This window comes from Camelina sativa, chromosome 12, assembly GCF_030686135.1.
Source record: "Camelina sativa cultivar CO46 ecotype springtype chromosome 12, ASM3068613v1".
In the NCBI taxonomy this organism is placed as follows: domain Eukaryota; kingdom Viridiplantae; phylum Streptophyta; class Magnoliopsida; order Brassicales; family Brassicaceae; genus Camelina; species Camelina sativa.
Window position 1 is genome coordinate 14,624,189 of NC_141891.1, and position 278,042 is coordinate 14,902,230.

Sequence of the window (278,042 nt, forward strand, 5' to 3'; positions counted from 1 at the left end):
TAGGGCCGAGTAATCACTTCATAAGGATGTATATCTCGTTTTTGTTTTTGCTACGTCATATAGCTAAATAGTATGTTATTGCGGGTGGTCGTCATTAGTTCACATACCTTTGCGATTTTAATGATTTGGAATGAATTGTAAAAGAAAGTGAAAGTTGAGGTCTCCAAGTTTGATTTCGTAAAACTTATGGGGTCAACTTGGAGGTTTAACTCAAACACATCCATCGTTAAGCGTTCTCCTTTGGCCTCACGAGGGGCCAAATATTTCCACCACCTCGTTGGTACAACACCGTACACACGCATTTCTCACTTTTAATATGTTGTTAGACACACATACACTGATACGTATACTAATAATATACACGTATGCATGTACATATAATACAATACAATACTAGGTACGGACCCGCACGTACGTGCGTGATTGATTTAAAAAACTATGTTTACTATAAGGTTTTTAATATATTATGTTTACTATGATTGATTTCAGTTTGTGAATTTTGAAATAATAAAGGTTTCAGCATAAAATTAAGATTCATAAAATAACATACCCGAATCTAACGTTTACCGAATTTGTAATTAATTAAAATTGTATAAAACTTGTAAATTATGAAACGGATAAAAACCATCAAAAAGATTAAAACTTCTCGAAACAAATGACCTAAATTCTTAAGCGGGTCAAACCCGTCCCGGTAGCCATACTTCATCAATGGTATAATATTTTTTTATCTATAAAAGTCTGTCCCTCGAAATCTTTAAGAAATAATATTAAAATATATATAAGATTTTCTATTTTTTAATATGTTAATTTTGAAATTAAGGAATCTTCAATATATGTTAGTCTTATATATCAAAAAAATCTCTATATGGAAAACTGAATAATATTTATTAATATTTGAATAATATTTACCAATTTTAGAATTTATAAAAATAAAATATTGTGTATATAAGTAAATTAAATAGCAATGGCAGTTTCATGTAATATTATAGAATATTAAGGGCAAATAATAAATTGGGCACAAAGCTCTCTGGCGACGACACGTCAGCTTTTTTTCAAGACTGCTTCTCTTTTAATATATAGGGGATATGTGTAATGTAAAATTGGATGGTTTTTATTAATTATGGATTTTAAGTCCATATTATCTTCTCTAGACCTGAGATCCCCTACTACTTATAAAAACTATAATAAATCCAAAGTTAAAATTACGAAAACTAAAGTTGATGCCTTGATGGTGTTAATCAAAATATGAACGTACGTACGTAGTGTTAGGGAAGATATACCTTATGTGCTGCCTAAAGATTATAGTTCATTGTATTAATTGTCAATGACAGTATCAAAGTTAATGAGTTTTGATTTTAATACAATTACATGATTCATATGCAGAACCTATATCAGAAAACATACCTAGATTTAATATCTGTTGGATCAATTAGGCTATGAACTTATGATACCATGTCTAATACATTGAGTTTGTAACTTAAAACCAACTGAAAATTATAGTCTATTGATTCTTATCTCTTATATTTTGTGCTAAATTAAAATTTTATTTCAGATATGAAATTTCTAATATAAAATATAACAAAGAAAAGTAACTATATATTACAATCAAAGTTTAGTAATATATTCCAAATGAAATTTTAATCTAGACGTAAAAATACGACTTAAGATGAATGAATTAATAAATTCATTATTTTAAATAACTCATGTTGGAAATCCTATATTGTGAAAATTAAAATAAACGCTAGTAAAACATATGAAGACGATGTATCACCCTATTTCATAACTGTTACATATGTTATTCTGATCAAACTATGAACGATTATTTTGTTAATCTCTATATTTTATTTTGTATATGTATATAGAGATAAGGTTTCTATTGTCTAGGCAATAGTAGATGTGCGTGTTACAATATTGATATAAGCCATATATATTAGAATATAAAATTTCAAGTATATGTGTGAAGACAAACGCAGTAGTCATTCTTTGTATGTCACTAGATTTTGTAGGTTCACCCCACTATGAGAAAGTTAGTTTTCTTAATATATCAAGAAATAATAGTTAATTCCAAATTGAGCTACAATATTATTAGTTGTCAATTTCTGCCACACATTAAATCACACATCGTGAGAGTTCCATACTGTTGTATGGTCGCTATGATGTGCGTGCTTATCTCGTGATATTGCTAATGAAATTTGCACACGATTCTACTCACTTTTTGGTGGACCAAATTCAAAAAACATAAACAATTAATGTAAAAAGAAAATCAGAGATATCATAAACAATCATGTAATATATTGTAATTCTAATCAAGTAAAAGGACAAAATTTGAGATATGGTGTAAAAGAGTTATTTTGATGCACTATCGTCGACCATTTTTTTTTCCTTATTATTGTCTTCTTTTTTTGTTAATCATATATTTTTGCCTTCTCCTCGATTCGACAATGTCATTAATAAATGCCATAGGAATTCGGGTAAGAATCGTAAGATCTGACTGAATTTGCCAAACATACCCGAAAAGTGTGAACATACTGTAGTTTGAAGTTTAGGTAGTGTTTAATTCAGTAAAAGTAACTAGAACGTTGTTTTCAAATGCTATTTAAAAATTATAATTTACCTTAGAAAACCCTAAACAAAATTAGAAAATGACTACATCTAATTCTACATAAATATTTTTTTTTTCCTTTCGGTTTATTAAAATACTATTAACAGATAAGTTACATTTTTGTTTGATAAAAAAAATGTTCACTTTTGAAATAAATTTTCTAATGTTTTTTAATAATTTCAACATTGGATTAAATTCAAAAGTTATGATCAATCTATTTTTCGAGTCTTTATCCGAATCAAAACAAAAACTAAATTAGTCTCTAGCATTTGTATTGTACTTAGATGGATATATATGCTCTCTTAATTTTAGAGTTTTTCTCTTTTACAAATATATAGTTGAAAATTCAAGAAGACCAAATTAACATTGATTTGCTACAATATTAAGAAGAGAAAAATCATAATTGCAATTTTGTCTACAGAGGGGACCAATATCCCAACCCCATGCCTTGTGTGGATTCATATGTATTCTCTTTTTCAAAAATGTTTTGTGATTACTTCCACGATACTTCCGTTATTTTATCAAATTTTTTTAGACTAATGCGTTAAAACTATCTAATTTTGAAAAGACGGTATTCGATATCCTCAAAATTTAGAATTTTAAAAAAATGAATTTTATTTATAAATTTTCCATCTATATCTTCAATATTTTGAACGAATCTTAGATTATTTTTATCATCTTTTATTCATCTCAGAGAGTTGAGTGTTTTTTCCTCCTCTTCCTTTTCACCGTTAATTTGTTTTCAGTCTTCTTCTTTATCTAAATTTTCTTGTTTTACCTTTCCATTTGTTTTTTTTAAATTAGTTTTTGTTCATTGAATTTTTCCTTCTTATTCTTCTTATTTTGTTCATCCTATCCTATGCACTACTTCCTTTTCTCGACATCTTTTCTTGTTAGAATATGAGTAATCACCGCAATTTAGACATGCGATTTCAGCAAACTTTATAAACAAAATATCACTAAGTGAGAACCGAGTTTTGTAGACAAACTGTTTTGATGGATAGTAATGATCTGAAACTTTGCAATAATTCTTAGTACAAAGACATGTTGCCACACATCAAAACCAATTGTTGTTTCAACCATTTACACAACATTATTATCACCAAAAAAACCACAACACTGAAACTGAAAGAAGATTTATACTCTTATTTTTCTTCTTGTCAATTTCTGAAGAATGTTTTTTATAGGAATTTCGTCGATAAGTTAATTAAAAATTGTAATCTTGCAAACAAAGAAAAAACAAAATTTGAATCAGTAATCCTATACAAATCTATAGCAAAGTCTATAAAAAATGCAACAAAGTCTACCAAATTTCACAAGGTATACCTAAAGTATGCAATCTAATATATAGGTCTAAAATTTTCACGTATTGGCAGTAGCAGATACATTGTTAAATTTGATAAGCCTCCGCAAGCCTTACGAATCTCGGTAAACTTAGTATAACTCAGCAAACTAAATTGAATTGCCATGAACATATCACTAAATTTAAACATAGTAATCAAGCATATGAAGCTCCCTGTTATGGCCCTTGTACAACCTCAAGTAGCTCCCCTCACGCCGGTGAGACGCTTAGCCATGACTACACTTCCAACGTCTCCTAGTCATTGTTTGACAGAGACCATTTCACCTTCCATTGAGAATCTTTTTTTGGAAGAGTTATCGACATACCTTGATCTCTCATGTGCTATTTGCTTCCTAGCAAGTGACTCAAAGCTCTTTTGGATTAATGGTCGATGTAATCTATCTATCTTTATTTGGTATTGGGGAATGCCTTTGTTTGCTTCTGTTGTGTACTTTGGATATTTGTATCCCTTCTTTGTATTTGAAATTAAGTGAATGAAATAAAGTAGTTTGACAAAAAAAAAAAATATCAATATCAAATCTTTAAACCTTGACATATGAATCAAACCTAGCTAGATCTCTTAACTTCCCCATAAAATTTGATTGGTTTCAAACTTTTAATAATTGGTCCAATCGACTATACTTCAATGAACTATTATATTGTAAAAACATTTCCAATGAACTATGTGATAATTTGTACACTACTTGTCTGATTTGTAGCTTGGTGGTTGGGGAAAATGATTTGTGTGAGTAGTTATGACTTCAGTCCATTGAAAATTATGTGTGAAAATGAAAAAAAAAATTAGTAAAAATACAAAGTGGATTATTCGCATAAATTGCGTGTTGATATACTATTGGCACGATAAAGAAAGCAAATGACATCGACAGCGTTATAAAACCTTTTTATATGTTGTCTACACGTTACTATAAAACTTTCTTACGGCATGATTCTGTTCAATCTGTTTAATAACAATTTATTCAATAATTTTCCAAGTTTGTTAATCAAATACTGAAAATTAATTAGGGATCGGAATAATTGTTTCCTTATATATGGGTGCGCGTACAGGTATGTGGTCCATATGTACCTTTATACCGGCCTACCAATCGTATCTAATATTTGTGTTGGATTTGGTAAATTAAAATATACTATAGTTACTTCATATTAATATGTTAATGATCACGATAGAAAACTCCACATTTTGAATGTTTTCGACTGACCGACTTAATCAAATTTAAAGTAAATTATTCGTTTTATAATGATTAAGATTTTTTTGGTTTTATTCGGTTTTTCGTAATTTTGTTTCTTGTGTGTTTAAAGGTTAGCTTTTGTAATAGTTACCCTCTTTCTTAGAATATCTATGGACGTGATATTTAGGAAAGTGGTAATCTTTGCTGTCTAAGTTTATTGATATTAATGGATGATAATGTAAAAAATAACAACAAATTAACGATCTTTATTTAAGTGAACCAAAACAGCATAATGATAATAAGAAGTAATTTAACGTAAACCTGAGACAGCAGTTGAACTAAGAATTAATAAATCCAAATATTAGTTATACCGTCGCACTCGTTGATGATAAGTAAAATTATTTATATTATTTCCCACTGATCAAATTTAGAATTTATGGTTAGAAAAAATTATCCCATTAAATATTTTATGGTCAACCAGTGTCGTCGCGTCCACTTTTTGATTTAAGGTCCACAAATTAAATTAAATAACGTGATTAAAAATATACACAATTTGATGAATCAAACTAATTTAATTGAGTAGGGTCAACCGAAACTTTCTTAGTGACTCTCCTTACGTCCCATATTCGCAAATTGCATTGCATGGGCATCAAACAAAAAATTTGTAACGCGTCAATTTGTTTTATATAGTTATAACTAGATTTGGACCGTGGGTTGAAATACATTTTATTATTTATATGTAATTGTTTATAATATTATTTGGATGCAACTCATACAAATAATTTTTATGGTAAATATCATTCATGGAATGTAAATCTATTATGTAATTTTAACTCGTGCTAAAGTATATAAAACTATTAATCCGTGCTAGAGTGTGTCTAATAGCTTTCGTACTAGAGTATATAAAAATTTAACACATGCTAGAGTATGTAAGTCTGAAAATTATATTATAAATAAAAAAATTTCAATCCTTGCTCTAGCACGGATCCTAATTTTTAGTGAACGTTGTGGTTTATCAATAAAATATGTAGAAAGTAAATTTGTAATATTGTGTTTAAAGATCTTTGGAAACAACTTAATATAGAACTAAAATCTTCCGAAAATACAGATTGGAATATCCATGAATTTATTTGTTACCATTAATATATCAATTATCAATTTGGAACATCCCCAATTAAGGTTGCACCTAATATTTAGGTGTAACCGTTAATATATAAACTAATCTATAACCTATCTATAACCTATTTGTAACCATTTGTAACCATTTATTAAAAATATAAAGTCTATAAAAACCATGTTGTGTACTTCACTTTTATTAAAAAGGGGATACTTAGTGACACTAATTTTCAGTGATTAATTAGATATTTCTTGATTAAAGAAAATAGAAACTATGCTGTCGGAAAATAACATATTTATACATAGTTTTGTAATCCACCACATACAATATTGGACTGGATATTTTTCCGATATTATTTGTAGAGTAGATATCCATCTAATTAATTCACCTGTTTTGGAAATTGGAAATATAACCTTTGTCTTTCGAATATTGTGTTTTGAAACATATATAGACAATTATTAAACTTTTCTAAAGTGAGGATAAAGCGCATGTTCTTGATTTTTTTCGTTGTTTTCTTATGGTTCTTCCAATTCATCATAGGTATCATCTAATATTTATTTAATCAAAAACATTAGTCAAATAAATAATCTATCTATAACGCCGACTGTATGGCTGAAAATATTAGCTGGAGCTAGAAGAAGGAAGACTCCTATTGAGAAAATTAATCGTTATATTTTGTTGCCTACGAAAGTGACATTTTGACTTTTTTTATATACCAAAAAGTAGGCCTGCGAATTTGGTTTATTCGGTTAATTCGGGTCGGTTTATTCGGTTATCGGGTTATTCGGAATCTGAAAACTCTACCGAATCTAACCGACTAATCGATCGGTTCGGTTCGGTTCGGACACGGTTATTTCGGTTCGGAGGTTCGGTTATTTCGGTTTTAAGTGAAACTTGTCAATAAACCAACAATGTCGAACAAACACAACACAACAACAACTAAATAGAATATGATTCATGACATTTAACTGCTTAAGATAGCATACAAGTCATGTTTACAAAAAACAACAAGTTCAAGTGTTCATCAGTCAATCCTACTTCTCTTATACATAAAGAGACTATGGGAGACAATTTACAAAAAACCACACTTACAAAAGTCTCCATGAATGTCACAAAGATATTAGGAGACAATTGCCAAAAGTTAAGTCACTTGCCAAAAGTTAATAGAGAGAATGAGAATTGACAATATACCAATGATCCTTTCCTCTTACCTCTAGGCATTTGGTATATTGTCATTCTCTACTTACTTCATTCCAAAAAATAGTTAACTGTTATGAGTTTTTTTATGCAAAAGATGTAGAGAAAGAGAGACAACCTTTTACTATCATTATTTGGTTCTAGTCTCCCTTGTTCTTCTCTAGATCACGGATCCGCAATTGGATGAGTCGCATTCTGTGTAGCTACACAAGGAAAATGTTGCAAAATTAGTCATTAATCCACAAAAAAGTAATGAAAAAGGTAAGAATTAAGAGAAATGGGTTACCTAAGGACTCATGAAACTGCAATTCTTCAAACATCTGAACTAAGCTTGCTAATTTCTCTGCTTGAATGGTATTCTTCAGCCACTGTTGGGTGCAAACCAACGACTCAACCATAAAAGGTGACATAGAACTGCGATACGGGTCCAAGATCCGACCACTTGTGCTAAATGCGGATTCAGAAGCAACCGAAGATACTTGAACAGCAAGGATATCTCTAGCTAGCTCAGATAAGACTGGGAATTTAGAACTGTTTCGCCCCCACCAAGATAGAACATCAAAGTCCAATCCCAAAGCAGTTACAGTCCTTGCCACTGGTTTCTCCAACAAGTAAATATCTAGCTCACTGCTACATTCTTCATTTGTGCATTCAGCCACCATCTCAGAGTACAGCGTATCCATCTTCTCATAACCATCCTCATCCGACAAATCATACAAATCAGTTGCTGGTACTCCAGCATCAGCTACGACCCCACCAGTAGTTGGTACAACTTGTTCACTTACGCTCAACTTCACCACATACTCTGCATACATCTTCTTCATCACACCCTTAATTGATGATCTTAGATGAGTACTTTCGACACTGTCTTTTCCATAAAGCTTGTCGAAGCAAAGACCAGCAAACTGCATCTTGTTTCTGGGATCAAACACACTTGCGATGATGACAAGCGGATTCATGTTTAGGAGACCATCCCAATATTTTTCAAACTTACTCCTCATCATCATTGCCTCTGTCTTTAGTAGCACATCACCAGTGGTGCTTAGATTGATAAGATTCCTCTCAATTGTCACAATCTCATTATAACAAAGAGTAGAGGTCACTGATTTGCTGGCTGAGAAAGACAAAGTGCAGTTGAAAAAGATCTTCAAGAACTTAACTAACCTCTGCACTTGATCCCAATCAGCAAAATTAGGAGGACCAATACGCTTCTGCCCTGGGAATTCAGCTTCATCACCATTCTCCTCACTATTCTCTTCAGTCTCCATGAAGTAGTCGTTATACAACTTGTCTTCAGCCAGCATCTTTTCAAATGCAACCCTAAACTTAATTGCGGCTGTGAGCATTAGATAAGTCGAGTTCCACCTGGTTGCAACATCAAGACATAAGCTTCCTCGACCTACGTTCCCTGTGTCGACCCTCAACAGAAATGACTTCAACCGATCACCTGATGATCTCACATACTTAATCGCATTTATGATGGACACTATACTCCTTTTTGCTTTGGATAAACCATCCCTCACTATCAAGTTGAGGACATGCGCACAGCACCGCATATGAAGATAATCACCATTACTAACTAAAGCATCAGGTCCTCTCATGATCAAAGCATCAGTGAATACCCTTAGAGCCTTGTCATTCCCCTTAGCGTTATCCACTGTTACTGTGAAGACCTTCTCAATTCCCCACTCTTCAAGACAGGCTACCAAATGCTCAGCAATTGTATCACCTTTGTGATCTGTCACTGGTTTGAAACTGATAATCCTCTTCTGCAACTTCCAATCTCTGTCAATCCAGTGAGCTGTTACCACCATGTAGCTACAAGAAGTCGTGGGAGCTACCCATATATCGGTTGTCATAGACACTCTCTGCTTCTCCTTCCAAACAGCTCCTTCAAAGCTCCTTTCTCTCTCAGATACATACTGTATATATCTGTTGTGGCTGTCTTCCTGCAATGGACCGTATACATGGGAAGCATGTTGCTGCAAAATCTCCTAAAACCCTCAGACTCCACAAATGCAAACGGCAGCTCATTAAGAACGATCATCTCATTCACAGACCTTCTGAACAAAGCTTGATCATACTTGATTGCAATCATTACACCACTGCTATCACCAGCCAACACACTCTGAGTACCACTCTCTAGATGCATCTTGTACATCTTACACCTACTAATGTGATTCTTCATTGCACTTGTTCCATGAATCACTGTGTCACATCCTAGAGCTTGACCACAGTACCGACAGTTGGCGAGGGCCTGATCATGTGCTTGCTGAATAAAATGCTCCCAAACCGGAGATCTATGAGCTGGCTTTTTCCTCGGTTGAGACGGTACAGTAGAAGTTGTAGCCTGAGTTCGTCGTCTCTTCCCACCAACTGGAGAAGCTGTCGGACCATCATCAATCTCTTCTTGTAGAACCGGGTCAATGTTCTCTTCCCCAGAGTCATGAGACATCTGTTAAAAACAACAAGTGAAAAAGATCAGTCCAAGTCTAAAGACTAACACTAACAGTACAAACAAAAGCAAAGATCAGTCCAAGTCTAAAGACTAACACTAACAGTACAAACAAAAGCATAGATCAGTACAAGTCTAAAGACTAACACTAACAGTACAAACAAAAGCATAGATCAGTACAAGTCTAAAGACTAACACTATCGGACATCAAAAGCAAACAATGAAACCAAACCCAACACATACTTAGTTCTAACTACAACAGACATCAAAAGCAAAGAATGAAACCAAGAACAAGACATACTTAGTTCTAACAAGTAACAAGACATACTTAGTTCTAACAAGTAACAACACATACTTAGTTCTAACTACAACTATCGGACATCAAAAGCAAAGAATGAAACAAAGAACAAGACATACTTAGTTCTAATAAGTAACAACACATACTTAGTTCTAATTATAACTATCAGACATCAAAGGCAAACAATGAAACCAAAGGATACTTAGTTCTAATCGGACAACATAAGCAAAGAATGAAACCAAACCCAACGAATGAAACCAAACCCAACATAAGCAAAGAATGAAACCAAACCCAACTATCGGACATCAAAAGCAAAGAATGAAACAAAGAACAACAAATCCTAGAGCTATACAACGAATCAAAGACGGACAACAATAAAACAAAAGGATTAAGACAAAAGGATTACACGATGCTTTAGAACAAAAGGATTAAGACAAAAGAACTTACACTGAAGATTAAACACAAGGTTGATCAGGACAACACAGGATCAGATCAGAAACTCGAGAATCTCTTTCTCTGTCGCCGCTAAGAGGAAGAGTTTAGATAGATTAGGTTTAGGGTTAGAACTAATGATATAAACCGGTGTATTAGCTTATATACCTAGGGTTAAATTTCGGGTTTCCGTCGGTTTTGTCTCTCCGAACCGAACCAAAGACAAAACCGAAATTTTTTGAAAACCATTCCGATCGGAATCAAAAAACAAATATAACCGAACCGAATTGTCCAAATCTCGGTTCGGTTCGGTTCGGACAATTCGGTTCGGTTCGGATTCCCAGGCCTACCAAAAAGGATCAGTTTATTGAATATATTATCCAGATAGCAGCGTTGGTTGAATCGGATTTGGTGGGTTTTTGGTTTTTTATGAGTTTTTGTTGGTTTAATAAAACCAGTGTAACTCAGTCAGATTCTTCCGATTAAATTACGTACCAGTACCTTCAAAACTCTAAATAGACTCAAAGAAACATTAAACCAAAGATCTGGTCGGTTCGTAACTTCGTATATAGATTAACCAGGTCGGTTCGAATAGAGATAACCACAGGTCGGTTCGAATATGGCCAAAAAACCGAAAACACGTGTGAGAAAGAAGGAATTAAATCTGACAGTCTTTATAGTTTTCTTTAATATGTCGTCCCCAAATAATAAATCAAAAACTGTAAACAAAATAAAATTGAAAAAAGTGGATCGCACAAGTTGGAGTTTGGTTCTTTCAGGGGGGCTAACGAAGGCTGTTAAATAACAGCCATAGCTTTACTTCGAGAACGAACCCAAAAAGAAAAAAAAAATATCAGAGAATTTTCATCATTACACCTTTTTTTTTTTATTTTTCTCTTTTGCCTTTGCCTTCACACGTCTTCTTCTTTGTATTACTCTTCACCTTTTTTTTTTTCTTGTGTCTTTTCTTCTTGTTCTTGTTTGTTATCTCTTCTTCTAACCTCCTTTTAAGTCTCTGTGACTCTGTCACTATTATAAATATCAAGAACTCTGACATTTTCCCTCTATTCAAAAATTCTCCTCCCACAAAGAACACAAATCTCAAATCTCTTTATCTGAGATCTGAAAAGATGAAAACAAGACGTGGGAAACGTCCTGAGGTACACAAAACACAATATCAAGATTCTCTTCTCTGTCTTCTTATATGTTTCTTTAATTCTCTCACTGATGTTTTCTTGAACTTTTTTTTTTGATGTTAAAAAAAAACAGAAGTTTTGGCCTTCGATTGTGATGAATAAGTGGTTGAACATAAAACCTAAAGTTTACGACTTCAGCGAAGACGAAATTGATACAGAGCCTGAAAGCGAAGACGATGGTAAGCCTTATCTTATTATTTATCTTGAAATTTTTGGTCAGATTTGGTATATAGTTTTTTTTTTTTTTTATCTTCATTAAATGTAATTTTTGTTGGGTCCTATTTACAGTATGTTCGGTCAAAGACGTCCCTAATGTTCACTGTGAGACTGATGAAGATAGCCATATTAATAGTCGTCGAGGAAGCGAAGCTGATCACGGCAGTAATATTTCAGGCAAGTTTCTTGTTTTCATTTATATAATTATATAAAATAATATCGACTATTCAGAAACTTTTCAGAAATGAAAAATTACAGACGAATTCTAATATTTTGTTTTTCTTGTTTTATTTTTATTATTTTCTTGAAATCCTCTAGATAGTGGTGGTGGTGTGAGGGGTGGTTACCAGAGGAAACACCGGCGAGGCAAATCGGAGACTTTGAGAGCTCAATACATTAACACAAAGGATATCAAGTAAGGCTATTTCTGTAATTCCATCTCTTTTTTTATCCCGGTGAAAATATCTCTCAACTTTACTCATGTACGTATGGTGAATTATATAGAGTGACGGTGGCTTCGTGGAACGTCGCCGGAAAACGTCCTTCCGATGAACTCGAGATTGATGATTGGCTCTCTACTGATAACCCTTCAGATATTTACATCATCGGGTAAGTTAAAAAAAAGTCACGTAGCTCTTATTTTATTTTCTTGTTTCTCAAAAACAGAGTATTTTTCCTCTGTTTTGATGAATTTATAAGTCTTTACTGACGTAAAATTTGCAATAGGTTTCAAGAAGTGGTTCCTTTAAACGCTGGGAACGTTTTTGGGGCAGAAGATAGAGGTCCAATTCCAAAATGGGAATCAATTATACGTAGAACGCTGAACAAATCCCATAAAGAATCAGTTTATGATCAACCACCAAGCTGCACCAACAACGTTCTTCATAGATCTCACAGTGCGCCGTCGTCTCCTAAATTAGCACAACAAACAAACTCCATTATCGCTGATGTCATGGTCGAGAATCTCGTTGCGGACCACTCGCTTGACTTGGCTACAAACGAGTTTATCGATGCTGCAACGGCTTTACCGAGTCTTGAACCAGAGCGGAATCCTAACGTGGACTGGCCGGAACTAGCTTTAGATGGCAACCCTCAGATAGTTGGATCAGAAGGGAAGCTAAGGAGGGTGTTTAGCAGCAACGCGATGCTAGGGTTTAAGCTACCGGAGAATCCAACAGGAGCTAGTAGGTTTGCTTCGGAAGCAAGACACTTGAAACGGTCACGGAGCTTTGAAACGTTAGAGTTGAGTTGGAATGATCTGATTCTAAAAGAAGAGAATGATAACAATTCTTCCTCTTCGTCCGAAGCGGAAGAAGCTGCCAAAACCCTGTCTGATGATTCATCAGACGGTGATTCGTCTTCCGATGATGACGAGGAGGAAGGAGACAAGATCAGAAATAGTTACGGATTGCCTGAAGATTTGGTGGAGGAGTGTCGGAAAGTGAAAGATAGTCAAAAGTATGTAAGGATAGTAAGTAAGCAGATGGTTGGGATCTATGTATCGGTTTGGATCCGACGACGGTTAAGAAGACATGTCAACAACTTGAAAGTCTCACCGGTTGGAGTTGGCTTGATGGGTTACATGGGAAACAAGGTACCACTAAAAACCTATCTCTGACTTCCTTTCCAAGTAACCCTACCCAATATAAAAACATGCATTCTAGCACTTGCATAATATATTTGATATGTTTGCAGGGATCAGTGTCGATTAGCATGACATTATATCAATCAAGAATGTGTTTTGTGTGTTCACACTTAACTTCCGGCCACAAAGACGGTGCTGAACAACGCCGTAATGCTGACGTGTACGAAATCATACGTCGGACTCGTTTCGCCTCGGTTCTTGACACCGATCAACCAAGAACGATTCCATGTCACGAGTAAGCAAACTAATAATCAAGATTACAAAACACAAAGCATTAAACGTTTTTTCTTTTACTAATTGGATTTTTATGTCGGAAATTTTCAACAGTCAAGTATTCTGGTTCGGAGATTTGAACTACCGACTTAATATGCCAGACGGTGAAGTAAGAAAGCTTGTGGCACAGAAACGATGGGATGAGCTCAAGAACAGTGATCAGGTTTGGTTTAGTTTGGATATTACTTTGTTAAGTTTGTCTTCATATTATAGGCTACTTTTTTAAGCTAATAACACAAAACATTCAATTTAACAGTTGATAAGAGAATTAAGGAGAGGGCATGTTTTTGATGGATGGAGAGAAGGAGCGATTAAATTCCCTCCTACCTATAAATACGAATTCGATTCGGATCGTTACGCCGGAGAAAACTTGAGAGAAGGAGAGAAGAAGAGAGCTCCTGCATGGTAAGTGAATAAAAAAAATTTAGAACATTTTAATGGTTACAAAACTTATGTGATTCTTAAAGAGTTGTTATTTTGTTTGGTGTGTGTGTGGTATTACCAGGTGTGATAGAATATTATGGCTAGGAAAAGGAATAAGACAAGAGTGTTACAAGAGATCGGAGATAAGGATGTCCGATCACCGGCCAGTGACTTCGATATTTAACGTCGGAGTTGAAGTTTTTGATCACCGGAAACTTCAAAGAGCTCTCCACGTTAATAACGCCGCTGCTTCTGCTGTCCATCCTGAACCTTCTTTTTGAGTCTAGGTGCCTCTGCAAAAAGATTAATAATTTTCTACACTAATTTGTGTGATTTATTTTTTATTACATTGGAATATTTTATTTGGGGCGTTTGATTTTTTGTTCTTGTTATGTAAAATCTAACCAAAAGTCTTTTACAGTTTTACTTGTCTATGTATATGAGCCTTTTCAAGGTTTAATATTTTTCTTCTTTCAAAAAATTGTATAACGATACTTATATTTAGTTGATCCTACTCTGATAAAAACCATTTGACATTTGCAATTTTGCATAACAGATGCTCAAGAAAAATATATAACAAGATTTAGTAGATACAACTTGGAATGTGAACGTGTTCTTATAGACATGACAAGATTTCGATCGTTAGGAAGATTCAGACTTTTGGTTGAGTAATTCACCTTATCGTGTGGTGTTGTTCATGACTTGTGTACAGTTTCAGAAAGTAGCTTTAAACATCAGAATCCGACCTCTATGGAGATGATTTCTATGGATGACTTGTGTACACTGAATGCAACACATGAGCTACTGCTAAACCAGAGTTTGCTTTAAGACTTCATGCACAAACAGAACCGAGATCGTGGCTCTATTGGAATATGAGTAGTATTGGTTTACTTTGGTTATTGTATTTTGGTTTAGTTTCTTTAGTATATATTTTACGATTGACAAGTAATAACAGAATTATCTTATGGAAACTGAGGCCCATAAAAGGGCTTCAACTTGAATTATCAGCCGAGCGAAGTTGAGTTGAGAACAGAGAGGTAAACCTAATCAGCCAAGCAAAGTTGAGAATAGAGGGAAAACCTAATCAGCCGAGACAAGTTGAGAAATTTCGTGACGATGAGAGAAGAAGAAGAGGCTGAGAAGCAAGAAGAAGACGACTATGAGAAGCAAGAAGAAGACGACTATGAGAAGAAAGAAGAAGAAGAGGCTGAGAAGCGCAGGAAGTTTTGGGCTCTCGTGGGGGAATCCGAGGTAATTTATTCTTTCATCTTCTTACCTTTTAGGTTGATTTAAAAACTCTGTTTTTGACCGGGAGGATCCGATCAGCGAAACCCTAAACTGATTTTATTGTTGTTGTATGATAATACGAAAAGGGGTTCGATGTTGAGCATTTGATGAAAACAAAACCAGAATGGTGTATGCTCGATTATGAAAATTCTAATTTCTCCAGTGAAGTCTTCCTTTATGCTAAGTTGGGGATCCTTAAATACAACATGTTACAGGTGAAAATTTTGATTTCTCCCATCCTGATCTCGTAAATACGTACACAATATCATATTTTTTTATTTATTTTTTTCTTTCCAATCAAATGATTTCAGGTAGTGCCGTACTAAGGTAAATTGTGGCTTAGGGCGGGTAAGTAAAATATGGCTTTTATTATTAGAAATATCAAAAAAAAAAAATTATTTTAAAGACAATAATGGTGAAAGAAAAAAATATTCTAAACCACAATTTTTCTATCATTTTCTTCTAAAAAATCATTCACCAAACACACATAATCAAGCTCTAAAACCAATTCTCTTTCTATAGATATGATAGCCAAAGAAAGGTGAAGCAAAAAGAGTTTATGAGTCGAGTAAACGACACAGACACGATGAATAATCGTGAGAAAAATAGGTTATCAATTGTTCACTAATCACTATTCTTAAACCCACAAGTAGTTTCCTTTATTTTTAACAAGATTAAATCCCACGTATACGACAAATTCTCAATATTAAAATTTGAAAATTAAGTTAAATCATCCATGTAATTATATAAAATTATATTAAATATGCTATCAAATTATTCATCGATTGAAAAAATTAAGAAAATTACATTAATTTTTTTATTTTGATTCTCATAATTTTCTTATATTATGTAAATTACTAATTTTAACACATCAAATTTGTATATTTTAATCACTTTTCTGTATAAATTTCTTTTTACGATATGTTTATAACAAATAATAATTACAATTAAACTACATATATTTTTCTTATTAATTGCACATATTTTTCTTATTAATTGCATATTTTTCTATTAAAATTAGCAATTTAATAGATAAATTTCCTATTAGATTTAATCATATATTAGATTACTTTTGGTTTTATATACTTTACAAAAATATTAATTATAATCTTTTTATTTTTAGGATTTTTTAATTTTTCTATAAATTTAAAATATTCACATGTGTCAGAATATTCTTGATATACTTGACACATGTCGCGATTATATGAATTACTAACTTAAAAAACTAAGCTTTATATAATAAGATTATCTTCCATTAGTATTATTGTTATTAGATTTAGAGTATAAAACATGTGTAGAAATTTTCTTATATATTAGATTTATTAAAATTGTCATGGGCTGCTCAAACCAAAAAACCCACTTTACATACACATTTATCTTATCAATTTAAATACATAAGCCTAGATAGAAAAAAAATGTGGCCTAACAAATTTTTAATTTTTGGTGGCTTAGGGCAATTGCCCTTTCCTCTTGCCTGTAAGCACGGCACTGATTTCAGGGGACGAATTTGCAGCTCAGTTCCATAGAGAAGTGCAATACAGAAACCAACTATGCATACTCGGTTTATTCTATAACTTTGGTTGCAAAAGATCCAGCTGCAGGTGGTTCCCTTGTAACTTTTCAGACCAGGGTTTTTGAGGAAGGCCTCATTAAAATCAAGACCCTGACGGTCTCTATTGCAAGAATTAAGTCCGAGCCACGAGGTAAAGTAACACTACATTTAATTTTATATCTTCAGAGAGTAATAGAATAGTGGTTCCTCTCATTCTTGTACCATTCTAGTTTCCCGTAATAATCTCATCATGTGTGCTTAATTAATGTAGTGGCTAACCCCGAGCATCATGGATCTGTTTACGATTGCGCCCAACTTAGATTGCCTGATGAGTGGCCGTCATCAGAGGATGCTTTCAATGATAAAAAACGATACTATGTGGTAATTAAGATATGGCAATTTCGCTTTTGCTTTTTTTTTTTTGAAAAAATTAGAATACATACCTCAATCTTAATAGGTAATTTGAACTCTATACTAAATCTTTTAAGTCTTTGAAATGTATCCTTATGGGCTGAACTAAATGACTATTTTGTCCTTGATTACAAATTAAATTAAACTAAATACAATATAATTAAAGAGAATTTGTTAAAAATACCCCTTTTGATATATCCCTTTTCAAAAATACCCTATTTTCTGGCCATTTTTATTTCTGCCCTCTTTTAATTTTTAATGACCATTTTACCCTTAGATGAAAATTATTTTATTCAATAAAAAGAAAAAACAAAATTTTCCCGCCAAAAAATTTCCGACATATTTTCCCGCCAAAAATTTTTCGAAAAAGTTTTCCCGCCAAAAATTTTTTTGTCAAAAAAATTTTGATAAAAAAATTTCGACAAAAAAATTTTCCCGCCAAAAAAAATTTACAAGGTTTTTAAAAGGTTTTATAAGGTTTCTACCTTATAAAAGCCTTATAAACACTTTATAAAGGCTTTTACAAGATTTTTTAAAGAGTTTTAAAAGGTTTTTTAAACAACTTGTAAACGCTTTTACAAGATTTTTAAAAGGTTTTTAAAAGGTTTTTAAAAGGTTTTCAAATGGTTTTTAAAAAGATTTTTAAAAAGTTTTTAAACAACTTGTAAACGCTTTTACAAGATTTTATAAGATTTTTAAAAGGGTTTTAAAAAAATTTTAAACACCTTGTAAATGCTTTTAAAATTTTTTTAAAAGCGTTTACAAGGTGTTTAAAAACCTTTTAAAAGCATTTACAAGCTTTTTAAAAGCATTTACATGATTTTTTAAAGCGTTTACAATGTGTTTAAAAACCTTGTAAACGTTTTTAAAAGTTTTTTAAAAGCATTTACAATGTTTTTAAAAGGTATAAATTTCAATATTTATGGCGGGAAAAATTTTCGATTTTGGCGGGAAAATTTTTTTTTGGCGGGAAAAAATATTTTTTTCGGGAAAATTTTTTGATTTTGGCGGGAAACTTTTTTGGCGGGAAAATATTTTCGATTTTGATGACTGTACATTCTTGTTGTCACTCAAAAAGGGTAATTTGGTCATTTTGTATATAAAGAAGGGTAGTTTTAAAAATGGTCAACATGAAGGGGTATTTTTAAAAAGGGGTATGGAAAAAGGGGCATTTTTGAGAATGCCCCATAATTAAATTAATTTATTTGAAAATTTTATTTTTAAAAATAATATGTAAACTAGATATTCGGAATTTTCTGAATTTTTTTTTTAAAATTATGAATTAATTTATATAATATTAATCAATAACAAAAAAATTAAATTAAGATAAAATAAATAACATATACCCTTAATTAATAATTAATTAAACATTAAAAAAATAAACACAAAATAATTAAACTCATCATTGTTAGAAAATTATTTTTAAAAATAACTGTTTATATTTTAGATATTGAAATTTTTTTGATAATGATGAAGTAGTTTATTATGGAAAATATTAATCAATAAAAAAATTAAAATTTTTTTTTTTGATAATGATGACGAAGTAGTTTATTATGGAAAATAAATTAAAATTTTTAAAATTAAAATTATGGAAAATATTTTAGATATTAAAATTTTTTTTTGATAATGATGATGAAGTAGTTTAAAAAATAAATTAATTTTTTTTTGATAATGATGAAGTAGTTTATTATGGAAAAATTAATCAATAAAGAAAATTAAAAAAGAAAATTAAAGAAAACTAATCAATAGATAATATTATTTTTCATTTAATAAAAAAGTTTTGAAAAATAATTATATATTTTAATTTATTTTGAAAATTGTTAACTTTAATAAAATAATAATAAATTGTGAGATTTTAGAAAATAAATAAACAGTTCAAAAAAATCGACTATGTAACAAATCAATTAATAAAAAAATAAATCGACTTTTTAATATAAGTCAACAAAGAAAAAAACATAAATCAGCAGGAATAAAATATAAGTCGACAGTTAAAAAAGTCAATCATATTAATAAGTCAACTTAAAATAAAATAAGTCTACTAAGACCAAACAAATCAACGGGAAAAAATTATAAATCAACAAACAAAACAAATAAGTCAACATCATCAAAAGTCGACTTTGTAAAAAAACAATCAAACAAAAAAAAAAAGTCGACAATTTTATAATAAATCGATGGAAAAATAAATAAGTCGACAAAAATTAAACTTAAGTCAACCATTCAAAATATCGCCTTTATTAATAAATCAATATAGAATATAATAAGTCAACAATAAATAAACAAATCAACAGAAAACAAATATAAATCAATGAACAAAAAAAATAAGTCAACAGTTAAAAAAATCGACTATGTTATAAATCCACTAGCCATAACATAAGTCAACTGTTCTAATATAAGTCGATGACACAGATAACTAAGTCAACAGAAGTAAAAAAACAAAACGATTGTTAAAAAAATCGACATTATAAATAAATCAACCTTGATTAAAATAAGTCTAAAACATTGATATATATATATATATTATAAATTGTATAATCTTGAATTATTTATTTTTAAAGAAAATTAAATCTAAATAATGTCAATAAAAATATTTAAATTCTTTTTCTTTAACCAAAATTTTAAGATCAAAAATTTATTCATGTAATCATTATTTAAAATACAATAAATAATTTTCGTTATAATTTTAAATTATTAAATAATTAATTCCGAATTTAACAATTTTAAAAAGTAATTTATTTTTAAAGTTGATTTATTTTTAAATATAAGTTAAGTTTTTATTGTTTTTATTTAATTGTTAAAATAATTTAATAATAAAGGTAATTCTGTCCATTTTCATTCCAAAATGTGTAGTTTTCAAATAAAAAGATTAAGTGTAATTTTCAAATTTCTTTTCAAATATAGTATAGTTTTCAAATTGTCCCTTTTTTTTTTGCACATGACACACACAGTTCAAATGTAATTGTGATTTGTTTGCTTTTACAGCTGAAGAAGTCGGAGCTACGAAAACATGACTGGATTCGTCTGTACATGGAACTTGCATTCCTCCATGCAAATGTATATCTTACAAATGTAAGAACCTTATTCTTTTTCAATGACACCTCCATCAGTAGCTCTCTTTTAACAAATAAATGATAGCACTGTTTTGTTTTTTTTAACTCTTGTTGCAGCCTAATCTGTCAAAACTGGTTATTATGAAGGCAGTGGTAGAAACTGAGGAAAATTTGAAGCCGGCAAGTGAACGACTCAAGGCCAGAAATGCTGTTTTCTACATAAGGTATAGGTACTACCCGAATAAGGGTCGGGCTCCTAATAAGAGTCATGGTCACAAGCCTCCCCGTGATCGTGTCGCTATAGTTAAAAAAACCATGGACAAGGGACGCCTCACACTCCAGTTTGATGTTCGGTTTGCAAAAAGTCTTCTGTAAGCCACTGACTAGGTGTTAATTAGGTGTCCTATTAAGCTCTAGTCCAACTCTAAATTATGAGTCTTGTAATACTTTGTAAGACTAGCTATATCCATTTGAACTTATTGTGGTTTATATGGTTATTCTCGTCTCTTCCAAATATTTTTACCAAGATTTCTTTGTTTTGGTGTATGTGGAATATCTGAGAAAATCACACTTAACTGTTGCAAATTTGAATTTCAAGCGAATAAGTCCCAATCAGTCATTTTGCATTAAATATTCGAATTTTGATTTTGAAAAAGTATTAAAGATTTTGAAATCTCACTAACATTGATCCGAAGAAGAGAGGTGTTGTTTCCAGGATGTGATACATTAGCGATATAGGCAACTTCTTGAGACGAACTCCCATTGAACAAGATCTCCAGCTTCAGCAACCTTTATGGATCAGAAAAACAGAGGAAGAAGATTCTAGCGTTTGACAAAAAAAAAAAAGAAAAGGAAGAAGATTCCTTACCTGAGAGAGACGTTTATTGTCACGGAGAAGATCAAAGACTTTGTGATGAGAATAAGGAAGATACGTGACTGACACGGCACAAGGAACAAAACCATCACTAACTATCCTGGTTACGATTCTCACTGTGTCCTTTGTTGATGCTTGTCCGTACGAATTACTTATGTTCATGCAAAAAGTTTTCACCATTCTCTGTGACAGCTTCATCAAGTTCTTCCTCGCTGCTACAGAAGGTATCACTAACACGGGAGAACAGATTAAAAAACCACATTTGGTTGTGGAAGTATGATGTTTTACTTGTGAAACAAGTTATATACCTCCAAGGTCAGTGATGTTTGTAGCCATGAGACTAGCCATCCTTTCACACTGTCTCTTCAACACAGCTAGCCATCGTTCAGCGCCAAAGGCTACACCGATCTTCACATACTCTCTAACAACCTCGTCCTGTTCTTGCTTCTCTTCTACTTCCACGTGCTCTACCCATGTGACCTCGAGTATCCGTTAGCCGTTTCTTGAATGATGCAACCAGAAGGTTTTGTCCGGTATAGTCCAATAGTAGTAGTAGTAGCAGCAGTTGAAGCTGGTTTGACAAAACCGCGGAAGCTTTCGATCGGGAAATCTATAATTATCCATTTTACTTTTTTCGCCTTTCGCTCCACATATCGAAGAAAGTAACCTTCTCTTGTTGGTAGTAATTGATATATCATGGTTTTTAGGTGTTTTTAGTCATGATATAAGTCTTATCTATAGAGTCTTTTTGGTGTTTTTAGAGTCTTTTTGAGTCTTTATAGGATTTAACATGGATGGGAGCTTAAGGGAGCTAAATATGAAAATTTGGAGCTTAATCAAGCATTGAGGCTGAGCTACGAAGTTGGGAGACAAAATTTAGAGAGTGCATCGATCGACACAGCGTATGCATCGATCGATGCTAGGCCAAAAGAAGAATTTGGAAGTTTTCCCACAAGTTTTGAAGATTTACAAAGCTGCCCCAAAGTTTTCCATATTTGCATCATTAGTCCCTGGCCGTATTTAGGAATATAAATAGGATTTTTATGGTCATTGTTTAGACCTAAGCTTTATTTTTCTCTGCAACTTTTGAGAGCAAAACCCTGTGAGATTTTTAGAGAGTCTTTTGGAGAGAAGAATCAAGACTCCTTCAGATAAGATTCAGAACTCCTTTATTTCTTCCTTTAATCTCTTAATGCAATTTATTCAGAAGATGTTTTGTGTTTCATTGATTATGTCTGAATAGATCTGCTAGTTAGGTTTAGGGTTTCTCATTAGGGATTTCATGGATTGTTAGATCTGTTAATTTAGGATTCATTATCTTTCTTGTTCTTCATCATAGGTTGTTTTTAATGCTAGATCTTTGATTAGTCATCTGGATTTAGATCTTAGGATTATTGATTGATATGAGAATATAATTGATTTTCCTGACAAAAACCTTTGGTGAGCAAAATTACCTCTTGCAAAGAGATTTGATTTAGTAATTTTGTGAACTTATCTAAACCTGATTTTATTGCTGGTTATTAACTTGAATTTTGCAAAGAGATTTAGATTTTCTTGTTTAAAACTTAGATAATATTTGCAGTGAGAACTGATTTATTTTGTAATTGTGTTTAGAGTTCAAGAATGGTGCTTAATTATTGAATCCTGCTCGTTTAATTAATTGATCTAATTTTCTATGATTTCCTGAAAATTTCCCTAGGCCTAGCGTTTATTCCTATTGATTAACAACTCTTGATTTTCTGTTTTATTCTGCAATTTAATTAAAATATTTTTGGTTTAGCATAATTAAAATATTATTAAATATATTGTGTGAATCTAGAGTTCTTGTGGATTCGATCCCTAAGTACTACAATTGATCTCTTAATTTGAGAGAGTAGCTCAGGGTTAAATTTGAGCATATCAGTAATGGAGATACTACTTGAAACCCTGCATACATCTCTTTTCAAAAGAGAGACAAAGACTTCACTACCAGATGAACTTATTTGATCACTCTATGTACTAAAACAGAATTACTTCAAAAGAGAACCATTTGTTCCAGACACTTTAGAAGATATGATCTGAATCAATTTGGCGCTTGACACTATCGGGCAGAACAGTTCTGACCATTGATCCTTGGAAGTAAAATTGTAACATATCTATGTTAAGATGTGTGTTTTTAGAAAATGTATTTAAAGAAACGTGTTTTGACTTATTCTTACAGCATCAAGGAATGCTTTGACGAGGGTTATGCTGTTCATCATGACAACTGCTTTAGCTCTTGAAGCTTCTCTGCGAAAACGACCATCATCATCCATTGGAGGCCATAAGAACATCTTCTTATACTCTTCCTCGTTCAGACACACACTCTCATTGCCTAATCGCTTCTTAGTCCACAAGGGCTCATTGAAATCACACATGATAATTAATTCTTGACAGCAAGAAACTGCAAGTTCCATCGCAATAGCCTTTTCTTCTTCTGCAATCAACACGTCGTTATTAAAAAGAATAACATTTTTTGTCCCATGTTAAAAAGAATAACATTTTGTTACTTGTTAGTATGCGTATATACAAATCATCTATAAAAATATAATCACCTATGTATCTCTAAAACCATTGAGTATGTAAGGATAGTAATTAAGTAAGCCGAGGGTTCGGATCTATGTATCATCTGGATCCGATGACGGTTTAGAAAACGTGTCACCAACTTGAAATACTCACCACCCAAACTTATCTTTCTCTCCAAGCAATCCCGATAAAAAGTTCTTTAGCTCCTTCTTAATATATTTATATGATTGCATGGACTAGTATCGATTAACCTGACGTTGTATCAATCACGTATGAGTTGAAGTTTTTGATCACCGGAAACTTCAAAGAACTCTTTACGTTAATAACGAGTTTCTCTGATTTTATTTCTTTTCCTATACATGGGATAATGGGAAGATTTGATTTTCTTTTTCTTGTAATGATGTAACCAAAGTTTTTTTTTCCTTTGGAATAAAATGTTAAATTGTATTGGGAAAGAAAAGTAACTGTTTCATCACAATTTTCTTAGTTTTGAAAAAAAAAAACTGAGCTAAAAAGCAGAACATAAAGGTTTGATTTTCTTTTTTTTTTCACTTGTCTTTGTAAAAAAAAATTACTATTTCCTTCCAAGTAACTCCAGTATAAAAATATTCTAGCACTTTCGTGATTGACCAGTGTCGATTAGCATGACTTTATGTCAATCACGAAAGTGTTTTGTGTGTTCATACTTCACTTCCGGCGACAAAGCATTGAACAAGACAACATGCATGGTTAAGAGCCATAACGAGAGGATGGCTGATTTTCTTGATGAGTTTAAAGTAGTCGTCGTGTGGATAGTATGATCCGGAGCTCAAAACCATGTTCCAAGATTATCGGCATCACGATTAAGGAAGAAAAGTAATTCATTCTTTGGGAAATAAATCAGCTTGCACCAACACAAGAATTGTTGATGAAGTATTGGAAACAGGAAGGAGGCGTTGTTCGAGATCAAAAATCACACCGTAAAATACCTTCTATGATCTTTACCTTTTCGTTTAGTTGATTACGTACATGTGTGTTTTAACTGTTTTGTTTCATCTGTCGCTGCATAAGTGCAACAGTTTTCTAGAAAGACAAACCCTTGTGTCGCCGCATAAGTTCATTCAGTTTTAAATCAGTTTTTGGATTTAGTTTTTAGTCTTTAGATTTCAGATTTTAGTTTCAGATTTTGCTATTAATTTTATTTATGGGGAATCTCAAAAAAATGATTTTTGGTTTTTGAGAAAAATTAAAGTAAAGAATCAAAAACTAGATTTTACTAAATTATAAGATGACTAAAAAATCTAGAATGGTGAATGGGAGAGTACAACAAAATAATGTCATTAAATTTTAGAAAAAGCAAAATTATAAAATCTTGATGGGTATAAAAATGAGATTTTGAAAAACAAAAACCAAAATCTCTTTCAAAATCTACAAAAATTCAAGGCCTAAGTGAGCATATCTAGTACAATTTTTAAGTCGTATAAAACGCTAGTGTCCACCAATTGTAAAAAATCTACACGTTCTTTTGTATAATCCACTTGGTCATTGCAAAATGCGTTTATGTAAATTAATAATAGTAACCAATTTCAAACTAAAATTATTAAAACATGATCAATTACAAAGGCTGTTGTCAATACAAAAGAATTATGCTTATGTTTGACCACTAGTTTGACACATCAACATCAAATGATTCAAATTCATTGCACCAAAGTCAACATGTTAGAGATATATCTACATTGCAAGGCATTTGATCACTAAAAAAACTTATTATTGGACTTGAAATATATATCAACATCAAAATTTTACTACATTTGTCAATAAAAATTAATTTGTAAATGAAAATGTTAAGGTCATGTGAGAATTTTACTTAGGTGATCAAATACTTATCATGTGAGAACTTACTTGTTAAGATATTTAAGAAAACTACACCAATGGAGATGCTGGTAAATGCAATCACACCTTTTCATGTGAGAATTTTACTTTGGTGATTAATTTGTAAATGAAAATGTTAAGGTCAGATACATTGCAAGGCATTTGATCACCAAAGTTAAGGTCAAATTCTCACATGATTTAACATATAATGTAACTCAAGGTTATCCAACGGTGTGTGTATGTTATTTATATATATATATATATATATATATATATATATATATGTAAATGAAAATTAATTTTCTTAAGTATCTTAACAAGTAAATTCTTACTATTGGACTTGAGATATAATTTTCGACCAGAATGTTTATGAATATGATAATTTAGAGAGGATTTTTGAAAAATGCCCCTTAATTGTGCTCCTTTTCAAAAATATATCTTTTAGCTGTTCATTTTCAAAATATCTTCCATTAAATCTGAAAAGTTTATAAAGTATTGTAAGGTTTAGAAGGTATTTCTTAATGATTACTGCTACTTGGAGACTAGATCCAAGTGTTTGTAAGGTTTCATAAAATTTTTATAAGGTATTACATGCACACATGTATTATAAGGTATTTGAAAACATTTTACAAGCTATTTAAAAATGTTTTACAAGGTATTTATAAGATTTTTATGAAGTATGTATAAGGTATTTATAAGATTTTTTTTTTCAACGGTATTTATAAGATTTTATACACATAAAATAATTTATGTATACTTTTGTAAGGTTACAAACTTATTTGAATATATCTCAAATATTGGTAAAGTTTTAGATGAGGTCAGTTTTGAAAAATGGAATGGGAAAATGAGCATTTTAAAAATAATCACCCCCTTGACAAAAAAAAATAAAAAAATAATCACCCTTATATTGGTAATTTGTTGATGTGAATTTACTTTTAAAAAATTTGTGTAAAACAATCATTAATTTAACATTTTATCAAAAAAATTTGAAGAAAAGGCATATATTCCACAAACTCATAGACACATACATCAATGCACTATAATTTTAGGTTATCCGCTTTCTCAATAAATTTAGATCATGGTTCATAATAATAGATTAGAAAATAAAACAGAAATTATCAGTTGTATACTTGCATCTGATTATCTGATGGGCCACCTACAAGCTAGAATTAAGAGCTTGATAATCTGTTTATACTAAAATGTCAGAAAAATTACTATATGTTTAATGGGTTAAGATCTCAGAAAATGTGGTAAACAGATTATGTTTGTACTTAGAATTTATGTCAATAAAAAGTTGCATATTTAAATGAAGAGATTCAAAATTTTCACTAGATTTTTGTAATAAGATAATGATTCATAATAAAACAAATAGAGAAAAAAAAGTTTGAACCTTACCCTTTTTTCTGTTGCGTAATTAACTGTCGAAATAATTGTAATATGACTTTGCAATCATAAAAAACGAATTATAAAGCACATGAATTACATATTCAGCTAGCTGAAAAAAGGCATAGAGAAGTAGGCGACTTTTCTTCGAGACCCAGTTCCCAAGATAACCAAAACTGCAACAACTTTTGAAAAAAACAGATTTCACCTACTTCAAAATACTAAAAACGGCAATAACCAATGGTCCGTCAACTCCTCTGAAGATTATCGAGTGGTTATTACAAATTCTGGTGCTCTACCCCTTCCCGGAGGGGGCGCGTGCTGCCGTCTCTCGGTCACCAGCACACAAACTGGAGGAAGAGATCGATCCAAGGACTGGTATGTGTTCCTTTACCTTTCATCTGAACCATCCTCTCCTCTAAACCTTGAAACTGCAGAACCTGTGTAACCCTTTATACCATGTATAACCCTTCCACAATGGTGAGCTTGTCAACGCTTGTTATTCCCACTTTCACAAACTAAACCTGACTCATGGAAAAAAGAATCCCCTACTATCTCAAAGGGAAAGGAGTGGACACTGATGCCCCACCACCCCCATATAAAAGAATCCGAGCTCCAGAGTTAGACACCTCAGCCCTGATTGAAGAGAACTCCTTTACTCTCATGGGACACTTAACCAATCTCTCGGCTCAGAGACTCTGGTCCCTCTTCCCCTTCCTTGTTAGCCGCTGGGACCTCAAAGGAAAAGCGATTGGAGCAGACCTAGGACGGGGTTGCTTTCAGTTCAGATTTGATTATGAAGAGGATATCCTAAAGGTATTAAAGAATAGACAATACCACTATGATTACTGGATGGTGATCCTTCAACAATGGGAGCCAGTGATCTCAGCTACCTTTCCATCCATAATCCCATTCTGGATCGAAGTTCAATGAATCCCTAAACACTACTGGCAGCCAAAAATGCTCCAAACCATTGGTGAAGAACTTGGAGAAATGGAAGCTATGGAGATAACAGATGTCTCTTCAAAGATAAGAGTCAAAATAGATGGTTTAAAACCCATTACAAAAGAGACAATCGTGGAGTTCCCTCATGGAGACGATGGCCTTATTACTCTCGAGTACATAAATCTAAAGAACCACTGTCTACATTGCTGTAAACTTACCCACGAGGTAAGAACTTGCCCCGAGTTAACTACAAAAGGGGACAACCTACACCTAACATCTAAGCCCCAAGTGTCGGATACCAGAGAGGTCTCCAGGAATTACTACACCCCTCAAGATAACTTCAGGACCCCTAAAACCTCCCTGAATCACACTGAGTTCAAAAGAGACCATCAGGAAGCGAGTAGAACACAAAAAGGTTGGATGGGTCATGAACAAGTCAAAGATCGTATTCATCGGAGGGCAGGAACTCTGAATTTTCTAGATCTAGCCACAAGAGAAAAACATATCAAATCCATCCCTACCACGGCATAGCATCATCTCGGGAACTTTCCCCTTCCCAACGTGACCCCAGGGAGAATGTCCCCTCCCAGTGCCCAAGGATGCAATGGAGAGAAAAAGCACCTGCACCGTTAACTCACCATTCGGAAGCGTCAGACTCATCAAGGCCAAGACGTCCCCCTCTAGAAAGAATGGAAACCAATCATGATCCCCCTACTCCTCCTCCAATCCTCCCTATCGTGGAGTCAAGTCACCGAGTGGAACCGAATGCACTGACCCGCACTCCCTTGTGTATCCCCTCAAAAGAGCAAGTAATGAGTGAACTGAGAGAAGTCACAGTTCAGTACCTAGCAGTCATTGATCCCACTGAAAGTGCAGCAAGAAAACAGAGAGTGATTCAAGGAGAAGCAAAGGGCCTAATGGCTATGACTGCGGATAATATAACTCAGAGTGCCATTTCAGCCCCAAAAAAGGTATGGGCCCAAAACCCTCCAGTAATGATAGAAACCCGATCCCCCTGATCTGATATTGGAACCCCTAACCTCCCCACTTCTGAGGATCCTGGAAAACTCACAAAGAGAGGACGGGGCAGACCCACATTAATGAAATCTCAAAACAAAACACCATTAAAGCTACTGGGAGCAAAGAGTCCGAAGAGAAACTTAACTAATGGCTTCCCCAAGAAATCAATTACTACTAAAGGAAATCTTCAAAAGGGGGGCACCATGCTGGCATAAGTAATCAAAAACCCTCAAAAGAGAGGCCACAACCTCAGGCAAAAGCATCAAAAGAAGATCAACCAAAAGGAGTAATAATACCAGCTATGACGAGGAAAAAGGTGGATTTTCAAAATCCATCAAATCCTCTTCCTTAAAGATTCTGAGCTGGAACTGTTGTGGGTTGGGGAATCCCACAACAGTTTGGCGCCTACTTGAGCTACCGTCGGATAACTCACCAAATATCTTATTCCTCATGGAGACAAAAAATGGTGATGACATGGTGATGAAGACATTGGAATGGATGAATTATATGCACCATCTGTTGATTTCCCCACATACCCTGGAGGGGGTAGACTAGCGTTATTTTGGAAACAACATGTGGAAGTCACCATATTAGTCTCCTACAACAATTACATTGACACACATATCACAACAGAAGGAAAATCTTTTTTCTCTACTTTTGTCTATGCAAAGCCTGACAGACCAATGCGAAAACTTATCTGGGAGCAGCTCACAGCCATTGGTATTACCCATGAGGAACCTTGGTTCCTGACTGGAGATTTCAAACGACATCATAGATGCAACTGAGAAGCAAAGGGGACCACCAGGACAAGAAAGCTCCTTTGGGGACATTTGATCCTTTATGTCGACCTGTGATCTTTATGATCTCCGACACTCTGGGAATTTTCTCTCCTGGAAGGGAAAAAGAAATGATCACCTCGTATTCTATCGATTAGACATAGCTATGTCGAATGGAGCCTGGGCAGAAGCTTACTCGTCTAGCCGCAATGAATACCTTCGTTTTGAAGGTTCGGATCATAGAACCATCCTCATAAACTTTGACCTATCATAAAAAAGAAAAGAGGGGTATTTAGATATGATAGAAGGCTGAAGGAAAATGAGGAGGTCAAAAATTTGATCCACATGGCTTAGAAGACAGATGAATTAGAAGGAGTGGAGGCAAAACTTACTAGATGTCGGTGGTCAATCATACTTTGGTCAAAAGAAAAACATTAGAATAGCCAAAAGGAGATCGAACTCTACATGTCGAAGCTTGAGAACGCGATGACCAGCCAGGAAGCAAATCCTGATCTGATTTCCACACTCAATATGAATCTCTTGCGGGCATACAAAGCAGAGGAGGAGTTCTGGAAGCAAAGAAGCAGACAAATGTGGTTAGCACTAGGATATAAAAACTCCAGTTACTTCCATGCCATCACTCGGGGTCGAAAGGCTATGAACAAGTTCTCAGTAATTGAAGATAAGAGTGGAACTCCAGTCTACAAAGAAGAACAAATATGCAAAGTTATTACTGATTATTTCTTGAAGCTATTCTCTTCCTCAGAGGGTGAAAGAGCTACCACGATTAATGAAGCCATTGAGCCTTGCATCTCTCTAGAAATGAATCAGACCCTTAACACAATACCATCCCCATCTAAGATCAAAGAAGCAAGCTTCTCAATCCATGCAGACAAAACCCTAGGACCAGATGGCTTTTTAGAAAGTTTCTTCCAATCAAATTGGGAGATTGTAGGACCCCACATCACCATGGAAGTCCAAAACTTCTTCTTATCAGGCACCTTGCTGGAGAACTCAAACCAAACTCATCCCCAAAATACAGAGACCACAGAAAATGGCAGATTATAGACCTATGGCGCTCTGCTCCGTCTTCTACAAGATTATATCCAAAGTCTTAACAAAGCGACTACAACCATTCCTGCAACATATCATTTTAGGAAATCAGTCTGCATTTGTACCAAAAAAGCGATCACAGAAAATGTTTTAATTACGCATGAGGTGTTACACTATCTTAAGAACTCGGGAGCAAAGAAGAGGTGCTACATGGCGGTCAAAACCGACATGAGTAAAGCTTATGATCGCATAGAATGGGATTTTATACGGCTGGTAATGGTGAGAATGGGCTTCCACCAAACTTGGATCAATTGGATAATGGTGTGTATCACTTTCGTGTCCTACTCTTACCTTATAAATGGATATGTCCAAGGGAAAGTTAACCCACAGAGAGGAATCCGCCAAGGGGACCCTCTCTCATCCTACATCTTCATACTCTGCAGTGAGGTTCTATCGGGTCTCTGCAAAAGAGCTCAACTGGAGAACATAATGCAGGGAGTGAGAGTCTCAAAAACCGGTCCTCGAGTCAACCACTTGCTCTTCGCAGACGATAAATGTTTTTCTGTAGATCTAACCGCCAAAATTGTGAAGAGCTGATGAGAATCCTAAAAAAGTATGAGGAAGCGTCAGGACAGATGATAAACAAGGCTAAATCGGCTGTTACTTTCTCAGCTAAAACGAGTGAGGCTGCAAGAACATTAGCTAAGCAAATTCTTGGAATTCAACAAGTTGGAGGCTTAGGTAAATATCTAGGATTACCTGAATCTTTTGGAAGAAAGAAGAAGGATACGTTCAACGGCATCATTGACAGAATCAAACAACGCGCTCTGAGCTGGTTCATGAGGTTCTTTTCCACTGCTGGAAAAACCACCATGCTCAAATCAGTGCTGTCTGCCATGCCAACCCACACGATGTCCTGTTTCAAGCTACCAGATTCATTATGCAAGAGAATCCAATCAGCTCTGACCCGGTTTTGGTGGGATTCAGCACCTGAAAAGAGGAAAATGTGTTGGATATCCTGGGATAAAATGACAAAACCAAAAAGAGAAGGAGAACTGGGTTTCTGAGAGGTAGCTACCTTTAATGATGCATTCCTGGCAAAGATTAGCTGGTGAATCCTTACCAAACCAACATGTTTAGTGGCAAGGATCCTCCTGGGGAAATACTGCCAACATCAATCTCTCCTGGATTGCACGGCTCCTGCCTCAACATCTCATGGCTGGAAGGGCATTTGCATAGGCCGGATCTTTTGAAAGCACAGCTAGGAAGGGCTATAGGCTCAGGTGCACATTCACGCATGTGGAAGGACCCATGGATATCACTCAAAGTAGCAACCACACCAATGGGTCCAATTCCTACTAACTGCCAGGACATGAGGGTGGCTGAACTAATACGCCCCCAAACTGCACAATAGGATGAAACAAAAATTAGAGCCATACTACCCTTGTATGAGGATCAGATTCTTCTTCTAAAACCCAGCAAACTGAGAGCAGAGGATCGGTATGTATAGCTACCTACTCCATCTGGAGAGTACTCTGCCAAATCCGGTTACCAGTCTGCCATGACAAACTCATTATACAACCCGGATCACACAAACATGAGAATTCAAATGGGAAAAAGAAAATGCTTACCGATGTTAAAATTCTTCCTCTGGAAAGCTATGAGAAATGCTCTTCCCCTAGGAGCAAATCTAAAAGGACGCGGCATAAACCTGGAGGCAGTGTGTCCTTTCTGCGGACAAGAGGAATCAGCTGTTCACCTATTTTTTCACTGCAGCTTTGCCCAACAAGTGTGGGCTCAGGCACCATTCAAGAGACATTTAGACACAACCATGATATCATGTTTACGAATGGGAATTGAACTAATGGGGAAACATTGGCGGGACTTGGCTGGATCTTTAGAGATCCGAGTACCGGATCGTTAATATATGGACAGGATACGGCTCTTCATATCGCTTCCCCTCTTATAGCCAAAACCCTAGCTATGAACCGCGCTATCCAATAGGCTTCAGATCTGGGATACTAGACAATTACTTTTGCTTCAGATTCGTAAACCCTGATCAAAGCAACAAATTTGTCGATTTATCACAAGGAGATCCACATGATTCTACACGATATTATAGAGATGGCACAGAGTTTCGAGAAGGTCTGGTTCAAGTATGTTCCGCGAGAAAATAACCGAAGAGCGGATGAAATCACAAAAAACACTTTAGCTTCTAAATCTACTTTATCTTCATGTACCTCTAATGATAGCTTAAATGTCTTAAATGTAGCCATGGAATCAGCACCAACTATTCTGGTTGGAATTTAATAAAAAATTTTGGGTTTGACAAAAAAAAGAAAGAATTATAATAGTTTAAACGAATATATAACATTTGATTATTCTAATTTGAATTTGTAGCATGATATAATGATATTAAATTTAAAAAATTCTATTTTTATTTTCAATGCTAAAATTAGAAGGATTAAACCTTTCTGGGACTAAACTCCATTAGTTTCCACCTAAGCTAGCAAGTTGATGCCTTTTTGTTGTCTCTAGGATTCTGTTATGTGAGTGTGAGGTGAACTGTTCTTGTGTTGCAGTTAATTAATGAGGACCAAGTAGATCAGGAGAATCAAGTTCCAGTTTTCAAAGAGTTTGATCTAAGTGAATTGAAGAAAGTAACGAACGGGTTTAGTCCCAGCTGCATTGTCTCTGAAGGTGAAGAGAAAGCTCCCAATGTGGTTTACAGAGGAAAGCTTGAAGGCAATCGTCTCGTCGCCATCAAGCTATTCTCTAGACAGTTTTGGCCTGATGCTCAGCAGTTTGTGGTAAGAATGTCCGATTAACATGACGTTGTATCAATCACGAATGTGTTTTTTTTTTTTGCGTGTTAGCAATGCCGGAATGCTGACGTGTACAAAAACATACCTCGGACCCGACTCGTTTTGCCTCGGTTCTTGATACCGATCAACCAAGAACGAATCAATGTCACAAGTAAAAAATAATCACGATTACGAAACATAACGCAAGAGGCTTTTTATTTTCTTTTACTAATTTGATTTTTATGTCGGAAAATTTCAACAGCCAAGTATTCAGGTTTGGATCGGAGATTTGAACTATCGACTTAATTAATATGGCAGACAGTGAGAAACCTTGTCGCACAAAAACGATGGTATGAACTCAAGAACAGTGATCAGGTTCGGTTCTTAATTATGCTTCGTTTTAATATAGTACTCTAAGTTAGTTTTCATCTAATGGACTCAAAAAGTAGTCTACGAGGTGAAAATAAACTTATATTAATTCGAGATCTTTTTAATATAGTAAAAAATAAAAACGAAAGAAAACATTTAACGATTTGTATTTTTTTAGTGTCTCTGCAAAAAGATTAATAATTTTCTACACTAATTTGTGTCATTTATTTTTATTCATGGGAATATTTATTTGGGGGGTCTGATTTTTTGTTCTTGTTATGTAAAATCTAACAAAAAGTCTTTTACAGTTTTACTTGTCTCTATGTATACGAGCTTGATGGTTTTCTTTTTTTTTCAAAAAATTGTATAACAATACCTTATAATATAGTTGATCCAACTCTATAAAACCATTTGACATTTACATATCAAATGCTTGAGGAAAATATATATATATCTATTTTTAAATACACTAAATGAAAAAATTAGGCTGAGGCCAATAAAAATTTGGTACATTTGGGAAAAAAACTATTACATGAAAAATTTGTTGGATCACTAAAAATAAAATGTTGAAATTGTGATGCCCACACATGTATGTTGCGGCTGAGTTATAGATATGTTGTGGCTGAGTTATCGGAAAAACATTTGAGTAAGAGCGGACGGCTGACTTATTAAAATCTGGCTGAGTTATGCGCATAAGTCAGCCAAGGGTTAAGGCTGACTTATTAAATCTGGCTGAGTTATGTGCACAACTCAGCTGTAATTACGGCTGAGTTTTCACCCGATGGTTGAGTTGTCAAAATTTTGGCTGAGTTATCACAACGACACGGCTGAGTTGTCAAAATTTTGGCTGAGTTATCACAACGACACGACTGAGTTAACATTTTCCGCCTGGCTGAGTTATGAAAAACGGCTGACTTATGAGATGTTGTTACGGCTGAGTTATGGTAAAAAAACTATAACTCAGCCGTCATAGGCTGACTTATCGACAACTCAGCCGTTTGACGGCTGACTTATTAGCAAAAGATTAATTACTAGAATGTTATTCAGTTACGGCTGACTTATCGACAACTCAGCCGTTTGACGGCTGACTTATTAGCAAAAGATTAATTACTAGAATGTTATTCAGTTACGGCTGACTTATCAAACAATACGGCTGAGTTACATATTTTCAGTTGATGAAGCGGCTGAGTTTGGCAGCAATTTTTTTTGCTTTTTAATTACTGTAATGTTTTTATGTTGTGGCTGAGTTACATTGTTAACTAAACTTCTTTGTTACATTGCAAATTAAAAAATTAACTAAATGCATGCCATAATATTTAAAATCTTATCATATTTAGGTGTATGTCTATTTTCATTTCAATTGATAATAAAAAATAATAATTTAGGAGAAATAAAATAACTAATTAAAAAAGTTATTAAATAAAAGAAAAACAGTAAAAATTATTTTTTTTGATATATGAATTAAATAAAAACGAAAAAATTAATTTTTTTTGGTATTATATAACTGAATTTTCGTTTTTTTAATTAAAAAAATAGATAACTCAACTTACCACATCTTTAACTCATGAAAATTTCCATGATGTTGAATAATCTTTTGAGTTAACAATTTTACAAAGGATATACCTCAAACTTGTACATCAACCATAACACATGATTATTCAAACTCAACTTCAAAAAATTAGTTTTGTTAGTGATTGGTAACATTTTTGAATAAAATTTAGGTCTATGTCTATTTTTATTTCAAATGATAATAAAAAATAATAATTTAGGAGAAATAAAATAACTAATTAAAAAAATTAGTTTTGTTAGTGATTGGTAACATTTTTGAATAAAATTTGAGTTAAGTCCATAACTCAACTTAAGTCAATAGTAACACATGTTATCATCTATTTACTTTCAGATTTTTCTTGTGATAACTCAGCCATAACTCACTATAACTCAGCCATCACATGGCCTTTCGTTTTCCCGTAAATATTATAACTCAGCCGTAAAGTCATATATATCATCAATTTACTTCCAGATTGTTTCTTGTGATAACTCAGCCATAACTCACTATAATTCAGCCGTCACATGACCTTTCGTTTTCCCGTTTTTCATAACTCAGTCGTAAAGCGATATTTTGGCGGGAAACCATCAGTTAACCTAATAATAGACATATTTTCATTCTAAATTTAAATTTTGAGTTATAATAATTTTAATATTCAATTGTTGGAGAAATACTTTTAGAAAAATAAAATTCTAAATTTGAATAATAATTATTTAATTATTTGCAATAATATTTTGTGATAAAAAGCTCACTTTATGAATTTATTATGCGTGTGGATTTGAGCAGGCATAGAATTAGTGATTTTTCGCGCTTCCCTAACAACACTTTTTGTAATATCGAGAGACGTTTTAATACTTTTAGAAAAATAAAATTCTAGATTCGAATAATAATTATTTAATTATTTCCAATAATATCTTGTGATAAAAAGCTCACTTTATAAATTTATTATGCGTGTGGATTTGAGCAGACACAGAATTAGTGATTTTTCGCGCTTCTCTAACAACACTTTTTGTAATATCGAGAGACGTTTTAATACTTATTAGGAATCTGACAGAACAAAAGACCCAGGAAAGATGAATACGTTTTCATATTATTGAGAAGACCCTAAACGATAACTCAGCCATAACTTTACCATAACTCAGCCCAAATAACCGACCAAACCGAACCGAACCAGAAACTATTTTTTCTATTATTTTCGATTAATTACGGTTATATTCAGTTTACTATCGGTTATATTAAGTTAATCAACCTAATTTGGATAACATTTGGATTATTTATGGTTATATATTCATCTAACCGACCCATAACCGGAAATAACCAAAAAGTAATTTAAAAAAAAATTTAAATTTTCAAATGGTTATCATATTAGTATATCCAAATTACCACTTTAAACCAAACACAATATAACCAAAACCAAACTGTTATATTAAAACTCATAATGTTGGAAATATGAACCCTAAACCTCAAACCCTAACCCTAACCCTAACCCTAACTCCTAAATGTCATGTTTTGAATGTTTTACACATTTTCATCAGACTGTGTAAAAATTAATCTTTGTCTATAATTATTACTTTTTATTACTTATAATGATTGTAATATTCATTTTTTCATTCTATATTTTAATTTTGAGTTATAATAATTCTAATTTACAAATATTTCATAAGTCAGCCGTTTATGTCGATAACTCAGCCATATCAGTCAAATGTTTGAAAAATACTTTTATTAAATTAAAAAAAAAATTTAAATTCAAATTCAAATTTTGAATTCCTTTTAAACAAAAAATCGGGAAAATCTTATTTATTACGCGTGTGGTTCTTAATAATAAACATAATTATTGTTTGTGTCTCCCCAACAACACTTTTTGTATTCTCGAGAAGGTATATAATAAATTAATATATCTGTTGCATAACTCAGCCATAACTTTACCATAACTCAGCCAACCCTCAAATTAAAATGAAAAAATAACCGACCAAACCAAACCGAACCGAAAACTATTTTTTCCATTATTTTTGGTTAATTACGGTTATATTCGGCTTGCTATCGGTTATATTAAGTTAATCCACCTAATTTGGATAACATTTGGATTATTTATGGTTATATATTCATCTAACCGATCCATAACCGGAAATAACCGAAAAGTAATTTCAAAAATTTTTAAATTTTCAAATGGTTATCATATTAGTATATCCAAATTACCACCTTAAACCAAACACAATATAACCAAAACCAAACTATTATATTAAAACCCATAATGTTGAAATATGAACCCTACACCTCAAACCCTAACCCTAACCCTAACCCTAACCCTAACCCCTAAATATCATGTTTTGAATGTTTTACACATTTTGATCAGACTGTGTAAAAATTAATATTTGTCTATAATTATTACTTTTTATTGCTTATAATGATTGTAATATTCATTTTTTTCATTCTATATTTTAATTTTAAGTTATAATAATTATAATTTACAAATATTTCATAAGTCAGCCATTTATGTCGATAACTCAGTCATATCAGTCAATTGTTTGAGAAATACTTTTTGTCAGAAAAGCTAACGTTATGTCTTTATTATGTGTAGATCTGAGCAGGCACATAATTAGTGATTTATCACGATTACCCAACAATATTTTCTGTGATATCGAGAGACGTTTTAGTTAGATAATTTATTAGGAATCTGACAGAATAAAAGACCCAGGAAAGAAAGAAGAATACATATTAATATCTCATAACTCCGTAATTCATAACTCAGCCGTGTGAAGTATATAACTCAGCCGTAATTTAACCATAATTCAGCCATAACTTTGAAAATAGACAAATCAATGTTTTACATACCCAAGTACAATTCATCTAGAATTGAGCATAGTCACAAACTATCTTTAAAGAGTGTAAACGTGATGGTATAATAATAATGTGCGAAAAAAACAAAGCAAAAAAAAAAATATACAAAATACGAGTACAAAAATTGATTAAATTATCCAAGTTCATATGCAAAACTTGAATTCAAAACTTTGGTGAGTGGAGTTGCCGGGAAACAATAGAAACAGAGCCATTTTATCGTTTGAACTTCTTAGAAGATTTCTTGTCTTTGCCATCACCTCTGTCCTTGTTACCTCCTAAGAACCTCTCTCTCTTCATCATCTTCTCCCCTTCTCTTCTTCCTACCTCCTGATTCTTTCATATTCTATAACATAAATTGCCACACACAAAAAACAGATATTTCAGTTAATGATTGAAGTTAAAAGCAATAACATCTAAACCTTCTTACATGTATCGTAACACTTTTACTACTACATGTAACATAAAATATCTAAGCTTTCACAAGCTCCTCACGCTTACCAAGTTCTGCAAACGTCTTCACCACTTCGTTCTCTTCCTCCATACTTATTACCCACCGACAAATTCACTATCTCCTGGACCTCAAAGACTGTAAGTGTATCAAACGGTGTCAAGAAAAATCGCGTCTATAATCCAACAAAGTTCATCAAAAAAAAAACAGAAATGAGATCTACAGAAGAAACAGATTTAAAAAACTGATCGATCTCCAGGCTCATAGAAGCAGGAAGATGAACGTACCGATTAGAGAAAAAACAAGTAACAATAGTAGTAGTAACAAAGAACGAACGAATAGTAATAGAGTAATCGAATCAAGTAACAGAGAAACACAAGATCGGTACAGATTCGTCGAGGATGATCACTCGGAGTCCGATCTCGGCGTGTAACAGACCTTGGAATCAACAACTTCGCCGTATTGAGAGAAGGCTATCTCAAGAGCTCTGTCATCGGTGGCCCAGGCTAGACCTCCAACGAAGCACCGGAACTCAACATCTGCGGACGCCATTGAAAGATATTGAGAAAGAAGAAGAAGATCGAGGGTCTAACAGTGAGGGACGAAAGAGATTTGTGAAGAATGAAGAAGACGAAGTCTCCAATTTATTATGGGGGTGAGGGAGGCTCAAGCTTAAGATATTTTCTAGGGTTTAGTGAAAGATTGGTTTAACTATGGTTAGATGTGTGGTTTATTCAAAAAAAAAACAATTATCGATTCTTAAAAAAACTGTTTAGTGATGTGGAAAATCAAAAATAATGTGTATTATAATTTGCTGATGTGTATTTTTTTTTAATTTTTTTATTCAAAATCGAAAAACAAAACCCAAGGGGTAAATTGTAATTACACCCAGATCACTAAACATTTGAGTAATTTTCAAAAGATTTATAAATATAAGTAATAAACCAACTTTTGGATAACATTTCAGGAATTCTTTATTGGTTGGATCTACCGGTCGAAAAGATAGTAAGTAAGCAAAGGGTTCGGATCTATTTATCGGTTGGATCTAATGATGGTTAATAAATCGTGTCACCAACTTGGAAGTCTCATCGTCACCGGTCGGAGTTGGCTTGATGGGTTACATAGGAAACGAGATGAATACAGTGCCGTGCCTAGGGATCTAGAGGCCTAAGGCAAATATTGAAGATTGTGGACATTTTTTTTTTGGTATAAGAAAATTCAGAAAAAATGCATCTAAGCTTAAAATTTGAAAAACAAAACTTTAAAAAGCATTGTAAATAGAAAAAGCCTCTAATAAATGTTTAAGTAATAGTATATTTGTAGAATGTAGTTTTGGAATATTGACCACTCACAAGGTAAAATAGTGTGAAATATTAAGATAGTTTCTATAAATTTGTTATATTTTAGTGTGGCCTGAGGCACTTGCCTTTTTTCTATAAGGGTAGGCACGGCTCTGAGTGAATAGAAACCTAATTACCTATCTTTCTTTCCAAGTAACCCCGATAAAAAGTTAATAATACATTTTATATGATTTGCATGGATCAGTAGAGATTAACCTGACGTTGTATATCCCGAATGTGTTTTGCGTGTTGATACTTTACTTCCGGCGGTGCTGAGCAATGCCGGAATGCTGACGTGTACAAAAACATACGTCGGATTAGTTTTGCCTCGATTCTTGATACCGATTAACCAAGAACGAATACATGTCACGAGCAAGAAATAATCACGATTATGAAACTCAAAGCAAGAGGCTTTTTAATTCTTTTACTAATTGGATTTTTATTTCAACAAGTATTCAAGTTCGGAGATTTGAACTATCGACTTAATATGGCAGACAGTGAAGTAAGAAACCTTGTCGCACAAAAACGATGGGATGAGCTCAAGAACAGTTGTCAGGTTCGGTTCTTGATTATTTTTAGTTTTGATTTAGTACTTTGTTAAGTTTATTTTCATAAGTTAATAAAACAAAATTTCAATTTAACTTAACAGTTAATTAGAGAATTATGATCGAAGAGGGCATGTTAATTGATGGATGGAGAGAAAGGACCGTTTAAATTCCCTCCGATCTATAAATACTAATTTGATTCCGATTGTTAGGCAGGATAAAATTTAAGGAGAGAAGAAGAGAGCTTCTGCTTGGTAAGTGACTAAAATAGAACATTTGAAAATTTAAGGTGCCATTTTAACGGTTACAAAACTTAAGTGATTCTTCAAAGAGTTGTTTTTCTTTTTCTTTTGGTGTGTGTGTTATTACCAAGTGTGATAAAATGTTATGGCTGGGAAAAGGAGAAAGACTAGAGTGTTAGAAGAGATTGGAGACAAGAATGTCCGACCGGCCGGTGACTTCGATATTTAACGTTGGAGTTGAAGTTTTTGATCACCGGAAACTTCAAAGAGCGAGTTTCTGTGATTTTATTTCTTTTCCTATATACATGGGAAGATTTGTTTTTGGGGGTTTGATTTTCTTTTTCTTGTAATGTAAAATGTAATCATTTTTTTTTTCTTTTGAATAAAATGTCAAATTGTATTCGGAAAGAAAATTATAACTGTTTTTTTATTGATGAAATATCATTGTAAAATTTTAATGCTAAATTTTAATTTTAGAGATTACATGATATATATTTACATTGTTCTTATTTTAAAAGATTCATCTCCAAAAAAATTCTCTCTGATAGCGATTGCAATGGCGATTATGGTTTCGTTTTGAATGATTCTTGACGGCGGTTCACGGGATGTGTCTCGGTGGCTTCTACGCGGGTTTTTGGATCGTATCGATGGAGATTTACGATCTCTATGGCCTTTAATGGTGGTGAATCAGGATCCGGTAACAGGGGATTGGGGAGAGAGGGATCTCTTTCTCCGGAATCTGCGATTGGGTTTTAGGCAAATTTCATTGTTTGTGAGGATTACGATATGCTTAGATTTGGCTCTGGCTTTTTGGGGATTCGATTGGGGTTTGAAAGGGTGGTTCGGATGTGAATTTGGAAAGAGGGAGATTCGGATTTGGATTCTCTTAGTGGGTCAGCAAGTTGGGATTTGGAAGGTGAGGGATCTCGATCTTCTGATTCCGCAATCGGCCGCTTGGTTGTCATCACCGATTGTGAAAGATATGATTTCGTTGGATTTGATTCTGGTCTTGTGGGGGTTTGCTTATCGTTTTATTGGGCGATTCAAGTGTGACAAAGAAACTAGAAAGAGGAAGATTTGGTTTCCACTTGTTTCGGGTAAGCAAATATCGTATTTGTCTCTGCTTCGAGATTTTCTAGCTGGCTTCAGGATTTTTCATTTATTGGCGATAGTGGTTTCCATTTGTGGTCATTGGGTATATATTTGGCTTTGTGTTGTGTTCGGCTACATCATCTCACCTTCTTCTTTCTTTATCCGAGCTTCAATTTTCTTACGAGACACAGTTGATTTCAAGTTGTTATCGTGGTGTGTTTTCGTGACTTCAAGGGTTTCTTATACGTTTTCTGGTTTTGTTAAGGTTGTTATGGCTCAAATGAATCTCAACAAAGGCAAGGCGGATTTGGTCAGAACAGAGACGGTGAAAATCTCAAACTCTCTGATGGCTCAACGTATTCAGCAGTTCTCTCTCACTCTCATTGGGAGATTGATGAACCCGATGGTCCAGCGTATGGAATCTCTGTTGGCTAACTTGCCAAAGATCTGGAAGCTTGAAGAGAGGGTTGAAGGTGCTGATTTGGGACAGGACACTTTTCAGTTTAACTTTCAAACCGAGGAAGATCTTCAAGGGGTGCTAAGGAACGGTCCTTACCATTTCGATAACTGGATGTTATCATTGGTTCGGTGGGAACCCATCATCTCCGATACTTACCCTTCTGCTATTAACTTTTGGGTGAAAGTTTCAGGGATCCCAATGCACTTTTGGGAGGCTGCAACACTCCAGGCTATTGGTAAGAAAGTAGGAATTCTCCATGATGTAGATGAGGAATCTGGTAGCTTGTTTGTCACTATAAATGGGTTTAATCCACTCATTTTTCACCTGGTGGTTCCGTTTAATACTGGTGATGAGGTGGTGGCCTCATTAGAGTATGAGAAGCTCCTTGGTTTTTGCAGTCACTGTTTCAGGCTGACACATGATGTGAAGTTCTGTCCAGAGCTAAGCAAGAATGAGGGGGGTCGTGGTCCATGGAATAAGCCATTGGTAAAACTGATTGTTCAACACTTTGAAGGGGCCTGGGAAAAGCCAAGGAAGTTTGCTAAGTGCTCATTGGATTTTAATTCAGAGGTAACCAGAGATAGGAATTATCAGCAGCAGCGTATTGGTGAGAGTTCAAAGAGTGGTTTCAGATATCAGGCAAAGAATCAGGGAGATATGGGTCAGCAAAGGGTTTCTGGGAGATATACGGAGGGCAGAGAGGGTCCGGGTAATGTTATGGTCCAACAAGCACGATCGCATCCTCCTAGGAAGGGGAATGGACCGGCCTGGCCTAAGCCTTTGTATCAGGCGAAGCAGAATAATGTTTTGCAGGTTGGGGGTGTCCTTGAGCCTGAAGTCCCTTTGGCTGTTGATATGGTGGACCGAGAGAAGGATGCAATGATGGAGGATGCTATTGGGGCTAGTGGAGGAGACAATGAGGCTGGTTTCTCCGTGAGTTCTGATGATCTCCTTGAGGATGGGGAATACCAGGAGGATGAGGGTCAGGCTGACGATACTGCTGCGGATGATGAGGATGCTCAGGCGGATACAGAGAAGGGTGTGTCAGAGACCGATGATGACACTCCACAAGGTACCGTTTCACTCTCTCCTTCCCTTGTTATGGATTTGGGGCATGTTAATAAGGCAATGAAAAAGATTGAGTTAGGAAATTCTAAGGTTGTCAAGGTAAAGAGAGCTGGTCTCTCGGCCTCTAAGGGTGGTAGGGATAAAAGACATGTTGTAGCTATAGCTTCGCCTGGTAAAAGATTATTAGCTAAGGCTCTATTGTTGAAAACTGCAGGTGATGCTGCAAAGAGTAAAGGGATTGCCAGGCCAAGCCAGAAGAAGTCAGAGGGTGGCAATATGGGAGGAGGAACCCGCAAAATGAAGAAAGGGATGGTGGCTCTCCGAAACCGCCGGCTCAAACGTGAAGATCATGAGTTGGAACTGTCAGGGCATTGGTGCGGATCTGACAGAGAACTATTTAAAGGATTTGTGGAAGCAGAATAAACCAGATGTCTTATTTTTATCAGAAACAAAAAAATGTTTTTCCTATTTATAAAAGTTTCAGAATAATTTTCGTTATCAGCATTTGTATATGGTTGAACCCTGTGGGTCTAGCGGTGGTTTAGCTATTTTTTATGATAATAATATAAAACTTGAAGTTCTTTCTGCTTGTGATCGGTTAATTGATGTTCAAGCTTTTTTGGGATCTCAAATCTTTTTTATTACTTTTTTTATTACTTTCTGCAGGTGGTTTGGGACAAATTAATTCAAATTGGTGCTATTCGGCAGGATCCTTGGTTTATGATTGGTGATTTTAATGAACTTATTAGTAATCATGAAAAATCGGGAGGCGCGATAAGACCGGCTTCATCATTCCTTCCGTTTATCTCAATGATTAGAGAATGTGGGATGTTAGAGTTTCCGTGTTATGGAGATTCTCTTTCATGGCGAGGTAATCGCTACAATAACCAGGTGGTCCGTTGTAGGTTGGATCTTGCTTTAGGAAACGAAGATTGGCATACACTCTTTCCGTGTTCGCGGGTGGATTATTTGGAAATGATAGGATCGGATCATCGTCCTATATTAGCCTCTTGTGCGAAAGCTGAGGGACGACGTTTTCGTCAATTTCGTTTCGACAAGAGGTGGATGGGGAAAGACGGGTTTTCCGGAGCTGTGGAATCGGGGTGGAATCGTACTAAAAATTTCAGGATACCAATGTTTGTGGATAAAATCAAAAATTGTAGGAATTCTATTTCATGGTGGAGGAAGCAGAATGTTCCGAATAATAACACTCTTATCTCTTCTCTAAAGACGGCTTTAGAGGATGCTAAAAGCGATGATTCTATTTCACAAGCGGAGATTCACATTATTGAGAAGAAGTTAAAGGATGCATATCATGATGAGGAACTGTATTGGCAATAGAAAAGTCGAAAATTTTGGTTACGGGTGGGGGATAAGAATACTAGTTTCTTTCATGCATCTACTAAACAGAGGAGGACTAGGAATAAGATTGTGGGACTGTTTGATTCAGAGGATGTTTGGGATGAATCGAATGAAGGTATGGAGAGGATTCGTCTGATTACTTCAATAAGCTATTTGCTCAATCGGATGTGAGTGGTATTTCAGAAATGGTTCAAGCGGTCAATCCTTTTATCACCGAGCCTATGAATCGGGAGTTAACTAAGGATATATCAGAGATAGAAGTTCGTAAGGCCTTATTTGCAATGCATCCGGAGAAAACCCCGGGTCCGGATGGGATGACCGCATTTTTCTTTCAGAGGTTTTGGCCTCACCTTAAAGGGGATCTGGTTGCTCTCGTTAGGGATTTCTTTCGGACTGGGAAATTTGACCCCAGAATTAATGAAACTAATATTTGTCTGATCCCAAAGGTTGATGTGCCTAAGAGGATGGCAGAATTCAGGCCTATTAGTTTGTGTAATGTGGGTTACAAAATTATATCGAAGGTTTTGTGCTTCCGTTTAAAAAAGATTTTGCCCTCGATTATACCGGCCTTTGTGTCTGGACGGTTAATTACAGATAATATTCTGGTGGCACAAGAGATGTTTCACGGTTTACAGACCAATAGGATGTGCAAGTCGGATTTTTTGGCTTTCAAAACGGATATGAGTAAGGCCTATGACCGAGTAGAATGGAATTTTCTGAAGGCGGTCTTAATAAGGCTAGGATTTGATTCCCGATAGATTTCTTGGATAATGTGGTGTGTGAGTTCGGTCTCCTATCAGGTGTTGCTTAATGGTCAACCACGTGGCTCCATTTTGCCAAAACGAGGCCTGCGACAGGGGGATCTTTTATCCCCTTATTTGTTTATTTTGTGTACAGAGGTGCTGATTGCTAATATAAAAAAGGCAGAGAGGGAAGGAAAAATATCAGGCATTAAGATTGCCCGGGATTCCCCCCCTATTTCTCATTTGTTGTTCGTGGATGAAGAACAATGTTCAACGGTTATGGATGTCATAGGCAATTATGGTAAAGCATCCGGCCAGGAGGTAAATTTAGATAAATCATCGATCATGTTTGGTAAAAAGGTGCCTGCAGAGGTCAAGGACAAGGTTAAATCTGTCATTGGAATTTCCAATGAAGGGGGAATGGGCTCCTATTTGGGATTCCCAGAGAGCCTTAGTGGTTCAAGAGTCCAAGTCTTCGGTTACGTTCGGGATAGGATGAACGACCGGGTTAATGGTTGGACGGAAAAATTTTTATCTAAGGGAGGAAAGGAAGTTTTATTAAAGTCGGTGGCCTTGGCCCTTCCTACGCATGTTATGTCCTGTTTCAAACTTCCTCAAGGATTAACATCCAAATTGACGAGTGCTATTTCCAATTTTTGGTGGAGTTCTGATGGGAATGATCGGGGGCTCCACTGGGTGGCTTGAGATAAAATGTGTAAAGATAAAGCTGAGGGAGGATTGGGATTTCGGGATTTGGAGATTTTTAATGATGCTTTATTGGCTACAATTTCCGAATTCTTTGTTTGCTCAAGGTTTTAGGAGTCGATATTTCAGGAACAAGCATCCGTTAATGGCAAAAAAACCATATTCTCCCTCCTTTGGATGGAGAAGCATTTTCTCAACTAAAAGTTTAGTGGAAAAAGGAGCCCGATGGACGATTGGCTCAGGGTTCAATGTATCGGTTTGGCGTGATCCGTGGATCCCTGACCAACACCCTCGACCTGCACAGGGTAGGGGACAACATTTGCACCCAAATTTAATGGTAAACCATTTGATTAATCCTCGGACTAAAGAATGGCATTTACCTATACTTTAGGAATATATGGATCCGGAGGATATTCAACATATTCTTAGTTTGCCAATTAGCAAATCTTTTAGGCCAGATAGATTGGTATGGCATTACACACAATCGGGTCGGTATTCGGTTAAGTCAGGTAATAAGGTAGCTCAAGATATGAAGGCTGAAATTGAGGTTGGTCCCAATGTTAATGCCCTGAAGGCTAAGGCATGGGACCTCCCGATACCACCTAAAATCAAACACTTTTTCTGGCAGATCGCCTCGGGTTCCCTTCCGGTGACAGTGCGATTAGCCTCCCGGGGAGTTAATTGTGACACGATATGCAAGCGATGTGAATTAGAGGAAGAGTCTATTAATCATACCTTATTTGAGTGTCCTCATTCACGTCAGGTTTGGGAGAGGATTTTTGATGGACCTGACTTGGATAAATTTCCAGTTGGTTCAATCTATTCGAATTTAGATTTTATATATGGCAAAGGTTTAGCTCATATGGCTTTAGGCACTACTCATAGCTCGATCCCATGGTTGGTCTGGTTTTTATGGAAGGATAGGAATAACAAAGTTTTTCAAGGACTACAATCAGAGCCAATGGATATTATTAATCAGGCTTTACGTGACCAATTGTGGTGGAAGGAATCACAATTAACCACAAGGGTTGATTCCGTTTCGACGGATTCGCTGATTACGCTGGAGTCGTTAATTCATTGTCAGGTGGATGGCTCGTGGAAAGCCTCAGAGCCACATTCAGGGTTAGGCTAGTGGTGTGGTGATGGTGAGAATCAGACTTTGGTAATGGGTGCCAAATGTCAGCGTCGTAGTACATCCCCACTTCATTCAGAGTTAGAAGCATTATTATGGGCGATGGAGTGTATCCGTTCCAGAGGGATTGATTGCCGGCGATTCGAGATGGATTTTGCAGAGTTGCTAGCAATGGTGCAAGTTCCGGAGGAGTGGCCGGCCTTCTCAACGCTTCTGGAGGAGTTTCAGGTGCTTAGTGCTTCAATGCCTCTCTTCACCCTTATCAAGATCCCAAGGACGTCCAATGTGAAGGTTGATTGCTTAGCTCGTTCTTTTAGAGATTTAGTTTCTGAATCGTCTTTTGTAAACACTTTTCCTCCAGTTTGGGCAACCAATCGAGGAGTATTATTGACATTTAGGAAATTTGTTTATTATATATATATTTTTAAGGAAAATTTCAAAAATACATCCTTTTCAATACCATTTTCAGAAATATCATTTTAAAACTTTATTAAAATAAATCTTCTCAGAAAATTCTCATAGTTTGATTACATAAACTAAAATCTATATATACATTTTCCAAGTACAACTATGAAATAAATCCTCAACTTGCCACTTATTTACAAGACTGCCATTGAGTTAATTTTTAAAAATAAAAAACGGATTGGGCTCGAAATTAAACATTACTAACAGATCAAAGTCCAAGCCCATTTTATTTATACATCTTGCTGACCCAAACTTTTTCAAGACCTCAACAAAAAACAATGATCAAGGTAAGAATTATGTAGTGTATAATTTCTATTTGTTAAAAAAATAGTTTAATTGTTGACTAAATAAAATTTAATGAACATTAAGGATATATATAATAAACCACACCATATAGTATATGGAAAATATACACTACATAATTATAGTTAATTCAACAAATACATAACATATTATAATAAAAATATATAATACATAACAATATATAATACATAACATATTATAATACATAACATATAATAGTATTAAAAATATATTTCAACTACATTGTAAATAAAAATACAAAAAAACAAAAAAAGATGAGTGCAGTTTACTAAAATAATTATTATGAAAAATAATGTTATTTTTAAATTATTAACCCGCGGTCAAACAATAGATATACACAATAGGAATTATACAATATATTATATTTTTAACTTATAAAATCTACAAAATATAAAACAAATTAGTTACATATATATATATATAGAAAATTAAATAATTAAATTAATTTATGTATCCCTTAACAAACTATAATTCTGTGGTGTACCGCGGGTGTATATCTAGTAAATTAACATAACTAATACAACTATACGCGCATATGCGCGGGATATTATCTAGTTATGAAAAAGAATGAAGTTCTAGATGAGGATGTTATTTTTTTTAATCAGTTTTTAAATTTATTTTTTAGTTTTTAGATTTTAAAAGTTTTAAATTTTGCTATTAGTTTTTTTTATAAAAAATCTCAAAAATGGTTTTTGGTTTTTAAGAAAAATTAACCTAAAGAATCAAAAACTAGATTTTCCTAAATTATAGGACAACTAAAAATCTATAATCGTTAATGGGAGACTACAACGATATAGTTTCACTAAATTTTAGAAAAACCAAAAATTATAAAATCTTGATTGGTATAAAAACGAGTTTTTGAAAAACAAAAACCAAAAGCTCTTTCAAAATCTATAAAACATTCAGGCCTAAGTGAGCATATCTAGTACAATTTTTAAGTCGTATAAAACGCTAGGGTCCACTAATTGTAAAAATTCTACATGTTCTTTTGCATAATCCACTTGGTCATTCCAAAATGCGTTTATGGAAATTAATAATAGTAACCAATTTCAAACTAAAATTATTATAAGATGATCAATTACAAAGCATGTTGTCAATACAAAAGAATTATGCTCATGTTTGACCACTAGTTTGACACATCAACATCAAATGATTCAAATCCATTGCACCAAAGTCAACATGTTAGAGATATATGCAACGCATTTGATCACTAAAAATACTTATTATTGGACTTGAAATATATATCAACATCAAAATTTTACTACATTTGTCAATAAAAATTAATTTGTAAATGAAAATGTTAAGGTCATGTGAGAATTTTACTTTGGTGATCAAATACTTATCATGTGAGAATTTACTTGTTAAGATATTTAAGAAAACTACATCAATGGAGACGCTGGTACATGCAATCACACTTTTCCATGCGAGAATTTTACTTTGGTGATTAATTTGTAAATGAAAATGTTAAGGTCAGATACATTGCAAGGCATTTGATCACCAAAGTTAAGGTCAAATTCTAACGTATATGTTATCCAACGATGTGTGCATGTTAATTTTATATATATTTGTAAATGAAAATTAATTTTCTTAAGTATATTAACAAGTAAATTATTATTATTGGACTTGAAATATAGTTTTCGACCAGAATGTTTATGAAAATGATAATTTATAGAGGATTTTTGAAAAATTCCCCTTAATTGTGATCCTTTTCAAAAATCTATCTTTTCATTTTCTAAATATCTTCCATTAAATCTGAAAAGTTTATAAAAGTATTGTAAAATTTAGAAGGTATTTCGTAATTATAACTGCTACTTGGAGACTAGATCCAAGTGTTTGTAAGCTTTCCGTTGCATCATAGATGCTCCTGAAGAAAACCCTTCAAATATGTACAAGATACCAGAAGATGTGGAAATTCGTCAATCGAACAAATTAGAAGATTTATATGAGATGCTACTGCATCAATCAGTCGCGGCATATTTGCACTATTTTCATCCTGAATTCACTGATATTGGCTCAGTAAGTTGTTTCATCCATTTCTCTTATTTTGTTTTTATAAAAGCCAGTTAGTCACTTTCTATTTGACTGACGTACATGACGATTATGAAGGGCCTACAAGTGAGAAATCTACATATGAAGGACTACATTGTGTGCTCATCACCGCAATTAAATGAATTAAAGGTAAACTGGTGGCTATTGTTAAGTCAAGCCATGGTAAAAAAAAAGGGAAGAAGGGGTACATGAAAGTATCACTCACAAAGATGATTTTAGCTATAGGACGAGGCAACGATATAACATCTCCTTCTTTCCTACTTACTAACTTCCATGTCTACTAACACCAAGAGCTCTCCACAAACCAAAATCAGAGAAAGTGACAAAGAAAAGGAGATTGGGTTCTTGTCCTCTTCCTTCCCTTCCTGAGATTGATACGGAGACATTAGTTCAGGTCAGTTCGCTTGATTCTACATATATTATGTAATGTGTTTTGATGATTTGATCAAAGGTCAATTAAAACCTAATGTGTACTTCACCACGATCTAGTGGTATCGTTGTAACACTTCAGGATCGAATCCACAGAGACCAAGCGATTGCACTATGAAATTGTTTAGATCAAATATAGCTAAGGCAATGAGAAAGATTGTGTTTCAAAATCGATTAAAAATAAAAAATAAATAAGAGTTTTGAATTCAAGGAAATATATTGGGCGTAGGGAATCAGTTAGGGGATACAACTGCGAAATTAGATGATAGATTAGGAAAGCATTAGATACCGTTCTTGAACTCAAATCTCGAATGTAAAACTAACCTACTGTCGCAGCATTAGTTATCTATGCAAGGAATTGATTAAACTCTAAACCGTCGTTTGAATCTACCAATCCTAGCAAGCAATAAGTTCAAGTTTGATTTTGTTCACAAGGTGCCTTAACTTCAACTTTCGTTGGCTAAAAATCACCTTTCTCACCTATGTTCCTTTCAAGCAATTCAACAACACTTTTGATGCCTAGATGATCAATTAGACCTATAATCATAAACTAGGTAGCTAATCTAGTTAAGCATTAAGAACAAAAATAGATGAAGAACACAATAGATCAATCTCAAATCTAACGACCTAAGTTTAGAGAATCATAAAACCCCTTTTTGAAACCCGAAACACAACAGAGAGACTACTCAGACATCGAACAACAGCAACCACAAATCAGAATTCTTCTCCAAAGTGTTAGAAAGGATAAGAGATCTTCTTCCAAAGCTTACAAGTACTCAAAAGCTGCGTAGAACAAAACTTGTCTTTTTAGAGGTCGAGCCTCGTGCTTAAATAGTAAAAGTAAAACCCTAAAAGTCGGTTTAAAACATAAAAGAAAAAGTTGCTTCGGAGACGGGACTGGTCGATCTCGAGCGAGGATCAGTCAATCTGGAACGTTTTTCTGCTCTCACTCCATCTGCTTGCTAGCCCGATCAGTCTTTAACCAATTTAACTCCAGATGCATATTTTCATCCCCAAAGCGCTCAAATTCCTTCCAAAGTCACCTAGAACCTGTAAAGACTCACACAAGACTAAAAAGACTCTGAAAGCACACTTGAACTTAACAAAAGACTCAAAACAAGTACAAAAACTATTGTTAAAACTCTATAAAATGCAGACACATCAATTCCCCCGGACTTAAATCTTTGCTTGTCCTCAAGCAAGAACAGAAAAAAACTCTGGAACAGAAAAAAGGTTTGAAAGTGGAAACTCACATATTCTTGGGAACCTCTTCTTTACACTCTTCATCACATCAAATTAAGAACTACTTTTTGTACTCTGCCCATGATTAGGATCAACACTCCCTACTCTGAACTCCACAGCCTTAGAGAACCTTCAGTCTTCCCATCGTTGTCTCTCTACATCAGATTAGTAAAAAGGTGCGGTCTTACCATGGGAGTATCGATCATTGAACTTATTGACTCCTTCAACCTCTTATCGCCCAAGACCTCCTTCATATGCTCCCTTTCCTCTCTTTTTTCTCACTTCCAAAGGATTGATTTCTGCCTAATTTTCTAGGGTATCTTTTTTTTTATCAATCCTTTGCTCTTTTCTTGCGGACAGGTTTCCATGAGTTCCAAAGGATGCACAGGTTTACGCACAACCCTCGGTTCACTTCTTTATTACCTATATCCTCTTCTCTTTTTTTCCTTTCTTCTTTACTTTTTTTTTATTGAGTAATGAAGGCAAGAGAGAGGGGAAGCATACTTTGCGAGGAGATGTATGTCTTGTAAGGCTTGAAGGGAGGAGTCTTGTCCGATGTATACCAAGCCCCAAGGTAAGAAGTTAAATCCGGTTAAGTCTTGTCAAAGCTAGAGAAAACTTCTGGTTCAACTTATTGATCTCCTTGGCGAGTGTCTTTTGGGACGTGTTGAGCCTGCTCATGTTTATTCCAAGCTTCATTACAAATCAGAGGTACAAAAGTCATCATAAGAGTGTTAGATTAAAGCAGAAATTCCGAGAAAAGCTCAAAATTTCCAAGTTTTTTTTTTATTATGAAGACTCGATAAAACGACTCAAGTAACTTGGGAACATCCCTCCCCTGACTTACTTCACACCGTCCCGGTGTGAAAGCAAAACAAGAGAAAGGCGTCCCGAACAAGCAAATAAAACAAAGCACAAGAAAAAGTTCAAAAAGAAACCAGAAACAACCCGAGAAAAAGTTCAAAGGTGGCCATCATGTCGAGGCATCCGAATGGCTAGAAGGAGAGGCCGTCGTGGAATGAGTAGCGTGGATGTTCTCAGTAGCTGCGTCATCCTCACTGCCTGCGGGAGCTGGATCTGTCTGTGGTGGAGCAAAAAAAGAAGGTGTGAGGGTCTGAAACCAAGAAGCCAGTCGCGTAAGGAGCAGGTTGTTCTTCCTCTGGGTGTCGTAAACCCATCTCTCAAACTCAGAGTGAGGCGCCTCCTTAGGTGCGTCAGCAACAAACTGGGTTACATCGAAAGGAGGGAAAGATGGAAGGGAATGAGAGGGTTGTGAAGACATAGAAGCAACTGCAGAAGAGTGCTGCTCCGGGATCTGGTGGAAACATGTTCGCGTTCCCCTGCCCAAAGGACTTCGTCGATGTTGATAAGAGCGTCAGCAGAAGGCTCAAAATCGATGTTCTGTGTTTTGCGAAGTGAGGTGCAGAAAGGCCTAGGGATCAGCATGTAGCGAAGGTGACCATCCTTGTCCTGAAAGCGGTAGACGAAGTTGTGACGCACTAGAATCTCACTGGTGAACATATATTTGAGGTCAAGCAACTTTCTCTTTGTAACCAAAGTGTGTTGTGGCAAAACGATGCCACAATACTCGATGATAGGAGTCACCAAGCTGCCGATCAGGATCCTCTTGTTCTTAGCATGAGTCATGTTCCTCCGCACCTGCGCAAACTCCTTAGAAAGTAGGAATCCAAAGTTAACATCATGAGTTTGTTGGTAAATCGGGAAACTCGGAGCATGGAGGAACCGGCGAAGACTATGGAAGAACATCCACAACTCAGGTAGCTGCAATGTGCTAGTCTCAGCTCTAGCATAGATGATGTTGCTCAAGAACTTAGTAGTGATTCGAAGGACTGGGTTGCGGATGCGAGAGTGCCTTGCTCCACGAGAAACATAATTCCTAGCTCCAATCAGTTTCCAAATGTCGGTCCTGCTGTCGAGCTTCTCCATCTTGCATAACTTGTTTTGAGGGAAACCAAAGATGTCACAGAGGTCGAACATGGATTTGACGTAGTGCTTCTTCAGCAAGAATAAACTGATCGAACAATGCTCAGCCACCGCGTCAGAACCGCCTATAGTGGCGAGAAACTCTCGTCCGAGCTGCTCATGCAAGTCCCATGCTTTCTCAGCAAAAGTACCGAACCCCATGTTCCGTACCAACTCATTAAAGTCTGCTAGCATGGCCATCTTCTCAAAAAGCTCTCGATCAACAAAAAAAGTTGGCTCCATCTTATAATGAGCGAGTAGCTTCAACCACTTAGCATCCTCATCACTCCAAGCCCTTGTTGGTGGCTCGTCAGAAGGAGTGGCAGACTCCTTACCACCGCGGCGTCGTTTAGGCATTCTCTACAAGTGAGGAAAAATTCAATATGTAAGAAAAGGAATGTAATTGAAAATTCCCTAACTAATCAACATATGGTAAAAGCCTATGCTAAATTCAAGCCAGAGCAGCCTAAATCTAGTTCCAAAATTTCTTTCGGACAGTTAATCCCACTAATTCGCTCATCAATTGGAAAGAAGAAGAGAGAATTGCAAGGAATTCAAGTTTGAACCTGGAAACCACCGAAAATCGAACAAAAATCGAGAGAGGAAAGATTTACCTTGTTCGAATGATCGATACAACAAATGGGTTGGATAAACGATGAAAATCCGAGTGGTAGAAACCCAAAATTCAATCAAAACAAATGAGAAATCAAGAGGGGGAGCAAATCGGAGTCGGGGCAGCGAGAGAGAAGGAAGGAAGAAGGAAAAAGAAATTAGGTTTAGTATTGGGAAATTGGACACGAAACCAGGTTTTACCTGGTTCAATTTAAGTCCAAAAACCGGGATACCAATTTCTTTTCTTCCTTCCTCTTTTTCTCTCGATTTACTTACCTGGAACGGAGATCGGCCGATCCAAAATTGGACTGGCTGATCCTGGCGACTGCGGAACATTCCTTTGAAAGGGATTCACATCTTCTGCGTTTCGAACCTGTTCCTAAAAATAGAGCTCACTACCAAACGTGATTCTCGAGTGTTTCTATAAAGTAAGCAAAAATAACAAATTTCCTAAAGAAAAACCCAACCAAAGAGAAGGGTAAGCATCCGAGTGGTAGAAACCCAAAATTCAATCAAAACAAATGAGAAATCAAGAGGGGGAGCAAATCGGAGTCGGGGGCGGCGAGAGAGAAGGAAGGAAGAAGGAAAAAGAAATTAGGTTTAGTATTGGGAAATTGGACATGAAACCGGATTTTACCCGGTTCAATTTAGTTCCAAAAACCGGGATACCAATTTATTTTCTTCCTTCCTCTTTTTCTCTCGATTTACTTACCTGGAACGGAGATCGGCTGATCCAAAATTGGACTGGCTGATCCTGGCGACTGCGGAACATTCCTTTGAAAGGGATTCGCATCTTTTGCGTTTCGAACCTGTTCCTGAAAATAGAGCTCACTACCAAACATGATTCTCGAGTATTTCTGTAAAGTAAGCAAAAATAACAAATTTCCTAAAGAAAAACCATACCAAAGAGAAGGGTAAGCAAATGCAAACTCTGTGGGTTGCCCCCCATTAGCGCTGTTTAGAGTCGCGAGCCTGACTGTTCTTGCTGCCTAAGCAGCTTGGGGCTCCTCCAGGGGAGGGAGGCTTCTATCGGATCATGATCCGCAAGGTACGGCTTTAGGCATTGACCATTAACAGTAAAGTCTTTTCCTTCTTGGTCCCAAAGCACAACGGCACCATAAGGCATAATCTCCTTGATTCGAAAAGGGCCGGACCAACGAGAACGCAATTTCCCAGGAAACTTTTTTAGCCTTGAGTTGAATAGTAGAATCAAATCATTAGGAGCAAAGTTCCTGGGAATAATCTTTTTGTCGTGTAAGGCTTTGGTCCGCTCCTTGTATATTTTAGCATTCTCATAAGCATCCATGCGAATTTCATCAAGCTCATTCAGCTGAATAAGGCGTCCCTCTGATGCCGTCTTGACGTTGAAGTTCATTTGCTTAGTAGCCCATAGGGAATTGTATTCGAACTCAACAGGTAAGTGACATGACTTCCCATAAACCAGCTTGAAAGGGATGGTTCCAATGGGCGTTTTATAAGCGGTACGATACGACCATAATGCATCATCGAGCTTCAAAGACCAGTCCTTCCTGGTTGAGTTGACCATCTTTTCCAGAATGCTTTTGATCTCCCGATTTGAAATCTCGACCCGCCTGCTAGTTTGTGGATGATAAGGGGTAGCAACCTTGTGTGTGATGCCATGCTTTCTCAAAAGGTTCTCAAAGAGTTTGTTGATAAAATGAGTTCCCCCATCGCTTATAACTACTCTAGGAACACCAAACCGTGGGAAAATTATGTGCTTGAACATCTTGAGGACCACTTTTGAATCATTGGTAGGACTTGCTAAAGCCTCAACCCATTTAGAAACGTAATCCACTACCACAAGTATGTAGAGATTGCCACAAGAGGGTGGAAAAGGCCCCATGAAGTCGATTCCCTAACAGTCAAACACCTCGATTTCCAAGTTAAAGTTTTGTGGCATCTCGTTTCGCTTACTTATGTTCCCTCGTCGCTGGCAAGAGTCGCATCGGGAGACAAAATCATGTGCATCTCGGAATAGAGTGGGCCACCAGAGGCCGGCTTGGAGCACTTTTGTCGCGGTTTTGAATGTAGCGAAATGTCCTGCATAATTGGAACCGTGACAGTGAAAAAGGATGCCTTGAACTTCTGATTCTAGAACACATCTTCTGTAGAGACCGTCAGCACAATGCTTGTAAAGATAAGGTTCATCCCAGAAGTAGCGTCGCACATCTCGTAAGAACTTCTTCTTAGCATATCAGTGAAATTCGGAGGTTCTTCTGTAGCACAAAAGTAGTTTGCAATATCAGCATACCATGGGGAATCATTACTTATTTGTTGAAGAACCTTGGCATCGGCCTTCTCCTTATAGCAGTCCATGAAAGCTGAGATCACATACACATTCTCCTCAAGTAATCGGTCATCTATGGGGATCTCTTCATCGATTCTCAGCCTAGAAAGGTGGTCTGCCACACCGTTCTCTACCCCTTTCTTGTCCCTTATCTCAAGATCGAACTCTTGCAAAAGCAGGATCCACCGTAACAGTCTCAGTTTAACATCCTTTTTTGTTAGCAAGTAACGTAGTGCAGCGTGATCGATGTGTACAATGACTTTGGAGCCTACCAGATAGGACCTGAATTTTTCAAACGCAAAAACGATGGCAAGAAGTTCTTTTTCTGTCGTGGCATACTTGGTCTGTGCCCCATCGAGTGTCCTGCTAGTGTTGTAAACGACATGTTATTTACCATCCTTGCGTTGTCCCAAAACTGCTCCAATAGCAAAATCGCTTTCATCGCACATAACTTCGAATGGAAGGTTCCAATCGGGTGGCTGAACTATTAGAGCTGTTATCAGAGCCTGCTTGATTGTGAGGAAAGCCTCCAATCAGTCTGCAGTAAACTCAAAGGAGATGTCCTTGCATAACTGCTGGATGAGTGGTCTAGCAATTTTAGAGAAATCCCTTATGAACCGTCGATAAATTCCAGCATGACCAAGGAAACTGCGTATATCTTTCACTGTTTTAGGCGGTTGTAGACTGGACATCACCTTAATCTTGGCCTTGTCAACTTCTATCCCCTTCTCAGAAATTCGATGACCCAAGACAATCCCATCGGTGACCATGAAATGGTATTTCTCCCAATTCAGAACAAGGTGTTTGTGCACACAACATTGAAGAACCTTGCATAAGTTAGACAAACACGAAGAGAAAGATGAGCCATAAACCGAAAAATCATCCATAAAAACCTCCATGATATCCTCGATTAAGTCTGAAAAGATGGACATCATGCAACGCTGGAAGGTGGCAGGAACATTGCATAGTCCAAAGGGCATTTACAATAAATCATTAATTAAATATTGTAATCAAATAAAAATGTTAACAAAAAAGTTCAATTATATTTGTTTAAGGGTTTTTGGGACGACACAATTCCGGTCGGGCTAAGTCCTAAAAATCTTATAGCTAGATCGGACTGAGCCCAAAAAGTTCTGTACATAATATATTAAGCCCAAACTCGCCTATTTTCGAGATTCTTTTTTTTTGTCAACCATTGGGCCACAACTGGCCGGCCCATTAGCCAAATTCCTACATTTGTAGGAGCCGGGACTCGATCCCGGGTGTGATGGTGCTTTCTACAAATGGACTTACCTCCTGCCACTTCACTAAGGTCACTTTCGAGATTCTTTTATCTAACAATATTTTCTTTTATGTTATTTTAGACAAAACCAACTTATTAGTAGCTACATTACCTGGATATATGGGTGCAAATGGTTGCAAGGTTGAAGAGATTGAACAGGTTAAAAAAAATTATTCAACCAATTTTCACCATTTGCATTGTAAAGGTTGAAGAGGTTGGAAAAAACTATTCAGCCCGTTCATCTCCAAAATAGTGGTTGAACAAAATTGGGTTGCACAAATTTGAAAAAATAGGTTGAACAAAATTGGGTTGAATAATATTCAACTCATTCATCTCCAAAATAGTGGTTGAACAAGTTGAAGATTTTTGTTGTAGGATTAGTTTATTTTTTCAACTTTTTGAGTTGAACGGGCTGAATAGGTTTTTCCAACCTCTTCAACCTTTATAATGCAAATGGTGAAAATTGGTTGAATAGCTTTTTTCAACCTTGCAACCATTTGCACTCTAATACTACAGCAAAAATCTTCAACTTGTTCAACCACTATTTTGGAGATAAATAAGTTGATAAATATTATTCAACCCAATTTTGTTCAACCCATTTTTTCAATTTTATGCATCCATTTGCAGCCATAATTTATAAATAAAAATATGAGCTGTGGAGGCCCAAAAATGCATTTAATGGCGGGTGGAAAACCTAATCGACTAAACTAAAACCGAAAGCATCAGCGGCTTGTATCAGAATTCATAAGTGCAAAGTTGACAACTTTCGTGGCATTGCTAAATGGATGATTACATCAAGGAGCGCCTGATGTTTTGGACTCGCTTCCGTCAATCTGATGTAATTCTTCATCTTCATCTTCATCTTTTCAATCATAACCCTTAATTACCCTAACCCTACTCTTGGTTATCTGTGTGTGTGTGTGTTTTTTGCGTGTGACAAAACTCTGTTCTTTGTTTTAATGTCAGGGGTTCGATGTCGAACATTTGATGGACACAAAACCTATCATCATGTTTGCTGGATTCGCGCAAGTTTGAAGATAATGATGATTACCCTACCAAAATCGTCCTTAATGCTAGGTTGGGTATCCATAAGTACAATATGCTACAGGTGGAAAAAACTAGTCTCCTCTTGTTTTTTTTGTTCTTCTTCTTGCATTCGAGTGATAATTCCCTTATCCAGTTCTTGTTGATGACTTACTGTCAGGGGACTAACTGCAACTAAGTTCCATAGAGAAGTTCAATAGACGATATAGCGTTGTATATTCCGGTTACTATATCACTCTGGTTGCTAAAGATCCAGCTTCAGGCGGTTCCCTTGTAACTTTTCAAACGAGGGTTCTTGAAGAAGGCTTTGACATCAAGCAACTGACTTGTCCTATTGCTCGACTTAAGTGCGGATCACGAGGTAAAAGTGTTGTCGTTGACAGATTATTACATCATAGGGCAGGTGGAATATCTTGCATTGTTTTGGGTGATACTATTACTAGCTAGCTCCTCCTATCATACGTACCAATTAGACCCCTTGTAATCCCGTAAGTTTTCATTATGCCTTCTCCCTGCTTATTGTAGAGTGTAACTTATTTGTGTAGATAACTCCAAGGAAAAGAGGTCCGTTGATGATTGCTACCAACTTAGATTGCCTGATGAGTGGCCGTCGGAGAATGTTTTCAATGATAAAAAACGATACTACGTGGTACGATTGGCAGTTTCACTTTTGCTTTTGCATTTTCCTTTGCCTATGACTGTCTAGTAGTAGTGATGTGTTTGCGTTTTTTACAGATGAAGAAATCAGAGGTACGAAAATATGATTGGGTTCGTCTATACATGGAACTTGCATTCTTCAACGCCAATATGAAACTTAAACATGTACGTACGATTTTTTTAAATTTCCATTCTTCCGTTTTCAATGACACTCCACCCAGTGGCACTCTCTCTCTGTTGGTAATGGTGTTTGTTTTGAACTCTTGTTGCAGCTTAATCTGTCGAAATTGGTGATTATGAAGGTAGCGGTAGAAACTGAGGAAAACGTGGAAACGCCAAGTGAGAGACTCAAGGCCAGAAATGCAGTTTTCTACATAAGGTACAGGTACCACCCAAATAAGGGTCTGGCTCATAAGGTTCACCATGGTCACAAGCCTCCCCGTGATCGCGTAGCTATAGTGAAAAGAACCATTGACAAGAATACCGGAGAGCTCACTCTCCAGTTCGATGGCAGGCTTTCAAAAACTCTTCTCTAATCCTTTGAAGCTCTCGAGTCCTACTCTAAAGTCTTAAATTCTAATTATGAAGCTTGTAGTAATTTATAACCGGATCCATTTGATAATGTGGATCACATAATAATAAGCTCTCAGCAAAACTTTGTAGTTCATATTTAGTCCCTTGTCTTCCAAATAGTATATTTAACTTGCATATATAACTATTCAACTTCCTAATGTGATCATCCCATGGTCTTCAAATTGCACGATCAATCTCAAACTAAAACAATGCAAAATAAACCTCTGATCATATACAACAACCTCGAGTTGCTACAAACTTTGTTCTGTGGCAAACCGTGACTATTAAACACAAGGAATTTTTTGGCATGTTTGTGGCTAAGAGCTTACTACTACCTACATGCGCAATGTTTTTCGCTATAGTATAATAGAGACGAATATGATTATGACACTTTCATAGCTAAAATCTATGTATTTTTGGTTTAGTTTTACATTGCAATCCGGTTTAGATCGGGATTTCGATGGAAAAAGTTACCAGGCCCCAAATGTTTAGGCTTTATCAAATATCAATAGTGAAATGAGTCCCCAAATTTTAATTATTCTTTTTTTTGAACAAAAAAAAAATAATTATTTAATCAAAATCCATATCTAAATTACTTGAATGTTCCAAAAATAAAACAACATTTACAAAATCTAGAAGAGCCGGAAACTTAATAATTGTTACCTCTGTTTTGTTACCAACTAGCGAAAAAGGTTACGTGAAGGTATCACTAACAAAATTTACATCGATACAAACTGATGTTAAAATATATTATAATAGCATTAATAAATTACATATTACTCCCTCCGTTCTAATTTAGTTGTCGTTCTAGGATTTAATTTTTGTTTCATATTAGTTGTCGTTTTAGATTTTCAATGCAGATGTTTGATGAATATTCCAATCTTATCCCTGCTGTTTTAAAGTTTCAACCAATGAAAAAATTATAAAATATATTAATGAAGGGCAAAACATAAAATTGAATAGTTTCCTTAATTTGTGTGCAAAAACCTTAAACGACAGCTAAATTAGAACGGAGGGAATAGATTTTAACCTGTGGGGTATACTGCGGACGAGTTTTTTAAATTATTTTCAAAAAATTTCAAGTTATATTTATTTATTAATTTATTTGTTTTATGTAGTGTTTGAAATTGTATAAAGAGAAATTCCTTTAAATACCACTAAAAAGGTTTTTTTCCAACAATACCACATTGTAGTTTTTTTTTCCAAAAATACCACAAAATTTTTTTTCCCAAAATTACCATAAACACAAAAATTGATTTTTAAAGATGTAGAATTTTTTTTCTTTTTAGGTTTGGGTTGACACATTTAGTTTTAGGATATAGTTTTTAGGGGTAGGGTTTAGTATTTACAATTTAGAAATTAGTTTTTAGTATTAGAACTTTAGTTCAATTATGTGGTATTTTTGGAAAAAAATATATTTTAGTGGTATTTTTGGGAAAAAAACTAAATTATGGTATTTATGACAATTGCCCTTATATAAATGTATTTTATCGTTAATTTTAGGACTTAACCGGCAGTATATTACAGAATAAATTATTTTTACTTAACCGTAATTTAATCAACTTAATTAAATATGTTTAATATTCTATTATGATAGTGATAACACAATAATGAACTTATGATTCAATCATGTTGTAACAGTTAATGATAATTTAAAATTTATATTAATATTAAGCCAAATTCGTCCCGCCATATAAGTATACAACCATGTCTGTGATATTTTTTTAATAAGTGTAAATATTTATAATATTTATTTTAACCCCTAAATCTCGTGTATGACTAACAAAGACAATTCATATAACCTATTTTGTAACCAACTAATGAATCAAATAATAACTATAACTTTATAACCTATAACTATTATATAGTCTATAAAAAAAAAGATGTGTACTTCCAAAATATTAAATAGGGAATCGGAAATCACTCTTAATCCGCAGAAGAGTGATTAATTTATGAGATTTTTTGCCTATATATGTTAGTTAACTATTTTTGGAGATTTGATTTTATTCTTTGGAATATATTTTTTAAGAATATCCTAAATTCAGATATAACTAATGGCTACAACCCATATAACATATTTTCTAACCAACTAATGAATCAAATAATTAATCTAACTTTATAACCTATAACTATTATATAGTATACCAAAAAAAGTTGTATACTTCTGTAATATTAAATAGGAGATATATATATATATATATTATTTATTTTTTTAAATAGACATACATGGAGAAGGGGATACTCCTACATCTATATATTTAAGTTTGTATTAATGTTTAATTAGACTACTTCAGCATTATTGGTTGCCCTGAAGGTGAAGATGAAATGCCCTGATCTATATATTGGTTTAATTAGACGACTTCAACATTATTGGTTTATTTTTTTCTATGGAAATGAATGAAAAAATTATATTTCTATATTATACACCTACATGGGTTGTAAGAAAAAAAATATATTGTCATAGGTGTAATAATTTTGAGAGAAAATAAATAATAAATAAATTTTGCCACATACTAAATATTTTACAAGATCCACCACTAAAGAGATATATATATATATATATATATATATATATATATATATATATGAAACTGAAAAGGACCAAGTGTATTATACGAAAGAAAATGTATATTTGTCACAACCTGTCGACATAATAGTATTTTATACAACTTAAAAATGGTACGAAATGTGTGCACTGCCATATTTTACCAATCTTAAATATGAATGTAAGGTATCAATTTCCGTTACTTAAATAGACAAGTGTTTTAATATTTTTCAATCTTTTTGTCTCCTACATAATTGTTGGGTTTATGCAAGTATAGATCAGTGTAGTGCATGTTGTGTCATCAACGGACTTTGTGACTCTGAGTGCTTGTACAATACATAAATATAGCTGTGTATCCCAACGACCATAGCGGTCTTCTTCTCCTTTATACAAGATTCCTCGTCAGCTGCAAGTTATGGTGTCAATGAGCTGATAGATTTATACAAAATGTTGCGCACACAGGCAGTTAGTGCCAATGTCCATTATTTCAGTTCGGAATTTGATATGATTGGCTCTAGAAGTAATTATTTTTTTTTGTATAAGAGCTCCCAAATTTTTATAACTTTTAACATTTGTTCTCACTGTGTTATGAATTTAAATCATTTTAGAAAATTTTGGTTGAGTTAATTATTCTTGTTTGTTTAATAATTCGGTAATTTTGCAAAATTCTTTAACAAAATTCTCACATATTATCTAATCAAAATCCATATCCAAATTACTTTAATGTTCCAAAAAGAAAACAACATTTTCAAAATCCAGAAGAGCCGGAAACTTAGATTATTGTTGTTACCTCTGTTTTGTTTCCAAACTCTGTAGCTGCTTTTGGTTGGCTTAAAATTTTGACTGTCTTTTTAAAAAAAAAAGAAGTATTCCTTTGTGGGAAGATTTTATATCCTTCTACTGCCTCTTCATCTTCTTTACATAGACCAAAAGCCAAAAAGCCAAATCAAAATCCTAACTCACTCCGAGGGAGAGACGACGCAGAATCTTCTCTCTAATTCGCCGGTTATCAACTTATTTTGTTTCTTTTGATGTGAGATAGAGAGAGAAAGATAGAGAATGGGTTGTTTGCATTCGAAAACTGCTCATCTTCCTTCTCCTGATGATCCATCAGTTCCAAACAAACCAGAATCAGGTTTGCTCTTCAAGTTTTCTATCTATCATAATGTTTTAGTTTCGCCCAGTTTTTGATAGTTTGGGTATAGATTTGATTCTTCCTTTCGACAAATCATGTTTGATTCCTTGGTGGGTTTATGGTTGATTAGCAAGTGGAAAGATTAAACCTTTATGGAACTTAACTCCATTAGTTTCCCCCTAAGGTAGCAAGTTGATGCCTTTTTGTTGTCTCTTACAGTTCTGTTATGTGAGTGTGAGCTGTTCTTGTGTTGCAGTTAATGAGGAACAAGTAGATCAGGAGAATCAAGTTCCAGTTTTCAAAGAGTTTGATCTAAGTGAATTGAAGAAAGTAACGAACGGGTTTAGTCCCAGCTGCATTGTATCTGAAGGTGGAGAGAGAGGTCTCAATGTGGTTTACAGAGGAAAGCTTGAAGGCAATCGTCTCGTCGCCATCAAGCGATTCTCTAAACAGTCCTGGCCTGATGCTCAGCAGTTTGTGGTAAGAATGGTTGAAATTCAAAATTGAGATTCTTATTTTTATGTTCAGTTATTCATTGCTCAGCAGTGACCAGTCAAAGGATTGAAAATGGTTTGTTTAGTTGTAGAAGGGAATAAGATATTAGTAGTTAGTGTCTATCTTGACCAGAGAATCTGCTAATTTGTGTCTGGTAGCTGTTGATATGAAGATAAAGTAGGTAACTTTAGGTTGCAAAAGCTACTTTATCCCAGGATTCTGACCAAATTTTATAGACTATATAGTTTTATTAGATTCTCTCTTTTAGCTTTTTGTTGTTGCACATAGCTTAGTAAAGGTATAGTCTTTAAGGGTCATTATTTGAATGAGATAACAAAGATGCTTTGGAACTTTCTTTCGTCTGTTCTCTTGTCTGATAACAAATTATGGAATAACTTGGTTTGGTGTTGACCAATGATTGACTTGTGAATCAGGCGGAGGCGACTGGTGTTGGTAAACTTAGATTCAAAAGATTGGTTAATCTGATTGGTTGTTGTGCTGAAGGAGATGAGAGATTGTTGGTAGCTGAGTATATGCCTAATGATACACTCTCAAAGCATCTTTTTCACTGTAAGAGTTTCGTTAATCTTTTCGTCTTAGTTCTTCCTTTTGGATCATATCTAGAGACTTGATGCTCTCTCTTTGTGTGTTTCGTGTAGGGGAAAAACAGCCATTTCCTTGGGAAATGCGTGTTCGAGTTGCAGATTTTATCGCACAAGCACTTGATTATTGCAACATCGAAAACAGAAAGCTTTATTATGATTTAAATGCATACAGAATCCTGTTTGACGAGGAAGGTGATCCTCGTCTATCAACTTTTGGTCTTATGAAGAATAGTAGAGACGGTACAAGCTACAGTACCAACTTAGCTTATACGCCACCCGAGTTTTTACGGACAGGTAATCAAACTTACTTCAGGAACATATTTAATCATAACTTATCTTTTGTGTCTGATTTTGTTGAATCTAACGAGAGTTCTTTCTCTTTTTGTAGGTAGAGTCATTCCTGAAAGTGTAATATACAGTTATGGAACCATTCTTATAGATCTTTTGAGTGGCAAACACATTCCACCGAGTCATGTAATGTCCTTCCAACTTTTGTAATTTCAATTCACTCTATTTGGTTTTTGTCAATCTGAAATAAGTGATGAGTGTTTAATACCAGGCTCTTGACATAATAAGAGGGAAAAATGTGTTGCTACTAATGGATTCATCACTTGAAGGGCAATATGAAAACGAAGACGCAACTAAACTTGTTGATCTTGCATCAAAATGTCTTCAGTCTGAGGCAAAAGATCGTCCTGATACCAAATTTCTTCTCTCTTCAGTGGCACCACTACAAAAGCAGAAAGAGGTTTCAAGAATCAAATAACAATACTCAGTTTCTTTTCATAGCAGATTAGTAAGTTTTGTTTCGTTTTGTTTGTGTGTTAGGTTGCTTCTCATGTCTTGATGGGTTTGCCTAAGAATAGAGTTATACTACCAACTCTGCTTTCTCCTCTTGGAAAGGCTTGTTCCAGAATGGATCTTGCGGCTGTTCATGAGTTTTTGCTTAAAGCCGGTTACAGAGACGATGAAGGAGCGGAGAACGAGGTACCAGACAATGTTTACCGAGTTTTTTAGTTAACTGGTTTCCATGTCCGTCCTTATTCTCTCTGATCTGTCCGAATCTGTTTCCACAGCTTTCATTTCAAGAATGGACACAACCAGTGCAGGAGATGCTCAACACAAAGAAATTTGGAGACGTTGCTTTCAGAGACAAGGACTTCAAGATCGCTATTGAATGTTACTCAAAGGTAATATAAAACAAAACAAAACAAACAAACAGCAAAAAATCCAGTGATTGATTTATGCATTTATCTATATATAACTCTTGTAAAACTGTACTGTTACCAGTTGGTGGTGATGATGTCTGTTCCATCTGCGACGGTTTTCGCAAGACGGGCATGCTCCTACTTAATGACGAATCAACTGGAGCTTGCGCTGAGAGACGCAATGCAAGCTCAAGTTTGCATACCGGAGTGGCCTACTGCGTTTTATCTGCAAGCTTTAGCTCTTTCAAAGCTTGGAATGGAGACCGATGCTAATGATATGCTTAACGATGGTGCTGCGTTTGAAGCTAAGCGACAACAACAGAACAGTTGGCGTTGTTAAAACGGAAGAAACAGAGAGAAAAAAGAAAGTTCCAAATATTTTTATGGGTCCTTTCTAGAAACTGAATCTATTTTGTGTTCATTTGATTTGAATGGGTATAATAAGCTAGAGACACATATTTATATCTAATATATTATTTTAAATCGTTTTCTGCTATTTTGTATAGCTGGTAAAACAAAAAATGTTGTAGAGCTATTCGAAAAGTTTCACATATGACTAGACAACCAAAACCTGCTAACCAAGCGTGGACATACAAGTTTCTTAATGTACCTGATCGAAGCAAGTTTCTTGGATAAAAACTATATAATCCACAACACCATTTAGCAAGATTGACCGAAGGGTAACTCTTAAAGGTGACATACTGTGTTCATCAATTTCTTACGTCGTCATGCCTTCTTCAATTAAAAAGATTTGGTGCAGCATCTTCAAGCTCATTTACCTCACTTGTCATAATAATTATAGTTAGTTTGGAAATTATTATGGCCGAGTAATATTTAATATAGCCCATTAGTACGTAAAAAGTCTCCAGTTTTCATGAAGCATCCTATTGTAATAAAAACAAAATTAATGCAGTAGATTTAAATTGTTATAAGCAAACCCTAGATTATTAATTAGAAATGAAATTTCTACAGTATATGTAAATAGACATATATGGAGAAGGGGATACTCCTAATACATACTTATATATAACTTTGTATTAATGTTTAATTAGACTATTTCAGCATTATTGGTTGCCCTGAAGGTGACGCCCTGATCTATATATGTATTGGTTTAATTAGACTACTTCAGCATTATTGGGTTAATTTTTTTATGGAAATGAATTGAAAATTATATATCTATATACATTATACACCTACATGGGTTGTAAGAAAAAAATTATATTTTCGTAGGTGTAATAATTTTGAGAGAAAAAATAATAAATAAATTTTGCCACATACTAAATATTTTACAAGATCCACCACTAAAGATTTATATATGAAACTGAAAAGACAAGTGTATTATACGAAAGTAAATGTAGATTTGTCACAACCTGTCGACATAGTAGTATCTTATACAACTTAAAAATGGTACGATATGTGCACTTCCATACTTTACGAATCTTAAATATGAATGTAAGATATGATTATAAAGAGCTTGTAATATATCTGAGAAACTTGCCATATGATTTTGAGTTCCAGTTTTTTTTTTTTTACAAATTTTCTCAAATTGACTTTTGTTAAAAATTGATGGCTTAATTAATTATAAGTTGTGTTTTCTTTACATTACATCAACACGCTAGGGCTAGGCTCAAGCGCGAAGAACCACAACCTGCTAATAAAGTGTTGATACACGATTTATCTTGAGTTGTGAGTGATGGTAATGGTATCTAGAAACCTAAAAGATTTATATAGAATGTTGCGCACAGCTCGTTGGAGCAAATGTCCACTATTTCAAATAAATTTAGCAGGAAATATATGTTGGATGTACTTCTGATGGGTCAGAATACATAGGGTTACACTTATCATCATCATTGCCATTACTAGAGTGATGAATAAGCTTGTGGCTGTTGTGAAGTCCAACCACGATATAGGAATAGGCTTTGTCAGTGGCTACATGTATGTGTCTCTCACTAGGATGCTAGTAGGTGTCAGGATACCGTAGAAGCAGACTTGTTCATGGCTTCCGCAAAGGTATTGAAGTAAAGTTTCCATCTTACCTTCTTAGAGATTTCACATATCTGGAATTGCCGCCAAAATCAGGTTTGCTCTTAAGTTCTCTCTGAACCGTTGATACTTAAAAACTTTGGATATGTAATAGTTTAATGTTTTGGATGATTAATTACCCATACTTCTTGATATATATATATATATATATATATAACATTTTTATATGTATATTTTTGTAATCCAAATATGTAAAAATTATTATCTTTATTCTGTTCTAAAAAAATGGCTAAAACAATTTTATATCTCAATTATTTCAACTTCAAACGGCTTTATTTCATTTTAATACACCTAATTCAAAATTCAGAATGTTGATTGCAAACTGAAAATCTAAAGTCCCGATTTTTTTCTCGTAAAATATTACTTTTTGGTACCTTTTCATTTATTTATAATAGAACGTACTACATTGTATTGTTTGTTCTGTTTGTCTAATTTGCTATGTAATCCTTCACGTTAACTCATGTGGGAAAACAAATATGTCACATCCAAATAAGACAATGTGCTACATGATGACCAACATCTGTTGACACAATTAAACATGCGCAAACTCACACATATGTACGCATGTATTAGAGATTTAACAGATTTGTGTACATCTATCATTTAATATAGAAAAATTCCTTTAAATACCACTTAAAAAGTTTTTTTTTCAACAATACCACATTGTAGTTTTTTTTTCCAAAAGTACCATAAAAGTTTTTTTTCCAAAATTACCATAAGCACAAAAATTGATTTTTAAATATGTAAAATTTATTTTTTTTTAGGTTTGGGTTGACACATTTAATTTTAGGGGTAGGATTTAGTATTTAAAATTTAGAAATTAGTTTTTAGTATTAGAACTTTAATTTAATTATGTAGTATTTTTGGAAAAAAATATATTTTTGTGGTATTTTTGGGAAAAAAAACTAAATTATGGTATTTTTGGAACAAAAATCTATTTTATTGGTATTTATGACAATTGCCCTTTAATATAGTAGTCGAAACAAAAAAAAAAGATCATTTATTTGTTATATGAAATTGACTATTGCTTGTATGATTTTGCAACTCACTTCCTTTATCCCATCTTTTCTCCATGAGTTTTAATTTGACGAATGAATCAAATTAACTAAGTTGACGACGATCAACAAATACATATATACTTTTTGTCGGAATCGTGGACTAGAAAATAACACTTGTTGGCAAAAACAAGAACACGCTGACCATTGTGGTGGGTTGGTGTATTTTGATCATATCTATGATATTTATCTTATTAGTTTTGTTAGTTACGTACATATAGGATTTAGAAACTGCAAAATTTTGAGTAATGCAAATTTGACTACTGATATGAATTTAATCCCGGACATTAGTAACCAAACATATTCAAACATATATGGTACTTTTTGATATAAATAATATTTTTTCCTACATAGTGACATACAGTGTAGTCAACATAGAAGATCCGTTATTCGTATTTCGTAGGCTTACTTTAATGTTTTTCCTACCATATGACGTAGTTATTTTCATGCTTTTATCCCTTTTTCTTCATTTTTGTTGCCTTTGTCTTCTTCGTTTTCTCTTTTCTCGATTGTGTTCTCTTTAATATACTGTTAGGGGTCATGGTGACCGTTCCTAAAGTATCGGGGAATATTCTAGCTATCGTGTATATAGTCATATAGAACTAACCTTACATTTCCATCTCGTGAAGTCATTCGTTTTTTTCTCCCTCCCAAAATTTTCCTTTTGTGTGTTTTTCTTGAATATTTCAGTTATTGGGTCATACACAGATGGGAACTTAACTTTAAACTATACCTTTATATCTTAAACAATAGTAACATATTTCCGGTAAAAAGGAAACAATAAACAAAAAAAAGTTTCGTCAAAGTTGTGTTATCTCTTCTAGTCCTCTGTCTTATAAAAGTCGAAAGTGTGGTTACACTAATAAAAAGCGATTTTGTCTTACTCATGCTGACAAGGACGAACATAACTACTTACAGTATCCCTTCAAAATAGTCAAGAAAAAGTTTAGAATATAGAATGAAAAACGAAAAAAAAAAAAAGAATTAGAACCGAGTTTTTTTTTACCTAAAACTAAATATTTCCCGTTATATCAAAGAAATGAAAAAAAACGAAACAGAATTAAGGTTTATATCATTTCTACGATATACAGTATACAAGATTGACATGCACATAAGCATATCGAAAAATAAGCTTTGAATAAATTATACAAGTTTTGATGTGTGAAGTGTGAACAAGTCTATATTAGCTTTGAGACCAGGTAGGTCCATATTCTTTTGGAATTTTGGGAACTCTTTAGGACAAGCAATGTCTTTATCCGCTTTCGGTGTGTCTCAGTAATTTTTTTCTTCTCAATATTAAACGGCACTATACAAATTATAGTATTATATAGTTTTCCCCTCTAAATATTAAATTGTTTCATGATACTATAACATATTTGACATATTATTAATTAATCTTTTTTTTTTGTCATCTGATGTTATTGATACTTCTTGAAAGTTTACATTGAGAAATACATAAGCCGGCAGAAAATAGAGATATCCCCAGAGTTTAAAGCCCAAAAGAGGGAGTCTAAACCGATATAGTTTCGCAATGTGCTATAAATATCAATCACCCTACAACTATTCAACACTCTACCAACCTTCTCTTCTCTTAAGCACTCTCCTAATTAATTTACTCACTAATCACTTTTTTTTTGTTTCTTATATAGTTAAATCTCCGGTTCAAAGTCAGAGAACCCTTTTTCTGAGATTTTGACCCACAACAATTCTGCTTACTCCTCGTTATTTCCAAATTATTACCTTCATTTGGTGTCTATTGTTTTTTTTTTAGGGGTTAAACATTTTGTTTTCTTTTGCTTCGTTTTGTTATCATACGATCTCTTTCAGACAATGATCTTGTCACAAAAAGGATGCAATCAACGTGAGTTGCAGCTTATACTTGAGAACAAATTGAGTGTCGAAAAAAGTATCTATTTTTGGATTTTCCAAACAGTCGATAGATTTAGCCTGGTACTTAGTTAATTATTTGCTCTCCCTCCAGACAACTCTCTTGTGTTGCAAGCAACAAGTGTGAATTATGCAAATGGGAAGTTCATCTTTACCTCCGGGATTTAGATTTCATCCAACTGACGAAGAGCTCATAGGCTACTACTTGAGTAGAAAAGTAGAAGGCCTTGAGATTGAGCTCGAAGTCATTCCTGTTATCGAGTTATACAAATTTGATCCTTGGGAGTTACCAGGTACTTATAATGATAAAAAAAACAATGTTTTGATTACCATAACTTAAGTCATTTAATTATGTTTTAATGTTTTAGTTTTAGATAACTTGTTTAATTTTTTATCTTTGTTTTATTTTTAGATAAATCATTTCTTCCCAATAGGGATTTGGAATGGTTTTTTTTCTGCCCAAAAGACAAAAAGTATCCAAACGGTTCTCGAACCAATAGAGCTACAAAGGCGGGTTATTGGAAAGCAACCGGTAAAGATCGGAAAATAACTTGTAAATCCTCATGTGTTATAATTGGATACCGGAAGACCTTAGTTTTCTATGAAGGTCGTGCCCCATTAGGAGAGAGAACTAATTGGTTTATGCATGAATATCGTTTATGCGATGATGATCTTTCACAAAAATCACTAAATTGCAAGGTAAGATATTATAGTTTTTTTTTTTCTTGTTTACCCAACTCATAATTTTCTCATTTCAATTAATTAATGGAAAGAAACCTACAAAACCATATATATGTTTGACTTTCAGGGACCTTTTGTGATATGTCGCGTAACTAAGAAGAATGAACTCAAGACCAATTCAAAAAGTTTGAAAAATAAAAGTGAACAAGATATTGGTTCGGGTTACTCTAGCCTCGCAACTTCTCCTTGTCGCGATGAAGCGTCACAGTTTCAATCGTTCAAGCCTTCTGCTACTACAAACGACTCTTCTAGCATTTGGGTTTCTCCTGATTTCATCCTTGATTCGTCTAAGGTACCATCTATTATCTAAACCAAAATAGTTTTGTATACACTAAATACTAATACGCATGCAATATATAGTGGGCTGATTTGTGTTTTTGGTTTTGTGATCTATAATGATAGGATTATCTTCAGATTCAGGAGGTTGCTTCCGAGTACTTTCCCAACTACAATATTCCGGTCAACACGGCAAACAGCCACGTGAAATTTCCGGCGAGCTCTTCTTATTTTAATGTGGACCAGTACATTATTGATCAGCAAACATGGACAAATTATAAATATGACCAAACCGCTTCATTTGATTACTCAAACCATTTTTAGGTACAAAGAAATGTTGGGTCTTTCTTAGGACAAAAACTCCTTTTAACGTTGTTGTCTTGGAAAAAGAACTAGTTGTGAGCGTTTATCACTATTTTATTTTGAAAATTTAATTATCTTAGTTTTGTTTTTTTTTTTTAATTTTTGTTTGCTAATATAAGGATTCAGTATTATAAATTTCTTATTTGTATTTTTAATAGGATTATTTAACGTTATTTTACAGTCTTAATTGTTTTTTTTATGTTCGGATGCCTTTGGTATGAATGTATGATATATGCATATTTCATTATTTCTCTCAATCATTAATTGGACCAAAATATAACCTTTGAATTGATCTACTTTTGTGAAAGTGATAACAATCATTTTCATTTAAAATCCCAAAATTTTCTATAAAAGTTAAAGGGGTAAAAGTGACGCAGCAATTTGTTTAAAGATGTATTAAAGCCCAAAAGCGAAAAGAGTATATTTTCTCATTTGTTAAAGACCTTTAACGATATTCGTTTTTTCCGTGAGCTTACTATATACTGTATCATTATTTTAAAATTTACAAGAATATTTCATTCACTTGAAAATAATTTACGAAACAGTTTTAACGTTTATTTGACAATTTATACCAAATTGGGTCCATAGCTACGTGGTAGAGCAATTGAGTGCAGATATAGTTCACCGGTTGGAACCATGTTGGGTTCTTTTTTTTTTTTTTTAAGAAATTATACTTAATTCCATAGTTCAAACTGTAAGACCAGAAGTATAAACGAAACTGAAAGGGAAAAAATGGAATAATGGTAATGACTAAAAACTATATCTGCGGAAGCTGTTCTTTACGAGAAGGAGAAGCAAGCGGAGGCGACGAAAGCAGCAGCTGATGCAGCCTTCTATTCAAAACAGAGAGATGCAGAGGGACTTGTCGTCATGGCCAATGCTCAAGGGACTTATCTAAGGACCCTCTTAGACGCAGTTGGAAATGATTACTCTGCCATGAGAGACTTCTTGATGATCAACAATGGCGTTTACCAGGATATCGCCAAGACCAACGCGGTTGCAATCAGAGACTTGCAGCCTAAAATCAGTGTCTGGAACCATGGTGGTGCTGATCAGGGGATGAGTGGTGGTGGTAATGGTAATGGTAATGCTATGAATGATATTGCTGGACTGTACAAGATGTTGCCACCGATTCTTGATACGGTTTATGATCAGACCGGGATGCAGCCACCGGCTTGGATTGGTACACTACGTGGTGCTGAGCCCAAACAATCAATTCCTCCACAACACATGGGTTGAGATCTCAATAGTGCTTTTTAATATTTTACTTTAAGCATTTGCTGGATTTTTATAATTTATGCTTTACAATTTTAAAAGATTTGAATGGAGTCTTTTACTAAAGTGATGATGTCTAGGTATTGATTTCTCTAATGATTTCAAGGTGTATGTAAATAGTTTTTTACAAAAATGCTAAAAAGATCCAAATTAAATTTCATAGTCTAAAACGATATTCAAAATAATATGTTTATTCACCCAAAATCATTTTAAAACAGATAAAAACTCCATCCAAATCAAACCAATTTAGTTGAATACACCTTATCTTTTCTAAAAACGCCGTAGGAAATATCAATGTAGGTTCTTTCCAAGCCAACTGAAGTATTTAGAGAGGTTGGCCAGTTATCCACTTTTGGAACATCATAAAGCTTTCCTCCGGTTTATACTCTGTCGTGTGTCCTCCTCCCTACAAAATTGAAAAGAAACAATTATTATTATTATTATTATTATTTTTTTTTTAAATGTAACGACAAATTAATTTTGACGAGAACTTCAAAAGAAATAAGAGACTTGCTTTGATAGTGGCAAATGTCATATTGTTGGCGTAAGTCCTTGTAAATCCAATAACTTGATTGTTAACAAGCCAAGGTCTCCAATCGTCAGTTATAGAGTAGTTTAGTGATTTAATCCAAGCTTTAGTTCCAAGTAGAGCTGTCAAAATGGGCGGGCTGTCCATGGGCAGACCATGTCCAATTCATTATGGACCGGGCATGGACAAGCCCATAATTGAAACGGACTTATGTGGGTTTGGACAACAAAGCCCACGGACAAAATGGGCGTGGACAACCTGGACATTGGGCGGCCCATTGGACAAACAATTCTAGGTCAAAATTGATTTGGGGGAAATCGTAAAACACATTTCATTTCTCATTTTCTTCTAACTTTGTCGGCGATTTTCTCTGGCGATTTCTCCGGCGATACCATCGTCTTCCCTTCAATCTCCGTCGAATTCAGGTACGAAACTAAGAACTTTGTAGTCTTTGAAAGACCCATCTGCTTCTCTTCTTCTCTTTCGATTTTGAGATCTAGGTTTAGCCGTTTAGGTTTAGATTTAGGTTTCTTCCTTCCTTCTCTTCTTCTCTTTCGATTTTGCGAGATACCCATTTTAGATTTAGGTTTCTTCCTTCCTTCTCTTCTTTTCTTTCGATTTTGCGAGATACCCATTTGAGATTTAGGTTTCTTAAGTGAAATATGTTCGACTTTTTTCTAATTCATGTGTGTGCTCTGTTGTTTTCTGCAGAAGAAGAGAAGTGTGTGCAAGTTAAGCTCATTGGTGGAGAAGGGTGTGCAAGTTAAGCTCATTGGTGGTAGACAAGGTAAGCTCATTGATCCGTTCGAAGAAGGCAAAGAAGGACAAGGAGAAGGAGAAGGAGAAGGAGTTTGAAATATGTGTGTCATTGTGTTTGCTTTATTGCTTTTGGATGTTGATCATTGTGTTTGGATGTTTATCATTGTGTTTTGGATGTTTATCATTGTGTTTTGGATGTTTATCATTGTGTTTGGATGTTTATCATTGTGTTTGGATGTTTATCATTGCTTTTGGATCCATCTTTTATGTTTTATGTTTATGTTCTAAGCTAATTATTCAATTTTTTCTCATTTTACAAAATCTGTTATATTTTTGTCCAATGGATACCCATGGAAAGCCCATAAAAAAATGGGCATAAGTGGGCATGGTCGTTAATGGACCGGACGTTAATGGACACGGACACCTATTTGTCCAAAATAAAAGTGGACAATATTGGACGGGTCAAAATGGACGTGGACGCCCATTTTGACAGCTCTAGTTCCAAGAAAAGGCACCATCAAGTCGTGTCACCGCTATAAACCAATGACCTATAATCCCCTTTGATGCTATTGTTTCGATGGTACGGTAAACTGCTCTGTATGTCTTCCTCATAAGGTAAATCCCAATCGCATCTCCTCCATTTCCCTACAGTTCCCTGCAGAGATGTCATTTTCTTTTATTCTTAGTTGCTTTATTAGCACGTAAGAGACAGATGGACATGTTATGTAATATATTATGACATACTTTCACTACATGAAGTGCTCTGCGTACATCTTCATCATTAGCCCAATACGCAGCTATCAAATACCGGTACATCTGCATGTCATCTCTATCGTTTAAAAACTAGATGATTTCCATTTTTATGACTAAATTAAAGCAAGATCAATGGACTTTTTTTTTTTGGGTTTGCTTACATAGCAATCTGGAGTCGGAAGAGAAAGATCTGACTGAACAAGTGTCTTAAGATAGCTTCGTCCATTATGTTCTCCAGAATAAGGATTTGGTGATGCCAAATCACATAAGGGTATGGAAATGAATCCCTCATTTATCCTTGAAACACACTTTCATCATCATATCAGCCAAAAAGTCTCACAATTAGTCTTTTGTTATTCCCTTTATGATATACTTAATTAGCTATTCACAGTGTTACAGTAAACTTGTGTTTACCTTTTGGTAGTCCTCCACCAACTTGAAGCATTGCGTATTAGTAGGATCCACTTTCACATAATTTCCTTGGCAGGTTCTCTTAAGTGACTAAAAACAAGAGTCTAAAATTGATCACTTCAATACTAAAAGATACTTGGTTTTCGTGGAGAAGAGCTCGATAAGATTAAGACCTCTATATATACCTCATATAGTTCATCAGATATAAATCCCATTCCATGAGCATATGGAATCCTGTAGTTAATATCACTATCATGATCTGTTTCAGGGTTCCCAAGGAGATAACCCTGTTGATAGAAATGATGGTTTTTAAACAAGATATATCCATCTTATATATTAAGTCATGATGAACAACATATGAGTGTAGATCATATTGATGAACCTTGAGATTTATACGAGGGTTATAGCCATGTTCATTTCCTGCTTAAAGGTAAAGGTGTAAAAATGTAATAAAGTGGCTAAGCACGTAAGAATCTCCGCCGACATAGAGATGATTTGAGACAAACTCTGGATTCTCAACTAGCCACTGCACCACCAACACACCAGTAATTTCAAAAACACTATGCTACATATATATATACTAGCTAAATACATAATTCTCAACAAACACTCTGAAAATGCTTTCAAGAAAAAGTAACAAGGACCTTTTGAAGAAACTCATAGGCATGTTTTGCTTCTCCTGTGTCACTAGGCTGAGCAAGTGGATTTGTTGAGTAGGAGAAGCCAGCCCCAGCAGGCTGATCCAAGAATATTATGCTAGCTTCCTGAAAAAATCAACAAATCTCTTGAAAAAACCGATAAAACAAACAACACAAGCCTAACTCTGTTTTGATTGATGGTTACATTGTAAGAAATTTCACCTTTGTCCAAGAATATGAAGTGGAGACAAGAGAAGGCAAACCTCCATTGTAACCCTCAATTTTAAAAGTCAACGGCCCTGCAAAAAAAAAAATATATATACAAGAATCGATTTAGAGACATCAAATTAAAAAAAAAAAGGTCATCAAATCTTTGTAGTTCTTTTTGCTTTTCTTGGAAAAATCACCGATCTCGAAAGCAAGAGCGGAGAGAACAGAGCAAGCTGGTCCACCAGTTAACCAAAAAATAACAGGGTCTTCTTCAGGATTGTTCTCTGATTTGATGAAGTAGTAGTAAAGCTGAACGTTCTCTTCCTCACCAACACCAATGTACCTTTTCACAGTAAAGATACATTTCAAAGATTTAAAACTCACAAGGGTTGTTGTCTTGTTTTTTTTTTTGGTAAAAGTCTTGTTGTTGTCGTTACTAGTAGTTTACGAAAATCGAAGAAAATGTAGAGGAAAGAAAAACAAACCCAGTTTCAAGGTGGAATGGAAGAAGACCTTCGAAACCAGGAAGATAGCTAACAACAGAGGCTGAATCAACTTCATGTTGAGTCAAGAGGAGTAGTTGAAGCAGAAGAAGCAACTTCAGTTTTGATGCTTTAGACATGTTCCTTCTCATTAACAACCGGATTTTTTTTTTTTTTTTTTTCATTTTCAGGCAACAAAACAGACTTTAAAAGGGATTGGTTCTAATAAGATGCAGGGACTCAATTGTAAATGAGAAAGTCACACGTGTGAGGAGGGCTAAATTTATTTGGGATCATGTGCAACAAACTTCACACGTGAGAGATGAAACAAGTGGCTTAGGAGGCTAAGAAGAATCTACATAGAAGGTTGTTTAAACTATATATAAGAGAGTTCATGAAGAATAAAGAAGTATGATGAATCAAGTGGAGCGTTAGTCGACATGAGACTACTGTGGGGAGAGAAGAATGAAGGTGTGCTGAGGATTCTGATCTCACTTTTTATTTGTTTTTTCATTCTCATTTCTGTAATCTGAGAGTTTTGATCAATCAATTTGGTATTTGTATTGGATAAGCAAAAAAAGTCATAGTTTTACTATACAAAAGCTTATCAGTTTCCGAGTTGACCAGATTGAGTTTAAGTAAAATAATAACACGTTAAAGGTTTATGATTCTTCCTGTCTCAGTATACTATTTCTTTACTATTCTTCGCATCTGGAATCCAATTCTCCATCCTTGTCCTTGTGAACTTAATTAAGTAAAATAAATTAATAATAAACCGTTGAAGGTGTAAGACTCTTCCTGTCTCAGTGTACCATTTCTTTATTATTTATTCTTTGGCTCAAAATTCACCAACATGTCAAGATCCAAGTTCGAATTGAATCCTATCCTGATCCTGATCCTGATCCTGATCAAAGACCATTGCGTTCGCCCACACAGTCCATTATTGAGATGAAGAGTGGCTTCTTTTTTTTCATTTATTGCAACCTAGGGTGGGTCCCACGCTGAAAACTAGATAATATCTCACGCTGGGTGAGTTTGAAATGAAAATAGCAAATATGCAATAGCAAATATGCAACAGCCGGAAACTAAATCTTATTATATATAAATCTTGATATCAAAATTAATAATTAACAAGATCTTGACACGTGTCAATTATATTATTCAGATGTTGATACATGTCAATTCTAAAATTACTAAATTTTTAGAAAATAAAAATGTAAAAAATTCAAAACCTACCATAAAAAGAAAAGATCATTATGAACCGAACTTTTATGAACTTAGGGATGAGGATTTGGTTAAACGGAATGAGCTTAAGGCGCAGGTTTGGAAGCTGAAAACAGTTCCCAAGATTAAGTCCTTTTTGTGGCGAATGCTATCGGGTGCATTAGCAGTTACGGATCATTTAGCATCACGTGGGTGTGGAGATGCCTTACGGTGTCAGAGTTGTGGTTGTCATACAGAGACAATATGTCATCTGTTGTTTGAATGCCCTGTGGCTAGACAGGCCTTCGCATTGGTGATATATCATGGTTTTTGTGGTTTTTAACCATGATATAAGGAGTCTTTTAGTGTCTTTTCATTTGTTTCTAGATTGTTTTTGAATCTTTACAGGTTTTTAGCATGAAAGGAGCAAAATGGAGCAATTTGGATCGTTTTGGAGCATAAATCTCGGATCAAAGCATGAGCATCGATCGACACTGCCTTAGCATCGATCGACACCCAGTCCAAACCGACGAGAGAGCCAAAATTGGAAGTTTTACAAAAGTTGCCCAAAGTCTTCCAAAATTGCAACATAAGTCCCTGACGTGTTTTAGGACATATATATATATATAGTTTTTAGGTTTTCAAAACTCTTAAGTTATTTTCTAGCAGTTTTTGAGAGAGAGATATTGAGAGCTTTTTGGGAGAGATCTGAACTTCATTGAGAGAAGAATTTCTAAACTCTTTCTTTACTTTTAATATCTATTGCATGTTATTCAGAATTATGATTTGTGCTTTATTTAACATGTCTGAGTAATTTGCCTGTTAGGTTTAGGGTTTTTCATAGGGTTTTTATGATTTATTAGATCTGAGATTTTTAGGGTTCTTAATCTTTCAAGATCTTCATCATAGGTTGTTCTTAATGCTAGATCTTTGATTAGTCATCTGGATTTAGATCTTAGGATTATTGATTGATATGAGAATATAATTGTTTTCCTGATTAAACCATTGATGAGCAGAATTGTTTCTTACAAAGAGATTTGAATTAATAATTCTGTGAACTTATCTAAACCAGTTCTTAAGGTTGATTTATTACTTAGAATTTTACAAAGAGATCTGGATTTTCTTGTTTTAAATTTAGAATATAATTGCAATGAGAACTGATTATTTTACTAAAAGTTTAGAGTTCTAGATCTGATCTTATTTGTTTGAACCTTAATTAATTTATCTGATTTAATATTTCATAATTTCCTGAGAAATTCCCTAGGCTTAACTTTTCTGATTTTCTGAATTCACAACACTTTTATTTAAATATTTGCATTGCTTTATTTTAATTCAATTTAACTTGTTTAGCGTAATTTACAAAACTTTATAATCCATTGTGTTTGATCTTGAGTCCTTGTGCAATTCGACCCCTAAGTACTGCATTGACCTCTTAATTTGAGAGAGTAGCTCTAGGGCTTAATTTGAGCTTATCAAATTTTGGCGCCGTTGTCGGGGACTCTTTGATCTACCATTAGATTTGAGTTTTAGATTTTGTCTAAATTTTTCTTTTTATTTTCAAACTAACACGCTTTTGTTTTCTTCTCTCTTGTGTGTTTCAGGTGTATGCCTAATAAGCCTAACACAATGAGCAACAAGACTGGTCCAATTCTGAAGCTTTCAAACCCAGAGTTGGGAAAACTTGAGCCTGAGAACAGAAAAGCAGCTAAATCTCTGAAGATGGTTAATACGATCATTCTGATGCGTGATGAGGCTGGTGTTTTGAGGGATCAAGAGGGCCACTTGCGCAATGAGCATGGCCAAAAGCTTGATGCAGAAGGAAACGTGATTCCTGAACCTGTTGTCAACGAGCAGGCTGTTGTGAACCAGCAAGGTGGTGTCGTTGATGATCCGGATCTTGGTGTCGATCGACACCAACCAGATGGCATCGATCGACACCCACCTGCAGACGTGCGTGGAGCTGCCAACCACGTACAGAACCCCGTTCGACGATAGGACCAAAACCGGGACCTGATCAGGACCATTGCTGACTACAACCGGGCTGATCTTGTGTATGAGAACCGGTCTGCAATTGTTCCTCCACCATTCCAGAGGAATGATTTTGAGCTGAAGCCTGCTTAGTTTCAACTGGTTGGACAGAGACCTTTCTCTGCTTTGCCCAATGAGAAGCCTCTGGACCATATTGAGCATTTTGAGGATCTGGTGACTAGCATCAAGGCTAATGGAGTGACTGAGGACTTCATATTCTGCAAACTCTTCCCATACTCACTTGCAGGAGAGGCATCTCAGTGGTTGAAGCAGTTGCCAGCTGGATCTTTGACATCTTGGCAACAAGTCAAAGTGGCTTTCCTCAACCATTTCTATGATGATGCAATGTCAGATGAGTTGAGAGTCAAGCTATCCACTTTCAAGCAAAGACCAGATGAAGCTTTCAGGGCAGCTTGGGTGAGATTCAAAGCTTATCAAAGGGATTGTCCACACCATAGTTTTTCAAGGGTACAATTGCTGAGTATCTTTTTCAGAGGGAGTGACTAGAAGTATCAGTTAGCTTTGGATGCTGCAAGTCATGGGAATTTCAAGACAAAAATGCCAGAAGATGCTGAAGTTTTGATTGAGAATTTGGCTTCTAGCAATAGCACTAAGGGAGCAGATGCTGAAAGGAAGAGATTGCATGGAGGATTTGATTCAAACCAGTTAGCTTCTGTTAATGCTAAGCTGGATTCAGTGCATAATCTCCTTATGGTAAGAAATCTGTTCATTTTGCTGCTGAGGTTGAGACATATGAGCCAGAACCTGATAAAGGACACCAAGAGGAGGATGTGAACTATGTGTATGGGAATCAGGGACAGCGGTTTGGAAATCAGTAGGGCAATAGGCCTTACATTGGGAACTCTTTAGGCTACACTTCCAAGCCAGAGTATCAGCAGCAACAACAGAACAATGGCTATACAAGGACATATGGGAACTCATCTTATCAGTCTCCACCTCCTAAGAATTCTTCAGAGAGTAGAATGGAAGCCATGCTTGAGCAGCTTTTGCAAGGACAGGAGCATTTGACAGTGACATTCAATGGAAAGATTGACAATGTCTACACTGAGCTGAATGGGAAGATAGAAGCATTGAACATTCATGTCAAGAAGTTGGAGAATCAGGTTATTCAGACTGCTGGGCCTGTCAAACGACAAGAGGGTTTTCTTCCTGGAAGAACTGAGTCAAACCCTAAACATGCTTGCAATGCCATATCTGTGAGGGATGAAGATGCTGTTGAAGTTGTGTCTGCAGAATTGGGAGAGCAATCGGACAAATTCTCGATTTCAGATGATGGTGTCGATCGACACCACCTGGGTATCGATCGACACCCCTCTCAGACGAACCCAGAAACTGCAAAATCTCAGGTTCCAGCTGTTGAGAGGGTCTACAAGCCTAAGGTTCCTTTTCCCAAGCCAAGAAAGTCCAAGCAGGAGATGGAAGAAGCTAGATGCAAGGCAATGATGGACAAGGTGATGATTGAGATGCCTTTAATTGATGCAGTAAAGCTTTCACCACCTCTTAAGCGGTATGTGAAGAGAATGGTGTCCAATGGTTTGAGCCCTGAAGAAGGAGCACTGCTTACCAAGGATGTTAGTGCAATTCTGTTGAACCAGCCTGTTCAGAAGAAGAAGGAGAAAAAGCAGGAAGTGGTTGTCTCTAAGGAAGTGAGTGCAATCATTCAATGTAGGACTGCTAAGAAGTTACCAGATCCTGGAAGCTTTGTTCTTGATTGCTCTATCTCAGCAGGAAGGTTTTCTCACTCACTTTGTGACCTTGGCTCTAGCATCAACTTGATGCCACATTCTGTTGCTGTGAGACTTGGGATGACAGAATTCAAGCCAACTCAGATTTCTCTAATCCTAGCTGATAGATCCCGAAGAACTCCTGAAGGTGTTTTAGAGGATATTCCAGTTAAGGTTGGCAACTTCATGATTCCCACTGACTTTGTGGTGCTGAAGTATGATCAAGAGCCTAAAGATCCTCTCATCTTAGGAAGATCTTTCTTGGCTACAGCTGGTGCCATCATTGATGTGCAGAAGGGACACATAGCACTGAATGTGGATGGTTTGAGTTTGAATTTCGACATGGATAAGCTGAGGAGGGCTCCTACTATTAATGGACAGACTTTTTCTATTAAAAAAGTTTCTGCAACACGAGCATCAGGCTCAGTGTCGATCGATGCTACCAAGAGGGTATCGATCGACACCCCTCCACGACCGAGACAGAACAGCTCCAACACTGATGCTCCAAGTCCGAAACCTGTTCCCAAACAGAAGAGTCATCATTCCACACTTCAGAGTCCTCAGGTAAGGCCAAGGTATGCATCTTCTTCTCCTAAACCTCCTTTAATCATCAATAGGACCTTCAAAGCTACAAAAACTGTTTTGCAGTTAACCAAGCCACGAGATTATCGTAGAGCGCTTGTTTCTTCTGTTGATGATTTTGCAGGACAGAAAAGATACCCTCCAATACCTACATCCCGCCCTGGTCATGTTCCTAACATCCTTGGCAGACCTCATGCACCTAAAGCTTATACACCACCTTGGATGAGGAGGACCTCAATGCCATGTTCTCATCCACCGGATGCCTGAGCTCCAGCACAGTCAAGCTAATGAATGAAAACAAGCGCTTAGTGGGAGGCAACCCACTGGTAGGTTTTTCTTTTTCTTTTGATTTTGATTTTTATTTATTTTATTTTTATTTTTGCTTTCCTCTTACTTGATAACACTGGGGACAGTGTTGTTTAAGTCTGGGGGAGGTTAGTTACTAACTATGTTTTCTGTTTTTGAGTTTCAGTTGTGTCAGTCAAAACCATAAAGTTTGAGTCAAATTTTTCAAAATTTTTCTTCTTGTCTTTGGGAATTATGATCTTGATTAATGATTTCTCTTATTTGGCTAACACTCTAATGATTATTTGTTTATGCTTGATCTCAGAACTGAAGCTTAGAAAGACTATGAGCCTTATCAACAATCCTGAAAGCCCTTATTCAATGGATATCTGATTGATCTAACGTTATCTCAACTTTTATCAGGATTTTAACCGGACTTAATCTCTTACTTTGGGGTTGGAAATCAGTGGATAGACTTCTTCTTCAGGCCATACAAGACTGTGCAATTTTTCAAAGTATGTCTCCCCTCTCTCTTCCCTTCAGTGCTTAAAAAAAAAGAGAATAAAAGATGAGATGATTTTGATCAGTTTAGAGAGGTAGGTAAATTACCAGTGACCTCATTATTCTACTCTTGAGTCAAATGATCACACAAAGCTTGGAAGTGAGGGGTAGGTAAATTACCGATGACCCTGGTATTCGCTTACACCTTTGATTTAAAAAAAAAAGAAGAAAAAAATAATGGAAGTGAGAAAAGGGAGAGGAAAGGAGATGTAAGAAGAATGTCTTGGCCTGAAGAGAGTCCATATGCCACTGATAAATACACCCAAGGTAAGAATTCACCTTATTTGTGCCTTAATATTGACTAATGAGATGACAATGGAGATTTCAGAGATTCTAAAGGATTGTGGGATTTGAGTAAGGAATGTTGATGCTTATCATAGTTGAGTATAAGAAGTAAGTTCTTGAGTCAAGTAAATGAAGAGTGTGAATAAGAATAATCTGCAATTAAGTGAGTTCCCTGTTTTCAAACCTCTTTCACAGGTCTAAGTTTATGTTTTGCTTGAGGGCAAGCAAAGGCTAAGTCTGGGGGAGTTGATATATCATGGTTTTTGTGGTTTTTAACCATGATATAAGGAGTCTTTTAGTGTCTTTTCATTTGTTTCTAGATTGTTTTTGAGTCTTTACAGGTTTTTAGCATGAAAGGAGCAAAATGGAGCAATTTGGATCGTTTTGGAGCATAAATCTCGGATCAAAGCATGAGCATCGATCAACACTGCCTTAGCATCGATCGACACCCAGTCCAAACCGACGAGAGAGCCAAAATTGGAAGTTTTACAAAAGTTGCCCAAAGTCTTCCAAAATTGCAACATAAGTCCCTGACGTGTTTTAGGACATATATATATATATATAGTTTTTAGGTTTTCAAAACGGGAAAAATGTCATTTAAATCATGAACTTTCAAATTTTGGCCATTTAAACCATGAACTTTGTTGTAGGCCATTTAAAACATCAACTTTTGTTGATTAGCTTTTTTAAACACGAAGTTTCGTTGACCAAGCCAAAAAAGACATGACGTTAAATCCGATAGTTGACCTACTAACAGACGTTACTTTGCCGTTAATCACTCCGTTACTGACAAAACGACGTCGTTTTGATGGAAGTTTTAGTTCGAAAAAATGTCATTTAAACCATGAACTTTTTAATATAGGCCATTTTAACCATGAACTTATAAATGTATATCATTTAAACCATAAACTTTCAAATTTATGTCATTTAAACCATAATACATGAATACAATGATCAATTCTTCAAACTCTAGTGTAGTGTCCTAAAACAAGATGATCAATCCTTCAAACTCTAGTGTAGTGTCCTAAAAAATGAAAAAGACTCAAAACAAATAAAAAAAGACACAAAAAAGAAGGATGAATTGATGTTCTTCATTCTCTTTTTCAGAATCGCATCATGAGGCAGAGTCGAAGAAAGAAGAGAGAAACTAAACTAGGGTTAAACGGTTTAGCCGGTTAGGGTTATATAATTTTGCGGTTTCTAATAAACCTACCAAACCGCAATCCAGTTATCCAAATCAATTGCGCCGAACGGTTAGGCTTTCTCTTTTCGGTTTGCTTCGATAACCAAAATTTTCAGGTTGTCTAGTTTTCACCTAACGCCCAAGGCAAGTTCATGATTTATGTGATAGAAATTTGAAAGTTCATGATTTAAATGACATACATTTACAAGTTCATGGTTTAAATGGCCTATATTTAAAATTTCATGGTTTAAATGATATTTTTTCGAACTAAAACTTCCATTAAAACGACGTCATTTTTTGTTAGTAACAGTGTGATTAACGGCAAAGTAACGTCTGTTAGTAGGTCAACTATCAGATTTAACGTCATGTCTTTTTTGGCTTGGTCAACAAAACTTCATGTTTAAAAAAGTTAATCAACAAAAGTTGATGTTTTAAATGGCCTATAACAAAGTTCATGGTTTAAATGGCCAAAATTTGAAAGTTCATGATTTAAATGACATTTTTCCCCTTTAAAAGGCTCCGAAGATTTAATATCTTATGTTAGTACTTAGTAGTGTTTACTTCACATATATTATACATTACTTTTACAAAATCAATTGTTAATATAAATTCATATATAATCTGTTTTTTTTTTTTTTTTTAATATCAACTCAAACATAATAGTTCAAATTCATATTATTTTGTAAGTGTGTTTTTAGAAAAAATTTTGAATTTCAATGTAAAGATTTTTGAAACCTCCCAATATTTCATAGTGCTAGATTTTCTACTCATAATTTCATCTTTATATGATTTAATAAAAATACAATTGTTTGTTTTTTTTGTTTGTACATTTAACTTCATTTAAGTATGAGCTAGTGCTAGATTTCATTATAGTTTCCTATTCTAACTAATATTCAACTTTCATTAAACATATGATTTTATTTTGTTTTAATTTTAAGGACCAATTCCTTTTTTTTTTTTTTTTATCATGTTCTTTTTGTTTTCGAAAAACACTTAGACCTCAAATCTTATTATATAGATATTGGTTTTCGATTTTGTACATAGTATAATAACAACACAAGTTCCATTCTATACAGCTTTTTATAGAATATAAGTTCTTTAATTGTATGGAAGAATTTCTTGGTCGAGGATTGATCTTCACGGTCTTCTTTACAATTGGCTTCTTCAGCCTTTCTTAGACCGCCAGTACTTCTTGCCTTCTTCAGCCTTTGATGTGGAGTTCTTCGGCCTTGAATCCCTTCTTCTTCTTCTTCTTTTCTACCTTGGAGATGATCGGCCTCATCGGCCTCTCTCTCATTTCCCTTCTTCCTCTCTATAATAATAGCTAGCTATTAGATATATGACGATTGGATTAATTGGTTTACTCTGGTTATCTTAACCAAGATTGTATCTAATACATCTAGTATTTACTAGTTAGAGTAAGATACTTGTACATAAGTCTTTGTACAGATTCATTTGTGGATAATAGCTAGCTATTATTCATTTGTAGCCACTACCATAAGAAACACCGGATTCTTGATAATGAACCACATCTTGCATGCATTGAATTTATTGGCGGAATTGGAAGGGTCTACTAAGATATACCTGACGAGCCGTTTACCACGATGACGAGTTTGGGATCACGCTTCTTTGACTCTCCTTTTAATCGCTTGAAGAATGATCGATAGTGACTTCTGACAATACACTTCATGTCGCATAATACAAAATTCGGTGGTCTATATTAACTTTTAGCTCACAAACGATGATACTAAAGCACCCTTCTGTTTCTATATTTATGTCACCATTCTCTTCTTATAGGTTCACATGAATATATGTTTCTTTGGTGCAAAAGATCCTGTAAACTCACACATCCACGTTTTCCTTGTAAGCTGTGATTGGAATTTTCTTATGATTCTTTTTCTCCTCAGACTGACAAGTTAGACAAAAAACGTGTTACGAAAAACCCGTCGCCAATCCGTATTAGACTATGACTATTTGATTCTCCCAACTTCGTCCCGTACGTCTTACCCCTAAAACATTGTCACAAATAACAATCTGTCTTATTAAAACAACTACACATAAAACAACTATTGTAGGCTTATTATTTACCTGGTTTAATTAAAGATATGTAAGTATGTAATGTAACTATAAAGATAATAGTACTAGTCAATCTAATAATTTGCAAATAGATGACCAAAAGGCTTAATTACTGAAAACATGTTGTTGGGTCATAACCAAAAATAAATTTTATATGGTCAAATTTTATTTAAAAATAAACAAACTAACTAAGAGGATGCTCTAATACTGAATCAAATAGCACCAAGAAAACCAACTAAAAACTCAAAGAGCTAGAGTTAACACGAACAAAGTGAACTAAATCCCATGGAATCTTGAGGAGTAGGACTAGTTCTCCATAATATATAGTTGCTTCTGAACGTATACGTTAATTATGCATGTGGAGCATTCGAGAATCACGTTCTTGTGCCTGATATTTTCTTGGTTCGGAGTTGCAACGTGTGGTTTCGTGAGACTAAAAGAAATGACATTTTGGAAAAAACAATATAGGAGTCCTCAACTTGGGAACTTCGTTCTATGTGAGTCCACTAACTGTTAGTTGACGTGTCATCTACAAAACCATCAAAACATAAAAATTAAAAAGGTTAAGCACAAAATCAAATAATGGCTTTCGGGAAAGATATGTATATATATCCTACTAATATCGTTATTCAATTACATGATTACATCGAACTGTATATCACCCAAAGAGGATCGAACTGGTAAGATTAATTTAGAATACTATAGGAACAAGATCTATAGACATCCAAGAGGAATGAAACTGTTAAACATTAAAATTTGAAAATATTAATGTTGCCTAAGCTTCGACATTTACGCATAGACAAATTACTTTTGCTTTGGAAGTGATCAAAGAATAAACAATCCATTGAGTTAATCACAATGATATTAAATAAACAATCCAAGTGTTACACCAGATGCCAGTAACAATACTGTGACACATGATTTAGTCCTCAAAATTGTTTTAATGAGAAATGGGCCAAGGCCCAAAAGGTTGTAAGCATCTCTCTATATAGTCAAAAAGCGCATGAAGACAGCTCAGCGATGTACAACACCTGCAACCTGCAAGACTCCTTTCATGCCGTCGAGACGAGATTGATATTGACCAAAAAAGAGGTCTTGATCGAGGACAGATGTCCACCGGTCATTGAGTGCACTAGAACCATCGCTTTAATCATCAGCCTGATTGAGGACAGATGTCCACCGATCCTTGAGTGTTCTAGAATCTTCTTTTCAATCAGCCGCTGGATAACGGTCATCAGGAAAGAGTAAGGAAGCTGCAATTTTTGTCAGGACATCAAGGTGGATTCCAACCCTTTGATGAAATCAGCTCAACCAGATGACACCATCTGTCTAGGTTCCTAGGGTTTTTATATTTTCACATTTTCTGTATAAATACGGTTCACTGTTCATAAGATCTGTCAATTGTCATCACTTCTTTCGCTCCCGACTCTCTCTCTCTGTCTTTCTCTCTCTACCTCTCTCTCTCTCCTTCTTGTCATGTCGAGAGGTAGCTCAAACGCTTTTCACGAAATCGAGAGATCCATAACCAACGCTTTCCGTTCCGCTGATTTAAACGGATCTGGGAAACTGGGATATCATGAATTCAGAAGAGCCATACAAGCGATGAAATTGATGTTTCATGCTGAAGAAGTTGGTCATCTACTCGCGACTCATGACTTAGTTGGTGATGGAACAATCAGCCGGGAGAGCTTCATCGAGATATTTAAGCCGAGTTATAAGGAAGCAGCTCTACTTTCAGCATTTGCGTCCAACAAGACGGATGATGATGGTTTCTTGGGTCTGAAGCAACTCCGTCTAGCTCTCATTCATCTAGGGTTAAACCTCTCAGAAGTGGAAGCCTACAACCTCTCTAGGAGATGTAACGATGCTACCGGTGCTTTCTACAAACCTGTGAAAGTGTCGTTCAGAAGCTTTTGTAAGTTAACCTCTCGAGCTTGCATTTATCTCCATCAAGCCAACATTCATCCAGGGGGGGAATATGGCCAGCTGGAATGAGCTTGTGAGAAGTACTCACGGGATTTTTGGAGCTATGGTTGTGGGGATGATGGGTTTCATTCCCAAACCAAGTTTCACGCCAAGCTCGAGCAACACTCCGGCCAGAATTGTGCCTTTCATCGGACAAGAAGAAAAAACCAGGTCGGACCGTTGTATTGATACTTTTGGTTTTCTGAGCATGGGTGTTTTTGAATAATAATTGGTTTTGAATAATAATAATATAATCGTTTATTGTTTAATCTATTGAATTACAAATAAGGTAGTGACTTTAATTAGCACTATAATCAATTAAAATATGAAATTGCTAAAAGTAAAATGCAATATTTAAAACTTAAGCTGTCATAGTATCGTACAAGAGAGAAATAAATAGGAACAAGATATTCTCACATTTTTTTCTCCAAAAAAATATTGTTATTAAACTCTAGTAAGAGGAAACAAAATCACTAATAATACTAATTAGCATCTTCTCAAGTTAAATAAATATTCTAACCTAAGATATTTATAACCAATATCACAACAAGAAGAAAAAAAACTTAACTAATTATATATATATATATATATATATATATATATATATATATATTCCGTTTTCTTCAATTTTCAGATTGTGTTTGACCGGAGACTTCACCAAACCGGCGATGATCATATACTCTGTTTCTAACAAGTTCGGCGAGCGTTACACAACTCTCTGTCTGGCTATGTCCTCTCGTGACCTTAATCTTAACATGTTCCGGTAATCTTAATGTATACTTATCTTCTTCCTCCGGTTTGTTTCTCACTATTGAGTGTCCCGTCGAATGCGATCTAGAGAACTTCTCCGGCAAATTTTGTTCCTTTTTAATGCTACTGCTCTGTCCTGAAGAGTACATGAAAGTGAATCTTGTCTCTCAGACGAAGAAGCAGATAATTTAGCCTTCATCTCAGTCCAACTTTGCTCAAGAGCCTCTTGCATCGATTTCCTTCTCACCTTTTTTTAAACTCCATTCTTCTCTCAGTTTAGCATCCCTTTTCTTCATATACTTCTCATAAAACTTCCCTTTAGAATTCATCCGAAAGACTTAGGTCCGAAAAATTCCATTCGCAGTGCCTCCCCTCCTTTGTCTTTATCACCAACCAAGGGAGTCATGAGCTCTGAAAGATCACCAGAACCGCCACCAAGAGAAAGTCTTTGGTATGCATGCAGCCCATATAGAATGATGAGATGGCTCTGGCTGTGCAACTTGGGTTCACTTGGCTTACCACGTCTGGAAGAACTTGACTAATCCCCTGAGCTTTTCAAGCTCATTTCTTCATTTTCAACTCATCATTAGCCCCCGGATTATCCTTTGACAGTCTTGTCCTCTATATTTGATCCACCGATGCAGTTGGAAACCTATTACAGTTAGCTCGAACCTGCCTGCCCTCCCCTTCGTCAAGGAATTGTGGTTTCTGAGATAATACTGGTTGTTCCTCTGATGGAACCACTTCTTTCTTCTTGATCCTGCCGAAAGAAGATCTAGACTGCGGTTGAGAAGCCAAATCCCCCTGAAAACTAGCTTCTATATGGGCTGACCGACATCGTGCATGGCGAGAAGGAAACATGGCCGATGATTGTGATACATTGTTGGCTTTGAGTTCATAACCCTCCCCTCTCTGTCTGGATTTAGTTTAGCATCACTCATGACATTCTGAAGATAACTATCAGTCTGGTTTTTTTTTGAAAAAGAAGAGTCATTCAAATCAATGACTGATCTGGACTGAGCATCAGGAGTTTCTTCAACTCCTGAAACTAAACTCTTTTCGGTGACAGTTTTGGAACTCATGACTCTTTCTCGAGAAGCTTCTTCATCACCAACTTTTTCGGAGTCACTCTTCAGCTCATATATATTTTACCTCATCGCCCTTTTGAAATCAGTAAGACCTATGGTATGAGGAACGGACGAAGAAGCCGAAGAAGGATCCCCTGGGACACTCTCCAACTTTTTTTCCGATGTCAAATCAATGCTCATGTCACTCACAATACTGCTTCCTCTGAGGACAGGTTTCTCATAAGAAGTAAGATCCGAGGAGAGTCTGTCTCCTCAGCTCGGTAGATTTAGTAACAGCTACAGGTTTGCTTCCCCCAGCGTTTGAGTTTTCTTTCTGTTTGTTTTCAAAGAGGTTAATGCTATCCGGTGTCTCCGCCGTGGTGGAGCCGTCAAGCTTGCATCATTGTCTCGAGGAAACACTTGCAGATATAGAGAGTGACGAAACCGATGAAGAAGAAGAAGAAGAAGAAGAAGAAGAAGAAGAAGACGAGGAGGATTAACGTACGGTGAGGATCACCGTGAGAGGCGGCGTAACGTAATGTTGTTGCGGTGGCAGTGGTGAAGGTATTACTGTCTACATTACGGTGGTCGGAGACTGATTATCTCCGCCGTGAGATTTCTCATATACCAAAAGACCCAAAAAAAAACAAAAACAAGAGAATGAGTGTTAGGAAGTTTTGGTTACTAAAAATGAAAAGTGTGTTTTGGGTTTTGTTATGTTTGTTTGCTCAATGCCATGCATTTTGAACGACTCGTATGTGACATTTGTTCTACGCTAAACCACTCAGTCCTTAAAAATAGTACGTTTTTTATTTATATATTTTTCTTAGTGTATAGTCATGTTGTTAATAATATATAGTCATGTTGTTAATAATATATAGTCATGTTATAATAAGAAAAATATAGGATTTTGGTTCATGGTACGTTTCTCGGTTCATGGCTTTCTTTCCTTGAGGATAATTCGTTGTGCAGAAGTCAACACAAAACTGTTACTATGTAACTAAAGGTCGCGCGCAGAAAAGTTACAATCGCATGCACTGACGTTCAAGAACACACCACGCTTTTGATATACTATGTATTTATTTTATGCTTCTAAGTTCTAACCATTGTTTTCTGTCGTTTATAGAGTAAAACTATATCTACAGTATCTTTTAATAAGTTTTGAAGGAAAACCACTTAATTATTCTGACATGCAAACACACATTTAAAGGAAAACCACGCTTTTGTTGTTTTTTATTCTTTTAATAAGTTTTGAAGGAAAACCACTTATTCTGACATGCAAACACACATTTAAAATTGTAAAATTGTGTTGAAGCGTTTGGAATTCTCATATTCGTTGGAACTTGGAAGGTTTTGTATGTCCAATTTAAAGTGTTTTTAGACACAAAATAGTCTTTTGGGTCAGGTTTCATCTGGCTTTGGTTCACACTGCCTGTTCAAACGTTATATATCGATCATTCCAAACACAATCCGTTTCACTCCATAGCCGATTCTCTTGATCATGTTTCTCCAGTATCTATTTCTTTTATTTTCTGTTAAATCGGTAATCACTAATCTTTTATTTGACCTTTCCTTGTTTTAGTATCATTGATTAAGTCAAGTGGCTAGTGAGTTTGCAAGTTGTATACATTTTCATCATTAGTAAAAGAACTTATAAGATAATATTACCTTTAAAGCTTTAGCAATGTGAAACAAAATGACAAAGCTAAATAACCATATTTTTAATTATACATATTGAGAAAACCTTATCTTATCTTATCAACAACAGAAAAATCACCAACTATTGTAATGGTAGTTAATCCAAATCTCACAAATAAAGACAAGAAAACGAAATGTTGACATGTGTAATGTAACTATTTTTGTTAAGTACAAAATTACAATTAAGATACTAGAAGAGAGCGCCAATGGTATTCATCAAAGTACAATGGGTTAAGAGTGTTTTCGTAGTTCTATAGCTCTTTTAGACTCACCCCAAGTACACAGACTCACTGAATCCACCATCTCTTCCACGCAACTGTAGACCGGTTCGATCACGCTCTTCTCGTGCACATGTGTTGACTTACTCGTAGCTGATTCGTCCCACCTAAACGGTCATCGCATCGGGCGGCTTAGATGATGCCAACTTTAAGTGTATCACACGAAACAGTATATATAGCGCGCGAGAAAGTCAATTGATCCAACGGTGGCTATAATATCAACGTTAAAGGATCGTACGGTAGGGTAGGGATGAAGTTATAAATAGTATTAATTGGATTATTTATTATCATCACTCTCAGAGATCGAAGAAGAAGAGAAGAAAGCAAAAAAAGAATCGAAGTCGTGCTGAAATCTCTACTGATGAGAACCGGTTCGATGCCGGTTTGTTTCTAAGTTCTAACCATTGTTTTGAGTCTTTTATAGATCTATAGGTTTGTTGTTATTCTATTTTTTTATTAGTTTTGAAGGAAAACGTACATATTCTGACATGCAAACACACATTTATAATATAATCGTTTAGGGCTTGATCTATTGAATTACAAATAACAGTAGCGTTTTACTCGCAAGATTATCGGTAGTATCATAGTTGGAGTCTCTTATATACTGTTTGAATTTTTAAAAAATTAATTGTGTATTGTTTTGTAAATAAGAACCTATGATCTCTTAGTTAAAATTTTATCCTCCATTGGTAGGTTCTAATTTTGGGTCTCTTATTTTTGAAAAAATTGTTTTTTGAAATTTGATAGTAAATATGAAACTCAAACTTGTTAAACCAGAGATAGTAAATATGAAACTCAAACTTGATATAGTAGTAGAGAATACTAAATAAGAGTCATCATGAATCATGATTTAACTTTTGATGGATATGTTACATAGGTGAAAAGAGAAGATTTTGATGAAGAGAAATAGATTATGATGAAGACAAAGGTTCACATCTAGATTTCAAAAAGAAACCTAGAAACTAGAAAACAAAGCTTGTTGGTCTTACTGTTGTTTGGCTTCAACCTTCTTCTTCTGCCATTGCCTGTCGACTCCACTGTCTCCACTGTCGGCATCACCCTATATCGTTTCAAGAAAGTGTCTATGTCTGTAAGATGCAGAGAGGCTTTGTCTGGTAGCACAAATCCACCATCAACCTATCCATAAAAATAAAGGACCAAGAAGTTTTCATGGTTATTATAACAATGAAATGAACTTGCAACAATTAGTTGTTGACAATTGGTTTCGGCTAAATGCTTAATCAACACTTTTTCTGAATCTACCCTATGTTGGAATGCAATTGCTGGTATGTTAACTATGAACTTAAACAAGAAAAGTCTCTCTATCTAGCTTTGGTCTACAATTAAGAGAAACTAAACACTAACACAGACTATGTCCTGGTTCTTACTTAGTGGGACTATGATGTATAATAATAACCCGTTTAGAAGTATCACTACCACCACTTCTATAAACAAGGATACATATTTAGGAAATCATCTCTCACAGCATGCAATTCAAGAAACTATAAAAAAACCTAAATCAAACCTAAAGCATCATCAAATCGAATTTAGGCTGACCAATATGCTCAACAGTAATGGAACCAAAGAAGTTCCCTAACAATGCAGCATCAGGAATGAAAATCGATCCAAACTCTTAATGAAGAAAACTTACAGTCTTCGATAGTCCCATCAATGCAACCTTCAACGAGCAGTGTATGAAATGGGCTTCCTTTAAGTCCTTCACGGTACATAACACGGCAATCTTCATCATCATGTTTCAACTGTAACCACGAAAACACTTTGTGAAAATTCTGTTTCAAGTAAACTCAAGAAGATAATCACAAAAGCTATACAAAAACATACTTTCCAATCACCATAAGATGCATCATTACAAAAACATACTTCTCAATTGACTCTGTGAAGAAACATGAAAATAAAAACATTAACAGCAAAGGTAAAATTAAGAGTATATATATAGCAAACATCAACGACAACAACAAACAAAAACCTTCATTGAGCTGTTTCTCGTTAACCTTCTCTCTGTACTCAGAAAATTCCTGTTTCTTCTGCATATTCAATTGAATCCGTAGAGATACCTCCTTTGGAGAACAAATTAACACTCAAATCAAAGACCAAAGAGAATCAAAACAGAACACAGAAGATTTATTTGATTAAGAATCTGAGAAACTTACCTTGTGATTCCAATTGATTCAATCTCTTCCGATTATTTCGACTCCAACTTGAAATCGTATCCATCTCCAAATCTCGGACTCGATTTTGTCTATCGCCAAAGTAATCCGCCGAGTCAATCGCTTTCGCTAATCATCTCCAGATCCTTCGATTCAAACCCTTCCTCTGATTCAAGTATCCTTCGATTCCAAACCCTTTTTCTGATTCCAAATTTCTTCGTCGGGTATTCAATCGCGAGAGAAAGAGAGAGAGAGGAAAAGAAATCGAGTGAGGATTTTTTTTTTCTTTTTGTATTATTTAGTTCCACCAACAAGATTAAGACACGTAGCGTCTCTTAGAACATGATTCGGTATATTATATAAGGGGCTCTCTTAAGTTTTTTCTTTACTTTTGATTTATTTTTTTGATTCAAAAACCTTAAAACTCCTCTAAGAGCTTACCGATAAACATGACCTAAGATTTTAAAGCTGAAACTTTAGCACTAGAATCAATTAAAATATGAAACTACTAAAAGTACAATGCAATATTTAAAACTTAAGCTGTCATAGTATCGTACAAGAGAGAAATAAATAGGAACAAGATATTCTCTCATTTTTTTCTCCAAAAAAATATTGTTATTAAACTCTAGTAAGAGGAAACAAAATCACTAATAATACTAATTAGCATCTTCTCAAGTTAAATAAATACTAGGATTTAACCCGTGGTACACCGCGGGATAATATTTTTAATTTTAAAAATTTTAAATTTATTATTGTTTTATTAATTTTAAAAATATAAAATTTTACAGGTATTTGATATAAGTATTCAAAGTATAGGATTTTTGTAGTGTTTTCAAGGTTTTAACCCGTGTGGTATATGTATAGTCTAGTAATACATTTATCTCCTGGTATACATCTAAAATTGTTTTTAAAAAAAACAATTCCACTTAACTCCCTATATGGGATTAATGCCAATCCGTCTCACCGAAATCAAAATAAGTTTTTGCGTCAAAAAAATAATCAAAATAAGTTTTTTTTTATCAAGTTTAATTATGTTAATTGTTTTACCAAATTAGCATATTTTTATAATTTATAATTTTTTCCATGTAAATATATATAGTTTATGATGATTAATAGAATTTTAATTTTTTGGTAATTCCTCAAAAAATAAAAAATAAACCAAATTAAGTGGGGGTTTTCAACATATTTAATGTGACATTTTATTATTGGATTTTCGGTTTAGGAAATTTATTAATGTTAATATAATTATGGATATTGTAAACTTTTGTTATGGAAAATCTGTTGTATATCATTTAAATTTGAGAGATTCTAGCATCCATAAAAATGGTTTGAAGATTTAATGGTTAAATTTTAATGAGTAAAGTTGTTTTTGGAAAAATCGGAATGTATAGATGTTGTTAAGATTTTATGGCAATAAATATAACAAATGTTGGTCAATTTAAGAAAATTTTGTATTTAAGTTTCTCTGCAATGTTATTTATGGAATTGTTTTAAATAAGTAAAACTTAAAGGGCATAAGCATAAACCAAAATGTACTTAAAAAATGTTAATATAGATTCTAACCTAAGATATTTATAACCAATATCACAACAAGAAGAAAAAAACTTAACTAATTATAAAAATATATATATTCCGTTTTCTTCAATTTTCAGATTGTGTTTGACCGGAGACTTCACCAAACCGGCGATGATCATATACTCTGTTTCTAACAAGTTCGGCGAACGTTACACAACTCTCTGTCTGGCTATGTCCTCTCGTGACCTTAATCTTCACATGTTCCGGTAATCTCAATGTATACTTATCTTCTTCCTCCGGTTTGTTTCTCACTATCGAGTGTCCCGTCGAATGCGATCTAGAGAACTTCTCCGGCAAATTTTGTTCTTTTTTAATGCTACTGCTCTGTCCTGAAGACGGCCAAGTATCAATCGGTGTTGTTGTCTGATGATAACGACGATGAACGTCTTCTTGGTCGTCGCTTGTTTCTTGAATCACATCGATGATCATCTCATCCACGGTAGGCTTTGGGTTCTCCGGTGGAGGAGGAGGATCAAGATCTCGGCGACAAACAGGGCAAGTTCTGTGAGATTCGAACCAGAGATCGATGCATTCTTGGTGGAACACGTGGTAGCATGTTGTCAAGAGACGTAGCACGTGATCTCCGTCGAATTCAAGAAGACAAATGGCGCATTCGAGGCCGTATTTTTCTTCCCGGAGATCTTTAACGGATGAGTAAGGAAAAGTGGGAAACGAGTTTATGATCCGAAGGTCGAGGCCGGGATTCACGGGTGGAGCTTCCGATGGTTGGAGGGGATTGTCGGCAGATCCGGTGTCTCCACCGTGGTGGAGACGCCAAGCTTGTACCATTGTGTCGAGGAAACACTTACAGAAATAGAGAGTGAAGAAACCGATGAAGAAGAAGACGAGGAGGATTACGGTGAGGATCACCGTTAGAGGAGGTGTAACGTAATTTTGTGGCGGAGGTTGCGGTGGCAGAGGTGGCAGAGGTGGCAGAGGTGGCAGAGGTGAAGGTATTACTGTCGACATTACGGTGGCCGGAGACTGATTATCTCCGCCGTGAGATTTCTCATATACCAAAATACCAAAAAAAAAAAAACAAGAAAGCTAGAGACAGAGAAATTCAATTTTTTTTTCTAAGGTTATTTACGTTATATTGATATTTTAGAGTTCAGTTTTATTTGGTATAGTGTGTGGAAAAATGTGTGTTTGGTGTGAGAGAAAGAGTGTTAGGAAGTTTTGGTTACTAAAAATAAAAAGTGTGTTTTGGGTTTTGTTATGTTTGTTTGTTTTGTTTGCTCAATGCCATGCATTTGAACGGGTCGTATGTGACATTTGTTCTACGCTAATCCACTTAGCCCTTAAAAATAGTAATTTTTTATATTCAAGTCTTTGTTCATAGAGTATAGTCAGTTGTTAATCTATATAGACTATACTCACGTTATAACAAGCAAAATATAGGATTTTTGGTTCATGGCACGTTTCTCGGTTCATGGCTTTTCTTTCCTTGAGAAAAATTCGTTAACTTTAGTCAGCACAGTAATGTTACTACGTACCTAAAGATCGCGGAAAAATTACAGTCGCGTGCACTGACGATCAAGAACACACCACGCTTTGATACATACTATGTAACTTTATGTTTCTAAGATCACCATTGTTTTGAGTCGTTTATAGAGTAAAAGTATATCTATATAGAGTAATAGAGATCTTGTCTTATATTCTTATTATATGTTTTGAAGGAGAACCACATATTCTGACATGCAAACACAGTTGTTAAAAATGTAAAATGTTGAAGCGTTAGAATTTTGACATTCGTTGGAAGGTTTCGTATGTCCAATTTAAAGTGTTTTTTAGACACAAAATAGTCTGTCGGGTCAGGTTTCATCTGGCTTTGGTTCACACTGCCTGTTCAAACGTTATAGAGCGATGACCGATCATTCCAAACACAATCCGTTTCACTCCATAGCCGATTCTCTTGGTCATGTTTTTCCAGTAGAAGTCCTATTTCTTCCTCTTTGAAGCTCGAATTTATCCAGTTGAATAAATTTCTTGATATCATCAGTGATCTCCTCATCAGAAAATTGGAAGTTAAGATCTTCATGGATTTAATTTGATCGAAAACTTTCAATGGTTGCGTGTTCGATCTCATTCTTACTCCGACATTCCTTCCTAAGCTTATTTAATACTGTAAAGCCACTTCAACTATGAAACTCAGATCAGGTTCTTTAAACAACAAAACACACAAAGTTATTTTAGTACCATTGAAGGTTCCAGATATACCAATATAGTTTACATTTTTTTTTCTTGTAAAATCGGTAATCACTAATCTTTATTTGGCCTTTTGTTATTTTAGTATCCTTAATTAAGTCAAGTGGCTAGTGAGTTTACAAGTTGTATACATTTTCATCATTAGTAAAAGAACTTATAAGATAATGTTAACTTTTAAAGCTTTAACAATGTGAAACAAAACGACAAAGCTAAATAAACATATTTTTAATTATACATATTGAGAAAACCTTATCTTATCTTATCAAAAACAGAAAAAAATCACCAGTTGTAATGGTAGTGAATCCAAATCTTCCAAATCTCAAAATAAAGACAAGAAAACGAAATGTCATTTTGCGTGATCGTGTTATTGATCATCCACAATTATTAAAATATTGATACTATAGACATCCCAAGCTTATTAGACATGCAAAAGTGAAATATAGTAGTGATAACTCTACAACAAATTTAATAATATTGACATGTGTAATGTAACCTTTTTTTAAGTACAAAATTACAATTTCGATACTAGAAGCGACCGCCAATGGTATTCATTAAAGTAGCCAATGGGTCAGGGTGTTTTCGTAGTTCTATAGAGTTTTAGACTCAACCCCAAGTACACAGACTCACTGAATCCACCATCTCCTCCACGTGGCAATCTTAGACCGGTTCGATCACGCTCTTCTCGTGCACATGTGTTGACTTAGCTCATAGTTGATTCGTCCCACCTAGACGGTCATTGCATCGGACGGCTAAGAGAGTGCCAACTTTAAGTGTATCACACGAAACAGAGATACATAGCGCGCGAGAAAGTCAACATATCCAACGGTGGCTATGAGACCAACGTCAAAGGATCGTACGGTACAGATGAAGTTATAAATAGTATTAATTGGATTATTTATTATCATCACTCTCAGAGATCGGAGAAGAAGAAAGGAAGCAAAAAAAAAAAATCGAAGTTGTGATGAAATCTCTACTGATGAGAACCGGTTCGATGCCGGTTCTTCATAACCGGTTTATTTCTGGTGGCTCGTCGCGGAAGAACATGACGACGACGACGACACCTATCATCTCCAGGAACAACTCCGTCGAGTCGTCATTATCCAGCTACGGCGAGAGATTCGCCGTCGGAGGAGGAAGGAAGATCTCAATCGAGGTTAAAGCTAACGCCGGGATTCGTAGGGTGTTATGGGAGAGTGATGTGATTAGACCCGAGAGAATGTCGAAGAGTGTTGGATCTAAGCCTTCTCCGGCGAAAATCCCGGAGGATGATGAAGAGGAGGAGGAAGAAATTAGGTTTTCCGATGGTTGGGGATCGTTGATCTCCGGTGGTGGTGGTGGTGGATCTGGTTTTAACGGCGGTTATGGAAACGGAGGAGGAGGAGGTGGTTATGAAGATAAGAGCAAGATCGGTGATTATTATCGGAAGATGTTGAAATCGAATCCTAATAATTCGCTTCTTCTGATGAACTACGGCAAGTTTTTGTATGAGGTTGGTGATTTTGTGGAGATTTGTGAATTGGTCATTACGTTTATGATTAATGATTTGTTAAATTTGTGATTTGAATGTTTTCACAGGTGGAGAAAGATGCAGAGAGAGCTCAAGAGTATTATGGAAGAGCGATACTGGCGAATCCAGGTGATGGTGAGGCTTTGTCAATGTATGGTAAGTTGATATGGGAAACGAGCAGAGATGAGAAGAGAGCTCAATGTTACTTTGATCAAGCTGTTAATGCTTCTCCTGATGATTGGTAATATATATACTTACTGGATTCTTTGATTACTTTACTGATCTCAGCTTTGGTTTCTTTACTTAAGAATCTAAAAGGTTTGTGATGGTTGTAACTTTGCAGTATGGTATTGGGATCGTATGCACATTTCATGTGGGAGGCAGAGGATGATGATGAAGAAGAAGAACTGATGGCTGCATCATCACCAGCTATGGTTTCTGCAGTTTAGAATGAAACACAGAGACTAACACGAACAAGTGGATGAAGAAGTAATGGAGTCTTAAATTATATGTATCAAAATATCTAATAAACCTTTTAGTGTATTTTCACTGTCTTTTGCTAACTTTTGTTTTGGTTTAACTTACTACTATCTTGTAATAACCTCAAGAGTAATAAATATGTAAGCTTATATAAGTTATAACAGAGAATAAAAAGAGCTTTTGTAAAGCATTGTATAACTTTGAATTTTGTAGAATTTTTGAAAAGTGAAGTGGATATAACTCGTTGATGATAGAAGAAAAGAACAAGTCTTTTTATGATCATCACAATCAAAAGAAACTACTAAGAGAAAACAAACTAAACAAGATTGAATTTGAAACCTACTTAACAAGTCTCCCTCTCTCTATTTTATCTAAAACAAAAGCTAAATTTAAGAGAAATGGGAAGGGGAAGAGGATAAGAGAGAGTAAGAAAAGCTCAATCTACTTTATAGAGATAATTCTGATGGAGAGATTTGTGTCAAAAGGAACAGAGAGAAGCAAACCCGGTCAATCCGACTCATGGAACCATCTATCTATTGATGATTCTGGCCAGCCCCAGGCCACAGCGGGTACATCTGCATAGGCATTTGCTGAAGCGATTGAGGTGTTGAGTTTCCAAATAGACCATGACTATTGTTGTTGTTGTTGTTGTTGCTTCCACGGTGCAACGGGGAATTGCTTTCGTTTTCCTCTGACGACTCGCTCGAGTGCTGTTGTCCTTGAGATCCAGGGCTTCCTAGTCCACCACCAAAGCTCAACATATTGGCTGGTGCTGAAGCTGGCTCTGGAGTATTCTGAGCACGCCCTACGCTTTGTTTCTGCTTCTTTCCATCTGGTACAAAGCTTCCGACAATGACCTTTATAAAAACAAGAATCAAAACTCAGTATCTTGAAACAATTTTGTGATTTTTTTATCTCGAATGTAAAAAAAGGATAAGAATTTGAGTAACCTGGACTTGTGACCCAGCAACTAGCATTCCAGCAACAGTTCCACCCACAATCCTGCCATCTTGTCCAGCCAGCGACACACTCAAGTTACCACTTTTGGTCACAGTACCATTACTCTCAGAATTCAAGAAAGAACCTGACAGAGAAATGATTTCATATCGGCCCTGCAACAACAAACACATCCAATACAAGATTAAATCCCCAGCTCCTTTCGATACCAACAGAGCTCAAATCATCAAGTAATGCACAAAGGAAATGAGTTGTTATACCTCAAACTTAACAATTCCACTAGGACTTGAAGATTGACGAAGCATCACATTAGACACAGCTCCTGTAGCTGAGAGAATACAGATTGCGCGTGGCCCTTGGTTCGTAAACGCCAATACCTTCATAGCTATGTCCTGGAATAGAATTGAAAGATCAAAACTTTAACCAAAGAAACACGCAAAATTACTAAAAATCCATTCAAGATTTGCTACAACAAATCAACACATTACCTCTCCAGTTTTGACTTCAATCACATGAGGTGTAAACCCAACTCCTCCTGTTCCTCCTGCTCACACACACAGAGAAACACAAAACCCATTAAGTAAAATTGTAAACAGTGGTTTTGATTTGAACAGAGAAAACAGAGAGAGATAGATCGAGTATACCTAAAGCGTCGAGCTGCTTCTTACCGGAGCCAGGAGGACGTCCCCTGTTCCGTTTAGCAGGTGGATCGGAAGAGTTAGCATTAGCTCCTCCACTATCACCACCACCACCACCAGCTCCTCCTTCATTTCCGCCACCATATGAATTAGAAGCTGAAGGAAGAGGCGAAGTAGGAGCCAAACCAAGAGCAATGTTATTCCCACCACCACCACCATCAGCAGCATACTTCCTAGGTCTACCACGTTTCTTCTTGACCTGTTGTTGTTGCTGCTCGATCCCAAATCTCATCGAATGCTGTTGAGCAGCGGCAACAGAGGAAGGCGATCCGTCAAATCCAAGAGAATCAAGAGTCTTCTGATCCATCTGTTGCTGTGGCTGAGGATGATGGTAATGATGCTGATGCTGTTGAGGAGGATGAGGCTGATGAGATGGCATAGCACCGAAAGGTAATCTCTGATGCATAGCTTGAGATGTAGAGGTGTGACCCATTAAAGCTGCTGCGGCGGCGGCGTTAGGGTTTCGATTGAAGGAATTGTGGTGAGTCATTAACATCCCTGGCGGTGGTTGTTGTTGTTGTTGTTGTTGTAGATGTTGCTGTTGTTGTTGGTGGTGGTGGATTTCTCTGGAATCCATTGGAGAAGAAAAGACTCAAGATTTGTGGTTTTTCTCAGAGACCCAACTTTTTTTTTTTGTTTGTTCTGTTTTACGAATGCCGAGAAAAGAGACGAGAAAGTGCAGGTTTTTGAGTTTTAAGCGAAAGCGTGTGAGCTAGCAGCTAACAACTCTCTCTCTCTCATCTCTTCTTGAGTTCTTTCTTCATCATCAGTGAGAGAGAAGAGGGGACGATCTAGTTAAGTTAGTGTCTAATTTAATTATTTTATTTTTTAAAAAATTGAATTATTAATATAAGTAATTGAGGAAACAAATCTTTAGTTTAGGGTTTTCAGTTTACAGGAGATTTAATTGGAGAAAACAAAAACAAAATCTAAAGATATGATTTAGTTAGGGTTTTGTTAAAATGTGAATGAATGTGTGAATCGAGAATGAGTTATTTTATTTAAATGAGTATGTTCAGTCCATTTATTATACTTTTTTCTAGTTGTAATGTAATGTACTCTTTTGGATTTGGTGTTCTCCTTTAACCCCAGTTCTGTTTTAATAAATGTTCTTTTTTTCAATTTTGCTTTGGGCTTTATTTTCACATAATATTCATTGTTGCATTGAATGAACCGAGTTTGGTACTATATTGGAAGAGAAAGAAATCAAACCGGGATGAGAAATATTGAATTTTAAATGTTGGGAGAGTTTTTACTAATTTGGTGATTTAAGTTTAAAGTCTTAAGAGGGAAACCAAAATTACACTACTATGAAAGAAAAAATAACAAAAGCCTATCAAATGTATTTGAAATAAAAACAAAATACACAGGAATTAATAAGAGAATAATATAGGATGTATAATAAATTATATGTAACTAGAGATTTTGGGTTTGACTGTGGTGTGTGTTTGGGAAATCCAAATCAACATGGGGTTTGTACTTTGATGTGTCAGATTTTTTTCTTAAGTATAAGTATATCCTCAGATCTTAAAATAAAAACAATCACTACTTTGAAAATGACAGCAGCTTATTTTGACCATTTTGTCCTTCTCTTGCCTCATCTTTTTAAGAAAAATCTATTATTCAGAATAATGTGAGAGAGAGATTCCCAAATTAATTGTGACAAATATTGAGCTTACTAATTTTTAAATGCTATGCAATATAGATAGAAAAAAAAAAGAAAAAGACCCACTGCAGTTGGAATATAATGTAGCAAAATTATATTATTTGATATAGAAACACATATCGAAAATTTTAAGACAGAATATACAAAACTGATATTAACAAAAGTGTAAATATCCAATTTCTTTTTTTTTTTTTGTGTCTAAAGGAATATAACTATATAAGTAATTTAAAAATTTTAAATGTCATATTGAAATGAATTTACCATCTGATTTCTGATTTCATATAAACCAGCTCTGGCTAAGTAACGAACCCATTCAACTGTGTTATATAACCCAATCTTCTCCGGTTCTCCCATACATACTCCAATTCAAAGATGTGATCTGTATTTGGTTTTGGGGGATAATCAATGATTCAGTGAGCAGAAAGCACGAAACTTTTTATGTTGTCTAGCTATCGACTAAAGTGATCGACTTTATTAGACAAACAAGCAATACAAAAAGCACATGTTATCAAAAGTTTACGCCATGCGCGTACCTTAAGAAACCGGACACGTAAACCCGATGATGTGAACATATTGGTACCTGAAACTAGAAAGAGGTTGAGACAGAGACCACGAATTAATGCTTTTAAAATTATTTTAACTAACGGATGGTTCAAGTGACATGAAACTCCATTTGGATCACTGGTCTTGTCCAAGATTTATATGCTCCCATTGTTAAGATCAATTCGACTTCTGCACTTTAGAGTGGATTTGGTTTGTTTTTGGAAACTTGCTAATTATCTTAGAAGAACAGAACAAAAAAGGCGCACATTGGTTTGGTGAAGTTGTTAACCCACAGATAAGTTTAAAAACGTTGAGAAAGCAGAAACACACCTCACTGTATTATTTATAAACAAAGGCCCTATCTTCGCCAACCAACAGCAACTGTAACTTGTAATGTTGCATTTGTAACATGTTCAAAATCAGCCAATGGGTGTTCTTATTTCATTAAGCTAACACAATCATCATACCTGAATACCTCAAATCTAAACAGAACTAACATTATTTTTTCTTGGAATAGCGTCTAAGCTGGTGGACTTTTTTCTAAATGGGCTTAATTCTTACTAATTTAGCCCAAATAGTGAAGTTCCCATTTTTTTTTTTTTTTTTTTTTTTTTTTTTCAATTTCGTTTGAAGAAGATTTGTTTGGATCCTTTGTCTGGTCCGATTGGGGGAAAAAGCATGGAGGAGAAGTAGAAGTTGTGGTCTAAAGAAAGCAGTTTCAAAAAAACCAAATTTTAAAGCTTTTTGGGAGAGCAAGTTTGTTCCTTTATGTGACGGATTGATTAGAGTTTTGAGTTTTAGAATGGGTTTTTTTAAGAAGTTGGCTGGTGTGTTTGGATTTGGCCAGGAAGTGTTGAAAGATGACGATGATGATAGAGGGATCCATGATTCCGGTGACGGAGATAAGCCGAGATTTCGTGAAACTGGACTACCAAGGAAAGGATTTGGAGTTCCAGTTCAAGTTGCTGTTGAAAGGTCCAATCTTGCTCCTCTTCTTCATCCTTGCGCCGCCGCAGACGGTGGTATTCAGGTTTGAACATTCTCAGTTCTGTAACTCTTGCTATATTAGTCGTTGATTGCTTTATCTGAGTGTCGATTCTAGAGTAGCTAACGAAACATTGACCATTGGCTTTGAAGTTGATTCTCATTATTTAGGTCTACCTACCTACCTTTTAACTGTTAAATAAACATGATCATGTTTTACATAGTTCTCTTTAGCATAATTTACAAAATTGATTTCGATATTGTCTCTTTCTTACTTTAGCATTGTTGCTCAGAACCCAAAAATCCAATTGAGCTTTTGAGGTAGGTATACTTCACTTGCTATTGTAGTAGAAGCAAAACTATAATCCTAGCCGCTAAACATGTTCACATTGACTTTTCTATGAAATTAGACAACGACTCGGTATCTCTTCTGTTTTTATTGTTACTTACTCCTATGGTTTGCTGTAACGTGATTTCTAATGTCAGATTGTCTAGCTGTTTTTGGCCACTCTATTAGTAGTTATTAGTGAAGTTTTCTTAGTTAAGAGCTTGTGTTGTTCTTCGAGATTGTTTATGTCAGTCACTTATAGCTTTCTCTTGACTGTACCAGGGACTAAGATGGTATACGAAACGACTAAGGGTTGATGAAGATGGAGATGTTGCAGATGAGTTTTTGGAAGAGGGGCGGGAGAAACCGACAAACGCAGAAGATGATGATCATAACTGTAATAAGACTATGCCAAGACTCCAAATTAAGCGCAAAACGAAACCTGCAAAAGTAAGAAGACTAGTTGTGTCTTCTGATGGGAAACTCCAGCAGTGTATTGAACATCAAGGGAGGTTATTTATAGTATGAATGATTTTGAAACACATAGAGGTTAGGACAGGTTTCTGTTTCATCGGAAACATGGGATTGACTGTGTAAAGAGGGAAAGCAAATAGAGTTGCAGACATATTGGCGAGAAAGGGCAATGATCAGTTTATCTCTGTTTGTGTCTTTGAACTATATTCCAGTTTGGCTTATCGAGTCTGTAAAAACTGGTTTGATTCATCTATTACTATGAGAAAAAATACTATGAACCATATGAATCGTATCTACTATACGTACTATTTGAAAAGAGAGTTTGGCAACAACATTTGAACAGGCCTAGTACAAATTCGCCAAAGGTTCCATGGACCGTGGTAACAACAATGGTAGCATTAGTTCTTATTTGATCCATAGAATCCGGTGCATAAAGAGAGATCACGGAGTTGTCATTTTGCAGAACCATGTCAAAAAGGAGTATACTGTTTTGATGGACGCAGCAGCGGCTTGTGTGTGTGACGACCCGTTTCTTTTCTTATAATTTTGTTTTGATACCAATATTTTGAAATGCTGATGAAACCAAAACCAAAACGATTCATAGTTTCATGCTACAACACGTTTCTGATACAATATTACAAGTAATCATCTTTGTTTCTCAATACATGTTGTGAAAATTATTGAATGAGAGGAGAGATTTTTGTTTTTGATTCTTATTAAGCCCAAGTTTCTATTTTTGATCCTTGTAATTTCATTTTCCATCAACCATCCTTTTCCTGCCACGTGTGGAGATCTCACATGCGCCACGTGGGAAACACACGAGAAATCTGAAATCTCAAAAAACCCAACAACACGGGAACAGCTGTTCTGTTGCATCGAAAGATCTATTTACCTCTACACATAAACACTACAAAAAGATTTCGTATTTTATTTTAACTTCTTCGATTTTTCTGATAGTTTAATTAATATTCAAACCAAAAACTCGATGTTGAACAAAAAAAAAAAATGTCCCTACATATATTAGTTCTTTTATATATATGACTAAACGATGTTCAAGTGTTTTGACTTTTGTGATTAAGAATATCCCCAAAATACTATTTTTGATTTATCAGATTACGGCGATAAACAGAGTTAAAATCCATAATGTAAAATTAGTATTTTCAAATTTATGAAATGTATTCGTAGGTTAAACTAAACCAGCCACATAGACGAAGAAAAAAATTCTTTCTTTGAAAATAAATTTATAAATCAATCTCCAACAAATCCATTTAAATGAGCTGTGTATCAAACCAGAACTCTCAACCCGTGTCATCATTAATATTGTTCACGTTTTTATTTTCCTTTTGTCAGAAGATTACGGTTTGAGCTATATATTTCGTGAACGTTCGATTTTTAACTAATATTCCCCTCATACCAAAGGGGAAGATGGTTAAAAAATCCTTCCCGTGATAAGAACTTAGCAATGATCCTGCGATTAGCTCACCAAGCCTCAATGTATGCTATTTGGCGCGAACGCAACTGCAGACTCTATACTGCCATCTCTCGTACTGCCTCGCTTCTGTTGCAGGATATCAAGACCACTCTCAGATTACATCTTGGTCATTTGACACTCAAACAACGGATTCTTCCACCAGCTCCCACGCTTCTAATTACTTGGTTTGGTGTTTTTCATTAAATCTGTTTGATGTTGCTCTCTCTTCTTATGTAGGTGTTACTGTTATAGGAGGCACCTTTGTTAATCATGTGACCATTATTAATGAAAGGTATGAGTTAAAAAAAAAAAAAAAAAAAAAAAAAAAAAAAAAAAAAAGAACTATATTATTTAGTGTTTCTTTTCTGTTTTGTTTAACTATCTCGTACTATGATATATTAAGACTTCAACTGATCTTACCAAGTGAACGTGGCAAGAATTAATCCTCGCAGTGTAAAACAAATATATCATCTATAATATTACTGACAGTTCGAGATCTCTTGCTTATTTAAAAGAAAAAAAAAATTGTATCGTAGCATTCAATGATTTTTGTTTTGTCGTTCGAAGTCGTCAATTTTCATGGCGGTTTCATATTTAGGGGTTAACGTGGCTTTTAATTTATATATATAATGTGAATTTAAACACAATTTATAAAAATAAATTGTCCCCATGCTGAAAAGAGAAGGTATACATGTGTTATGTGTCAACGTTGGTACGACTTTGAAGGATCCAAAAGGTCAACTTTAGCTGAGAGTTGAGACAGTGAAACTTGTTTTTGACTTTCTTACATGTATCTCCACAAGACCACAACTATACAACATTTTTCTACAAAAACATTTATGACAAAACAAGAAAAACAAATATTATATGCTTTAAATTGTATTTGTTTGTTTGTGTGAGTGTTAACGCTAAATTGTAATTGATTGTGTTATTAAAAATAGATTATCAAGTAATTAACGGATTACATATCTGATATCTTTTTAGCCTAACACAATACCTTATGCTTGGTCCGTCCATAACTAATTCTCAATTCTTGCCAACATAATCAGATTCATAGTTTTTATTTTATTTTATATTGTTAGATTGATGTAACTAAAAGTGTATGTACCCACTTGTGAATTCTTTAATCTACGAGGACGTACAACGTATACGTCTAAGATCTAGTGTTTGGAAATATCTATTTAACAATAGGTCCTTAACAATATTAGTACTAATTGGGTGACACATGCATATAATTATTCAAATGGTTATCTCTAAGGATACTAATTAGATCTATAAGTTTATAACGAATAACATTATGGAACGTATGTTAGTTTAATATCTTTTTCAATAACTTTTGACTTGTTTTTTCGGTCTTGTGAAGTCGAGAGAAAAAAGTACTCTTTAATTTAATATTAACATCAATAATTGCAAGTCATGTGAAACCCATCAATCTAATATTTCCTCACTGGCCAAAAGAGAACATTATTTTTTGTATCTATCATAAGTAGTTAATTATGTAAAAGCAAATGTTCATATAGACGTAAAATAGAACACCACGAATTTTGTATATTTACTAAGAATTTTGAATACAAATTACACTAACAGTAAAATAATAACATTGAAATCATAAAAATCTCTTCGAAAGAATAACAATACGTGAGATATATTAAAATAATCATTAAGCGAAACAATTAATATAATCGCCATTTTGTAAGTCACACGACACGTAATTTTTTAATTACCAATCGAACGTAAAAGAGATTCTCGTAGTTCAACCAACACAATCACACGTATTATAAAACTTGTTTTCCTCTGGCCGGCTATATAGTTAACGCATTGCATACGCAAACCATAGATCCATCACTCTATATATACATATACATAATATATATACACACAAAAAGCTATATATAGAGAATACACTAACAACACATTCTATTCCTATTACAAAACAAGGAGAGAGAGAACCAATTTTTCTCCCTCATCAAAATGTCCAACAAGGTTCACGTAGGGAGCGTTGAGATGGAGGAAGGTTTGAGCAAGACGAAGTGGATGGTTCTAGAACCTTCTGAGAAGATCAAAAAGATTCCGAAAAGGCTTTGGAGGGTCGGAAAAGATGATCCGAGGAGAGTGATACATGCCCTTAAAGTAGGTCTTTCCTTGACACTTGTCTCTCTGTTATATCTTATGGAGCCTCTCTTCAAAGGCATTGGAAGCAATGCTATTTGGGCCGTCATGACCGTTGTCGTCGTCCTCGAGTTCTCTGCCGGTAAATTTAAAATATTTCATTATATATACACATTCAATTTAAAATCAAACATATATAGTAATGAAATTAGTTTGTTAAAAATAACATTTTGTTTAACTTCTTGAGTCTTTAATTAGGTGCAACGTTGTGCAAAGGGCTTAACAGAGGATTAGGGACACTAATCGCGGGATCTTTGGCATTTTTCATTGAGTTTGTAGCAAATGATTCCGGAAAAGTCCTTCGAGCTATCTTCATTGGCACTGCTGTTTTTATCATTGGTATGCAAAGTTTCCAAAAAACATATACCCGTTTAATGCCTTTCTTGTTATCCAAATTGGAGTCTCTAACCATAAAATAATCTCTAAATTTATAGAGACATCTCTATTCAAAATCTATATAATAAAAATAAATTTACTTACGAATTTATGTTCTCATTGTAATGTTACAGGGGCGGTTGCAACCTATATAAGATTTATACCATACATAAAGAAGAATTACGATTACGGTGTTGTGATATTTCTCTTGACGTTCAATCTTATAACGGTGTCAAGCTACCGAGTAGATAGTGTGATAACCATAGCACATGATAGATTCTACACTATAGCCGTTGGTTGCGGAATCTGTCTTTTCATGAGCCTTCTTGTTTTTCCGATTTGGTCTGGTGAAGATCTACACAAGACCACCGTTGGTAAACTACAAGGCCTCTCTCGCTCTATAGAAGGTAAGTAATTCCGGAAAATATAACATTTTATAGTGTTTCTCAATCAAATTATTAAGAGATCTAGTAAAATAACATACTTGATATATTTTTAATATTCTTATAATTATATATGTGTAGCATGTGTGAATGAGTACTTTGAGGAGAAAGAGACAGAGAAAGAAACATCAGATTTAAAAGACAGAATCTACGAAGGGTATCAAGCTGTTTTGGATTCTAAATCCACTGATGAAACACTTGTAAGTATTTTTCTATATATGATTCTCAAATATTTCAAAGACATTTGTTTTTGTAAATGATATAAATATACGAAACTAAAAATGATAATTCAGGCATTATACGCAAATTGGGAGCCAAGACACAGTCTACGTTGTCATAGATTCCCATGTCGACAATATGTTAAAGTTGGAGCTGTTCTTCGTCAATTTGGTTACACTGTTGTTGCTCTTCACGGTTGCTTACAAACTGAGATTCAAGTAAGGCTAATTACATTAATAACAAGTAATATTTTTGTTGGTATGAACTTATAACTTAAAAACTAAAATTTCCCTGTATTTGTTAAAATTATGTTTTCAAGACTCCAAGATCTGTTCGCGCGCTTTTTAAAGATCCTTGTGTAAGACTAGCTGGAGAAGTATGCAAAGCTTTGACGGAACTCGCGGATAGCATCTCCAACCACCGTCACTGTTCACCGGAGATTCTCTCCGATCATCTCCACGTGGCACTCCAGGATCTTAACTCCGCCATCAAGTCTCAGCCTAAACTCTTCCTCGGCTCTAACCTTCACCGCCACAACAATAAACAACAACACGCCAATAACAAACACCCAAACGGTACCGTTTTGCAGCGCAACATCAGCAACGTTGGAAAAGATCTAAACGGCGACGTTTCTCTTAACGAAACCGGTACGCGTAGTAAAATTACAGAAACCGGTTTACGCCATGGCCAAAGCGGAGCCGTTTCGCTCTCGAGCTTTAGGACCGACACGTCAGCTTTAATGGCGTACCGGAGATCGTTCAAGAACAGCTCCGAGATGGCGGCGGCGGCGGGAGAGAGGAGGATGTTACGGCCGCAGCTGAGCAAAATCGCGGTGTTGACGAGCCTCGAATTCTCGGAGGCTTTGCCGTTCGCGGCGTTTGCGTCGTTGCTGGTGGAGATGGTGGCGAGGCTTGATAATGTGATTGAAGAAGTCGAGGAACTGGGAAGGATCGCAAGTTTTAAGGAGTACGATAACACGAGAGATCCGACGGCTGAAGATGTTCGATGCGAAAAACCGGCGAATGTAACGATCAGTGTCAGCGCCGCGGAATAAAGCAACGACGGCGATTTATTTTATTTAGTGTTTTTTATAGATTAGATTAAAACGATCGGTATAAAAAGATCGATTCAATCCGGTTTGGTATGATTCGGCTTTCAGAATTTACTAATAAGAAAATTATTATTTTCAAGTTGTTTCTTAATTTCAGTTTCTTGAATAAAAACAATTTTGTGAACTTGAGAGGTCTCTGTTTATGACAAAATAATTAAACCTCGTAAGACCACCGGTTCTGATCTGTCAATTTTAATTATGGAATTAAGTGTAATATAAAAACATTAAAAAATTGAAGGGCCCAACCGGGTTCGAACCGGTGACCTATTGATCTGCAGTCAATTGCTCTACCACTGAGCTATGGACCCAATTTAACATAATACTAAACTGTTAGGTCTTTATATATACTAAATACAGTTTAATAAACCATTTACTGTAATTTCCAAAAATGAGTTTGTCCGCAATATAGGAGGCCTCGTAACCTAGTAAGAATAATGTTCTTTTTGAATTTTAGTAAGAATAATAATCAGACAAAAAAAGAGTGCATATGAAGAACAAAAAAATATGTGTTTCTATCATATTTAATTTCTTCTAAAACTAAAAATCCAATAAATATTTATAATTATACAATCTAAACTTTGTAATATAACCATAAATCAACAAACAAATATATAGTATATTTTAAATTTAAAATTATAAAATATAGTCTCGCGATGTACCATTAAAATCTAGTTAATTAACAATCTCGTCTACAAAAAATAGAATTTCTCAGTGTTGACAAAAAAAGTAGAATCATCATGTTAATTAGTTTTCGGTTTCTTGAAAATTGATTTTCATTGGATTTTTTTTTTGTTGTAACTTCTGTATTTTATTAGATTAATGATTGTATTTGTATATGATTACAGTGTAGAGGATGCATGAATAAGGAACTAGGGGATAAACTGATGATAAAAGAAATTGAGATTATTTTTGATGGATGTTTTAGCGAGAGCATCAGGTACTTGGTTATTTGATCTTGGTGTCCCAAAGAACTGAGCTCCATCAAATATTTGTTGTCATCATTGGATCTCATTACACGTAAACTGAAAAGGGACTATGTCCGTCGAATCTGCCACGTCATATCACCCCTACGTACTAGGATCTCAGCTGTTGATCTTATTATTGCTCTTTTTCTTGTAAAGAAATGTGTTGAAAAGCATGCTTTGACAATCGGCTGTTGCATCTCATACGAGTCGTATGGGATCTCCGGCAAAGCTCATCAGCTGTTGTTCTGACAATCGTTTTCAAAGGTAATTCCGTCTCACTACACACTAAAAATATAGTATGGAAAGAAATGTAAATAACTTCAATACTAGGTGCCCATTCAGAAAGATAATGTTATCTACGTTATAATTATAGTATTATACAGTATATGCGAATAATTTTGGAAAATTTAACGACCAGTATCTATGTAAAGCCTTTTGAGACAATAAACTAATTATGCTAGTATTGATATTCGAAACCATTTAAAATTTTCCTTAATTTTCTTGTGCATATATGCGTCTTGATCTTCTTTAATATTTTTTCAACAATTCAAATTGTCTTTTCCTTCTTCGTTCAACAACATAATTAATCATATGTTTTAATTTAATTAATTTCCTTTTGTATCTTTTGGATAAATAATTCCTTTGTTTTTACATATTGCAATTTGTGTAGTCACAGACAATTATTTGATTTTTTATTACTCGAGGAAGCTACACCTCCAACATGCCCATCACTCTCCAATCCGCTCTCGTCTCAAATCTCTACTTCAACTCTCAGCTTCTCTACCAAAACTTCAGTAGAGTAGCTCTTTTACACCTCCAACATGTATATCAGTATATATATCATCAACTCATCATGTATAGACTAATATATAATTATTCATGTATAGAGTACAATGTGCGTAGTTATATATGCTGGTGGTGAGGGAAAGATAAAAATGTATATTATTTGAGAGTACGTGATATATGTTCTTTAGTCGTAACTGTACGTAAGTCTATATTATATTTTAAGAAAATAAAAATTCATTTAACCATTTAAGCGTGAAATTTCTATGTCACCGCTTAAAAATGCATTTAACCATATTGCTATGGATAGAAACATAGCTTTCTATGTCATCGTTTAAAAAAAATAATATCTAATAAACTGAAGAACAAGTAAATCAACATTGGAACTAATACAAATGCTATTTTTTCCTTTCAAAAGTACGTATACCCCGAGAATTTTTGACAGATTTTACATATGTAATAGGTTGTGTAATATTGCACTTTTAAGTACGTCCTCGGGGTTAACCAAAGGTGAAACACAGTGATTGGGTTAATTTGCATTCTTTTAATTATCATATATGGATTAATAAATATGATGGAGCAAGAAGCATGGAGACGGCAACGTAACGTTCATATGAAGCTAGGCTTGTTGAGCGCATTTTTCTTCATCCGCATGTCCATTGTTGTCTCATTCCTTATTAAAATTTACATTTCTACTCTTATTAATTTCTTAATCCTTGGATACAAAATATAATTAACCTTCCTCGAGTGTTGACCCTATATTACATGAATTGTGTGCTGCCAAGTACCAACTAATTAGGATGAGCAAAGATAGTACATTGTTCATAAACCAAAGAAAACCAAACATGCATGCATGGTTATCAGGTTATCAATTGAGTAATACGTTCCTCTGTAATAAAACCAAACATATAAAAAAAAGAAGTAAAAGTCACGATTTGAAGCTTACTTTTCCTCGTAACTCTTTTAACCGTATAGTATATTTATCCGATCCCTTTTTTATTTTGTATAAGATGATGAGCTATAGCTAGCTCTAGGGAGGTCACTGTCGAGGTATTACTACATACGTCATACGATATTTGGCTTGATCCATCCAAGCCATATGTCCATATATGTGAGGTCCATGTGATCCATCCAAGCCATAGGTTATAATCTATATATTATTCTAATATTATAGTTTGGTATTGTAAATAGAAAAATGATGATCTCTCATCTATATATAATCAACCTTCACCTCCCTTTCTTTAATTTTCTTGCTTTTATTTTGGGTGTGTTTTGCTTTTAGTACTGTTGTAATCCATGTTTTAGAAATCGCTAGCGCTAGTCGGGCGGTCGAGGTAGGCCTAGCGCCTAGCGAGAAAATCAGAGATTAAACGAGGATTAATCGGAGACTAGTTTTAGGATTATTTTATTAAATTAACAATAAAATAAAAATATATTGTACTAAATATATCTATAATTCTGTTTATGTTAGAAGGAAAATATCAAATAAAATATAAAACTATAGTATTGTCTTTAAAATTATGGTAAACATATAAAAAACATCATTTTAAAGAAAATTTAATGATTTTTGTTAAAAGTTATACATTAGTTTTTGTAAAACATCATAATCTCTTAATTTAAATGCCTAAATAACAAAAATATTTATGTTTGATTTTTATTTGGTTCTAAAAAAATTGGTAAACACAAAATTAAGCGGAATTAAGCGGAAAATAATCAGACTAGACATGCATAATCAGATAATCAATGCTAGGCGAGGATTAGTCATTAATCGAGGCGGAGAAGGTGGGCCTAGCGATTTTGCGGGGCGTAATCGGTGCTAGGCGGAGATTTCTAAAACAGGGGTTGTCTATGGCTTGAAAAATATTTCTCAATGAAAAACGGTAATTATTATTTATTGTTGTTGCATGTGTTTGTGGATGTTTTAATATTTTTGAATACTCAAAATCCAAAGAAAAGAAAGAAGAAAAAAACCAAAGGACATAGTCAGAAAGAGAGAAATAAAAACGGGTAAAAACCTGAAAAAACCGGCATCTATTTTGTATTTGGACGTTTAATACCTTGTATTTTTTTATTGGAAGAAAAATACCTTGTTTATTTAAATTTGCCATAAAAAATATTCGTTTATATAATTATTAGTAGATTCATATTTACGGGTTAACGGACGTTTATAAACGTGACATAACCATGTAAGAGTGTTAAATTTTGACCCCATGTTTCTAAGTAATATATATGATTTGTTTACACTACATAATTAGTTGTATTAATTGTTGTGGTCTGGTGGTAATAATTTTAATACTCTGCTCTAAGGTTCTGGGTTCGACACCCAAGACATACCCTTTTTCAATTTTTTTTTGTTTTCTTTTTCTTTGAGCCACCAGCTCCATTAATAACAACAACAGCTCTGAGTTTCTCTACTTAGGAACAATGGTAAATCGAAAAACAGTCTCTTAGAAAACGAAGCAACACTGGATCGACGAGTTTAAGAAAACTCAAATCAAGAAGCAAATATATATATTAGATTTTAACCCGCGGTACACCGCGGAACAATTATTTTTGTAACTAAGAATAAAATTTCTATTTCTATTTGTTTGTTATATTTATTTGTTTTATTTAGTGTTTGAGATTATATTTGATTTGTTGATTATTAGAAAATAATAAAGAAATTAAATGCATATAAGCTATTATATGTTTGCACAAAACAAAAGAAGCTATTATCTAACTAAGTCATAGTTTTGCTAATAATTTAATTATTTTTCATATAATTTTAGTTAAATAAACTTGATTTGATGTTAAATATTTATAGTGTTAACCAAATAATAAATGAGAAATTAACCCGTATTTAGGATCAAATTAATGATACTTTAAATTTATACTAATGTCCACCATATCACCACATTCTATAATATTTTAATCTTTTTATAAGTTTACATATTCATATTTTAAAAAAGAAATATTAAGTTTATATCTGTATATATTTGAAAATATAAAAGTTTAATGTTTTTTATAGAACTAAATAGTCAAATTAAAGCAGTTGACAATCAAATAATAAATTACCAAATGAATATGATAAATGTAATTAAACAACCATACTTGTAGTTTATAAGAAAAATAAAATAACAATGCTGAGTGAAATACATAAATAAGATTAGAAAACCTGAAAAATTAAGAAAAAAAAGTTTAAAAAAAAAGTTATAGTCAAAAACGAAAATAGAGCATCATTTATATTATCACCATCCTCTTTTTGTCGTCATATCTTTTCTTCATTTTTTCTGATTCATGTTTCCTTCACATAGAATACTACTTTCCTTTTCTGCCCATGATTCATCTCTCTCCAACCTTTTCTCTTTTTCTTCTTATTCAACGGAGAAGCAAGAAGCTTATGGGTCCAAATCTTATAATTATTTCGTTTTTAATAAGAGAAGAGTAAAGGAATTGACAAAATCGAGAAGGCCAAGAAAAATATCGAATGCAAAAACTGAAATAAAAACATAACGTAAGTTTGAGGTCTTTAGTTAAACAAAATCACATTTGCTACATATTAAGAAATCCGAAATGATATATGTGATTGCTATATAAATAAATAAATATAAAGACAACTGAAACAAAATGGACTTTTAAGATTACTAATCAAATGGTACTTTTTAGAAGGTTGGATGAGCCTTCATTTCCCTTATGTAACTGATTTGCAAAGAGCAAAACATTATCCTTTCTGATAGGATCATGATTCTTTGTTTTCTACAACAACAATAAAAAAAGTAAAGTTAGTAAAAAGTTATAAATTCACAATCGTTATAACTTATAACTATATTGATACATACTCTTTTGTTGGCTAGGATCATCTCGAATGTCTGACCAGACTTTTGCGGATATTGGCTTCCACATATGTAACTTTACCTTACTTGAATGAACCTAACGGTTTTTTAAAGTTTAAAGTCACATAGGTAAGCAGCTATTTTTGTTTATAGAACTTTTGGTCGTGGTTTTCCTCTTGGAAATGAAATGGATATATATAGAGGACATATAAGATTAGGTTTAGCTGCCAAACATTTTAGAATAATCTTTGTGAGCAAGCAAAATCTTTTTGAATTAATTATAATTGGCTAGAATTAGAGTGGTTATGGAATTAGATACAAAAATTTATGAAATAAGATACTCCTACATATGAATATATTATGTGAATCGGAATATGCTATTAATTAAGTTTTTTTGCCAATATTGGTTTTAAGAGGGGAAAAACTGGGTTCTCGATTTAGGAAGTTTATTAATTGCTGAAAGAATTATGGAGATTGTAGAGTTTTGTTTTGGAAAAATCGGTTCTATCATTCATATTTGAGAGATTATTGCAAAGTTATAGATATTTTGGAGATTTTATGGCAATAAAACTTTAATGGATATAATTTTTTTTGGAAAAGTCAGAAATATTAGAGATATATTGTTGAGATTTTATGGCAATAAATTTAATGATGTTGGTCGATTTTAGTAATTTTAGTAATTGGGGGTTTGAGCATTTTGTAAGGGATTAAGATTGTAATTTTTTTTTAAATAACTATAACTAAAAGGGCATAACACAAAATGTAATTAAAAAATGTATATATAGATATATATATATATATATATATATATATATATGTGATTAAGAGGCTGATATAATTCACGGTGTCAGGAGAAGAACACAGATTCAAGAAACAATAATTGTTTCCGAAGAATTTGTATCGATTAGGAAGAATGAGATATGTAACAGACAGGTTGTATCTTTGGTCTCTAATGAAGTAAGCATATCTTACTTCTATCAGAGCAAATTTATCTGGATTGTTAGTTCAGAAAGATGGTAACATGATGCATAGGAAGTTGTTGTTCCAAATCAAGTTTGGTAATTCCTCAAAGTTTGGTGATGCTTTGGATGTGTGCAGACAACAATATAGAGGAACAGCTTATTTTTGGTCTTCCATAAAGCACAAGTGGAAATCTAAGCCAATTACAAACAGTTTCAAACTTGGGACAATGTACCAGCAAAAGAGACAGACACAATCTCCTTGTAATCCTGGGAAGTTACATACATTGTGTAAGGTATGAATCAGATTGCTTTTCTAGAAAAACTGAGAAAAACTCTCTGAATTACATTGAAACAAAGTTTGGTTCTTTATAAGAACCTTACAAACATGAACTCCGAAATAGACGCAACTAAACAAACTAAGCTCGTGTCCTACAAACCTGGACTACGACTTATTCAAATTGAACCATTCAAACTTAATAAAACAACCTTAAAGACACGTTTTATTCTTCAATTCTTCCTCTAAACTGGAACCTCTCCCTCCAGTTTACTCCTTCTCACAACACACTCCCATTCTTCTTCTCAGCTTCTCGAACACATTAAGTTTCACAGCCTTAGTCATGATATCAGAAACTTGTTCCTGAGTTACTCAGGCTGAGTAGTAAAGTAATCCATCTTGATGACTCCCTCATTCACCAATTCACGCAAGAAGTGAAATCTTACATGAATGTGTTTGCTCCCACCATGTAGCACCGGATTCTTGGACAGTTTGATGGTGGAACTATTGTCGCATAACAGAACCATACCTTCTCCTTGAGCAGACCCAATTTCCTCAAGTATGTTCCTTAGCCATACTGCATGACACGCCCCATAAGCTGCTGCAACGAACTTTGCTTCAGTGGTAGAAAAAGTCACTATAGGTTGCTTCTTTGATGCCCATGAGACAGCTCCTCCACCAAGCATAAAGACATACCCTGAAGTGCTTTTCCGATCATCAACATCTCCTGCATAATCACTATCCATGAAGCCAACAAGTTCTTGCCCTTCTCCTTGCTTGTACCGAATACCATATTGTGTGGTTCCTTGTACATATCTCAATATCCTCTTTGCAGCTAGCATATGTTGCTTGTTGGGTGTCTCCATGTAACGACTGACCAAATTTACAGAAAATATTAAATCTGGTCTGGTAGCTGTTAAGTATCTCAGACTTCCCACAAGCTGTTTAAATGTTGTGGGATCAACAGCTTCTCCACCTCCCTCTTTTTACAATTTGCTTCCAGGTACTATGGGATTCTTCACGGCATTGCAGCTCTCCATCCCATACTTCACCAACAGTTCTTCAGCGTATTTCTGTTGACTGATAAAGATGCCCCACTCATCTTGAACAACTTCGACACCCAGAAAATACTTCATCTTTCCCAGATCAGTCATGGAGAACTCTCTCATCATCGAACTCTTGAACTCTTCTAGCATTGTAGGTGAATTTCCTATGTAGATAAGATCATCCACATACAAGCTTACTATTAAGATGTTACCTTCTTACCTCTTCAAAAAGAGTGTGTGTTCACAATAGGCTTTCTCAAACTTCTCCTTTAGAAATTAGCTCTCGATCCGACTATACCAAGCTCTTGGTGCTTGTTTGAGCCCGTACAATGCTTTCCTCAGCTTGTATACTTTACTGGATTCCTCTTCGACTACAAACCCCTTTGGCTGTTCCACATAGACCTCTTCATCCAGCTCTCCTTGTAGAAAAGCACTTTTCACATCAAGCTGAAACACTCTCCAATTCTTCTCCGCAGCTAGAGTAAGAATTGATCTGATTGTATCCCATCGAGCAACCGGTGCAAAGACCTCATGAAAATCAACTCCAAACCTCTGATGATACCCTTTAGCCACCAATCTTGCCTTGAATTTATCTACCTCTCCTTTCTCATTGAACTTTGTTTTATACACCCATTTGAATCCGATTACTTTTGCTCCATGAGGTAAATTCATCAGCTCCTAAGTGTTGTTTTCTTCAATGGCTTTGATTTCAGCTTCCATGGCTTTTCTCCAAACGTCTTGCTGCACTGCATCCTCAAAACGATCAGGATCATCAGACGCAATGAACATGGGTAAGATACTGTCATCTTCTTCTGTAACCACAAACCTTGCATTTCCTGTGACATAGTCTTTCATCCACACATGTGCTTGGCGACTTCGTTTTGTTCTGGGAGCTATTGGTGTTTGATCGGGACTGGTTTGTTGAGTCTCCACTTCTCCACCCTCTTCTTCTTCATTTTTTTCTGGTGAACGTGGTGGCTCAGTTGCTTCATTCTCATTTTTTGCACCCACTGTTTCTTCTCTCTCTGTTTCCGTTACTAGCTCATTACTCTGTATCTCATCATCCCAACTCCAACCTCTAGTTTCATCGAAGTGAACATCTCTACTAATCACTATCTTATTCGTTGCAGGATTGTAGAGACGATACGCCTTTGATTCCTTGCTCAAACCAAACATCACACATTTCACACTCTCTCGTCAAGTTTGATCCTACGTTCGTACGACACCAAAGCATAAGCAACACACCCAAAAAAATTTAGATGCCCCACTGATGGTTTGTGTTGGCTCCACATCTCCTCATATGTGATGTCACCTAATGCTGCTGATGGACTTCTGTTCAAGATGTGAACCGCATACTGGACCGCTTCTGCCCAAAATCTCCTTGGTACCGACATTTCCAGTAGCATACACCTTGTCATATTCATGACATTCCTGTTTTTTCTTTCTGCAACCCCGTGTTGCTGTGGTGTATAAGCAGCAGTGAGTTGACGTTTGATTCCACTCTCCTTACAGTAATCCTCAAACATCTTTGAGTTGAATTCTCCACCTCTGTCTGTTCTTAGAGACACCAAAGGCTGTCCCAACTCCCTCTCTGCCCCTGCTTTAAACTTCTTGAAGCACTGCAGAGCTTCCGATTTTGCTGACAAGAGAAATGTCCAGCACTTTCTGCTATAATCATCAATAAAATTGATAATATACCTCTTTCCACTCTCTGACACTGGTGAGATAGGACCACATATGTCGTTGTGAACCAACTGCAGTGGCCATGTTGCTCTCCAATCACTCGTCTTTGGAATTCTGTCACGGTTCTGCTTCCCCTTTAGACAGACATCGCAGGTGGATTCAGCTTCTTCGAGATTTGCAACTGATAGTCCATTCACCATCTCCTTTTCTGCTAATGTCTTTAAACCTCTGTAGTTAAGATGACCAAATCTTTTTTGCCACAGTTGTTCTGTTTTCTCCATCACTTGAAGACACTTGCGTTCTTCCACCTCTCTTCCCATTCTCACTGTGGCATGAACCACGAACATCCTGTTTTTGGTCATGGTTGAGTACATCACCATAGTTATCTGCTCCTTGTGTGCCAGATCTCACATACATCATCTTCAAAGATCACTCTAAGCCCCTTCTGCTGCAATTGTCCCAAGCTGAGCAAATTGTTTCTTAAGCCTGGTACATAGTAGATGGAGGTGATCACTTTGACGGTTCCATTTATCTCCAGTCGCAAGCTTTCCTTTCCTTCTACTATCATTCTTCTATCGTCACCAAGTTTGACATTCTGCCTAAAGGTGCCATCAAACTCACTGAACCACTCCTTTGTCCCACACATATGATTATTGTATCCATAATCTAGGAACCATATCTGTTCCTAATCCTCCATGTCGACATACGACATCAGCACCATGTCTTCCTCTAACTCTGCATAGTTAGCTTCTTTGTCCCATTCTGGACATTCTGACTTGTAATGTCCCTTCTTGTGACATTTGTAGCATTCAACCATCTCCCTTGAGGTGACTCCACGCCCTCTTCCTTGGTAAAAGCCACGACCTCGACCTCGGTTTGGTGAACCGCTTCTACCTCTGCCATAGCTTGGCCTCCATTGAGCTTCCACCTTAAGCGCATGCTCTTCTCCTCTAAGCCTGCTTAAGTTCTGCTCGTGTACCATCATGGAACTTTGCAGTCCATCTACCGTCATCATCTTGATGTCATTGGACTCTTCTATGGCACACACAACATAGGTGAACTTCTCTACCAGAGTTCTTAGGATCTTCTCCACCACCTTCGGATCTGGCATGTCTTCTCCCAAATTTCTCATGTTGTTGGCAACCTCCATCACCCTTGAGAAATAACCGTTGATGGTCTCACCATTCTTCATCTCAAGAACCTCAAACTCTCTGCGCAGCCTCTGCAGTTGTGCGCTTTGAACCCTGTCATTGCCTTGAAACTTCCTCTTCATCGACTCCCACAGATCCTTGGATGTCTCCTTCTTGAGAATTTTCTTGAGGATCGTCTTGTCGATGGACGCAAACAGGTAGTTTTTCATATTGTGGTCTGTAACAGTCTTCTCCGCTATCTCCGTTCTCTGTGGTCCGGTGAGTATCACATTCCTCTCCTGTCGTGGAATTCCAGTCTCAATGATATCCCACTACTCCTTGGATTTGAGCAGATTCTCCATGAGCATCGCCAGTGCTCATAATCTCCATCAAACTTAGGCACGATCAAAGCTTCCTTCTCACTCATTCTCTCTGTGTTTTTTTTTTCTCAGGTTTGTAGCAAGAAAGGCTCTGATACCACTTGTAAGGTATGGATCAAATAGCTTTTCTAGAAAAACTGAAATAAACTCTCTGAATTACATTGAAACAAAGTTCGGTTCTTTATAAGAACCTTACAAACGTGAACTCCGAAATAGACGCAACTAAACAAACTAAGCTCGTGTCCTACAAACCTGGACTACGACTTATTCAAATTGAACCATTCAAACTTAATAAAACAACTTTAAAGACACGTTTTATTCTTCACATTGCAGGTCTGTCCTTGAGGGATGTTTTAGACAGTCATCAAAATATCATGGTCAACATTTCAGCTTCCTGTGAAGCACTTTAGTACGTGCGTTGGAGGCAGGTGCTTACCATTCATGAGAACACTGACTTGCGTGTGAGTGACTTGATGCAGCAGTTTCATTCATATCAGCTTGAGGGCAAGCTGAGTTTTGGGGGCTGTGGTAATGATAAACTCTACGAGAGGGAATGCGAGAGTTGACGTGGCATGATTCATGAGACATGTCCGAGCTGGCACATACATCGGTTTTTTCAGCTTGATGCCTAAGACAAGACAAGCTACATGGGAGACAGGAGAAATGCTCTGCTTCCTTCTTCCAACACAAATACTCTATGTTATTGTCCTTTCGTCTTGTAAAATCTCTGACAATTACTAGAACAAAAAAGGTCAACTTTTCATTACAATTATCTCGTATCGAACAGCGGTTATATAGGAATAAATATTATTTGGAATACATATATGGAAGATTTCTTTATGGATTGTTTCCTTGAAAACTAGTAGTATTACCTAAAGTTGGTTATTATTTTCTGTACCAATTCTACGATTTTGCTGTCTAATTCCATTTATATAAATGTATTTTTCATTTTATTCGTTTGAACATTTGTTTCGAGAATGAAGATTTCCACATATTTTCGACAATTTTTTTTTTTTTAAAGGAATCTCATTTGTTGGTTATTTTCCCCCATCAATTTATAGTTTATAGTTTTTTTTTTTTTTTTTTTTTTTTGTCATCAGATAGAAACCAAACAAAACAAAGTGTTTTAACAAAGAATCAAAAGAAGAGCAGAAAGAAAAAACAAAAACTACAGCCACTAGAACGCCTCACTTCTCACTTGATCATGAAGCCAAGAAGGCCCTCCAAGTGAAAGGTAAGACTTAAACCGACCATCCTTTGTGACACTCGATGCAATTGCCATCGCAACCTTATTAGCAGAACTTGCAACTGAATAGCATCTCCAGGCATCGAACTTAGATAATCCCAGCAAAATCTCAGTTAATACCAAGTGAAACCGTGGCCACCCTGTGGGGTTGTTAATAGCCTCAACCGCCAATGCATTATCCATAACAAACTCCACTTTAGGTATCCGCAAGATCAGAAGCGCCTCTATTGCCCACAGAAAGGTTCGTAGCACCGCAAGAAACCGTGATTCAGAGGCAGTCAGGGCATGCCTAGCATGATATAAAACGTGGCCATGGTGATCTCGCAGAATCCAAGCACCGCCAGACAAGCAAGAACTGTTCCTCCATGATGAACCCACATTACATTTAACAAAACCTATTGGGGGCTTACACCATTTGACCTCTAATTTACCCTGTTGGCCACTTTTGGTTTTCGCTGCATATGATGGTAAAGCCTGAACCGCGTGCCATTGCATCGACTTCACTTTCGCCGTCAAAACCAACTTTTGAAGATCTCCCGTTTTCCCTTGGAATACTAATGTATTGCGATGCTTCCAGATCCCCCATAGCAACCATGGTATCCCTATCCGCACCTCTTCCGGTATCGTGTCATCCAGCATTACAGACCACAAATGCTCCCAGTTTTGATCAACATTATAAGAGGAGAATCCACCACTTGGGGCGGGGATATTAGCCAATTGATAAGCTCAATTTAAATCCTAGAGCTACTCTCTCAAATTAAGAGGTCAATGCAGTACTTAGGGGTCGAATTGCACAAGGACTCAAGATCAAGCACAATGGATTATAAAGTTTTGTAAATTACGCTAAACAAGTTAAATTGAATTAAAATAAAGCAATGCAAATATTTAAATAAAAGTGTTGTGAATTCAGAAAATCAGAAAAGTTAAGCCTAGGGAATTTCTCAGGAAATTATGAAATATTAAATCAGATAAATTAATTAAGGTTCAAGCAAATAAGATCAGATCTAGAACTCTAAACTTTTAGTAAAATAATCAGTTCTCACTGCAATTATATTCTAAATTTAAAACAAGAAAATCCAAATCTCTTTGTAAAATTCTAAGTAATAAATCAACCTTAAGAACAGGTTTAGATAAGTTCACAGAATTATTAATTCAAATCTCTTTGTAAGAAACAATTCTGCTCATGAATGGTTTAATCAGGAAAACAATTATATTCTCATATCAATCAATAATCCTAAGATCTAAATCCAGATGACTAATCAAAGATCTAGCATTAAGAACAACCTATGATGAAGATCTTGAAAGATTAAGAACCCTAAAAATCTCAGATCTAATAAATCATAAAAACCCTATGAAAAACCCTAAACCTAACAGGCAAATTACTCAGACATGTTAAATAAAGCACAAATCATAATTCTGAATAACATGCAATAGATATTAAAAGTAAAGAAAGAGTTTAGAAATTCTTCTCTCAATGAAGTTCAGATCTCTCCCAAAAAGCTCTCAATATCTCTCTCTCAAAAACTGCTAGAAAATAACTTAAGGGTTTTGAAAACCTAAAAACTATATATATATATATATGTCCTAAAACACGTCAGGGACTTATGTTGCAATTTTGGAAGACTTTGGGCAACTTTTGTAAAACTTCCAATTTTGGCTCTCTCGTCGGTTTGGACTAGGTGTCGATCGATGCTAAGGCAGTGTCGATCGATGCTCATGCTTTGATCCGAGATTTATGCTCCAAAACGATCCAAATTGCTCCTTTTGCTCCTTTCATGCTAAAAACCTGTAAAGACTCAAAAACAATCTAGAAACAAATGAAAAGACACTAAAAGACTCCTTATATCATGGTTAAAAACCACAAAAACCATGATATATCACCAATGCGAAGGCCTGTCTAGCCACAGGGCATTCAAACAACAGATGACATATTGTCTCTGTATGACAACCACAACTCTGACACCGTAAGGCATCTCCACACCCACATGATGCTAAACGATCCGTAACTGCTAATGCCCCCGATAGCATTCGCCACAAAAAGGACTTAATCTTGGGGACTGTTTTCAGCTTCCAAACATGCGCCTTAAGCTCATCCCGTTTAACCAAATTGATTTGGTTATCGAAGCAAACCGAAAAGAGAAAGCCTAACCGTTCGGCGCAATTGATTTGGATAACTGGATTGCGGTTTGGTAGGTTTATTAGAAACCGCAAAATTATATAACCCTAACCGGCTAAACCGTTTAACCCTAGTTTAGTTTCTCTCTTCTTTCTTCGACTCTGCCTCATGATGCGATTCTCGAAAAAGAGAATGAAGAACATCAATTCATCCTTCTTTTTTGTGTCTTTTTTTATTTGTTTTGAGTCTTTTTCATTTATTAGGACACTACACTAGAGTTTGAAGGATTGATCATCTTGTTTTAGGACACTACACTAGAGTTTGAAGAATTGATCATTGTATTCATGTATTATGGTTTAAATGACATAAATTTGAAAGTTTATGGTTTAAATGATTTACATTTATAAGTTCATGGTTAAAATGGCCTATATTAAAAAGTTCATGGTTTAAATGACATTTTTTCGAACTAAAACTTTCATCAAAACGATGTCGTTTTGTCAGTAACGGAGTGATTAACGGTAAAGTAACGTCTGTTAGTAGGTCAACTATCGGATTTAACGTCATGTCTTTTTTGGCTTGGTCAACGAAACTTCGTGTTTAAAAAAGCTAATCAACAAAAGTTGATGTTTTAAATGGCCTACAACAAAGTTCATGGTTTAAATGGCCAAAATTTGAAAGTTCATGATTTAAATGACATTTTTCCCAAATTACTTTCAATCATATTAAATATTGAAACAAAAAAAATTATAAAGAAATATGACCCCTGGGGTAGCTAGGATTCTTATATAATATACTAAACTTTCTCTACTCAAAACAAACATGTATTGACAAGGTTGATACTTGAGAGCGAGCTCATCTTCTAGAATGTAGAATCAAGTCACATCGAAGATTTGTTAATTATTATCTTTATGCAAGTGATCGTGTCAGCATCATTTGGTTAATTACAGACAGGTTCTTGATAATATAGTAGTAGGCTTAGTTACGCGACTTTGCTTTTTCTAACACATTTCTGGTTCTCGGTTGAAATTATGGTAAACGAAATAGCTCACACAACATCTTGTAAACTCTTTTATGTTTGTGCATATTCAAAATATTTCCCTTTATTAAATGCAAACGTTTTTACAAGAAGAGTGAACCTCGCCGTAGATACCATCTTTGCTTCTTCATTCCCTTCTCTTCTGACAGTAAACGCTTAATCTGCTATGCAAGAATAGAATCAGGTTCCACTTCCGTCCCATATAGTTCATCCATTAAGGCCCACATATCCTGTTCGGTACTCCTAAGTATGTCTCCATATATGGGGAGAAAATAGATGTGGCATGGCATCACTGTGATCTGTTAGAAACAACCACACAAATACTATGTTTATCAGAACAATCAGGGTTAATTAAAAGATCTAAGAAACCAGATGAAGAGAGATGAATGTGGTAAAAACTTACTTGGTCACACACTTTGTGGACCCAGTCCCGACGGGTGGCAATAGGGATGCCATCAGCATCTTGTGCATGCAATTTCTGCTTTAACTCTGTCACTTCCTTTCGGAGGCCACAAACATCAGCTCCAAGTATTCCCCCAACGAGCTTATCCTTGATTTTGCCCACTTTGCTCAGTGATAACCACATGTCTTTATTCACCTGCCAGCATATGAAATCAAAGAGAGATCACAGGGATATCTAAAAAAGTGTTTGTCATGATAATATGGATGGAGGACAATCTACTTACCTCAAGGGTAGTTTTTGATGGAAGATTATCGGATATATTCTCATCTCCAAAGAACTGAGCAGAAGAAATGGACTTTGCGTTTGAGAACTTCTTTCTTGCTTCAACCGATTCTTCAACCTAGTAATCAAATTAGTTATAGCAGATGACCGAAACTGTTTTGGAGTGTAAAACTAAAACACAAGGCTTACTTACTTGAACAAATAAAGAGCTGGAACTTGATGAAGGCTTTGGTGGAGCAACATGGCTAGGAACTTGTGCATCAGCACCACTTTGTCCTTGAGATCGCAAGTGGACGTTAAAAGAAGAAGCAGGAATAACTTTGTCCGGTTTCTGGTCGTAGAGATTCCCCTGTGGGAACATTTTACCACAAAAAAAAAAAAAGGAAAAATTATAATTTTTAATCTGAACAAGAGAAGAGAAACGTTAACGCAACTAAGAGACTTACCTTAGTAGTAAGCTTCTGTGCACCAAGACCACCAGTTTTTCCTGCCCGTCTAGCACCAATAGTTCTAAGTTTCTTAGACGTACTTGGCACATATGGAGTAGAAGAAGTGGCACTGGTAATTTCGTGTTTAGGAGGAGGTAGCTCTTCCTTGACAGCACAAGAAGAAACCTCATTAGAAGCTTTCGGAACTACAGGAGATGATGGTAGGGCAGCATCAATTTCTTCTGCAGTGACTTTATCAACTCCTGTAGCAAGAATCTGCCTATACAAAGCAGCCGCTCTTGACGTGTACTTAGCCTCTATTTTGCCATCGTCCGTCCATCCATGTTGCTTGAAGAACACCTGAGCGCGGTTGTTGCCACCAAACATCATTGCCCTGAGCTGTTCAGGGCTCCATGAGTCTAAATTCGTTGACCTATACCAAACCGAGAAAAAAATAGAAATACACAGTAGTATTTTAGTGTTTGACAAGTTTCAAAACATTCTCTACTCAAATGGATCGGTAACTTGAATTAGTCTTTAATTTCGATAAAACGAATCCGGTGGTGGTAAAGGAAAAGTCTACACTAACAGAACAACAACAAGTAGCCTCAAAAACAGAAGCAGAATTGGATTTGGATTTAAAGATTAATCCTTTAGTTTACCTGACGAAGCTGATATGAACACCGAGGCTCCGATGAATGGCTGAACAATCGATGCAGAGGAAAATCCCGTATGTAACCGATGCCCATGTTGGATTCTTCGCATTACAATCAAAGCATACCTACGAAATTGGCAATTAAAACGAAAACGAACATTTTTCAAATCGAAGATCTAACTGCCCCGCGCAATACGACTCTCAAAAAACGCATAATGAAAAAACCCAGAAAATCAATTACAAAAACGAGAAACAATTCTTACCTTGTTCTCAGATTTTGCTTGCAATTTTCTGAAAACTATAGTTTTGTCGGTAAAATTGTGAGAAGCCATCGTAGACGAAATTTAGGGTTTGTTTTGTCAGAGACGAGAGAAACAAAGTATTGATCGATGACAAATCAGGAATTGGTGTTTGAGATATTTTTACTCTTCGTTCCGTTCGTTGTTGATTCGTTCTTCTATCGGTAAAGCTTTTCTCTTTTTTTTTTTTTTTTTGTTTGTCTTGATCGAGGATAACACATTATATATTATAAATAAAAGTAATTTAGACGATAATTCTACCGGCGGTTTTTAATTATCTTTATCCTTTTCTTATTAATTAAAACTAAATTATGATCCCCTACCGATATTATTGCACACAACTCACTTTTAACCAGAAATTTGTAAAAAAAAATTTGTTTTTGTTTTTGTTTTTTTCTTTTTTTAATATATTAAATCATGCTGAATTAGTCAATCTCTGATCTAGGTCTCTAAACATAAAAACAATACCTGAATATCCATTCCAGAATCCGACTCGAAAAACCGAATATGGATTGGATACGGCTTTTCCTATAAAACTCTATTAGATTATATTTTCTAATATCCATCAGTTCGGGTTATGATCAGGTATTATCCGATATCCGTTTGGGTACCCATCAAACCTAAACATATAAACATATTTATAATATTTAGCATTAATATAATTCAATTACCCAAAATTATAATTATAATTTTGAATATTTCAATTAGTTTTATGCCTAAATTAAAAAAAAAAAAAAATCAAAATATCTAAGATAATTTATTACATAAGTTAAGATTTAGCTAAATTTGTTTAAATTTAATTAATTTTATCTATTTTTTTTGGGTACCCGGTAGTTTGGGTACTATTCGGGTTCTGAAATTTGTAACCCAAACCAAACTAAACCCATATATTAAAAAATATTCAATGAGTTCTATTTTTCTAAACCCGTTTATCCGAACCCAAACAGGTTACCCGAATGCCCAACCATAGACTCAACTTTCTCGTGTTTAATTGGATCCGAGAGTTCAGCAGGACTTAAGAAATGAAGAAAAAAATTCAACATGATCAAGTTTAGGTGTTTTTTTTTTTTTTCTTTTCTTTTTCTATAAAGTTGCATATTATAAAATTGTGTTTACCCGAATATTTGTATCATTTGAAATATATATATCTCGGTTGTAAATGGGTTTTCAGAGTGAAACATATATATCTGTTTAAATTGTTTTCATTTTTTTTTACATGACTCAAAATAATTTAAAATTTTAATCTCAATGGTTTTTACCGCTCTCTAAATTATTCTCAAACATTCATTTTCCATAAAGTAAAGAAATTCCTCAAATTCTTAATTTAACTAAAGATTTTTGGAAATGACGAATCTAATTAATGATTTTTAGTTAATTTTAAATACAAAATTTTAATGAAATGTAACACCCGTGAACCCGAATCTCGGGTTTTTTTTTTTTTCTTTGAATTTTATAATCAAAAAAATTTTAATTCTGTTTTTAGATTTTGCTTTTTCTAAATATAAATATATATATATATATATATTTTTAATGTAAGATCATAAGAAGACGTTGTATACAAAGTTTAGAGGGATTTTATTGGTTCGTAAATTTGAAGGAATTTGGAAATCCATAGAAAAATCATGTATTATTGAAGGGAGAGTTACTATAATATTACATAAAAGCTTACTTATTACAAAAGTAGCACACAATTGTTGGTAATTACTAGAATAAACTCTGTACCCATACTATCCCTGAAACTAGTATTGAGAAAAAACGTAATTACGGCTAATGCCATTAGTGGAAAATAAAAAACATTGGGAAATGGGAGAAAGTCTACCGGTTCTTTGATGGTACATTTTTCTGGTACATAAAGCTGGTAGATATAGTTTGTATAGTAAGGTGACCGATTGAAGGTGTACGTCAGATATTATTGGTACAATTAGTTGTAGTGTTGGTACATTTATCGGTTAACGTAGATCAAATCGATAGATATATGATTTCGTTAGATTAAGTTGGTAGAGGAATTGCCCTTGATGATAGACTTATGTTTTTAGTGGGTATATCGATAGACGTAAAAGGGTGGGAAGATATTTATGGTATGCTAATGGCCTATTGCGACAGATTTATGCTACAGCTTTTGCCCGTTACAGATATTTTTGGTATACATTGTTTGTTTTTTGAAATAGTTTTCGTAGTGTATTGGTAGATTTCTAGTCTGTGGTAGATTTAGTAGGCATTTTTGACAGCTGTAAAGTCTTACCAGAAAAATACGAATTTGTTTGAGCTGGCAACGACAGTCTAGCATTGCGATAGACTTATTGGGGGATCTATATAACTCACTTTTTATAGGTTTTTAATTTAGAAATCAGATGTTGAGATGAAAATATATAATAGTTGAGTAAAAACCCTACAAGTGAAACCAAAAAAATAGACATAAGTCGTGAAAAAATAAAGTGAGGCAGGGGAAATTAGGGTTTTCAGTCGTATGTTAGAGGTAGAAGACGAGGATATTCTGGTAATTTCGGATTCATTAAACCTCAAATCGAACGTGTACGTACATATGAACGCATACGTACATAACGTAATTGAGATTAGTGTATATACATAACGTTCTTTTGCTTAGTGTACGTCCATAAATCCGTTTTAGTGAATGATATTATTGTAATTTTGTAGTCATCTTCAACATATCTTCTTCTGCAACCCTAGCTAATATTGTCGTTGTTGTTCACCGGAAATGGAACAAGTAAGAGATGTTACTAGAAAAAGTAAGAAATGTTACTAGAACAACCTATGTAATTCGTAATAGTTTATTGATTTATTATATTTCCGAGAGATAATGAATAATAACCACACAAAATTACATTTTAACTATAGAGGGTAATATTTAGATAACATAAATATATAATACTCAGTTCAACTAGGTACAACTAAATATATATTTAGATTTGCATTTATATTTAAAATATGAAAATGATAATTAAGGTTTATAAGAATTTCTTTACATATTGAACTATTAAATAACCATGTTTAATCAACAATACAAGAATTTCTTTACATATTGTAGATGTGTAAGCTGACTTTCCTTCTCAGATAACTAGTTACAGACCAACAATTTCTAGAAAAGAAAAAAAAACATCACTACTCCAATATAACAAAGCTTCTCACAAAGCTAAATCGAAAAAGATTAGCCAAGATGATCATAATGTCTCTACTATATACAGTAAAGCTTTTCTCTTTTTTTTTTTTTTTGTTTGTCTTGATCGAGGATAACACATTATATATTATAAATAAAAGTAATTTAGACGATAATTCTACGGGCGGTTTTTAATTATCTTTATCCTTTTCTTATTAATTAAAACTAAATTATGATCCCCTACCGATATTATTGCACACAACTCACTTTTAACCAGAAATTTGTAAAAAAAAATTTGTTTTTGTTTTTGTTTTTTTTTAATGTATTAAATCATGCTGAATTAGTCAATCTCCGTTCTAGGTCTCTGAACATAAAAACAATACCTGAATATCCATTCCAGAATCCGACTCGAAAAACCGAATATGGATTGGATACGGCTTTTCCTATAAAACTCTATTGGATTATATTTTCTAATATCTATCAGGTCGGGTTATGATCAGGTATTATCCGATATCCGTTTGGGTACCCATCAAACCTAAACATATAAACATATTTATAATATTTAGCATTAATATAATTCAATTACCCAAAATTATGATTATAATTTTGAATATTTTAATTAGTTTTATACCTAAATTAAAAAAACAAAAAAAAAAATTAAAATATCTAAGATAATTTGTTACATAAGTTAAGATTTAGTTAAATTTGTTTAAATTTAATTAATTTTATCTATTTTTTTTTGGGTATCCGGTAGTTTGGGTACTATTCGGGTTCTGAAATTTGTAACCCAAACCAAACTAAACCCATATATTAAAAAATATTCAATGAGTTCTATTTTTCTAAACCCGTTTATCCGAACCCGATTGGATATACCCGAACCCAAACAGGTTACCCGAATGCCCAACCATAGATTCAACTTTGTCGTGTTTAATTGGATCCGAGAGTTCAGCAGGACTTAAGAAATGAAGAAAAAAATTCAACATGATCAAGTTTAGGTGTTTTTTTTTTCTTCTTTTCTTTTTCTATAAAGTTGCATATTATAAAATTGTGTTTACCCGAATATTTGTATCATTTGAAATATATATATCTCGGTTGTAAATGGGTTTTCAGAGTGAAACATATATATCTGTTTAAATTGTTTTCATTTTTTTTACATGACTCAAAATAATTTAAAATTTTAATCTCAATGGTTTTTACCGCTCTCTAAATTATTCTCAAACATTCATTTTCCATAAAGTAAAGAAATTCCTCAAATTCTTAATTTAACTAAAGATTTTTGGAAATGACGAATCTAATTAATGATTTTTAGTTAATTTTAAATACAAAATTTTAATGAAATGTAACACCCGTGAACCCGAATCTCGGGTTTTTTTTTTATTTTCTTTGAATTTTATAATCAAAAAAATTTTAATTCTGTCTCGGTCTCCGCTCCATACCCCTTCATGCGGTGGTCAATGGACGCTATTGGACCTCTCGAGCAGTCGGGAAAGCGACGTGTTACTAACCTATTGGTTGTAAAGGATTACTTTACTAAATGGATCGAGGCCGAGTCCTACCAATCTATTAAGGGGGAGCACGTGAAGGATTTCCTCTGGAAAAACGTTGTATGCCGACATGAAATCTCCTACGAAATTGTAACCGATAACAGAACGAACCTGGTGTCCTCCGCGGTTCAAAAGTTTTGCGATGACTGGGATATACGGCTAACCCCATCTACCCCTGGTATCCCCAATGAAACGGGCAGGCCGAGGCTGCCAACAAATTGATCTTACACAGCCTCAAGCGCCGTTTGACCGCCGCAAAGTCCGGTTGGGACGCTCAGCTCTCCAGGGTCCTTTGGGCCACCTGGACTATGCCACGTGGTAGCACGGGCGAAACCGCCTTCTCCTAGCCTACGGAATCGAAGCCGTAATACCGGCAAAAATTTCCGTAGGCAGTATCCGCCGAGTTGTTTCCCCCGAAAATGAGGAGGCGAACAACGAAACATTACGCGATAACCTCGCCATCATCAATGAGAAAAGAGAACAAGCCTACGTGCGAGTTCAAAACTACCAGAATGCCATTGCCTGCTTCTATAACTCAAAGATCCGGCCTCGACGTTTCGTCGTTGGAGATCGAGTGCTCCGCAAGGTGTTTGATCACAGAAAGGAGAAGAATGCTGGGAAAATAGGGACCCAGTGGGAAGGACCCTTCTGTATCACCGAAATTGTTCGCGATGGCGTATATCGCCTCGAAGACGAGAGCAACGGAAAAGCCGAGCTCCAGCCTTGGAATGTCATGAACCTCAAGAAATACTTCTAATAAGTATTGATAATAACCGAACTACGATTTGGCTTGATCCCTTTACGGGGTACGTAGGCAGCTCGATCCCCCGAGTGCAGCCACCTCTCTAAAGTAATTTTCTTCGCGTCTATAATCGTTCCATCCCAATATAATGGAAGCTTTCCACCACGGCCAGATTCGCTCGCTAGCGTTGCTTCAACAGCAATAACTCTCGCCAATCGCAAGACTAAATCAGACAGTTAAACAACTCAACAAACAAAGAACGAGAAGGCCCTCGGGCATCACATGCAACGATAAAAGTAACCTCGCTATCCAACTTAGGTCACTTCAAACTCCTCGAACACCTCCTCGCCAATAACGAATCTAACGCAACTTTAATAAAACGAACAGCGCCCAACTGCTCCACAACCTCACGCGGAAATAAATGCTATCCCGCTACCCAATTCAGAACGCTTCAGAACTCCCCGAAGTTCTCCACGCCCGAGCAACGAGCTCATGATGAGCTTTACAAAGCTAACATGAGGGACCCCCGGTAAACATTCCCAAGAATCTACCATCCGCACGTCCACCCAAGGTAAACTCATATCTGGTCGGATAGACAAAGAAAATAAAGTGATGATGAAACTTATGCGTTTTAAATCAATCCGAAAGTAAACAGAAAGAAAAAGAAGGATTTAAATGCCTTCCAAGGCAAATAATTCTAAAGTTCTGGATAAAAGCCCTCCCGGGCAAGTCGGAAAAAACGAAAGACGTAAGTGCCTTCCCAGGCAAGCAAGTCGAGTCTCGGATAAAAGCCCTCCAGGGCAAATAAAACAAAGTCCAGAAATAAGCAAAAAAAAAAAAAAGAGATCAAACGCAGATGGCGATCAGACGTCCCCTTCTCCCAATCCGACCTCCGGATCCACCGCCTCACCTGCGTTACTCCCATGTTCGTTCAAACTGCGCGGCACCCCGGTCCCTGCGTCAACCTCCATTGGAGCGATTGAGTCATCCAAAACCTGAGGAAGGTTGAGCTTGCCTAGCGAGAAGTCTGAAACCACGAGAGATTCGGACCGAACCATTAGCACCGCCTTCTGGGTCTCAAGGATCCTCAGCTCGTCTTCAACCATGGTCCTGCCTTCGCCGATCTGCTTGATTAGAAGGAGGTTGGATTCAATCTCGGCCAGGTCGCCATCAACTTCGGCCTTCTCCTTTTTCTTCTCCCATATGCTATTGATCGAGTCCAGAACCCCCCGGTAATCCTGAGCCAGCTTCACGTTCGCATCATGGACCGCCCTCTCTGTCGCCTCAGCGTGCAATCGTTCCGCCCCCACGGCCTTGTCCTTCAGCCATCTATTTTCCATTAAGAGAAGATCCGGATCCCCCGCAGCTTTGACCTAGGCAGCCTTGGCAGCAGCAAGCTCACCCTTGAGTGTCGCTAGTCTTCCCTGAGTAGCTCTCAGGGAAGTCACCTCCCGGTCAAGGGAATCGGCTCTACTGACAGCAATGGCCTCTTTCTCTTGAGCAGCCTTCAGGGCCGTCATCAGCTCGTGGATCACCCTGGTCGTGTTCTCGAGCTCGGCCGATTGGGGAACGTCTTTCACCCTTCGCTCATAAAGGGAAACCAGCTTGTCACTGGCAGCTGCGGCCTGCGAATGAATTCAAGACAAGACGGAGTTCTCCGGTTAAGGCACACAAAAAAAACATACAAATAACACGGGTGTGTGTAATAATGATCGAACATGTCAAAGCGGTGGAAGAGAATTACCTGTGTCAGGGACGCCATCGCCTCCACGTACGCTTCCCGTTCGACAAGGTCCTTAACCAACGGGACCTGGCACTTGGCGGTCTTCAGATGCCTGAAAAGGATGGCTATCACGAGATGATCTTCATACACCGGAGAGTCACGAGAATGAGCAAACTTCCAGTGGAAGGGACGGCTCGACGACGAGCCATTTCCAGAGACAACTGGTTCACCCGCTGCCTGGTCGACTCGGTTACCCGCAGGCCGGCTTCCCCAGCTTTCACGACTCTTGTCGTCACCGGTTCGGGGGACATCCGTGCGAGCTCTCTAATGGAGAGGGGCAGGTTCAGTGGATTGCGAGCTTACCAACATCACTTCCTGAGCAGGGTTAGAAGCCCCAGCAGGGGTCGCAAGGATCTGGTTCACCTCTTCACTGCCCGCTTGTGCGGGTTCAGGATGGATAGCCCGAAGGGCAGAGGCCAGCGCGGCATCCACGTCTCCTGCGCGAACTCGGCAGGAAGACTGGGTCTGCTCTCTCAGCTCGCGAAGCATCGATTTTCTGGCCATGGCAAACGAGGGAGTGGAAGTCGAAGAGGAGCTTAGCATGCGAGGTCGGATGGGAACGTCTGCTTCAGAACAAAAAAAATATAGTAAACAAAACGCAACGTCAGGATTCCGAAATAGCTTAGTGGCGTGTCGAACTAAAATGCATATATACGACCTAAAGTTTGTTCTGCTCAAAGAGTTGTCATACCTTGATGAGTAGGAGAGCGCCCGGATCTGTCACCCCTGGGTTGATTGCGGTCAGCCGGGATGTTCAAATTTTGAGAAGGAGCAACCAGAACGGGAGCGGGAGCGACTGGGTTGTTGAGTGCTGCAATAATGCGGGCTCGCGTGAACGAATTCCACTGGACTTCACCTCCTCCTAGCCTCTAGGTCAGTGTTTGTGTTGCAAGGGTGTTCGGGTGATCTCCGGAGTCTGAAAACAAAAAAGCAAATGTATAAGTGCAATGGCATAAACGATATAGTCGTAGTAACGACGAGATCCTACAAACGACCAAGAAGGGTCATCCTGACCAACACAAACAGCCGATTGGGAAGGGAGGCGGACGAAGTTGAAGTCCCCCACCGAGGCCGGGATAACTCGGAAGTAGAAGTACTTCTCTCTCCACCGTTTGTCTTTCCCGGGGAGCGCCCGAATTATCTCTCGTCATGATGGCGACACGTGTAGAACGTCTCGGGGAAGCCCAAATTGTGCTTGATGTGGTACAGTCGAAGGATATCTTCTACCCCGTGGTCAATCCCAATTTCGTGGCCTCGAACATAGAGGCCCATAACGTGCCTAACAAAGTTTGGGCACATCTGCGAAATCGCCATTCGAAGGCGTTGGAGGATCTGCAGAATAATCCTTGGGATTAGGAATACGAGTCCGCACCGCTCAAAGTACGTGGTGTACGCGCAGCAGTAGCCCGGAGGAACAGTTTCCGGAGTAAAGGGCTCCCCAGGAGACAGCATCATCTCCACGTTCGGAGGAACTCCGTGCTTCTGACGGAGGTCAGTCAGGTGCTTGACAGTGGTGATCGGCGGGAGGTGATTCCCCGAAAGTTCAAGTGGGGCCATAACAACAAGAATAGAAAGAAAGATAATCTTGGAATAAACTAGCCTAAAGCGGAAAAAGATAAACGTAGCAGAGAAGAGAAGAAAAGACAGTTAACGAGTCGTTTTTCAAAAATTCTCAAGCGGAGAGGAGAGAAGAAAGAATTACCTTGAAGTAGTGGATGAGTGTGCGGTTATGACGAGACGTGTGAATAGTGACTTATAAGTCATAATGGTTTCGGTTTTCGTAATCCCCTGGATCTAGCTTCTTTAATCTGGACCGTCCAAACCGTTCGTCTCAGCCGTCGGATCTTAGGAGAGAGAGAGTAATCATTACAAGGATCTCGGAGGTCGAGATTCAGTGTATTTCCTTGAGAAGGATCGTGAAACCGAAACGACGAAAGATTCTCAATATATTCGCCTTCTCAACCTCTAGATTTAGGTTAAAAAGGCTGGGGAGGCAATTGTTGGTGTTGGATTTCGCGGCTCGTGAAGGCCTAAAGGGAAAGCCCATTAGGAAACAGATGACAACTTAGTAAATGGATCCGGCACAGGCCTAGGAAGAGAGCTCGGCTGAGGGATGAAGTCAGTCCACGAATGAGGTCGGGAGGTCGAGGTCAAAGATGACGGACGAGATTGTAGGAGGAGATCCAGGAGGAGTTGGGTTGGGTTCTAGTTTAAATATTCGGCACTTGTAAACGAAAAAGGCATGTAACTTTTAACGATTTGATACAAAAAATCAATACAAAAAATCCAGTTCGTTGTTCTTCATTGTTCTTGTCGATTTGCACCGAAAGTCTGCCCAGATCTTATTTCTTAATTTCATATTTCTAGTTGTTGTTTCTGATATCAACAGAAACCAAAACGGATCTATGTTGTAGTCTTGTTTACCTCGGGTATATCAAATAGTGATCTCTCTATCCGCTTAAGCTCCATGGCAACATCGATCATCTTCGGTCTCTTCTCCAAACTTTTCTCGCAACATCTAAACGTTAGCTCAACAAACTTGTTGACCTGAGATCTTTCTGCCTCCTCAATGTCTCTTACTCCGACTTCAATATGGTCTCGGTAAACTCACCTTTCTCTTGTAAGCCTCTTACATAGTTACGGATATCAATGAAAGCGCACATCAGATCGAGGAGCCATACCATGTCTTTTAATCAGAAGAACCATCATAATTCATAAAGATTCCAAAGCTATAAACATCAACATACTCTGTGAGAAATCCAGGTGACCATCCTTAGACCCATTTCCCAGCATCTCAGGCTTTAACTGTCGAGTAATCCTTCTCTTAGCTTAATCTCTTTGGCCACCAAGATCATATTTGGCCTGTCTTCATTCCTCTCCTCACAGCATCTCAGTGCCAGCTCAAGAAACATTTTCATCTGACTACGCCTCATGTTGTTCAAAACATTAATCCCAAATTCAACACTTTCTCCCCTCTCCTGCAGATCCTTCACAAAACCAAGAATGATGGAGGAACGTCTGAAACAGGAGAAGCCGCATAAGGGAAGCTAACTCCTGAAAACTTATGCTTTGACATGCTCTGATGAGAAACAAACAAAAAAAGTATAGTGAGTGCACAATATAAGCAGAGAAAGAAAATGTGGATTTGATTTTGTTACCTCAGCGTTAAGCTCTTCTAGGACAGCTCCAGGGAGGCAGGGACATCATCAGGACAGAACACTTCAGGTGTAAAGTTGCAGAGTATTCTTTTTATTAAGGGAAGACTTATCGATGGGCATACCTATGCATTAGTCAAGAAAGATGTTATATGATCAAATATAGCTTAATAAAGAGTGATAGAGATATGAAAACAAACCTCTTCTCTAATGGATTGCTCCATTAACATATCTTTAGGAACCATAAGTAGATCGCTAAGTTTGTTTAGCAAACTGAATGATTTCTCGCTATCTATGGGATCATATTCTTCTACTGAATCTCTAGTGTTTATAGAGAAGGTTTCAGCGAGGCATCTTGACCAATTTCCAATCTAAAAAGCGAGAGATCACAACATTCAAGAACATTAGTACTTTCTCATGTTAAAGTGAATATAACGATCTGATTATGTTTCTTGATGTTGTACCGCGTTTTTAAGCTGAGCCCCAGATCCAAAACTTAAGTCTCCAGCAAGTATAGGCAGGACTTTAGAATCTAGGATAGGATCAGAGACAGGATCCGTGGGAATCTGATGCTCTGACTCACGCAGAATCTATATTAACATTTTTGAAGTACATTTTGGTTTATGTCCTTGAAGTTTATCTTATTTAATTTGTTTTTTTGGAACATTAACCCCTACAGATTTTCCTAAAATAACTTTTCATAAAAACTCAATTAATGAAACTATTTAAATCGACCTAATTTTGTTATGTTTATTTCCATAAAAATCTTGACAACATCTATACATTTCGATTTTTCTAAAAACAACTCTACGCATTAAATTGTTAATCCCATAAAAATCTCCAAACATATTTTAATAGATCTTTAGAGACTATATAAACTCTTAAATCTATATATACATCTATCTTAACATTTTTGAAATACAAATTGTGCTATCACTTTTTGTCTATTTCGGGTCGGGTTTTTACTTAAAATTATAACCGATTCAATTAATCGGATCCTCCCTAATATTGCCAAATATTTTCGGCCGGGTTTCACCAAAAAATTTTTATGGCATAAATTGTGTATTCAGATCCTCTTAGTCACACGAATCTTCTATTTTAGTTAAACTCTACTTATTTACATCCCTATAATATAACAACCAATTATAGTCGATTGTATTTTAGGAAATGTTTAATTTGAATTTAATAAACGATTACATATTTGCTAATATCTTATTAGATTGCTGATTAATATGCATTATTAAGATTTATACCAGATTTCTAAAATACTCATTCACCTTACGAAATTAAACCCCTAAATGATTGTTTTTTTTTTTTTTTTGGTAGGGGACCGGGAGTTAACCTCCCAGCTTATATTATTGAAATGTAAAACTCAAACTACAAACGTACAGCTCTAGGACACGCAGATCCCGTTACATCCTCTTGCAACAAAGTTTCAAGACACGATGGAGCATTATTGAAAGAATGAAAACCTAAAGGTAAATTAAAAGCATAGTTCGCCAACCCATCCGCAAGGCGGTTAGCTTCCCTATACGTGTGACACCCGGACTATCCAGTAACAAATGTACCAGGAACGACAGCGGATGACCATCTCCAATCCCTGCCTTAAGAAAACACACTACCATCTCTGAATCCACCTCCAATTCAACCCTCGCCACTCGCATTTCCCAAGCAATCACTAGCCCATAATAAACTCCCCAAAGCTCTGCCAGAGGAGCCGAGCATCAACCAATATTCAAAGCAAAACCCGCGCACCATACCCAATCTGCATTCCTGAGTACACCACCCGCAGTTGCTAAGCCAGGATTCCCATGAGACGCCCCATCGGTGTTGACCTTATACCACCCACCTTGCGGAGGTAACCACCGTATTAACACTTCATGCTTCTCAGGTCTCGGACCTTTCCTTACCGCATGAGCTGTAATCGACTCTTGTCCCGACAAACTCTATGCTCCCCAAAAACATCACTACATCGCCACTTCCACGCCCACCAAACCGCAATAGCAAATGTAGTAGACCATAACTGTTGTCCTGCACCTCCTGCTCCCCCTAGATTAGCATACAACCATTCCAACAAAGACAGCACAAAAAACAAACGCCGCTTACTCGGTGGAACAAGGCGTTCCCATAAACCTACCATCGCAGGGCAATCGCGGAGGACATGCATAATGGTCTCTAGTCCTCCTTGACAAACTTGACAAACTGCATTATCGCTCAAGTGGTGGCGCATTCTCTCGGTATTGGTCATGATCACCTGGCGTGAGACTAACCACAAAAAGGTCTTCACCCGCTCTGGTACAGTAACCCTCCACAAACGATCATAAAACAGCCCCATATTCTGCTCAGACACCTCCTCTCTCACTAACAGTTCATAAGCAGACTTAACTGTGAACTCACCATCTGCGGTTTCTCCCCATGATAATCTATCGCGAGGACCCGTTACACAATCTTAAACCACTGATGCCAGTTCCAGTCTCTGTGTATCTGATATATGGCAAGATATGATGCCACAACCAGCCGTACCCCTCCTGCCAGAAGTCACGGGCTGTCAACAATCTAAAATGATCCGGCAAAGCCTCAATAACAAGATCTTGCAGTGATGTTTTCGTTAACCATTTGTCTGTCCAAAACTTTATCTGTGGACCATCACCAACAACCCAACTGAGTCCCTTAACCACCACCTCACGCAACCCAACTCCCACACTCCTACAGGACCAAGTGCCTTTTACGTTCATCCAACTAAAATCCTGCAGGCTCCCAGCTTTATACTTAGCGCGTACAACAAGAGCCCATAAACTGGTTTGATCATGTAGAAGCCTCCATCCCACTTTCGCTACCATAGCCTTATTCATTTCAGCCGCTGTGCAAATCCCGAGACCCCCTTCTCTTTTTGGTCTACAAACCTGCTTCCAAGACACCAAATGAATCTTTCTTTTCTCCGGACTCGAACCCCACAAGAATTCCCGTGACATCTTATCTAACGTATCAAGGGTGGAGGTTGGTAACTTAATTGTACTCATTGTGTGAATAGGGATTGAAGATAACATCGCTTTTGTCAAGGTAAGTCTCCCCGCAAAGCTCAGTGTCCTACCCTTCCAGCCAGCCAATTTCGAGGATACCGGAGTAAGAACCTCTCCAAAAGTATCCTTATTTATTTGTTTTTGCAGCACTGGCATCTCCAAATATTTCCCCAAGTCTCTTGTCGACTTAATACCACTCTCATTGCTAATCAAACATCCCAACTCGCGAGACACATTCTCAGAAAAATAAATTTTGGACTTCTCCAAACTCACCTTTTGTCCTGATGCCAAACAGAACTGCTCTAGCACTTTCCTCACCACTCTAATTTGGGCGACAGATGCTTCAGCAAACAAAATCAGATCGTCTGCAAAACAAATATGAGAAAGCTTGGGTCCCCCAACAGACAGACTTATCGGTTTCCAAGCTTTTCTAGCCACTTCCTCCTCAACCAAGTGACATAACCTCTCCATACACAACACAAACAAATAGGGTGATAGGGGATCACCTTGTCGAAGTCCCCTAAGTGGCTTGAATGGCTTAGTCTGTTCACCATTCCACAATAGACTCATAGAAGGACCAGTGACGCACTGCATTATCCATTCCATCCACATATCCGATAACCCAGCAGCTCGTAAGGTCTCCTCAAGAAATTCCCATCTAATTCGATCATAAGCCTTCTCCAAGTCAAGTTTTAGGAGCATCCAACCCTTCCTCCCTTTCTTCCGTCTCATCGAGTGCACAGCCTCCTGCACTACCACAATGTTGTCTGTACTCAATCTGCCTGGGATAAAACTAGATTGAGCAGGACCAATTAATTTAGAGATAACACCCTTCAACCCACTCACCAACGTTTTAGTAATGGTCAACACATTACATAAACTAATTGGTCTAAATTGAGTAATCCTCTCCGCCTTCAACACCTTCGGTATTAGCACAACAAGTGCATCATTTGTCTCCGGTGGAAGTTGGCCTGAACTGAAGAATTCAAAAACAAACCGTAGCACTGAATCTCCCACCACATCCCAGCATTTCTGATAAAAAATAGGTTGGAAGCCGTCTGGACCTGGGGCTTTAAAACCACCCATACTACGCACTGCCTTCTCCACCTGCACAGCCGTAAAAGGTTTACTTTAAGCATCCCTCTCTGCCATAGTCAGTGTCGGAAACCCTTCATCAGGCAGCCTCTCCCCCTCCATCTCTACGTCCTCCAAAGAATACAACTTACTAAAATTATCCACTGCAAGTTGCTCAAGCTCTTCTCCCGTAGTTATCCAACGACCAGACTCATTCTTGAGCATATCAATCCGGTTTCTTCTTCTTCGAATAATCGTAGAGATATGAAAGAAACTTGTATTGCGATCACCATGGACAACCCATTTTGCTCTTGACTTCTGAAACCACAACATTTCTTCCTGTTCAAGCACCATCTCAAAGTCCTTTAACAAAACCTCCTCCTGCAACAACAAGTCATCCGTCTGTTGATGATCAATTCTCTCCTGAACCTGGGTCAACTCCTTCACTAACCGCTCCTTTTTCTGAGTAATATCTCCAAAAACCTCCCGGTTCCACTTCCTCAACGTTCTTCTCAACTGATCCAAAGCTACACGAGTATCAATATCACTATTCCACAAGGCAACTAGCAAATCTTGAAAACTCGGATGCTGTAACCAGGCAGCTTCGAATCTAAAAGGTCTCCTGCGAGAGTTTCCAGACCCCTCAGGTGTAAGTTGCACAAACAATGGTGCGTGATCGGAAGCTAGAAACGGGAGATGCGAGACCACCGCTTCCTGCCACTGCAGGCGAGCTTGAGCGCAACAAAGAATCCGGTCTAAACGCTTTGCCACAAAGGTTCGTTCAACCTTCCCTCTCTTCCAAGTATACTGATTTCCCCGGAAGCCCATATCAATCAGGGATAGTTCGTTAATCCAATCTCCAAAGGCTAAAGAATCCAAAGAGAGTAAACAATTACCTCCTGTTCTCTCATCAATGCGAACGATAGTGTTAAAATCACCACCAATCATCACCGGCCCCGTAGCCTGTCGCACAACATCGCGCAACATACCCCACAGACCACTTCTCCTACTCACCGATGGTGCAGCGTAAACAACAATAAGATTTAATGACTCCATCCCATTCACAATCAAGGCATGGATGAACTGATCCGAAGAGTTCAGGATAGTGACATCCCCAATACCATCCCGCCAAAGCAACCACAAACCCCCGCTCTGACCCACCGCGTCAATCCGAAACATATGCTCGAACCCAAGACCTTGACAAATACGTCCAGCTCTCTCACCTCCAGCATGTGTCTCGAAGAGAGCTAAAACATTCGTAGAATTTTTCTTCCAAAGATATCGAATCGATCGCCTGAAGTTGGGTTTATTTTCCCCCCGGGAATTCCACAATAAACAATTAATCATTGCAACACAAAACGCGACCAGAACAACCGCAGCACACCTTCATTGAGCTTCGGGACCCGTCGTCTTCTCCGACGGCTGCCGATCCATCTCCACAGCATTCCGAGGAACTTCCACCAATTGAAGATCCAGAGGCTCGTCCGCTGAATTTTTCGTTGGCAAAATATCCCCATACCGGACCACCGAGCCTTCCACATCACTGGCTCCAAACGCACCACCGCGTCTCCCCACAACCTCCTTCTCAACTCTCAATCTCTTACCATTAATCGACATCTCTGTCTCCCCCTTTGTTGGACCGTAAACTAACCCCTTCACAGGCTTGTTATTCCGAGTCGAATTAGATTTAGACCCATTCTTCCCTAGCCCATTCTTATTTCCTCCATTTGTCCCCTTAGGCCCATCTCGAGGCCAAGTAACACTTCCTCCCCCTGCAGCCTTAAAAACAATTTCCTTGGCTCCCACGCGATCGTGTGTCGCTATGATCTGATCTGCAGACTCACAATTTTCCTTATTTTCCTCATTCGATCTTCTCACATCCCGTCTTTCAGGGATTGCCAAATCCGTGGCTAACCTTCCAAAACTGTTAGTAAGCGCGATATTTGCTGCATTTTTCTCCTTCCGTAACTCACGAGATGAACTTGCCAAACCCGCACCCCCACTAGCCACCGTCGTCGGACCACTTTTTGGACGAAACTCCGACCGCCGGCCCCACTGTTTTACTTGGACAAAACCATCCTCCTGACGGCCGCCATTACCTTGATTCACCGGTTGCATTTGGTTCACCGGTTGCACTTCCACAATTGCAGAAACAACAGTCTCCCTCTCATGCACCATGTGAGGACATGAATGAACCAGATGCCCATACATCCCACATCCTGAGCAAATGGTATTCAAACCTTCATAGGTAACAAAATACCTTTCACCATTAATCAATATTGTTCCCTTCAAAGGCCTCTTCAGATTTACTTCTACGCAGACCCTTACAAACCGTGCTCGCTCAACCTGAAGCGTTGTTAAATCTGCCTTAATCGGGTTTCCCAATCCCTTAGCAATGGCAAAGAGAATGGACTTGTGATATATCAAAATTAAATGGAATATTTGTCAAGCGGACCCATAGTGGTGTAGTAGCAATCTCATCCCGCAACGGGTCAAAGTCCGGTGACCAAGCCTGTACCAATAGATAAGACCCGAAAACCCTCCACGGACCATTGGTTAGAGCTGCTAAGTACTCCTCCTCACTACCAAAACGGATCAGAAAAAACTGCTGCGGCAGATCCATAATATGCATTGGCATATTTGGCTTCCACATCTCCCTCAACCTTCGACTCAACACCGCTATCGGAACACTTCTCCCCAACACTTTGACCACCATACAATTTTTTCATAGACCATTCATAGCATCCAGCACCTCCTTCTCAATAGTGATCACCGGTTCTCCATCTTCTCCATTAGGAAATTCCAACCGCACCCTTTCCGTAACAAAATCATCATCCACCACTTCCTCCGGCACCAGCCGACCCCCAACCGAACTACCCCGCTCCTTCTGTACCCACACTCTCGGCGTATCCGGAGGATCCCCCGGTGGCCTTTCCTTCTCACCAACATCTTCCATGGTAGCATCACGCTGGCTGTCACCCAAAACCCTAGAGTCGCCTTTCTCCATAGCTTCTCGATGCTTTTAATTAATTAGGTCTCTGACTCTTTAACCCCTAAATGATTGTGGCAATAATGGTGTAAACACAATTACCATTAATCGAGCATATTAGATTAATATACCTTAACAACCTTCCATAAATCAAAACAAACCAAATCGAGAAAAGTATATTCCAAACTTGCTAATCAAGACTTTAGAACATTCACAATGACGAAATCCTACCATCAGCTCAAACACTATATATATATGACATTCACCCTACACTACAAGCATCCATTACACACAAGAAATAGGGTCATGTTCTTCAAAGTTTAGCTGTTATAGCAGGAGTTATTATGATATTCCTGTTCTTATTTTTCTGGATTTGATGTTTGTTTAATTGATGCATTATTTTCGTATATTACATTTCTAAGACTTTACAATTTTTAATGTATGTTTAGTTCGATAGCATTGTTAGGAATATTCATGGGGTTGGCAAATATATTTGTATCTGTTTTTAATAATAACATATAGGTGATTCGATTTTATAGTTTTATTTCCAAAATTTGTTAAATGTTTAATTTTATTTTTTTATATTCTATATTTATTTCTGGTGAGTTCAGATTCATACTACCATATGACATACATGAGAATCCTAATATATACTATCCTTTTGCACTTACCAAGCTAGAGTACCTTTCTCTTTTATATTTATTATTGTATATATACTATCCTTTTGCACTTACCAAGCTTTTCGGTTTTTGGTACACCCCAGAATTTTGCTTTGATCCATTTGTATATCTTTTCAAACAATTGGGAGTAAATTAAAGGGGCCTATGTTGAGGCCACAGATGAGGAAAATATGTTGGAGGAGGAGAGAATAAAAAGATGAGTTTGGCGAAGTTGTTCATAGTTTTTGTTGAATGATAATTGTTTAATTGATTCCAAAGTAACTATTAAATGCTCTATGCACTTTGTAATGATTTAATAGAGTAATATGTGAGCATGATAATCATGTAATTTATATGATAATTTACTATTTTTTTTCCTGTAACTAATATAATATTTTACTGTATATGTATTAACGGGTTGAATCTAAAAATAGTAAATAAAGTTGATTTAATTACGACTGTAAAAAATAAATCATTTTCTGTGGTACACGGGTGAAATCCTAGAAGTAACTTTCAAAATACAATTATACAATATAAAAAAAAAAATATAAAAAAAAATAAAAAAATAAAGTTAAAAAAAATTAAAAATTTTAGTTAAAAAATTATCCTGTGGTGCGCGGGTTAAAATCTAGTTGCATTGAACATGGCTACATCAATTCGAGCTATACACTTCTCCATCACCTGTTACATAGTATGGAAATAATGTATATAGAAGTTAAGATTCCAATAGATTTAATATAGTTTATGTTATTGGCTTGGAACTATAAAATGAAGAATCTTAATACCATTTTAGCCAAGATAGGTAAGCAACCGCACTCGTTCCCTGCTCCACGCAGGGTTTTAATCTCTGGAGCTCTCTACTCTCCAACAAAAATTCTCAAATGCTCCTCTTCTATAACTTAATTTATTTTTGATTTAAAATAATTCGAAAAAATAAGTAAATACTTTTAGACCCCAATAGTTAGAGAATATTACTGATTCAACCAACCAAAATGGATAGAACACCCAAACCTTTTATATTCGGGTCGAATTTTTTTTTATCTTAAAAATCCTTAAAATTCATGTGTTATATTTTATAAATCCTTAAAATATACTTTTTTATTTTTAATTAATGTGTTACATTATAAATATATATAATTAAAATTATTAAATTACACATTTATATATATAACAATTTATAAAATTCATTAAATGTAAAATATATTTCTAATATATATATATATATATAGCAATGAGTGATAATTAATTTTTTTATATAAAACACATTTAAATTATATATTTTTAATTAATGTCATATATTAAATATAAATATAATATCTAATACACCACTGCTATACCAATCAACTAAATGTGTTATATTAATCAGAGCATACAGCTTATGCACCTTAATGCTTATGCTACATAATGCTAATGCTCTAGCATATGTTGTTCCAATCAAGCCCTTATTTGTATAACATTCTCAATGTGTTCATGCAAAAATACGTGTCAAAATTTTATTTTTGTGTGTTTTGCAATGTAATTGAGTTAACAATATGAAAGTCATCTTAAAACTATAAGATCTTTCTTGGACACAAATGAATTTAGTGAAGACTATTTTTTTTTTATGTTACTTTAGAAGATGTGTCACACAATTTAAGTTTATAAAGTGAATATGAAGATTTTTAACATTGTCTAACAAATTTTAATTTATAAAGCACATATAATTTTTTTAAAATTGGTGGTAGTTGTACCGTTAGGTTGTACCAAGTTTTACTACAAACGGAATAGGAGTAAAGACATACATAATTGTACCATTATAAAATCAAGTTTTACCAAGTTGTACAAAATCATAGAGTACAAATACATTGAAAATTACACTAATTTTTAATCTTATATTGGCTTCCTCCCTCGCTTTGAAACCAGCTATCCAAATTTCTCCCTAGCTGTCATTTATGATTCGAGAAGGATGGTCATTGTGTTGTCCTAAAAAATTAGTAATAAAACTATATTAGTACACAATAATATATTAGTTGTACCTTTAGGAATATCAGTTGTACCAGTTATATCAATTTTTTAGTTATACATGTTATACCAATTATGGCAGTTATACTCAGTTTTCTAGTTTTACTATGTTTGCAACCCAATGGATTTTCGAACCAAATAAGCTATCTACATATGTTTTACTACGATTCAGCCACTACAGTCCATTCATATTTCTTAATTGACCCATAATAGTTGGTTATCAACCCAATATCCATTAATTATCAATACAAAATTCAAATCTAATTGAAATCTCTAAATTTTAAATACAATAACCCAAAATCGATTGAATGTACTCTATAGATTTAAGAGGGTTTAAGCTGAAAGTAGTAGAAAAGATAAGGAAATCTGATTCGGAAATTAAAGCTTGAGCTTCATCAATGGTGGAAAAATGGATGAACCCGAGAATGGAGAAGAAGAAGCGATGGAGCGGATCTGATATTTTTTATTATTATTATTAATCAATTCAATTAAAAACTTGTTCAATGTATTGGTTTGAATCGGTTTGGTAAGGGCAAGTTTGGAGATTGCAACTTTCATTAAGAGCATGAGAGTAGAGGAGACTAATAATGAGTACTGAGAATTTTTGTTGGAGAGTAGAGAGCTTTCCAGATTTTTAACCCTCCACGCATTGGACAGAGGCGGGATAGAGAAAGTTTGAAAGCGTTTTTCCATAGGCTGATTGAATAGTTTCCTTGTAAATGATCTCCCAAAACAGGTCCCATTAGTTACTCATTCGTTTTACCGCCAATTTCCGGGGATTGCATGTGAGGAGTGAAAACCTGAAAAAGGAGAACAGAGAACAAATTTCAATGAAGGAAGGAAGCTTTCTTGAAATTTCACCTGCCACCACACAGATTCAATGATTCTAGAGAAAATCCAGAATTCAACTTTCTCTAATGCAGCAGTGAAGGTTTCCGATTCTTGCCAGTCTTCGAAAACCGGCTTGAAACTATTTGACTGCTTAGTCCATTTGTTATTCTTCTTTCTAAGCTTCCCTAAACCAATATGTTCACTCCCATTTGATTTAGAGGTCTCTGTGAAGTGACTAGGAACGCTAGTTTTACCAAAAGCCTGCAAAATGACCTCTCTCAGAGCAATGATGTTCGATAACCAGAAGGTCAACCTAAAACGTAACAACCAAGAAAAACCTGAGAAGATCAAAGTACTAAAAAGCTGATACACTCATAATTTTTAAATTGTGTTTTTGTTTACCCCTGAAATTTTTTTAGCGCTGTTCATCTTTTCTAGCTTTTGATCTCTTTTCCCGTTCTTCGTAGACAGATTCGTCTAGACATTGTTGGCTGTTGTTCTTCCCTTCATCATCAAATTGTTTTCAGTTTTTCTCCAATCCGCAATAACAGTTATGTTACTAAACAACTCTCAAGTAACGCATGTAAAAAGAACAGCTGTGATCAATAGTCTGAAACAGAGGAAAAAGGACAAAAACTCAGTTGCGTATAATCCTGAAATCCAAGGCAAATACTAGTGTTTGATTAGGTTAATCCAATTGATGATTGGTATCATTGTATTCACGAGACTATATATGAGAAGTTGTACAAGATAGCCGTTGGAGGCTATTAACTAAGCTTCCTAATATACACAGAAGAATATATGTATTCCTATTCTAATACCCTCCCGCAGTCGAAACAGGATGAGGATGAACATTGAGACTGGACTTGAAATCACGGAACAGAGATGTAGGGAAACCTTTGGTGAAGATGTTTGTGTACTGATGGGAGGATGGGACATGGAATACACGAACCTGACCCATTGCAACACGTTCACAGACAAACAAGATATCTAACTCGATATGCTTGGTACGTTGGTGTTGTACCGGATTGGTGGAGAGATAAACGGCGCTTATGTTATCACAATACACAAGTGTTGCAGTATTAAGAGGGCAATGAAGTTCAAGGAGAAGGTTGTGTATCCATATTGTTTTGGCGACAACGTTGGTACCACCGCGATACTCAGCCTCAGCACTTGAACGAGATACAGTGGGTTGGCGTTTGGAGAACCAGGAGATTAGGTTGTCACCAAGAAAGACGGCGATGCCAGAGGTGGAGCGGTGTGTATTGGGGCAGCCGGCCCAGTCCGCTTCGGTGTAGGCAGTGAGTGTAGTGGTTTTGGATCGGGTGATGTGTAAACCTTCGGAGATGGTTCCTTTGAGATAGCGGAGGATACGTTTCATGGCGGTGAAGTGAGGCTCTCGAGGGTCATGCATATAGAGACATATTTGTTGTACAGCATAAGCGATGTCCGGCCTAGTGAAAGTGAAATATTGGAGAGCGCCGGCAAGACTACGGTATAGCGACGGATCAGCAACAGGAGCACCGACCTCAGCATGGAGTTTGGCGGAAGTGTCAACCGGAGTGGTGACCGGTTTACAATTGGACATGTTTGCACGATGTAGGATATCCGCCGCATAATTGTGTTGGCTGAGAAATAGCCCATTGTTGTCCCTGCGAACTGCAATGCCTAGAAAATAGTTAAGTAGACCAAGATCAGTCATTAAAAATTCAGATTTGAGAGAGGAGAGAATTGACCTGAGAAGAGCCGAGGAAAAAGCAGTAAGGATGATGTCATCGACGTATAAGAGAAGGTAGGCAAGGTCAGAGCCTTTGCGATAAACAAAGAGAGACGCATCATACTTGCTGTTGTTGAAACCAATTTTGGTAGCATATTAGGATATAAGAAGGAAAACGACAATATCGTCGGCACTTGTTATAATTTGTCTCAATCAACATCAGTCTAAGAAGTTCTTTTATAGTGTAATACCAAAAAAAAGAGTTAAGCCCCACAGAAAGCAATCTCACAATTTTCTAGTTGCTAATGGAAATGAGTGCATTCACTCAAGACTTTCCCTTTAGAACACTATGATAATGTTATATACTGCAAGAGATCGAAACAGATGAAAACTCCGTTTATTTTTTTTGTTTGGTTCCTCAAATGAGCTTTTTCTTTATCAGGAATCCAGGAAACCGTAAAAAAAACACTTTCTCGCTCTCTACGGCTCGTCAAAAAGAAAGATTTAAATGAGGGCATTAAAAAAAAAAAAAAGGGATCGTTTACGGTACGGACCGTGAAGATCGGTCGTCGTGTATGATGCTGTTACATGTAAACCGGGGAAAGCTTTGTCGGTGGTTCAAGTCTTTACCGGGAGTTGCCGGTCAGATTGTACTCGTTTACTTTTTTTTTAGTCAGAGTAAAAAGACGAAACTAACGGCAGTAGTAGTAGTAGTAGTTGATCGTCTCAACGAGGAAGGACTGACGAGTGACGATTGATACTTGGCCGTCTTCAGGACAGAACAGTAGCATTAAAAAGGAACAAAATTTGCCGGAGAAGTTCTCTAGATCGCATTCGACAGGACACTCGATAGTGAGAAACAAACCGGAGGAAGAAGATAAGTATACACTAGGTAGGTTTATGCGCGGTAATAAGATCTTATTAATAATAGTTTTGATATTTTATGATATGTTACTTTTCTGATTTAATATTTAAATAATTGACATATTTAAATATAATGTTTTATCTTTTGAAAAAGTTTAAAATGTTTTATTTGATTGTCAAAGAATTTTTTGTATTTGCATATATACATAAGGGTTTTCTTACTAAAGATAAATAATACTCTCAATGTAAAATATTATTTAAGTCTTATAAATAAAGAATTAAACTGTAGTAAACAGATATTAAAATTCAATAAATAAATTTAAATTTTTTTTAAGCGTAAGCAATTTCCAAAATTTCAATATTATAATGTGTTATCTCAATTACAAAATAAAGATGAGAGTAATGCAAAGTTGGATTTCAAGTAGCGGTTAATAAAAACATACAGAATTTTATAGACATTCAAAAAGACAAAAAAACAAACGTTCAACGCCCCATTCTTTACATTTGAGTGCCTGAGCTTTCACCTTGTTGCTTCATCACATGGTTTATGTAATAACATACAGCAAATTCAGACCTGTAAATATATAAAGTGTTTTAAGAAATTTTAGTTTAATATCATACAAAACTTGATTTAATATACATAATTACATCTTACATAGCCTGCTGATGCTCCAGTCCTACGAACTCTGGTTTTATGAAGATCTCCGAAGAGGCCAAGGTGTTTTCAATACATGGTGCACCTATAGACATTTAGAATTTAAAGTGAATATATTGATTACCTTATGATGATTATATCAGAACTAATTTATGTTACATACCTTCATATTCTCCCACCCTCATAAACCGCATTACACAGATGACATGTTCGGATTTGTATATGAGATGGCACCCGCTTGATTGCCATATGGACATGAATTGAGAAGCATAGTTGTCTTTGAGACGACACTTCACAGTCTCATTCCTACATGTTTATCAAATCAATAAAAATCTTAACAGAGACAACTTTAAAACGTAATTTTCCTAAAGGTAGAGTAAATATCTTTTACCTGCCATTCAACAACATGAAAATAACTTCATTACTATCAATGACACTCGCCGACCTTCTTTTATCTTTGTGACAACCCATCCCGTGGACTCCACTAGCCTCACTGCTAGCCCACTAGCCTCATTGCTAGCCGCCCAAACGGACCCCAAGTTGGCCCTGCAGGGCATCGATCCTAACCCCTCACTGGGCAAATGGAACTATTCATCGAAATCCACAGTAGGTTATTGGTGCACCAGGCGTTCCTCGAACCCTGGTCCCCACCCTTTAACAACCTTCCCACAGGACAAGTTGCCACCAATTGATCTGCAGGTCGAACCCGAGAGGAGGATCAAGGATCTTCGGAAGAAGAAGATTCCTTTGATGAGAGTCCTGTGGGACTGTGATGGTGTTGAGGAGCAGACTTGGGAGCCTGAGGCAAAGATGAAGGAAAGGTTTTTTATTATATTATATTTATTATTTTTTATTTTTTATTTTTAAAAAAAAGGTCGGTCGTTTCATTTTGGTCCTCTTTAGGACATTTGTTTGGCCTTTGTGGCGGGCTGTTTAGCCAGAGTGTCTTTGTGACGGTCCTTCGTGACAGATGGTCTTTGTGACGGTCCTTCGGGACAGATGGTCTTTGTGACGGGCTTTTTAGCCAGAGTGTCTTTGTGACGGTCCTCTTTAGGACATTTGTTTGGCCTTGGTGGCGGTCCTCTTTAGGACATTTGTTTGGCCTTGGTGGCGGTCCTCTTTAAGACATTTGTTTGGCCTTGGTGGCGGTCCTCTTTGGGACATTTTGTTTGGCCTTTGTGGCGGCCCTTGTGGCGTTTATATGATCCTTGTGTGGTCATGAGGTATTCTAGTGAGGGGATATGTGGCTGGTAGGACATTGAGATGTTTTTACGCGAGTCACGGGAAGGAAACCTGGATAGGGATAGCACTCAGACGTGTTCAGAATTGTTTGTTCGCGACTCTTGGGGGACTTAGGTTCTCCTAGTACTGCCATATTCTGAGACTTTGTGGGTTGGGAGTATGGTTGGTATATCGACTTCGGATGACGATCCGGGGGCGCGCTGTAGGGTGGCAACCCGAGAGACGAGTTTGGATTTTTCCTCATACATTATGGCATGCAGACGTAGGTCTGATGAGGAGCCAATAAAAACTCAAGGTTTAGGCCTATGAGTAAAGGAAAGTCCAAAAGTCGAGAGCAAATGACGCCTGGAGCGTGAGTCTATCGCCTAGAGGTGACCTTCTGTAGATCAGTCGGAGGAGTGCGGGCCGTGGAGACGGTTGCACAGAAGTCCTTGGCTGATGGTTGTTCGAGATTCGAGGACGAATCTAGTTTGGTGGGGGAGAATTGTAACATCCGTGAACCGGAATCCCGGTTTGGGAGTTGCATCGGTCGATGCAGATGGTGCATCGGTCAATGCATGTTCAATTCTGTGCGTTTTGACTAAGTCAAATGCTGCGTTTTGGGTTTAGGAAAACCCTTAGATGCGAGTTTTGTCTCATTCGTGGGTGTTTAGCTGTTTTTGAGAGAAACGAAAAGAGAGAAACTGTTCTTGAGAGTTCCTGGTGATTTCTGGAGATTTGAGGCGTTTCTTGGTGAGATCTGTAGCTGGGATCGTTGTAGGAGCTTCCTAGAGGCTTGTTCTTGTTTGTTTAAGGTTCAGATTCTTCTGTGGCAAAGGTAAGTGCATGACCATGGCTTATCTAAGCTAGAGGACTCTTTAATCTGTTTATTATGTGATGTTAGACTTGTTAGATCGTTGCTATGGATGTTAGGAAGCTTTCTTGTGGCTTGGGATCGAGTTTTGTGGTTGTAGGAACGAAGATCCGGCGAGAAGCTTCAGGGAAATCACGGTGCTCGACGTTGCGTCGATCGATGCATAACTTGCATCGGTCGATGCAAGTGCGAGGACGGCGCGTAAAAATCTAGGGTTTTCGTGTTACGTCGAGCATGCGTCGGTCGATGCAGACTGGGTATTGGTCGATGCAAGTTACACTTGCATCGGTCGATGCAGCTTCTGTGTCGATCGATGCTTCCCCATTTGGCATCGGTCGATGCATGTGTGGCGTCGGTCGATGCTAAGTCCTGGTTTGTTAATGTCGTTTGTTGATTACTGTGTGATGGTTATTGATTCTCTATTGCTTGTGTGTATAGCCCAGTTGATGGGAGGATTGCCTTACTGAGTGTTTATAAAATACTCATGCATTGCAATATGTGTTTGTGGTGCAGGTAAAGGCAAAGTATGGTCGTGGAATCAAGGCAATGAAGAGGAGGATGTTCTAGGGACTCGGTTTTATGTTGTCTGGCATTGCTAGGTTGCTAGAGTTGGGTCATTAGAACATTGCTAGGTTGCTGGTTCTATGATTCCTGTTGTTTTGGATATTGATTATGTTGGAATATGGTTATATTTTATTATTGGATTATTATTGAATATTGGTTGGTTATTTCCGCTGTTGAATGTGTTTGTGGTTAGGTGGCTAGTGTTTATGGGACCACTAGTTGTAGTTTATTTATATTAGTATTTATTATTTATTATTTATTAAAAAAAAAAAGGTCGGTCGTTTTATTTTGGTATCAGAGAACATTTGTTTGCATCCGTGAACCGGAATCCCGGTTTGGGAGTTGCATCAGTCGATGCCGATGGTGCATCGGTCGATGCATGTTCAATTCTGTGCGTTTTGACTTAAGTCAAACGCTGCGTTTTGGGTTAAGGAAAACCCTTAGATGCGAGTTTTGTCTCATTCGTGGGTGTTTAGCCGTTTTTGAGAGAAACAAAAAGAGAGAAACTGTTCTTGAGAGTTCCTGGTGATTTCTGGAGATTTGAGGCGTTTCTTGGGAGATCTGTAGCTGGGATCGTTGTAGGAGCTTCCTAGAGGCTTGTTCTTGTTTGTTTAAGGTTCAGATTCTTCTGTGGCAAAGGTAAGTGCATGACCATGGCTTATCTAAGCTAGAGATCTCTCTGATTTGCTTGTTATGTGTTGTTAGGCTTGTTAGATTGTTATTTGGGATGTTAGGAAGCTTTCTTGTAGCTTGGGATCAAGTTTCATGGTTGCAGGAACAAAGATCCGGGGAGAAGCTTCGGAGGAAAACGATGCTCGGCATTGCATCGGTCGATGCACTTTGTGCGTCGGTCGATGCAGATGCGAGGACATCGCATAAACTCTAGGGTTTTAGTGTTATGTCGAGCATGCGTCGGTCGATGCATATCTTGCGTCGGTCGACGCAACCTCCATCTGGTGTCGGTCGATGCATATTGGTATCGGTCGATGCAGAGTCCTGGTTTGTTATTGTTGATTGTTGAATGTTGTTTGATGGTTAGAGATGTCTCTGTTGCTTGTGTGTATAGCCCAGTAGATGGGAGGATTGCCTTACTGAGTGTTTATAAAATACTCATGCATTGCAATATGTGTTTGTGGTGCAGGTAAAGGCAAAGTATGATCGTGGAATCAAGGCAATGAAAAGGACGATGTTCTAGGGACTCGGTTTTATGTTGTCTGGCATTGCTAGGTTGCTAGAGTTGGGTCATTAGAACATTGCTAGGTTGCTGGTTCTATGATTCCTGTTGTTTTGGATATTGATTATGTTGGAATATGGTTATATTTTATTATTGGATTATTATTGAATATTGGTTGGTAATTTCCGCTGTTGAATGTGTTTGTGGTTAGGTGGCTAGTGGGTATGGGACCACTAGTTCTAGTTTATTTATATTATTATTTATTAAAAAAAAAAAGGGTCGGTCGTTTCATTTTGGTATCAGAGCCCTTACGGTTCTAGGTTTGGGTTCACTAGGTTTCTGTTGTAGATGTTTGGGATTGCATGTATTGATTGATTATGTGAGTTAGTCAATTGTGTGTGGCATGGAGTCCTAGTACATCCTTTTCGAGCCGACTGTGTGGTTTCACTGTGAGTTTATGTTTCTGTGTTAAAATAGAAATTGTTTGCTTAGCTTTCTGTTCATGGTAGTGGAGATGGTTAGAGAGGATGTTGTGGCTGGTCGAGGTCGTGGACGCGGACGTGGTCGTGGACGCGGACGTGGTCGTGGACGCGGACGTGGTCGTGGTAGGGGCAGAGTCCCAGTGGTTAGTGAGACCGAGGACCAGAGTGTGACAGCTGAGGGTGTTGGCGAATCGCAGGGTGTTCCGGGGGATTCCGTGAGTGTGGCAGGAGGGGGCGGTGTTGATGCTCCAGTGGCCGGTGATGCTAGGGTTCCTGGTCTGGGAGTCCCAGCGGGTGGAGTCCCTGGTACTGACTTTGCGGCTATGCTAGCATAGGTGTTAGAGCGGTTACCACCAGTGATACCGACTCAGGCTCAGGTAGTGCCACCAGTGGTGGCGGAGGAGCGGCATCCAGTGGTTGCGGATGTGGGAGAGCATGGACGTTATTTGACTATGCTCAAGGAGATGAAGGGTATGTTCACTGAGAGGTTTTTGGGTGGTACAGATCATATTGCTGCGGATGCTTGGAGGACGAGTGTGGAATGTAACTTCCATACTCTGAGATGTCCTGTGGAGTTTTGGGTGGACATAGGGGTCTACTTTTTGGGTGGTGATGCTGAGTTGTGGTGGAGATCAGTGGCTGCTAGGAGAGTGCAGGGGGAGATGACTTGGGCTGACTTCGTCTTGGAGTTCAACCGCAAGTATTTTCCTAGGGAGGCATTGGACCGGTTGGAGGTGCAGTTCCTTCAGATATCTCAGGGGACGCGGTCAGTGAGGGAGCTGGACTTGGAGTTCAGTCGACTTCTATGTTATGGGGGTCGGGCTATAGAGTCTGAGGAGGCTCAGATCAGGAGGTTTTTGAGGGCTCTACGGGATGACTTGAGGGTTCACTGTAGAGGGCGGAGTTATGCTACGCGTGCAGAGCTGGTTGAGACTGCAGCAGAGATTGAGGAGGATATCCGGGCACAGTCAGTGGCGGTAGCTCCAGCAGTTCAGCCTAGTAAGGCTCAGGAGCAGGGTGGTTCTAGCAGGGGCGGTAGGCATGCTCAGGGAACCAAGAGGAAGTGGGAGGCTACGCAGAAGCCGAGTGGTGCGGGTTGCTTCGGTTGTGGGAGCAAGGATCACAGGGTTGCTAGTTGTCCCAAGAGGAGTGTTCCGACGACAGGACCTCGGGTATGTTATCATTGTAGGGAGACAGGGCACATCAGGCCTTGTTGTCCCAAGTTGCAGCCGGCAGCAGGTGCAGCCTGGAGGTCAGCAGGTGGCACGGATTGAGCAGGGGCCACGGGTTTACACGACAGTAGAGACTGGTGGAACCAGTGCCGAGGCGAACACAGGTATAATTTTTGGTACTTAATCTTTGTGAATTTTAGTAGGGTCAGATTTTATGTTTCCTGTGATAAAGTGTTAGGTTCTCAACACATGAGGTTTGTGTAGGGACCTTGTTGGTGGGCGGGTTTAAGTCCCACGTTATGTTTGATTCTGGAGCTTCTCATAGCTTCATTACTCCGGAGTGTGTAGAGTGTGCGGGGATCAGCGGGGATCCTGGAGAACGTGCAGGAGTTGTCAGGGTTGCGGGAGGTGAGTTCCTGAGAGTGATTGGACGAGCTAGAGGAATTGATATTCAGATCGCAGGAGAGTCGTGGCCAGCAGATTTGCTTATCAGTCCAGTGGAGCTATATGATGTTATTCTCGGGATGGATTGGTTGCATCGGCATAGGGTGCATTTGGATTGCCATCGGGGTAGAGTGGAGTTTGAGCGTTCAGGAGGGAAGTTGGTTTTTCAGGGTATTAGACCGACTTCGGGGAGTCTCGTGATCTCAGCCATTCAGGCTGGCAAGATGATCGAGAAGGGCTGTGAGGCTTATTTGGTTACTATATCTATGCCAGAGTCAGTGGGGAAGTCTACGGTTAGCGGTATTCCGGTAGTGGAGGAGTTTGAGGATGTGTTTCAGTCTTTGTAGGGATTACCACCATCTCGGTCGGATCGTTTTACCATTGAACTGGAACCGGGGACGACACCGTTATCCAAGGCTCCTTACAGGATGGCTCCAGCAGAGATGGCAGAGCTGAAGAAGCAGCTAGAGGATTTGTTGAGTAAGGGATTCATCCGTCCTAGTGTATCACCGTGGGGAGCGCCGGTGTTGTTTGTGAAGAAGAAGGATGGGAGTTTTAGGTTGTGCATTGATTATTGGGGTTTGAACCGGGTCACTGTGAAGAACAAGTATCCTCTTCCTAGGATCGATGAGTTGTTGGATCAGTTGAGGGGTGCTACTTGGTTCTCTAAGGTAGATCTAGCGTCGGGTTATCATCAGATACCGATAGATGAGGCAGATGTGAGGAAGACTGCTTTCAGGACGAGGTATGGGCATTATGAGTTTGTGGTGATGCCTTTCGGATTGACTAACACGCCAGCAGCGTTTATGAGATTGATGAACAGTGTGTTTCAGGAGTTTCTGGATGTATCTGTCATCATTTTCATCGACGATATCTTGGTTTATTCTAAGAGTCCTGAGGAGCATGCAGTGCATTTGAGGGCAGTTATGGAGAACCTGCGGGAGCATAAGTTGTTTGCTAAGTTGAGCAAGTGCAGTTTTTGGCAGTGTGAGATGGGCTTTCTGGGTCACATTGTTTCTGCAGAGGGGGTGTCTGTGGATCCAAAGAAGATTCAGGCTATCAGAGATTGGCCTAGACCGCAGAATGCCACAGATATCAGGAGTTTCCTTGGATTGGCAGGTTATTACAGGAGATTTGTGCAGGGGTTTGCAAGCAGAGCACGTCCTATGACTAAGTTGACAGGGAAGGATGTTCCTTTTGTCTGGTTAGAAGAGTGTGAGGAAGGCTTTGCAAGCCTGAAGGAGATGTTGACTACTGCGCCAGTGTTAGCTTTATACAGATGCATCTAGAGTTGGTTTGGGGTGTGTTCTGATGCAGCATGGGAAGGTGATTGCCTATGCTTCGCGGCAGTTGCGGGTGCATGAAGGCAACTATCATACTCATGATTTGGAGATGGGTGCTGCAGTTTTTGCCCTGAAGATTTGGAGATCTTATCTTTATGGTGCAAAGGTACAGGTGTTTACAGATCATAAGAGCCTGAAGTATATATTCACTCAGCCTGAGTTGAATTTGAGACAGAGGCGGTGGATGGAGCTGGTGGCAGATTATGATTTGGAGATAGCCTATCATCCTGGTAAGGCTAACACGGTTGCAGATGCTCTGAGTCGAAAGAGGGTAGCTTCGGCTCAGGAGCAGGAGATGGAGTCTCTGGTAGGGGAGATCAGTGCGTTGAGCTTGTGTGCTGTTTCACAGGAACCGTTGGGTTTGGAAGCAGTAGATAGAGCAGATCTTCTTAGTAGGGTGCGGTTGGCTCAGGAGAAGGATTTGGGGCTGGTGAATGCCTCTAAGGACGTGGATTCAGAGTATCAGGTCTCAGATAATGGCACTATCTTGGTGCACGGTCGGGTTTGTAAGCCCAAGGATGAGGAGTTGAGGCAGGAGATTCTGAGAGAGGCTCATGCGAGCAAGTTATCCATTCATCCAGGAGCGACTAAGATGTACCGTGACCTCAAGAGGTACTATCATTGGGTCAGGATGAAGAAGGATGTGGCTAGTTGGGTTTCGAGATGCGATGTGTGTCAGCTAGTGAAGGTTGAGCATCAGGTTCCTGGCGGTCTACTGAAGAGTTTACCCATTCCTGAGTGGAAGTGGGATATGATCACCATCGATTTTGTGGTAGGATTGCCAGTGTCACGGACCTTTGATGCTATTTGGGTCATTGTGGACCGGTTGACTAAAACAGCACATTTTCTGGCCATTAAGAAGACTGATGGAGCAGCGGTCTTGGCTAAGAAGTATGTGAGAGAGATAGTCAGATTGCATGGGGTGCCAGCGAGCATTGTGTCTGATAGGGATTCCAAGTTCACTTCGGTGTTCTGGAAGGCATTTCAGGCAGAGATGGGCACTAAGGTGCATATGAGTACAGCTTATCATCTCCAGACATATGGACAGTCTGAGAGGACGATCCAGACGCTGGAGGATTTGCTGAGGATGTGTGTGTTGGATTGGGGTGGCCATTGGGCAGATCACCTGAACCTGGTAGAGTTTGCTTACAACAACAGTTATCAGGCGAGTATTAAGATGGCTCCTTATGAGGCTTTGTATGGGAGGCCATGTCGTACACCATTATGCTGGACTCAGGTGGGGGAGAGGAGCATGTTTGGTGCTAGTTTTGTTCAGGAGACCTCAGAGAAGATTCGGGTTCTCAAGCTGAACATGAAGGAGGCTCAGGATAGACAGAGGAGTTATGCTGATAGGAGGAGGAGAGATCTTGAGTTTCAGGTAGGAGACAGAGTGTACCTCAAGATGGCCATGTTGCAGGGTCCGAACAGGTCATTGTCAGAGACTAAGTTGAGTCTGAGGTATATGGGTCCATTCAGAGTGATTGAGCGGGTTGGACCAGTGGCATATAGATTGGAGTTACCAGAGGTTATGCGTGCATTCCATAAGGTTTTCCATGTGTCTAAGTTGCGGAAGTGTCTCCGTGAGGGTGAGAGAGTGTTGGCTAAGATTCCTGAGGATCTTCAGCCTAACATGACTTTGGAGGCGAGACCAGTGAGGGTTTTCGAGAGGAGGATCAAGGAACTTCGGAAGAAGAAGATTCCTTTGATGAGAGTCTTGTGGGACTGTGATGGTGTTGAGGAGCAGACATGGGACCCTGAGGCAAAGATGAAGGCAAGGTTTAAGAAGTGGTATGAGAAGCAAGCCGCGACTTGAGCTTGTTTAGCCGGGTCCCATCTGTAATCCGTGGCTGGAGCGGGAATGGAGTATTCCAGCCCATCTCTCTTGTTACTCGATCGCTTGGGGTGGTTGGTTGTGCGACTCAGTAACAAGATGAGGTGGTGTTCGGGGTACAAATTTTCAGTGAGCGGGGTTTTGGAGGAAAGTTTCCTGGATTAGAGGTTTCCAAAATGGAAAGTGCTAAATATGGAAAGTTTTGCGGGAGTTAGAATTTGCCTATTTTAGCGGTGGAGAGCCTTGTGTGTGGCCTTAGTGGTGGACTTTTGAGTCAATGTGCCCGTGTGTGTCGGTCTTTTTAGACATTGTTTGGTCTTTGTGACGGTCCTCTTTAGGACATTTGTTTGGCCTTGGTGGTAGTCCTCTTTAGGACACTTGTTTGGCCTTTGTGGCGGGCTGTTTAGCCAGAGAGTCTTTGTGACGGTCCTTCGGGACAGATGGTCTTTGTGACGGTCCTTCGGGACAGATGGTCTTTGTGACGGGCTTTTTAGCCAGAGTGTCTTTGTGACGGTCCTCTTTAGGACATTTGTTTGGCCTTGGTGGCGGTCCTCTTTAGGACATTTGTTTGGCCTTGGTGGCGGTCCTCTTTAGGACATTTGTTTGGCCTTTGTGGCGGCCCTTGTGGCATGTATATGATCCTTGTGTGGTCATATGGTATTCCAGTGAGGGGATATGTGGTTGGTAGGACATTGAGATGTTTTACACGAGCCACGGGAAGGGAACCTGGATAGGGATAGGACTCAGACGTGTTCAGAATTGTTTGCTCGCGACTCTTGGAGGACTTAGGTTCTCCAAGTACTGCCATATTCAGAGGCTTTGTCACTTGGGAATATGGTTGGTATATCGACTTCGGATGATGATCCGGGGGCGCGCTGTAGGGTGGCAACCCGAGAGACGAATTGGATTTTTCCTTATATATTATGGCATGCGGGTCTAGGCCCGATGAGGAGCCAACATTATGGCATGCAGACTTAGGTCTGATGAGGAGCCAATAAAAACTCAAGGTTTAGGCCTATGAATAAAGGAAAGTCCAAAAGTCGAGAGCAAATGACACCTGGAGCGTGAGTCTATCGCCTAGAGGTGACATTTTGTAGATCAGTCGGAGGAGTGCGGGCCGTGGAGACGGTCGCACGGGAGTCCTTGGCTGATGGTTGTTCGAGATTCGAGGACGAATCTAGTTTGGTGGAGGAGAATTGTAACATCCGTGAACCGGAATCCCGGTTTGGGAGTTGCATCAGTCGATGCAGATGGTGCATCGGTCGATGCATGTTCAATTCTGTGCGTTTTGACTTAAGTCAAACGCTGCGTTTTGGGTTAAGGAAAACCCTTAGATGCGAGTTTTGTCTCATTCGTGGGTGTTTAGCCGTTTTTGACAGAAATGAAAAGAGAGAAACTCACTACAAGAAAACAGGCGGTTAGCGACTACACTATTAGTCGGTTTGTAGTCGTATAAACTTTGTTTACAACCAAATAGCGACTAACTCAAACAGTCGGAGATCGATAGTCGCTAATTTATATAGTCGTATTTATAGTCGCCTTTTAGCGACTACGGTACGACCATATAATGTAGTCGTTATATGGTCATTAAGTAGTCGTAATATAGTCGTTAAAATACGACTATATTACGACTATAGTGTGATTAATTAGTAACTGAGTGTTTATAGTCGCTATATAGTCACTTACCGTAGTGACTATTTAGAAACTACATTACGACTATTTGGCCACTGATTTTGATTTCAGAATCTGTATGTTACGACTATTTAGCCACTGCTGTTGATTTCATTATTTGAAAGTTTCATATACTAATTTCCCATTATCCTCTTCTTTTCATTCCCATTATCCTCTTCTTTTCATTCTTGTATACCAATTTTAATTGAAATATTCGAATTAAGAAAGACATAATATCGAAATATTGAAATACACTACATGTTCAAGTTACAGAAATCAAAAGAGGATGAGATAGAGTTCATACAAAAGTGGCAATGAGTTCATACAAAAGAGCGAGAGATAGAGTTCATCCGAGTAGAGTGAGATAGAGTTCATCCAAAAAGAGTTAAGACATAGAAGAAACCTATGAAGCAGCGGTTGATGGAGTTGGAGTTAGATCATCTTGGAGAAGAGGTTCTGTGGTTGTCTGTTTCCTTGCAACGAAATTCTCAAACCGCAGATCACATTCCCTCAGAAAATTCTCGACGACTGATAAATGGTCAATCTTGTCCTTCTGGGCAGCAATAACTTTGGATTGGTCAGCTTGGGCAGCAATAAGTTTGGATTGCTCAGCTTCACGCACAGCTGTTTCTGCATCATGCCTCCGCAGTTAAGTAGCCTGTTCTTCTATCATGCGTTGAGCTTCCTTCAACTGTTCTTCGAAAGCCACAAAGGTAGAAGAGCCACATGCTTGCTTATGCTTTCCATTGACAAGGCAGTCCTTGAGGCTTCCAACTCCATAAGGTGTTCCTCTTGTATCTTTCTCAGTGGACTTGAAAATAAGAGAAGAGTTAAGATTAGTGGATGACAAATGAAACTACAAGACTATAAATGTGTATTGGTTTTTTAAAAAAGTTACCTCAAGGAAAATTTCTGTATATTCTTCTGTTGTGAGGTCCTGTGGCCGTGATTCTCCATCCGACACAGCAAAAGACTCTGCCTCGAGCTGAGACAACCTCTCTTGAACAGTCTTCTCATAAGTTCCAGCAATCTTCTCTGCCTTCCGATCAACATATGTACCATCAGGCTTTGTATGTGCCTTGATAAAAACCTCACCAAGTCGGACTTCTCTTCCCAATTCCTCAACCTGCAATGTTAGCAAAGAAACAGAGATTAACTAAAAAAAAATAACAGCTATGTAAAAATTGAAAGTGGCAAAAATAACAGCTACTTAACCATTTCGTCTTGAAGCTGTCGATACGACTTTGGCCCTGAGAGGTGTACATGAGGACCTAGGCCGTTACGGTCAAACATACGGGCATCAGAGTAGGTTTTACTCCTTTGTTGTGCTTCTTCAGTGTCCCAGTAATCCTCCATCGTAATCCAGAGAGTGTCGCCAATCCAGTTTGGTTGAACTCGACTAGTCCTCACACTGCTAACCATGTCTTTGATCCGGTTTTGACAGATTCCCTCAAAGTAAGCTTGAACAGTCCCGGTTATCAAAGGATCCCAAGTGTGGGTTTTCTAGAAAAAAATGAGCTATTGTGAGTGAAAAGAAGACATGTAAAGCTATCTATGAAAGCTATGTAAAAAAGAGCTATCCTTACCGCGAACTCAAGGAAGTATCTCTCTTGTTTGTCCCGCGGCACACATGTCCAGCTGTAGAAGGGACCTTCGAATTTGTTTTGAAGAATTTTAGTAATCTTCCGAACAAGTTTCGATCCTTTGTCACGAGTAAACCTCCATACACATGAATCAATAAAATAAGTAAGATCAACAGAAATTTTAGTACAATACAAGACAAGACCACAATCATGGCTATTCGCACAAGACAAACCAACAAAAATGAGAACAATACAAGACAAGACCACAGTCACTGCTATTTGCACAAGACAAGACCACAATCATGGCTATTCGCACAAGACAAACCAACAAAAATGAGAACAATACAAGACAAGACCACAGTCATTGCTATTCGCACAAGACAAGACCACAATCATTTATATTCGCACAAGACAAGACCACAACCATTTATATTCGCACAAGACAAGACCACAATCATTGTTATTCGCACAAGACAAGACCACAAGACCACAATCATTGTTATTCGCATAAGACAAGACTACAAGACCACAATAATTGTTATTCGCACAAGACAAGACCAACTTAGAAGCTATTCGCACAAGACAAACCACAATCATTTATATTCGCACAAGACAAGACCACAATAATTGAAGAGGAAAATCATACCATTGGGTGTTCGGTGCGGGTGTGGGAGAGAGGACAGTGGTGAACTGATCCCTGTCTGGAACCACAAGCAATGCATTTAGAGCACGCAACACATCGGACTGTAGTTCGGGCAACACCGGAGAAGATTCTTCTTCAAAGTTGTTCCCTTGAGACGATGGATGCGATGGATGCGACTGACTTCTCGCCTGAGGTTGAGAGGGTCGAACTGGAGAAGGTGGAGAGACTTCCCGACTTCTGGCCTGACTTCTCACCTGACTTCTCGCCTGACTTCTCGCCTGAGTTTGAGAGGGTTGAACTGGAGAAGGCGGAGAGACATCCCGACTTCTCCCCTGAGTCCGTGGATTGAAGTGGACTTCTTCTGAAGGAGTCCGGTGTAGCTCGGGTGGAGGTGGATGTGTAGATGAGTTCTGAAAAAGTTGTTGCGACGGAGGATAGTTCCGGATCTGGGCTGGAGACTGTCGTTGCAAACCGCCGGCTTGTGCTTCAGGCGTCTGCAGAGGAGGAGGATCTTGTCCCGCCGGCGTGAAGTTGTACCGACTGGGCAGAGTATTAGGCCATCGATTTGGTGTTGCCCCCGTCGCTCTCTGAGTAACGTTAGGACCAACCTTCCTCTTCTTCCCTCGATTCGGCATCTTCTTGGTGATGGAGACTGATAGATTCGAAGAGAGTGAGAGTTGTGTTGTGAGATTAGGGTTTGAGAGAGAGAGGCGATAGAGTTTCGAGTGAGAGTTGTGTTGTGAGATTAGGGTTTGAGAGTTGTGTTGTGAGTTGTGTCGTGAGATTAGGTTTTTTAGGTTAGTTAGTGGGTTAATGGGTTTAGGTTAGTTAGTGGGTTAATGGGTTTTTAGGAATTACAAGGCCTAATTAGATAATTAGGTAGTGGGTTTGGGCCTTAAACATTTAAATGATTAAGATAAAAATTAAAATAATAAAATTAATTTATTATTTTTCTAAAAATTATAATTACAAATTTAAATTATTTTAGTACTTATTAATGCTTAATGAATATTGAAACAAAAAAGAAATAAGGAAAAGATTCTATATATAATTTCTATCTCTATTATAATAATAATTAAAATAATTTGTAATTTTAATTTTAGAAAAATAATAAATTAATTTTAATATTATAATTTCTATCTTAATTATAATAATAAATCTTCACATAAATTACTTTAGTACTTATTAATCCTTAATGAATATTGAAACAAAAAAAGAAATAAGGAAAAAATTCTATATATAACCTATATAGATACTTTAAATAGAGCATATTCATAAGTCCAAATCCTATGCAAATATTGTTTGTGAATAAAAGTAAGAAAATGATAGGCTTCTTAAAACATATGTTTGTTTTCTTCTTCTACTACATGAACAGAAAAACTTACCACCATTATTCTGAACTGTATCTTGGCTACTTCCAAACGAGAATTGGTCCAACCCTACTAATTCGAATTCTAATGAAAAATTTCCCGCCATTATATATATATATATATGTATATATATAAATTGTGTTTTTTTTAAGAACTATTTTTTTTTTTTTGGAGAAAATAAAAATTTTTATAAAGCCAAATTTTTTTTTTATCTACATTTTTTTTTTGGGGAAGGAAAGACAATTGTGTTGGAATGAAGATGACAAATCGGTGAAATTTGTTTTTATAGTCTACATCTATGCCACTAATAGGCGACTACTCAATATCAGTTGGCTCCCACAGAAAAACACATTTTTTAACTGTCTTTTACGACTATTTGGCGACTAAGGGGTGACTATTTAATGACTCGCCGAATGAGTCGCAGAATAGTTTCTAAATTGACGACTATAGTACGACTATCTACTGTGGTCGGTAAAGTAGTGACTGATTGGCGACTAAATTATTGTAGTCACAGCGTAGTCGCAAAATGGTCACTATATGGTCGTTATTTTTGGCGACTACTACTTGTAGTCGCTAATCGACTGTTTTCTTGTAGTGACTGTTCTTGAGAGTTCCTGGTGATTTCTAGAGATTTGAGGCGTTTCTTGGGAGATCTGTAGCTGGGATCGTTGTAGGAGCTTCCTAGAGGCTTGTTCTTGTTTGTTTAAGGTTCAGATTCTTCGGTGGCAAAGGTAAGTGCATGACCATGGCTTATCTAAGCTAGAGATCTCTCTGATTTGCTTGTTATGTGTTGTTAGGCTGGTTAGATTGTTATTTGGGACGTTAGGAAGTTTTCTTGTGGCTTGGGATCGAGTTTCGTGGTTGCAGGAACGAAGATCCGGCGAGAAGCTTCGGAGGAAAACGATGCTCGGCATTGCATCGGTCGATGCAGATGCGAGGACGGCGCGTAAACTCTAGGGTTTTCGTGTTATGTCGAGCATGCGAGGACGGCGCGTAAACTCTAGGGTCGTGGACACCCTCGATAGTTTTCGTATTATTTATTATTTATTAAAAAAAACAAGGGGTCGGTCGTTTCAATCTTCCACATCTATTATACACTCACAAACATCTAATTTGGGAAAAATACAGAATTTAGGTTCCCAAAGTGTTGCTAATCTATTTTTGGTAAAGTTTAAGTCGTACTTTTTTATAAGAGAGACCAATACACAAAGTTTCAAAAATCCTAAAAATAATTTAGTTTTTCAAACATAAAGATACCAATTAACTATACTGACAGATTGTACCAAAACAATATAAAATCAATTAAAGAAATACGGAGGTGCGGCCATCTCCTATTTTAATTTGGATTCCTTTTTGTAAAAACCCACATCCAAACAGTAACGAACTCCACCCATACGATGTTTTATTCCTCTTTTCTTGCTGTAAAAATGCTTTCATCTCGAAAGTATCTTGCTTTTAGGAGTCGGAATAAAAGATAGTGAGGCTGTTAGACTAATTTCCACATTGGATTTGCTAACAACGCTTGGTTGAACAGATGAAGGTCACGAAACTCGAGTCCACTTTCCTTTTTTGATATATAATGATATAATTAAATCTGATGAAAATAAATTATGGTGTATCTGGTTGTGAATGAATTTTAATATGTAATGATACAATTAATTTTATTAAACATAGATAATATAAATCTTAAGATTGAAGACTTTTGAAGTTGAACCTTGACATATCATTACATATTAAAAATAATAAAATTCAAGGTTTGATACGTAATGATACAATTACTTTAATAAAAATATATGTCTCTCTCTTAATGTTTTTTATTTATTTGAAAAAGATATATGTCGAAATAATAGAGAACTAGATAATGACCTGTGGTAGCGCCGGGAATTTTTTTGTTTTGTAATTTGTTTTTATTTGTTAAGTTTATGATTATGATGTATCGTTCATTTACATGTTATATATTATAGTACTATATGGTGCGTTTTGAGTCATATTAAACTACTAATAGGTAGCCTATAAACTAATACCAATACCCGTATTTGACCCGTTACTTAACTCGTATCCGTCCGAAAAAGAGTACCCGCAGCTTTAGGATCAAGTAAGGATATTATAATTATATTATTTGTGAGTAAGGATCGAGTATCTGGTATTAATTTAATTTTTGATATCCGTGCTGTTACCCGTCTCATTACCCGTTTTGTTACCCAACCGTTCGGTTACCCGTTAAAATTTTGTAGTATTATCATTTTTTAAAATTATATATATATATATTATATATATATATATTATATATATATATATTATATATATATATATATACAGATATATTTCAACTTAGCTTTATTTTTAATGGAAAATGATTGTTATTTGTACATTTAGTTGTTTATATATGAATGATCCATGCTGCAGTGCGGGAAAATAACCATTTTGTTTTCTTTTTATAAATTGTTTTAATTATATGACTCAAAACTCACCATATAGTACTATTATGTACTATAATTATTTGGCATATTATATAATATAGTGTTTTTTTGAATCAACATACTATCGTTTAAGGTTTTTGCACACAAATTAAGGAAACTATTAAATTTTATATTTTGCTATTCATTAATATATTTTATAATTTTTTCATTGGTTGAAACTTTAAAACAGCAGGGATAAGATTGGAATATTCATCAAACATCTGTATTGAAAATCTAAAACGACAACTAATATGAAACAAAAATTAAATCCTAGAACGACAACTAAATTAGAACGGAGGGAGTAAGATACTAAAACCCACACTGACTATCTACAAATAATTATGGATATCCGGATATCTGCCCTACCCGGATATCCAGTTTCTAATTTTACTGTATGTTAATTATAAGATATCCGGATCCAGTAATTAAACAAAACTACATATCAAAATCCCCACTGACACATAATCAGGTAATATTTGTTAAAGCGGTTGTGTTTAAGAATTTTGATTCAAATTTCTTACATATATTATCTCCAATAGTAAATAAATTTACGTACCAATGTAGGTGAACTATAGTAATTTAAAAAACCGAAGAATCAAAAGATTTAGCAAATATAGGAGTAAGATAACTCAATAAATGTTCTCTTTCTCAATACAAACCTCAAATTGGGGTCTTGAATCCCAATCAAATATACACACTGACCAAGTTAAATATAGAGATGAGAATTAATTAAAGATGAGTAAAATATGATTCACACACCTCCTCTTATCTTGTTCATCTTTTTTTTTTGTCAACGTCTTATTCATCTTTTAATGTAGTCAAATAAGATAAGAATATGTGTGTGAATCGCATGTCGCACTTTTAAGATGGGGTTTTTGAACGACACCTTTGTTACCTCATGTAATTTAATCTCTAATGAGACAACGAACATTTTTCAATGACTCTACCTCCACTCTTTGTCATGTATCTTTCATACTTGTTTATGGGGATGCCTACTGATAGACTCCTAAAGAGGAATCTGCTCCCAAGAACACACTCACAAGGTTTGAAAGATGATTCAGACGGATTGATGATGAACGAAGGGACGAAGATGCAATGGATCGATCGAATGGAAGGTGAAGGGGTGGTTTATGCAGCGGATCGAAGATGAGTGAATGATGAAATGATGCAGCAGATGAAAAGGGGGATTGAAGTGAACTTCCAAGAGAGATGAAAATCTCTTAGACTTCAGGCTCGAATTCAACTTAGATATGACACACTAAGAAGAAGACAAGTTGAGAAGATATTACACACTTCTCAGATCAAACAAGTAGAAAGAAGTTTTTGATTAAAATGTTTGATGAGAAACAAATGAGAGATACTAGGAGTTTAAATAGAAGAAGGGGAACGAAGGAGAAGAGTCTAGAAGGAGAAGAGGTCGAGCTCATGCAAGAGGCCACACTCATGCAAGCTCATGCACAAAGTCTTGGAAATTACAAAGCAATAAATGCAAAGAGATAGAAAGAAAATGGGCCAAGGCTTTGTAAGGGCCTTGGACCATGACTTGGGCTGGCAAATGGGCTTGAAAATGTTACTTAGGCCTCATTAAAAACCTTGTCAAGAAAACCCAATGGGACAAAACTTGACCAAGGGAAAAAGAGCACCAAAGCAACACTTCATCCTTTACCGAGCACCTTGAGCTGTGAGCAACGTCCAAGTGGTTTGAGTCACGTCTTCTAGCTTCTTGTCCAGCTCCTTAAGTATACCTTGGATTGATTGGTTGAACCTCTTGGACCGTGACCTTGTTATAGGACCCGCCGGAACGATTAGTGCTTCCTCCGCTGCTTCTGCTGGTACAAGCTGCTCCTCCGGTGCTTCCTCTGGTACAAGCTGCTCCTCCGGTGTTTCCTCTGGCTCAAGCTGCTCCTCCGGTGTTTCCTCTTGGACCGTGACCTTGTTATAGGACCCGCCGGAACGATTAGTGCTTCCTCCGCTGCTTCCTCTGGTACAAGTTGCTCCTCCGGTGTTTCCTCTAGTACAAGCTGTCCATATATGGTCTCATCATCCTCTCCCACTTGAAAAGGATTTGACCTCAAATCTGAATTATCTGCACAATATGGAAGAAGATCAGAAACGTTGAAACTGCCACTAACTTTGTACTTACCTTAGAGGTCGAGTTGGTAGGCATTGTTGTTGATTCTTTTGAGCACTGTGAATGGTCCATCAATCCTCGGCATTAGCTTGGATGCTTGCTCCTCCGGGAAACGCTCCTTCCGAAGATGAACCCACACTTGATCACCCTCATTGAAGATGACTTCTCTACGCCCTTTGTTTGGATACTTTTCATATAGCTTTGTCCGGGCCTCCAGATTCTCTTTAGCCTTTTTGTGAACCTGTTTAACTAAATCGGCCTTTTTCTTGCCATCAAGACTTGTTCTCACACTCAAAGGTAAAGGCATTAGATCCAAAGGAGAAGTGGGGTTGAACCCATAAACAATTTCAAATGGAGAAAACTTAGTCGCAGAATGCATAGAATGATTATAAGCAAATTCTACATGCGGCAAGCAATCCTCCCAAGTCTTAAGGTTCTTCTTAATAAGCACACGCAACAATGTAGACAAGGTTCTATTGACAACTTCAGTTTGACCATCTGTTTGTGGATGACATGTAGTAGAGAAAAGCAACCTAGTTCCTAGCTTAGACCACAAAGTTTTCCAAAAATAACTAAGGAACTTAGTATCACGGTCAGAAACTATGGTCTTAGGTATGCCATGCAAACGAACAACTTCCTTAAAGAACAAGCTAGCAACATGAGATGCATCATCAGTTTTATGACAAGGAATGAAATGCGCCATTTTAGAAAAGCGATCAACCACCACAAAAATAGAATCCTTACCAGCCCTAGTCCTAGGCAATCCAACCACAAAATCCATAGATATATCAGTCCAAGGATGCAAAGGAATAAGTAAAGGGGTATACAAACCGTGGGATTGAACCTTATCCTTAGCTTGTTTACAAGTCGCACACCGTTCACATAGTCGTTCAACAACTCTTTTCATGTGCGGCCAGTGGAAATGTTCTTGCATCACCTTATAAGTCTTAGCAACTCCAAAGTGACACATTAGACCACCTCCATGTGATTCCCTTAGAAACAATTCTCTCAAAGAAGAGTGAGGCACACAAAGTCTATTTTCAAAGAACAAGTAACCCTCATGCCGATAATACTTTCCAAAAGCAAACTTCTCACAAGATTGAAATATTTTGCTAAAATCCGAATCAGTAGCATACAAATCTTTTATCTGCTCAAAACCTAGCAATCTTGCATCCAAAGAAGTAAGTAAAACATACCTCCGAGATAACGCGTCGGCAACGACATTATCCTTACCTTTTTTGTACTTGATCACATATGGGAAAGTTTCTATGAATTCGACCCACCGCGCATGACGTTTGTTGAGCTTTTGTTGACCCTTGAGGTGCTTAAGAGAGTCGTGGTCAGTATGAATGGCAAACTCCTTTGGCCATAGATAATGTTGCCACGTTTGTAGGGCTCGGACCAAAGCGTAAAGCTCTTTGTCGTAGGTTGGATAATTGAGTGTAGGCTCCTCCAAGTTGCTCACTGAAGAAAGCTATGGGCTTATGGTCCTGCATCAAAACAGCTCCAATGCCTATCCTTGAGGCATCACACTCAATCTCAAAAGTTTTCATAAAATTTGGAAGAATTAAAAGAGGGGAATTAGTGAGCTTCTCTTTCAAAGCCTGGAAGGCATTTTCTTGTGCAGCTTCCTATTTGAAACCAACGTCCTTTTTAATCACTTCCGTGAGTGGGGCGGCAGTAGTGCTGAAGTCCTTGACAAACCGTCGGTAGAACCCTGCTAGGCCATGAAAACTCCTCACCTCGCTCACATTTGTCGAACTTGGCCAATCCTTGATTGCCTTGACTTTCTCCTCATCAACCTTGATTCCATCTGCACTTACAACAAAGCCTAGGAAAACAAGATTATCCGTGCAAAAGGTGCACTTCTTATAGTTCGCATAAAGCTTTTTCTTGCGAAGCAAATCCAAAACAAGTTTAAGATGCATGACATGATCATCAAAATTTTTGCTGTAAACCAAAATGTCATCAAAATAAACCACAACAAAATCACCAATATGCTTCCTAAGGACATGATTTATCAATCTCATGAAAGTGCTAGGTGCATTAGTTAAACCAAACGGCATGACTAACCATTCATACAACCCTTGTTTGGTTTTAAAAGCTGTTTTCCACTCATCACCTTCTTTCATGCGAATTTGATGATACCCACTTTTAAGATCAATTTTCGAAAAGATGCTAGAACGATGCAATTCATCAAGCATATCAGCTAATCGAGGTATAGGATGCGATACTTAACCGTTATGTTGTTGATGGCTCGACAGTCCACACACATACGCCAACTCCCATCTTTCTTTGGTACTAGCAACACTAGAACGGCACATGGACTCATGCTTTCTCGAATATGTCCTTTGTCCATCAGCTCGTTCACTTGTTTTTCAAGCTCCTTGGTTTCGGTTGGGTTGGTGCGATAAGCTGGTCGGTTTGGGAAAGCGGCTCCTGACACAAAGTCGATTTGATGTTCGATTCCTCGGATTGGTGGTAAACCAATGGGATTGTCTTCCGGAAACACATCACTATATTCTTGCAATACCAACTCAACTTTACTCGGTAGCACCGGTTCAGGGTTAGTAGAACAAGCAAGAGTTTCTTTATAAACAAATAGCAAACTATTGTGACTTACCTTGCTCTTACCCTTGTTATCGATTGGTTCAGTTTGCTTGGCGGTTTGCTGTTTCATGCTTATCTGGTCTAGATAGACTTCATGCGGCGTCATTGGAATGAGAGTCGTCTTGCGGCCATTTTTTTCAAAGGTGTGTCGGTTGGTGAAGCCAACATGGTGAACTTGTCGGTCTGATTACCATGGACGTCCAAGAAGAATGTGGCTAGCGTCTATCGGAAGTATGTCACACATGATCTCGTCCTGATACTTACCAATTGATAACGGCACTTTGACTTGCTCCTTGACGGACATCTCACCCTTTTTGTTGAGCCATTGAAGCGCATATGGTTTTGGATGTTTGAGCACTTCTAAGCCAAGCTTTTCCACCATAGTCCTGCTTGCAACATTAGTACAACTACCACCATCGATAATTAAACTACATACCTTGTCCTTGACTAAGCATCGCGTGTGGAACAATTTTTCTCTTTGCGCTTGCTCCTCTGATCTAGTTAGAACACTCAACGATCTCCTAGTAACAAGCAATTCTCCTTTAGCTGGGGCTTCCAAACCCTCTTCCACAGAGTCGTTTTCCGAACGCTCTTCTTCAGACTCAACCTCGCCATTTTCTTTAAGAACCATGATCCTTTTGTTGACACATTCGCTCGCGTAATGCCCAAGTCCTTGACACTTAAAGCAACGAATATCCCTTGTCCTTGTGATCACTTCCTTACCCTTACCTTTTGGGTCTGACTCCATCGGTTTCGGCTTGACGAATGGCTTGTAGTCCTTCTGGTAGCCGGGCTTGTCCTCCTTTTGGTAACTTGACTTTCCTGAGCTGTAGCTGGTCTTGGCGGTGCTGTAGCTAGATCGAGAGTTCTTCCTTTTGATTTTCTGTTCGAACAAGACTGCCTTGTGAAGCATCTCCTCGATTTCCTCATAGTGTTGGGTCTCTAGACGGTCTTGGATTTCACGGTTAAGACCTCCCATAAATCGCGACATCATAGCTTCTCCATCCTCATGAATATCGGCTCTAAGCTTTAAGGTTTCCATTTCCTTGAAGTACTCTTCAACTGACCTGCTTCCTTGAACCAAATTCCTCAAACGCTGATGAAAATCACGATGATAGTAACTCGGCACAAACCTCCTACGCATGACGGTCTTCAACTGGTTCCATGTCTCGATCGGTATGTCTTCGGTACGTCTGCGGCTAGTAACAAGCTGATCCCACCAACTTAGAGCATAGTCGTAGAACTCGGTAGCAGCAAGTTTAACTTTGTTGACCTCGGTGACCTCTTGACAAACAAAGACTAATTCGATTTTCTGCTCCCACTCCAAGTAGGTATCCGGGTTGCTGGTTCCGTGAAAGGCTGGGATCTTGCACTTAAGACCTCCCAACGGATCTCTTGGTACTGGACGTTCTCGTCGACGCCTCCGCTGACTGCTGTGTGAAGAACTGTGACTGTAGTACTGTCTGGTCTCGTCGTCTTGTCTTGGTTCCTCCTGGTTCTGCCTTTGACGCTGATTTGCTTCCGGGTTGGGTTGATTCAAGTGTAAAGCGCCAAGTCTTGCATCAAGCATGGTTGTCATAGCTGCGGTGACTGATTTAAGTATCTTCTTTTCCAAGCTAGAAGTTGATGACTCTTCCTCCTCCGACGTCACCATGGTACCTGAAAAGAAAAACAAAGATCCACCAGTAAATAGTTCTAACAAACACGTAAATGAAAACAGATCTGGGAAAATTATGAAAACGAATCCAAAAATTCTCAAATAAATTTTCAAAAATACAAGACTCGTTCCTGGTTCTAAAACAGTTGAGTTTATAATTTTTGAACGAGTAAAACATTTTATAAAACTCTCGCAAGATGATACGACAGATCTGACAATAAGAGAAAAGTTACGATTGGAATTCAAAACCTCTTTGCAGAGCGGTTGCTCTGATACCAAATGATAGACTCCTAAAGAAGAATCTGCTCCCAAGAACACACTCACAAGGTTTGAAAGATGATTCGGACGGATTGATGATGAACGAAGGGACGAAGATGCAATGGATCGATCGAATGGAAGGTGAAGGGGTGGTTTATGCAGCGGATCGAAGATGAGTGAATGATGAAATGATGCAGCGGATGAAAAGGGAGATTGAAGTGAACTTCCAAGAGAGATGAAAATCTCTTAGACTTCAGGCTCGAATTCAACTTAGATATGACACACTAGGAAGAAGACAAGTTGAGAAGATATTACACACTTCTCAAATCAAACAAGTAGAAAGAAGTTTTTGATTAAAATGTTTGATGAGAAACAAATGAGAGATACAAGGAGTTTAAATAGAAGAAGGGGAACGAAGGAGAAGAGTCTAGAAGGAGAAGAGGTCGAGCTCATGCAAGAGGCCACACTCATGCAAGCTCATGCACAAAGTCTTGGAAATTACAAAGCAATAAATGCAAAAAGATAGAAAGAAAATGGGCCAAGGCTTTATAAGGGCCTTGGACCACGACTTGGGCTGGCAAAGGGGCTTGAAAATGTTACTTAGGCCTCATTAAAAACCTTGTCAAGAAAACCCAATGGGACAAAACTTGACCAAGGGAAAAAGAGCACCAAAGCAACACTTCATCCTTTACCGAGCACCTTGAGCTGTGAGCAACGTCCAAGTGGCTTGAGTCACGTCTTCTAGCTTCTTGTCCATCTCCTAAAGTAGACCTTGGATTGATTGGTTGAACCTCTTGGACCGTGACCTTGTTATAGGATCCGCCGGAACGATTAGTGCTTCCTCCGCTGTTTCCGCTGGTACAAGCTGTTCCTCTGGTGCTTCCTCTGGTACGAGCTGCTCCTCCGGTGTTTTCTGTAGCTCAAGCTGCTCCTCAAGTTCGTGTGGTTGAGTGGAGCTGTCCATGGTCCCATCACCTACTTAAGATAACATTTTCACACCTTGCATATGATCTATCAGAAACTCCAAAAAAACAATTCCGAATATATTATATATACACCTTCATGGAAAGAGATACTGTATATGTTAAGTGATGTGTTTCAATTTTGCCCTCTCCAACACCATCTCAAATTACATAAACACGACAGCTACTCTTGATTTACTTCACATCATCAAGACACTGACTGCACCGTTCATTTTACTTGAACTTTCAGTCAAACGAAAGAGAAGATATTTTTTGCTTATAGGATGAGCATGAGATGACTGATTTTCGGTTGACATTGAAATAGAGTATATATATAGGCTCTAATATATAGGCCACCTATTAGGTTTAGGATCAGACACACATATGATAAAAAATGAATATTCGTATAAAAAAATATTTGGTAAATCGCTTAGTCAATGTATTTCCAAGTTTTTCTAAACAGAATCTTCATTTGATATAATTGTTGAAGATTTTGGCGGAAAACATAAATCATTTCAATTGCTATTTTGTTGGGTAATAATTTTCTGATTACAACAAATTAATATTAAGATGAGATTATTATATTTTGTAATTTAATACAGTGGCATTTTGTGTAATATATCACAAAGAGTAAGGTTATTTATTTAAAGGGTTGCTTAAATAATATAATAGAGATATATATACTAAATATATTTGATTGGAATTTAGCATTAAAAAATGTTTTCAATAGTTTAGCATAAATTTTGCAATTTTACATACAAATTAGCGGGTATTGCAATCTTTTATACTATAAAGCACAAGTCATTTCACCAATCAAATATTGCCATATAGATTTCTGTTTCATAATATAAGTAATTAACAAAAAAAAAGTAAAAGTAAATAAGAAAAACTGTTAGACAACTTCTGAAAGAAAAAATAAATATCTAATTTACCGTAAAAATCAATATCTAATTAGTACATTTTAGTTTTCAAATATATATTAAATCATACTTCTACCAAAAATAAATGTTAAAAAATATAAACTTTTGCTATAAATCCCTTAATACTCTAGCATACCTCATGATTATTTTTATTAAATAAGATTCCACAAATATATTCTAAATTTATGATTTATTAATTATTTACTCTCCAAATTAATTAATTATTATAAAATTATTAGTTACAAAACTATGAATAAATTACATGTTAAATTGTGAAGTGACCTTAGTGCAGTGGCAGGAGGTAAATCCATTTGTAGAAGGTACCATCACACCCGGGATCGAGTCTCGGCTCTTACGAATATAAGAATTTGGCTAATGGGTCGGCCAATTGTGGCCCAATGGTTGACAAAAAAAAAATTACATGTTAAATCATATGTTTCTTTCCAAAAAAGGACACGCTTAATGCTAAAAAGAAGGAAAAACAAAAAAAAAAAAAAAAAAAAAAGGGGGAAAAGAAGAGCACGATATTCATTTCAAAACTAAAAAAAATAATTGAACATTTTCACAAAAAATAACCTCAGTTGGAAAATAAAGAAATAATAATAATACAAAAACAAAAATAACTACCATATAACATAATATATTACGAGAAATTAAAAACTCCTAATTTAAAGCTATCTTGAAAAATGCATATAAACAAGTCGTTAATTTGTATATTTGAAAACTCCTAATTTAACTCCCACACGATCATGAAAAAAAAATATTTTCGTGATCTTTCTTAACTTCCGCACTATTTCTCTAAACTGACATGTTTCAGACTTAACCTTCTATAGTTCTATAAATACTCGCAATTATATAAGTCGTAGAGTCTTTTCTTGCATTAGAATTTAGTTAAGAAACTCACAATACGATGAAACGGACGCCGACGTCAACAATCTAGCCACCCATTTTGGTACATCGAGACTCATCGCTAACGCTATCAATGCAAAACTTGCGTCATACACATTTTCGAACCGTCTCCAACCAGAAGCTTCTGTTGTTCCCTCAAACCATCTTCAAGCAAGAGGTGAGACTCTATTTTGGTAAACACTATTATTTCGTTGTGATGCTCTATTTTCGTTCTTCTTTCCTCTGTATATAACTCAGTCCTTATTTCCTCTGTTATGTAGTATGTAATTTACGTGAGTTACTTACATTGTTATGTAGTATGTAATTTACGTGAGTTACTTACATTCTAACTGTTATCTCAACATTTTCATTTTCTACATTTACTTTTATTTGATTTTTAATTGACTATAAACTTTTATTTTATAGTTTTTATAGTTACTAGTTACTACTACGTTTGCTTTTAGTAGTAACATAAAAAAATGCAATTATTCAACCAAATTATATTATAAAGTACTTAAAAAATTAATTTACTTTTAGTAGTAACATCCAAATTTGCTAATATATATTCAACCAAATAATATTGTAAACTAGATTAGGACCCGCGCTAGAGCACGGGTTAAAATTCTTTTTATTTATATTATAATTTCAGAATAAAATATAATTTATGTGATTATTTTTAAAAGTTTTTTTCGATAAAATATTATGCAATAAAATCATATGCTAAATGGCTTGGAAAAAATACCTATTTTGTAAATTTTATATTGTTAATTTTGTAATTTTATGTATGATATATGGTTATGTTTGTTATTTGTTTTTATTTTAATTTTTGAACATATTTGGTGAAAGTTTTTTAATATGACTCGTGCTTAGGTAAGATTTTATTTTCAACTGCACAATAAGATTTCGGAAATCACGATTAAGTGTGATAAATTGTCAAGATTTTATTCTTTTTTACACCTAACAATATATTTTGGGCAATTCTCAAATATAGCACCAATTTAAGTTTTTGTTCCAAAACTAGCACACACTCTTAATTATTCCAAATTTAGCACAACTTTAATTATAGAGAAATTATCTAAATAAAAAAAATATTAAATAAAACTAAAAGAAAGGGGAAAACGCAGCTGTCACCGTCTATGCAAAAAACCTAAAAAAATTCAGTTGAATTCGAGAGGTTCAGAGGAGGAGAAGGAGAAAGAGCAAAATAGGGTACACATGGGGAAGAAGCGAGGAGAGAGAGGGAAAACTTTGATTTTGAGGATTGATGCAGCGAATGAAATCAGAGATGATGTTTATTGCCGTCACCGATGCTTCTCCCTTGCTGTATTTCTTTTTCAGTCTCAGATTTTAAACACATGGTAAGATCGATATTTTAGATTTTGGATGTGAAGCTTGATTCTTAAATCTCATTTCTTTGTCCGATTGAAACCTCTGTTGTGATTAACTTCCCTTTCTAATTTTCAGAAAGTTTCAGATTTTCAGTAGATTGGATGATTTGTGATTTGGGTCTCTCAATTTCCAAACCGGTAAGCTTCTCTTCCACCTTTTCTATGTTCATTGGATTTAACGAGTAAAAGATATATATGCAATTCAGGAAAGCTTATATGATCTTCAGGACGACCTTCATAAGCATCGATATAGACTATGCTTTGATTAGTTAGTCCTCGATTAGTCTATTTAAGATTCTCCTTTGTTAGTTAACCTTGCTTCTATTTGGAATATTGCCTGTGAATCTTAATTTATATCAAATTCCTTATAAGCTTCCCAAACATCTACTACTTTGATACATTATCTCGACACAATAAAAATAAGTAAATTCAATAGCTTGATTTCGTTGTATATCAGGTGTTTGTTTGCATATTTTGTTTTAATTGTTCTGAGTTAACCATGTGTGCTAGTTTTACTTTGCTACTTAAGACACACTAAAATATTTGGGAATTTTGTCTATTTTCTTTAGAGAATGCAAGAGTTATCTACTATTGATGGTTTTGCAGAGATAAATGAAAGCTTAGCCGAGATGGGGTTTTACTACATCCAACATCACGCCCAAAATGCAGCACCAACTGTTCTTAATCTCAGCAACAACATTTTGGAGAAGTTGCGTGAAACATGCTTGCATACCGAAGACTTGGAAGATTCTATAGCCATGGTGAAATCAATGAAAAAGTGTGGTTCATCTATCATCTATATCTGTTGTTAGACATCTATGATGGTTGTCAAACATTTTTATATTATTTTGGTACTCGTTTGATGTTTATGCACTATAAGAATGTCAAAGATTTCTATTTGACAAGTTAATAGTTGTTCAGGTAACTGTGTTGAGTTTGTTACAAGTTTTCTTTAATTCAGGAAGGATTCTACGAAGTTCATGAAAGATTTATTGAATTTCAGGATGACCTTCATAAAAATGTTTGGATTTTATGATGAACTTAAGGAAGGATAGAATCACATAACACTAAAGCTTTTTTTGGCTTCATGGTTTTTTCTTCCTTTGTGGTATGTTGGTGTAGTTTGCTACTAGATTATTGATGGATATGATTTGGTGTTTTGGGTTTACTGTTGCTGATGTTGGGATGATTTTTCATGCCATTTCTGAGTAAGATAGAACAACTAAGTAAAAACACTCTGTTTAAAAAAATTTAGGAAAGATTCAGTAATACTTAGGAATTACTTTTAGCAATTTAGGATGACCTTCATGAAAATCATTTCTCAAAATATTATAAGAGGATTACATCTTTAAAGTGATTTTGAATAAATATCATAATGGTTGTATACAATTAATCAAGGATTTAATTATATTTTGGAATGATTCAATAATATTAGTCCATATTTGTTAAGTAGAATGTTTTAGGAAAGATTATATAATATTCATGAAAATTTTCTTGAATTCAGGAATACTTTCATGAAAAAGATTAAAAACAAAAAAACGGCCAGGTGGTGACGATGGTGAAACTAATCTTCCTCTTCCCCCTAAGAAGAAGAAGCATACTGGTTTTGTTTCATCATCAACATCTGGCACTAAGAAGAATCAAACCAATTTCATTAAACCCATCTCTTCTTCTTCTAGCAAGAACCAAACTAAACTCGCCAAGACCTCCATGGGTAAGTCTCACAAACTTAACTCCACCAAATCTTCTTCTAACACGACTAAGACAGGCTCCGAGCTCAATAATCTCAATTCTGGAACAAAACCCACAAATTCCACAAAACCCATTAATTCTTTGATTAATAAATCAGCAGATCTGTTCAAATCAAGCTCATCCAAAAACAAAACCACCACAAAATCCTCAAGTTCCAAGCTTTCTTCACCTCTTATAGAGAATAAATCATCATTCTCAAAACCAGTGACCAAATCAAAACCAATCGAGAAAGAAATCAATCCATTTCTGTTTAACAACGAAGAAGACGAAGAGTTTGTCAGCTAATTTAGAGATCCACCAACTAAATTTCAAAGATCCTTGATCCCAGACCTAGAACGAATCTCAACCATATCCAAGAACTACATCAACAAAGCCAACAAAGAGATTACCAAAAACTTTCAACCCTACTTCGGCAACAAATACGGACCAACCATAGAATCACGAACAGATTCACACAAAACTGCTTGATTCCTAAATCTCAAAATCTGAGAACGGAAGCTTCGTCGGAAGCTTTAACGCAAGCATTGCCGAAAGCTTCACTAAAGTTCTTAAAATCATTAAGTAAAAATTATAATTAATTTTATTATTTAAGATAAAATAATAATAATGCTACTTTGGAACATTTGAACATGTGTGCTAACTTTGGAAGAAAAAAACCTAAAATGGTGCTATTCTAGGGTATTTCTCATATATTTTTATGCCTAACAATATATATTTTGTAACAATACATGGAATACTAAAGATTTTATTTTGGAAATTGTATAAATCATTGGAATATTCTCTTTAAGAAGATTCTTTGGAATATTCTGAAGTGTATTCATATAACCCACAGATTGACCAATTAATTTATAATATTCTTTTGTAACCAACCTATATTTAATCTATAACCTATTTTGTAACCAACTTATAAAAATTATATAGTCTACAAAAAAAAGTTGTGTATTTTCATTTTATTATATAGGGGATTACTATTACTTTTTCCAATTAATAATTAGTTATATATTGTTTTATGACAAATAGTAATTATGTGTGTATGTACGGAGCAAATACTAGTATAAGTATAAACATTGAAATTGAAGACTGCTCCTAAACCCTTACCAAAAAAAAAAAAAAAAGATTGTTCTTAAACCCAAGTGTCTTGCTTTTGCAGGTCTTGGATTTGTTGGTTTATGTGATGTGGCAATATTTTAAATCTAAAATTTTTGTGCTTTCTGCATTGCAGCATCTGAGAGGGGTTCTACAAGAACAGTCTTCAACTTCTAAGTTTGTTACTTTGATTGAAACAAAAAAGTAGGAGTTTCTTATGCAATATTATAAACTTTTTTTTTTTTGGTAAAAGCAATATTATAAGGGTGATTTACTCAAATGTTATCCAAATTTGGTAATATTACCAGAATCTACAAAAAAACTTTTTTATTACTAGAATATTTTGGGTATTTTCAAAATACCCAGCGTGCCCTTGTTTTATGTTACCGGAAAAAACGTTATTACAAAAATGCCATTGCCACGTCAGATGCCACATCAGAAATCGCTGACGTGTAACCATAACTCAGCCGTAACGCGTTACAAAGGTATGTTGCGGCTGAGTTATAGGTATATTGCGGCTGAGTTATGGAAAAAACATTTGAGTAAGAGCGGACGGCTGAGTTAGAGCATAACTCAGCCAAGCATTACGGCTGACTTATTAAAATCTGGCTGAGTTATGCTCTAACTCAGCCGTCCTTACGGCTGAGTTATGCTCTAACTCAGCCATCCTTACGGCTGAGTTTTCACCTGATGGTTGAGTTGTCAAAATTTTGGCTGAGTTAACACTACGATACGGCTGAGTTACCATTTTCCGACTGGCTGAGTTATGAAAAACGTCTGACTTATGAGATGTTGTTACGGCTGAGTTACGGCTGAGATGTTCTTATCGTACAACTCAGCCATTTGACGGCTGACTTAGTAGCAAAAGATTAATTTCTAGAATGTTATTCAGTTACGGCTGACTTATTAAACGATACGGCTGAGTTACATATTTTCAGTTGATGAATCGGCTGAATTTGGCAGCAGATTTTTTGCTTTTTAATTATTGTAATGTTTTTCATGTTGTGACTGAGTTATAATTTGTTTGATGGCTGAGTTTTATTTAGGCTGAGTTATTAATTGTTTGATGGCTGACTTGCCACGTCAGATGCAGCATCCATGTCAGCATTCCATGTCAGCATTCCATGTCAGCATTTTTTTTCTCCGGAAATACGAAACGTCGTTCGACTCTTGTTCTTCAACTGGTTAATAAGTGAACTATTTACCTTCTTATTATAATTGTTCTTCTACTTCTTCTTCACTTTCTTCTTCACATTGTTCTTCTACTTCTTCTTCACCTTGTTCTTCATTATCTTTCATGGATCCATTTCCGGTACTAGTTGTGTCCGGTAATTGGATAAAGACATAGAGATATGTATTTAACACCGACGATAGAGGGTGTATAGTTGTGCAGATAGATGGAGGCACAACACACGACAAGCTTATGGAGCTTGTTCTTGAAGACTACGGATTGGACGCGTTTAGCCATGAGCTAAAGCTGAGCTACATGTTCTCGAACAAGGCACTGAAACATATGGTGCATGATACTCCACCAGTTTTTGTCTCCAATGATCGACAGTTGCAAAGTTTGTTGGAGCTATGGAAAACCGATCAGCTACGTCTCTGTGTAGAGTTTTCGGCGAAAGAGTCTACAGAAACTAGTGGAGCTAGAGGAAGTATGATTCGGCCAAGCAGTGACTCGAAAGTAGAATCTACATACGAATTGTACGGTGGGGGATTTGAAGGCACTTGTTTTGATTATGGTAAGATCGTTGACAAAGAAAACCAAGAAGAAGAAGAAGCTGTCGAAGTAGCATCTGACGAAGAAGAAGACGATGAATTTTCAACCCGATTTAATGTTTTCAACGACTCCGATATATAAGCCATTAAGGATTTATAAATCACTATAACTCAGCCATCACATGAATCGACGAGACCTTTCGTTTTCCTGTAAATATTATAACTCAGCCGTAAAGTCATATATATCAGCCACTTACTTTCATATTGTTTCTTGTGATAACTCAGCCATAAAACAGTATAACTCAGCCGTAACATGAATCGACGAGACCTTTTGTTTTCCTGTAAATATTATAACTCAGTCGTCAAGTCATATATATCATTCATCTACTTTCAAATTGTTTCTTGTGATAACTCAGTCATAACTCACTATAACTCAGCCGTCACATGACCTTTCGTTTTCCCGTAAATATTATAACTCAGCCGTAAAGTCATATATATCATCCATTTACTTTCAGATAGTTTCTTGTGATAACTCCTATAACTCACTATAACTCAGCCGTCACATGACCTTTCGTTCTCCCGTAATGATTATAACTCAGCCGTAAAGCGATATTTTGGCGGGAAACCATCAGTTAACCTAATAATAGACATATTTTCATTCTAAATTTAAATTTTGAGTTATAATAATTTTAATATTCAATTGTTGGAGAAATAATTTTAGAAAAATAAAATTCTAAATTTGAATAATAATTATTTAATTATTTGCAATAATATCTTGTGATAAAAAGCTCACGTTATGAATTTATTATGCGTGTGGATTTGAGCAGACACAAAATTAGTGATTTTTCGCACTTCCCTAACAACACTTATTGTGACATCGAGAGACGTTTTAATACTTATTAGGAATCTGACATAACAAAAGACCTACGAAAGAAAGAAGAATACGTTTTCATATTATTGAGAATACCCTAAACGATAACTCAGCCATAACTTTACCATAACTTAGCCAACCCTCAAATTAGAAAGACTAAATAACCGACCAAACCGAACCGAACCGGAAACTATTTTTTCCATTATTTTTGGTTAATTACAGTTATATTCGGCTTGCTATCGGTTATATTAAGTTAATCGACCTAATTTGGATAACATTTGGATTATTTATGGTTATATATTCATCTAACTAACCTATAACCGGAAATAACCGAAAAGTAATTTCAAAAAATTTTAAATTTTCAAATGGTTATCATATTAGTATATCCAAATTACCACCTTAAACCAAACACAATATAACCAAAACCAAACTGTTATATTAAAATCTATAATGTTGGAAATATGAACCCTAAACCTCAAACCCTAACCCTAACCCCTAAATGTCATGTTTTGAATGTTTTACACATTTTGATCAGACTGTGTAAAAATCAATCTTTGTCTATAATTATTACTTTTTATTGCTTATAATGATTGTAATATTCATTTTTTCATTCTATATTTTAATTTTGAGTTATAATAATTCTAATTTACAAATATTTCATAAGTCAGCCGTTTATGTCGATAACTCAGCCATATCAGTCAATTGTTTGAGAAATACTTTTATTAAAAAAAATTAAATTCAAATTCAAATTTTGAATTCCTTTTAAACAAAAAATCGCTAAAATCTCATTTATTACGCGTGTGGTTCTTAACAATAAACATAATTATTGTTTGTGTCTCACCAACAACTTGCAGCATCTGCCCTGAAAGTCTTGGGAAGTCCACACTCACAAAGCATACTTCTGATCTTTTCGGAAATGATTCTAGGAGAAGTTCGCTTGGTGGACGAGATCTTCTCTCGGGTCATCCATCTTTTGTATTCTCGAGAAGGTTTATAATAAATTAATATATCTGTTGAATAACTCAGCCATAACTTTACCATAACTCAGCCAACCCTCAAATTAGAATGACTAAATAACCGACCAAACCGAACCGAACCAAAAAAAATAATTTTTCCAATTTGGTATTTTTGAATTGGTATGTTTAGATAATTTCGGTTATATTCAGCTTACTTTCAGTTATATTAGGCTAATCTACTTAATTACAATATATTTTGAATTATTTATAGTTATATATTAATCTAACCGACCTATAACCAGAAATAACAAAAAAAATTTTGATTTCTTAAAAAAATATTCAAATGGTAATAATATTAGTATATCCATATTACCACCTTAAACTAAACACATTAAAACACATTAAAACCAAAACCAAAAAACAAATAATGTTATTCATCTGAACCCTACATCTCAAATCCTAAACCCCAACCCTAACACTAACTCCTAAACATCATGTGTTGTATGTTTAACACATTCTGGTGAGATTGTGTAAAAATCAATCTTTTTCTATAATTATTACTTTTTATTGGTTATAATAATTGTAATATTTATATTTCAATTGTACATTTAAATATTGAGTTATAATAATATAAATTTACAAATATTTCATAAGTCAGCCGTGTAAGTCAATAACTCAGCCAACCCTTAGTCACTTTGTCGGATTTTTTTATTTTTTATTCGAATTTTAAGTTCAATTTTTTAATTATTTTTTAACTTAGCCATTCCTTTCTTTTATTTAAAAGCCCAATTAAAATGGGCATAATACAAACTTACAAAACATGATACAAGCTAAATTAAGCCCAATTTTAAGTTAATTCAAACACATAAACAAAAGCTATAAATAAAAGTGAATAACCCATAAGGGGCATAGACACATGTTCTTCCTTTTAACCACGTATCTTGTTACGAAGCTTTTGTTGACACGTGTGTTCTGGATTCTTCTTGCTTCTTCTCGCCGATGAGATCTGTACCAAATACTGAAGCTAAACGCCGGCGTTGAATTCTTCATATTAGATGAAGCTTGTAGTCATGTCTTTGAAACCATCTCTCCACAGATTCATCCGCTGCTTTAGACCATGAGGTCTTCTTCAAGCCTGATCGGCAATTAGCGGCGAAGAAATTACTTAGTCTTTAGAGGAAGAACACAGCCGATGGTTAGTCCAATCACAAGCATGCGGGATTTTAAAATGAACCTAGCTAAGATGGAAGATAGTTAAATCCGCCTAAAGCGGAAAAGAGATCTGATTCATATATATAGAAATCGGAATAGCCGAAAAAACAAAAATCTGCTTCTCTCTGAAAGATAACAGTGAGTTTAAGAGAGAGAAGTCGTTTCGCATGTTTTTAACAGTGTGTTAAGAAAACAAGAATGGTGTAAAAGGTTTTCTTATTTGATTTCATTGTACGGTATAGCTTATATATACATCCTTCACATATGTTTAACCTAAGTACTTTACATAAATGACATTATAAGACTTATAGAATTAGATAATTACATCCTAATAACACTCGTCACTCAATACCCCCCGCAAGTTGGAGTATGAAGGTTACAAATATCCAACTTGGACAAGAACTCATCAAACTCTTTGCGACCGAGAGCTTTGGTAAGTATATCAGCAAGCTGAACCCGTGTGAAAACATGTTGAGGATCAATCACACCTCGAAGAATCTCGTCACGGATGAAGTGACAATCAGACTCAATATGTTTAGTATGTTCGTGGAACACCGGATTCTTGCTGATATGAATAGCAGATTCATTGTCACAATGAAGCGGAACAGGAGAAGTACAGTCAACACCGAGAAATGTAAGCAACTCTCGCAGCCAAAGAATTTCACACACCGTTTCAGCCATGGCTCTATATTCAGCCTCAGCCGAAGATCGCGAGACCACATCCTGTTTCCGTGTTTTCCACGAAACCGGAGAACCCCCTAGCTGAATAACCCAAGCAGTAAGCGACCGACGAGACAGCGGACAACCACCATGATCAGAATCACACCAAGCAGAGATTCGCAAGTCAGTCCCAGCCCGTAACAGAATACCCTGTCCTGGATTTGACTTGAGATACCGAACCACCCGTAGCGCAGCAGCCCAATGAGCTGCCTTGGGAGCATGCATAAACTGAGACAAAATATGGATCACGTAGGAGAGATCAGGCCTCGTCACACTGAGATAAATCAATCGACCAACTAACCGACGGTAAGGATACGGATCCGACAGAGAATCACCCGGAGCCAAAGCCAGAGTATGATCTTGTTCGAGAGGATGAGAAGCCGGCTTAGAACCAAGTAAACCAGTATCAGAGATTATATCGAGAGTGTACTTACGTTGACACAAATACATCCCTGTGGAGTTGCGGGCCACTTCAATGCCCAAAAAATACTTGGAAATACCAAGATCCTTCATATGAAAGCAAGAGCTCAAATAATCTTTGAACCATCAATAACCGCACGAGAACTCCCAGTGATGATGAGATCATCCACATACACAAGAACATGAAGCCGGATATCTGCATCAGCAAAGGCAAATAACGAGTAATCCTTCACACATTGCTGAAAACCATAGTCTAGTAATGCCGTGGAAAGCTTAGCAAACCAACAACGCGGGCCTTGGCGAAGACCATAGAGCGATTTATGAAGACGGCACACTTGGTTCTTATCAGCAGTGCGAAAACCCGGAGGAGGACGAATGAACACCTCTTCCTCCAAATCACCGTGTAAAAATGTGTTATGGACGTCCATCTGATGCACTTCCCAATCGCGAGTAACAGCGACTTGAAGAAAAGATCGGACTGTCGCCATCTTACACACCGGTGCAAACGTCTCCTTTTAATCCAAACCTTCAGTTTGATTGTTACCAAGAACAACCAATCTAGCCTTATACCGCTCCAGTGTACCATCGGATCGATATTTGAATGTGAAAACCCACTTGCAACCAAGGGCTTTCTTTCCCGGAGGCAATGTCTCGACAGTCCAAGTACCCCTGTCCTCCAAAGCATCAATCTCACCACGGACAGCATCACGCCAGCGTTCATCTTCCACTACCTCAGCATAGGTCCGCGGAATAACACCAGCCGTGATAGCGGCAAGAAACACCCGATGGTGGTCAGAAAATTGAGCACAATCAACGTAGGAATCGACTGGATACCAAGAGGAATCAACAAACGAACTATCGGACCCGTCGTGAGTAGTATTCGTCACATAACCATGTAACATTGTCGATGGGATTTTCTGACGACAACCCCGACCAAGAGGAATATCAACATCATTAGAAAGCTGATGAGTTTAATCCTCATTTTCATCGTCATCCTCTGCAGAGGATACCGAAACCTCAACAACCCGCGGAGAAGGAACCAGTAATGACGACGAGACTAGAGGCTCACGAGAGGTAGACAAAGAACCAGGAGGAGGACATACCGGTGTCGGAGACGCAGTAGCATTATCAAGAGAATCCAAGACATCATCCGCAGGCAACAACGTCGCCTCTATTGGATCAGAAACAGGAGCAGGCGGAAGCAGAGTACCCTATTCCACATTATCCTCAAACAGAGAAGAGGTCGTATGAGAAGGAGAAGAACCGAACATGTCAAGAGCAGAATCAGAACGAGACAAAAACGGAAACTCTGTCTCACAAAACACAACATCCCGCGAAGTAGAAACAACGCCAGTCTCAAGGTCGTATACACGCCATCCCTTTTTCCCGAATGGATAACCAAGGAAAACAGACCGATGACTCCGTGAAGCAAATTTATCCCTGCCATGTCGCTGATTATGAACGTAGCAGAGGCAACCAAACACTCTCAAATGGGTCAAAGGCGGAGACCGTACATACAGGATCTCAAACGGAGTCTTACCATTCAAAAGAGGAGTAGGGGTACGGTTGATCAAGTAACCCGCAGTAAGAGCACAAAAACTCCAAAATTCAACCGGTAGATGAGACTGAAAACGCAATGCTCTAGCCACATTCAAAATGTGACGATGTTTACGCTCAACACGGCCGTTTTGTTGAGGCGTTCCGACACAGGACGTTTCAAGTAGAATTCCTTTCTCTCGAAAGAAATTGGTAAGGGAAATACATTCGGAACCATTGTCACTGCGTATTGTCTTGACCTTCTTCTCAAACTGACGTTCGACGAGAGCAATAAAATTTCGGAGAGTAGTTGAGGTTTCTGTTTTATTTGGCAACAAATAAATCCAAACAGCTCTAGAATAATCATCAAGGATTGTAAGAAAGTAACGTGAGCCACAGATAGATGTAGTTCGGTAAGGCCCCCATAAATCACAATGTACTAATTCAAAAACCTCAGATGTTTTATTGATACTCAAAGGAAAAGAATCTCTTGTTTGCTTGGAGCGAATACAAACGTCACAAGACTTAGAATCAAAATCACTACTAATACTAGACTCGGATCGATGTAACATCTCCATAACTTTAGAGGACGGATGTCCCAAACGACGATGCCACACATCTCCTTGCAACACGTCCACAGTTTGTGCCATCCTCGCAGCTGCTACGCCTCTAAAGAAATATAGTCCATTCAGTTGTTCACCTGCCCCAATCAGCGTCGTTGTGATGTGGTCCTGGATAATACACAACTTATCAGAAATCTGAAAAAGACACCCACTATCTTGTGTTAACTGTGAAACAGAGATAAGATGGCATTGTAAGCCATCAACAAAGAAGACGTTGAACAACTGAAGATGAGATCCTAACGAAACTTTTCCTTGTTTAGTAGTAACCGTAAATCTACCATCAGGTAATTTGATGAACATTGGAGCCATCTCACTCACATCCGTGAGAAAACCAATATCACCACTCATATGGTTCAAAGCTCCGGTGTCAATTATCCATGATTCAACAAAAAACTTACCCGATAGATGATCACTAGCATCAGGAGAGCGACCACTCAGCACCTCGCGTAGACGTTTCTATTCAGCATCCGTCAACCCGCTAAAACCGATGCGATCAGCATTCGTAATCGCAGAGGCTGCAACAGGCGGAGGAGCAGATGCACTAACTTGATTCACTCGAGCTGGTTCGACCCGAGAATCAGAGGATGGTACAGGTTGAGAAGGTGACATCAGTCGACGATCGTTAGATGAGGTTCCACCACCACTCTGTTTCGAGAAAGGCTGTTTAGAACGAGGTCGATCCCCCCACCACCATGGATAACCAATCCTCCGAAAGCAATGATCAGCGAGATGACCGTTCCTCTCACAACTAGTACACACAGCGGATGGATCACGCAACTCTGTTGGAGGACGAGGACGTGATGTCGTCTGCACCGCGAAGCTAACACCATCAGTACGTCAGCCATTCGCACCACTCGTCGTGATTCCTCATCTTGAGTTACCACTTGATAAGCTTCATCAATCGTCGGAAGTGGGTCACGAGAAAGAAGAGAGGATTTGACAGAGCCAAATATTGTCTCATCCAAACCCATCAAAAACTGATGGAGCTTGTCTTCTTCACGCTCTCTCGCAATCTCTTCCACAGTCTTAGCACGTTGAAAATCGGCCAGAGTAGTCCAAAGCTTCGTGAGCTTTCCGTAATACGCTTCTACAGCAAGTCCTTTTTGTTGGCAATTCGCCAATTCTGTTTTAAGCCTTTGAACCCGTTGTCCATTCTTCAACGAGAACCTCTTCTGTATGTGTGTCCAGAGATCATGAGCTATCTCATGATGGGACAAGGAACTGCTCAGATCAGGAGCAATCGTGAGCTTAATCCAAGACACGACCATTGCATTGTTAGCCCACCAATCTTCAAGGTCTTCCGAGTCGTCAGCAGGTTTTGTTATCGTTCCATCGGCGAACCCAAATTTCTTCCTTGCACGCAAAGCAAGTCGAATATTCAAAGACCACTCATCATAGTTCGGACCACGTAGCTGGGGTTGAGAGATAACAGAACCGGGATTATCACCGGAGCTGAGATCATATGGATCAATCCTCCGTCGTGAGGATTCGGTCCGTACACGAGTAGCCTTAGTAACAGAGGATTCTTCACTCATTGTTTAGAAAAGAATAAGAAAGTAAATCGATTAGAATATATCGAATTACCTAGGTCAAACAAAGAGAAGAAAATAAATCAGATCAGATAAGAGAGCTAAGATCGTAGACCTAAAATTTTAGGTATTGCTCTGATACCATGTTAAGAAAACAAGAATAGTGTAAAAGGTTTTCTTATTTGATTTCATTGTATAGCATAGCCTATATATACATCCTTCAAAATCGAAAAACAAATTTAATGAGTAAATTGTAATTAACTACTGGGCACTAAACATTTGAGTAATTTTTAAAAAATTTATAGATATGAGTAATAACTTAGAAGTTGAAGACTGTTCTTGTAGAACCCCTCACATTCTTCGCCGAGATCTGAATCTAAATTATCGAACTTTTTCCAATTCTTTCGTTTGTTTATCAAATCCAAATGCCACGAATTCATCTGCAAAGCTTGCTTCTTCTTCTTCTTCTACCATTCTTCTATGTTTGTTCGGATTAATCCGATAGAATGGTTCGTGGGTTGGTGAATTTCACCGGACTATCAACGAGGCTATTAAACATTTGCGTTGATTCGCTCTGCAAGTTTCGGAAACTGGAAAAAGCCGAGTCTTTAATCATAGACGGAATCAGATTAGGTGTGCCCCCTGATGTCGTCACTTACAACACATTGATCAGTGGGTATTGTCGATTCGTCGGTATAGAAGAAGCTACTTACGCCGTGACTCGTCGGATGAGAGACGCAGGGATTAGACCAGACGTCGCTACGTATAACTCTTTAATCGCTGGAGCAGCTAAACAGCTGATGTTAGATCGTGTCCTCTACCTGTTCGACGAAATGCTTGAATGGGGTATATATCCTGATTTGTGGAGTTATAATACTTTGATGTGTTGTTATTTTAAGCTAGGGAAACAAGAAGAAGCGTTTCGGGTTCTTTATAAGGATCTTCAGCTCGCTGGGCTAAGTCCTGGTCCTGATACATACAATGTTCTCCTTGATGCTCTATGCAAGTGTGGGTATATAGACAATGCTCTTGAGCTATTTAAGGAGATGCAGAGTAAGTTTAAACCGGAGCTTATGACTTATAACATTCTTATTAACGGGCTTTGTAAAGCCAGGAGGGTCGGTACTGCGAAATGGATGCTAACAGAGCTCAGGAGATCGGGTTACACTCCCAATGCTGTTACATACACTACAATACTAAAGTTATATTTCAAGACTAGGAGGATTCGAAGAGGGCTTCAGTTGTTTTTAGAGATGAAGAGAGAAGGTTATACTTATGACGGGTACGCGTATTTCGCTGTTGTTAGCGCTTTGATTAAGACAGGAAGAACGAAAGAGGCGTATGAGTATATGCAAGAGCTAGTTAGGAAAGGTAGGAGACATGACATTGTTTCGTACAACACATTGTTGAATCTGTATTTTAAAGACGGGAATTTGGATGCGGTTGATGATTTGTTAGGAGAGATAGAGCGGAAAGGAATGAAAGCTGATGAGTATACGCACACGATTATAGTCAATGGTTTGTTGAGGACAGGACAGACGAGAAGAGCTGAGCAGCATTTTGTAAGTATGGGAGAGATGGGGATTGGATTGAATCTTGTGACTTGTAATTGTTTGGTTGATGGATTGTGTAAAGCGGGTCACGTGGACCGAGCGATGAGATATTTTGAGTCGATGGAAGTGAAAGATGAGTATAGTTACACTTCTGTTGTGCATAATCTCTGTAAGGACATGAGGTTTGTTTGTGCTTCGAAGCTGCTACTGTCGTGTTACAATAAAGGTATTAAGATTCCGACATCAGCGAGACGAGCGGTTTTGTCGGGTTTACGGATGTCGGGGTGTTATGGTGAAGCCAGGAAAGCCAAGGCCGAAATGAAGCTGACTCCGGTTGGGAATTCCTGACGGTCTTCTTCTTACACCACAAGTGTTGAAGTGAAAGTAATGTACTTGTGTATCATGAAATAGAATAACAGTTTTGATTGAACCGACGGGGCCTATTAATTGAACCGGACGGTTCGTGATTAAAGCGAACTTAAAATCTGTACATTCATGTGAACCGGATAAAATCCCACTAACCGGACCTATTAGTTGAACCGGCCGGTTCGTGATTTTGAGCCAAATTAAAATCTTCTTCATAGTAGTAGTTTGATCAACGAGGAAGGGACTGACGAAAGTTTTGATCTTTAAATCTCTGAGTTTTTTTTTTTTTTTTGATGGATTCTCTTCCAAAGCAGACTCTGAATCCAAACAAGCATCTCAAAGAAGAGTAAAGATTCTCTCTTTTTGTCCACTCGATTTTTGAAATTTGTGATTTCTCCTCTGTTTATTGGGTTTTTGTTGGAATTGACTTTGGGGCAGATTTGTAAGCAATCTTGATGGATCTTCAATTCTGGAAATCGCAGCACTATTGACCATTGTCCCTGTAAGTGTATTTCCTTTTGGACCCGTTTCTTCGATTTTTGCTCAGTTTCTGATGATTGATTGACGTTTTTGGTTTCAGCTCTTGGTTCTTTTGCGTTACTCCATTGGTCTTCACTGCAAAATTGGTTCGTTATCTCAATCTATTTCATCTTCTTAGTAACAAATCTGGTCATAGAATTTGGAAAAATGTATGCTTTTTTTTGTAAGAGGAATCACATCATTGAGGTCTAAAGATGTTAGTGCTCTTTTTGAAGTTGAGTGATGTTTATCTTAGTTCGATTAGTCTAAAGATGTTGTTACATCTTCGTTATAGATGATAATGGTGGTAAAGCCGTTTCATCGAAGAAGAACGACGATGAGGTTGTTGTTTCCAGAAATTGGAAGGCTTATACTTATGCCATATGCTTGGACTTCATCTTCATTGTCTTTCCCATGCTCCTGTTTTTCACTGTATGTTCCTCTTAAACTCTTTTCCAGTTTTTCCACATTTGATCCTTCTTTATGATCATTGAAACTGATTACAGGTTCTATCAGAATGGGTCTATCATGGAACAGTCTTGTTGTCTTTGTTGTTGCTGATTCTTTCTGTGACTGCCAAAAGGTAGAACTTGTAAGTCATGGCATTTTCCGTTATTTTCCAAACCAAACATGTGTTAGTTACGGGTTTTGACTTAAGCTAACTGAAGCTTTTAAAACTAGATCTTCTTCAGGGTTGCAGAGAGGACAGGCTCTCTCGTTTAGAGCAAGCGTATCTTCTTATAGAGTTGCTCTGGTATACAACATTACTTTAGTTTTACTTTAAGCCAACTCTGCTTTTATCTTTCCATCTACTCTGAAGGGATTATCTTCATTGCAGATGCTTATTACATGCTTGTGTATCTTGGGGGTTGACTTTACTATCTTTCCGAGGAGGTACGCCAAGACAGAGACTTACGGTACTAGCTTGGTATGCTTGAAATGTCAAACCTCATAGTCCTTTAGGCTCTAAACTAATATATGAGATTTGTTCATCCTATTGTGAATAGTAACTTTGTATCTGTCTTGATATTACAATTTGAAATGCAAACAGATGGATCTTGGGGTCGGCTCTTTTGTTTTAGCAAATGCTATTGTTTCTCGGCAAGCTAGAGACGTGTCATCAGGGTGAGTGATTGATTCTCCTTGGCACTCCGTTATCCTTTTCTTGTAATGCATTGTTATTACTTCAGCATTATGCAAACTTGGTCCAATTTTTTTACTTGTATTGCTTCAGAAACTTGATAACTGGAATTAAAGCAACCGCTCCACTGTTATTACTCGGGTTTATTCGTCTCTGGACTACTTCAGGTGTGGATTATCAGGTAAATAAACTTTCCACGATTCCTCTTCATTGTGTCTTGCTGCTTATCCCTTTACAAAGTCTAACCATTGTTGGTTCTAAACTATACGAAGGTCCATGTTACGGAATATGGAGTACACTGGAATTTCTTTTTCACACTTGCAGCCATATCCATTCTCACATCATTTGTTAACATACCAGCTAAGTACTGTGGAATCGTAGGTTTCGCTGTTCTTGCAGGTACAATCCAGTTTTACTTCCTTTTCTCTCTTAATTACAAGATAGTGAAACCTAACTAGCTTCTTCAACGTCCATTGGTTCTCAGGATACCAAACTTGGTTGGTTAGTGGACTGAACACATATTTGCTTTCAGACGAAAGAGGAACTGACATTATCAGCAAAAACAAGGAAGGAGTATTTAGCATTCTTGGTAAGGTTTGATTTGATTTGGTTTACTTACTACTTTTTTTTTATTCTTCCGCATCTAAATCTCTTTTGATTCAGGGTACTGGGGCATGTACCTCCTTGGCGTTCACTTAGGCCATCGTCTCTTTTACGCAAAACATTCAAATATTCGAAGCACCACGAGCTCAATCGCAAGAGTCTTTCTCGTTTCTCTTCTCTTATGGTAACAGCAAGCTGTTATAGAACATACCATCTCATTATGATAAGAAACTCTCATTATGATAAGCAAGCTGTTATAGAAAATACCATCTCATTATGATAGGGCATATATATGTATGTTTGTTTCAGGGTTGTGACTATACTTCTTGACAACTACGTTGAGAGGATTTCTCGTCGAACGGTAATGATACTCACTTAAAACTCAAAAAGCATTTTAGGGGACAAGATTGATTGAAACCATTTCTACATTATGCAGTGCAACATGCCTTATGTTACTTGGGTGCTCGCGCAAGATCTTCAGGTCTCTTTATAGTTCAGAATTGATTCTAGTGGACCACGCTTTGTCTTTGTGACTTGAGATTTGATTCGTCTCTGCTTTTATTTGCAGGCGCTTGGGATATTTATGCTGTCTAGTTATATACCTGTGAACAAACTTTCATCACTTGAAGAAGCAATTGACCAAAATCTATTAGCTACCTTTCTGCTTGTGAGTATCTTGTCAACTGAAACTCTACAATCTTTATCAATCTGGATCCTCTTTGAACTGATTTCACTTGTCTCGTTGTTTACAGGCAAACCTTGGTACAGGAATGGTGAACCTCACTATGGATACCATCTTTGCTTCTCCATTCTCTTCTCTTCTAATATTAACAGTTTACGCCTTTGCTTTATCTGCTATAATCGGAACCGTTCATTTCTCTGGTTTCCGGTTAAAGTTCTGGTAAATTAATAGCTCACAACATCTTGTAAACTTGACACTAGTTTTAGATTCAGATATGATTGTGTGACATATGAGCAGAGAAGTTAAAGACAGTCTTGTGAAGTCTGAATTTTTCTTCTTGCCGTGATGAGTTTCTTTTTCATTACAGAGTGACTTTTATTATTGATGATAAGACTGACTTTTTCAACAACGACCAGAAATCTTTTTATCACCTGTTAACATATCATCAAATCAAACCAAACATCATAAGGATATCACAAGAAGTGTTTGACATGATCAACTTACCAATAACTCCTCAAGTGTAGTTTTTGATTCAAGATCAGCAGATTTGTTGATCCCCAAAAAAGTGAGCAGAATAAATAGACTTAGCGTTTGAGAGCTTTTTTGTTGCTTCATCCCTTTCTGTAACTGGACTAATGTTGTCACTAAAACACTCGGGCTTACTTGAACTTTCTTGGGGAATTGTTTCTTGTTGCATATCAATTCAAGGTATGTATCAATGAGGATAATAACCGAAGTTATAAACTACACCATTGCGGTCGATGCTCAGCTTTGCAAACAGCCCAAACCAAAGAAGCTTTTGGTCAAACTCACGCAGGTTCGACTTAGTAATGTTTAAAATCAACACTATTAATACAGATCTTTCAAATAGAATCATATGACAACAAAATAAAAACTAACCATATTTACGTACCACATTCAATATCTTAGTCAACAAGCCAATTATATCATCAAAAGAAAAAGAAAAAAGACGCTAAAGAACAAAGTTAAAGTCACATTAAAAGAACAAAAAAGTAAGGGGATACCCATAAAAAACAAAGCAAAACTTCTCATATACCACAAGCATATCTCTATTATATATTATTCGATATCAAATTTAGTACCTTCCACATCTGTAAACCTCATTTCATAACACATATATAAACAAAATTCGTACCTTCTTTATGCTACGATTTGGATGATCACATTATAAGAATGATCATTGTTTGATTTGTCCCTCAAGAATCTAATTTCCTCTTCTTCTTTTTTTCATTTTTCATGGAGTCCGATCCAAATCCTAATGCTTGGACTCAATATATAAATCCAAGAGACTGTACTCAAGGCTTATGTTCCACATTTTGCCCTCAATGGTGTAGTTACATCAAGTTCTCTCCACCACCAATATCTTATGAACAACTCCTAAGCGACGGCGTTTCATCAAACCCCAATCTCTCCCCTCTTGTTATTGCCATTATTGGCATATTTATAACTGCCTTTCTCATGGCAACTTACTACACTCTTGTCTCAAAGTACTGCTCCAACGACACCAACAATGAAGCTGCCTCAGAAACCGGAAGATCAGATCTCATTCTCGATGTTAACTCGTCGGAAAATGGAGACCAAGACGACCCTTTTGCTCACGAGTCGTCAAACACCGGTTTAGACGATGCTGTCATTAAAAAGATTGGATTCTTCAAGTTAAAGAAGCATCAAAACGGGTTCAAGATCAACGGTACTGATTGTTCAATATGTCTTGGAGAGTTTAACGAAGACGAGAGCTTAAGGTTGTTGCCTAAATGCAACCACATTTTCCACGTCGTTTGTATCGATCGGTGGCTTAAGTCTCACTCAAATTGTCCACTTTGTCGGGCTAAGATCGTCGTGCCTACCACTCAACAACCCGATCATCGTGTTGTGGTGATGAATCTTGATCAGTTTACAAGTAATGAAGGCAATGTAGTCGTTGTTGATCATCGGGAAGTGGTTAGTGTTGCGATTAGTTCTCATCATCCACGTCGGTTCTCGGCCGCGGATATTGTTATGCGGATAAGCAGAGACGGAGAAGAGGAAGAAGGAAATAATGATCTTGAAACTGGAAACAGAGTGAAGCATGTAGACTTAAAAAGATCATTCTCAAGTGGTGGATTGATTCTTGGGACTCAAGGAAGGACTAGATCATATCTCTAAACCTACTTCCCCTTACTCTGATTAGTTTCCTTTACATTATCTTTTTTTTTTTTTTTTGGGGTGGGGGTGGGGGTGGGCATATGAAAGTATGAAACATATATTATTGTATTTACACTTTGAGAAATTTTTACATACATACATATAAATATAATGGATACAAACATCATCTTAGTTTAAAGGTTTTAAGTTTCTGTGTCTTTATATACTTTTTGGTTTTTTAGAGAATTTAAATCATCACATACAATTGGATTTAATTTTATTACAGTTTATATATTTACTACTCCCTCCGTTCTAATTTAGTTGTCGTTCTAGGATTTAATTTTTATTTCATATTAGTTGTTGTTTTAGATTTTCAATGCAGATGTTTGATGAATATTCCAATCTTATCTCTGCTACTTTAAAGTTTCAACCAATGAAAAAATTATAAAATATATTAATGAAGGGCAAAACATAAAATTTAATAATTTCCTTAATTTGTGTGCAAAAACTTTAAACGACAGTTAAATTAGAATGGAGGGAGTATTGATTAAACTTGATATGGCTTTTTTTTAGTGGATATCATCGAGAACATTAGATGGTTTTCTTTTGATGTGTTAGTTAAAGTATTTTGTTCTCCGAATTTAATTGGTTTTAGCGAGAAGCTGAGACTACACCATTTTTTTTTTTTTTTTTTTTCTTTTGTCACGAACCGAATTTTGATTTTCATTAAATTAAACTGGTACAGTAGGTAAGGAAAGTAAAGCTGATTTAGCTAACTCATCAGCTTCCCTATTCCTGTCTCTTGGTACAAACACAAAGGAAATAAGTTCGAAACTAGCAGATAGACTTAGGATATCGTGGTGAATCCCATGAAGCTCCTTGAAAGAAGCTTCCTGATTAAGCGCTTTGATCAACTGAAGTGAATCTGAAGCGAAAGAGACTCGATTGAGGTTTAAATCGATGGCTTGGTGGATGGCTAACAGGAGAGCGGTTGCTTCAGCCATTAGCGGAGAGGCAATGTTGGAGGCCGTAGATCCAGCTGAGATCGATGGTTGGTACCTGGCAAGGAAGATCCGTCCAAATCCAGCTTCCCTCGTCTCTTCCCGCCATGATGCGTCGGAGAAGCACTGGACAACATCCAACGAGGGATCTGGAGTTACATGGATCTGTTTTGGTGGTACCGGGGGGGGGAGCTGGTGTTGTGCCACGGACCATTCTCGGGCTAAGGCGGTGGCTAGGGTACAGACTACACCATTAAACATTATAAACTTTAAACTAATCAATTTCTTTTTTTTGGAGTAACATTTTTATTTGGGAAAAATGTCATTTAATACATGAACTTCCAGAAAAAAACGATGAACTTTGTGGAGGTTATTTAATATATCGAATTTTGTTAATTAGTCATTTAAAATACCAAATATCGTTAACCAAGCCAAATTACACATGTCGCTAAATGAGATAACTGAACAACTAACGACCGTTACTTCGCCATTTAACGACATGTTGTTTTTGGCTATATGAATGATATTTTGTGTTTTAAATGACTACTCAACAAAACTTGAAGTATTAAATGACTTCTTACAAAATTTATGATTTTTTTGGCCTAAATTTGAAAGTTTATGTATTTAATTGTATTTTATCTAACTTGAGTAGTCTAATTTTTTTTATTCAACTAAGAATGACTAATTGTTGAATGAGTTATTTTAACATCCAAAATCAAAATCATAATCATCCTATACTCTTCAAAAATTTAAATTAAAAATATAGCAAATATTATGTTTTAAAGATAAAGTCATATAAACACATTATTAAATTGGGGTATATGTCAATAAAAATGTAATTATGGAATTTCCGTCACATGTATATTATTTTTGTTTGTTAATAGACAAATAAAATTTAGCACAGGGGTTCTCATAGTATTTTTTAAAAAGTAAATATTATTTTTAATTATTTTTTGTTTTCGGAAAACATAAAAGAATAATACATCAACAAATTTAACAAATCACCTCTTAAATAATAGATAAGATATAAGAATATGTTTTTAATTACATAAATAGTAGATGATATATTTTCTGTAAAATAATATCCACGTCATGAATATAATTCATGAAAAAATTTCAAGTTTAAAATATCTTCAACTCAATTGATATAAATAAATAATATATTTTTTTTAATTCTAACCGAAAATATTATTGCAAAGGATATTTGCTGCAAATGTACAAATAACATTAAACTGTATAATAGTCAAATTAAGCTTGATTTTATGGTATAAAGATATAAAGCAAAGAGTGTTGAGTAATGTGAACAAAACCAAAAAATCAAAATACATTATCTTTTTTACTTACGCATAATTCGATTAAGAGTCTTTTCGTCTTGCTGAGCATAAAAAATATTAAATTATATAATTTTGTTTAATACATGAACTTTCAAATTTAGGTCAAAAAAATCATAAACTTTGTGAGAGGTTATTTAATACATCAAGTTTTGACACTAAATATCAAATATATTTGATGAAGTCAAAACAACATGTAATAGTCGTTAGTTTTTCAGTTATCTCATTTAACGATATGTATATTTTGGTTTGGTCAAATATAGTTGACAAAATCAAAAACAACATGTAATAGTCGTTAGTTTTTCAGTTATCTCATTTAACGACATGTATATTTTGGTTTGGTCAATGATATTAGTGTTTTAAATAGCTAGTCAACAGAATTTGATGTATTAAATGGCCTCTAATTTCATGGTTTTTTTGCTTACATTTGGAAGTTTATGTATAAAAGGACATTTTTTCCATTTTCATTTTGGTTCGTTCCATATAATTTTACTATAATGGACATATATTCCAAATACCCAAATGGTTCTCTTCTCAAGAAAAGTTTAAAGAGAAAAGCAAATAAGACCTTCCCTACCAAATTGCTTTCCAACACAATGTCCCATGAGAATTAATATCTAATTTACAACGAATAAAATTTAAATTTATTATCACAACACCAATTATATTTAAAATTCGCTCCATTTATTCAACTAAGGACCATATGTTATTTAATTTGGTAGAGGCGTAGAGCCAAAAAGAAACTCTATTCCAAACTTTTTAAGTCCAAATACTTTGAAATGAATCGTTCATTCAGCCTAATATTTTCTTGAAATCGCAAAAAAAATAAACAAAGGTAGGAAATCTCATTATTTATTAATTATTCCAGATCCATGTATGCACCTAACCAACCAAATTTACACCATGCATACACATAAAATGAAAAACCAAAAACTACTTTTGTTTTTTATTCCCACTAAAACCCCTATATTTCCCTTTCTACCCTTTTTGCATCACAATATACAAAACAAGCACATTACAGTATTCACATATTTTCCCATATTAGTAGGACAAAACCTAACTTAATGCCTTTTTTTTTTTCTATGCTAACACAAGCAAAAGATCATTTCTTTGGTATATGAGAACAGATCAGAGACAACAAGTCTCTGTATTAGCTACCTTTGTGTGTAAATCTTATAGATGAAGAAACTGGCATTAATGGCATTCTTATCCCATCGGTGATCGATGAGGTATTCCCTTTCTTCGCTTGGCGATTCTGCAGTTGCTAGATGTAGTAAGTGGAGGTGTTGATGGGCTAAAACTCTGGAGATTTGTAATGTTCTTCCCAATCCCAATGCTGCTACTTGAATCATCTGTTTCCATCAGAAGGTTCTCTCTTCCCTTTTGGAATCCTCTAGTTGTTCCAGCAATCTTTATTTCATTTCCCAAAAACATAGAGAAAGTAAACTTTATCAGAAAAAATGATTCCAAGAAAGATATGTTTCGATCTTTTTCTAGAAGACGATTAAACAAAGAGTTTACCGAAATGCTAGGATAATAAGTTAGGTGAAACTGTAAAAACATATACTATCAGATTTCAGGATGACCAATTTCAAAAGTTTTGTTATTTTCTTCCTGCGGTTAAATGGGAATTGAATTTACCAAAAAATGCAAGCAAATGTTAGGTGAAACTGTATGAAACGTGTAAATAGGGGGAAATAAGTGTATCAACCATATAAATCAAAGTTTCTTTCTATTTGATGCAATAAAAAATGAAAAGTTGGTAGTATTGGAAATGTACCTTGCAACCAAGAGAGCAGAAGCGGAAGCTATCATCGACGAGGCTACGATAGCAAACCTTGCAGGTATTGGTTACACCTTTCCCTGGCCTAGGCTGAGGCCTCTCATTCAAGAAGACGACTTTAGCACTATTAATCACATATGTTTGGATCCCAGCTATATCAAGATACTTTTGTATCTCATTCACCCTTATAACATCATGATAAGAAGATCTCCTTATCTGCCAAAACCAATCAAGACAATCTCAAAACCTCAACAAGAGACACAAGTATTATACAACAATTCAAGATCAAGACCATTTACCTGAATGGTGCGATGATCCTTGTGATGAGCAAGACAAAGAGAGCAAAGAGGGCCATTGGTACAGTCTAAGCAATACATATTGCATTCACTCTTATGAGAGTCTCCATGAAACTTGCAATGAACAAAGAATTGCTCTTTAAGCAAAGGTTTAAGCCATGGAGGCCACCTGTTGTCTTCCTCCTCCGGTCCACCAGCTCCCTGTACCAACCAATATAAAGATTATTCATAATCTAGTATTTCATAAACCATCATTACCATTTGCTATATATACCTCAAAAGACCATATAGACATAGCTCTTAAACCACCATTAAAAACTTCATTAAACTCATATTCTTTGGAATTGAACTTGTGATAGAAGTTTGAAATTTGATTCTGTTCCATTTTAAAAAAGTTGTATGAAAAAGGAGTCGTAGAAATGTTCCAGATTCGTGCTTCACTATTTCACTGGATTTGAGAGGGTTTAAAAGTATTAAAATTTGGTATATAATAGAAAAGCATATTGTACCAATTTGTGACACCAAATAAAGTAAAATTAACTAACGGAATCGAGCTTGAGAGAGAATAAAAATGAGCCATTGTTCTGGTTCTTCCAAAATAAAAATCAAATATTTTTTTTTTGTGTTAGGTACACGAAACAGAGCACTTCAATGAAGAACCCAAATTCAGAACCATTTTGAATTCAAACAAAAAAAAAAAAGATTACTACTTTTCGCCATTTTCAAGACTTTGAGTTTCAAATTCAATCAAAAAACCCAACCCAGAAGAAAAAAATCGATAAATGAGAAACCATTACACATTTGAAGAACAGAGAAGAAGTAAAAAAAAACAGAGAATTTTTTTAAAAAAAGGAATTGTTTTAAAGTAGTACCATGATTCTTCTGTTCTTAGGCTTGAATTCACGGATGGTGTTCTCTTGATCCTCGATCGCCATTTCGTAATTGCACAAAGACGAAGAAGAAGAAGAAAAAAGAGAGTCTTTTTTTGAGTCAGCTTCCAACTTTTTTCTAGAGAGAGAGAGAAGATTTCTTGCAGAGAAGGTTTAAAAGAGAGAGAGTGAGTCTCTCTTATCTTAGCAAAGTCGACCAACCCAAACCTCTCTCCTCTTCTCTCAAAATTTATATTTTATAATTCTTTTTTTTTTTTTTACTTTTTTGTTATAAATCTTTTAGTTATTGAAAATGTTACTATACTTCTCCTATTTTTATATATCTGAAATTTATTTCTATTATTATTTGGACCTATCTTAATTTAGTAGCTAATATTGTTTCTATTACATATAGCCTTAGAACACAACATTATTGTTGTTGGATGTTTACATACACATTGCATTTATGTGTTAATAAATATTTTTTTTGCCTATGTTATTAATATGGAATTTTTGTTTATCTTTAGCATATGAATATTATTATTTTTGGTTAGGAAAGTGTAAGTTTTTCGTGTTTGATATTATATTAAGCCAAGTGGAGAAAACTCTTGCTTTGCTCCATTATTGTAGTTTTGACATCTCATCCTTTATACGGTAAGAAATTTTTGTTTTTATATATGATGTGAATGTGTGTGTATATACATGCGCATGTAATTCTATTATATGTGTGCATAAGAATGAGTTGGAACAAGTGTGAATCGCACTTTACTTTGTTCTTATTATTGGTGTGTATGTTTGTATATAATAAGAAGATGGATGATATCAATAATAATTAGATTCCATTTTGTTATTAGCTTTTAAAGCGAGCAATAAGCGGAGACAAGCTCATGAATTGGACATAATAACCTAATCCATCTGTACTTGTTTTTATAGCTTTTTTCTTATTAATATACTTAAAATAAAGAGGAAATTAATGCAGAAACTTAGGTCAAAAGATGGGTGATTAATATATAAACAATAAGACACCCTTTTTTGTTTATTATTATTAGTGCTTGCGTTTGGTTGTTGTTCTAATTTAATTAGGTATATTAACATTGCAAAGTCAGTACTAACTATTCCAATATGCATCACTTGAAAGGGAAATTGCATTTTAAACTCATGTTCTTTTGATTAGACAATCATCTATATACAGAGAATTTAATCCATTGTTTACACCAAACTTTTTGTTTTGAATCGTTGTCATGTCTCGTCTGAAATGAATGTACAATTAGTTTTGCTAAACGAATATGAAATTCATAATTTGCCGAACACTTCTAGATTATCTCGTTTTTTTGTTTTGTTCTATATCCGATTAGGTAAAACGTGGAAATTATTTGATTAAAATTCATGTATATAAGAAGAGTCTACTCATTGCGTTGTTAAGTACTAGAGAGTAGAGACTTCCGTGTTTCATGCAGATATATAATTTGTTGATAAATCTTTGTTTGTTACTCTATGTATGAACCCTATCATGTAATTTGTTGAAATGCCTACAATAAAATAAAGGAATGACGACAAGGAAATAAATTAAAAAAGGAAACATATAATATGCATTCCATTAGACGTCATATGATAATAACAGCTTTTATATCATTTGTCATGCATGATGGCATTAGATGGGTAGATGCCAATTTGTTGTCTATTTATTTTTTAATAGAAAAAAATGAGACATATATTTCATACAAAACTGAAACTATTTAGTAAGTTGGATTTTACCAAAAAAAAACTATTTAGTAAGTTGGAAGTATAAATCTTTATTTGATGATAAGTTAGTATCTTTGTGAAAATCTGTGCAGTCATTTAAATAGGAACACACACCACAAGTCTTATATGTATTTTTATTGTCCATTGACTTTGAAAAAAGACGCCACTTGACTTTGATTTTCCCAATCCTTGAATTTGTGTTTCGTATTTTACATTTTTTTTGGTTACAAAATATTAATATATTTTCGTTTATCACATTTTGATCTCTATATCTTACACATTACTTTAGTTCAGACTACATACACTTGTGTTCAATATTCAAGTTAACTTTTGTTTAACTCATGACAAAATTGTGAGGAAAAATCGTTTTATAAGTAAACATATATAAACACGAGTTATTTTCCTTGAAGTTAAAACTAAAATACTAAAAATAAAAATAAATTAAAATTGAAAGGGTTTGTTTAGTCAAAATTGAAGCTCTTTGGACACGGCACGCCATATCTGACCCGGTGGAGTGGACCATCTTCTTCTTATCATCCTTTTCCTTTGTTTATTCTTCTTTCATTAATTCATTTTTTTATAAATTCTAGCAAATTATATACTACTTTATCAACCATAAAAACTAAACAAGAGTAGTAGACTCAGTCGAAGATCATATTCATAGATTAGTTTCTTCGAGGGCATTCGATAAACACAGTTGAATATTTCTGTCCAATTTTAAAAAGAAAAAAAAAATCGAGATATAGACATGTCACATGTGTATTATCCTAGCCTACTCCACTAATCTTCCAATTTTAAACTCTATATAATGTATATGTTGTCATAGGACTCATACTGCACTAATCTTAAATACTTTTACTGACAACTGTACTTATTTAACATGATTAGTAAATCGGTTTAAGTTGTACTATATACTCTATATTAGAAAAGCAAGAGGTCACCATGAGCGGAATCAAACCGGTCGGTTATCATTTCTGTTAAATCATTCATTCTTCACATTTGCATTTTTTTTTTCCGTCGAAGTCAAGAGATCGAACTTTTACCAATTCAACCAAAGATAGTCCTCTAATAAAGTATACGAGAGGATCCAACCCATTAACAAAATCTAAAACTTTATTTAGATTCTGAATCCTTGCTTCTTATCATTAAAAACCAAGTCAACACCAGAGTAGCATAACTACTACTATGCAGTATGCACAAAACCGAAAACGAATTAAGCCTGATTTAAGTCTCTAATCAAAAGTCATTACCCCATCTTTAGAACACCTAGTAGCTAAATAAGCGATCAAGAAAGTCAACAAGATATCTCTCTCTCTCATGTTGTTTTTAGTTTTTTGGGTGGAGAACCAGTTGTTGTAGAAATCGCTTGATCCAACAAATCTCTAGCACGAGGTGAAGGTTTCTTCATGAGGTCTCCACTAACAAAGTCTTCTTCCTTGGAAACTGCAACGTCACTTATTAATAATGGCTGCTTCCAAGGCTTTTTTTGGTTCTCTGCGGTTTCTTCCATTTGCTTGAGCTGCATTCGAAAAGTTCCTTCTGCAGAATCTCAACACACACATACACATACACCAAGTAAGTAGTAGACTCCCCAAGTTAACATTGATACGAAGAAAACATATCATCCTGTAATAAAAGTATAGTACCTTGCTGTTTTTGGGATGAGTCCTGATCTTCAACCATCAGCAGAGGGAAAAAATCATCACCAGTGGTAGCTCTTTCAATGGCTAAACAAGTATTGGGTTCTTTTTCACTCCATGGAACGTAAGGATCATCAGTCTCAAGCGGGTCCATAAGCTCTGGCATAGAAGAATCCTCGTCACTAGAAGACTCTGCTGATAGAAACACGTCTTCGTTTAGCTCGTTAGAGAGGGATACAAAATCTTCTTCTGTCTTGACATGTTGGTTAGACACTCCCGCTGAGTCGCAGGGTTTGCTGGATTTATCGACATTCTCATAACTGATCTCTGATAAACACTCCCCGTTAGAAGAATCAAGCACAGACTTTGGCGAAGAATTCGCTAAACTCGCTTCAAGCAATGGAAGCAATGGCTGCATCTGTTCAGCGATGCTAGAAAACCATGGAGTTCCTTCCCGTGCATAAAAAAGAATGTATGAATCCTGTGACAGCACACTATCTTCATCGATTCTGGTAACCTGCCGAAGTTTGCCAAAAACACAAGGAGGAAAAGTTCATTTATGGAAACTATCTATTAAACCACCCAAATCAACTGGATTTACTTAAAATATCACCTTCGCGTCATCAAATTGATGCCATATCTTGGGAGCAGACCTCACATAGGACGAGTAATGTCCATAGGTTACTGAATACCCGAGATGCTCCACAAGAGCATAAAGATGGTATTTTGTAGGAACCTGAAGAAGAAGAAATAAAGGAAGTATTTTTCGAAGTGTGCAGACATATACAAATTTTGAGTAAATGAAAGGGGGAGATAAGAGATAGTTTACTGCAAGTTTCACGTACATCGTTTTCCTCTTTATCCCTCATATATGGCTGTAAGTCTAACTCCAATGGGATCTTGACATGCTTGAAGATCTTCTCCATAAAAAATCCATTATTCTTGAATCTCTTGAGATGAAATGTGACAACTAGAGGAAGCTTATCAAGCAAGAGTTGCTTCTCCTTTGAGACTTTTTCATTACAGTTATCACATGTCAATTGCTCGTCAAGCTTTTCCACACGGGTAAATGATTCTAGTGCACTCTCAAGGGTATCGATATCTTCAATTTCCAAACTCAACCCAACAGACTTTTCAAATGTATCAGAGATGGAGTTGCAGTTGCAGCAACGGAGCTGAGACCAGAAATACGCACATGTTTACCGAAAATAAACCGAAACTACTACTGAAAATAGCTTTTGACACGTGATATGTATAGTTTGAGTGACTTCTTACCCCACTGATGAGACGGCCGCCAAAGACCTGGTCAACAAAGTTGGTTTCTTGAGAAGACACATAGCTGCGGTAACTTGTTCGATCCAAACAACATCTCTCCAACTTATCCAAAAATGCTTGCAGAAACTCATGAGCATCTTCTTGTTGATAACGCTGGAAGTCAGGAGAAAAATCTATGGCAGCTAAGGAATACAAATCAATGCATCTCAGAAAACAAAATCAGAGAATCCCAAAAGAAAACTATGCCATCCAAAGAAACAATTCAAATAAAAGGATACAATTAAGATGGTGAAGAAAATAATCCGGAGCCATTGGGATTCTTTCAGGCCTCAGTGCAAAATCAATGTGAGCTCGAAGAACCCTTATAACACAGAAGAACTCATTACCACCTACAAAATTCACAAGATCATTATTCATTACAAAAGGCAACATAAACAAATACTACATTATAAGAGTCTTACAGTTACAGGGATCTTGATATTTGTATGAACGAAGGCCTTCGATAAGTGGCACAGTGTGAGTGAAACACTGCAAAACCGAATTAAGGAAACAAGTGTTGCCTAGATTCCAAAGCCCAGCACCCTACAAAAAAAATGTCAAATTCGTAATCAGAGATCAAAATTGAAAACAAATGCAGCAACCAAAAAAAATTTGAAAACATACAACGCCAGTAACGGGCTCATCGATCTTCAGAGGTCTTTGCATGAACCCAGACAACAAAGGCTCGTTACATTCCTTCTTAGAGTTGGAGTTGTCATCATCATCACTTCCAAATCCAGGCGAGACATTAGGCGTCCAAGGTTGGCTATTCTCACGGGGATCATCAGACGAGGACCCGTCCCAGATAACATCGTCCAAATCGTCAAGAGTTTGCGAATTAGTAGTCCCAATTCGAACCTGAGACTCTAGCATGCCTTGAGTCCCGTTGCCGAACTCATCGTAATCGAAATTGATCGGAGAAGGAACGAATTGTGTTTCGTCGGAAGAAGACGAAGAGGTATACTCATCGAAGTTCGGAGGCGAATCACGATCTCGATCGGGAGACGTAAGAGCCAATGACTGAACATTAACAACATCAGCATCAATCGACGGGATTTGCGAATTAGGGGAAGGCGAAGGCGAAGGCGAGTCCTCAATCTCGTCTAGGGTTTCGATCGAGTTGGGGATTAGCGGAGTACGAGAGAGAATCGAAGAGGAAACGTCGGAATTAGCCACCAACATCGTCTTCAAGGGTTCGATTTCTACCAAAAATTAGGGTTTCGTGAAATTGGGAGATGAAAAGTCGAAATTCCGGTGCAACACTATCAAACTTTGATTAGAGAAAGATCGGAGGAAGGAGGGAAGAGACTAGGAGATGAGTTGAATTGGGAGGGAAAATCGAATCGCCATGATTTTTAGGGTTTTATAAATCTCTCTCTCTCTCTCTCTCTGCACAAAAAAGAAGACAAATTTGTGAGGCGTAAAACTGTAAAGTGTGTTTATGTGATAGATACAGATATGCTTCCAGATACGGTAAATTTGTTTTTTCCCTTAGGGTCGGTGGTCAACCTTGTGGTTTTTATATTCATTATTATTTTTAAAAAATAATCTAAATTATTAATAATTCTCCTATATATTCGTTATTCTATATAATCCAATGTTTTTGATTCAACTTTTTTAATTCAAAATAATTTTGTGAATAATTTGCTCAGTCAAGTCAACCATGGAGATTTAAAACTATTTTGGTATGATATCTACTTCTTGCAAGGGAAAACAAAGTTTATGAATAAGAGCAACAGAATCAAACGGGAAAGTAATCTTACTAAATTGAAGAAAAAAAAAAAAACTAAAAAGTAAGAAATGTGTTTCTCTTTTTATAACCGTCAAAAGTACTAAGAAATATTTTTCACATTCACTTAATAAATGTGTAAAATCATGACCATTGTATCCTACTAATAATTTCAAAACACATTGTATCATGACAAATTCAATTTGATTTTAAATTCACTGTTTTCTGCAAACAAACAAAAGGTTAATAAAGTCTATAACAAATTCCAATGTATATTATATAAGATCCATATTGTAGATTGATAACAAGGAGTAACAAACAACAAGAGCCACGTCTCAATATTCCCAAAAAAAAAAAAAAAACCTCTATAAAAAACCAGAGAAACGTGAACCTCATTGGAAGTTTCTGACAAAGCTTTTCTCTTACTTTCTTTTTCTGTAAAAACAAAAACTTGTGTTCTTCCTCACAGCATTCTGTCTTGAATATCACTGAAGATACCAGAAGCTAAAGTTCCAAGCTTCTTCTTTGTTTCACCTGCTATGTTCACCAGCGACGATATATCTTGTTGCGCCTGATCAAACAATTGAAATCAAACATATCATCAACTGGTTAACATATGAGGAAGAAGAACAAGGGATTTAGGAGTATGTATGGATCTTGTACCTGGAAAGAAAGCCGGTTAATGAGATCGCTAGCAGTTATATCAATATTGGAATCATCTTGGTCGTGACCGTAAAAATCAGCGCTTGAGATAGATGCTGAGCCCTGTAAATTACCACAATCGCATTAGAATCGAAGGATGAGAGAATGTTCCTTTGAAATTGTGGGGAAATGTTACTTACTGCAAACTTCTGAAGAGTAGCTTTTGATTCCATATCAGCGTTTTTGTTCTGATCCCCAAAGTACTGAGCTGAAGAAATGGACTTTGCGTTTGTGAACTTCTTTCTTGCTTCATCCGATTCTTCAACCTAGTAAGATTAAAATGGCTTAGCATATGACCAGAATGTACCAATTTACTATTTTTCTTTCTGAAAACCGCAGCTTTACTTGAGATTTTGACGAGTTGGAGCTTGATTTCTTGGGGAAAGAACTGTCCATTCCAAAATCCGAAAAGAAGCCTGACGACTTTGGTGGAGCAACATGGTTAAGCACTTGAGTACCACCACCACCACTTTGTCCTCCAGTTTGGAAGTCGTCATTGTACTCAAACCGAGAGGCAAATGATGAACCAGCTGATGATTTGCTTTCCCCGTTATTAGTTATAGACACAGCAGAAATAACCGGTGCAACTTCTTCTGGTTTCTGCTCATAGAGATTGTCCTTTGGCTACATTTTATAAATATAAAAAAAAAAAAACAGAATCAGATCTTTTAATACAAACAAGAGAAAATAACTCCAAAAACAACCAAAGACATACCTTAGTAGTAAGCTTCCTTGCACCAAGACCACCAGTTTTGCCTGTCCTTTTAGCACCAATAGGTTTCTTAAACGTACTAGGCACAACAGTATTAGAAGCTTTAGGAGAAGAGGTGGCACTGACAGCTTCATGTTTAGGAGGAGGTAACTCTTCCTTGACAGAATAAGAAGAAACCCCATTAGATGCACCCGGTAGCTGAGAAGTAGCAGCAGCAACAGGAGATGAAGGTAAGCCAGAACTAGTTTCCTCAGCAATGGCTTTAGCAACTTCTTTAGCAAGAATCTGCCTATACAATTCAGCAGCTCTCGAAGTGTACTTAGCCTCAATTTTGCCACCATCAGTCCATCCATGTTGCTTAAAGAACACCTGAGCACGGTTGTTGCCACCAAACATCATCGTCCTCAGCTGCTCAGGGCTCCATGAATCTAAATTCGTTGATCTACACAAAAACCCGAGAAGATTTACAAATCTTTAGAACGTAATGTGACATTATTATTCAAATCTAAATTCTGAATCGTATTGGTTCAACCACACTCGAGTCAACGTATTAGAACTATAATGCCTTTTTCAAAAAAGCTCAAACCTTAGCTAAAATCAACAACTGTGAGCTAAGAACAACAATGCCGAAGAATCGAATCAGATGCTGAATTTGGTTTACCAAGCTGACTATAACCGAAAATAACCAAGCATCATAACCGGTTCATCACATCTAATAGATAAAGATTATATTACCTGACGAAACTGATATGAACACCGAGATTACGATGAGTAGCTGAGCAATCGATACAGAGAAAAATCCCATATGTAACAGATGCCCAAGTCGGATTCTTCGCACTACAATCGAAACACACCTAAATTTTGCCAAAATCAAAAACCAAAATTGAAGATCTAGTCAAACAACAACCAGATCTAAGACAAACAGAAGCAATTTCATAAGAAAAAGCAATTTCGATTTACCTTGTTCTCAGATTTTGATTTGAGTTTTCTGAAAACAATGTTTTTGTCGGTAAGATTGTTGTCAGCAGAAGAAGCCATTGTAGATCAAAATTTGGAAGGTTTTTTACAACGAAGAATCAAAAATGTGAAGAGGTGAAACAATGGATCACCTCTCCTCTCGAATGATGAATTCGAAAGAAATGAAGATTTAGAGTTTTTCTTTTTTCTTTTTTTTTATTCTAATTTGAAATGTTTTTGTTAGGTTTTTATTTCCACGTTCTTCTTTCAATTAAATCTGTCAATCGAAAAAAAGAAACCACCAGTAACATTGATGGAAACATTTAATCTGACTAAAGTGACGATATTACCATTGTATAAACTGCTGAATTACGATAATGGCATATTTTAAAACGACACGTAGTTCGTAATTCCGTCGTTTCCGAAGCAACATGGATGGTGTTGGTAAAGTAAACTGATGAACGCTTATCATTTTCACCTTTTCTTCAACCTCAATTCAAAGCTTTGTTTCTAACACTTTTTTTTTATTTTTAAAATATAATTTCTTTGTTATATATTTTTTCATTCTAGTATTACATTTCTCATATAGTTTACTAATTTGTAGTACATAGCTTTTTTTCTTTGATTATTGAGTTAACATATTGTAGTAAATTAATAAGATTTTAAAATACATGTAATGCTCCGACCGGCACCTTTTAGTGGGTCTTATATCCAATCTTAGTCCATAGGTCCACCTTCCTTAACGGGCTTCACATCCTCTCACTAGGCCCGTGAGCCCATGCATATCCAACGGTCGGTTTGCTACGTCCGGGAGGTTTTAAAGACTTGTTACCGTCCCTACAAATCACCACATGATATTTCCTCGTGTTTTGTCTTCACTCGCACAGTTCCGATAATCATTTCACGGAAGGTCACCCATCATGATACTACTCTAGCTCAATTACGCTTAACTCTAGAGTTCTCTCATGACTCTTGACCGAAAAGATAAGTGTCAATTTTTTTAAACTTCTCCACATGTTCCTGAAACCGAGGTGTCACAATACAACTTTCGTAAATATAAATTAGATTTCAAACAAACGGATACATCTTCGTTTTTTTCCATATTTTTACCATTAAATTTCTAGTTATATGTTTCACACATATTATATGCTCGATGTTTTGGCTATTCTTGTTGTATCACATTGAGCAAGTTAAATATATATATATATATATATATATATATATTAAATGCTTTTTGTTTTTAGATGCCTAAACTAAAAAAAAAAAACATTACAATATCATGAAGTGAAAATATATAAGTTAATTATATCTTTCTGATTTAAGACTAAAATAAAAACAATGCTATCTCCAAAATGTAGTTTGTGTGTTTTCGACATGTAGCTGCATTTCAAACAAAAGTTGAATATATTTGTTTTTTTTTGTGTCCCATTTAGTGGCTGACCAAAAACCGATTTCTAACTATTACATGCAAGAAGCATATACTCAAGAATCATCCATCAACCCTTATACATTAGTCGACAAATCAGACGAAACTAAACAAACATAGCATATAAACAGATTTATAAGGGTTGATAGATGCTTCTTCAGGTTCCTACAAATCTTCACCATTTAGAATAAGAATGATCTCGAAGCATTGACAATTAATCTCTTTATAAGCATCATATTCCCTATATCAAATCCACTTCAAACCTTTGTTTAAAACTACTTAGCATTATTAATTACTTATCACTACCAACTATTATTCTTAAATAATCTCTTGAATATTTTTGTGATTCAACTTTGAGTAGTCTTTTTGTTAACTTATCCATAAACTACTTTGAAACTATCGAAACCTTTGAAATCTTACATTTTGTTTAAGACATCTATTCATCATCATCCCATAATAAAGCTTTACCTCCCAGTTTTGTCGTTCGGTTCATCATAAGAAATCTATATCCCAGTAAGAAATCTAGTTTGCCACTATGCGGCCCAGTTTTATCCCAGTATAAGATAGTAAAGCCCAGCTTAACACTGTTTTATGCGATTCCAAAATGTGTCACACTGTACGACAGAACACACTATAGCTTCGTCCGATATGCACAGAGAGACCAACATTTTTGGGCATTTGCTCTCATACTGACAAAAGAACGCATATATGAAATCTGACCAATTAAAACAAGAACAAGAGACCCACCCCCGACATAATGTGATATTTTGTGAGGTCGTATAATTTTCATAATAATAGGAAAAAAAATCTAATTATCTTTTATTTAATAACGAAACTTTTGCCTTTATGCTCTCGCGTCTCTTTCACCTTTTGATATCGAAATCATCAATGTCTTTTCTTGTTGTTCATCATTCATAAAAGTTGTGTTCAACAACGATGCCAACAAAACTATGTTTTTTTTTAGTAAAAGAAGAGAAATGTTTAAGTACAAATACTTGATTTAAATCTTTTAGATTTTGTGTATAAAAAGTTGTATTCAAATACTTGGTGTTCCCTTAATCCCTTTCATTATGTACATTATATTTTTTTTGCCTACAAGAACCAACTAATCTAACAACTCACTTCTTATATACTTTGACAAAAAAAAAAAACTCACTTCTTATATATATATAAAAAAATAGTTAAAAACTCCAAGAATTAAAATGATATTTGCTTGCAAGAATTAAATGATGGATTAATACACAAGAAAAAAAAAAGCAGACATTGACACCAACACTAAAACTGAGGGAGACAAGATAATTATTTTAAGTGATAAATCATTTTCATTCTTTAATTGTTTGTAATTATCACCATTACATATAAAAAGGACAAGGTTGATTAACAATGTGATATGATTCTCTTTTTCCATATATTAGTCATTGTTATCAAAGAAATAAATATATATAATTCTAAAAATGTCTTCATCTCAATCAAGCTATCTATTTTTACCACAAAAAATGGTCAAGAATCAAGTTATGTATATACCCAAAAGACTGAATAGAATCATTTTATTTTACTGTAACAAACACTTGCTTACCCCACTTAGAAAACAATTCTTTAGTTAAAAAAAAATCTCTTACTATATAGACAGATTTATTACTTTAATTTATGTTATCTTGAAATAATTAGAGCCTCAATGAAAATACCACCTCTCAAGAAATTATTACTAATATTTAGTGAAAAACAAATTATTTACAGTTTTTTTTAAAAAATTATTTTATTATAAAAGATTATAAATATACTGTATACAGAGATTCCTTTTTCCCCAACAATCAAACCAAACTAAAGGAACCAACTTTTTTATCACTCTCTGTCTCTTGTAAAAACCCATCGGAGTGTTATGTCTCCGACGAGTGTTCAGTTAACCGACTACCATCTCGACCAATCAACAGACGGTACAACAAATCTCTGGTCAACCGAAGACGATGCGTCAGTGATGGAAGCTTTCATCGGCGGCTCTGATCATTCTTCTCTGTTTCCTCCACTTCCTCCTCCTCCTCTTGCTCCTCCGGCCCTATCTCAGGTCAACGAAGATACTCTCCAACAAAGACTCCAAGCTTTAATCGAAGGAGCTAACGAGAGCTGGACTTACGCTGTGTTCTGGCAGTTATCTTACGAGTTCGCCGGAGAAGACGTCGAAGAAGGACGAGTAGGAGGAGGACTAACCAACAACAACAACATGGCGTTGTTAGGTTGGGGAGATGGTTATTACAAAGGAGAAGAAGAGAAATCTAGGAAGAAGAAAACGAATCCAGCTAGTGCAGCTGAGCAAGAGCATCGTAAGAGAGTGGTTAGAGAGCTCAACGCTTTGATCACTGGAGTAGGAGGAGAAGTAGTTAACAGTGGTGGTGGTGGTGGCTCTGATGAAGCAGGAGATGAAGAAGTTACAGACACTGAATGGTTCTTCTTGGTTTCAATGACACAGAGCTTTATCAACGGTACTGGTTTGCCTGGTCAAGCTTTCTCGAGTTCGAACACGATTTGGCTATCTGGGTCTAACGCGTTAGCTGGATCGAGTTGTGAGAGAGCTCGTCAAGGTCAGATTTATGGGTTACAGACAATGGTGTGTGTACCATGTGAGAACGGCGTCGTTGAGCTTGGTTCGTCGGAGGTTATACATCAAAGCTCAGATCTTGTTGATAAAGTTGACACCTTTTTCAACTTTAACAACGGTGGTGGTGGTGGTTGTGAATCTGGTTCTTGGGCGTTTAATTTGAATCCTGATCAAGGAGAGAATGATCCGGGTCTGTGGATTAGTGAACCTGGAGTTGAATTGGGTCTTGTACCTCCTGTGATCATCAATACTGGTAACAACTCAACTTCTAACTCTGATTCTCAACCAGTTTCGAAGCTCTGCAATGGTGGAAGCTCTGTTGAAAACCCTAAACCTCAAGTGGAGATGGTGAGTTTCAAGAATGGGGTTGAGAATGGCTTCTCCTCTGGTCAAAGCCGGTTTATGGGAGAAGATAGTGGTAACAAGAAGAGGTCTCCGGTTTCGAATAACGAAGAAGGAATGCTTTCATTCACCTCTGTTTCTGTTCTACCACGTCCTGCGAAATCAGGGGACTCGAACCACTCTGTTCTTGAAGCTTCGGTGGTTAAAGAAGCTGAGAGTAACAGAACTGTGGTTGAACCGGAGAAGAAACCGAGGAAACGAGGGAGGAAACCGGCTAATGGAAGAGAAGAGCCTTTGAATCATGTTGAGGCAGAGAGACAGAGAAGAGAAAAGCTGAATCAGAGATTCTACTCTTTGAGAGCTGTGGTTCCTAATGTCTCTAAGATGGATAAAGCTTCTCTCTTAGGAGATGCTATTTCGTATATCAATGAGCTTAAGTCGAAGCTGCTGAAGGCTGAGTCTGATAAAGAAGAGCTTCAGAAGCAGATTGATGGGATGAGTAAAGAAGCGGCAAATGGGAAAAGTTTGGTTAACGAACGGAATCAAGAACCGGGTGTGTCGGTTGATATGGAGGTTGATGTGAAGATCATTGGTTGGGATGCGATGATAAGGGTTCAATGCAGTAAGAGGAATCATCCTGGTGCTAAGTTCATGGAAGCACTCAAGGAACTTGATTTGGAAGTGAATCACGCGAGTTTATCAGTAGTGAATGATCTTATGATCCAACAAGCGACTGTGAAAATGGGGAATGAGTTCTTTACGCAAGATCAGCTCAAGGTTGCTCTAATGGAGAAAGTCGGAGAATGCTCATGAATAGCATCTTTAGTACTAATAAACCGGAGAAAATACTGCGAAAAAGATTATAAGTTTTCTCTGGTGATTGTAGACTTGTAGTGTGGTACTATATTATGTAATGTAAGGGTAATTTTGCTGCACCCACTTGTTGTTGTTGTTTATTTTGCTTGTAAGATAAGGTTCTTTACTTTAGTATAGTTTCATGGTTATTATTATTAGTAGCGATGCTCTTAGTTTGGGTTTTATGGTTTCAGTAGAGATAAATGCATGGCCAATGGGTAAGTCTTTGGTTGTTGGTGTATGTATTATGTATATATTATGAATAAGGGTTTCCTTTAGAAAACAAATGGGATTGAAGTTGAAGGTTTTGTTTTTGTTTTTTTTTTTTTTGACGATCGGGTTTTGTTTTTTTGTTTTTTTTTTTTGTCATTTGAGTAAAAAAGTTTGAGCTTTCACTTTCAAGTGAGTTTTTTTCGTGGTTCTATCTTCTATGGTGTGTGAAGGTTTGTGTTCATCTCAGCCACATACGGACAAGTATATAGGAAGAGTTTGGCATCAAACGAGGCATCTACTTGTTAGGTAAGAATATACTCCTTTATTGTTCAATAAAGATCATTTGCACCAATCACATCCATCAAGGGATTCCAATGTAGGGCTTTTCATTGGGACCTCAAAATTAATGTGGATGTAACACGATTCTAAATAGTATTTTGAACTCGTATTCATATGTATGTATATGCAGGCTATTTTTAAACCATTATGAAGACTTTTAAAGTAACCAACCGGTTTCTTAACTTTATCCAGTAAAAACATAATTAGTTACTACCGTATAATACAACCATTTTGTTATCAAAACATATTTTTCAGGTTCAAATGATAAAACACAGTGTCCAAAATAAATGGGAAAAGCATGATGTTTCTCATTAACCAGACAGTTTATGATAAACCACTAGCTTAAATAGGACCAATTGCAAAATTCATATACACAAGGTCCAAAATTGTGAGATCAAAATGTAAAAAAAAAGGATATAAAAAGGGTTTTAGGTAGGGAAAGCGAGGTTATGTGTTGTCTATAAGGATCTTGAAGAAAAAGTTAAAATCATACCAGAAACTGGTGGAGACATGTGTGGACGATTATTAAAGCGATTTTGTTCTGCAACATATATATAATTATGTTTGTTTCCTTTTTAGCAATAATCTCCTCGGAAATGTGTGTGGAGTGAGTGAGTGAGTGAGTGACAGTGCGAACTGCGAAGAGAACGTGTGATTGAGAAGAAGAAAGCATCATGCATGCACTTCCAAATAATAACGCAAAATATGGTTTTTTCGGGGCACATTATTGCCAAATAAAAACAAAGAACCAAAGAGCTAGGACCTATATTACACTTTCATGTGTTTTCTTGTCTTTCCTTACAACTTATCCTAAGAATCACCCACTTATAATTAGTATATATCAGCCGATTTGGTTAATAGATAATAATATTCTCACAAGAATTGGAATTGGATTTGGCACACCGTCACCGTCACTACATTCTCATATATTCAGACACCGTCACTACATTCTCATATAAGGCAGTATACCTAGATGTGCAAGTAACAACAAAGCAAGTAAAATCTACCTTGAGGACAAGAGTTTCTAGCTTTGGTGCGTATCCATCATAATTATAAGCATTTTCCAAAGTGGTTGTCATTTCCATCTTGTCTCGAAAGAGAGTTTGACAAGGTTTTCAAACCGAGGAAAACTTACTTCCTGTTCATCTTTCCAATAATCACTGAGTCTATACATTATACATGCATATGCAACACAAACTAGTGGTCATGAACATGGTTTTGATCAGACAAGAGTGAAGGGAATGCATGGATTTCCTTAGTCGATATGTACAAAAACTAGATCTCCATCATTCTTTATAACTAAATGATTTAATTTAAGAAAACTTTTGAGATTTCAATAATTTATTGTTATTCTATATTCTTCACGATGAGGACGATATATTTCTCCATGAAAACTATGTTTATGTTGTTCTATTTCCACATATCGAAGAAAACTATAAATAAATAATGAAATACAAAGAGGTAAATTTTGTTGGTTTACTACCTACAATTGTTACTAAACCATTTGAATCCGATAATAATCCCACTTACATCAAACCCTGCAATATTCGACTAAAGGTTTCCAAAAAAAAAAAAAAATGATTCTCTCTCTTCTACGCCAGCGACAAGCTTGAATCGTGCGTGATTTGTTTATCTGATACAATCAGGACTATAACAGAGATGATTACTAAGCAATACCACCTCAAACCAGATAAATAAAACTTGTATAAAGACAATAGCTGAGAGCAAATTACGTTTGAAGAAAACGCCAAGAGAGGTAGCGTTTCCAAGCTCCGGACCAAATTATCATTCTTGGAAATTAAACCGGCAATCAAGTTATTGCTCACTGTTTATAAGACCTTTGTAACTTCTCGGCTTCTGGTGACCAGTTATATCTACGTACGTTCTGTAACTTCTCGGCTTCTCGGTTTTTTTCTTTCTTTTAGTTGAAATAGTCAACAACAAGTTACTTATTATAAATGTTTTGGAGTTAAATGATAGTACTTCACAAAGAAATAGGTACCTAGGCACCACCAGTATACAAAACAAGCTTTTCAGTATCGCCTCTCTAGTTTACAGAACATTGGTGACTTCGTTTAGTTGTAATATTGATCATGGCCAGGTTATCATGTTCTTATTTCCTTGTACTCATGCTTGTGTTCTCGTTCTCAGGTAATTTCATATATTCCATTTCTAAGGCATCTAAAATATATATATATATATATATGTGTATAATGATTTATGTTTGTGATCATCACACAATGTTTTACTTTTGTAGTTTTTTTAATTGTTGAAAGAGCTGAGGGAAAGCGATGTCATTGGACGATTGACAAAGAAATGCCATGTGATCCTGTCGATTGCCGTTTAAGCTGCTTTACTGGGTACAATGGAGTTGGCAAATGTTTTGACGATCCTAATGTTAGAGGACGTTACAATTGTGGTTGTCTATTTAACTGTTAAAAGGGGTTATATTAACATAATTGTGGTGACAGTGTGATAATACTAAAGTTAAACTTACCACTTTTTAATCGATATGAATACATTTGAGATATCTCCATCCTTTCGTATGATTATATGATTTGGTTTTGAAAAAGTTTCCGGTATTTGAGTCACTTTATTTAATTTGTTTGTTTTCGGGTCATGCTCTCTTTCATATATATACTAGATTAGCTATCAATGTACATTGTCAAAATGATGTATTCTTAGTTAACATGCATGTCTTTGAGAATGTATTAATTTTGTAATAGTCACATTATCAATCAGTACGTAAAAGATTATTTCAGATCAGAATTAGTTACCAAATGTGCATTTAGCAATGAATTATGAGAGGTTTGATCTGTACACTTTTTAGTGGCAAATACTTTAACAATAGACAGAGTTACACATATATCCTACCATAATAGTGGAGTATTATAAAGTTTTCAAGGCGATTGAATATCCCTCCCTCTTTGGTTTGCTAACTATTCTTACCAATTAATCTTTGTTACATTGTTGTCTGTGTCGAATACTTTTACTTCTTTCATTTTTAATTTGATGCTCCAAAGTGAGTGTGGATTTGGAAATTTATGAACCAACCATCACCCTTCATTTTTTATACTCTCTCTGTCCTTAATAGCTTGATGTTTAAACATTATTATACTCCCTCCGTTTCATAATATAGGATGTTTAGAGAAGTATTTTTGTTTCATAATATAGGATGTTTCCAACTTTCTATGCAACTTTTAGATTAATTTTATATTTTATAATATGCAGTCTTGTTTATGATTGGTTAAACTTTTTAAAAGTAACTTTTTCTTAATATGTGTGTTTTAACCAAAACATCATATATTTTGAAACGGAGAGAGTACATATTAAGAGAAAATTCAATTTTTATTTATAAATTATTTTTTAATTATTTTTTTGTAAAGAGAGAAAATATAAACCATTAGATAAATGCCATGTGTGAAAAAATATATAGTAAAAAACCTATTTTAAATTTTTAATATAACATCAATATTTTAGAGACAAAAATAGATCCTAGAACATCAATCTATTAAGGACAAATGAAATATATGTACACCTATATATATTAATTGAATGACACCAATTTTGCTAGAAACTTACGCTTTCCAAAATTTTTGTCTATGGAAAAAAAAAGCTAACGTTTCCTAGAACCTAAAACCCAAAGAAAACTAAAACATGTTTTCAAACTAAAGAGAAAGATGCAGTAACGTATTGTTATTTGTAAAAAAAGAACATGTCAATTAAACAAAAAAATCATGTCATATTAAAAGAAACGCATATCAGTCGAAGAAACAATGCCTTTTAACATTACAAATTATGTTTTCAAAAGAGATCATATATAATCTTAATAAATAACGTATAATACAAGAAAGCAACGTGTTAAAGAGAGAGATTTTTTGCTATCACGTGTAATTCGAGGAAGTAGCGTGTTACAAACAAAATGGCATGCGTTAAGAAAACATGACAACATACATTCTAAGAGAGATTAAAATTGAAGAAATGAAAAAGAGAAGAAGACAAAACCTTATAATTTTGTTACCATTCTAACAAAAATACTGTAGACAAATTTAGTTTGTTAATTCTTATTGGAGTCATTTAGTATATATACTAATCAATGAATTAAAGCCCAAACAAAGCTACAACTATATATACATGTGTAAATAACTAGCATGCAACATGGGCTGTCAAAATATAAAGCTTATAACAAAGCTGGTCATTATTTAAAATGATATAGTTAGTTAGTATTCATTAAATCAATCAAATTTAGGTTCAATTTTCGCGAGTGCTTCTTCTTCCGGTAGCATAGTTTGAAAGGAAGATATCAATAGTGGCTTAATTAGTATAACTCACCCCAAACGTTATCCAAACCTATGTATATTCGATATCCAAATTTCCTTCAGAATTATTATCTTTTTAATCTCGCATCATCATTTTTTCTTTGCCATCATCGTCCCCTATTGATTTCTTGAAACTTTGTTCTATATTTCTTTTCTTGAAAAATGACACTCCAATATTTTTATTCTTTCAAAAAATATTTTGAAGATTCAAATCAGTTTCCAATTAGACTGAGATTTCTAATTCAAAACTAATTGGCCATGTGAGATATACTCACAATATGTTTCATCGAGATGATGATTTTCCTAATCATAGATATCAATATTGTCATGTATGGATCGACAAGCTAAATTTGAGTCATAACAATTGTGGATCGTGTTAAACAACATATGGAAAGAGCTCTAATATCATATTTTACATCCGAAGGTGAATGTAGATCATGACTGACTGCTACATAAACAATATAGGTCAATCTATTCAAAACTAATTGGTAGTAAATAGATTTACCTATATATTTTTATGTAACTTCTGATGTGAAATATTATTTTTCAATATTTTTATGTTTGATTTGTTGTCTTTACCAAGAGAGAGAGAAAGAGTAGCCCATGCATACCGTTTTTTTTTTTTTCTTTTTTTTGGCAAAGCATACCGATTCTTCTAGAAAAACATACCACACGGTTTTTTTTTTTATAACTCAGGGTAAATTCTCAGACCTATGATGGGGTCCGAAACTAATCCCTGGGGAGAGAGTATCCCATGGGTAGGATCCTCTCCAGGCTTTCAAATGGGCCGTAAGCAATGGGCCCATATCCATGTGGCCAAAAGGATAAAACTAGCAATTTTGTGCTTGGGAAAAATCGATCCCTGGTTTGAACCAACATGGCAACTTTTCCTTCCAAGCTGGAACCACTAGCCCACCACCTCATGGTTTACCATACCGTTTTATGGAGTTATTCTTTTATTATGCATAAAATAGTAATAACAAGAATTTAATCACTTCCAATATACATGATATTAGTATTTACATCAATCCACATGATATATTAACAGATAGAAATTACCAAAACTCAAAATCAGCCTTTTCAGTGATAATTTTCTACAATTACACAAAATTTTGATTGACCCCCTTATTTACTATTTTAACTATTTTAGTTTTTTTTTTAAAGTTGTTGTTTTTAATTTTTATTTTATTTTTGTATATGGCATATTATCATCTCAAGACAAAAGTCCAATTCGATATACTATTTTGCTCAATAATTTAACAGCAAATGGCCATTGCTAATAATCAATAATTTAGGCTTCACCTAAAAACTATAATTTGAACGTAGGTATATAATTTGATATATATATACTTATAATATTATCAGATTTAGATCTCGTAGTCGCAACTAAAGAAACGAAAGAAAGATTTGACGTTAACAAGATGTTTAATCATTAAAGTAGGTTGGAGGTGATCAAAATATCGATCTTCTAATTGGCTCCTCACCCTCTCCCATCATCAACTTCAAGACTTCAAGTACATGCAACTTTATTTTATTTTTCTCTCTTCAACTTTTATAATAATTTTAATAAGCAACCTTTATGTCGGCGTTTAATAACCAAGTTGGCAACTTGCGAATTGTTAACCAAGCTGGCCACAACTTGCACCAGGGCATCATCACCTTTGCCTTAATTAGCAAATTAGCAAAGAAAAAAAAAACAAAACAAAAACAAATTTAATACTACAACAAAAGAAATAAAGAAGTGGCCTTTCGCTATTGTCTCGATCCAGTTGAATTCTATAATTATAATTGTTTAATATCTCTACGACTAATATATAAAATGTCGCATCATAATGGATCACCCACATCAAATTTTATACTAATATATTTTAAAAAAGTAAAATGATTATATGAGATATACTACTATACTTTATTCAAGTGGGACACTATCCCCTGACTTGTATTGCAAAAGGTGACCCCGAATCTGAATGAAAACGGCACACACTTTTATATATCCATCTTCGTTAAAAACACTTCCACTTCTGTTTTCGTCTTTTTGTATCTCTTCCTCCTTACATATAATTTGTTTATCTTTTTTTTTATATACAACTCTTATTATAGAAAATTTTTGTTCACTGTTCGTGTGTTACAAAATTTGGTTATATAAGAAAATGGATTCACGAAAAGTTATTACAATTTCAGACGGATCACAGACTTGAAAAGCAACCCAAAAAAAAAACACGTGAAAAATCTTATACCAAAACTTTTTCATAAAAAGAAAAAAAAAGTAACACATATCACGATAATTTATATCTTTTCCTTCTAATTATTTTTCTAAAATCTAAAACATTATAATAATTTTTTTTTTGTTTCTATGTTATTTTTTATGAAATCGAGAACATTTTATTTTGAGCCCAGGCTGTGTTTTTATGAGAGAGTTTGTTGCATAGACGAAAATGTTGACTTGCTCAGAGAATATACCTAACCAAAATGGAAAGATTCATAGTTATCCATAAACCTTAAATCCCCAAAATAACCTTCTACGTAAGGACAATTATGTCATTCTCTCGTCATATGAAAACAGTAAATATAACTGTCTATGAAAACAAATTAAAATTATAAGAGAATCTTTTCATGAAGCAACATACAATTAACAACATTTCCAGCTTTTTTTTAATCTAAAAAAAAGAAAGAAAAATAAATCATTTGTTTTTTTTTTTTTTTTTTTTTTAATTTCTGTGTTTCGAATCATCACGACGTCACCTGAGAAGAAGCACTTCCACCGTCACCGGAGGAGTTATTGTTACTACTAGTACGAGCCATAGCTTCAGTAACAGTCGCGAGTTTCTGCAGATTAAGCTTCACAACCGTATCAGCAAACATACGAGTATCATCCTCCGTGTTCCCTTCCGGCATATCGACGACGTACGACTCCAAAACCACCGTCCAGATCCGTTCCTCTCTTTCGAACCTATGCACCGTCGTGACTGACCTGTAGTTCGTTAGCCTGTGCTCGCCTCCGATGATGCTGAACCCCGTGACCTTCCTCTCGTCGTCGAGCACGTCGAGCCTCTCCGTCGACGTGTTCGCCGGCAAACCGCTGATGACGATGACGTCGCGCGTGCATCCGACGCGCATCTGGAAGCCAGGTTCGACGGAGCAGGATTTGATGAAGTGTTTGTAGGTCTGTGGTTTGTCGAATCTCCTTACGATTGACCAGACGAGGTCAGGCGGCGCGTGGATTCGTTGCGCGTGGAGTGAGCTGCAGCTTCCTGGTCCGAGTTTGTATGTGTGGAACTCGGCTATTGATTGTTTCAGCTCCGATCGTTCTTCTGGTGTTAACTCCGAAGGCATCCTCGTTTCTTTTTTTTTTCTTTTTTGTTTATCGAATTGGTTTGAGATTCACCATTGAAGACAAGGACGAGCTTTAGAGTTTAGAGTCACTCTCTCTCTCTCTCTGTATTTATCGTTGAAAAAAAAAACAGAGTGTGTGTGAAGAGAGAAAGAGAGAGATTTGGGTTTTTGAGGGGAAGAGGAAAGGACGAAGTTGAATAAATTAAAAATAGTAAGGGTAAATTAGGGAATAATATATATGTGGGAATGGAAGGGGTGGGAATGCAAAATTGCAAAAATGGAAATATATTTGGAAAATATAATCAGTTGACGACTCTATTGTTGTTGTTACTTATTCGAGGTCGGGGAAAATTTGGGAAGCAAGACTTAAGTTCATAAGTTTCTTTTTATTTGATCTTTTCTTTTTCTTTACATTAGTGAATATTTTTTCATTAGTTTATGTAATTTTTATATCTGTATTGTTGTTATTATCAGTTGTTGACACAAAAAAAAATCAAATTTTATTAATTGTTTAAGATATCATTTGGTGGGATATCAATTATATTAAATGAGAAGTAAAAACGTCCCACATTCAATCTCAGCAAAATTTTACCATTAATGAAATTGTCCTTGACGTTGAAATATTTTGCCCCTGTACGTAAATTTACATTTTTTCACATAAAAAATAAATCAAAAATCGGTTTAGAAATAATCTAATTGCATAAAAAGTTATTTGCAAAACTAGAATTTGCTAATTTAATTCCTAAATTTCCTGGAAAACACCTTTTTTACAACTATAGTTCTGTTTTATACTATAAATTCTACAGATTTGAGATAATTAATGGGCTTAGATTATTTATAGATTAATAGGCTTCTGCAGGAAAAAAAAAACCGTAGACAATACACTTCCTTACTGGAAACCCTAAAAAGATAGGTCATTTACAACTATAAATACAATCGTTTGCTTTCACCATAACTCAACAAAGAAAAAAGAAAAAAACTCTCTTCTCTTGAATTTATAGTTTTATCAATTTCAATAATTCTTTAATCATGTTCTCAAATTTATATTTGTATTCCGATCTTGATGTTTTTTATGATTCATCAACTGATCCTGTTTATTTTCCTGTTCATATAGTGGTTTCTTGGAAAGCAAGATCCAAGAATCATAACGCTTTGGTTGTTGTTGGTTCACCTTACAAAAAGGTATAATATTGTGCTTTTTTGGTTGAGGTTTTACGTTTAATTCTTTAATCATGTTCTCAAAAAAAAAATCTTCTATTGAATTTATATTTTTATTAATTTGAATAATTCTTTCATCATGTTCTCAAATTTATTTTTGTATTCTGATCTAGCTGTTTTTTATGATTATCGATTGATCCCATTTATTTTCATGTTCATATAGTGGTTTCTTGGAAAGCAAGATCCAAAAATCATAACGCTTTGGTTGTTGTTGGTTCACCTTACAAAAATGTATAATATTGTGCTTTTTTGTTGACGTTTTACGTTTAATTCTTTAATCATGTTCACCAAAAAAAAAATTTGTATCCGAATTTCTATTTTTATGATTAATCGACTGATTCTTTTTATTTTTATGTTCGTATAGTGGTTTCTTGGAAAGCAAAATTAATAAATCATAAAGCTTTGGTTGTTGTTGGTTCACATTACAAAAAGGTATAATATTGTGCTTTTTTTGTTGAGGTTTTACATTTAATTATTTAATCATCTTCTCAACATTTTTTATTTGTATTCTGATTTTCTGTTTTTATGATTAATCGACTCATTCTTTTAATTTTTTTGTTCGTATAGTGGTTTTTTGGAAAGCAAGTCCATAAATCATAAAACTTTAGTTGTTGTTGGTTCACCTTTCGAAAAAGGTATAATAATTATGCTTTTTTTATGAGGTTATAAATTTAATTCTTTTATTATGTTCTCAAAATTATAATAACATTCAAAAAAAAAACAATTCTTCAATCGAATATTTATAATATATTCTTATATTTATCTTCCATCTTTTTAAAGAAATATATTGCATATGGATCTTATTATTCTTTTATTTTCCTGTTAATGTAATAGATAATATCGATCAATAAATTTGTTTCTAATTAAATCAGGTATTATTTTATATAATCGGAATGATTAACGTGTTAAATTATTTCTATTATATATAATTTCTTTTTCATAAGTTGATTACACTTGGATTGCCATATTTGCAGGATAACTATGATCGTTAATAGCCATGTATATTTTTGGGAATATAGAAACGAAACTGTTTAATTTTTATCTTTAGCTTAAATTTCATGTAGATTATTCATGTTATATGAGAATTGATAATAGTTCTATGTTTTAATTATTACTTTTTTTTATAAAAAAAATATTGAACAGGTTAAACCTAAAGAATACTACAATGAAGATAGTCCTGAGGATGATGTTATGATTCCTTCAACGACTACAACAACTAAGTTATCAGATTGGATTATATTCAATATACAAGCTCCTCAAACTAAAGAAATCGCTTATGATGAAATTTCAAACCCATCTGTTTGGTATCATAAAGACATGATGTGGAAGCCAAGATCAAAGAGAAGACAATTTTTTCACCCTATAATATTCCTATAATATTTGTTTCTTTAATTTAATCTAATTTTTTTAATTGTAACATTAAAGTTTATTTAATTTATTAACAATAGAATTATTTATTTTATGACTTTTGTATAATAGAATCTTAAATTTTTAATAAAGCTTGGATTTTTGAAAATATTTATTTATAAAGGTTTCTGAAAAAGTTCTAATTTATTCTATAATAGATTAATAAATTATACATAAATGAATGACGAAATAATTGTGTATATCTTCAAATTTTTGAAATTTGGTAAATTTAAGACGATAAATATGTAAGAAAGTTTTATAATAGGAAAACTTACTCTTCGTTTTATTATTTCGAAAAAAGTTCAGTGTGCATGTTGTTAGCCGAAAGGTATCCGGAGCTTTCAACAAGCACCAGACGTCCAATTAAATCTAAGATCATAATTAATATATTTTGGTCAGTTACACATATTTAATAGAAAATATACATATTAGACAACTCAAATTACTTTTATATACCTTTATTTGTAAAAATCATACTAGCAAAGGATAAAATTTACGATTCAAATAAAATTTACAAATTTGAAATGATAAAGATGGAAATAACTATTGTTGAAAAAGAAAATTAACATATCTCAGAAAATATATATATATAAATATGTTATATATAATTACTTTAAATGGATGATTATTTGTATTTATTATAAACTTAAAGTGATAAAGATGGAAATAAATATATTTTGGTTAGTTTTTTATTTAGATTTTATATAATCGATAGATTAGGATGTAAGTAAGTATTGTTTAAATTAGTAAATTAACATATAGAAGAGATATATATGTTATATATTTACACATATCTATTATTATAAATACACAAATTTTATATTATTAAATAATTTTATATATTTAGGAATATATAGCAATCTCTTAGGTTATATATATAGACGTCGGTCAGAGCTTATGATTGATATCAAATCTCGAATATTTTCCAAGGTTCTTAAAAAAAATTATTCATTCAATGCGTTTGAAAATCTAAATTTGATTATAATTACTGGTTTCGTTTAGTGCAGGTTATATTATGGTCATGTATTCTCTGACTGATCGTGTTTCACATTTGAATCCTTCAAAATACGAATGGAAAAATCTTATTGTGATGATTACTTGGTCGGTAAGTTACCTTTGCTCCATAATTTAAAATCTCCCGTAATTAACTTCTAATGTACTATGTACTATTTTGATATGAGTTTACGTCTTAAATTTTAAGATGTCATTGGAAAAGTAACCAATGTTGGGTAATTTAATACTTGGGATCATATAAAAGACTCCATGGTTCCAAATAACAAAATAATTATGAGCTTAGATCACAAACTGATCATATTCGTCAGTTGGTAAAGATGTGTACAAGGAATTTAAAGATGCCTGCTTTGCATTGGGATTATTGGATAACGACAAAGAATATATTTTAGCTATAAAGGAGGAAAGTACATGGTATTTTGGGCCGTTTTTAAGGAAGTTGTTTGTCATACTATTGCTTTCGAAAGGTATTTCAGTGCCTCTCGATCTCTGGGTCGCTACAAAAGATATATTGTGCAAAGATATTTTGTATTTGCAAAGGAACCGTACGAACAACCAAAGTACATATATAGTTATTTTTATAAATATATATAAGAAAATTTTAAGATATATTGGTGTACACAGACGTTTACGATTATTATTCTGATCATAAATATGTCAACTAAAATCAAAATACTTTATAATCCAGGTCTAATGTTAAGTCAGGATCAGATAACAAACCTATGTTTAGCTGAGATTGAAATGATTATGCGGACTAATAGAAGCTCTCTGTCAACTATTGTGAATTCTAAACCAGACCAATCTATGATGGATAATAATGAGAATAGGCTTCTCAAAGATGAGAGGAACTATAAACGTGCTGACCAAAGAGAGGATTACGACAGGTTGTTACGTATGTCAACCGATGAGCAAAAAAGTGTCTTCCTAGAAATTATTGATGATGTGAAGTATTCTTGGCGCTGATATACGATATAGGGATGATATTATTCTTAATGTTGCATCAAGTGGTATACCTGCTTTACTTATGAAAGGTGGTAGGACAGCTCATTCTAGATTTGGTATACCCATCAATGTGGACGAATATACAACGTGTTCGATAGATGGTCAATCCTATATTGCCGAGTTGATTAGAGAAGCAAAGCTCATTATATGGGATGAGTCTCCAATGATGAACATATTTTGTTTTGACACGTTGGATAGGAGTTTGCGAGATATTATGAAGTGTGATCGAGTTTGCAAAGCTCATACAATTGTCATCAGATTTTCAGTTTATCAATATCTAAGTGTTAAGTTTTTAAAAATGAAAACGTGAAAACATCTTCAATATGTTAACATAAATTGTATTTTGTACATGCAAGTGTGACAAACCTTATATTAAAACTGTATTTATTTATATAATATTAGAATTTTTAATAATCAAACTAAAGGTGAGAAACTAAAAAGATTAAGACGCAACGTTTAGTCGTGACTCTTTGTATTCTTACAAATCAAAAATCCCCTTTTTGTTTTCGATAAAAGAGAAGATTCAAGTAAAAACCTAATTTGAGAAAATGATGAGGTTCGATTATATTGCTAATCTGCTACCCGGAAGAACTAATTGGTGTATTAACGCCAAGGTCTTACATTCTTGGAGAGTCAGAGAGTTCTTTACCAAACGAGTTCTGCTTCTTGTGGATGTAAAGGTTAGGGTTGTTGGTTGAATGATTTTTACTTAAATTTCAAGTTCTAACAGTTATTGTATATAAGACTTCTTACTTACACAATTGTTGTTAAACTGTGAAGGTGACACAATTGAAGCTCCTTATTTACCGATACACTCGCTAAACTCCCAAAATATATCAACAATGGTGAGTGGTACAGTATTAGAAATTTCAAAGTGATCAATCCAACCATGGAGAAGAGGAATACTCATCATCCTTATCAGATTAAATTTACGGAGGATACCAATATGATGCTGCTCGAGTCATTGAGTCCTAAGAATTACTTTCGGTTCGAGGATTTGGATGACATATATCATGGAAGAATAGATCATCCCATCTCTTTCGGTAAGTATTTCTTTAACTGATTTTATATTATTTTGGTACAATCCGTCAATATAGTTAATTGGTATCTTTGTATTCGAAAAACTAGATTCTTTTTAGGATTTATGAAACTTTGTGTATTGGTCCTTCTCATAGAAAAGTACGACTTAAACTTTACCAAAAATAGATTAGCAACATTTTGGAAACCTAAATTCTATCTTTTTCCCAAATTAGATGTTTGTGCATGTATAATGGATGTGGAAGATAGAAGAAAGCCTCCGAGTGTCATTGATATTAATAAAGTTGTTCTCATGTTGTTGAATGGCAAGTAAGAAGATATTTACTCTACCTTTAAGACAGTTACGTTTTAGAGTTGTCTCTGTTAAGATTTTTATTTATTTGATAAACATGTAGGTGTGAGACTGTGAAGTGTCGTCTCAAAGACAAACTACGCTTCTCAATTGATGACCATATGGCAATCAAGCGGGTGCCATCTCATATACAAATCCGAACATGTGTTATGTGTAATGAGGTTTATGAGGGTGGGAGAATATGAAGGTATGTAACATAAATTAGTTCTGATATAATCATCATAAGGTAACCAATATATTCACTTAAAATTATAAATGTTTGTAGGTGCACCGTGTCTTGAAAACACCTTGGCCTCTTCGAAGATCTTCATAAAACCATAGTTTGAAGGACTGGAGCATCACCAGGCTATGTAAGATGTAATTATGTATATTAAAACAAGTTTTGTATGATGTTAAAGTAAAATTTCTTAAAACACTTTATATATTTACATGTCTGAATTTGCTGGATGTTATTACATAAACCATGTGATGAAGCAACAAGGTGAAAGCTCAGACACTCAAATGTAAAGAATGGGGGTGTTGGCCGTTTATTTTTTCTCATTTTGAATGTCTATAAAAAGTTATTCTCATGTTGTTGAATGGCAAGTAAAAAAATATTTACTCTACCTTTAAGACAGTTACGTTTTAGCGTTGTCTCTGTTAAGATTTTTATTTATTTGATAAACATGTAGGTGTGAGACTATGAAGTGTCGTCTCAAAGACAACTACGCTTCTCAATTAATGACCATATGGCAATCAAGCGGGTGCCATCTCAAATACAAATCCGAACATGTGTTATGTGTAATGAGGTTTATGAGGGTGGGAGAATATGAAGGTATGTAACATAAATTAGTTCTGATATAATCATCATAAGGTAACCAATATATTCACTTAAAATTATAAATATCTGTAGGTGCACCGTGTCTTGAAAACACCTTGGCCTCTTCGAAGATCTTCATAAAACCAGAGTTTGAAGGACTGGAGCATCACCAGGCTATGTAAGATGTAATTATGTATATTAAAACAAGTTTTGTATGATGTTAAAGTAAAATTTCTTAAAACACTTTATATATTTACAGGTCTGAATTTGCTGGACGTTATTACATAAACCATGTGATGAAGCAACAAGGTGAAAGCTCAGACACTCAAATGTAAAGAATGGGGTGTTGGCCGTTTATTTTTTTCTCATTTTGAATGTCTATAAAATTTAGTATGTTTGTATTAACCGCTACTTGAAATCCAACTTTGCATTACTCTCATCTTTATTTTGTAATTGAGATAGTACATTATAATATTGAACTATTGGAAATTGCTTACGCTTTTAAAGATTTTGAATTTACTTATTGAATTTCAATATATGTTTACTACAGTTTAGTTGTTTATTTAAAAGACTCAATTAATATTTCACATTGAGAGTATTATTTATCTTTAGTAAGATAAACCTTTCTGTATATATGCAATCACAACAGGTACTTAACAATCCAATAAAACATTTTAAACTTTTTCAAAAGATAAAATACTATGTTTAAATATGTCAATTATTACATGTTAAATCAGAAAAGTAACATATTATGAAGTAACAAAACTGTTGTTGTTAAAATCTGATTACCGCGCTTAAAGCGTGGGTACCTCCCTAGTTGTAATTAGTGACAAAATCAATGAATTTTTATCCAAAGGTACAATTTATAACAAATATATATATATATATATATATATTTATATATATTTATATAATTAAAACAAAATAAATGTCAGTGACAAAGGAGTTGCATTTATTAAAAGTATTAGATAAATATCCGCGGTATAAAGTGGGAAAAAATGTTTGTTAAATTTAATAGTAATAATTTATACATAATTGTCATAACAGGATTAACTAATTAACTATTTCTATTTATGTAAACAATGATATTTACGACAATATAAAAAATAAGATAAAATGTTGTTTTAGTTCTAAATTAATAATATTAAAATAACAAAAAAATTTGGTCAAAATTTTTTTAGAATGACGTTTTTACCAATTAAGAAATGTTAAGATTGTTTAAAATAATAGAAATGTCCTGTAATTTTCAACAATAGTTTTAAATTATCGTCTTAATTAATAATAGGGATATTTTAAAAATATAAGATATAGAATTTTACTTTTAGGTTTTCTTTGTCTCCTTTCGATAAGGCTTAGTTTCCGGGGAATTTCTTTTTCCGTTGGCTTAGTTTCATGGAACTTCTTTTTGTTCGCCGGCTTAGTTTCCCTCTTTTGGGCTATAGACTCCGGGGACATCTCTGTTTTCCGCCGGTATAAGTTGTATTTTGACCCCATTAAAAAAAATTTTGGTATGTTTTTAGGTATAAAAAACAAAATGACTCCTCTTAATTTTGTATTTTGACCCCTTTAAATTTAAAACTTTAATCTTGACCCTTACAAATTTTGCATTTTGACCATATTAGAATAAAATTTGCATTTTGATCCTCCAAAGATTAGCATTTTTAATCCATAGGAAGTTTTTTTTTTCCATTTTTAACCCCTTAAATTTTACATTTTTTACCCTATTTTAAAAAACAAATTCTCCTGACCCCTCTAAACTTTGACTCTGGCTCTGCCACTGGCTACAAACTAAAAAGGAATATAACCAAATGTGCCATATTTCTAGAAAAAGTTTTCAAATACGCTATATTTCTAGACAAAGTTTTCAAATGTGCCATATTTTTTTTCTGTTTTTCAAAAATGTCATATTTGGCATTTATGGTATAGATGGTTGTCACCAAAATTAAAAAAAAACAAACCAAAATTATCTACTAGGAGTTAAAATTGTCAACAAAAGTTAAAGTTGTCCACCGAAGGTGTTAAAATTGTCCACGAAGATTTTGGTTGTCTACCGAATGCCAAAAATGCTACCCACCATGGCTAATTCCGTCTTTCTCATCTGCGCTCATGCCATTGATATGACACATTTGGCAGGGATGAAGCGATTATGACACATTTGGAATAATTTTCTACTGTTCATGGCACATTTCATAGTTTTCTCAATTGAAAAGATTCTCTCTAAACTCTTAAATCCAAAAACAATTACTTTATGTGACACATGTTTGCTGTAGTCATATTTTAAACATATTATTTGGGGGTCATTTCCTTAGCTTTTCTATAAAAAAAAACAAATCCGCAAACTAAAACACGAAAAATTAAGAAAAAAAAATCAGGACTCTGTGATGGTGCACCGGTGGCACAGCCCTAGAGCCGAGCTTGTTTGATACGTTATCAAGACAAACTAGAAAAAGCAAGTTTACATAAAATAAACGAAGTATTACTGTATTACAAATATACTCTATCCGTTTTATAATATAGAATGTTTTAGAGGAGATTGTTTGTTTCATGATATAAGATGTTTTGAAATTCTATGCAACTTTTAGATTACTTTAATATTTTATATCATGCAATATTGTTTCTGATTGGTTGAATTTTTAAAAGTAAAAACTTTTTAATCTGCGTGGTTTTAGTTAAACTTTCTATTTTTTAGAAAATGGAGTAATAATTTTGCTGACATTAATTAACTCGAACGAGCTTGATGAAGATGTGGTTGGTCATAAATGTTATGATGTATGGTTTCGTAAGTATGAAACTGATAATGGAGAGATCCTCACCTTTGGAGGACTTGGTGGATAGTGTGATCTCTAATTTGTGCTCTTTTACTGTAAATTAAATTCTTTTTTTCCTTTTGTAACATCTTTATTTTGACGCATTTAATATTTTTTTCTGTCATAGCGCGCACACATATCTTATTATATAAATATTGGTTTATATAATTTATTCATAAGTAAAAATATTCTTTTATAAATATGAATTTATATGAATGAATTTTTTATTAGTCGATGAAAATATTCGTATAGTTGTATTAAGAGTTAATTTTAGTTTTTTTGGGTTTATAGGAAAAAATCTTTGACTACTTGATGAGAACTTTTTGTATATCTTTACTTTCTGTTTTATGTTGTAAAATTTAACTAATTTACAATTAGGGTCTGAATGGTAACAACGTATTTGGTTGTGTGGGTAAAGCAGTTTTAATGTGCGGTACGGTTCAACTGCGGTTCGTGCAGGAGAAAAATATTTGCGGGACAAGTGCGGATTGTAAAAAATAAAGGATACAATGATTGGTGAAAAAACTATTAGCGGTATTTTTAATAAGAAAATATTTTGGTTGTTAATAAGAAAAATTTTAAACATGTTGTTTTACTTTTAAAACAATATATTCAGTTATACACATATATATATATATATGTTTATATATATATATATATATTTTAAATGATAAAGATACAATTGGTGTATTTATAATTTTTTAAAAATAAAGTAAATTGAATAAATTTTTTTTCAAAATTAATACATGGAGACCCGTACACTAAAGTAGCATTTAAAATAATATTATTTCATATTTACTTTATATGGAACCTATAATTTCCTTTTTAAATTGTTAATTTTTTGTTAGTATATATCATATAGTTTAATCTTAAAATTTGATTAAAAAGTTGACTATATATATATATTTTTAATAAATCTGTTTTTCATATTAAAAAAAGATTATTTTATAATTTGTAAAGATATAATGAAGTATATTCTTATTTTCCTAAAAAATAGATTTAAATATTTAATTATTTGTGAGAATCTTTAACAATTTAAATTAAAGAACCCATTTAGCATAAAGTCGTTTGTTAACATCTATGTTAATTATTATTTTTTACTGTAAAAAATAATAAAACATAAATCAGAATTTATTTTGTTCAGTGCGTAATTGATAAAACCGCTGGATAATACCTAGTTTGAAAAGCCAACTGCGGTCCTTTGAAAAATAGTCAGTCTGAAAAACCGCATACAGTGTTTTTTTTTCCTTTCCTGAAAAACGCAAATAACTTGATATTGTGTGATTGGTAATCTGAACCACTTTTTGAAAAAAATCTTTGAAATACGCTTATTAAAAAGTCACCATTCACTGCCTTAGTTTGACAAGAGATAAAATTATTATTTATGAGATTACAAAATACATAAACAACTCTTATACAATTATTTGCTAAAGCTGTTTTGTTAATTTTAAACCACTTAAATTTCAAATATTATTTATCTTTTTTTTTTGAACCCTGCACATATAAGCGGGCCTTACTAGTAACTAACTATCTATATAAAGCCAGTCAAGTATGTAATGCTATATAGAAACTCTTTAATTAATTATTATATTAATCAAAAATTATATCTTATTATGTACAATAATAATGATACATATTAACAGTTCATGTTGATGTTTGTGTAACACCCGTACCGTCGCAAAAGACAGAACAACATGTAATCCATCCGGTCTGGCCAAAAACGTTTCTTTCTTTAAAATTCACCAACGAACAAACTTCAAGATGCAACTCTTGAGACTTACTAACCTGGGAAAGAAGGAAAAAAAATAGGGGGTGAGTAAACAAGTTTACTCAGTGAGGAGATCAAACTCTGCCCACTGGACATACAGTAATCACGTTCCAAATATAATCAACAACTATTACTTAGCATAGATTCAGAATGTCTATCAGTCAAACCAACAAGCAAACATCTTGTTTCTCCTTAACAACTTTCATATTAATTTATGCACTTCTGTGGCAACTACCACATCCAAACATTTATGTTTCTTTACATTATTTAATAAGTTTTACTTTCTTTATAGGTTTGGCCATTATCACTTTTTCTGACTCACAAACCCCATTCCTGGAAGACCACGGCCCATAGCTCGATTCTTCCCGTACTGCTCGTCAGCGGTTTATGACCTGCAATGAACCCGTCGGTCCATTACAGTCCAACATCCTCAAGTATCTTTTCTTTTCTCATTCTCATTCTCATTCTCATTCTCATTTATGATCATAATTATATTAATAATATAATATATAAGTTAATTCATAACATCATATCATGTAGCTAATATGCTTCACATATATCATGTTACTAACAACCTACTTTACCTTGCACACAAATCCATGCAAACACATTCAATTAACAAACAATTCTTGAGTCTATACTCAGCAACAATCGAAGAGTACATAAGGAAAGAGGTTACTGTTATCCGCAAATACTACCCTCACCTTAGCCATTGGATTGAATCCTTAGAACTAGCATCAACAGAAGACTCACTTCAACAACAATCTCAGTCTACAATGATTTAAAATAGCCGATCAAAGACCATATCCATGATATTAATCCAATATAACAATCCAAACCAAAGTCTCATAACTTATAGTTATGGTGTTTCCTTTAATTAAATTAATTAGACCAAAATCTAATAGTTTAATACACCACAATTTAATCCTCACGCTCACAACATTTGGTTTAATGAACAATCTCAACTCTCGGTCACATGCACCATTAATTATGGCTGATTAAATCCTTCCGGTTAAGATATTAAACCAACCATATATAATAATGAGAACCTTGCCCACTCAACGTCACAGACCAACTCACGATTCCAACTTCAGTTCAAGACATCAATTATGCAACTTAGAATTCTTGGTTTACTATGGCTAATATTCGGTTTAATAACACAACATAAAACATCCGCAACAAACAAGAAAGTAGGCTTCGCCGTTTACCTTTCTCTGCAACTTTTCTCGGCGGCTCAACATGGCGGTTTAGCCACACGGTGGATACTTCCCCATGGCTCAGCAACATACATCACAAGCACGCAACAGATCAAGGATTAGGTCTACAACAGTCGATGACTTCCAGCCCAAGTTATAAAACAAATCTAGGTTTCCTTACCTATAATGGCCTCAATGATGGGCTACGGCTGCTCCGGTGTCAGCGGGTGACATCTCCGGTGACACACGGTGGCTGATTGACCAATGGCCGTGATCGACGGTGACCAGCGAGAACCACGGGTCCGTACGGTACGCTTCTCCTCCACGACTCATCACCACCACAACAACGTCACGACCTCTTTTGCTACTTTTACGAACGAATGGGATCAACAACAAGAGACTCAAGTATATACATGGTCGACTTCTCTTAGGCTTCACAAACTCTCCTCGCTTGTAGTCTTGTTAACAAAGACGGCGGTATGTATGCGTACATACATTATACGCAAGCACACATACCAAACGTAAACCCTTGTCGTTTTGCAAGTTGTTGGGCCTAATGGGCTGCGACTTAATTACAACAAAACTGGCCCAATTATAAAAATTGGGGTGTTACAGTTTGCCCATGAATTTCCTTTCCCAAATTATAATAAAGGAGATTTTTATTTTGTAAAATAAATGAATGTTTGAAATATAGTGAATGATGTTAAAACAAAATAAAATTGCTAATGCTAAAGCAACTAGTAAGTCAATGGTAACTAGATATATTATTCTGACTGATCATAAAAACTACATATTAAAAATAAAATTAAAGTTTGATGGTGATGTGACAAAAATTTTTAAAAGATATATACATATATATAGAGATTTATGTCAGAAAACCGTAGAACTTAATTAAATTTTCAAAAATTATTCTTAATTTTTTTATGAACATTATGACACTACACTATATGGTTAAGTGATTCTTTAATTTGTTCATCCTTTCTCTCTCTTAGTTATCCTAATTTCATTTGCAAGTTTTTTCTTATTTTTTATAATTATAGTTTTTTCTTTATTATAAAATGTATTTCCAAATCTTTAGATATATTCTTACAATATACTATTGATAAGGAAAATAAATTCTACAGTAGTTATGATGATATAGCACCGAACTTTGAAAGATAAGGACCAATGAAACTACGTCTGTAAAATCGTAAAATTCATTTTTAAATGTTTATTTAGAAATTTATTATTTTATATTAAAGAGTATATATTTAAGGTTTTTTTGTCTTGGACAGGTTCCATCTATATATAAAAATGTGTATTACTATAAATAGTTAGAAAAAACGTTATGTTTAGTTGTAATTCACTAGTTTTAATATAGAACAATGATTGTGTGTTTAAAATAACTGTGTGTTAATTTTCTGTTTAAAAGTAAAGAGGTAAATCTTATTTACTATATACATATCAATATGTATGTATCAAATTGCCATTTGGATTAACAATAAAGAGTGTTCGTGTTACCTTTACAATAACGTAACACTGGAGACTAACCACAAAGATTATGAAATTTACGTTTTTTTTTTGCAAATTATTAAACCATCCACATTGGTCATTTCTTAATGGGTGTCTCAACTATTAATTAATAATAATTTAATCTAATAACTCCTATTAACTTTTAGTTAAAGATTTATTTTGTAACTGAAAAAAATAGAAAAATAAGGACCAATGCGATGGTGATATCTAAGGTGCGTAAAGGCTTGAGGCTATATAAGCTAACCAACCATGAGCTATATCATTTGCATAACATAAGCTAACCGTGAGCTATATCAACGGGATTTGACTTTCTGTTAGCAATCATGTCTATGTTAGTATTGCTTTAAATTGAGTCAATGACGCTGACTCAAGACCAGAAGACTCTTACGAGTTTGAATATATTTTAGAACTTTGTTAAGGTTATATATATATATATTACGTTGTTATTGCTTTCAGGATCAAAACAATAATCCATGGCTTTTTATTTGTTATTATGTTCTTTCATTTATTTATTTTCTTATCATATTTCTCTAACAGTTCAGGTAGCCAAAAAAAAAAGTTTATACTTCATTTTATACGTTCTTTTTTTTTTATATTGTTGACTCATGTATCTAATGTTTTATGGCAGGAACAAATTGAATATGAATGTGTTGATATCTACAAGCAACCTGCATTTCAACATCCATCGATGAAGGATCACCAAATCCAAGTATGTGGGGTTTATGATCATAATTTGAATTTATCTATACAACAATTTATGTTTTGTTCAACCATCAAAAATATTTCGTATAGATTTATTTCTCAATTGCTTGTTTGTCTCTATCCTAGATGAGACCAAGCGCCGAGTTTCAAGCTACGCTATCGATGGAATCAGAAACATCAGAGATGGTCAATGGTAAATCTGAAGAACGTTGTCCTAAAGGACAAGTACCAATTCACATACCTCAAAGTAACTACACTAATACCTTAATCCATCCGGAGAAAACAATTACAGCAGCTAATCTTCATGTAAGTATTTTTAACCACGACATTAAACTACAATATTATCTTAACAATGGTTTAAAAAGATATATTTTTGCAATTTTTATTAATAATTTAATGACATGATAAATTTATTTTTGATTAGTATGCAATTATCAAAACATTTGACAATTCCACAAAGAAGAGATACGGTGGAGCACAAGCGCTTTTCAATCTCTACAAACCAAAGGTATTGGAAAATCAGTTTAGCAAGGCTTGGATTTGGTTAAATCACAGAGAAAAAGATATGATAAGCAGCATTCAATTCGGTTGGGCTGTAAGTATACTACAAAATCTAGCTGTCCATAAAAATCATTAAATGTCGAGTTATGAACTTATGGCACAATTTATCTTTCTTTTAGGTGCATACAGGATTGTACCCCGATGATCATCCAAGGCTAACAACATTCTGGGTAGTAAGTAATATTTACTTTATATTTCAATCCAATCCTCAAGCTTAATCACTTCAAATATCTTTGGTTTTGTTGTGTTCTTAATCAACTAAATACACATTTAACAGTCAGATAGACACCAAAACGGATGCTACAACACGTTATGTCGAGGAGGATATGTCCAAGTCCATAAATCAATCTACCCCGGTATGGTTTACGATAAAGTTAGTGTTTTAGGCAAAAAACAATACGACGCGCATCTTCTCGTCGGTCAGGTAAAACAAAAATGAAGTAATTGAACTAAATTTAAATATTTAGCAAGTTATATATAATTTTAGTAAGTTTCATATAAAAATGATGTATCAATCATATACAGGATTCCAGAACAAAGAGCTGGTTATTGATGACCAGGAAGACCTTGATAGGCTACTGGCCCTCTCAAATTTATTCGATGGAAGGAGCATCACAAGTTTACTTCGGCGGGTATGCAGGCGGGCCAACTGGAGCTATCAGCCCTCAGATGGGGGCAGGGACTTTTCCGAGACAAGTACGATTTCAAAACAAGCTAGCATGTTTCATGAAACAACTTAAAACTTTCGCAGACGACGGACTGAGCGATATTAATTGCCATGAGTATGAGGAATATGTGAATAGTCCAATGTGTTATGATGTATGGTATCGTCAGTTTGAACTAGGCAGAGGAGAGACGCTCACATTCGGTGGACCTGGTGGGGAGTGTGGTATGATCTAATCAGTGGTTTCAAACTTTCATCGTTGTTGTTATTGTTGTTGTTATTTTCATAACAGTTAATGCTAATAAATAAATTTGATATAGCAAAAAAAATTATATTCTTATATATTTGAGAAATTTTATAAATGTGAGCAAAATAATCTCTAAATATAAATTTAATCCATTTCTTCTAAAATTCCAACTAGTTTTTATTGTATAGTTTAACAAAATCCAACTAATAAACAACGATGGGAAACAAAGATTAAAGTAATTATTCCGATATCTAGATTTCAATTCTCGAAAGACCCTCACTTTTAGTAAATAACAATTTTGTAGTTAAGGTGCATAAGATTTCCAATAAAAAATCTTGTTACCTTTTATCCGTTTTGTTAGAAAATATATATTAAACCATACAATATAAACTATAGTGACTGTCAAAAGAAAAAAAAAACTATAGAAAATCATTATATAACTAACGGTCAATATTTTTACATTAAAATTTTTTTAGGCATCTTAGTCTTCAGTGAATGAGAAAATACAAATTTTTTTTAGAAGAAAAAACACATTCTTTTATAACAAAGACAAAAACACATTTTAAGAAAATAACAAAAAAGTTTGCCCAAAAAAAAAAAAATAACAAAACAATTATCTATTTTTGTTATTAATTTTCTTTAATTATACATTACGAAATGTTTTATTTTGATTCATTTATAGCAGAGAGTTTTGTATCCACGTGAAGTCTCTTTACGGAAAATCGGTATTTTCATAGCCCATCTAAAGGGGTATGTTGAATTCCTACCCCAACTTTACCAATGAGCAAATCCATACATTAACTTAAATAAAATTCAAATTCACTACTCCAACTTGTAAAACGGTGTTGAATCATACACAAGCCGTAACGGTGTTAATGACTGCTTATGTGGAAGCCACATAAGAAACGACGTCGTTTTGAAAAACAAAAGAAACAGCTTCTGTGACTCAAAACGACGTCGTTTAACGCTTCTTCTTCCCTTTTTCTTCATTCCCGACTCGAGTTATTTTGCTCCATCCCGACTCTCGTTTCTTCTCTTCTTTTCACCCATAAATTGTTGAAAAGAATCAAACTGCTAATTGAATCAAACATCAACTTCACCTAGCTGTCAAAGATGTGACCTTTTAAGACAGATTCGAGCTTAAAAGCTTAAACCAGATTCGATGGTTGAAACTTGAAAAAGACAAAACTTTAACAACCAGTAAAGATTAGACCGTGGAGAAGTGAGGCATTACACAATAGGGAATCAAGCTAACTAATGGGGTTGGGGTTGACTAAAAGATTCCTAATTTCATCGATCTAACGCATTCGATTTTGACTCAACAAAGAGAGTTGCTGAAGATTGTACCTGAAGTTGAGAAACTGGCCAAAGGCCATTAGGGGCCAGAAGTAGAGCGGAGGCGGCCAGGAGAGAGAAGCGATAGAGAAGAGAGAGAAGAGTTGAGCAGCCTTGAGGACGTGAGATACACGCGCCATCATCGTTGATGGGTCTCTTCCTCGGCCGTAGAGATTGACCCATGACTGAGGATTCGTCCACAGCCACCAGTAGAACGAAAATGGCAACAGAACTCCGATCCTGGCCACTATTCCCATTTCTTCGCTTTACGTTTGTTTCGTTTCTGACAAAATCTGAGTATCGTTGGTTGAACTTGAAACAATTGACCAATTGATTCTTCAGCCGTTACGAATTGTGTATATAAAATGCTTCTTCAGCCGTTAACGATAATTGTTGCTAATTAAATCAATTGACCAATTGATTTTGATATATGGGTGAAAAGAACAGAAGAAACGAGAGTCAGGATGGAGCAAAATAACTCGAGTCGGGAATGAAGAAAAAGGGAAGAAGAAGCATTAAACGACGTCGTTTTGAGACAGAGAAGCTGTTTCTTTTGTTTCTCAAAACAACGTCGTTTCTTACGTGACTTCCACGTTAACAGTTGTTAACGGTTTATTAACACCGTTACGGCTTGTTTATGATTCAACACCATTTTACAAGTTGGAGTAGTGAATTTGAATTTTATTTAGGGTGAATTACTCAAATGTTACTCATTTTAGGTAATATTACCAGAATCTACAAATAACTTTTTTATTACTAGAATGTTTCAGGTATTTTCAAAATACCCAGCGTGCCCCTGTTTTATGTTACCGGAAAAAACGTTATTACAAAAATGCCATTGCCACGTCAGACGCCACGTCAGAAATCGCTGACGTGTACCATAACTCGGCCGTAACGCGACACAGAGTATGTTGCGGCTGAATTATAGGTATGTTGCGGCTGAGTTACTCAAAAAAACATTTGAGTAAGAGCGGACGGCTGACTTATGAAAATCTGGCTGAGTTACGCTTATAAGTCAGCCAAGAGTTATGGCTGACTTATTAAAATTTGGCTGAGTTATGCGCATAACTCAGCTGTAGTAATGGCTGAGTTTTCACCTGATGGTTGAGTTGTCAAGATTTTGGCTGAGCTATCGCTACGACACGGTTGAGTTGTCAAAATTTTGACTGAGTTATCACAACGACACGGCTGAGTTGCCATTTTCCGACTGGCTGAGTTGTGAAAAATGGCTGACTTATGAGATGTAGTTACGGCTGAGTTATGGTAAAAAAACTATGACTCAGCCGTAATAGGCTGACTTATCGACAAGTCAGCCGTTTGACGGCTGACTTATTGGCAAAAGATTAATTACTAGAATGTTTTTCAGTTACAGCTGACTTATCAAACGATACGGCTGAGTTACATATTTTCAGTTCATGAAGCGGCTGAGTTTGGCAGCAATTTTTTTTGCTTTTTAATTACTGTAATGTTTTTCGTGTTGTGGCTGAGTTTTAGTTAGGCTGAGTTATGGTATTGTTTCATGGCTGATTTGCCACGTCGGATGCAGCATCCATGTCAGCATTCCATGTCATCATCTTTTTCTCCGGAAATACGAAACGTCGTTCGACTCTGGTTCTTCAACTGGTTAATAAGTGAAATATTTTTCCTTCTTATTCACCTTGTTCTTCTACTTCTTCTTTACTTTCTTCTTCACACCTTGTTCTTCTACTTTTGTTCTTCTCCACCTTGTTCTTCATTATATTTCATGGATCCAGTGCCGGTACTAGTTGTGTCCGGTAATTGGATAAAGACACAGAGATATGTATTTAACTCCGACGAGAGAGGGTGTATAGTTGTGCTGATAGATGGAGGCACAACATACGACAAGCTTGTTAAGTTTGTTCTTGAAGACTACGGATTGGACTCGTTTAGACATGAGCTAAAGCTGAGCTACATGTTCTCGAACAGGGCAATGAAACATATGGCGCATGATACTCCACCAGTTTTTGTCTCCAATGATCGACAGTTGCAATGTTTTTTGGGTCTATGGAAAACCGATCAGCTACGTCTCTGTGTAGAGTTTTCGGCGAAAGAGTCTACAGAAACTAGTGGAGCTAGAGGAAGTATGATTCGGCGAAGCAGAGACTCGAAAGCAAAATCTACCCCCGAAGTGTGCGGTGGGGGATTTGAAGGCACTTGTTTTGATTATGGTAAGATTGTTGACAAAGAAAACGACGAAGAAGCTGTTGAAGTAGCATCTGACGAAGAAGAAGACGATGAATTTTCAACCCGATTTGATGTTTTCGACGACTCCGATGGTGAGTCATCTGATGACGAGAAGTTTTCTGTATTGGGCGAGCCTCAGAGTACAGTGGAAGACCCACCTACTCCGCCTCCTCAGAAGAAAGCTCATAGAGATGATAACTTTGCCGGATCGAAGATGAATCCGGAGGCTATTAGGTTGGAGGTGTCAACGCTAAAAATTGCTGTAGGACAACGATACAGTAGCAAAAAGCAGTTCAGGAATCACGTGAAACTTATTTCGGTTAGGGATGGATTTGATTTTAATGTACCAGTCTCAAATCTGAGACAACTGGTTTTTAGGTGTTGGGTTAAAGGATGTATTTGGAGAGTTCGTGCATCTGTACAAGGGGATGACCCGGATTTTCATGTTCGTGTATACGATTCGGAACACACATGTTCTGTGACGGAACGTTCTACTAGATGCCGTCAATCAACAGCTGATGTACTGGCAGGTCTTTACAGGGACTATCTTGGTGATCTTGGTCCGGATGTTAAACCTAAAAGTGTCGGAGTCATTTTCAATAAGCAATTTAGTCTAAAGGTAATTACTATGTTTCGACTGACTTATTGATAATAATGGTTGAGTTATAGGTATGTATAGGCTGAGTTAATTATTGATAACAATGGCTGAGTTATAGGTATGTATAGGCTGAATTATTTACATTTTACGGCTCATTTATTGATTATTTAAGGCTGACTTATTCGAATGTATCGGCTGAGTTATTTATATATTATGGCTGATTTATTAATTTGTTGGTGTCGACAGATGGGTTATTGGAAGGCATATCGAACGCTGCTGAATGCAAGGCAGATCCATCAGGGAACTCCTGAGGAAAGTTTTAGCGAGTTGCCTTCTTACATATTCAAGTTAAAAAGGGAAAATCCGGGTACAGTCACGCGTCTTCAAATAGGTGATGAAGATAGATTCAAATATGTTTTTATTGCTTTTGGTGCGAGTATTGCTGGGTTTGCTTTCATGCGCAAAGTTGTTGTTGTCGACGGAACGTTTCTCCATGGTAGTTACAAAGGGACACTTCTAACAGCCCTAGCTCAGGATGGTAACTTTCAAATTTTCCCATTAGCTTTCGCTGTTGTTGACACTGAAAATGATGAGTCTTGGCGTTGGTTCTTTACACAACTCAAAGTTGCCATTCCAGACGAAAAGGATCTTGCGGTAATCTCCGACAGACATCAGTCAATAGGGAAAGCGATTCGTCAAGTGTATCCGTTGGCTTCACGTGGAATTTGCACTTACCATTTGTACAAGAACATCTTGGTGAAGTTCAAAGGAAAACATTTGTTCCCTCTGGTGAAAAAAGCGGCAAAGTGTTTTAGGCTAACTGATTTTAATGAGGCTTTCAATGAGATTGAAGCACGTCATCCCGAACTACATGGATACCTCCAACGAGCTGGTGTCCGAATGTGGGCGCGTGTTCATTTCCCGGGTGAAAGGTACAATTTAATGACAACGAATATTGCAGAATCAATGAACCATGCACTGTCAAATGCTAGAAGTCTTCCCATAGTTCAACTTCTAGAATCGATACGGGATATGATGACCAGATGGTTTTCTGAACGGAGAGAGGATGCGAAATCACAGCAAACAACGCTCACTCGAGGTGTTGAGAAACTATTACAGGTAATTTTACATAAGTCAGTCGTCAATGTTGATAACTCAGCCGTAACAGTTACCATATTTCTGCCGTAATTGTTTCCTTATCTCAGCCATTACCATTATAGTTTCCATAACTCAGCCATTGTTGTTTCAATAACTCAGCCATAATTGTTTTCATAACTCAGCCTAAAGCGTTTTGTTTTTTGTTCTACTCCCTTATAGGACCGTGTCACCGGAGCAAGACTTATGGAGGTACAAACGATTGATGCTGTACGTGTTCAAGTGAAATATGGATCATCTTTGCATGTTGTAAATTTAGAAATAAAAAGTTGCACATGCCGTCGTTTCGACCACGAGAAAATACCATGCATCCATGCAATCGCAGCTGCAGAGCATATGGATGTGTCTCTTATATCCATGTGCGATACGAAATTTAGGAGTGTCGATTTGGTTAACGGATGGGCTGGTTCAATCATGCCTCCAGATGAATCATTCCCTGCTCCTGAAATTGTGGATAATCAGAAGTGCTTGCCTCCGATTGTTGTGAACCAGCCAGGAAGACCAAAGAAGCGTAGGATTAAATCATCTTTGGAAGTTGCCACTGAAAATAAACGCCCTAGGAAGCAACACGCATGTCCGCGATGTAAGCAAGTTGGGCACAATGCAAAAACTTGTGCTCTATAGTTTATATTGTGTTATTACTCATCTGTCAAAGTATTATTACTTTATTTTGTGGTATTACTCATCTGTCAAGTAGTATAACTCAGCCATAACACACTATAACCCAGCCATAACACACTATAACTCAGCCATCACATGAATCGACGATATATTTCGTCATGTATCATGATAACTCAGTCGTAATAAACTATAACTCAGCCATAAAATCAGTCGTATAAATAAGTCGTTTGATTGTTTCTTTGATAACTCAGTCATGACATGAATCGACTATATATTTCGTTTTCCCGTAAAAGCTATAACTCAGCCGTAAATTTTATAACTCAGCCATGACATTAAACTTCACTAAAATCGTTTTGATTAGTTTCCATTACACTTCATCCAAACAACCAAAAAAAATATATATAATAACAACGCCTAAACGAGAGATCTCTGGTCGGGGGAGCCCGATCGAAAAGTTTCGCCACCAACCCTCTAGCGTTCTGGATGGTCCTGCAATCGCAGAACGGGAGCTGGGCCAGATATGTCAGTCTCCAATGGTTCCTCCACTGCGAGTTCGTTCACCGCAATTCGACAGAAATCTCGTACCCGTTGTAAGGCCTCTAGCCTTTCGATTGGCAATCCGGAGCCTCTGGACATCATGTCCTCTATAAAGGCACATGGGCCTTCAAGAAGATGGCGCTCGCGGAAGGCTTCACCCGACGACTCCAGGAAATTGACGTATCGGATTAACCTTGTCAAGCAAGCTCGATAGGCCCAGACATCCGTCACGAACGGGAAGGCGGTTTCCCTCAGGGGTTCGCGATCGCCTTTCTGGAGATCGGGTACATCCATCTGATCGACCAGTTCTTTGCACGCCTTGTGCTCATCAAGTAGACGGACCATTCGCCAGTGTGCCAAGAAGTAACCTTCGACGATAAGGTCTTCCAGGACTAGAATGGTTCCCTCTAAACGGTAAAAACGATGGAGCTGGTCAAGTTTCAGCCGAAGCGCCCGAATATACGCGCCCATCCTCTTTCGCCGAGCTCGGTACTCTCGAAGTTCTAGCTGAAGGGGAGACACACCGGGGTCGACAGTATTTGAGTTTGGAGCGACCTCACGAGATCGGGACGTCTCTCCTACCTCCTGTGGAATGGGATTTTCCGGCTTCCGATTGCCGGATGCGGCGGCTATCCTTTCCCGGGCCTGTCTCAGCAATGCGGATCGAGTTCTTGCTGGCATCCTTCTATTTCTTACGCTGGTGGAAGTTCGAATGATTTATTCCCCAAACCTTCATCCCTATTTATAAAGAGTCATGGGATGTAACCGCCGCTGAGTCCACCAATCAGACTGCAGCGAAAATTCCGCTGTGTCCCGAGAATAACTATAAAAGACCGTGCAACACATTTAATGAAACGCGTCTTTCGTTTTCCCGTAAAGCTATAACTCAGCCGTTAAGCAATATTTTGGCAAGTTAACCTAATAATTACAAAAACATTTCTTTTGATAACTCAGCCATATAGATCAGTCGTTTGTTTTCATATTGTCTTTTTCGATAACTCAGTCATAACTCACTATAACTCAACCATGACATGAATCGACTATATTTTTCGTTTTCCCGTAAAGCTATAACTCAGCCGTTAAGCAATATTTTGTCAAGTTAACCTAATAATAGACGCGACCTTTCTTTTGATAACTCAGCCATATAGATTGTTCATTTTGATATTTCATCCGTTATTCACTATAACTCAGCCGTCACATGAATCGACGTGACCTTTCGTGTTCCCATAAAACTATAACTCAGCCAATACATGAGAGTAGATACTAAAATGTGGAAGCATGAAAGGTGGATACATAGAATTAGCCGAAGAAAAAAAGGGACGTTTAATACATGAAAAAGATGGGAAACTATACGACTGCAGGAAAACAATTATTTTAAAATAAACAGAAATTAGAGTCACGAATTGATAAGGTAAAACTAAAAATCACTGCTGGAAACCCTAAAGGATCTCCGAGACTTTGAGGGACAACCACAGAAGGTAACAGTTTTGGCGGGAAACTAAACAATAAAATTATTGCAAGTTAACCTAATTTATTGGTAAGCAATATTTTGGCGGGAAACCATAAGTTATTCCTGTAATAGACGCATCGACGAGACCTTTTCAGATTATTCCTACTGATAATTCAACCATTACTAACTAGAACTCAGTCAATACATGAATCGATGAGAATTATGGCTGAGTTATCATTAGAAACGAATGTCATTTCTTCAAATTGTTTATAATGATAACTCAGTCATCATTCTCTATAACTCAGCCGTCACATGACCTGTAACTCAGCCATATAGATTGTTCCTATAACTCAGTCATAACTCACTATAACTCGGCCGTTAAGCAATATTTTTGCAAGTTAACCTAATAATAAAATCGACCTTTCTTTTGATAACTCAGCCATATATATTGTTCATTTTGATAACTCATCCGTTATTTACTATAACTCAGCCGTCACATGAATCGACGTGACCTTTCGTGTTCCCGTAAAACTATAACTCAGCCAATACATGAGAGTAGATACTAAAATGTGGAAGCATGAAAGGTGGATACATAGAATTAGCCGAAGAAAAAAGGGACGTTTAATACATGAAAAAGATGGGAAACTATACGAATAAATGGAAAACAATAAACAGAAATTAGAGTCACAAATTGATAAGGTAAAACTGGAAATTACTGCTAGAAACCCTAAAGGATCTTAGAGACTTTGAGGGACAACCACCAAAGGTAACGGTTTTTGCACTTGATTTCAAAGTCTCCGAAGCAGAGAGAACGGGAACACATCACAGCACAAGTGGGTGAAGGGAGTGGCGGGCTGTCAGGATAGCGATGGGAGGCTGAGTATGACTTTTTCCGGGCCGTATCAAAACGAGATAAATCATCCAGAAAATAATTACCGCTTACAATGGCATCCGAAGACATCAGAGGATAATGATTTGCATCAAACAGCTGGAGATAATGGATGGCCATATCCTCATTCCCTTGACAAATACTTAGTACCCCACATGCTAAGGTGGCATGACCATCGGCCGGTACAATACGACTGAGAATATCAATCCCACGCTGGATATCTCTATCCTCAGCCACAACCCTTAGCCCTTCGAAGTAAATGGCAATGGGGTTGCCGGTGTCAAAGCATTTGACGAAGAAAGGCCTGTGCCGCCCTTCATTTTGGAGGCCACCATCAGGGGCATTGGATGTGTTGATTTCTGATGAGGGATCGGTACAAAGGCAATAGATAGCAGTTGTCTTTAGAACTTCATCACTATATACTGCATTTTTCCCCCTATGACCAGCCCTTAAAATAGAACCAAGTGCGGTCCATCCACCATATTCTGCAGCATTTTCTGCAACAAGGGAAACGATTTTGATGAAAACGTCGTCGGGGAGATCCGGCATCTTGGGTGCTAGCGCGGACATAGTGTTGAAAAAAATAATTTTATTCTAGTTTGTAGTTGAGAGGTAATAGACTAAAAACGGGAATATTATAACTCAGGCACTTGGTTCTATTTGTAGTTGAGAGGTAATAAATAGACTAATGATTTTAGGGTTAAGCATATTTTGGCGGGAAACCATAAGTTATTCATGTAATAGACTAATAATCCTAGTGATAACTCAGCCGTCAAGTCATATATATATTTCAGTCATCACTTACTATAACTCAGCCATTACATGAATATACGAGACCTTTCGTTTTCCCGTAAAACTATAACTCAGCCGTTAAGCAAAATTTTGGCGGGAAACCGTAAGTTAACCTAATAATAGACGCGACCTTTCTTTTGATATCTATAACTCAGCCATCACATGAATCCATAAAACTATAACTCAGCCGTTAACTAATATTTTAGCGGGAAACCATAAGTTAACCTAATAATCGACGTGACCTTTCGTTTTTCTATTGTTTTTCTTTTATATTCTCTTAATTCATTGTATCGTATTTTGGTGGGAAACCATAAGCTATTCATGTAATAGACTAATAATCCTAGTGATAACTCAGCCGTCAAGTTATATATATATATATATATATATATATATATATATTTCAGCCATCACTTACTATAACTCAGCCATCACATGAATATACAAGACCTTTCGTTTTCCCGTAAAAAACTATAACTCAGCCGTTAAGCGATATTTTGGCGGGAAACCGTAAGTTAACCTAATAATAGACGCGACCTATCTTTTGATAACTATAACTCAGCCATAACATGAATCCGTAAAAATATAACTCAGCTGTAAAGCAATATTTTGGCGGGAAACCATAAGTTAACCTAATAGTCGACGTGACCTTTCGTTTTTCCAAAAGTTAACCTATTGTTTTTCCATTAAATTCTCTTAATTCATTGTATCGTTTCGGTTTCTTACTCATTGTATCGTTTCCTTCTTCTCCGCTCACAATATATTGCACCTACAAATCTCCTCTACAACCATTATCAATATATCCTTCGATCATTGCATATGTAAGTCTCCTCTCCATCCCCTCTCAATCTATTGCATATTTTCCGATCATTGCACCTATCAGTTGGTGACGGTTGTTTTTATTTTGATAGCCGAGCTATGGACGGAGAGGGTTCCAGTAGGGGTCAAAAACGCAAGGCAGACGAAGCATTATCGCCAGCAAGAGTACCAGAAGCTTACGAGTGGGAAGAGGAATCACTAATGGGTGTGTCCGAAGCCTTTTCTCAGACAAGGGCCGCGGTCGAGGCGGAGTCAAAGCGTCGCTACGCAGAAATTCTACGTATGATGGATGAGCATATGAAGAAGAAGGAAGAGAAGACCGTCCTCGTGCATCAAGTGGAACTAATCGACGCTCAACTAAACCAACTGAATCAAATCTTGGCTGGAGAACTTGTCGACTTAGCGACAGAGCACAAGAAGTTAGAGGAGATGAGAGAGATTGCGGAGGCCGATGCCGACCTGTGTGTGGTTCCTCCTCCTGTTGATTGGGATTAACTAAAAGCTCATGGTTCCTCCTCCTCTTAATCGGTTTTTAGAAGTTAATTCCATTGTAATGTCGTCTCCTCTTCTTTATGAATCCTGAACTTGTTTGATTTTTATTTCTTTTTGTAATGTTTCATATTAATATAACTCAGCCGGTATTATGATAAATCAGCCACTAAAGATTTATAAATCAGCCGTCACATGAATCGTTGAGAGTTTTCGTTTTTCCATAAATATTGTAACTCAGCCGCAAAGTCATATATATCAGCCATTTATTTTCATAAAATTTCTTGAGGTAACTCAGCCATTCTCACTCTAACTCAGCCGTAACATGAATCGGTGCGACATTTCGAATTCCCGTAAATATGATATCTCAGCCGTCAAATCATATATATCATTCATTTACTTTCAAATTTTTTCTTGTGATAACTCAGCCATAAGTCACTATAACTCAGCCGTTACGTGACCTTTCGTTTTCCAATAATGGTTATAACTCAGCCGTAAAGCGATATTTTGGCGGGAAACCATAAGTTAACCTAATAATTTTAAAATCCAGTTGTTGGCGGGAAACCATAAGTTAACCTAATAATATTAATATTTAATTGTCGAGTGATGTTCTTCTTCTTAAAAACGAAAATCCCCAAATGTCGAATGCTTAAACCCTAAAAAATCAAATTCTCGTAAATCATGAGCAATGTATCTGGAGATTCGAGTTGTGCATCAAATGTCCGAGAGAGAGGACGAGGTACATTTGTTGGCGTACCTAAGAGATGTTGGTGTGGAGAAGCAATCGTGGCCAAAAATTTGAAATCGGAGTCAAATCCTTGTCGACGATACTTCCGTTGTGGGTATGCAGCTGCGAAGAAGGTAGAGTCTGTTCTTGGTTATGTTAAATCTGTTCTTGTTGGTTTATATTGAATCTGTTCTTGTTCCAATTGTTGTCTCCATCACCTTGATAGCTTATGAATGATGAACACGTCTTCAAGTGGGTCGATGAGGCACTGTTGGATGAGGTAGAGTCTTTCTCTGTTCAAACTGAAAAACTACAAATGGAGCTTGGGAAGGAGCTATTTGAGAGGGTTGAAGATGCAAAATCAGAATTGAAAGCAAGGATCAAGGTTATGATAGTTGTGATAGTTTTTGGTTATATAATCATGTTTGGTCTATTTAAGATAGCAGGATGAGATAGTGTATGATGGGATTATGTTTCCATAATGTTGTTTGTTAATGGTTATGGATTCCAAGCAAACTAATGTTGTTGTTAGTGGTGTTTTATCAATCTTTTTTACTAACTCAGCCATATATTTACTATAACTCATCCATAACTCACTATAACTCAGCCGTCACATGACTTTTCGTTTTCCCGTAAATATTATAACTCAGCCGTCAAGTCATTTATATCACTCATTTACTTTCAAGTTGTTTCTTGTGATACCTCCGCCATAACTTACTATAACTCAGCCGTCACATGACCTTTCGTTTTCCCGTAAATATTATAACTCAACCGTCAAGTTATATATATCATTCATTTACAAGAGTATATCTGGTTTTTAGAAAGTTTTAAAAGGTTTTACAAATTGTTTATAATGATATACTATATCAATTTTATTTGCTTTTCTAAAAGCTTTACAAGTTGTTTCTAATATTAAAACAGTAGACTCTGAATAAAATATTTTTTAAAATAGAGTTTACAAGAGCAGTGACTGAAATATTTTAAACACTCCCCCTTCATAAGGAGTGTTCACCGGTCCGATTAGGGTGGCCTCCCAACGGAAAATGTCGTCATCAACAGTTACTAAAAAAAAGTCAAACACTCAGGATGGGAGCGGACCGTATAGATCGGACTCCAACGGTTCTTCCACCACCAGCTTGCTCAGTTCAGATCGCCAGATCTGACAATCCCGCCTTAAGGATTCAAGCCTTTCCATCGGCACTTCGGAGCCCTTGGACACCATCTCCTCCAAGAAGGCACATGGACCTTCTACGTCATGGCTTTCGCGGAAGAAATAGTCCGTTGACTCCAAGTGGTTGATGTACCGCCTCAGCCTCTCCAGGCAAGCTCGGTAGGCCAAGACTTCCGTGTTGTGCGGGAAGTCAGAATTTCCCAAAGGTTCGTAATCACCTTCGGGTAAGTTGGGCACCACCATACGGGAGACCTGTTCTACGCAAGGGGCATGCTCAGCAAGTAGACGAGTCATGCGCCACTTCGCCAAAAAAAAACCTTCGGCGATGAGCTCATCCAGGACTCGGATAGTCCCTTCCAATCGGCAGAGACGAAAGACTTGCTCGAATTTAAGACAAAGTGCTTTAATATAAGCGCCAAGTCTCTTGCGGCGAGCTCGGTACATCCGGAGTTCCCTTTGCAAAGGATTAAAGTAACGGGATCGAGACGGAGACTCTTGAGGGGGGGCATTATCCGACGCATTCGGACCGAAACCGCTAGTTCCAGCGGCTGTCAGTTCTCGGGCCCGTTTCAACCATGCAGATCGGGTAGTCACTGGCATCTTTGCTAGTTTCGTTCTAGTTTGGAATGCTCTTAACATTTCCAACCCTTTCCCTATTTATACTAAAACTTGGAACGCAACCCCCATTGATTCCACTGCCGGGAAACCATAAGTTAACCAAATAATAGGCGGGAAACCATAAGTTAACCAAATAATAGAACGTGTAAAAATCACTATAAGTCTATAAAAATCCTACATTACGGATTTATAATTGGTACGATATCACAGCCATTACGGATTTATAAATCAATATATATCAGATTGTTTCTAGTGATAACTCAGCCATAACTCAGCTGTCAAGTGAAAATATCAGCCATTACTCTTTTGATAACTCAGCCATAATTCACTATAACTCAGTCGTAACTTGACCTTTCGTTTTCCCGTAAATAATATAACTCTTTTGATAACTCAGCCGTTATAATATATCATTCATTTACCCGTCAAGTCATATATATCACTCATTTACTTTAAAATTGTTTCTTGTGATAACTCAGCCATTACTCAGACGTCACATGACCATTCGTTCTACCGTAAATATTATAACTCAGTCGTCAAGTCATATATATCACTTTACTCAGCCATAATGTTACTATCTCAACCATAACTCAGCTGTCACATGAATCGACGAGACCTTTCGTTTTCTCGTAAATATAATAAATCAGCCGTCACATGACCTTTCGTTTTCCCGAAAATACAATAACTCAGCCATAAAATCATATTTTGGCGGGAAAAAATAGTTATATGATTTGGCGGTATTACGGTATCAAGGCAACTAACACCAGTTAGACAACACCATTTTAGTTGTATTACGATATCTCAGCCATTGCGGATTTATAAATCACTATAACTCAGCCGTTATATTAATCGACAAGACCTTTCGTTTTCCCTTAAATACCATAGCTCAGCCATACATTAGTATAACTCAGTCATTTGCTTTCAGATTGTTTGTTGTGATAACTCAGCCATTACGTTACTGAAATATTTAATTAAAAAAGGAGTTTACAACAGCAGAGACTGAAATATTTAATTAAAAAGAACAAATATAAGATAAATTATTCAAGAGTTCTTAAAAATAGATTTGAACTATTTAAAGTATTCAGTTTCCACTCCCAGCATATTGATTAGTCATCTCTCTAGCCATGGCGTCAAACCTTCTCCTATCAGATTTGTAGAGGTTAGCAAGGTATTCAATGGTCTGTTCCTCATCATTGACCTCTCGTTCAATTAACTTCTCCACTAATTCCTTGAAAACCTTAACAATGGACATGGGAGTCCACCAGTCGCGCCTCAAACGTTTTAGGTGAATGCCTCCCCTATCTGCTACATTTGGGTGGCAAATTCTTGTAATGAAAACAACCTGCATAATCAAGAAATTTTATTTAAAAAACTATTGAGTTGCTGCAAAAAAAGGAGTACTAATAATCATGCTTGCTAAAATAAAAAGGAGTATAATCAAAAATAGATACCTTGGGGGGACTACTTGGGTAATCAGGTGGAAAAGTAAGCCTAAGTTTAAACACTCCCCCTTCATAAGGAGTATTCACTGGTCCGATTAGAGTAGCCTCCCAACGGAAAATGTCGTCATCAACAGTTACTAAAAAAAAGGCAAACACTCAATCTCTTTTATCCTTAACAGTAAAACAAATCTACTCTGAAGATGTATGTGTTTACCTGCTGTGATGTTTGGCGAAAGATCCCTGTTCAGACATCTCAGATCAGTCCTTATAAGGCTTGAAGGAGAACGACGGGCCATTTCTGACGGATTGAAGGAAGAATGTAAATAGATTTTTCGAATCTGAGAGATGATTTAGGAGTTTTCGTGAGACAAATGTTTGATGAGTAAGTCCGATAGCAAAAAGTATTTATAATACGCGAAACGTCGCTTTGGTTTACAAAAAGTACCCCTTCGGCTTCATAAGCGACGCTTCGCGTATTACGCCTTCAATCAATTACGGTTTTACAAGTCTCTGATAGCGCTGTTTCGAACTTTAACTAAGCCTTAACGTTACTATCTCAACCATAACTCACTATAACTCAGCCGTCACATGACCTTTTGTTTTCCCGTTACTATTATAACTCAGACGTCAAGTCATATATATCACTCATTTACTTTCAAATTGTTTCTTGTGATAACTCAGCCATGACATGACCTTTTTTTTCCCGTAAATATTATAACTCAGCCGTCAAGTCATATATATCACTCATTTACTTTCATATTGTTTCTTGTGATAACTCAGCCATTAATGAGAGGAGAGGAGATACTAAATTGTGGAAAATAGGGACCTTTAATACATGAAAAAAGATACTCGCTTTTAATACAAGAAATGGAAAATAATTATTTTAAAATAAACAGACTTTAGAGTCGCGAGTTGATAAGGTAAAACTGGAATTCACTGCTGGAAACCCTAAAGGATCTCAGAGACTTTGATGGACAACCACCAAAGGTAACAGTTTTTGCACATGATTTCAAAGATGTCTCTACAGTGGAGAGGAAGGAGACCGTTGAGATGATGGAGACCGTCTTCTAAATAACACATCACAGCACAAACGAGTGAAGGGAGTAGCGGGTTGTCAGGATAGCGAAGGGAGACTGTGTATGAGTTTTTTCGGGCCGTCTTATAACGAGATAACTCAAACATAAAATAATTACCGGTTAACATGGCATCCGAAGACTTCAGAGGATAATGATTCACATCAAACAGCTGGAGGTAATGGACGGCCATATCCTCATTCCCTTGACAAATACTTAGTACCCCACATGCTAAGGTGGCATAACCGTCGGCCGGTACAATACGACTGAGAATATCAATCCCACGCTGGATATCTCTATCCTCAGCCACAACCCTTAGCCCTTCGTAGTAAATGGCAATGGGGTTGCCGGCCTCAAAGCATTTGACGAAGAAAGGCCTGTGCCGCCCTTCATTTTGGAGGCTACCATCAGGGGCATTGGATGTGTTGATTTCTGATGGATCAGTACAAAGCCAATATATAGCAGCTATCTTTAGAACTTCATCACTGTATACTGCATTTTTCCCCCTATGACCAGCCCTTAAAATAGAACCAAGTGAGGACCATCCACCATATTCTGCAGCATTTTCTGCAACAAGGGAAACGATTTTTATGAAAACATCGTCGGGGAGATCCGGCATCTTGGGTGCTCGAGCGGACAGAGTGTTGTAAAAAATAATTTTATTCTAGTTTGTAGTTGAGAGGTAATAGACTAAAGTAACGGGAATACTTGTATATATACAGAGATGGAATTATATTATATTATTTGGTTGGACCAGAGTACAAGAAAGTTTTCCCGTAAATATTACAACTCAGCTGTAAAGTGAATATATCAGCCATTACTCTTTCGATAACTCAGCCATACCTCACTATAACTCAGTCGTAACATGACCTTTCGTTTTCCCGTAAATAATAGTATAACTCAGCCGTCAAATCATATATATCATTCATTTACCTTTAAAAATTTTCTTCTAATAACCCAGCCATTACTCTCTATAACTCAGTTATAATATGTCCTTTCGTTTCCCGTATATATTATAACTCAGCCGTCAAGCGATATTTTGGCGGGAAACCATAAGTTAACCTAATAATAAACGCGACCTTTCGTTTTTCCTATTGTTTTTCCTTTATATTTTCCTCATTGATATGTCTGACTCTCTTTCATCTCTTTCATCTCTTCTTCGTTTCTATTGTTTCTCTTTATCTTCTCTTAAATCACAGATCTGTCTATCTGTTACATCTTCCTATCGACATGGAAGTTGTTCCTCACATCGATGGACAGTTTTTTAGAGATGTCGAAGCGATCATCTGCGCCACTGGTCGAGAGAATATTCCGGTTCTAAACCCTGGTGTGGGTTCCTTGGTTGACAAAACCACTGTTACGTGGTTCAAGTTCCTTCACGTTCTCTCTATCGCGATCGGAGGAATACTTCAACACAACTGGTACCATGCGTGGCCGACGTACCGCTTGATTCCCTTCTACTTTAAGAGACGGTGGTTTCTCCTCCTCGCGGTAAGATCAATAAAACAAACCATATTGATATTATTCTTTACTCTTATCGTTCCTTTCCTTCAATTGTAGCATAAATACACGTGGGATCCAAAGCATACTTTAACGGTCTGGACGCAGTTTAATTTGGTGGCTAGAACGATATTCAGATCCCAGATACGTGCTCTCAGGAGGATATGGGCGAGTGGTGGCAATAAACCCAAGATGCTGACTAGCATAGTTTGGAATGATTTGGTCGATATGTTTGAAGAATTTGGCCCAGATGACGTCGGTTTCAAAAAGTGATTGTCATTGTACTTTTGTGTCGTCTTCTACATGAACTAATGAACTATGAACTACGAACTATGATTTTGTGTTTTTTTATTTTTTTATTTCGTTTTGTTAGTACTTTCATATTAATATAAGGGAAGGGAATCAGTCGTTATTACGATATCTCAGCCATCACAGAATCATAACTCAATCATAAATTTCAATAAGTCAACCACATTATAGAATAATTCAGACATCACTTTACCGTAACACTTTGAATAATTATTTTAAATTTAGATTTGAGTTATAATAATTTTAATTTAAATTGTCGGACAAATACTTTTACAAAAAATAAAAATGCGTGAAACGTTTTAATAATATCGAGAGACGTTTTAATACTTTAAGAAAAATAAAATTCGAAATTCGAATAATAATTATTTAATTATTTGCAATAATATCTTGTGATAAAAAGCTCACTTTATGAATTTATTATGCGTGTGGATTTGAGCAGGCACAGAATTAGTGATTTTTCACGCTTCCCTAACAACACTTTTTGTAATATCGAGAGATGTTTTAATACTTATTAGTAATCTGACAGAACAAAAGACCCAAGAAAGAAAGAAGAATACGTTTTTATATCTTCATATTATTGAGAAGACCCTAAACAATAACTCAGCCATAACGTTACCATAACTCAGCCAACCCCAATTTAGAATGACTATATAACCGACCAAACCGATCCAAACCGGAAACTAATTTTTCCATTATTTTCGGTTAATTACGGTTATATTCGGCTTGCTATCGGTTATATTAAGTTAATCGACCTAATTTGGATAACATTTGGGTTATTTATGGTTATATAGTCGTCTAACCGACACATAACCGGAAATAACCGAAAAGTAATTTCAGAATTTTTTTAAAAATTTGAAAAATGGTTATCATATTAGTATATCCAAATTACCACCTTAAACCAAACACAATATAACCAAAACCAAACTGTTATATTAAAACCCATAATATTGGAAATATGAAACATACATATCTAACCCTAACCCTAACCCTAACCCTAACCCCTAAACGTCATGTGTTGTATGTTTTACACATCCTTGGTGAGAATGTGTAAAAATCAATCTTTGTCTATAATTATTACTTTTTATTGCTTATAGTGATTGTAATATTCCTTTTTTCATTCTATATTTTAATTTTGAGTTATAATAATTATAATTTACAAATATTTCATAAGTCAGCCGTTTATGTCGACAACTCAGCCGTATCAGTCAAATGTTTGAGAAATACTTTTATTAAAATTTTTTTTTTTTAATTCAAATTCAAATTTTAAATTCTTTTTAAATAAAAAATCGCTAAATCTTACTTATTACGCGTGTGGTTCTTAACAGTAAACATAATTATTGTTTGTGTCTCTCCAACAACACTTTTTGTCTTCTCGAGAAGGTATATAATAAATTAATATACCGTAAACGATAACTCAGCAATAACTTTACCATAACTCAGCCAACCCCAAATTAGAATGAATAAATAACCGACCAACCGAACCAAACCGGAAACTATTTTTACATTATTTTCGATTAGTTACGGTTATATTCGGCTTGCTATCGGTTATATTAAGTTAATCGACCTAATTTGGATAACATTTGGGTTATTTATGGTTATATAGTCGTCTAACCGAGACATAACCGGAAATAACCGAAAAGTAATTTCAGAATTTTTTTAAAAATTTGAAAAATGGTTATCATATTAGTATATCCAAATTACCACCTTAAACCAAACACAATATAACCAAAACCAAACTGTTATATTAAAACCCATAATATTGGAAATATGAAACATACATATCTAACCCTAACCCTAACCCTAACCCCTAAACGTCATGTGTTGTATGTTTTACACATCCTTGGTGAGAATGCGTAAAAATCAATCTTTGTATATAATTATTACTTTTCATTGCTTATAGTGATTGTAATATTCCTTTTTCATTCTATATTTTAATTTTGAGTTATAATAATTATAATTTACAAATATTTCATAAGTCAGCCATTTATGTCGACAACTCAGCCGTATCAGTCAAATGTTTGAGAAATACTTTTATTAAAAAAATTTTTTTTTAATTCAAATTCAAATTTTAAATTCTTTTTAAATAAAAAATCGCTAAATCTTACTTATTACGCGTGTGGTTCTTAACAGTAAACATAATTATTGTTTGTGTCTCTCCAACAACACTTTTTGTCTTCTCGAGAAGGTATATGCAATAAACCAGCCATAATTTTGAAAATAGACAAATCAAAGTTTTACAAATCCAAGTACAACGAGATAACAAACGAAACGAAGGAAGGACATAATGCATTATTTAATCTGGATCAAAAAAACCAGGTGCCTCATTGTAGATTTCTGCAGCCATTATAACCCGTATAGCCTGGATATTTTGATCACTGATTCCATCGAAAGACACACCAAGCGCTAGACATTCAATAAACTTTAAAGCGTACACGCCACAGTCACCAACCTGTACGTTTTGAGGGACCTTGGAGGCACTCTTCCTCCTGAAACCGAACTGATTGGCAGTAGGTGTACGAATTTCGTGAGGAACGTTCGCGTTCATCATTGCTGGAATCATCCGTGTAAACGCCCTACAATCATTCAGCATTTTAAGCTCACTCTTTTCGGTTACTTGTCCCACGATGCTATCATAGCAATCAATATGCCTTCTCTTTAGATCCACGTGCAGCGCCACCCAGTGATTGCCTCCAGTTTGTGGACAAATATACAGGTGATCCACATCATCTATCCACTTCAAATTAGTTTGTTCATCTGATGGAATCAAACCTTTAACTAATTCTTCATAACAATTGCCAGTCATTGTAAAAAACTTGGGTTTCATATTGAACATCGTATAATCACCAATCATCGATCTAGTGAACCACGGGTCTATAAACGCAATGCGTTTGTTGTGGAATGGGAAGGGATCTCGTTTGTACCTAATACTGAGGAGTCTCATAAACGCGCCCAAGTGCTGTAAAACAGAAATCAAGTTATAATATCTCAGCCGTAAACATAATAACTCAGACGAGATCCTAATAACTCAGACATCAAGTTAAACTTACTTTATCAGACAGCCACCCAAATGTACCAGACGGCCAGTTATTTCTTTCGGTGATGAGTCCTATAGAATTCAATATTTGATGTTGACTTGCCTAATGGTGTACCCCTAAGAAAAAAATAAGAACAGGTTAATATAATTTTAACAAGATGTGATTAACAAGGGTCTAAAGGGTCATACTCCGCTTTCTTTAGGTACTCCAAAAGTTTCTGCAACTTGACCGGATCAACAGGTGCCAGAGGATCATATATTCCAGGTCTAGGTGAACAGTTCTTCCTCATGCACGTCAGTCCGTTGTCCCCAATATAAGGAAAAGTCCTCTCTTGTGTAGCTTGTAGTTTATTCAATGAACTTCCATCCGGGGACAGCTTAACATTCTCCAGCCTTAAAGCTTTGATTCTATCAAGCCTAATCTTTTCCTCCTCATCATCCTCAGATTCAGGTTCAAGGATATTGTATTCAGCCATAATCTTGGCTGTCATATCACATATACTGCTGTCAGCAGCGTCGGCACCAGCGTTTGCACCAGCTTTGGATACTCCCTCATTCAAATCAGATCCCAATTGATTGATTTGATTAGGCTTAGTAGTCTTTCTAACTCTTTTCTTTGGCGGATTATTTCCATCCTTCTCTTCCGCCAACTCTTTGACCTTCTTTGCAGCCGCCGCCTCATCTTCTGCCTTCTTTTCCGCAAACTCTTTGACCTTCTTCGCAGCCGCCGCCTCATCTTTGACCTTCTTTGCCGCCAACTCTTTGTTCTTCTTCGCAGCGGCCGCCTCAACTTTGGCCTTCTTTGCATTTAATTCTTCGTCCTTCTTTCCATCATTGGCATTTTTCCTCGTGTTAGTCCGTTGAATTGGTTTCGTAGCAGCTGGAGACTTCTCAATGAAATTAAGAAGATGATCTTTATCAAACTCTTTATTCAGATTCCTACTGATCCCAGCCAAACCACTGCCAACTACCTGTATAACATAAGCGAAGACAATTAAAGATAATGATAACTCAACCTAAACAATCTGGAAACTCAGCCATAAGATTAACATAATTCAGACATTACCGGAGGACTGTTGACAGAGTAGTTTTGGTGCATTTTTCCTGGAACTGCTGGTACTGGTGGACTTTTTGGTGACAACAGTTCATCAATAAGGTTCTTTATTTTGAAATTTTTACAAGTGTTTTGTGACAACAGTTCATCCCCAAGGTCTTCAACATTGTTTTGGCCAGTTTGCCCAACACCCAAGGAAAGCACGTGCTGTTTCATCTGCTTGAGATCACTCTCAACAGAACGAAACCTGGTTTCAAACCTTTCATTCATCCTCTCTTCTATTCTATCTCCAATGTTTTTTTCAAAGGTGTCAAACCTTGATGTTAAATTAGACACCAACTCAATGAGAGTTCCAACCGGTCCACCACCCTGACTGTTGGAAACTACCACCTTCTGTTCAGCTCCTTCACCAAATCCACCACCCTGACTGTTGGAAACTACCACCTTCTGTTCAGCTCCTTCACCAGATCCACCACCCTGACTGTTGGAAACTACCACCTTCTTGACTTTCTGCTTCTTTGCGGGAGGAGAGTAAGAATCAACATCCCAAAAACCTTTAACAAACTTATCCTCATGTATGTCTTGGATAAGGCGATCAACTGCTGGGTCGTCTTTTTGATCTGGCCACGTATGAAATAGCTCCCGTACATCATCCTTCATAACCATTTTAGTCACACGCAGCTGTAACATAAGAGAATATGAGACCCATCAGGGAATAATAACTCAGCCAACACTAAACAATAACTCAGCCAACACTAAACCATAACTCAGCCGTAGAACGTTACTAAACAATACTAAACAATAACTCAGCCAACACTAAACCATAACTCAGCCTTACCTCACCAAGCGCTTTGATCTCTTTAGCAATTACCGATACCATCGTAGAACATGTACGGTTTCCACCCCATTGAAGCATCGGTATGCCACCATCATTAGCTGATGCATCCCCAAACCGTTCTCCAAAGCATTTGATGGACTCATACGCCCAAGCCTGTAACACGGGTGTAAACCCACTGAGGGTGTACGACTTTCCCGTAGGGTTCAGCATCTTTATGGAATCAACAAGAGCTTCAAATGCTGACCGACCCCACGGATACGTCTTCATTGCTTCATCATCAAAAACTCTTTTGGCACTTTCATATGGAATTCTAGAGTTATGATGCAAACCATAAAGTCCAATGTGTTGAAGAAGCAACAGCCCCAACCATTTACGATGATCAAGGTTAACCCATCCCCGGCACACTTTTAATGCTTCCCTGAGTTCAAGTAGCGTTGGACCTGCCCCACCAGGCACTTTCAAAAGTCGGAAGAACTTTTTGTGTTCCTCTTCAAGTTCAAACTGTTCAGTAGGCATTGGGTCTATGTTTAACCCCGTCAGATAATGAAATTCATTCAACCTAAACCTGATAGGTTGACCGCCGACCACAAACCAAAGCTCCTTCTTATGTACCCTTAACTGGTTACATAGTAGGAAATGAACAACCTTACCAGACCAGACGAATTGGCTATCAACTAGCTTAGAGATTATTCCAATTGGTACTTTCTTCGTTTCATCCCACGCATCCAGTCCTATTGATTCCCTAATCTGAGGTAATTCTAACATCCTGAAATTTGTGTTTATATCTCTAGACTCTATTTTAGCGTATAGTCTTGGTGGGTAATCCCTTGCTTGTTCTTCAGAAATATCCTTCGCCATCTGATAGTAAAGCATAAAATAAATCAGCCATAACATATGGCAAACACAAGGCATATAATAACTCCGCCATAATACATAACTCAGTCGTAAAGCATAAGATAACTCAGTCCAAACTCAGCCATCCAAGACGGCGACAATCACCCGTATCTCAAAAATAAATAGGAAGACACATACCGGAACTCGAAGACGAGATGGCTTAGACGGAAACGAACAAGACCAGCGCCGACGAAGAGAAGAAAGAGCGAATGAGGATATCGAGCTAGGACGGCGAGAGATGACGGCGGTAGAGTAGAAAAAGACAGATTATCGCCGGCGCAATTAGGGTTAGATTTCGCCGACGATAAGGACAGAGAGTTTTTTTTTTCCGCGGTTTAAAAACCGTTCACTTTCCCTCTCATTGTAACTGTCGATGCTGGAAAGATAACTCAGCAGTCATAAACGGTATCTCAGCCAACCCTCAAATTAGAATGATTAAATAACCGACTAAACCGAACCGAACCGAAAAAATAATTTTTCCCAATTTGGTATTTTTGTATTGGTATGTTTGCCTAGTTTTCTTATATTCGGCTTATTTCGGTTATATTATGCTAATCTACCTAATTACAATATATTTTGGGTTATTTATTGTTAGATATTCATCTAACCGACCAATAACCGGAAATAACCAAAAATTAATTTCAAAATTTTAAAATTTTTTAAAAAAAATTATTTTCAAAATGGTTCAACCATAAGTATATCCATATTACCACCTTAATCCAAACACATTATATCCAAAACCAAACTGTTATATTAAAAACAAATAATGTTACCTCATCTAACTCTAAACCCTAAACCCTAACCCTAACCCTAACCCCTAAACAACATGTTTTGGTATGTTTGACACATTTTGATCAGAATGTGTAAAAATCACTCTTTTTGTCTATAATTATTATTTTTATTGGTTATAATAATAGTAATATTCATTTTGCCATTCTAAATTTTAATTTTGAGTTATAATAACCTTATTTTACAAATATCTCATAACTCAGCCGTTTAAGTCAATAACCCAGCCACTACTTAGTCAAATTACTGGCCCCTTCTTTAATAATAAATAAAAATACATGACAAATTTGAATTCAAATTTTTGAATTTATTTTTAATAATAAATCGTTTAAAATATTTTTATTAAGCATATGGATGATAACAAGAAACATAATTATTGTTTGCGTCTCCCCAACAACCCTTTTTGCATTCCCGAGCGGGTATATAATAAATTAATAGGGTGGCCGTCGGATAACTCAGCCGTAAAACCATTATTATGGCCGTTGCATAAGTCAGCCATAACAAAGTTGTTAATTTAACTGACTATCCTAAGTCAGTCGTGTAAAGAACACAACTCAGCCTTCAAGTATATTACTGTCAAACGACGTCGTTCGATATATTGTTTTAGTATAAATTAAGGTATTTGGTGTGATTTATTGCTTCAGTAATCGAGATCGAGTCAAGATGATGGCAAATAGAGATATATACGGCGGCAACTCCAGGGCTGATGAGAAAACTGCTTCTGAAACACTAGCTGAGGTAGATCTCTAGACTATCTGAAATCTCAAAGCATTATCTTAATATTGTGTTTGTGGAACTGTAGGAACTGAATCGTAATGAAATAAATATGAAAATGAGGTACGGCGAAATCCGGAGGCGAGACAAGGGCGTTCCAATCGGGTGTAATTGCGGTGCGGTGCTTCTCGTTGCCACTTCTAATGATCCTACCACGAGAGGAGAACGTTATTTCAGTTGTCCGTATGACATCACAGATGTAAAGATTTTTGTACTCTTATTGTTGAGTTTTGTGGTCTGTTTCTGACTTTTTTTTTAGTCTAATATGAATTATGTACTATTTGTAAGGGTCCCGGTCAAGGCTGCGGTTTCAGGAAGTGGTGGACTGATGCAGTGCGCGAAGAGTTTAGGGTTACTCAGGAGGAGAAGAATGAGATGAAGCAGGACTTGGATGCAACCAAGAAGCGCATCGAGATTCAAGAAGAAATGATCTTGTATTTGGAAAAGAAATATGACGCGCTGGAGAAGAAGTTTGAGAGCTTGAACAAGTATCTGTGAGATTAGTCAAGCTCCGTTGTTTTTTTTTTTTTTTTTTTTTCTGGAATTGATATGAACTTTCTATGTTGTGGTGTTTTATCAATCTATTTTAATAACTCAGTCATGATTAATTATAACTCAGTCATCATTAATTATAACTCAGCCGTCATAGACGATATCTCAGCCAACCATCAAACTAAATACAAGATCACCGTCTGGGTCGGGGTTTCACCATCACCGTCTGGGTTGGTCCTGCAGACGAAGTGGAGGCCGTGGACCTGATAGTTCGTCTGCCAGCGGTTCCTCCACCGTTACCTTGTGCAGTTCGAATCGCCAGAACTGACGAGCTTGCCTTAGGGTCTCCAGTCTCTCCCTCGGAACTTCGACGCCTCTTGACGCCAAGTCTTCCAAAAAGGAACACGGGCCCTCGACCAAGTGCCTCTCACGGAAAATTGGGCCGGCCGACTCCAGGAAATTGGCGTACCGCCTTAATCTCTCTATGGAAGCCCGGTAGGCCCAGATATCCACAGTAAACGGGTGCGCGGTATCTTCGAGAGGTTGACAGTCAGCCTCAAAAAGGACAGGCACCTCTATACTCGCCACCAGCTCTTGGCACGCCGCATGCGCGGCGAGCAGCCCGGTCATACGCCACTTCTCCAAGAAGAAACCTTCGGCGATTATTTCGTTCAGGACCCGAATAGTCCCGTCTAAACGATAAAGCCAACAGACTTCGGCCAATCTACGGCGTCTCGCCATAAGGTGAGCCCCCAGCCTATAGCGGCGAGCTCGATACCTTCGGAGTTCCTGACATACGAGGCTCCCTTCTGCACCCGTCATATCGACATGCGGAACAGGTGCGCGAACGCGGAACGTTTCCACGCCCTCTTGGGCGGAGAGATTATTCGACGTTTCAGCTCGGCTGGAACCGCTCGCCGAAGCGGCTATCCTTTCCCGAGCCCGTCTCAGCCTCGCAGATCGAGTAATCACCATCTCTTTCTCTCTATATCTTGGAAAGTTGTGGAGGTTGGAATATTTCAATCTCTCAGGCTCTTAAACCTATTTGTACGGGATTATGGGAAGTAACCGCCGCTGAATCCACCAACCAGAGTGCAGCGAGATTTTCGCTGCGTCCCGAGAATCTCGCTGATTAATTATAACTCAGCCGTCAATAGATGATATCTCAGCCAACCCTCAAATTAGAATGACTAAATAACCGACTTAACCGAACCGACCGATAAAATAAATTTTCCAATTTGATATTTTTGAATTGGTATGTTTGGTTTATTTCGGATATATTCGGCTTAATTTCGGTTATATTAGGCTAATCTACTTTATTGCAATATATTTTGGGTTATTTATTAGAATGAATAAATAACCGACTAAACCGAACCGACCGATAAATAAATTTTCCAATTTGATATTTTTGAATTGGTATGTTTAATTAATTTCGGATATATTCGGCTTAATTTCTGTTATATTAGGCTAATCTACTTAACTACAATATAATTTGGGTTATTTATTGTTAGATATTAATATAACCGACCCATAACCGGAAATAACCAAATATTTTTTCGATTTTTTGATTTTTTTAAAAATATTCAAATGGTAATAATATTATTATATCCATATTACCACCTTAAACCATACACATTAAAACACATTAGAACCAAATCCAAAAATCAAATAATCTGAACCCTACATCTCAAACCCTAAACCCCAACCCTAACCCTAACCCTAACCCCTAAACGTCATGTGTTGTATGTTTTACACATCCTTGGTGAGAATGTGTAAAAATCAATCTTTCTCTATAATTATTACTTTTTATTGGTTATAATAATTGTAATATTCATAATTCAATTTTACATTTAAATGTTGAGTTATAATAATGTAAATTTACAAATATTTTATAAGTCAGCCGTGTAAGTCAATAACTCAGCCATCACTTAGTCACTTTGTCGGAATTTTAAGATTTTTTATTCGAATTTTGAGTTCAATTTTTCAATTATTTTGTATAATATATTGTGAAAAACTAACTTTATAAATTGATTACGCGTGTGGATCTGAGCAAGCACAGAATTATTGTTTGGGCTTCCCCAACAACACTTTTAGTAATATCGAGGCACGGCACGAAAGACTAAACGAAGCCGTCCCAAGTACATAACTCAGCCATAACTCACTCATCCGTACGAAGTAGATAACTCAGCCGTTCGAAATATATAACTCAGCCATAACATATATGTTTATTCAATATTTAATTATAACTCAGCCGTGTGAAGTACATAACTCAACCGTAACATTGAAAAGATACTAAACAAAGAACTTTCTTATCCAAGTACAATTCCTACCAAAAGAAATCCAGATGTTTTTTTACATATCCAAGTACAATTCCTACCAAAAGAAATCCAAAGGTTTTTTTACATATCCAAAGTGCAATTCCTACCTACCAAAAGAAATTCAAATGTTTTTTACGTGAACTGATTCATAAAATCAGGTGACTCATCGAAGATTTCTGCTGCCATTTTAACACGTATACCCTGGATGTTTTGATCACAGATTCCATCGAAAGACACACCAAGCGCTAGACATTCTATAAACTTTAAAGCGTACACGCCACAGTCACCAACCTGTACGTTTTGAGGGACCTTGGAGACTGTCCTCCTCCTGAAGGTAAACTGTTTGTAAGTAGGTGTACGAATTTCGTGAGGAACGTTCGCGTTCATCATTGCTGGAATCATCCGCGTAAACGCCCTACAAGCATTCAGCATTCTAAGCTCACTCTCTTCGGTTACTTGTCCCACGATGCTATCATAGCAATCAATATGCCTTCTGTTGAGATCCACGTGCAGCGCCACCCAGTGATCGCCTCCAATTTGTGGAGCAATATACAGGTGATCCACATCTTCTATCCACTTCAAATTAGTTTGTTCATCTGATGGAATCAAACCTTTAACTAATTCTTCATAACAATTGCCAGTCATTGTAAAAAACTTGGGTTCGGACTTGAACAACGGATAATGACGGTGAACCATTTCACTGGTGAACCACGGGTCTATAAACGCAATGCGTTTGTTGTGGAATGGGAAGGGATCTCGTTTGTACCTACACCTAAGGACTCTCATAAACGCGCCCAAGTGCTGTACAACAGAAAACTGAGTAGTAAACAACAACGCAGCCATAATGTAATATAAGTCAGACAACGACAACAATAACTAAGACATTAAGATAAACTTACTTCATCAGTAACCCACCCATATTTACCATATTCTTCTGGCTTCACTGGCCATTCCTTTCGTTCGGTCATTAGCACCCTATAGAATTCAATTTCCATTCCGCCTTTGCCTAACGGGATATTCCTAACAAACAAATAAACACAAGTTAATATAATGTTAACAAGCTGTTATTAACTTGTTAAGCAAAAGGGTCTAAAGGGTCATACTCGGCTTTCTTTAGGTACTCCAAAAGTTTCTGCAACTTCACCGGATCAACAGGTGCCAGAGGATCATATATTCCAGGTCCAGGTGAACAGTTCTTCCTCATGCACGTCAGTCCGTTGTCTCCAATATTAGGGAAAATCCAGCTTGGATGATCTTGTTGTGTATTCAATGCACTCCCATCCGCTGACAGCTTAAAACTCTCCAGCCTTAAAGCTTTAATTCTATCAAGCCTAATCTTTTCCTCCTCATCATCCTCAGATTCAGGTTCAAGTGAGTCGGCTTCAGCAAAATACTCGTCTGTAATATCTTCTGCACCAGCTTCTGAACCTCCAGGTAGTACAAATTTCAACGGCTTAACACCAGCAGCCACAACAGCAGCAGTAGGATTTGTAGGCGCCCTACCTCTACCTCTACCTCTACCTGTACCTCTACCTGTACCTCTACCTCTACTTCTACCTCTACCTCCACCTCTACCTCCAGCCGCAGCTACTTCTTTAGCCTGCTTTGCCGCAGCTACTTCTTTGGGCTTCTTTAACGCAGCTACTTCTTTGGCCTTCTCTGCCGCCTCTAACTCTTTGGCCTCCTCTGCCGCCTCTAACTCTTTAACATTTCTCCTCGTGGAAGGCCGTCTTTTCGTATCAGCTGGTCTCTTAGTAGCTGGAGACTTCTTAGCATCTGGAGAAGTCAAATAGTTCTTTTCCTGTATATTAAAATTATAATAACTCAGCCTAAATATTCTGAAAAATCAGCCATAAAACAAAGATGAATCAGACATTACCTTCTCTCCCGCCTCTAACTCTTTGGCCTTCTCTGACGCCTCTAACTCTTTGGCATTTCTCCTCGTGGAAGGCCCTGTTTTCGTATCAGCTGGTTTCTTAGCAGCTGGAGACTTCTTAGGAGAAGTCAAAGAGTTCTTTTCCTGTATATCATAGCGAAGACAATTAAAATTATAATAACTCAGCCTAAACATTCTGAAACATCAGCCATAAAACAAAGATAAACCAGACATTACCGGCTCTCCCGCCTCTAACTCTTTGGCCTTCTCTGACGCCTCTAACTCTTTGGCATTTCTCCTCGTGGAAGGCCCTGTTTTCGTATCAGCTGGTTTCTTAGCATCTGGAGACTTCTTAGGAGAAGTCAAAGAGTTCTTTTTCTGTATATCATAGCGAAGACAATTGAAATTATAATAACTCAGCCTAAACATTCTGAAAAATCAGCCATAAAACAAAGATAAACCAGACATTACCGGAACTTTTGGTGGACCTTTTGATGTCTGAAGTTCCTGTCCATGTCCCAGGTTATTTAGTTCCTGTCCCATTTTTAAAGTCTGGTCAGTCGTGCTCTTTGAAAGCACGAGCTCTTTCATCTGTTTGAGGTCCGTCTCAAAAGATCCAAGCCTGGTTTCAATCCTTTCATCCATCTTCTTCTCCAGATTCGCCGATACATTTTCAATGTTCCTATCAACGGTGTCAAACCTTGTGTATAACTTAGAGATCAATTCGTAGAGATCATCTTCCCCAGCATCTTCCTCCTCACTGACCTTTTTTCCTTTCTTCTTCCTTTCCTGTGCAACTCCTTCACTAGTTTCCTGACTGTTGGAAACTTTCATCTTCTGAACTTTCCGCTTCTTTGCGGGAGGAGATTCAGACTCAACAACTGCTTCAGCTTTCTTTTTCTTTTTCTTCTTATCACTCCCCTTAACATCCCAAAAACCTTTAACAAACGTATTCAGATGTATGTCTTCGATCAGGCGATCGATTGCTGGGTCGTCTTCTTCTTCTGGCCACGAATGAAATAGCTCGCAGCCATTTTCCTTCATAACCATATTAATCACACGCAGCTGTAACATAAGAGATTATGAAACCCATCAGTAAGTTTTAACTCAGTCATTACTAATGAAAGCATAAATCAGTCATTACTAAAACATAACTCAGCCAACACTAAAGCATAAATCATCCATTACTAAAACATAACTCAGCCGTTACTAAACAATAACTCAGCCATAACTACATCATAACTCATCCATTACTAAACAATCACTCAACCAGATATAAACCTTACCTCACCCAGCGCTTTGATCTCTTCAGCAATTGCGGTTTCCAGCGATGAACGTGTACGGCTTCCACCCCATTGAAGCATCGGTATGCCACCATCATTAGCTGATGCATTCCCAAACCGTTCTCCAAAGCATTTGATGGACTCATACGCCCAAGCCTGTAACACGGGTGTAAACCCACTGAGGGTGTACGACTTTCCCGTAGGGTTCAACATCTTTATGGAATCAACAAGAGCTTCAAATGCTGACCGACCCCACGGATACGTCTTCATTGCTTCATCATCAAAAACTCTTTTGGCACTTTCATATGGAATTCTAGAGTTATGATGCAAACCATAAAGTCCAATGTGTTGAAGAAGCAACAGCCCCAACCATTTACGATAATCAAGGTTAACCCATCCCCGGCACACTCTTAATGCTTCCCTGAGTTCAAGTAGCGTTGGACCTGCCCCACCAGGCACTTTCAAAAGTCTGAAGAAATCTTTGTGTTCCTCTTCAAGTTCAAACCGTTCAGTAGGCATTGGGTCTATGTTTAACCCCGTCAGAAAATGAAACTCATTCAACCCAAACCTGATAGGTTGACCGCCGACCACAAACCAAAGCTCCTTCTTATGTACCCTTAACTGGTTACATAGTAGGAAATGAACAACCTTACCAGACCAGACGAATTGGCTATCAACTAGCTTAGAGATTATTCCAATAGGTACTTTCTTCGTTTCTTCCCACGCATCCAGTCCTATTGATTCCCTAATCTGAGGGAATTCTTTCATCCTGAAATTTGTGTTTATATCTCTAGACTCTATTTTAGCGTATAGTCTTGGGGGGTAATCCCTTGCTTGTTCTTCAGAAGAAATAATCACCATCGACATCTGTTATAGTTCATAAGTAAATCATAAAATGAATCAGCCATAACATAAAACAAACTCATACACAAAGCATAACATAACTCAGCCACAAACACATAACTCAGATCTAAAGCACAAAATATCTCAGTCACAACTCATCCGTAAGCAAAATTAAACAAACAGTAAATCAGCCATCGAATCGAATAAATCTAACAAATCAGCCATAAACCCTAAAATAACTGAGCCGCAACATAAAACAAAAAGTAAATCAGCCATCGAATCGAATAGATCTAACAAATCAGCCGTCATTAACAACGGCGACAATCAGCGGTAAATCA

At 36.2% G+C, this 278,042-nt stretch overlaps 25 protein-coding genes, 5 long non-coding RNA genes, 1 other non-coding gene and 12 pseudogenes across 41 annotated transcripts; 21 read left to right on the forward strand and 22 right to left on the reverse strand.

The window, feature by feature from the left end:
• Nucleotides 1-7,269: 7,269 nt before the first annotated feature.
• Nucleotides 7,270-9,110, reverse strand: LOC104771420 (zinc finger BED domain-containing protein RICESLEEPER 2-like). The gene is made up of 2 exons (XM_087479713.1): nt 7,732-9,110; nt 7,270-7,648 (listed from the first exon to the last, which is right to left on the reverse strand). Exons 1-2 carry the CDS (start codon nt 9,044-9,046, stop codon nt 7,611-7,613), a joined length of 1,353 nt encoding a protein of 450 aa, XP_087335839.1. The 5' UTR covers nt 9,047-9,110; the 3' UTR covers nt 7,270-7,610.
• Nucleotides 9,111-11,321: 2,211 nt separating this feature from the next.
• Nucleotides 11,322-14,919, forward strand: LOC104731737 (type I inositol polyphosphate 5-phosphatase 2). Its single transcript, XM_010451216.3, has 10 exons — nt 11,322-11,790; nt 11,900-12,005; nt 12,115-12,219; nt 12,361-12,457; nt 12,547-12,651; nt 12,769-13,636; nt 13,738-13,922; nt 14,015-14,123; nt 14,217-14,365; nt 14,466-14,919. Exons 1-10 carry the CDS (start codon nt 11,761-11,763, stop codon nt 14,662-14,664), a joined length of 1,953 nt encoding a protein of 650 aa, XP_010449518.1. The 5' UTR covers nt 11,322-11,760; the 3' UTR covers nt 14,665-14,919.
• Nucleotides 14,920-15,387: 468 nt separating this feature from the next.
• LOC104733518 (UPF0725 protein At4g17990-like) lies at nt 15,388-21,055 on the forward strand. The gene is made up of 6 exons (XM_087479012.1): nt 15,388-15,634; nt 15,757-15,885; nt 17,169-17,373; nt 17,494-17,603; nt 20,613-20,699; nt 20,798-21,055. Exons 1-6 carry the CDS (start codon nt 15,500-15,502, stop codon nt 21,053-21,055), a joined length of 924 nt encoding a protein of 307 aa, XP_087335138.1. The 5' UTR covers nt 15,388-15,499.
• A 119-nt stretch (nt 21,056-21,174) lies between these two features.
• LOC109127949 (homeobox-leucine zipper protein HDG4-like) lies at nt 21,175-24,031 on the reverse strand (annotated as a pseudogene).
• Nucleotides 24,032-27,863: 3,832 nt separating this feature from the next.
• LOC147930524 (uncharacterized) lies at nt 27,864-28,265 on the forward strand. Its single transcript, XM_087476914.1, has one exon. It carries the CDS (start codon nt 27,864-27,866, stop codon nt 28,263-28,265), a length of 402 nt encoding a protein of 133 aa, XP_087333040.1.
• Nucleotides 28,266-41,589: 13,324 nt separating this feature from the next.
• Nucleotides 41,590-44,459, forward strand: LOC104783456 (uncharacterized). Its single transcript, XM_019244281.2, has 3 exons — nt 41,590-42,355; nt 42,616-43,882; nt 44,093-44,459. The coding sequence occupies exons 2-3, from the start codon at nt 42,622-42,624 to the stop codon at nt 44,299-44,301; spliced, it is 1,470 nt and encodes a 489-aa protein (XP_019099826.1). The 5' UTR covers nt 41,590-42,355; nt 42,616-42,621; the 3' UTR covers nt 44,302-44,459.
• Nucleotides 44,390-47,820, forward strand: LOC147930525 (uncharacterized). Its single transcript, XM_087476915.1, has 6 exons — nt 44,390-44,455; nt 44,545-45,206; nt 45,356-45,941; nt 46,041-46,497; nt 46,796-47,025; nt 47,080-47,820. Exons 1-6 carry the CDS (start codon nt 44,390-44,392, stop codon nt 47,818-47,820), a joined length of 2,742 nt encoding a protein of 913 aa, XP_087333041.1.
• An 11,475-nt stretch (nt 47,821-59,295) lies between these two features.
• Nucleotides 59,296-60,751, forward strand: LOC109127950 (uncharacterized protein At4g17700-like; annotated as a pseudogene).
• A 2,865-nt stretch (nt 60,752-63,616) lies between these two features.
• Nucleotides 63,617-67,272, forward strand: LOC104731745 (serine/threonine-protein kinase BSK2). Its single transcript, XM_010451226.3, has 9 exons — nt 63,617-64,468; nt 64,725-64,948; nt 65,398-65,533; nt 65,623-65,862; nt 65,957-66,042; nt 66,128-66,316; nt 66,397-66,555; nt 66,645-66,758; nt 66,859-67,272. Exons 1-9 carry the CDS (start codon nt 64,393-64,395, stop codon nt 67,114-67,116), a joined length of 1,482 nt encoding a protein of 493 aa, XP_010449528.1. The 5' UTR covers nt 63,617-64,392; the 3' UTR covers nt 67,117-67,272.
• A 4,198-nt stretch (nt 67,273-71,470) lies between these two features.
• On the forward strand, nt 71,471-73,315 carry LOC104731746 (NAC domain-containing protein 71-like; annotated as a pseudogene). The gene is made up of 3 exons (XR_015575210.1): nt 71,471-72,460; nt 72,570-72,794; nt 72,905-73,315. The product of XR_015575210.1 is annotated as an NAC domain-containing protein 71-like (transcript).
• A 479-nt stretch (nt 73,316-73,794) lies between these two features.
• On the forward strand, nt 73,795-74,571 carry LOC147930526 (flotillin-like protein 3 pseudogene; annotated as a pseudogene). The gene has a single exon (XR_015573989.1). The product of XR_015573989.1 is annotated as a flotillin-like protein 3 pseudogene (transcript).
• An 18-nt stretch (nt 74,572-74,589) lies between these two features.
• LOC104731747 (serine carboxypeptidase-like 18) lies at nt 74,590-78,530 on the reverse strand (annotated as a pseudogene). Its single transcript, XR_015573990.1, has 12 exons — nt 78,202-78,530; nt 77,914-78,059; nt 77,729-77,805; nt 77,513-77,632; nt 77,251-77,394; nt 77,054-77,155; nt 76,872-76,958; nt 76,619-76,765; nt 76,449-76,520; nt 76,220-76,359; nt 74,931-75,084; nt 74,590-74,822 (listed from the first exon to the last, which is right to left on the reverse strand). The product of XR_015573990.1 is annotated as a serine carboxypeptidase-like 18 (transcript).
• Nucleotides 78,531-87,063: 8,533 nt separating this feature from the next.
• LOC147930527 (uncharacterized) lies at nt 87,064-87,909 on the reverse strand. Its single transcript, XR_015573994.1, has 2 exons — nt 87,655-87,909; nt 87,064-87,382 (listed from the first exon to the last, which is right to left on the reverse strand). It is a non-coding gene; the product is annotated as an uncharacterized LOC147930527 (long non-coding RNA).
• A 1,713-nt stretch (nt 87,910-89,622) lies between these two features.
• On the forward strand, nt 89,623-90,141 carry LOC109127951 (calmodulin-like). The gene has a single exon (XM_019233570.2). It carries the CDS (start codon nt 89,623-89,625, stop codon nt 90,139-90,141), a length of 519 nt encoding a protein of 172 aa, XP_019089115.2.
• Nucleotides 90,142-90,729: 588 nt separating this feature from the next.
• LOC109127952 (uncharacterized) lies at nt 90,730-92,328 on the reverse strand (annotated as a pseudogene).
• A 2,359-nt stretch (nt 92,329-94,687) lies between these two features.
• Nucleotides 94,688-96,470, reverse strand: LOC104731748 (uncharacterized). Of its 2 annotated transcripts, none has more exons than XR_758643.3 (5): nt 96,076-96,470; nt 95,892-95,982; nt 95,747-95,798; nt 95,556-95,664; nt 94,688-95,041 (listed from the first exon to the last, which is right to left on the reverse strand). It is a non-coding gene; the product is annotated as an uncharacterized LOC104731748 (long non-coding RNA). The 2 variants fall into 2 exon arrangements; XR_015574185.1 differs by having other exon boundaries at nt 95,892-95,979; nt 96,076-96,395.
• A 1,049-nt stretch (nt 96,471-97,519) lies between these two features.
• Nucleotides 97,520-98,967, reverse strand: LOC104731749 (RING-H2 finger protein ATL29 pseudogene; annotated as a pseudogene). Its single transcript, XR_015574563.1, has one exon. The product of XR_015574563.1 is annotated as an RING-H2 finger protein ATL29 pseudogene (transcript).
• Nucleotides 98,968-100,299: 1,332 nt separating this feature from the next.
• LOC104731750 (uncharacterized) lies at nt 100,300-102,029 on the forward strand. Its single transcript, XM_010451230.3, has 3 exons — nt 100,300-101,344; nt 101,431-101,603; nt 101,706-102,029. Exons 1-3 carry the CDS (start codon nt 100,817-100,819, stop codon nt 101,809-101,811), a joined length of 807 nt encoding a protein of 268 aa, XP_010449532.2. The 5' UTR covers nt 100,300-100,816; the 3' UTR covers nt 101,812-102,029.
• A 28-nt stretch (nt 102,030-102,057) lies between these two features.
• Nucleotides 102,058-104,320, reverse strand: LOC104731751 (AT-hook motif nuclear-localized protein 13). The gene is made up of 5 exons (XM_010451231.3): nt 103,444-104,320; nt 103,288-103,343; nt 103,060-103,191; nt 102,793-102,954; nt 102,058-102,699 (listed from the first exon to the last, which is right to left on the reverse strand). Exons 1-5 carry the CDS (start codon nt 104,072-104,074, stop codon nt 102,376-102,378), a joined length of 1,305 nt encoding a protein of 434 aa, XP_010449533.1. The 5' UTR covers nt 104,075-104,320; the 3' UTR covers nt 102,058-102,375.
• Nucleotides 104,321-105,234: 914 nt separating this feature from the next.
• On the reverse strand, nt 105,235-105,909 carry LOC147930528 (uncharacterized). The gene is made up of 2 exons (XR_015574063.1): nt 105,697-105,909; nt 105,235-105,542 (listed from the first exon to the last, which is right to left on the reverse strand). It is a non-coding gene; the product is annotated as an uncharacterized LOC147930528 (long non-coding RNA).
• A 184-nt stretch (nt 105,910-106,093) lies between these two features.
• Nucleotides 106,094-107,773, forward strand: LOC104731752 (uncharacterized). The gene is made up of 2 exons (XM_010451232.3): nt 106,094-106,736; nt 107,301-107,773. The coding sequence occupies exons 1-2, from the start codon at nt 106,509-106,511 to the stop codon at nt 107,544-107,546; spliced, it is 474 nt and encodes a 157-aa protein (XP_010449534.1). The 5' UTR covers nt 106,094-106,508; the 3' UTR covers nt 107,547-107,773.
• Nucleotides 107,774-110,727: 2,954 nt separating this feature from the next.
• Nucleotides 110,728-113,359, forward strand: LOC104731753 (aluminum-activated malate transporter 12). The gene is made up of 6 exons (XM_010451233.3): nt 110,728-111,214; nt 111,331-111,471; nt 111,642-111,914; nt 112,032-112,150; nt 112,244-112,387; nt 112,489-113,359. The coding sequence occupies exons 1-6, from the start codon at nt 110,935-110,937 to the stop codon at nt 113,221-113,223; spliced, it is 1,692 nt and encodes a 563-aa protein (XP_010449535.1). The 5' UTR covers nt 110,728-110,934; the 3' UTR covers nt 113,224-113,359.
• Nucleotides 113,360-113,516: 157 nt separating this feature from the next.
• TRNAC-GCA (transfer RNA cysteine (anticodon GCA)) lies at nt 113,517-113,588 on the reverse strand. The gene has a single exon. It is a non-coding gene; the product is annotated as a tRNA-Cys (tRNA).
• A 4,481-nt stretch (nt 113,589-118,069) lies between these two features.
• LOC147930529 (uncharacterized) lies at nt 118,070-119,006 on the reverse strand. Its single transcript, XR_015573830.1, has 2 exons — nt 118,847-119,006; nt 118,070-118,763 (listed from the first exon to the last, which is right to left on the reverse strand). It is a non-coding gene; the product is annotated as an uncharacterized LOC147930529 (long non-coding RNA).
• Nucleotides 119,007-128,670: 9,664 nt separating this feature from the next.
• On the reverse strand, nt 128,671-131,101 carry LOC104731755 (putative ADP-ribosylation factor GTPase-activating protein AGD8). The gene is made up of 7 exons (XM_010451234.2): nt 130,745-131,101; nt 130,489-130,607; nt 129,845-130,259; nt 129,592-129,747; nt 129,400-129,516; nt 129,117-129,311; nt 128,671-129,012 (listed from the first exon to the last, which is right to left on the reverse strand). Exons 1-7 carry the CDS (start codon nt 130,811-130,813, stop codon nt 128,878-128,880), a joined length of 1,206 nt encoding a protein of 401 aa, XP_010449536.2. The 5' UTR covers nt 130,814-131,101; the 3' UTR covers nt 128,671-128,877.
• A 4,248-nt stretch (nt 131,102-135,349) lies between these two features.
• Nucleotides 135,350-136,196, forward strand: LOC147930530 (uncharacterized). Its single transcript, XM_087476916.1, has 2 exons — nt 135,350-135,617; nt 135,829-136,196. The coding sequence occupies exons 1-2, from the start codon at nt 135,350-135,352 to the stop codon at nt 136,194-136,196; spliced, it is 636 nt and encodes a 211-aa protein (XP_087333042.1).
• Nucleotides 136,197-145,270: 9,074 nt separating this feature from the next.
• LOC147930531 (uncharacterized) lies at nt 145,271-146,560 on the reverse strand. Its single transcript, XM_087478635.1, has 2 exons — nt 146,152-146,560; nt 145,271-146,070 (listed from the first exon to the last, which is right to left on the reverse strand). Exons 1-2 carry the CDS (start codon nt 146,558-146,560, stop codon nt 145,271-145,273), a joined length of 1,209 nt encoding a protein of 402 aa, XP_087334761.1.
• Nucleotides 146,561-146,599: 39 nt separating this feature from the next.
• LOC147930532 (uncharacterized) lies at nt 146,600-148,211 on the reverse strand (annotated as a pseudogene).
• A 17,760-nt stretch (nt 148,212-165,971) lies between these two features.
• LOC147930533 (uncharacterized) lies at nt 165,972-168,676 on the reverse strand. The gene is made up of 5 exons (XM_087479818.1): nt 167,935-168,676; nt 167,292-167,424; nt 166,921-167,208; nt 166,604-166,831; nt 165,972-166,516 (listed from the first exon to the last, which is right to left on the reverse strand). Exons 1-5 carry the CDS (start codon nt 168,564-168,566, stop codon nt 166,355-166,357), a joined length of 1,443 nt encoding a protein of 480 aa, XP_087335944.1. The 5' UTR covers nt 168,567-168,676; the 3' UTR covers nt 165,972-166,354.
• Nucleotides 168,677-182,312: 13,636 nt separating this feature from the next.
• Nucleotides 182,313-183,499, forward strand: LOC104731756 (uncharacterized). The gene is made up of 3 exons (XR_758644.3): nt 182,313-182,544; nt 182,651-182,712; nt 183,181-183,499. It is a non-coding gene; the product is annotated as an uncharacterized LOC104731756 (long non-coding RNA).
• A 10,043-nt stretch (nt 183,500-193,542) lies between these two features.
• On the reverse strand, nt 193,543-195,004 carry LOC147930534 (uncharacterized; annotated as a pseudogene).
• A 259-nt stretch (nt 195,005-195,263) lies between these two features.
• LOC104731757 (uncharacterized protein At4g17910) lies at nt 195,264-200,271 on the forward strand. 2 transcript variants are annotated; one of them, XM_010451236.3, is made up of 16 exons: nt 195,264-197,263; nt 197,356-197,419; nt 197,498-197,543; nt 197,732-197,868; nt 197,943-198,019; nt 198,118-198,190; nt 198,275-198,364; nt 198,488-198,561; nt 198,671-198,758; nt 198,850-198,976; nt 199,062-199,166; nt 199,241-199,364; nt 199,490-199,541; nt 199,617-199,661; nt 199,749-199,847; nt 199,933-200,271. In XM_010451236.3, the coding sequence occupies exons 1-16, from the start codon at nt 197,211-197,213 to the stop codon at nt 200,083-200,085; spliced, it is 1,407 nt and encodes a 468-aa protein (XP_010449538.1). In that variant the 5' UTR covers nt 195,264-197,210; the 3' UTR covers nt 200,086-200,271. The 2 variants fall into 2 exon arrangements, with proteins under 2 accessions (XP_010449538.1, XP_087334767.1); XM_087478641.1 differs by having other exon boundaries at nt 195,300-197,263; nt 197,943-198,028.
• Nucleotides 195,505-196,981, forward strand: LOC104731758 (putative pentatricopeptide repeat-containing protein At4g17915 pseudogene; annotated as a pseudogene). Its single transcript, XR_015574676.1, has one exon. The product of XR_015574676.1 is annotated as a putative pentatricopeptide repeat-containing protein At4g17915 pseudogene (transcript).
• A 686-nt stretch (nt 200,272-200,957) lies between the features above and the next one.
• LOC104731759 (putative RING-H2 finger protein ATL53) lies at nt 200,958-202,214 on the forward strand. The gene has a single exon (XM_010451238.3). The coding sequence runs from the start codon at nt 201,120-201,122 to the stop codon at nt 202,026-202,028; it is 909 nt and encodes a 302-aa protein (XP_010449540.1). The 5' UTR covers nt 200,958-201,119; the 3' UTR covers nt 202,029-202,214.
• A 524-nt stretch (nt 202,215-202,738) lies between these two features.
• LOC147930535 (uncharacterized) lies at nt 202,739-203,269 on the reverse strand. Its single transcript, XM_087476918.1, has one exon. It carries the CDS (start codon nt 203,267-203,269, stop codon nt 202,739-202,741), a length of 531 nt encoding a protein of 176 aa, XP_087333044.1.
• A 1,904-nt stretch (nt 203,270-205,173) lies between these two features.
• Nucleotides 205,174-207,902, reverse strand: LOC104731760 (protein RGF1 INDUCIBLE TRANSCRIPTION FACTOR 1). The gene is made up of 4 exons (XM_010451240.2): nt 207,291-207,902; nt 206,422-206,619; nt 206,120-206,338; nt 205,174-205,749 (listed from the first exon to the last, which is right to left on the reverse strand). Exons 1-4 carry the CDS (start codon nt 207,351-207,353, stop codon nt 205,546-205,548), a joined length of 684 nt encoding a protein of 227 aa, XP_010449542.1. The 5' UTR covers nt 207,354-207,902; the 3' UTR covers nt 205,174-205,545.
• A 2,223-nt stretch (nt 207,903-210,125) lies between these two features.
• LOC104731761 (ubiquitin carboxyl-terminal hydrolase 20) lies at nt 210,126-213,575 on the reverse strand. Of its 2 annotated transcripts, none has more exons than XM_010451242.3 (8): nt 212,609-213,575; nt 212,407-212,527; nt 212,224-212,334; nt 211,946-212,118; nt 211,516-211,845; nt 211,284-211,406; nt 210,677-211,187; nt 210,126-210,569 (listed from the first exon to the last, which is right to left on the reverse strand). In XM_010451242.3, the coding sequence occupies exons 1-8, from the start codon at nt 213,164-213,166 to the stop codon at nt 210,346-210,348; spliced, it is 2,151 nt and encodes a 716-aa protein (XP_010449544.1). In that variant the 5' UTR covers nt 213,167-213,575; the 3' UTR covers nt 210,126-210,345. The 2 variants fall into 2 exon arrangements, with proteins under 2 accessions (XP_010449544.1, XP_010449543.1); XM_010451241.3 differs by having other exon boundaries at nt 210,126-210,578; nt 212,609-213,477.
• A 378-nt stretch (nt 213,576-213,953) lies between these two features.
• LOC104731762 (putative ADP-ribosylation factor GTPase-activating protein AGD8) lies at nt 213,954-216,521 on the reverse strand. Of its 2 annotated transcripts, none has more exons than XM_010451243.3 (7): nt 216,088-216,521; nt 215,863-215,981; nt 215,131-215,569; nt 214,761-215,039; nt 214,556-214,681; nt 214,377-214,478; nt 213,954-214,284 (listed from the first exon to the last, which is right to left on the reverse strand). In XM_010451243.3, the coding sequence occupies exons 1-7, from the start codon at nt 216,163-216,165 to the stop codon at nt 214,177-214,179; spliced, it is 1,251 nt and encodes a 416-aa protein (XP_010449545.1). In that variant the 5' UTR covers nt 216,166-216,521; the 3' UTR covers nt 213,954-214,176. The 2 variants fall into 2 exon arrangements, with proteins under 2 accessions (XP_010449545.1, XP_087334381.1); XM_087478255.1 differs by having other exon boundaries at nt 215,131-215,773; nt 215,838-215,981; nt 216,088-216,363.
• Nucleotides 216,522-219,201: 2,680 nt separating this feature from the next.
• Nucleotides 219,202-221,455, forward strand: LOC104731764 (transcription factor MYC4-like). Its single transcript, XM_010451244.2, has one exon. The coding sequence runs from the start codon at nt 219,390-219,392 to the stop codon at nt 221,256-221,258; it is 1,869 nt and encodes a 622-aa protein (XP_010449546.2). The 5' UTR covers nt 219,202-219,389; the 3' UTR covers nt 221,259-221,455.
• A 2,397-nt stretch (nt 221,456-223,852) lies between these two features.
• LOC104731765 (defensin-like protein 159) lies at nt 223,853-224,382 on the forward strand. The gene is made up of 2 exons (XM_010451245.2): nt 223,853-224,003; nt 224,110-224,382. Exons 1-2 carry the CDS (start codon nt 223,946-223,948, stop codon nt 224,289-224,291), a joined length of 240 nt encoding a protein of 79 aa, XP_010449547.1. The 5' UTR covers nt 223,853-223,945; the 3' UTR covers nt 224,292-224,382.
• A 4,362-nt stretch (nt 224,383-228,744) lies between these two features.
• Nucleotides 228,745-230,030, reverse strand: LOC104731766 (abscisic acid receptor PYR1 pseudogene; annotated as a pseudogene). Its single transcript, XR_015575129.1, has one exon. The product of XR_015575129.1 is annotated as an abscisic acid receptor PYR1 pseudogene (transcript).
• A 14,057-nt stretch (nt 230,031-244,087) lies between these two features.
• Nucleotides 244,088-245,777, forward strand: LOC104733531 (protein neprosin-like). Its single transcript, XM_010453103.1, has 7 exons — nt 244,088-244,156; nt 244,243-244,323; nt 244,443-244,622; nt 244,741-244,911; nt 244,997-245,050; nt 245,155-245,301; nt 245,403-245,777. The coding sequence occupies exons 1-7, from the start codon at nt 244,088-244,090 to the stop codon at nt 245,775-245,777; spliced, it is 1,077 nt and encodes a 358-aa protein (XP_010451405.1).
• A 14,492-nt stretch (nt 245,778-260,269) lies between these two features.
• On the reverse strand, nt 260,270-260,926 carry LOC147930536 (uncharacterized; annotated as a pseudogene).
• Between the last annotated feature and the right edge of the window lie 17,116 nt (nt 260,927-278,042).

Excerpts from the sequence above, each read along its gene's own strand:
- LOC104771420 (XM_087479713.1), bottom strand. The coding sequence starts at position 9,046 with ATGAGAGGACCTGATGCTTTAGTTAGTAATGGTGATTATCTTCATATG. Across the intron at positions 7,649-7,731 it reads GCAGTTTCATGAGTCCTTAG|CTACACAGAATGCGACTCAT; the intron begins GTAACCCATTTC and ends TTCCTTGTGTAG.
- LOC104731737 (XM_010451216.3), top strand. The coding sequence starts at position 11,761 with ATGAAAACAAGACGTGGGAAACGTCCTGAG. Across the intron at positions 12,006-12,114 it reads GCCTGAAAGCGAAGACGATG|TATGTTCGGTCAAAGACGTC; the intron begins GTAAGCCTTATC and ends TCCTATTTACAG. Across the intron at positions 13,637-13,737 it reads TGGGTTACATGGGAAACAAG|GGATCAGTGTCGATTAGCAT; the intron begins GTACCACTAAAA and ends ATATGTTTGCAG.
- LOC104733518 (XM_087479012.1), top strand. The coding sequence starts at position 15,500 with ATGAGAGAAGAAGAAGAGGCTGAGAAGCAAGAAGAAGACGACTATGAG. Across the intron at positions 15,635-15,756 it reads CTCTCGTGGGGGAATCCGAG|GGGTTCGATGTTGAGCATTT; the intron begins GTAATTTATTCT and ends TAATACGAAAAG. Across the intron at positions 20,700-20,797 it reads CAAATGTATATCTTACAAAT|CCTAATCTGTCAAAACTGGT; the intron begins GTAAGAACCTTA and ends CTCTTGTTGCAG.
- LOC147930524 (XM_087476914.1), top strand. The coding sequence starts at position 27,864 with ATGGAAAAAAGAATCCCCTACTATCTCAAAGGGAAAGGAGTGGACACT.
- LOC104783456 (XM_019244281.2), top strand. The coding sequence starts at position 42,622 with ATGGCTCAAATGAATCTCAACAAAGGCAAGGCGGATTTGGTCAGAACA. Across the intron at positions 43,883-44,092 it reads CGATGATGACACTCCACAAG|GTGATGCTGCAAAGAGTAAA; the intron begins GTACCGTTTCAC and ends TGAAAACTGCAG.
- LOC147930525 (XM_087476915.1), top strand. The coding sequence starts at position 44,390 with ATGGTTGAACCCTGTGGGTCTAGCGGTGGTTTAGCTATTTTTTATGAT. Across the intron at positions 45,207-45,355 it reads GCATATCATGATGAGGAACT|GTATGGAGAGGATTCGTCTG; the intron begins GTATTGGCAATA and ends AATCGAATGAAG. Across the intron at positions 47,026-47,079 it reads ATTTGCACCCAAATTTAATG|GAATATATGGATCCGGAGGA; the intron begins GTAAACCATTTG and ends CCTATACTTTAG.
- LOC104731745 (XM_010451226.3), top strand. The coding sequence starts at position 64,393 with ATGGGTTGTTTGCATTCGAAAACTGCTCATCTTCCTTCTCCTGATGAT. Across the intron at positions 65,534-65,622 it reads CTCAAAGCATCTTTTTCACT|GGGAAAAACAGCCATTTCCT; the intron begins GTAAGAGTTTCG and ends TGTTTCGTGTAG. Across the intron at positions 65,863-65,956 it reads ACCCGAGTTTTTACGGACAG|GTAGAGTCATTCCTGAAAGT; the intron begins GTAATCAAACTT and ends CTCTTTTTGTAG.
- LOC109127951 (XM_019233570.2), top strand. The coding sequence starts at position 89,623 with ATGTCGAGAGGTAGCTCAAACGCTTTTCACGAAATCGAGAGATCCATA.
- LOC104731750 (XM_010451230.3), top strand. The coding sequence starts at position 100,817 with ATGAAATCTCTACTGATGAGAACCGGTTCGATGCCGGTTCTTCATAAC. Across the intron at positions 101,345-101,430 it reads ACGGCAAGTTTTTGTATGAG|GTGGAGAAAGATGCAGAGAG; the intron begins GTTGGTGATTTT and ends ATGTTTTCACAG. Across the intron at positions 101,604-101,705 it reads AATGCTTCTCCTGATGATTG|TATGGTATTGGGATCGTATG; the intron begins GTAATATATATA and ends GTAACTTTGCAG.
- LOC104731751 (XM_010451231.3), bottom strand. The coding sequence starts at position 104,074 with ATGGATTCCAGAGAAATCCACCACCACCAACAACAACAGCAACATCTA. Across the intron at positions 103,344-103,443 it reads GAAGCAGCTCGACGCTTTAG|GAGGAACAGGAGGAGTTGGG; the intron begins GTATACTCGATC and ends GTGTGTGAGCAG. Across the intron at positions 103,192-103,287 it reads TTGAAGTCAAAACTGGAGAG|GACATAGCTATGAAGGTATT; the intron begins GTAATGTGTTGA and ends ATTCTATTCCAG.
- LOC104731752 (XM_010451232.3), top strand. The coding sequence starts at position 106,509 with ATGGGTTTTTTTAAGAAGTTGGCTGGTGTGTTTGGATTTGGCCAGGAA. Across the intron at positions 106,737-107,300 it reads CCGCAGACGGTGGTATTCAG|GGACTAAGATGGTATACGAA; the intron begins GTTTGAACATTC and ends TGACTGTACCAG.
- LOC104731753 (XM_010451233.3), top strand. The coding sequence starts at position 110,935 with ATGTCCAACAAGGTTCACGTAGGGAGCGTTGAGATGGAGGAAGGTTTG. Across the intron at positions 111,915-112,031 it reads CCTCTCTCGCTCTATAGAAG|CATGTGTGAATGAGTACTTT; the intron begins GTAAGTAATTCC and ends ATATATGTGTAG. Across the intron at positions 112,388-112,488 it reads GCTTACAAACTGAGATTCAA|ACTCCAAGATCTGTTCGCGC; the intron begins GTAAGGCTAATT and ends TATGTTTTCAAG.
- LOC104731755 (XM_010451234.2), bottom strand. The coding sequence starts at position 130,813 with ATGGCTTCTCACAATTTTACCGACAAAACTATAGTTTTCAGAAAATTG. Across the intron at positions 130,260-130,488 it reads GTTCATATCAGCTTCGTCAG|GTCAACGAATTTAGACTCAT; the intron begins GTAAACTAAAGG and ends GGTTTGGTATAG. Across the intron at positions 129,013-129,116 it reads TCCACAAAGTGTGTGACCAA|ATCACAGTGATGCCATGCCA; the intron begins GTAAGTTTTTAC and ends TGTTTCTAACAG.
- LOC147930530 (XM_087476916.1), top strand. The coding sequence starts at position 135,350 with ATGGACGCTATTGGACCTCTCGAGCAGTCGGGAAAGCGACGTGTTACT. Across the intron at positions 135,618-135,828 it reads GCTAACCCCATCTACCCCTG|GCAGTATCCGCCGAGTTGTT; the intron begins GTATCCCCAATG and ends AAATTTCCGTAG.
- LOC147930531 (XM_087478635.1), bottom strand. The coding sequence starts at position 146,560 with ATGATTAATTGTTTATTGTGGAATTCCCGGGGGGAAAATAAACCCAAC. Across the intron at positions 146,071-146,151 it reads GGGGCCGGTGATGATTGGTG|ATTGGATTAACGAACTATCC; the intron begins GTGATTTTAACA and ends TAGCCTTTGGAG.
- LOC147930533 (XM_087479818.1), bottom strand. The coding sequence starts at position 168,566 with ATGCCGAATCGAGGGAAGAAGAGGAAGGTTGGTCCTAACGTTACTCAG. Across the intron at positions 167,425-167,934 it reads CCCGCACCGAACACCCAATG|GTTTACTCGTGACAAAGGAT; the intron begins GTATGATTTTCC and ends ATGTGTATGGAG. Across the intron at positions 166,517-166,603 it reads ATACAGAAATTTTCCTTGAG|TCCACTGAGAAAGATACAAG; the intron begins GTAACTTTTTTA and ends CTTATTTTCAAG.
- LOC104731757 (XM_010451236.3), top strand. The coding sequence starts at position 197,211 with ATGGATTCTCTTCCAAAGCAGACTCTGAATCCAAACAAGCATCTCAAA. Across the intron at positions 199,365-199,489 it reads CTCGTTTCTCTTCTCTTATG|GGTTGTGACTATACTTCTTG; the intron begins GTAACAGCAAGC and ends TGTTTGTTTCAG. Across the intron at positions 199,542-199,616 it reads AGAGGATTTCTCGTCGAACG|TGCAACATGCCTTATGTTAC; the intron begins GTAATGATACTC and ends TACATTATGCAG.
- LOC104731759 (XM_010451238.3), top strand. The coding sequence starts at position 201,120 with ATGGAGTCCGATCCAAATCCTAATGCTTGGACTCAATATATAAATCCA.
- LOC147930535 (XM_087476918.1), bottom strand. The coding sequence starts at position 203,269 with ATGTTTAATGGTGTAGTCTGTACCCTAGCCACCGCCTTAGCCCGAGAA.
- LOC104731760 (XM_010451240.2), bottom strand. The coding sequence starts at position 207,353 with ATGGCGATCGAGGATCAAGAGAACACCATCCGTGAATTCAAGCCTAAG. Across the intron at positions 206,620-207,290 it reads CTAAGAACAGAAGAATCATG|GGAGCTGGTGGACCGGAGGA; the intron begins GTACTACTTTAA and ends TGGTTGGTACAG. Across the intron at positions 205,750-206,119 it reads TCTGCTCTCTTGGTTGCAAG|ATTGCTGGAACAACTAGAGG; the intron begins GTACATTTCCAA and ends AATGAAATAAAG.
- LOC104731761 (XM_010451241.3), bottom strand. The coding sequence starts at position 213,166 with ATGTTGGTGGCTAATTCCGACGTTTCCTCTTCGATTCTCTCTCGTACT. Across the intron at positions 211,846-211,945 it reads GCGGCCGTCTCATCAGTGGG|CTCCGTTGCTGCAACTGCAA; the intron begins GTAAGAAGTCAC and ends TTCTGGTCTCAG. Across the intron at positions 211,407-211,515 it reads GGGATAAAGAGGAAAACGAT|GTTCCTACAAAATACCATCT; the intron begins GTACGTGAAACT and ends CTTCTTCTTCAG.
- LOC104731762 (XM_010451243.3), bottom strand. The coding sequence starts at position 216,165 with ATGGCTTCTTCTGCTGACAACAATCTTACCGACAAAAACATTGTTTTC. Across the intron at positions 215,040-215,130 it reads CAAGGAAGCTTACTACTAAG|CCAAAGGACAATCTCTATGA; the intron begins GTATGTCTTTGG and ends TATAAAATGTAG. Across the intron at positions 214,285-214,376 it reads TTAACCGGCTTTCTTTCCAG|GCGCAACAAGATATATCGTC; the intron begins GTACAAGATCCA and ends TTGTTTGATCAG.
- LOC104731764 (XM_010451244.2), top strand. The coding sequence starts at position 219,390 with ATGTCTCCGACGAGTGTTCAGTTAACCGACTACCATCTCGACCAATCA.
- LOC104731765 (XM_010451245.2), top strand. The coding sequence starts at position 223,946 with ATGGCCAGGTTATCATGTTCTTATTTCCTTGTACTCATGCTTGTGTTC. Across the intron at positions 224,004-224,109 it reads GCTTGTGTTCTCGTTCTCAG|TTTTTTTAATTGTTGAAAGA; the intron begins GTAATTTCATAT and ends TTACTTTTGTAG.
- LOC104733531 (XM_010453103.1), top strand. The coding sequence starts at position 244,088 with ATGGCTTTTTATTTGTTATTATGTTCTTTCATTTATTTATTTTCTTAT. Across the intron at positions 244,157-244,242 it reads ATATTTCTCTAACAGTTCAG|GAACAAATTGAATATGAATG; the intron begins GTAGCCAAAAAA and ends GTTTTATGGCAG. Across the intron at positions 244,912-244,996 it reads GCATTCAATTCGGTTGGGCT|GTGCATACAGGATTGTACCC; the intron begins GTAAGTATACTA and ends TCTTTCTTTTAG.